General features: G+C 37.0%; 1 protein-coding gene across 5 annotated transcripts; it reads left to right on the forward strand.

Annotated features, from left to right (window-relative positions):
• Positions 1–56,568: 56,568 nt before the first annotated feature.
• LOC150090899 (uncharacterized) lies at positions 56,569–232,519 on the forward strand. 5 transcript variants are annotated; one of them, XM_090380587.1, is made up of 9 exons: positions 56,569–56,641; positions 83,982–84,085; positions 98,352–98,570; positions 112,414–112,482; positions 131,536–131,620; positions 161,721–161,821; positions 190,266–190,336; positions 204,052–204,113; positions 232,120–232,519. In XM_090380587.1, exons 3-9 carry the CDS (start codon positions 98,352–98,354, stop codon positions 232,251–232,253), a joined length of 741 nt encoding a protein of 246 aa, XP_090236713.1. In that variant the 5' UTR covers positions 56,569–56,641; positions 83,982–84,085; the 3' UTR covers positions 232,254–232,519. The 5 variants fall into 5 exon arrangements, with proteins under 5 accessions (XP_090236713.1, XP_090236707.1, XP_090236699.1 ...); XM_090380581.1 differs by lacking the exon at positions 56,569–56,641 and adding an exon at positions 57,045–57,147; XM_090380573.1 differs by lacking the exon at positions 56,569–56,641 and adding an exon at positions 57,389–57,519.
• Positions 232,520–234,965: the final 2,446 nt, after the last annotated feature.

A 234,965-nucleotide genomic window follows, 5' to 3' on the forward strand; every position in this document is an offset into this window, starting at 1 on the left:
GCTATGCTTTAATCCAACAAAGTGTACTGGGAAACAGTAATCCCAAAATAACTTATTCACTTGGTGGAGTTCAACTAAACCCAGTACTGGAGGAAAGGGACTTGGGTGTTACGATATGGTCAGACATGAAATTCTCTGAGCATTGTAAACAGGTTGCAAGGAAGGCCCATGGTGTCCTATCGACGATCTATCGAACTTTTGCAAGTAGAGATAGGGACGTGATAATCCCATTCTATAAGGCTTTTGTTAGACCACACTTGTAATACTGTGTTGAAGTGTAGAGACCGCACCTAAAGAAAGACATTGAGCTTCTTGAAAGGGTCTAGAGGTGGGTAACTCACCTGGTGAGATCGGCAAAGGGGCGTCATTATGAAGAAAGACTTCGAATATGTGGGTTGCAGAGTTTGGAAACTAGACACCTTAGAGGAGATTTGATTGAGGTGTTTAAGGCTCTGAGAAGCATCAGTAAAATGAATGAGGACAAAATTTTCAAGATTATAAATGATGCTAGAACTAGGGGACATAAATTCGAGTTACGGGGGAAATGTTTAGATTGGACTGCAGGAAGTTTTATTTTAGCCAGCGAGTTATAAATTACTGGAATAAGTTGCCTACATGGGTGGTAGAGGCTGACAGTTTGGGGAAATTCAAAGGTCATCTGGATAGTACCTTCGGGTCAGGGAAGCGCATAGGATGATAGGTTTGATTTCCTTTTCTTTTATTAATTATTATTATTTATTTATTTATTTTTTTATCTATGCGCTTCCCCTGTACCTTCGAGTCAGGGAAGCGCACAGGATGATAGGTTTAATTTCCTTTTCTTTTATTAATTATTATTATTTTTGTTATCATTGTTTTATTCGGTTTTTGTTTTTTTTTTTTTTTTGGCTGGTGCAGCATAAACCATAGGCTTTCTTGCACCATGCAGCCATTACTAATACTAATACTATATCAATAGACTCGTAACTGACATTACTCTTGATCATGTGTTTTTAGGGAATGTTAAAAATAAAACTTTTTTTTTAAATGTGACTGATAATAAATAAAATAAAATAAAATAAAATAAAAAGGTTCTTCATCTGCTTCTTGGAATCAGTAACAATTTCTGGCTAAATCAATCCAGATCAAGGAATTGATGACATACTGTGATAATTTTCTCTTAAAAAATTCAGAGTCAACTTCAATCACATTTCCTATAATTTCAGAATACATGAGCAAATGTTCCTTATGGGTACAGTAACTCCTGACCATTTAAAATACAATACAGAAAACCACATATTATTACTGTCATATAATTTATATTCTCTCAACCAAGCATTGTCATTATCAAATTGAATGTGCTCTTCTTCTCTAGAAATAATAATCTATCTGTACTGTCATCTAGATAGAACCTGTCAGATTTTAGGCCACTAGTGATCACAATTAAAATGGCTGACTAATGCACACAAAAAGCATCTGTTGCAATAACATAATGTGACTGAGATTAGTTGGCCTCCCTCTTATTTAACAAAACAATCATGTAGATATGCTCCAAAGTAAGGTAGTATTATTTACCATTTTGTATATCTGTTTAGTCTTATAATGGTCTAATGCATAGCAAAGTTTTTAGCAGTAATTCACATTCAACAATGAATACAACCATTAACCATATTTATAAACTATGCAGGATTGAACCACCATAGTCTACATGAAATTTGTGTGTTGTGCACTTTGTACTTGACCATTTGGCTATTAAAAAAAATGGCCTAAAAAATGTCCTGTTTAATCCCTGGCAAGATCATTAGGTCAGAAGATTTTCACAATTAATCATTTTGACAATGAACACAGTTGTGAACTATATTTTTCAGTCAATATCTCTTCATGACACGTGTCTTAGTAATAGTATTCACCATATAGAGCACGGAAGGCCACAGGCTTTTTCTGCACTGGCAAAAAAAAAAAAAAAAAACCAAGTAGATAAGAAAACACAAATTATATGTTTTCCTCCTCACACAGTTAAGTATCCAGTTTGAATTTATTCAAACTGTCGGCCTCAAGTACCTGTGAGGGCAGCTTGTTGCAGCTATTAATGACTCGCTGGCCAAAGGTAAACTTTCTACAGTCTAACCTAAACCTCAAGCCCTATAATTTGAATTATATGCTTCCCTCCTCATGCAGGCAACTATCAACTTGACCTATGAATTTATTGAAGCTTTCAGTCTCAACTGTCTGCTAGGACAACTTTTTTTTTTATAACAGTGAGAACTCTACCTTCATTCATTTTAGTAATCTTTCTCTGAGCCTTTTAAACCTCAATATCAGGTTGCCTCTCGGGTGCCTGATTGCCAAGCTCTGTAGCCCACATAATCGGAGTCTTTCCTCATATGGCATCCTTCTGCCGATCTCACCATTCGAGTTGCCCATCTTTAGAACCTTTCAAGAAGCTCGATGTCTTTTTTCAGATGAAGCCTCCATATTGAACACAGTATTCCAAATATGGTCTTACAATTGTCCTATACAGTGGGATTATGACCTATCTCTACAGGGTAGTGTTCAATAGATCATTGATAGGACACCATGGGCTTTCCTGGCTGCCTGTTTACATTGTTCAGAAAACTTCATATCTGCTCATATTGTAACTCCCAAATCCCTTTCCTCCTCCACTGTTTTGAGTTCTTCCCAACCAAGTGTATAAATTATGTGTGGGTTGCTATTCTCCAAGTTTAAGACTTTCACTTTGGGGAACAAAAAAAAAAAAAAAAAAAAAAAAAAGGTAAAGGTAAATTTAATCAGCCATTATCAACCCACTGTAGGATGGAAGCTTCCTCATCAATTCATGCTGAGGGAAATGGACCATAATCTGCCATGCTGGTCCAGTGCGGGTTGGCAGGTCGACCATATTTGGTAGTCAGGGGCTTGAACCCCGGTCTACTCAAGGAGCGTGTGCTACTGCACGCTCCTGACCACTCGGCTACGGATTTGACACTTGGGGAATAGCAACCTACAAATAATTTATAAATGTGTCAGTCAACCTGTGCTTAATATAATTAGGTTTAATTTAATCATGAATTTTTACTAATTGTGCAATAATTAGCAGACATTTCAGAATTTTATGTGAACAATTCCAAGAAACCAATTGCAGCAACAGGTATTAGGGGTTTCAGCTGTATAGATAGATGGAGTAGACGTGCAGATTCAATTTGACCCTGTGCAACAAAACAGGGTTAAAAGCATCTAATTTTCTCTGGAAAAATTTTCTTGTCTTGCAAATGTATTCTGCATGTACACTTTCAAAATGTCATTTCAATTTATTAGGTTTCATAATGTCTGCAGCTAAAACATTCATACAAAGCAAACACAGCAGTTTTTCCTCTCCCTCAATAACAGTACTTGTGAATCCAAATGATAATATACAGGTAATTCTTGACTTTACGAGTTAATTCGTTCCTAGCGCACGCTCGTAAAGCGGGAATTTATTTCCCATAGACATAATGCTTAAAAATAGGGGTTATGTTCTCAACAATGAAATTAGTTAGCTAATTAGTTTATGTTTAAACAATGATTGATTTATCAAAAGAAATGAAAACGTAGCCTGTAAAATCAAGCAAATTATAATAATAGAAATATTATTTATGTCTTTCAAATGTTAAAGAATGTTTATTCTTCATCATCGTCGACTAAATGCACACTCGTTGATCACTCATTAATGGCTTGGCACTCATTGGTTTGTTGTACAAGGAGTTGTCTTCTTCAGAAATGTTTCAAGAGGCGTTTGTTTCCAAGATAATCTCTTTTAATTATAAATTCCACAATTGCATGCATAAGCATTTTTTAACGGCATACACAAATTTCAATTAACAGATTCGCATGGAGTAACAAGTTTACGAACAAGTTTAAAAAAAGGAATGAAGAGAAGATTCTGAAAATTTATTTATGTTTTTTATATGATTGAAGATTTCGTTTAAGGGGAAACACATTTCACCATAATAACATAAAAAAACCACGAAATTTCAGCTATCGGTATTTTCGCAAATGCAAGAAGATCGAGTTTACTCCCCATTTATAATTAGATGCACTAACAGAAAAGCCCAATAAACCTGAAAGTGCAAACTGTTTTTACTGTTTTCTGTAATGACCTCCAGAAATGTGTTTCAGAAAAATATCGCAAAGGCATTTAAAATTGATTCTTATAACGGAACATATGATAACAATGAAAGTGTAGTGCATTTTAATGATTTGAATTGGTAACTAATACAATTTACAAACCACACTCACGACCTTTTAAGCGTGACCTTAAAAATGACATTTTAGAGAGATAAATAGCTTAGCTATACAGAAAAAATTTCAACTTCAGAGATCTTTAAATGAATTACCAAAAAACGTGTTATTGGGTTCACATTATGATATTTTAACGATACGATGGTGTCTGTGGAACGGATTAATATCGTAAAGCGGGGTACACTGTATTGGATAGCTACGCACGTGGTTTGTAATGTGGTATTTATGAATGTTTAACATTCATTTTTTGAAATTAATGTTCATATTTTCGATTTTGTTGATACTTGTGAGGAAAAAAAAACTCATAAACCCGGGAATTCGTAAAGCGAGAACTGCTTGTATATATATACATATATATAACTTTATTTTTTATTTTTTAAACTTAATACCAACTGGATAAATTGGAGAAATTGCATACAACTGGAACAATTCAAAAGGACCAAGTATTTAGGTAACCTAAGTTGGACTTCTTTGTTGTACCCTATAAATAAACACATAGATTATAATAAAATAGTAAAATTAAAATGATGATGTAGCTAATTATTGATATCTGGATACACTGAATGGAACGTTAACAAGCGCTAGCTCCACTCAGTATATCCCATCAATAAATTAGCTGAGGCTATCTGTTTCTGTTTATCATTTGCCAGTTTTTCTAGTAAAACTGGCAAATGGCATATAAGTATAATACACCATTGAAGCCTTCCAAATGTGGATTGCACTTACTTACGAAGCTTTAGAAAAGAAAATAGGCCATATGTCCAAAAGTATTAAACCAGCCAGGACATTTGATTTTAAGATTAATCAAGCATCAGATACTAGACTTACAATCTAAATTTATAATTACTACCATTGATAAAGCAGCCAATAATTATAGTATAATATGTAAAAAATTCTACACCTCCACTTTATTAAATGAACTAAACAATAGTACCACCTATAATATTGAGCCATCTAATAGTAGCATTATCATTAAGAAAATAATGACCATGAGCAAAAAATTAAAATTAAATAACTCAAATACTAAATTGCCTTATGTACACTGGATACCAAAATTCCACAAAGCATCCATAGGTTTTAGATTCATTACATCATGCAGGAACAGTTATGCAAAGTTACCACACAAAAAAACTGGAATCTCTGCTCAATATCATCAATAGAAACATAAGAGAATCAAAAATTATTATGAACAATGCACCAGTAATAGATTATTTAAATGATAATACCCAAAACATCAACCATATAAGCACATTTGACTTTAAAAACCTATTTACAAGTATATCTCATAAAAACTTGAAATATGTCTTTAACTGCTATTATAATGAATATAATGAATGAGTATATTACCTTGTGACCTGTATTATTGGGACTGCATCATAAATTTATGTTTATTTAACTGCTACATCTTTAACGGTAGTAATATATATAAACAGCATATAGGAATAGCTATGGGGGCATGCACTTCTTGCATAGTAGCAAATCTTTACCTACACTATTATGAAAGAAATATAAATAAAAGCCTAATATTATATCGCTACATTGATGATCTTATTGTAATAAATGAACCCCAAATTCAGAAAGATATCGCACTGCAGTATCCTCAGGAGTTACAACTGGAAAGTATTAATAAAGATAGCACTACAGCAACAACATATCTAGATATAGATGTATATAAAATTGATAATAAGTGGTATACCAAAGTATATGACAAATGTAAAGACTTTAACTTTGAAGCTATTAGCTTAATGCATTCGCATTCCAATATTGCAAAAAGGATTCATAGTAACATTATTATTTCACAGAGTTTTAGATTAATAAGAATAAATAATAACATCAAAAGTATTATAGAATCACTAAAAGAATTAAAAGCCAAACTGATTAGGAATGAATTCCCAGAAAAGTTCATAGCAAAATATCTTAACAAGGCTATAATTATAGCAATTAATAAATGGCACGAAAATATTAACCCTAAATTAGTTATAGCTGAATTAAATAAAAAATAAAATTAATTCTCGCTGTTCTTGCTAAGGTTATTCTGAGAGCATAGCTATACAGAATAGTTATATAATAGGCACTTCCCTTGGAGCATATTACATATAGCTTACACTATAGAAAGGTTGTACCTATATTTATTCTAGGGGCAGTAGTTGATTTTTGAATTATTTAGCATTATTCACTCATGTTAGGGTACGAACTAATTTCTTTTAAAGTGAGCTAAAATATAACAGCCATTTTCAGTTGTTTTCTGCATTGCACATCTGATATATACTATTGTCTGCTATTAATTTTCCAACATTTTTATTTTATACCAAATCCAGCAATTTTCTATCATTATCTTCCATGGGTATAATTGTTTATTTATTTAAGTTGGTCTTAGGTAACCAATAATAAGAGGGCACTGCTATCTTTCCTTGTCTTATCTTATCTTACTGCATAATCATACTACATCTTCTTATATTTATATAATTTCTAATACTTGTTTAGGTTTCAAATTTTTTATTTCTAATTCAACTGTTTTCTGCCTTTTTCTGACATTGTAGGTAGTTCAATTAATACTTTTATTTTAATTATTTCATTTTTTCACATTTCAGTTATTAAATTAATTAAATATTTAATTGTTCACATAATAACCAAAAGTGAGAGGGCACTGCAGTCTTTCTTCATTATATATAAGGCAGCAAACTGCATTATAAATCCTTTTAGCTATGTTGTCCACAGCAAGAAGGTATAGTTCATTTTCTATTTATTTAATTTCTATTTTTACAGAAAACTAATTTTGATTTACTATTTGATCTGCTATTTCAATAAATGTGGATTTATTCTTATAATTTCCTAAAGAGTTTCTATATTTTGATCTTATTCATAAAACTTCTATCATATCAAGTAATTTTTCTATTCATTATTGGATTTATGAAACATTGGGTATTCTAAAATTTCTTCTAATTTATAACAAATATTACTACACACTGTAATACCAGGATCCTTACTAAAAGGTCGGGCAGTTGTGCTCCCGGTAAATCCCAAGTATCTATATAATATGCTGTTTCTATGTTTTTGCTTTCTGCTTGCTAACTCTAAATTTTTATACCTCAAAATCTATTAGAGTAATTCGAGGAAGATTGAGGCCTGTTACTATCCTTTTTCCTCTTCACCTTAATTTGGCAATAGCCTTTCCTTTTCACTACATAAATAAATTGCACTAATTAATAGTTGGTACTCACTTTTATTATTCTTGATTCACTTCCATTATTTTTTATTAATAATTTTCACTGCTATCTGTCGGGCTAGCGGTTATTTTGCCAATTTTCTGCTAAATTTAATGTATATTAAAGAAATTAAACAAAATTGATAGAATATTTGCAGTAAATTCTCAGTATATTTGAACCTAGAAAAACTGGCAAATGACAAACAGAAACAGATAGCCTCAGCTAATTTATTGATGTGATATATTCAATGTATCTAGATATCAACAATTAGCTACATCATCATTTTAATTTTATTATTTTATTATAATCTGTGTGTTTATTTATAGGGTACAACAAAGAAGTCCAACTTAGGTTACCTAAATACTTGTCCCTTTGGCCTCATGGATATAGTTTTCACCCCTAATACTTATATTCTAAATTCTTATTAAATTGTTCCAGTTGTATGCAATTTCTCCAATTTATCCAGTTGGTATTAAGTTTAAAAAATAAGGTTGTATACAGATTGATGTAATTTTCAATCATTATTTTGATGACATTTATCTGTTCTGATACTCTTTTTCTATTTCTATTCCTCATATTCTATATTCTCTACATAATTTCACATATATATATATCATTAAAAAGGGATACTATTTCACTTTTAAAAAATTATAGACAATTAAATATTTAAATTTAATTGTTAAAAATATTTTGAAAAATCTATAATTGTTCTCAAGTTATTTCACTTTTTAAAAAGTTGTTTTTTCCTGAAAACCAGCTTATTAATTGTACTTACTGTTGACACTGAGAAATATCAATTGTAAATTACAATTATAATAATTGTAAATACAATTATTCTGGTGCTTTTAACTTCCACTCAAAGAATTTTTTACGTTACATTTACACACTCACATTCAAAGGCAACAAACAAAGCAATGACACAGCTTGTCTGTGTTGTTAGCCTTTGCTAACTGACAGTGATGGTGGCAGACCATGCCCACATTTTGATTCAACATATGCCAATTCAAATTTAAACTCATTTGCTTATACCATGTTAAATGGTCACTGCCAGCATTCACTGTGAGTTAGGACAAATTCGCTGTGCTAATCTCACTTCTGTTAATTTTGATTTGAAGTTTATTTAAAAAAAGGGGGATGATTTTATGATGGAGCTGTACTCAATAATATCCAATAATTTAGGTCATTGCTTTGTGCAACCCCCACAAGAGGGGTGCACGCTACAGTTTGGAAAACTCTGTGCTACAGGAAGAAACTTCAACTGTATCAAATTAAAGTATTCAAACAGAGTGAAGTCACTAGTAAATGCTAGTTTTAAACTCAGATGAAGTAGTTTTAACCTAGTTGTTAATAGAATTATCTGTACTGTAAAATTGAGCATGACTAGAAATAATTTTGTATATGAACTAGCTGCTTTACTATTATCACTTTTTGATTAAAAAAAAAAAATGCAAAAAATAAAAAAGGTTGCTTTGCTTAATGTTTTAAGTAGTGTTAACAACAGAAAATATTTCCAAAAGATTATCCATCATGAGACTTAAGTTTATTTGTAGAAAATTTGAAAATCTTCATACACTATAAGCCACAGGTTGGAATGCACCTGTAAGTTAGTATGCATGAAGTGCCACAGCCCACCAATTACGAAGTGCTGCCCTGAAGAGACATTGTAAGATTTGCCATTTGAGAATACTGATCCTAACTACATATCAAATAATAATTTTTCTAGATGCTGATTTGGATGTTAATATGGAATCTGAAACTTTTGCTTCAGATACTTAAGCCCTAAGTTTAATAGTTAATCTTGTTTTAATACTCCAAGTGTATTGAAGAACTTCATCTAACGTTGGACCATTCTTATAAGCACATACAAAAGAAACCAAGCTGTACAGCTATTTATAGATGAACTGTTATTTCACTTCCAGACTTCATGACATCTAGTAATATTCAAATAATTATATACTATTTGACTTACACAAAGAATATTGCTTTTGTGATACAGTAAACCCTCATTAATCCGGACCCTGGTAATCCGTACGTCACTTAATCCGGACAGCTTGAGCGACATTCGGGCTCAAAGGTCATATGTATTGTGTCTGAGGTCATTGGGCCGTGATGACTCACACTTATGGCGCCTCTGTAGCCAGGTGGGAAGGAGCAGCAGTGCGTAGCACATGCTTCTTGATTAGACCGGGGTTCGAGCCCATCACCACCAAATACGGAGGATGCGGAAAGGTCAGGGAATGACCACCGCATATTCCCGGAGCAATATGGCCTTAGTTGCTAATGCTCCTAGAAACCAAATAACAAACAAACACGACTCACGCTGCACAAACAACCTGGTTCCCAGCTGCGGTTCTGACAGTTGTATTTTTAATGTAAATACAATTTGTACATACATACATATTTTTAATGTAAAATAAACATATTTTTACTGTTATCCACATACATTATGTTGTTTAAATAAGCTTTACCCACATCACAAAGTGTGTTTCATATAATCTGGACTTTCATTAAAACGGACACCTCTCAGACCCTATTAGTCCGATTTAACAAGGGTTTACTGTATTGTTAAAATGTGTACATGTTTCAGATACATTAACAATCAGAATTTATAGAACATTATAATTTCAAAAGTTTTAATAACAATTTGCCAAATAATTTAAATATGGATACAAGTGCCTATTAATACAGTAATACCAAAGCATGTCAGTGTTTAATTTTACACAAAAGTGAAGAAATACATTTGTATTGAAGGAGTATTTCATTTGGTTCATCTCCCCACTCCCAAAGTGTAATTTAAGATTATAATTGTTTATAGTATTACTACATGAAATGCTATATAAAGTGTGCTTTAAAATGTGCATATAAACATTGTTTAAAAATGATATATAAATGTGTTTTGTTAAAAAGTGTGATAGACTTTATAATTTGGTGTGGGAGAACTACTGAATAACTCATTACATATACAGTACTACACAATATGGCTGATTTTTTTTTTTTTTTTTTTTTTCTATATTAAATATGTGATATCCTTTTTGAGAATATAGAACTGCATACAATACAAGCGATAGGCTACATAATAACCCAAAAAAAAAAAAAAAAAATCTACACCATTAATTTAACCTTAAAAGAAAATATCCTCTGTACAATTTCTTTATATTTTATATGACTTCTGTACAAGTGCCTTTTCTTACCTATCTTGTCAAGTATGAATGTGTGAAAGTAATATCTAGCCCAAGTATTGAACTTGTAAATGAATGTGTATTTTTACATCAATGTAAACTGCACTTTATTTTCCTTTATTTCTTGTAAATCCTGTAAACTCATGTTAGATGTTTTAGTAAAGTTAATATAATGCAGCCTAATTACTGTTTAAAATACAGTCGATTCCGGTTATTTGGGACACATCGGGACTAGTGAATTTTGGCCCAATTAAGCGGCTGCCCCAGTTATCCGAAGTTTCACATAAATAGTTAAAAATACAATGTAACCCCCCCCTTTACAATTGGTTCAATGTACAATCAAATCACGTTAAGATGGAGTCACCATAGTAAAGTACCGTTCACTATACGATGTGTAGTAAGCACCGGTCATTGTGATCACATTTGTGAATTGAATTTTAATTCTATTAAACAACGATTCTAATTAGCGAAAATAGGAGGAATATTATCCACAGGCTATAAAAGTAAAGATATATTAAGCACAAATTTACCCTTTATTACCTTACCAATTAAAAAATTAAATGATACATGAAAATCAGAAGAATATACGTGATAATCGGAATAATTAATACTTACTGTAATATGTACATACCAACTAGTTGACATTTCTGTTCACTGACATTTGTGGGTTGGGGTTAAAATTAAAAACAGTAAAAAGATAAGCAATCAATAACAAAGAACACGGCACACACAAGTTGCAAGTAACACGATAAACGGAGTAACAAGTTATAAAGTTTTAAAAATAGGAATGAAGAGAAGATTCTGAAAATTAATTTTTTTTTTTATATGATTGAAGATTCCATGGAAGTGTAAACACATTTCACCATAATAATCCATAGAATTCCAGCCGTCGGTATTATCGCAAATTCAATAAGATCGAGTTTACTATCCGTTTGTGATAGATTGCACTAACAGAAAAGCACAATAAACAGGTGACTGCTACTTGTTTCTATTGTTTTATGGTTGTGACCTCCAGAAATCCGACCAAACCACATCGTACAGTCGGAGACAATCGTAGGGTAATCTCCAGTGCTGCGGTCTCCTGCCCCAATTAAGCGAAGTAAACCCTGGCTATTTTCTCGATTGGGTTCTTTTTTTTAAGATTTGCCCCAAATAAATGGCTGCCCCGATTAACAGGTGGCCCAAATAGCTGGAATCCACTGTATTTATATAATATCATCGATTTATTCAAGCACTTGAAATCATATTTAACAGTGTCTTCCTCTCCGTGATTTATATGTAAAGGTGGTGTGTGTTCTGTAATGCTCAAAAGTAGCTGTTTTTTTCTCTTAATATTGAAGATAGGTGCATCAGTTTGCCCATTTTTATTTTCTAGTGGAAAAACCCCTAGCTATATATAAAAACTTTTGGATTCCAAAAAATGCAACTAATATGAAGAAAAATGAAGTGTGTAAAAAAATAGATGATAATATACTGAAGAATGTTTACAATGCTTCCACAGAACTGCTGACTCACATTTTCTGCTTTCTTATGATGAAAGCCTACTATCAACACCTACATAACCTCTCCTTTGCTGCTGGAGTAAGAGAGAGAGAGTATCCCATCCATTATGAATTTCATATCTCCTTGGAATAGTAATATCTTTCTGCAGCTGGCTGGAGGTTTGAACTTATTTTCATGTGATGTCTTTTTTTTTTCTGTCTGATAAACAGTGCAGTGTTGTTTATGTTTTATGCCTGAAAGAAACTAACTGACCAATAACTTGTTGCTGTTTTCTCTGTGGCTTTCCAAATAACCACTAATGGTGCATAGCACAAAATTTTGACTGCTCTCAAAAGCTTGCCTTTTCTTTATATTATCTTGTTGTTTTTTTTATTTTTTTAAGAACATATTTTATTATGCTTTCATAAGTAAAAACATTTTCACCATTTTTATTAGCTTTATCAGTAATATTTCTGTATTATGAGCTTTTTTTTTTTTTGCAATTCATCATGGCTAATTCTCATTAAAATTATTACTCCTATTTTTTGATATGTGACAGAAATTGATTGACCAATACTATTTTCTGCTCTTTCTGTGGATGATTTTTAAATAGCCACTAAAGGTGCATGGCATGGTATGAAATTGTGAATTTAACTTGAAGCTTGCCTTTTCATGATATACAAAAAAGTAATGTTCATGTATCTCTAAACTTGAGATTTATTTTTCTCATAATATGCACTCTTTGGAAAATAAAACTGCTTATTTTATTAAGTATAAAATAAACATTTTTAAGATTTTGAAGTGCATCACATGTAAGAATTTAAGTGGTTATATGTTATTTTTAATAACATGTAATCACAAAAGTTTCCCTTAATAAATTAATTTTGACTCGTCAATGAAATTGTTTTTCAGTAAATAAGAATAAACTTTTAAGCATATTTTAATATAGCATATATAGTATGGGAAAGCATTTTAAGTTCATTGCTAGCTAAGGTTTCTAACAACTGTCTAAAATTACCATAACATTGTAAATGTTTACAATCTTATAACCTTTTATAATGGTTGAACTTAAATGGTTGAACTTGTGGAATAACCAAAGATGAGAGAATTGGAGAACTTGTCAGAACTGTGGATACTTTAGACACTAAACTTTAATTAAATGGGATAACTAAATTTGGAATATTATACTTGTCATACTTTTATTGATTTGAACAAAATGTTAGTACCATCTGTGTAAACATGAGTTGATTTTGAGTTTCAGATAAAAAAAATGTAGGTAGTACAGTATGGTATATTAGCATATTCTGTGTAAATATATGGTGACAAATGGTGGCTGAATTATATCTTGTAACAAAGATGCTGAAGCTATGGATATTAAAACATGTTCTGGGTTAAGATGAGGTCATTAAAATTTAAGGTATTATATGCATTACCAACTGTTATATGCATTACCACCAAACTTACTTCAACCCCTTCCTCAGGAGCTATTAGTTGTCTGATAGCACCAAGGGTTCCCCCATCTCCACGTTATATTCTTTGTATGCGTGAGAGAACTCTGTGAAGGTCAGAGATTTAATGGTGTATGGGGAGTGAAATGTTGTGTAGTGTTATGTTCTGTTGTTTCTCTGACCATTTAGCCATTGGGCCCCTATTGGAACCCACCATTACCCACACTTTGCCACGAGGAGGCAGGTCAGGCACCCAGTAGATTATTTAAGTACTCTGGCAGGCCCTGCCACCTAATTTCCGAGGATTTTAATGGCAAGGCCTATATAAAAAAGGGGGGGGGGGGTGTATACAGTATTGTGAATTTTAATAAATTCGTTTTTAGCTCAGAATCAGAGAAGCAGTTTTACTATCCTTGGTTTAGAGAGTTTAGTTTTGGCACAAACCTAGATAGGTTATAGATGGTGACAAAAGAATACCTACTGAAAGCCTCTTGCTTGTTGCTGAACTAAGTTATGTCAAAGTTGGCCATTTTGAATGAGCTATTTGTACTTCATCTAAGATAAATTCAGAATGACAGTCCATCTCTGTTTTCACTTATTGTACTTTAAATTTAGGACTTAATTACTGCTAGTTGGATAAAAAAAAAAAATGTAACTTTCATTACAGATTTGTTATAATTAGTGATACTGCGATCTAAGCAACATGCCCTTCAAAATAAACACCTCTAGTAACTATATACTTCTGCCAATGGCAATACCACCATTAGAAACAGTTTTGCACTCCATTCTGTGTCGCCTCCTTAAGCAGGCCACACAGAGTTTTGAAATGTGCATATGTCCCTACATACCTAGTCAGACTTTTGTGGATTTATTGGATGATTGTTTTCTGCAGCAGCATGTTCAAGAGGCAACCAAAGAGAGCAATACTATTGATCTGGTTATCAGCAGTGATCATTCGTGTATTAAGAATTTGCAGATAAAGGAACCACTAGGTGGCAGTGATCACAGTGTACTGATGTGGGATTTACTTAAAGATTTAATTACCATCAGGGGTAAAGGAAAGGGTTATTGCTTCCGTAAAGGGGAGTACACTGGTCTCAAAAAGTTTTTAAATTCTGTACAGTGGGATCAACTGACGATGTTACCAACAGTAAATTCTAAGTGGGAAGCATTCAAGGAATTAATCGTGGATGGTACTAGAAGTTTCATACCTATTAAGAAATATTGTTCAAGGTTTAGGCCTAAATGGTTATCAAATGAACTTATGAGACTCGTAACAGAGAAGAAAAATGCATGGGATGCATATAAATTATTAAGCAACTCAGAAGCCTATGGAATATATAAGCTAGTCTGTAATCAGGTCACAAAGGAAGTTAGGCAGGCGAATGCAGATTACGAGAAATCCTTGGCAAAAGATGCTAAGAAAAACAGCAAGGATTTCTTTACTTATATAAACTCTAAAAGGAAGGGGATGAATCTGATTGGTCCACTTGACATCGATGGTTCGACTGTTGATGATCCTGCTCAGATAGCAAACAAACTGAATGAGTATTTTGCATCTACATTCACACATGAGGAATTATTAAGGTTTGAAAATGGCAGAAGGTTAATCAAATTGTAGCAGGATACTTAATGATTTTGTAATAACTGAGAGCAAAGTGGAGGAGAAATTGTTGAAGTTAAAAATAAGAAAGGCACCTGGGTTGGATGGGATCTATCCATTTATATTAAAGGAGGCGGCAAAGCAACTAAGCAAACCCTTAGCCATAATTATGAGAGCAATCCTTGGACTCAGGGGGAGGTTCCCACGGACTGGAGATGTGCAAATGTATCCCCAATTCACAAAGGGGGATCGAAGGGTGACACGAGTAATTACAGACCAGTTAGTTTAACTTCTGTTCCGGGTAAAATAATGGAGTCACTGGTTAAAGATGCATTGCAGGATCATCTAGACAAGACTGCAGCAATAATTCAGACACAGCATGGGTTTGTTAAGGGAAAGTCTTGTTGTCTGTTAAGAGAAAGTCTTGTTGCTGAACTAAGTTATGTCAAAGTTCGCCATTTTGAATGAGCTATTTGAATGAACAAATTTGATAGGATATTATGATGTGGTTACAAAGGAACTGGATGCAAAAAATAATTTTGATATCATATATTTGGATTTCAGGAAAGCTTTTGACACTGTTGCGCATGGAAGACTATTGTACAAATTGGAGCACAATGGTATTAAGGGTAAGTTGCTACAATGGATAAAAGGATGGTTAAGTGGGAGAAGACAGACGGTGGTAATCAATGGGTGCTGCTCTTTGTGGACTAATGTTATTAGTGGAGTCCCACAGGGTTTGGTGTTGGGTCCACTGTTGTTTTGTATATTTATCAATGATATTGATGAAGGTTTATCAGGCTTAATGTCGAAGTTTGCAGATCATACAAAGGTTGGCAGGGTTGTTAATGACAGCAATGGCAGTGTGCTACTGCAACAGGATATAGATAATTTGGGCAGATGGGCTAAGAAGTGGCAACTGAAGTTTAACCTTGACAAATGAAAAGTACTGCATATGGGTAGAAGTAACCCCAGAGAAATGTACCAACTGTGTGGTACTACACTTAAGGTAGTAGAAAATGAAAAAGACCTAGGAGTAATTGTACAGTCAGATATAAAGTTTTCTGAGCAAAGCAGACGGGCTGCCAGGGCAGGCCATGGGGTTTTGTCAATGATATATAGGAATTTTGCTAGCAGGGAAAAGGAGGTGATTGGACCTCTGTATAAGGCAATGGTCAGGCCACGCCTTGAGTACTGCGTACAGGTCTGGAGGCCTCATTTTAGGAAGGATGTAGATTTACTTGAGCGTGTACAGAGAAGGGCAACAAGATTGGTGAGGGGAATGAAGGGATCCTCTTACCAAGGGAGGCTTAAGTTCTGCAAATTTGCAGTGGCTGGAGACTAGGCAACTGCGCGGTGATCTGATTGAGGTGTATAAGGCCTTGAATGGGTTGATCACGCTGAATTCTGAACGCTGAACCTAAGGGGGCATAAATTCAAATTAAGAAAGGACAGATGTAGAATAGATGTGCGGAAATTTGCCTTTAGCCAGTGGGTGGTTAATTGCTGGAACAAACTTCCATCTGTCGTTGTGGAAGTTGATAGGTTGAATAAATTTAAGGAGGAACTGGACAGGCATTTGGAGGGAATGGTGTGATTTTTTTTTGGCTGATGCTGCATAAGTTCATACACTTGTTTTCTTGCATCACATGCCACTACAGTTACTACTACTACCTCCTCCACTGACTCACCTGAAATGCAACTCTTTGTTACTTCTTCCATTTTCAAGGAGTAATAAAATTCTTTAGAGTCTAGATCTAGTGAGTAAAGAAATTTTGGAAGAATGAGTAACCCCATATTTCTCCAGATACTTGTTGACAAGAATTGACTGACTGATTCATTGGGTCATTATTGTGATGGAGAACCCAGTTCTTTGCTCACCACAAATAAGGATATTTTCATCTGACCGCATCATGGAGATGGTGGAGAATGCCACTGTAAATACCTTGTCAAGTTTAGCACAGAACTTGATATTTGTCCACTGCTCAGGCTGTGTCATCTTCACAGTGACCAGTTCAAAAAACTAAGACAACTGCAGGTGCTGAGTATGTTCAACTAATTAAAGTTGTGCACCTATTTGATAAGTAAAACAGGTACGAGGTTGCAGTAAGCAGATCACTGCATGTGTGCACCACTCTCTGTATGCACACGTTTTTGATTGTTTGTGGAGCAGTGTTACTGTGTTTTTTTGACTTAACTAGTATGTAAAGTATTTATAATATTTATATACTAGTTTTATAAAGCATATACAGGGCGGTCCATAAATAAGGGACATGTTTTTCTGAAACAGCAAAATTTTGAAAATTTAAATTATTAATAAATATTTATTTTTTAAATATATAAATTATTAAATTTTGATTAATGCTAGCACAGTAGAAAAGACATACATAAACTTAAAAAAACAAAAAATTTTAGACATCTGACCAATATGGCCAACATTTTGGTCTTTACAAAATTGTAGTCTTTTGAGTCACACACACAGCAAGACAGTTCCTCAGAAATGTTCTCAAATTCTCTAACTCTCTGACTGCTGAAGCTCTCCAGCAGTCATACTATTAAATACTTTATCCTTTAAGAATCCCCACAGAAAGTAATCACATGGTAATCCAGGTAGCACAATGGCTATTTAATGGAACCCCAGTCTGATCTATCAATCCAGAAACTTTTAATCAAAAAATTTCCAAACAATTTTTGCATAATGAGCAATGCTCCATCATGTAAAATAAAAAAAAATATTAATAAAAATACCAAAAATTGAACTGCATTAATAAAATGATTTCACACACTTTCTTCTCTCATGGTTCCCTCTAAGAAAAAAATTCTGAGGACATCTGTCTAAATTTCAGCCCAGACTGTGAAGCCAAGAGCATTTAAATCCTTGTTAAATAATAAATGAGGATTGTGATAAGAGAATAATAAACACAGTTGTGGCAGTTAATAGTTCCATTTAGTTTAAATATATCTTCATCAGCCCCAAAAAACAATGTCTGGGTTTGTGATACTAGTGGCCAAAAACTGTTCGGCAAATTGTAATGTTCTATCTGGGTCAGCCTCATTCAAATTTTGAAGCAACAGGGGATGATAAACCTTATATTTAAATTCCATTATGATTGTATTTAAGCTTCTCTTAGGTAATTAAAGTTCTAAACTTTGCTTTCTTTGAGATTTTTATGGTCTTTATTGTGGGTAGTTTGTCCAAAAATACTTCTTGAACTGGCATTCTTCTACAGCATTTTGATATTTTGCATGCCACTTGACAATTTCAATCCTCTCCTTCATTGTAAGTCTCGTAGTATTTTCCATATTTAAAAATTCTGAAACAATAAAAAAAAAAAAAAAAAAAAGTTATTTTTCAAGTAACATACATATTTACATCAGCTACTATTCAAAATAGTTTCCTTACTTATGGACTACCCTATATAATGTCTTTCTGTTCAAAAAATTAGGACTATTATATACAAATCAGTATAATTTTGATCATTAACTAGCATAGCATTAGTTATACATAACATTTTGTATTAACATATAAGATTTCATACACACTAAGTGATGTTTTCCATCACCCAAGGCTACACTAGTAGAATACTGTAAGGTTTCAAAGAGGAATGATGGGAATCATTGTGTTTCTCAGCAGTGCAGTAGCATGTGTATCGAGCCAGTGCAATTCACCAAGGACTCCAAATGCCATGAAATTTGGAGTCCTTGTGAATTTCAATATAAGAACTGAATTTCATCAGTTCTTATATTGAATTGATGAAATTAATGATAAGGAGCCCCAAAATCAAATTTTGCACTTGGGCTCAGAAGAGTTTGCAATGCCACTGTTTCTCAGACTTTTTGGAGCTAAGGATACTTGTGGAATTATTTTATTGTAATTTCATTTGACTTAACCTACTCAACAGGCAGGCAGTCTCTCTCACTCTCTCTCTCTCTCATATAGAGTAGAAATATGGATATTTTAACACTGAAGTAATAAACAGTAAACAACAAAAGCAATATAATTTTTATTAAAACAGGAAACTGAAATAGTGAACATAAAATAAACTTCCACCATTATTCTGTTTATTATAGGCTTGATTTTATTCTTTGTATATAAGTACTTTGGGAATCTTAAATTGTAAATTAAGGTATTATGATTGTATATGCAGTATAGAAATAATTAGTAATGTAGAAGGAAGAAAGTAATAAAAGGAAAGTAGAAGAGTTAAAAAAATGCATGAAATTGAATGGCACTGAAGCAATCTCTTTCCATATATTATTCAGTATAAAATATAATATGTATAACATCACGTGAGAAACCAAGAACCACATGGTAAAAATAGACTGCTGAGTAAATAATAGGAAAATTGCTGCATACCATCATTAACAAGAGATATTGATAGCATAGCAGTCAATCAGGTGCAATTTGATTGCTGGGCCATGTGGCAAATAATTCTTGGCATGTTCTGGCATACCTAATAGAAATCTAAATAGAAAGAATTAACATGCTCAAAGATGTATAGTGTAGCATGCACAAAAATGAAGTGTGTGCATATTCCATGACTCACACATGTATAAGATGGTTAAATGAGAACTATGATTAGTATTAGTAATTACAAATTATATAAGGAAGCAAGCATTATCAGTCAAAAAAAAAAAAACTATTCACCTCATCTGTACTTCCCCTCTAATAATTTCTGTAAATCCTTCCTTAAATTTATTCAGATTACCCACTTCCACAACACTAGATGGTATTGTTTGTTCCAACAGTCAATTACTCTATGGCTGAAATCAAATTTTCACAAATCTTCCCAGCCACCCTTTTTCAATTTAAATTTATGTCACCTAATGTGTGCCCTCCAAGAAAGAGTAAAGATGCCATCAACATTTAATTTACTTTAACTTTATCGTTTAAATTCTTAAACACTTTAGCAGTAGCATTATTTGAGGCATATGACACAAGAAAGCAAGCTTATACAGTATCAGCCAAAAAAAAATCCCTTCCCATTTCACCCATCCGGTTACTGCAAATAATGTTTGTCTAGTTCAGCCTTAAATTTATTTAAGCTGTCAACTTCAACAACAACAAATGGAAGTTTGTTCCAGCAATTACTACCCACTGACTAAAGGCAAACTTTGCACACCTATTCTGCAACTGTCTTTCCTCAATTTGAATCTGTGCCCCCTCAGGTTCCTAATCTGAGCAAGCTGAAGAATCCCATCGTCATTGAGCCTGCTCAAACCAGCCTGCTTACCTTCTGTCAGGTTTTGTGGTTCTGAAATTTGCAGAAATGAAACCTTGGTGAGAGCCTTTTGTTACTCTCATTAATTTTGTTTCCCCTTCACTGCAAGTGATCAACATACTTCCAGACTTGTATGTGGTACTCAAGTTGTGGCCTTCCCTGATACTAGAGGATAAGCATATTCTTATCCCTGCTGGAAAAATTCCTCTATTTAGTTTGCTACACTGCTTAGAGAATTACATGTCAGACATACAACTACCCCTAGGTCTTTTCGTTCACCACTACCCTGAGTGTGCAAGCACCCAGCTGCACACTCCCAAGCTAGTGGTGAATGAATAGCTGCCCATATTCAGTACCATTCATTTATCAATGTTAAACTTCAGTTACTGCTTCTCAGACCATCTGCCTAATTTTTCTAGGTGTTGTTGAAGTAGTATACCTTGATTGTTTTCAGTATTTATGTTAATAAATATTTAAAACAGTAATGGACTTTCACTGATACTCGAGGCAACTCTACTAATAACAATTCTAAGTGTAATGAATAAGATATGACATGCATTAGTGCAAGAATTTAATATATTTGTATATTAACAGTATTAGCAATATTAAATTATAACAGTAGTTTTCGACCTTTTTTTAATAATGGCACCTCTAAGTAATTTATTTTATTTTGTGGCACCCCTACTCAATTTTCTGCCTGTTAGATCCGATTCTTTCTCTCTGTGTATATATATACAGGTAATCCCTGTATAACATGGTACTTCTACAACACGGTTTCACTCTAACACGATTGATAAATTGCAGCAATCCTTACACAACACAGTACTTATATAATAATATGGTTAGAGAATTTCAGCAAACCTCGCATAACAGGGTAATTTAAGCTTTTGTGTGGGGAAAACCCTGAATTATGTTGGATGTAATTTTTCAAAATTTCCACTTTTTTTGAATCCCTGCTGTTGTTGACTCGCTAGTCAAAAAAAAATTCAGAAATCCCTGTACTTTATTTTCTTGGGAAATCTCTGTGTTATGTTCTGTGCTATTAAACTTGTAGAAAAATCTAGATTTCAAAGTTTTATTACTATTGGATAGCACCAAGCTGTCCAAAAGATTTAAGTCATCCAAACGTTGAAGTTATGTTTCTACCACTGCAGTTGTACTAGGTTAATACAACTTCTTTTATTCAGCCATGAGATCAAAGCATTATATCCACCTTTAAAACTCATTACATCAGAAAATTGTTACAATGGATTTTGGAAAAAATTGATTCCAAATCTATTGAAGTAATGGAGGCATGGAAACATTCTTCAATTGTGGACTGTATCAGAATCATAACTTTATTGTTCAAAGAAGTAAAACCATCAGCGTTAAATGCATGTGGAAAAATGTATGGCCAGAGTCAGTTCATTCAGGAAATATGGTCTAACTGGCAGAAAATGGAATCGGTGTGATAGTAGAACTTGCTACGTCAGTAGGAGGGGAAGGTTTTGATGATATGACTACTGAAGCCATCGTGGGTAGCACAGTTGATAGAATCACCTTCTTCCCCACACCGGGTGGAAAAGACCTGAGTTTGAATCCCATTGATGATGGGAGGAATTTTTATGGGTCCTTTTCACAACATGGCTGAGTTAGTCGGGCTCAGGCGAGGGTAGTTTTTTCTCCCAGAAACTCTGGTTTTTTGCCCATCAAAACAGAAAATCGACCTCAGGACACACGCAATTTATAGATGTTATACACAGAGCAACATGGCCTTAGTTGCCGATGCTCCTAAAAAAATAAAAAAAGATACGATTACTGAAGACATTCAAGAATTACTGATAGAAAAAAGAGGCTGGTGAAGCAAGTTTTTGAAAATGGCATCAGAGATAAAGCCAAATCAATTCAGAGGATGAAAGCATAGATAAAAATTCTAAACTTCCAAATTTTACACTAAAAAGCATACAGGAAGGCATAAGGTTAGCCGAGCAATCAGAATATTACTTTGTGAATGCAGATTCTTGAATGCAAGGAGCCCAAAGTTCAAAAGGGAGCTTCAAACATGCTTAGTTCCATACGATGAAATTCAAAATGATTTATCAAGCAAAAGCAAACAAAACCAGATTACTGATTTTTTAAAGAGAGTAGAAGATACGAAATCTAGAATGGTGTTTTTTGTTAGCTTTTGGAACGTAGCCCCCTTTTTGTACTTTTTCTTTTCCCGTATAACACGGTTTCGCACAACACGACATTTTATAGGAACCTAACTACCGTGTTATACGAGGGTTACCTGTATATATCTAATATTAAAAAAATATGTTATATGATAGTTATTAAAATAATAAACTATAAACAAAACTATAAATAATAACTATAAACAAAATTACAATTCATAATACAAATTATATATATATAATAATTTTATTCTTTATATAGAGGTACTAAATAAACATCAATTACAGATCACCACAAAATTAAAAAGATACCGTACACTTTTTTATAACGAAATAAATATATAACATTTAAAAAAAAATAAGTTTAATTAATTTAAACAGCCCTGGAATGTTGTTGTGGCACCCTAAGGTTCTGCAACACTCCGGTTGAAAACCACTGCAATATAATATGCAAAGTACTAATTATATGCTTATTTTCAAAATGATTAAGATACTGTATACAGTAAAACCTCATAAATCTGAATTCTTAGAAATCTGGCATTGTAAATTTTCATGTTAGTGGTTGTAATTATTTTGTAAAATTTTACAAAAAGTGAAAACAAAAATGAAAATTAAAAAAAATAATAATAAAAAATATCCCAGTACTCTAGAAATTCATTACATGCCAATCCATCAACTGTTGTAATTTATATACATCATAAATTATAAATAGCATTAGGAAATATACTGCTGGTTTGGGAAGCAATATATTTCTGTGTTAATCAGATTCCATGATATATATATATATATATATCTGCTTTTATTCAAACTGTTAATGGCATTGTGCATCATATAAATTTGAAAGGGAGATTTTTTTTTATTTTAAATTAAATTAAAAAATTATATTTTTTAATTAAATATTCATCTTATGCAGTTATTATTTAATTTTATATCATAGTGAAAATTTAATTTCAGGAAACATACCTCTTTGGGAAACTATGTCAGTTTACGCTGACTACATTTAATTACAATTGCAATTGATGGTTTTTTTTAAAGGCCAGTTTACACTGAAACACTAGGCTCTGCAGTGAAGTTTCATGAAACTGATTTCACAAAATTAAAATTAAGCAAAATTACTCAAAATTTTAGGGCTAAACACCTTAGACTATGGAAAAATTATAGACATACAAGTTAGTGCAATGCATCATTTACCGAAGTTAATTACATAGCATTGTTTCATTAAATCTTGTATTGTGAATGCCTTCACGAGTTGCCCATTTGCTTATACTTCAAATAAGTAATGCTTTCCCAATAGAGAATATTATTATTACTTATTTCAATGGATACCACCACCTAGAACAGCCATTTCAGAGCTATTTGTCCCTTCTTTGGTGAGTGGGTTGGTATCCGGTGGTATAACAACTGACAACCCAGCAAAACTGTACATACACAGTGAGACTAGTTTATAAAACAATTTCATAATTAAGTCAGTGATTTTAACTCTGATATTAGGGATTATTTTATATATGGATATTCAGGTGCAGGTTGCAGCCACAAGCACAAAATGAAGCCATGATTCTCATTTTATGCTTGAAAATAAAAAAATCAAAAGAATGTAGCGCTAGTGTGAATTATTGAAAATTCATTATCCTATGTTACAACTTATGAAGTCGGTAGTCTTCATAACTCAAATATTCACTTAGTTGCCACTTTATTAGATATAACTATTCTTTTCATGAAACGGTTTTATGGGATGTGTTACTTGTTCAGTAACACATCCCATACAATATAAGCAGGTGGGCAAATATGTATGAATGCTGTATTTGCACAATTCGTTGTGAAAATAGACAAGATGAAAGATTTAAGTGACTTTGAACATATTATGGTAGTTCTGCCAAAACATCTGCATGAGTATCTCAGAAACTGCAACCTTCTCAGACATAAGACTGTCTTGGGACTATTGCTGAATAACATCCAGTTATTCCATATTCAAATAACATCCAGTCAACAGTGATCCTGTGGTTGGAAGCAGTTTGTTGCTGTGACAGTCCAGTGGAGCCTGACAAAACTCATGCAGGATAACAGAAAGGCTACAGTCAGTCAAATAATATTCCAGTAAACCAGTGTCATTTCAGAACGTGCAACTCATCATACCTTGTCATGGATGGGGTATTGAACTGATGACCAAATCTGATTCCACTCCTCAACAAAAAAGAAGAAAGTACAGTTACAATGGGCTCAAGAACATGAACACTGTACAGTGGATGATTGGAAAAACATTTCCTGGTCTATCAGTTCACAGTTTCATGCTGATGGAAAGACCAAATTATAGTGAAAATAGTATGAATCCATGGCTCACCTTGCCAGGTGTTAGTGATGCAGACTGGACTAGTAAGCTGGTGGAGCATGTTATTGTGGTGCATATTGTGAGCCCCTTGGTACCAGTGGAGCAACATTTGAATGCATAGGTTATTTAGAAATTAGCATTAGTAGAGACATATGATGCAAGAAAGCAAGCTTATACACCATCAGCCAAAAAAAAAAAAAAAAAAAAACCCCTTCCCATTTCACGCATCCATTTGCTCCAAAAGTTTGTCCAGTTCTTCCTTGAATTTATTTAAGCTATCAACTTCCACAACAACAGATGGAAGTTTTTCCAGCAATCAGTTACCCATTGGCTATGCTGTGTGGAAAAGCAAATTTCCACACATCATTCAGACAACTGTCTTTCATCAATTTCAGTTTATGCACCCTTAAGGTTTGTAATCTGAGCAAGAGGAAAAATCCCATCTGCATTGAGCTTGCTCAAACAATTCAGGGCCTTATACATCTCAGTCAGATCACCTCACTTTGCTTTGCCTTATACAAAAGGATAATCACCTCCTTATCCTTGGTAGTAAAATTCCTGTATATTATTGACAAGGCCCCATAAGCTGCTCCAGCAGCCTGTCTGCACCTCAGAAAACTTGATATCTGACTGCACAATTACTCCCAGGTCTTTTTTATTCTCCACTACTCTGGGTGTAGTACCATACAGTTGGTACGTTACTCTGGGGTTACTGCTGCCCATATGTTTTGCAATACTTTGCATTTGTCTCTCCAGGCATATCTCTTCATGGCTGCAGTGTATCCATCTTCAAATGGGTTCTTCCACCAAGTTAATGCACCATATCACAAGTCCAGAATTGGACAGAACTGATCCAGGAACATGAAAGTGAATTCAGCCTACCGTAGTGGACTCAGTTACTAGATCTCATTCCAAGTGAGCACTTGTGAGTTGAGGTGGAATGAGCTGTTTGGAACAAATATCAACCACCATCCAATTTATAATAACTGTAGGAAGCAATTGAGTCAACATGTACCAGCATCCCCATGGCACACTTTAGATACTTTTAAGTCCAATCCATGACGAATCCTGACTCTTCTGCTAAAGGGGACCTACTTGCTATTAGGTATATCTGATAAAATGGCCACTCCATATACATCTAAAATATTATTTTAAATGTGTGTTTGCATATGCATATACAAGATGTGGCATTAAATAAGAAGACTAATATCATAAAAGTGCTTTATTGAAAAATTTATTAATTACTTTGAAGTAGTTTTCCGTAGCAACTACACAGTGTTTCACATGTCCTTGCCATGCCTCATTTTTTGTAATTTCTTTGAAGAAACTCTACTTTTTTTTTTTGTGGTTGTCCTGAATTGACTGGAAATGGTTTCTTCCGAGCAAATGTTTTGGCTTCAGAAATAGACAAAAGTTGAACAGAGGAAATCAGGAGAATAAGAAACAGGATCTTGTTTTTTTTTGACCAGAAACTGCTAAATTGTTATTACATAAGTGCAGGTACATTATCTTTATGCAGAATCCAACTTTTGTCCCACTATCATTTTCTTAAATTCCAGTGTTTTTTTTTTTTTTTTTTTTTTTAATTCTCTCTCTCAACTTGGACAACAGCTAAGTGTTATACCACGGATTTACTGTTTGAGTAGGTGTTTTGTACTATCATGATCTCTCTTTTTACACCGAAGAAAACAATTGATTTTAATATTTGTGCAATCTTTGGTTTTGGAGAGAGAAGTGTTTTCTATTGCATTGATTGGCCTTTGGCTTCTGGGTTGTATTAGAAGAGCCAAGTAGTTTCATCACAGGTGACTACCTTACTTAAAAAGTTAGTATCTTCTTCCAGTTTCTACAAAGTTTTAGTGCACGTATGTTTCATTTTTGATCTTCATTCAAATTTTATAGCACCATTTTGATGCAGACCTTTCTGGCTCCTCCGTAGCCAGGTGGGAAGGAGCAACAGTGCATAGCACACGCTTCTTGATTAGACCGGGGTTCGAGCCCATCATCCTCAAATACAGAGAATGCGGAAAGGTAAGGGAATGACCACCGCATATTCCCGGAGCAATACAGCCTTAGTTACTAATGCTCCTAAAAAAAAAAAAAAAAAAAAAACCAAACCAACAATGCAGACCTTTCTCATGTTTTGATCACTTGTTAAAATTTGCCTCACTGTTTTCTTAGCTGGTAAATATTGCTTTCATTATTATTCTGATGCTCAAGTTACAGTCATTCTTACAATGGTCAGGTCATTCATCATTTTCCACCTCTTTTCTTCATGATGAAAATGTTTAATTTCATTTAAAAATGTGTGCTCTTGGTAAGGTATTCCCATATACCTCACCTAGTAAATAGAACATTTCAGTAGAAGTTTTCTTCAATTTTATTAAAAATTTGATGTTTTGATGTTGCCCAATTTTTCCATCTAGCATTGTCACAGCAGTCATTCAAAACCATGAATTACACAAAGGCATTATAACTTTACAGTTAGTCAACATATTGGCCCAAGCTTTGCCACACAACTACAAGGGGATATCATGACCACAGTTACCAGGAGTGGGAACTGTTTTTTGAACCATGTGCAGTCTCATTATTTAATGACCACACCTATATCTAAAATAATACAGAGAAATGTATTTGAATGTGCAAATGGATAAGGAGATCACAGTTTTGGGCTTCAGCAACTGCACTCAGATAATTATGGAAAACCCATACTTTGATCATTAAGAATGACGTAAAAATATAAATTTTGGTTTCTACTCTGCTAAAAGAGTTTAACTGCATTTAACCATTTTATGCAGCCAGTATACCAGCATAACAATTAATAGTGGGCCACCCCAACAGTTAACTGTTTTTGTTATTGTGCTATATACAGGGCTGATCTCATAAGACCTTGTACCCTAGTGTACAGCCAACTTTGACCTTAGAGAAGTTTAGTTTTGTTTAATATAATTGAAAATGCTTTTCTTTATTTCATTTGTGTATGTTCCTGATTGAATGAATTTTAGTTTGTAAATATGATTCTGTGAAGCTTCAAGATTTGGGTCAATTTTTATCTGTAGTTCATGATTCTATTCAGTCCACTTTGGAATTCATGACTCTATTCAGTTCAGTTTCAATTTGGAATTCATAATTCTGTTCAATTCACTTTCTAGAAGACAATTTGTTTTAGTGTTGCTTTTTGTTCAAAGCACTATTTCACAATTAAGTTTAGGAACCATATTTCGCTTTATTGCACATTATTGAACACAGTGAAACAAATGGTATTTTATTTTGTAGAATCAGCAGGTGGGGGGGGATCCAGGGCCAAAACTATTTGTGTGACACTGATCTAAAACTTGGTTTTCCAATAAATGTACAAAGGCAGTTCAAGATATGAACACAGCATGTCTCATTTGGCTTATATTTCCTTTAGCAGAATTTATGAGATTGATGTGGAATTTGGCAGCCAGGGAACACACAAAATGCTTGGACATGATCTTTGACCATTCCTACACAATGTGAGCCTTGTGACATGGGATGTTGTCTTGTTGAAAGTGTCCAGTACCATCTGGATATACAGTTACCACGTAGGGCAAAATTTGGTCCAAAACAATGCTGTGGTAGGATCTGGCATTTTTTCCTTTTATTTAAACACAATTTTATATACATTCATTTATATACAATTCTATATACATTTACAGTCTCGTTATACATATATGTCGTGTTACATGTGACTTCCTGGTGCATTGTGCGCGTGTGTCCTGGTATCAAGGGTGGCTCCTAGGCAAAAGCCCATCTCCACCTAGTTCTCTTTTATGGCGTAGAACCTCTATGAAAGTAGCCCAAAAAAGTGTTACTATCAGGTCACTTCGCTACTAGGGAGCAGCCAGCACCAGGCAGCTGATTGTGCTGAATTGCACAAGTCCTGTACCCACCTGTATTGCAATACCAGTGGGTGCCAGCAATCTTGCCCCTAGGTTGCCCTGATCTGGGAGCAAGAAAAAATAAATAAAAATTTTGTACCAGTGGAGAAACCCTCCACAATTAAACTTAGTACTACTGAGAAGCAATTTTTTTTTTTTTTTTTTTATATACAAAGCTCAGAGTTTCTGAGAACAAGAAAACAATATATAATTAAATTAAATACAATCAACTAAGTTTTAAAGATATAATGTGGCTAGAAGTCACGGTTGATGATTTATAGTTCAAAAATTGCCTCTTTCTTCTATTTGATCCTTGTGAAGTCAATTTCCAGGATAAGCTGAAGTCCTTAGCTCAGTTCTCAGTGCAAAAGCAGTTCTTGAGTAGGTTTGTGGTGCAGTAAAATTATCACGGTCTTCAACTAGAATATTTACATTGTTTTCCAATAAGTTTGGAACCACAGTCATTAAATTTGCTCTAGGTTGTGAGTACAATGGACAGTTCAGAAGGACGTGAATCCAAGTTTCATTTTCTCCATATGTGTAATATGGGTCAGGCTCCAGACTGTGCTCAAATAATTTAGCCCAGAGGGACCCATGCCCTGTTAGCAGATAAGAAGGCCTAAACCATGAAATAACTCCAGGGGTTGTTGAGAATTCCACTTGCGTGATGTACTTTCTTGTTACTTGCCCAAAGTCACTCTCATCTCATCATTTTTGCCAGACACCAGTAAGTCCCTTCCAAAAAAATAAAAAATAATAAAATAAATCCTTTTCTTCTCACTTTTGAAGTTATTGGCTGGATCAGTTGTAATTCCAAGCAATGTCTTAGACTGTCCTTTTTTCAGGTAGTAAGTCCTGGAAAGCAATGTATAAAATCTACAGGGATCTTACTGCCAAGTATTTGGAGTGCATTGTTTGAAACTGTCCTGGGAATATTATTGATTGTCAGAAGAATGGACCTGTGTGTGGAGATAAGTTTCTGTTTCACTTTTACTTTGATACTTTTTGGTATCAAACACTTGCTATGTATGATATAATAAGCAAGAATATGGTTTTGTACTAAAGGAACAATGTTTTCTTTGATAATCCCCAGTCTTTTTTGGAGATCCTAATGACAGAGGCTGTGAAATTATGGGTTTTGTCCCTGAGTTTTATCACATGAGGCAGAAAACTTAGATATCACCTTAGATGAGTTTATCATCTAAGATGATACCTAAGTATTTATTTTGGGATACATAGGGGATTTGGATATTATTTAGTCGGAGTCTTGGAGGTCTGTTATAGTTAAACTGGTTCTTGAAAGTCATGGAAGTGGTTTTGCTGGGGGATATTCTCAATTTGTTAACTGTAGCCCATGCCATCAAATCATCCAAGACAGGCTGTATTTTTTCTTCAGTTATTCTCCTTGAGCATCCATCAAGAACGATCACTAAGTCATCGGCATAAGCAATCTTGTTGATACCATCATGTACCCTCATTAACCATTGATCTAGTACAGCGTTCCAGAGGAGGGCCCCCAACACCGACCCTTGGGGGCATCCTCTGGAAACCTGAGCCTGGTATGTAAGATGTTTAGCCACAACCTTGATATATCTATCACTAAAGTACAATCGCAAGGCACTATAGATGTATGCCTCTCAGTTTGCGGATCTCAAGGACATGAGGGCACTTTTCCGCCATAAAGTGTCAAACACACCCTCAGAGTCCACAAACACAGCAAGTACATATTTAGCAGGTGAGTAGGAGACATAGTTGGTCAGAAGATTTATAGCATCTTCAGTCGACCGCCCTGTCTTGAAGCCATATTGTGCTTCTGAACATAATTAATTTTCTTCTAACATTTTCTGGATTCTGGGAACTAACATTCACTCAAACAACTTCCCCAGGTTGGCTAAAAGCGAAATAGGTCTGTAGGCCCGAGGGTCTGATGTTGATTTCCAAGCTTATGCAGTATTTTTAGGAGAGTTATTTTCCACTGATGTGGGAATATGCCCTAGAGTAAACAGTTATTCATCAAATTTAAAAGAATTTGTGGATAAACTTCAAATAATTTAATTATGACTGTATTCTCAATTAGGTCAATACCTGGACATTTCTTACCATTGAGCTTGCCCCTACAGAACCCAAGTCCAGGAGTGTAAAGGGTTCGATGACTGCTGGTCCTACAGAAGTTTTATTACTTTGACGTATTTGCGTTTATTCAGGTGAATCTAGATCCGATATATCTTTGGGGAATAGTTTGTTAATTATGGTCTCCACCATAGACATCCAGTCTTGAATCTCTTGTCCATTTACTTTAACTTTGTTATAAACATCCCCGCAAACCATTTTGTTCCTTGAGATACGGTAAACCAAACCCCACGGTTCTGTGTTTCCAACTTCTGTAACGAAATTTTGCCAACATGTTTCTTTGGAGTTGGCTATTGCCTTCTGATAGTTTTTCCCGAGGTTGCTATAAGTTTCCTAATAAGTTCTGACATCATCTGCCAAAAGATGCCTATGTTGCTGGAATTCTTTTCTAGCCTGTTGTACTTGCTTTTGCAGGTTACTTAAGTCTGAAGACCACCAAGGAACAGAAGTTCGTCTGGTCTGCTTTCTTTTGGCTGAGTACTCCATTGCAGAAACATGTGGGTCTGGACGAAATTTGTAAATTCCCGTGCCATCATAGCTGTTTATAACATCTGCAGTGAAAATGGTGAAAAGATAATCTTTGAATTTGTTCCATTTAGTGTTATTCATTGAAAAGCGTCTGAGGTCCTGTGGCTGGGAATCATTATATTGATGTCATGGTTTCAAACCAAAGACAATATGCAGGTCCCCTACCTGCAAAGAATAAAAGGGTTCCTGTATGCAGATAATATCAAAATTATTTTCAAATGCTGTTATTCTAACCTCATCCATTGCCACTCTGGAGCGCTGACTGTTTATCTGAAGAATTTTGATGCCCTCAAAGGTGATGTTACTTAAGATTGGATTCCTGTGCGCTTTTCGACCATATCAATTGCTTTCACATAATCCGGACAGTGGCTGTCTTGAATGGTGTACTGATAATCCCTGTTTTTTATTTTAAAGTTCACACATTTAGGTGGATCTTCCTTATGTGTCCATTCGGTGAATATGTGGCTGCCATTAGCACAGTGGCCACAAGAGACTGTTTTGTGGGTGCAATTTTGTGCTGAGTGACCATACACCAAGCAGCAAAAGCATCTTGTGACCACCATAAAACAGAACTTATGGGATGTAAACCCTAAATAAATATAGTCATTGTGCATTAGAAACTTCATCAGCTTGGGTGTAAAACCAATGACCCAGTTAATCACATGATTTCCTGTCTGAGCTAAAGCGAAATATTGTTCCTTGAGTCACCTCATCTTGGTTGATCCCAAAGCCTTTGAAATTTTTAAGAAACAAATCCTCTAAAATGTCTTCTTTGGTGTATTCTTTGGTTATACCATATATTAGAACCATGGGGTTTTGGATCCAAGGTTTTCCATATTTAGACCTGCTCCAGAGAAGATAGCTGAATTACTAATAACTATGGCATCATCTGGCCTAGTTGTTTCGACTAAGAGGCCTTTGTTTCTAAGCAATCTAATACTATTTATTTTTATGTTATGATGCTCTTTTTTTAATCATTGCAGTTACTGTGTTCTGAATTTCCTGACTGAAAGAAAGACTACAGTCAGATGATGGTCTCATAATTATAATGTTGTTTGGGTTACTAACATTTACAGTTTGGGTATCCAAAGGTAATCTTTAAAGCAGACGAAGCTGAGTCTTCTTAACTTGTGACAAATGTTGGGTTTCAGGTGGGCTATCTCACCATGTCCAGAACTGGCAAAGCCCCTAACCATATTGGCAAAAGAACCTTTTTTAGGTTTTTCTTTAAACAAGTTGTCAAAAAGTTCAGCCCTTATTTGTAGTTCTGATGATCTCACTTTCATCATTTTCAATTATAAGTGCTGTTGTAACTGACTCTAGGTCAGACCATAGTCCTTGAATATAGTTTGCAGCATTTTCTGTTAGTTTGCTGGAATCAGCAGCAAGAAACTCCTCCAAAGCTCTCTTAATTTTTGTCAAGGTGGTGTATACTGTATTAGCATCAAGGGAATCATTTAGGTTCAGGCCCTCTGTAAAGGAAGCATTCTGCACTGTACCAGTTGTGACTTGATTAGTGTCCATACTCTTATCAGGTTGCTTCTCCTGACTGGAACTACTGGTGTCTGGCATAGAGTTAATAACTTTTCCTCACGTGCAGGCTCCTTGTCACATTGAGAAATAACAAATTTAGAGCATTTTTTGCCCATAGCTTTGGTGGAATGCTCACTAGCCAACTAGGCCGATTGTTCAGGAGCAACATCAATGGACTCCTTGATTCCTCTTTTCTCAGAGGGTTTATTTGTACTTTCAGAAGCCATCTTGGCTTTACTTTCAAATTCAGAGTCCAAAGGAACCTTAGGATGCTTTTTCCTTGTTCAGTGACCAACTTGGCATTACGTTCTGATGCAGCATCAGAACTCCTAATTCATAACTGAAAATCCTTGAGGCAAAGATGTATTGTGTATCCATGGTACTATGTAGAATAACCAAAACAGTAGACACAAATAATGTAATTTAAAGAAATTTCCATTGTGGCAGAAGGCCTCTGCAAAATTTTTTTTTAGAAAAATTATTGTAAATTCTATGTAAATTCTCAAGTTCTTTATTTCTAAAGTGTTCCTCTGCCAGGCAATAAAAGCACTTCCTACTGTATGAGAACTTAGTTTGGCATTCAGTTGTAATTCGGATTTAAGCGCCTCAGCGGGTAATCTTTCTCCACAGCACTGAGATAACGTAAACGGATCCCTGCCAATTGACCTGATTAAGGGGAGGTGACACAATGGTGAATGGGTCAGGATGACCTTGTGCTGTATAGCATTCCGCTGGCTATTATGCAATGAAGGGCTTGGCTGTACAAATCAGGATGTGAAATTCAAGTTTTTAAATTTAAAATAAAGTTGTTTACCAGATCATTTAGTAAAAACAACTTGCTTCAGGAACAAGTATGCCAGAAACTGAGTTGCTGGATACCAAAAACTTGACAAGACATTGAGATTAACCCTTTAAACGATTCACTGAACAGAAGCACAAAAAAACATACAACTGCACAGTGAAACGCTTGCTGCGAACGTGATAGGATCTGGCAGTGAGGGTGTATTCAATGGGAATGAAGGGGGGGGCAGTAATGAAACACCCTAACCATGATACCACTGCTGCCAGCCTGTTTTTGTCCAGCCATGCAGTCTGACTGCAGCTGTTCACTGCTCACTGTTGAATATGCACTTGTCCATCAGTATGAAGCTGGAACCCCAATTCAGCAGACCAGGCAATTCTTTTGCAATTGTCCCATGCCCAGGAATGATGCTTCCTGCCCACCGCATGTTGAGGTGTTGATGACAGTTTGTCAACATGGACACATGAACAAGTTGCTTGCTCTGTAGGTCTATCTGCAAGAGTGTCTGCTGAATGGTGTGCTCAGAAATGTTTTTCTGTGCACCCTGCTTGTAGTCTGCTGTTAAATGAAGACAATCAGCTGTCTGTTGTCCCAGACAGCACATGCCAACTGCCATTTACCTCAGCTGTCAACCAGTGGTGGCCTCCCTGTCCTGGCATGCTGGGTGGCTGAGTATTCTTCTTCAGGCCATTCCCACCACACTTTCACTATGGTGGCTCCCAAATGGCTAACAATGCCTGTGGTTGCTGAGGTGCTGGCCCCCACTTTCCTAGTGCAACAAATCATTCCCTGTTCAAACTTCGTCAGGTGCTTCCCATTTCTCATTGCGCAGGCTTCATACTGGTGAACTGATGCACTATCTGTGCTGTCGCTATATGTGCTTCACCAGTCATTGAAGTCAACTTCTAGATGCTGTGAGATGCATCCACCCACCCACTTGTGGAGACAAAAGTGGTCTGTTTTGGAGAGAGAGAGAGAGAGAGAGAGAGAGAGTAAAAGAGGAGATTCTAAAGGAAATTGATTTGCTGATTCCAAAAAACAAAATTATGTCTATCACATCTCCGTTGAAAGAATTACTGAAATTTTAATAATTAATGAATGACAGAATTTAAATATCATACAATAATACATATGCTAAATGAGTCTTGTTCATTTTAAAATACTTGAATGAAATTACAATGTACTACAACACACAGTATGCTCAAAAAAATTTCATCACTTGCAAAATTCGACCAATTTCTGTGAAATATATCATATATGTTTTGTAATAGCATTATTAAATTGCATCACCCATCTCTAACAAGCTCTTTTAGATGATGTCATATGCCACACATGATTGTATCACCCTGGTGGCAGTATAAATAGTGCATGTGCCACAAGCTCAGTATTATGTTCTATTGCACATAATACTTATTACCTCTACTCGGGGCCGCATTAACCCTACAGCCATGGCCCTCATTTTCAGTGTAAATATTTTCCAAAGTAGTGATAAAAATTTCTAATAATAATAATAAACCAAGTAAACGTGTAATATAAAAGCATTCTTAAACTTAACTTTAAGTGTTTAAATTTTATTCTTGTACCTTTTTATTGTACAATACATAAGTTAAAATTGTTTTTATTATTACTTTATTTTTAAAGTCAAAAAACATGAAACACTTTTGACCTCTTAGTTTACATTTTTATCAAGAAATTATTATTCACAATATAAATATAAAAATCTTTTTAGTATTTGTATTTATAGGTATGTGTGTAATATAATTAAATTGGAGGCCTTAATCTGGCCCTGCCTCTACTACTCTACTCTCTTTCGTAAACTTGTATTAATTGCTGCGCAGGTCACTATGTTTGGCTTGGTGCCTGATTTTGCGTTCATCTGGTGTTACTCGCAAACGAAATCGTGCATGAGCCGATGCAAAAATCGCTTTATATTTGCATTGTTTCCTAATATGTCAGTCGTGTTGGAGCAAATGCACATTATAGCAGAACTAACTGTAATTCCCATTCCTGAATAAAAATGTCCCAAGCATATCTTCCTAAAGCAAAGTTGCCCAAAGTTTTTTGCTTTGCAACTCAAATTACTGGTGTGCCACTTTTAAAAACAAACTTTTAAAGCTAGGGTGGTTGGTGGGTGGAACAGACTTCCATCCCTTGTCGTGGAAGTTGATAGCCTAAATAAGTTTAAGGCTCAGCTGGACAGGTATTTCGAACGAACAGAGGGGTGAAGTGGAAGTGGTTATTTTTATTTATTTATGTTACTTTTTTTTTTTTTTTTTTTTGGCTGATGCTGCATAAGCTTGCTTTCTTGCATCAAATGCCTCTGCTAATGCTAATGCTATGAGGAAAGTAAAAATCTTGAACTTTTTGGTCTTAATAACAAGGTTTATTTAACAGGAAATTTGATTTTCATTGTGTTGGTTTAATTTATTGACACTTCTGAGAGTTTACTACTAGCAGCCATTAAGCAGATTTTTCAAATTAACATTTGTCAATGAGCTTTGGTACCTAACCATAACAAATTTCATTTTATAAGAAAAAAAAAAAGAAGTCTCATCAAAAAATATCAGAACACAATTTCTGCAGCAACTCTAAAATTTAGAAATTTTGACGAGCGTATTTCTTTAAAATTCACTTTTATAAAACTGTGCCTTCTCAAAAACTTATTGAGGTCTATGTAACTGTAGTTCTGTAGGCCTCAAAGAATTTTGAAATGGACTGTGCAGTATCCATGGGCCATGAGTTGCCCAAGTCTGCTCAATAGAAATACTAGGAGGACATTGCATACTATATTGTGCCATACAATCATATATATTCTTAATTTGTAGAGTGAGTATAGCATGCATAGTTTTCTTTCATCCTTCCTATTGCAGTCTACCTTAGAAAATCATCTTTCACAATTTCAGTTTTTATAAGACAAAGCTGATAGCCTGTACTTGGATACTTGAAGGAACTTTTATGTAAAATGGTGTCCCTGTATTTAATATGATTTTTATTTGTTTTAATCCATTGTCGAGTTACTGATAAATTTGGTTTGTTGCTTAAATTTTAAACACCATTGTGTTTTGAGGAACTATTAGCTCAAAGAATGCAAGCTGGCTTTATTAGAGAATTTACAGGTACTTTTTTCTATAAGTTTTTAAAGAAAATAATCTTTTTCTTTAGGAATAAAATAAATTAATAATATCAGAGACATTGAATTTATTTTTATTTGTAATCTAATCCCATGATGTATAATCTCAGGAAAGGGATTGTAATATGTTAAAATATTTTTTTTAATATATAATTCTGTTATTTGGAATTTTTGATCATACATATGAATTATTTAAGAATTATTAATATTGATGTTTCATAGTTAAATTAACTGAAGTGCCTTATCCCTATAATATATTTTATAGAAGAATAGAAATAAAAAAATAACATTATTGTTGCTAAAAAATAAATATGTTTGTTTGTTGTGTACAAAGAAAATTTCTTTAATTCTAATACCATGAATTTTAAAAGTGAAAATTGTCAATTTACACATTACTTGTGAAATGTAAATTTCCCACCCTCCACTTGCCATGAAAACATTTATATCTTTCTGATAATTGGATGTCATCACTGATATGAAAGGGTCCAATGCAATAAAACATCACTTTTACACTATGCAAGAGAAAGTAATGTTAAGCAATATCGTATGTTTAAACTGATTCAACTTTTAAAAGACTGTTACATTCCAAAGTAATATGGATGTCTGTATGGTAGTTAAGAATGTTATTCACACAAATACCTATTGCATTTACAATCACATTTTAACTCTTCCTATGTTCTCACAGCATTTTTAGCTGTTGTGAACAATATAACTGGGTGCCAATAATGCTGTGTGTTAGTCCAGCTTGCTTCCATTTCTTATTGCAGAGTATATGTCTTAACTAAAATGCATTATTAGAAAATGAATAAAATTGTAGATAACTTGTATTTTTGAAATAAATATTTATAAAATATAGCATGTTTGAGTGAAATATATATAGCATTAATTTTAATTTATTTAAAGTAAACATTTAAATTCAGATTTTCTATCAAAAAACACAGGTACATGGGAATTTTCAACTGATTTATGGTAAAGGTTGCTACATGCTGGCAGTGGAAACTGAAAATATGAAAATGATGTAAATAAATTAAATTTACTAATGCTTGGCTACTCCTTATTCTGAATTCCATTTGTTGTCTAAAGTTTGAATCATAAACTGAAATTTTGCATTATAGATGGTGCTTCAGAAAACTGCCACATGAAGTAAAAATGCCTAAAGAGCTAATTTTGTAAAAAAAAAAATAGTGCAGGTAAAAAAAAAAAATGTGTCAGGTACTATGCTAAATTATTTTAAAATAACTGTGTTTTTTGAAGTTCATATTGATTGTAGATGATTATAGCGTAAATATACAGAACTGTTATATGTTGGCATCTGTGATGTTTTATTTCATATTTATTCTTTTGTTCTTTTTTTCAATTTTATTGGATACTATAGTTTTAAGTTTTCATTTTATATTATATTTTGTTATTTTTATTATTATTATTAGTAGTAGTAGTATCTGATAATTATTATTTGTGTGTTGTCTGCACAATCTCCTTGCTAAAAGGATGTTATTTGTCATGTACTTTTCCTTTTTCAATTTAAATTTATGCCCCTTCATCATCCAAGAAAAAGTAAAGACACCATCAGCATACAGTTTACTCAATCCATTTAAAGCTTTAAACATTTCAATTTTTTTTTTTTTAACAGGTTCTTAGTTCCAGATGCTGCAGCTTAACAGAACCGAGGTCTTGGGGATTGCACATGGGCTAGCTATTGATTGGAAGCCATTTTCAAAAGCTGCTAAGTAGACTTTCTTATAAATAGGCTGTGCCAGCATATCAGGATGTCTCATAATGGGGGATTTTAACTTTCCAGATTTTGACTGGAATTTGTGGGTTGGTCACTCACACTTTTGTGGATTTCTTGGATGACTGTTTTCTACAGCAGCATGTTAGGCAAAAAGAAGAAGCAGCACTCTTGATCTGGTTATCAGCAGTGATTCTTCATGCATTAAGAATCTGCAGGTAAAAGACCCTCTGAGTGGCAGTGAACACAGTGTACTAATGTGGAATTTAATTAAAGATATAACTACTACCAAGGGTAAAGGAAAAGACTTTTTCTTTCATAACTGTGTTTATAGTGGTCTCAGAAAGTTTTAAATTCTGTGCATTGGGACCAATTGATGCTGTTACCAACAGCAAATTTTAATGGGAAGTATTCAGTGAAGTAATCAAAGAAGCTACTAGGATTTACATACCAACAAAGAAATACCATTCAAGGCTTGACCTAAATATCAGATGTATATCAGATGATCTATTGAGACACGTGGTAGAGAAGAAAAGTGCATGGAATTCATATGAATTATCAGGTGATACAGAAGCTTATGGTAGATATAAATCAGTCTGTAATCAAATAACAAAGGAGGTTAGGCAAGCTAAGGCAAATTATGAGAAGTCCTTGGCAAAGAATACAAAGAAAAACAGCAAAGACTTCTATGCGTATATTAACTAGAAGGAAGGAGTTGAATCACATTGGGCCACTTGATAGCTATGAGTTAGCTATTGCCCAGTTTGCGGACAAATTGAATAGGTATTTTACATCTAAATCTACATTCACACATCAGGAATGTAGATTTCTATGTAGCCAGAAGTTTATCAAACTCTAACAAGAAGCTAAATGACTTTGTCATAACTGAGGAAAAGTGGAGGAGAAATTGTTCTTGTTTATACTCCTGGTAATTTTTGGTTACCAGGTCAGTGGAGTTTACATTAAATCATCAATACAAGCATTAATCGTATTTAGCAGTCACAGGCTTGAACCCCAGTCCACTCAAAAACTGCATGTTACTGTATTCTTGCTTCTGACTGCTCGGCTACATCAGTTGAAAATGAACATAAAAAAAGCAGCTGAGGTGGATGGAATCTATCCAATTATATTACAGAAGGCAGTAAAGGAGATAAGCAAACCCTTAGCCATAATTATGAGAGCATCCTTGCATTCAGGGGAAACGCCTAATGCAATTATGGTCTGGAGATATGTGAATGTATCTCCAATTCATAAAGGGGGATCAAAAGGCAACATGAGTAATTACAGACCTGTTAGCTTAATATCTGTTCCAGGAAAAATAATGGAATCACTGGTCAAAGAAGTAATGCAGGACCATCTGGACAGGCATGCAATTATACTGCAGTCACAGCATTTATCTGTTCAGCACCAGTCTTGTCTAACCAATCGGATAGGTTCCTGTGATACAGTGACCAAGGAACTGGATGAAAATAATAATTTTGACATTCTTGAATTTCAGGAAGGCTTTTGATACTGTTGCACATAAAAGGTTGCTGTACAAACTCATGCAATGTGGCATTAAGGGCAATTTACTGCTATGGATAAGGGGGTTGGTTAAGTGGAAAAAGACAGAATGGTTATCAATGGGCACTGCTCTTCATGAACTAACGTTATAAGTGGAGTTGTTCAGTGCTGGGCCAGTTGTTGTTTTCAATATTTATAAATGATATTGATAAAGGTATATTAGGCTTAATGTCTAAGTTTTCAAATGATACAAAGGTTGTCGGGATGGTTAACGACAGTCATCACAGTGAGCTACTACAACAAAATCTAGGGAAGTTGGGTCGATTGGCTGAAAAATGGCAGTTGAAGTTTAACAGTGACAAATGTATATGGGTAGCAGTAACCCCAGAGTAACTTATCAACTGTGTGGTACTACACTCAGGATAGTAGAGAATGAGAAAGGCAGTGTAGACATGCTGTGCCAGGATAGTTCACAGAGTTTTGCTAATGATATACAGAAACTTTGCTAGCAGGGATAAGGAGGTGATTATCCCTTTTTATAAGGCCATGGTTAGACCATATTGTGAGTACTGTATAAAGGTCTGGAGGCCTCACTTTAGGAAGGATATAGATCTGCTGGAATGGGTGCAGAGAAGGGCAACCAGACTGGTGAAGGGAACAAAAAGGTGCTCTTACCTAGAAAGGCTTGAGTTCTGCAAATTGCAGCACCTCGAGACTAACCATATGCAGGGATATGTGATTGAGTTGTTTAAAGCCTTGAATGGATTGAGTAAGCTGAATATTAATGTCATTCTTCCATTTACTGAGAAGAATAACATTATATGAGAGAGAGCATAAATTCAAGTTAAAGAAGGATGGTTGCAGGATAGACATGCAGAAGTTTGCCTTCAGCCAGCGGGTGGTTAATTGTTGGGACAGGCTTCCGCCTGCTGTGGAAGTTGACGGGCTGAATAAATTCAAGAAAGAACTAGATAAATTCTTGGAGAGTACAGATGGGTGAACTGTGAAGTTTTTTTTTTGGCTGATATATAAGCTTGCTTTCTTGCATAATTTATTGTTATTATTTGGTTTATCCAATAAAGTTGATGTTTCTTACTTGGCATTGGAAAGTAGTCAGAAACAAGAATCAAACTATGAGAGAATTCTGCTGCCATTGTTCAGTGCGTTGATATAAGATTAATATAAACACTTAATATTTTTTAATGTAATTCTATAGAAATATTATTAGTATTTTTTTTCTTAATATTTATGTGAATTTATAATGAAATCTTATAACATATACATATTACTGTCACATAACCCAAAAGTAGTGTCATTATTATTATTTTTTTTTTTTATTGTATGATATGAACAATACGCAAAGGAACCAGTTTTTTCCTGCTTCCTTCATGTATTGTGGCCATGAGGTCCAACCGGAGAGTACAGCACAATTTTAATATCCAAGCCCAAGGCGGGATTCAAACCCACGACCTTTGGGTTGCCAGGCAGGCACTTTACCCACCCGGCTAGCCCTGTTGGCAGTGTCATTATTGTACTTGTATATCTCTCAGTTTAGTGTGGTGTTTTTAATTTAAATTTAACCGAAAAGCTTCAGAGTAGAGCAGAATAGCAAAGAGCTCAAAGTAGTGGAAATGCTTTGGCTGAAGGGTGATTTATAATGTGTGCCATTTAATACATCTTTGCTAGCCATCTGTCATGACAGCCAAAGAGAATGCTTTTGTTTGTCTTAGATGCAAAGTGTGTGAGGAAATTAAGTGCAAATTCAGAATTCTAATAGGGAATGTGAGAGGGCAAAAAACAGGGATGATGCCTGCAAAGGAATTAATATGATGGACCCATAAAGTGCTCAGCTGTCCAACTCAATGCCTGAGTCCATACTCGTTCATAAGACAACACAGTGGAAACTGCAACAGTAGAAATAACTGTTGTACAACACTAACTACCTCCTGTGATCCCACAGGAGGTAGCTAGTGTTGTTATATTTATTGTCAGGGAAATAAAAAGTATATTGTACAAAAAGTATATTGTAAAAAGTATATTGTACTGTAGGTGAAATAAGGCTAGAGTGTCTTCCAGCAATAAAATTAATTTTGGATAATATCACCTCTTCATGGCACAGAAGATGAAATTGTAGAAAACATGGGCGCTAATGATCTTGAGGATTTACTTAACAGATATAGATATAGACTGAGGATTAAATTTCAAGTGTTGATTTTCCCCAATATGATAAGAGTACATTGTATTTGGCCATGGAGAGATTGTGTAAGACTCGTGGGGTGGGTTGTTAACAAGCACAAAACATGCTCAGTAAAAAGTCTAAAGAGATGTAAAAACATGGATGGATATAACTTTTTTAAATATAAGGGTGCAAGAATATTTTCTGATGCTTTTTAAAGAATAATGGATAAAAAAAACTGTTAGTTTGGGGGGGGGGATATAAAGAGTATTAGTTTAAAGGCAGTCACAAGCAGGAGTGAAATTGAATCCTGTGCTGCTTCTGTTAGACATTCAGCATCCTGAAAAGAAAATTGTAGGGATATATAAGGCCTGCTGTATATCCACAAATTCTCATCTGAGAAACAGGCACACATACTTGCTTTTACACTAATGCTAGAAGTATAGTAAATAAATTTGATGAATTTGAAGTATTGATTAAGTTGCATACAGGTATTATGGGATATCATAAACATGTTTCCACCCAAATATAGGGGATGTAGAATTTGAATATGGTGAGTACAATGTGTACAGGAAAGACGGACGGAATTGGGGAAGGGCATTATACCATTCATTAAGAAGCACACAGAATCAAAGTCAATGCATCTGGTTGAGTTGAAGAAATTGAGAAATGTCGATTTAATGTGTAGTAATTCAGGCGAACAGCCTAATAAACTATTATTTATTTTACTTGGTAACTATCATGAACAGTGGCATATCCGGGTATCATCGTGGGGGGGGGGGGGGCACAGCGACCAGGTTCGCGGGTATTATCATAAGGGAACATGGCAACCAGGCTTTTGAGTTTTTTTTAGAACGCTTCCTACGTTCTTTTTCTTTCACTTCAAATTTTCGGTTAAGGGGGCATATTCCTCCTCTTCCCACCCCTTAATACGTGCCCCCCCTGGTTGTGAGAGGTTCAGAGTTTTAATATCTCACCAGGTTATAGTGGAAAATTTGGCCTATAAATAGGAAACTGAAGAATATATTCTCATTCTATGCTAATTTGAAGGAGGACCATCAGAGATTTCTGAGTGAATACCTAGTTTATGTAATTTTTTCTTAAATGTTTTGTGGCATATATATTTGGACCATTATTCTGGAAAGTGAATATTTCAGAACCTGCTTTCTTCATCTGTGGACATTATCATGCAAGTACCAATACAATTTACTGTTTTCAGATAAGTGGCAACCATTACTAATTTAAGTTAATTAATAATATTAACCATTAAATTCTATTATTAAATTTAATAAAGAATATTATTATTAGGTATTATTGATGATAATATCTACCAGTATAATTCAGAAGGCCAGAAGGATGTTATTTATCTTCTTTGCAGTTGATACCATCATCATTGCAGTTTGGGGTGTGCAACAGTTATCAAAGCTGAAAATGGAGAGCCATTTTTAAAGCAAAAAGTGGAGATAATCATGTCATAATCATGAGCTTGATTTTCAGATTGCTATGAGAACAAAAGTGGTGGAACAAATTGAAGGAGAAAATCTTTACACAACCAGAAGCAATGGTTACTACAGTTTATAGAGGAATATTAAACAAAGCACTGAAGATATAGGAGCTGCTTCTGCTATTCCTAGCTATGAGAACTTAAAATCAGTGCTTCATAGAGCTTCTGCTAAATCTCCTTGTCTTCCGGATTCATTATCAAAATTGATCATCCCAGATGATTGTAAGAAGTTGGAGGATGAAGAATTTTTGCTGTTTGAAGATGGTAAGGAAAAAAAGATTCTTGGTTTCAGAATTGTGCAGTTACATCAGGTTCTGCAGAAATCCAGGAAATGCTATTTACATGGATTGCACATTTAAAGTTATTCCTCGATTATTTTCCAACTATATACTCTTTGCCATGGACAGAGCCCAAATGTTTCCATTTCTATATTCTTCCAGATAAGCCAAAATCAACTTACAATCACATGTTCTGATTAATTCAACAGAAAGAAGTGCAAATCGGAACATCTCAGCCAAGAAAATTTCAAGTTAATTATTAAAGTGCTGTCATCGGATCCACAGAAGAAACATTCTGATGCTGATATTAGGGGCTGTTTATTTCATTTCAGTCAAACAATTTGGCAGAATGCACAACATTTAGGATTACAATTGGCAAACATCGAGGAACAAATTGTCAGAAAGTGAAGTTAATGGCAGGATTGGCATTTGTTTCTTCAGATGAACTAGAGGAAGCCTGGGAAGGAATCATTCAAGAATGTCCACCATGAGAACATCATATAAAAAGTGTGAAGAACTTATAAAATACTCGTGGGCAGTTTCAGTGGTGCTAATGCATTGCAAAAACATATAAAGTTGTCCCGACATCATGAAAGATTACTTGGAGGCAGCCGACTTATGTACAGCATAGGCCATGAGTTAGTTTTCCAAGGAACAAAGAAATAGTGCGTAGCTCATGCTTCTTGATTAGACCGGGGTTCGAGCCTGTGACCACCAAATACATAGGATGAGGAAAGGTCAGGGAATAACCACCCCATATCCCCGGAGCAATATGGCCTTAGTTGCTAATGCTCCTAAAAACCAAAACAACAACAACAACAACATCATTGCCCCGTTTACAGGCAAATATCGTACTATCCATTTCACAATAAAGTAAGCGTTGGCGTAGAGTGGCCATAGCCTTGTAGAGTTTTATCCAGCCATATGAAGCAATGAAAGAGCCAATGACTGCATTCCCGTGTCTGTAGGTTTCCTCCGTTCTCTTGATCAACGAGAATCCAACTAGTATTGCATCCTCCATTACTAACATGGTCTTGCAAATGACTTTAGTGTCATCCATGAAAAGCTCTACAACGCTTTCGTGTCACAAACTTTAGTACTAGTCCTGTTCTCGTGGTGAGGTGCCCCCACAGAGATTCAAACATAATTTTGGTGGCTGTCCATAGTAATACCTTCAGTTTTTTTTTTGAAGTCTTCGATGTATCCATCAGGGTCCACCCCTCGGGCCATCCTGATGCTTCCTGCTTAATTTTCAAGGTGTATGTAGCCACCAAATAAAGACTCATGCCAAACTTTGTATATCTCGATAATTTTGTATCCACTCCCGATTGCTAGTACACCAGATCCCAGAAAAGCCGTACTCATGGTTACGTTTGGGTGATAGCCATTCCGTACAAGCACTGCAGAGCAGGAAAACAAGCTTGCTGTTGGAAGAACAGATAAAAAAAAAGCTCTGGTGTGAGCAGCCTGGAATGGATAACTCTAAATTATTTCTCTAGATGGTAGTTTAAATTGCTAAGGATGCCTTTAGGGTGCCCTTGAGGAGAGGCCATAGTTACAAACCCACGGATACAACAAGCAGAAATCAACATAATAGAACACATTAGCCGTTCACCTGGTGGTAACATTTAAAATAATCACGTCTACCACTATTGGTTTGTACATTGTGAAAGCTTCAACAAGCTTCAATGGCAAGATCATATTTCTGTTGGGTATCAAAATGTAATTCTCATATGGAAACCTTGATGAACAACTCACAGTCCATAGTTTCATCATACAGGAATGCCATCATCTTATTTCTCTGTGTCCGTAGAGTGTTAAGCCAAAAACATTTATTGCACCAGTGATAGTAACAGCCATAAAACTTGTAGTCAGTGTTATCTTCCACTCCATCTTTGGCAGGACCACCATTGTGTTTGGCTCTAAAAGGTTGCTGGCAAAGATCCTGCTACAGGCCCCGGTGGTAGTTGATCCTTTCTCACAAACAGGGATCAACTTGCGAGATGGCTATGAAAAGAGATCGAAATTTGTTGCACGAATCTTGCAACAGCCTACCTACCAACCATCTTGAACTGCTACACAGGCCTCCAACCAAATCGCCACAGAAGAAATTACCTCTTCAACTTCCCAGGGATCCAGCAACAAACTGACACCAATGACTTCCCACTAACTGGGCCCCAGCAAAACTCTCACTTCAACAAAGGTAAGTTCATACAATGGAGGACTAAGACAAAAACTCCACTGCATTGGATGGATAGCAACCTTGGATGGGACCTGCTCCTATGTGAGGCCTGAAATCAACCAGACATTTCTTTCCGGAGAGCATCTGACTGTCCTGAGACATCACTAGACCTAACTCAACTATGACTCTCGCAGCTCTGCTGCAAATGCCTTTGAATCCCTGTGCATCGGATGAACAATAATCTTGGATGGGACTTGTTCCCATATGTGACCCACAGCTATTCTGTCTTCCTGGATGGCACCTGTCCTGGCAACTGTGACGCCACTGGACTACACATGAATATGACCTCTTCAGCCACGCTGCCAATGCCAGTGTTCAGTATGTTGACGGTCGAACAGTACCAGGGGTTTCTCCCATCACCGCGAGTTTACATTGTTGTATGATACCGTACATTGTAAATGCCAGAGATTTAAAAGTATCGATATTGTACAGTGTAAGGTTGTGTACCGTTGTTCATCTGGTCATTTAGCCGCTGAACCCCTAATGGGACCCAACGTTGCCCACACTTCGCCCTGTGGAGGCAGACCAGGTACACCAGCACATAATTTGAACTGTGACAGGCCCTGCCACCTAATTTCCCCGGATTTCAATGGCAAGGACCTAAAAAAAAAATTATGATTCTGTAGGGGTTAAAATTGGGCAAACAGAATTTTAGTACATTTAAGTTTCGACTGTGTGGGGGGGCAGGCATACGCTGTGAGAAGTAGACAGGGTGGGTGGGGAGACTGAAGAGAGACGGGAGTAGAAGTTGGAAGTAAGGGGTTGATTATCCCCTGCCTTTAATAGTGGCACAGGCCCATGTCCCTCGAGAAGGAAGAATGAGGGGGAGGGACAGTGACCATCTCCTCCCCAGGAAGTGGTAAAGAAGGCAACGTGCAAGGGAGAACTGGTGTAGGTTGCCAAAAGGCCTTTGGTGTTGTCATTCCAGTTGGTAAAGTCCAAATTAGTGGTGGTCAATTACAGAAGGTTTTTCTGGAGGGAGTCCAGAATTGTCCTTCTTACAGTTCTGTTTTACTAATAGGCATCTTGATTCGGAGTATATATCTTTCGCTATTGTGGATCATCTTTTTCAAGTCTGCCTTTAAGTGTACAACTATATCACCTTTTAAGGGCACAAAAGGTGATATAGTTGTACACGTTGGCACTAATAATATTAAGAGTAGGAGACCGGCAGAATTACTTAACAAGTACAGGTCACTGCTGAACAAAAGCCGAGAATTAGGGTTGAATTTGAAAGTGTCTGCAATTCTGCCCGGACACGATAGGAGGGAGTATATGATGAGAGCCTTGTCGATCAATTCGGCCCTGGAAAGATTGTGCAAGGCTCAAGGGGCAGAATTTTTTTCAGCCTGGACTGTACTTGTTAATAGGAGAGATTGCTTCTACAGGGATGGGACACACATAAATAGAAAGGGTGCAAGAATATTTGCTGATGCTATCGAGGCAGTGTTAGGTGGGTCGGAAAACTGCTAGCTTGGGGGGAAACAAAGACCAATAGATTGACAGTAGCCACTGGCAGAGGTGAAAGAGATTCTTGCACTGCTTCTATTAGAATGAGCAGAAGCCTGAAAAACAAGATGCACGGTATTTCAGAGACTGCTGGGAGCCATTGCGGTACAAGTAAACACATGGGTTGTGTTAGGGTAGGTAAGAATAGAAACAGGTGCAGGTATACTTATGTGTACACCAATGCTAGGAGTTTAGTAAATAAATTTGATGAATTTGAGGTATTGCTCAAAACATCAAAGGCAGACATTGTTGGGATATCAGAGACGTGGTGTCACACAGATATAAGGGATGCAGAACTGCAATTTGGGGAGTACAACGTCTACAGAAAGGATAGACAGGATAGGAAGTGGGGAGGGGCTATGCTATTAGTTAAGAAACACATAAAAACCAAGGAAGTGAAGCCAGTCGACATCGCTGGACAGTGCAGTGTTGAGTCAGTTTGGTGTGACATAAGCATTGGGAGATCAAAATTGAGAGTAGGAGTGTGCTATAGGCCTAATGACTCTGATGAGTATAATAAGGAACTGTACAGGGAAATAGAGTGGGCCAGTAAATCAGAGAGTCTTATAATGGGGGATTTTAATTTCCCAGATATTGACTGGAATTTGGGGGCTGGTTACTCACGCACTAGCAGGGCTTTTGTGGATTTATTGGATGATTGTTTTCTACATCAGCATGTTCGGGAGGCAACTAGAGGGAGTAATACTCTTGATTTGATTATCAGCAGTGATTCTTCATGCATTAAGAATCTGCAGATAAATGAATCACTAGGTGGCAGTGATCACAGTGTGCTGAAGTGGGATTTACTCAAAGAGGTAACTACCATTAGGGGTAAAGGGAAGGGTTATTGCTTCTGTAAAGGCGACTACGATGGACTGAGACAGTATTTAAATTCTATACAGTGGGACCAACTGATGATGTTACCAACAGCAAATTCAAAATGGGAAGCATTCAAAGAACTTATCTTGGAAGCTACTAGGCTTTACATACCAACTAAGAAATATTGTTCAAGGTTTAGGCCAAAATGGATGTCAGATGAACTAATGAGGCATATGGCAGAGAATGCATGGGATACTTACAAATTAACACATGACACAGAAGCCTATGATAGATACAAGTTGATATGCAACCAAGTTACAAAGGAGGTTAGGCAGGCGAAGGCAGATTACGAGAAATCCTTGGCAAGGGATGCAAAGAAAAACAGCAAAGAGTTCTTTACTTATGTAAACTCTAGAAGGAAGGGGATGAATCAGATTGGTCCACTTGATATTGATGGGTCAACTGTTGATGATCCTGCTCAGGTAGCTAACAAACTAAATGAATATTTTGCATCGACATTCACACATGAGGAGTTATTCAGCAAGGGGAATGCCAGAGGTGTATTCAACTCTAGCAGTAAGCTACAGAATCTTGAAATAACTGGGAGTAAAGTGGAGGAGAAACTGTGGAAGATAAACACAAGAAAGGCACCCGAGGTGGATGGGATCTATCCAGTTATATTAAAGGAGGCAGCAAAGGAAGTAAGCAAACCCTTATCCATAATTATGAGAGCTTCCTTGGACTCAGGGGAGGTCCCCATAGACTGGAAATGTGCAAATGTGACCACCCCAATTCACAAAGGAGGATCAAAGGCTGACACAAGTAATTATAGACCTGTGAGCTTAACTTCTGTTCCAGGAAAATTAATGGAGGCACTGGTTAAAGAAGCACTGCAGGATCATTTAGACAAGACTTCAGTTATAGCTCAGACACAGCATGGTTTTGTTAAGGGGAAGTCTTGCCTGACCAACTTGATTGGATACTATGATGCAGTCACAAAAGGACTGGATGCAGGGAATAACTTTGATATTATATACTTGGATCTTAGAAAGGCTTTTGATACTGTTGCACATGGAAGACTGCTACACAAATTGGAGCAGTGTGACATTGGAGCCAATTGCTGCTATGGATAGAGGGGTGGTTGAGGGGGAGAAGACAGAGAGTGGTAATCAATGGACACTGCTCATCGTGGACTAATGTTATTAATGGAGTCCCTCAGGGCTCAGTGTTGGGTCCATTATTGTTTTCTGTATTTATAAATGATATTGATGATGGTATATCAAGCTTAATGTCCAAGTTTGCAGACGATACAAAGGTTGGCAGGGTTGTCAAGGACACTACTGACACTATGCTGCTGCAACAGGATCTGGAAAGGTTGAGCAGATGGGCTGAGAGGTGGCAAATGGAGTTTAACATTGACAAATGTAAAGTACTACACATGGGAAACAGCAACCCCAGAGCAACGTATCAACTCTATGGTACTACACTGACAGTGGTAGAGAATGAAAGGGACTTGGGGGTGGTTGTGCAGGCAGATATGAAGTTCTCTGAGCAGTGCAGACGGGCTGCAAGAGTAGCTCATGGAGTATTGTCAATGATATACAGGAATTTTTCCAGCAGGGATAAGGAGGTGATTATTCCATTGTATAAGGCAATGGTCAGGCCACACCTAGAGTACTGTATACAGGTCTGGAGGCCTCATTTCAAGAAGGATGTAGAGCTGCTGGAACGAGTACAGAGAAGGGCAACAAGATTAGTGAATGGAACAAAGGGGTGCTCTTACGAAGAAAGGCTTAAGTTTTGCAAATTACAGTGTCTGGAGACTAGGCACCAGCGAGGTGATCTGATAGAGGTGTATAAAGCCTTGAATGGTTTAAGCATGCTCAATGCTGATGGGATTCTTCCTCTAACTCAGAAAAATCACCTGAGAGGGCATAAATTCAAATTGAGGAAAGACAGATGTAGGATAGACGTGCGGAAATTTGCCTTTAGCCAGCGGGTGGTTGGTTGGTGGAATAGACTTCCATCCCTTGTGGTGGAGGTTGATAACCTAAGTTTAAGGCTCAGCTGGACAGGTATTTTGAACGAACAGAGGGGTGAAGTAGAAGTGGGTTTTTTTTTGGCTGATGCTGCATAAGCTTGCTTTCTTGCATCAAATGCCTCTACTAATGCTAATGCCTTTGTTGTGCCAGGAGGGTTCATCTTGTAAAGAGATCCTTTGCAAAACAAGAGAAGGCACTGTATTCATCCTGGGTGTCTAAGAGGTGAGATTCTTGATGCTTTGGAATATATCTGATCTTCGTAATGAAGATACAATGAAGGTCCTCATATAGCTGACAGTCGAAGATAAGGTGATTCTAGCTCTCAAGCTCGCCACAGGTACATGTTGGGTCCTCTGTGATGCCAAGAGCGGCGAGTTTAACATTTATAGCACTGTGACCAGTAAGTAAAAACGTGTATAAGCCTGGCGAGAACCGTGGGGGGGGGGGGGGTCTGGAGAAGGTTGAATTGACATCTGGTAGGAATTTTCTGGTGATCTCTCCCTTGGTCGAGTTTGACCACCTGGTTTGCCGTTCCTGCTGCAGATGTGCACTGAGCGGAGGCGATATTTTTCAGCTGTCTTGCAATTTGCTGGAGTAATTGTAAAGTTGAGGAAGGTTTGTGGGTTTCCCTTAGAAAGGTGGTACAGTAGACTAGTTCTTATGACCTCGAGGTCAAGAAGTAAGGCACCAGCCAGGACCTGGAGGGCATGAGTGCTCACTGTGCAGCAGTTTGTTGTTTGTTGTTATTTGGTTTTTAGGAGCATTAGCAACTAAAGCCATACTGCTCCAGAAATATGCCGTGGTCATTCCCTGGCCTTTCCGCATCCTCCGTATTTGGTGGTGACGGGCTGGAACCCCAGTCTAATCAAGAAGCGTTTGCTACGCACTACTGCTCCTTCCCACCTGGCTACGGAGGCGCCACTGTGCAGCAGACACAGGAGGTGGCGAACAGTATGGAGCATTGGATGGCATCCAGTATCCATCTGTTGGTGGCAATGGTAGCTTTAGTATACCAGATTCCAGAAGCATATCGGTGTGAATGCAGTTTTGAAGAATAAAGATAAGGTCTTCCGGTTGAGTCCCCGGTCACGACGTGACACCCAGGCAACAAGGGCTGTATACTTTCGTATCTGTTTCCTGGGATATTTCAGATGAGGTTGGAATGAGCATGTTGTGTTGAGAATAACTCCCACGTACTTTAATTCTGTTGAAAACTTGATAGTTGTTCCATTAATTCTGATATCCAGCTTGCCTTTCAGAAGGAGAGAATTGGTTTGAGTTGGGGATAAATGAAGACCCATTCTTGGAAAATATGTAGGGCTTGGTTTGCCAGGGCCTCGAGGTGGGCTCTGCTATCAGCAGCTACATTGATGATGTGATGATCAGCATAAGCTTGGGCATTTACAGCCCCCAGGTCCTTCTTGAGGAAACCATCCATGGCAATGTTCCAGAGCAAGGGACCCAATACCGAATCCTGTGGATAGCCCCAGAGAACTGTTCTAGGAAACATTCTGGTATGGTGCGTTAACCACTACTTTCCTGTTTGAGAGGTATGTTTTGATAGTTTCATATAGGTTCCTTGGTAAGGTGGCTCTGTGCAACCTGCTGTGGATTTCGGCCACCTGAGGGTGTTGAACGCCCCCGAAAATTTAACAGAAATCAGCAAAAAATACTTTATGTCGCAGTTGGCAGCCGATGTGAGCAGGTTGTGAAGGCATCCACAATAGAAAGTCCAGGTTTAAATCCAAATTGGTTTATAGCTGCATGGTTAACATTCTCGTAGTGCTGGAGGATTCTTTGGTATAGGAGTTTTTAAAGAGCTTACTTATAATAGGAAGTAAAGCGATTTCGCCTGTAGGATGGTGGTAGGTCAGGGGCTTTTTGGGATTCTTTAGAATTAGTTTTAAGTTTGCCTTTCCAGTCATTGTGGAAAATTCAAGATTCATCTCCGGGCAGAATTCAATGGTCTTTTTTTTTATCTCCGACTCCAGAAGATCTGTCCTTCGGCATTTTTTGTTTTTAATGAGAGCTGCTGCAGCGTGTATCCCTTCCAAGTTAAAGGAAGGTTCCAGGTTCTAGATTTCGTAGTTGTCGTTATCAAGGCAGAGTTTCAATTGCTCCTCTGAGGCTGGACTGTGGGCTGCTGGAAGGTGACGTCTAGAACATTGCAGACCGTCTGCTCCCATGAAATAGTCATGGTACCTTGTGAGATCCTGGCGGTGGTGACCACCTCCCCCTTAGAGAGCTTATTGGTGGTGACTGTACACCACCCCACAGTGGTTGCCATTACCAGTAGTAGACACTAGTGTTTCCCAGGAGCGATTTTTGCATTCTCTTATCTTTGCTGTGTATCTCTTGCAGGCCTCTCTGTACAGGTGTGGCGCATTATAGCCTAAGTTGCTAATGCGCCAATAAAACCCAAATCAATCAATCAATCTGTACAGGTTTTATAGCGCTTCAACTTCATGCGCAGGCCAGGAACGCTCCATTAGTTGCAAAGCCTTATATTTTGAAATTGTTTCTCGCTGTAGACGGGCCAAGTCCTGACACCAAAAGATTGTGCCAGGCATTGGATTCTTTTCCTAATTGCTTTGTCAGCCGCATTTGTGATAATTTTTGTGACTTCCTGCTAGAGCTAATCTGGATCCCTTTGACAGCAGTGTTGTTGCATCCACCGTCAGCGGAGCCTTGAAGAGCTCCCAATTCGCTTTCTGGATTGCATATTCTGTGTATTATTTGTTTGGGTGGGCACTGCCAGGCAAGGTTTCTGTTCAGTTGGTATGTGATGACTTGGTGGTCCAGTGTGGTCCACGAATCTTGGGCCATACAATCTGTAATGTTGCCAGAGAATAATCTGGTCGAGAGCGAAATGTCTATTGTGTCCTCCCACAGGGTGTTACAGAATGTTGGGAGGTTATTTGGACGGTTCAGTATTGCAAAGGGAGAGTTGGAAAGGAACTCTTCCAGCCGCTGACCATTTCTTGTTCCTTGTCTCTCTGGTGTGGAGCTGTGCCAAGCTGGGGAGTGACAGCTGACTTCGGCCCCCACGACGATATTCTCATTTGGGAGTATTTCCAGGACAGATTATAGGTATCTGATGGCTGGATCAATGTCTTCCTCCAGTACATGGAGATGGCATAGAAGTTTCCATTGGGACTGATAATGTGGGCACACACTTCCCAGGCTGTACAGAGTTGGGTAATCTTGGTTACCATGAGGTTTGGATTTTGGACTGCAGTGGCAGCCCATGGGGTGTCATCGTCCGACTAAATGATTTTATATCTTAATGGGTATCCCCTGACTCGGCGCACGTGAGTATATGGTTCCTGATGTATAATGAGATCCGAGTTTTCTTCATCTGCTTTTAGCCAAACTTGGTCAGGCACAATTCTTGCCCGCTGTGCATTGACTTGGAAGATTTTTATCATGGTTACATTGAATCCTTTAGGGTGTGGATCCATAATCGGTTCTTCTTTGGTAGTAACACTTGGCGTTTTGATAAACTGGGCACTTGTCCCGGATTGAGTGGTCACTGATCTTCAGGCTTTTGCAGTTCACACAGATAGGTTTCTGAGCTTTGTTTTGGGCAGGTGTTATAATCGTTCCCTTTCTCTGAGCAGTGGCCACATGTGGAGACAGCCTGGCCACAGGTGTGGGCCGGTGCCCAATTCTGCCACATTTAAAGCACTTGGGTACAGCCACGTGCTCGAGAAAGCGGTGGCCGCCCCCAGTTGATGTAAATTCTTGGCTGCATATTAAGAAACTGCCATGCTCTTGTTGCCAATTCAATAACCCAGTTGTAGGAGTTTCCAGTTTTGGACTTAGTTGAGAATTTTGGTGTTATGAGTTTCTGATTATTTTGGTTGGGTAGGTAGTTTAGGAGGTTGCACTGATATATCTCCTGGTGAGTTGTTCTGCAGTGATATCCCTGTCCAGGTCGAAGATTATTATGGAGGGTCCTCTGGTTTTAGGGGACTCAGCTGCTAGGCCGGGCTTGGGGATCATTGGATTTTGTTTGATTCTCTCATCCTCCTCCTTGGACTCCGTCTGAATAACTCGGACTTCGTCTCAAATTTCTCAAGATTTCTCTGAATAGTAACTTCGGGTGAAGGAAACGCATAGGATGGTAGGTTTAATTTCCTTTTCTTTTATTAATAATTAGTTTTTTTTATAATTGTTTTATTCGGTTTTTTTTTTTTTTTTTTTTGTGACTGGTGCAGCATGAGCCATAGGCTTTCTTGCACCATGTGGCCATTACTAATACTAATACTGACCACACCAATATTTCTTGTCTTACGTATTGTCTTTATTCTGGTTGTTTAAAATTATTCTCGCAAATTCGTCATAACTTGGGTTTAACGCCTTCACTAGACTGGTGAACACTTTTGTCAAGCGGTTGAAGTACCACTACGTGTGGTTGCTTAGTTGGTGGTTTCTTCTTTGGGAGTTGTCTGGTTGTCGCTTTGAGATGTGTATCTGTCCTCAGCACGTTTGCATAGGTAGGGGCGTGATGTAACATTTGGTTGCCCCTACCTTCAAGCTCGGCGGCATTCTTTTTGGATTCTAGATGAATATTTAGTAGGAATGTTTCTAATTTGCTCCAAAGGATCACAGTGTCTCCACGGAGGATGGTGGTGATGCTGTTACAGGATTCCTTCGTTAAATCCTCGAGCTATGTTCTTAGTGTAAAACCTGCTCTAGGGCAGTGCCCTCAGGCTGGGTGGGATCTAAGGTATGTGTTGACTGTTTGTTTGGTTGCATCAGTTACGTCAGGGACTGCTACTTGGAATCCCGAGTTGTCTTGTGGCTTTTTTGGTTCGCTACTGATCTTGTTTCCCTTTTTGACATGGAAGAGCTGGAAGGATACCAGACCCTCGTTTATTTCTGTTATAGGTGGGTCGCTCTGCCTATTCAGGCATCCAGTACATCCATGAAATGAATTTTGGGCAATCTTATTCATTTCTTGTATGTGTGGGGTAATGCAGGCAATTGTTGGTGTCAAGTAGTGATCATGGGCCTCCGTGTTATGGGCATGGGGTGTCGGGGGGGGGGGAGTTGTCTGGTTTAACTGATTGAGTCACTTTCCCTTCCTCTTCTGCTTTTGCTTCCTGGTATTTTTCGGTAGTTTCTTCTCTTGAAGGACCGTCTTTAGCTTCTCCTTCTCTATCGCTGTTTCTAGTAGAAGCCTTTCCAGGTGGCTCCATATTTCTGTTAGGTCTGATATCAGTTTCTCTGTGACTTGTGAACCTTGTTTCATAGTGTCTAGGAGATTTCCCCTAAGAGCAATGACGGGGTCTATTGTGGAGATATCAAAAGAAGTCTCATCAACTGTCTAAACTTTTCTGGGACCTCCACATCTTTTATGTGGTGTCTTTCTGTTCTTGCGTCCTTGCCAGTAACTGTTTACATAAAATGTCCACTAGTTGGCTGGAAGGCTTCTGTGATTTCTCAAGTTTAGCTCTTAGTGAGGCCCCCATAATGCCAGTAGGTCCACCGGCATTATGGAGACTTCTTCTGGTGGAATCACACCCAGAGGCTCACACTCCTTTGGTGGGATTGTTGGTAGTTTTCCCTGCATTACCTTCATTATTGGATTCTTCTTCCACTTAGATAAGTACATTTCTTTCCCTAGCAATGAGATTGTTGTCACACTTTTTGGGCGTTTTTGTTGGAGTATGCCACGTCCATTGGGTATAAGTAGTGTGTTTGGAAAACTCAGTTTGACTGCCTGTAATTCAGGGATGCTCCCTCTTTCCAGTAATATCCTACTGCTACTTTTCCAATTTCCTTATCAGGAGAACGGAGAGACAGAAAATTGCACTACACTGTGTACACAATATCTTTGGCGGGCGAAATGGCTTGAAAAGTAAACAAAGATATTGTAATATGATAGAGCATCAGTCTTTAAACATTTATGGACTTCAGTATATGTACTTAAGTCAGTATTTGTTATTATTTAAACGTATATTTCTAAATATAGGTTGTTCAACACATGCAAACATTTGTATGCTAGTACTGTATTCAGACTCCATGATTTATTACAAATTTTGGAAATTGGATAACCGGAACACTTTGGCCAACGCGTCACATCCTTGACTTTGACTTTGACTTCGGGCTGAGTGGGAACAGAGTTCTGATCCTCGCTGATTTCTTCGTGCTCCCTCTCCTCTTCCTTCCCTTCGACGTGAAAAAGCTAGAAAGACACTGGCTAACTTAATGACATCGTCAAATACCCTCCCCGCGCTCATGAAAATTCTGGTGACGTATTTCTGCCGATTCCAGTTTCGATATTTATGTTCTTTTTAGTCAAAAGACTTAAAATACAAAAAAAAGGGGGGGGGGGATGAATTGTGCTCATAGCGATGCCATGCCAGGATTTATACTCCCTAATGAAGGAAGTAGAAACCTTATGTTCTGTTTATACTCAGTAACGAAGATGTGTAGGTAGGCTTGGGGAGTTTACAATTAATTGACCGACCATCGCTTCAACGTAACCGTGGCACTAAATTCGATCTTAAAATTATGTTTTAGAAAAGGGAAAATAAAAAAAAATAATAAAAAAAAGTATAGGAGGGTGGGCGAAGTTTTATATCTTTTAATTAGAACAGTTTATACTCTATTTGTAGGTTTACAAGGTAACACAATTGCTTGGGGTATTCACATTCGGTGAAAATGAATCTCGTTAAGGAAATTTCTGCAGTATTTGAATGTAATGAGTGAGAAGTGTCACTGTTTTAGTAGCCGTTGTCCATAGGTTCCTAAATCTTTTTCAGATAATGTATGGGAAATTCGGCGCTGAGGAACGAAGTGATGCTTGTAATGTTACTTGAATTCACCAGTTTATCGAATTAGGATTTTGTGTCGATTTAAGGCTTTTAGTCAACAATAATATTTACTTTAAGTCGTAATTATCAATTTTTAAAATAAGAGAGGGAAAAGTGTCCCGTCGTCTGTCTTACGAGAAACTGGGACGCTGCACTATTGTAAAAAATTTTTTTTTTAGGTTTTTTTCTGATTTTATTTTTAATTCGTTAACTGCAAGTTTTATAATTATTATTATTGTGTACAAGAAAAATTAAAGATTTAAAGAAGATTAAAGAAAATCACTCCTCAGTTAAGCGCAAACTGAGATGTGATTTTTTTTTTTTTATCATGCATTAACAGTTGATGTAATAGCGTAACCAGTGTTTTGAATACGGCGGGGATTAGATTGAAATGTGTGTGCACCTGGGTAGAAGTAGGATGGCGTAAAAATCAGTTATTAAATAAGAATATGTAAAAAAAATGGTATTGATGAAAATTTTTTTTATATATATTTGACTTATCCATAAAGCCACTCCTCCAAGGCTACACAACTACAAAACCTTAAGCATTGTTTACCCACCTAATATAAATATAGTACATATCCAGATAAAAATGAAAACACAGGGTAAGCTTTGTTCCTCATTCTTTTGAGAATATGCAATGTCCACTGAATCAAAAATAAAAGACTAAATATGATGAAACACATAGATATTAAGACAATTTATTTTAAAAGTAATTGTTTGCAATGAAATTGGCCACTGTTAATTTTGCAGTCAGTTGTAGCGAAATTGGCAAGTCAAGTTAGCATGACAATAGAAAACTTCAATAAAAAGCATTCCAGTTAGTAATGCAACATGCACAGAATATCTCATAAATATGAATTGTAAATGTAATAAGCACTATCATAGTTAAAATACTGGGTCTCCAAAATTAGCAAGTTACAGTATCATATTACTTATCTTCTTAGTCTAGTAAATTGTTTATTAGAAGTTGTACTTCCATCTCACCTGTGAGTTAAACCACTGAATGCACTTATTAAACTAGACATCACTGCATTTATTTGTAAGATCATGTACAGCTGGTGTATCTCGTGTGCCCACTAATGGGTTGGAAATAACCACAAATTTGGTGCACAAAATAATGCACAAAACAAATACAACGGTCAAACATAGTGTGAAAGGCAGACACAGATACACAGCTAAACTGAAGTAAACATTACACACAGCCGAACTGCGTGACGCCTTGAACTGGAATGGTGATCGCATCAGTGTTTGCCAACTATAGTCAGTTGAAAATAGCTAAGCCACAATGCAAAAATAGCTAACATCCTATGTTAACAATGAAAAAAAAAAATTTTTTTGTAGGGAATTTAAACAACTAGTGTATATTCTCCAAGAAACGTTGGGGGCATGTGCCTCTACCCTGAATCTGCATTTGGTGGAGGCAACATTACATTTCAAATGAAAACATTATTCATTAAACATTGTTAGTGACTTAAAATCAAATAAGAGTGACTGCCGAGTGAACGTAATGGGCCTAGTAACTAAAACAGGTTAAGTAGGCACATTTGTATTTCCAACTGTGCCTGCTTATTTTTATGCTATTTTTTTTTTATTAGTAATTGAAAAAATATGCAAAAGGAAGTAAACTCATAACATCTGTTTAAAAAAAACACAATTTTCCTGGTCTTTCAGTAAGTCCAGTTCTTTAAATTCATTTAAACTACCCACTTTCATAATACTAGATGGAAGTTTGTTTCAACAGTCAGTTACTCTCTTGCTGAAAGCAGTCTGTCCTGCAACCACAACCATCCTTTGCCAATTTATGTCCCACTGTGTTTTTCAGCCTAGAAAGAGTAGGGATGCTATTAGCATTTAGTTTTCTTCAATCCATTTAAAGTCCTCAAAATTTCAGGTTTCCTTGCATATGCTTAGTTTCTAGATCTTGCAGTTTTCATGACTTGAGTCTTTTTGACAGAAGGGTAACCCTTTAGTACCCCTGACTAATGTTGTTGTTGTTGCTCTTCTCTATACCCAAATCCACATCCTTCCTAAAATGAGGCTTCCAGATCTGTATGTAATACCCAAGATGAAGATGTAATACCCAAGATGTGGCTTAATGGTTACCTTTTACAACAGGATAATCATTACCTCCTTGTCCCTGCTTATAATCCTGCATAGTAAAATCCTGTTATTGCAAACTTCTTAGGGGTGCATGGATCATTTTGTTGTACTGAAATTTCATTGTAATGAATTTGCTGAAGAATATTTCAAAACAACCGTTATTTATTCAAGCAAATTCTGCTGCATTTTTCTAATAAATAAAAATAGTATTTTCCTTTTTATTTTAATTAAATACTAACTTTAAAATTAATAATAAACATAAAATGATTAAACACATATGCTACAAAAGGAAAAATATTTGTTTGGAGATAACAGCTTTGAAAACATTAAATTTATAAGAAATACTGTGTGGCTTAATGGTTACCTTTTACAACAGGATAATCATTACCTCCTTGTCCCTGCTTATAATCCTGCATAGTAAAATCCTGTTATGGCAAACTTCTTAGGGGTGCATGGATCATTTTGTTGTACTGAAATTTCATTGTAATGAATTTGCTGAAGAATATTTCAAAACAACCGTTATTTATTCAAGCAAATTCTGCTGCATTTTTCTAATAAATAAAAATAGTATTTTCCTTTTTATTTTAATTAAATACTAACTTTAAAATTAATAATAAACATAAAATGATTAAACACATATGCTACAAAAGGAAAAATATTTGTTTGGAGATAACAGCTTTGAAAACATTAAATTTATAAGAAATACTGTGTTATGTAAAATTTTAATAATTCACACTTTTAAAAATGTGCTACAGTAAACGCAATTTATTGTATTGCATTGTTTTATTTTGCAATGCATTATTTGCATCAATTATTGTTTTTAATTATAGTTATGGTTTTAATATTTAACATTTTTTAACAAATTAACATAAATTCAACTTGTGTAATTTAAAATGCATATTCAAGTGTAACACAAAGTTAAATTGGGTTATCACTTCTAGGGCTTTTTTTTTTTTTTTTTTTTTTTCATCTTTTCTTGATGAATGAATGAACCATTTTATATCATTCAAAGATGTTGAGAATTCTATGCAGTGTATGAAATTGAGTTCTTTTGCAGCATGTTTTAAACTTTTTTTATTTTTTTTCCCCTCTTCTTGAGCCAAAAATTACCGCATCTGTATTTGAACTATGAAAGTTATTCATAGTGTTATATGTAATTTTCATATATGGTAAACTAATATAGTTTTTAGCATAAGTGGACTTTGATAATATGAATTGTACTGAATTTTTCACTTGAACAGTTTTGTTCAAATATTTTTTTTTAATATGGTATTTGTTATAATGGGATTTTACTGCATATCAGTGACAGAAATCCAAGAGCTATCATAACAGCCTGTCTACACTGCTCAGAGAACTTTGTGTTGGATTGTACAATCACCTCTAGGTTTTTTAGTATGCATTGATTCCTGTCATTAACTATCCTAGTAACCTTTGTACCATCTGCAAACTTAAATATTGCTTTTGATATGCTTTCTTCAATATCATTAATAAATATATTTATTTCCTATAATGCACAGGAAAATATACAGGCATGCAACCTCCCCTCCTGCAACATACAAATAATTATTATTATGAAAAAAATGTATTTTTTATTCATGAAAACCGTAAGTTTAATTGTGTGCAAAATTATCAAGCAACAAAGTTCATATAGAAACAATGAAGTATTGTTATCTTTTTAATAATGTGAATAGACTATTTACTAGTTTTAATCATTGTTTTATGTTATGTGAAAACTATTATGTATTCTTCTTTTCCTTGCTTATTTTGTGTGTGGGCTGTATAAGATTCGTTATCACTGCCATTTAATTTTAGAATTTGGTGATTTAATCAATACTTCAAATTTGTTTAAAGATTTATCAGATTTATTTAATGTGCTACTGTATTACTGTATAAGCAGGTATATGTGTGCATCTTTGTGCCCTTAGAAATGCGAGCATAGCCCATGTAATTGTTTATCTTCACGGATCTTGTACAACATATCTGTTTGTACATGCTCCAAGAAGAATTAGCATTAGTTGAGGCATATGATGCAAGAAAGCAAGCTTATACAGCATCAGCCAAAAAAAAAAAAAACCCTTCCCATTTCACCCATCCGGTCACTCCAAATGTTTAGTTCAGCCTTAAATGTATTTAAGCTATCAATTTTCACAACAACAGATGGCAGTCTGTTCCAGCAATCAACTACCCATTGGCTAAAGGCAAACTTCCACACATCTATTCTACAACTGATAATGAGCAATTGTGCAGAGAAATAGTGGATCAGTAAACGAGAATGTCTTAAAATGGGAGATTTTAACGTTCCAGATATTGACTGGAATCTGTGAGTTGGTCTCTCGCACACTAGCAAGACTTTTTTGGATTTATTGGATGATTGTTTTCTACAGCAGCATGTTCGAGAAGCAACCAGAGGGAATAACACTCTTCATCTTATTATCAGCAGTGATTATTCATGCATTAAGAATTTGCAGATAAAGGAACCACTGGGTGACATTGATCACAATGTACTGATATGGGAAATACTTAAAGATGTAACTACAATCAGGGCTAAAAGGAAGCGCTTTTGCTTTCCTAAAGTTGACTACAGGGGTCTCAGACAATTTTTAAATTCTGTATAGTGGGATCAACTGATGATGTTACCAACGTCGAATTCTAAATTATAAATGGGAAGCCTTCAGGGAGGCTACTAGGCTTTTCATTCCAATAAAGAAATACTGTTCAAGGTTTAGGCCTAAATGGATGTCAGATGAATTAGTGAGGCTCGTGGCAGAGAAGAAAAATGCATGGGATGCATATAAATTATCAGATGACACAGAAGCCTACAACAGATATAAGCTGTAATCAAGTCACAAAGGGGGTTAGGCAGGCAAAGGCACATTATGAGAAATCTTTGGCAAAGGATACAAAGAAAAATAGCAAAGAGTTCTTTACTTATTTAAACTCTAGAAGGAAAGGGATGAATCAGATTGGACCACTTAACATAGATGGGTTGACTATTGATGACCATGCTCAGGTGGATGATAAACTGAATGAGTATTTTGCATCTACATTCACACATGAGGAGTTATTCAAGAAGGGAGATGCCAGAGGTTTATCAAACTCTAACAGGGAGCTAAATGATTTTGTAATAACTGAGAGCAAAGTGGAGGAGAAATTGTTGAAGTTAAACATTAGGAAGGCACCTGAGGTGGACAGGTGCCTTCCTATCTAGTTATATAAAACGAGGCAGCAAAGGAAGTAAGCAAATCCTTAGTCATAATTATGAGAGCTTCCTTGGACTGAGGAGAGGTCCCCATGGACTGCAGATGTGCAAATGTGTCTAATTCACAAATGGGGTTCAAAAGGTGACACAAGTAGTAGTAGTAGTATTAGTGGCATGTGATGCAAGAAAGCAAGTGTATAAGTTTATGCAGCATCAGCCAAAAAAAAACAAAACATCTCACACCATTCCCCTGAAATGCCTGTCGAGTTCCTTCTTAAATTTATTCAACCTATCAACTTCCACAACGACAGATGGAAGTTTGTTCCAGCAATTAACCACCCACTGGCTAAAGGCAAATTTCCGCACATCTATTCTACATCTGTCCTTTCTTAATTTGAATTTATGCCCCCTTAGGTTCGTAATCTGAACAAGTGGAAGGATCCCATCAGAATTCAACCTACTCAACTCTTTTAAGGCCTTGTACACCTCAATCAGATGACCACGCAGGTGCCTAGTCTCCAGCCACTGCAATTTGCAGAAGTTAAGCCTGTCTTGGTAAGAGGATCCCTTCATTCCCCTCACCAATCTTGTTGCCCTTCTCTGTACACGCTCAAGCAAATCGATATCCTTCCTAAAATGAGGCCTCCAGACCTGTATGCAGTACTCAAGGCGTGGCTTGACCATTGCCTTATACAGAGGTACAATCACCTCCTTTTCCCTGCTAGCAAAATTCCTATATATCATTGACAAAACCCCATGACCTGCCCTGGCAGCCTGTCTGCATTGTTCAGAAAACTTCATATCTGACTGCACAATTACTCCCAGGTCTTTTTCATTTTCTACCACCTTAAGTGTAATACCACACAGTTGGTAATTTTCTCTCGGGTTACTTCTACCCATATGCAGTACTTTGCATTTGTCAAGGTTAAACTTCAGTTGCCACTTCTTAGCCCATCTGCCCAAATTATCTAGATCCTGTTGCAGTAGCACACTGCCATTACTGTCATTAACAACCCTGCAAAGTTATTCCCTGCATCCAGTTCTTTTGTGACTGTATCATAGTATCCAATCAAATTGGTCAGGCAGACTTTCCCTTAACAAAACCATGCTATGTCCAAGCTATAATTGAAGTCTTGTCTAGATGATCCTGCAGTGCTTCTTTAACCAGTGCCTCCATTAATTTTCCTGGAACAGAAGTTAAACTCACAGGTCTATAATTACTTGTGTCAGCCTTTGATCCTCCTTTGTAAATTGGGGTCACATTTGCACATTTCCAGTCTATGGGTACCTCCCCTGAGGCCAAGGAAGCTCTCATAATTATGGCTAAGGGTTTGCTTACTTCCTTTGCTGCCTCCTTTAATATAACTGGATAGATCCCATCCACCCCAGGTGCCTTTCTTGTATTTCTTGTATACTTCAATATGATATGTAGAACACTTTCCTATTATACTCTCTAGAAATTAAAACAAATAAAAGATTAATGCAAAATGATTACAGTAAAAATCAATTGAACACAATTCAAAAATTAACTAAACTTTAAAAAAAAATTAATTAAAAAATCAATTAAAGTTAAACGTAAATTTTGAAAAATTATTTGCCTTCCTGAAGCAGACAATGCTTTTCAACTATGTGTTGTGATCACAGGAATGGAAATTACAGAGTGTGCGAGCTTGAATCTTAAATAGAGAGATTTTTGTCCTCGCGCATATGTGTGAAATGCCCCGATTATTTGTCTTTGCGCATGCATGCAAACGACAACAAATCGGTGATTAGATATGGATGGTAAACGTTAATAGAATTCTCATGTAATTTAATTTCAATGGTTTCTGCAATTAATAGTCTCGTATAATTACATTGGACACTAAGTATTTTGACCTCATTAAATAAAAATGTGTTTTTCATTAACGACATGAAAGGCCAATTCTGATGCTGCTGAACAAGAAGTACAAACTGAGGATGCATATTGTTTTACGCGCACAGTGAGTGGAAATTGTGTAGATCCTTGGTAAGATGAGTCTCAATCACTGCACGAAATGTATACCGAGTCATTTATTTGTGTCATGAAACAGGAAAGGACTGAGTGATTGTACAGTATAGCTAGTAATTTTCATATTGGTCTGGCCACAATCTTAAATTCGGTATATTTAAAGAATCTGTTAAGCTGCTTTTGCCACTGTTCAAAGTATGGGGCAGAAATAAAGTATTTTTTGATGTTACTGTTGTTAGTTGGTGTAGTTTTTTTAACTCCCATATAAAAAAATAAAATAAATCTGATGGTTAATATCTGTATTTCTGAGTCTAAAGCAGATTCTGTCATTGAATATTTATAGGCAATTGAGAAACTGATTAAAGATAATAGCACTTTTTTAGGTTAATGTGTGATAGCTGTAATAATGTAGAAGCACACCGGTGTTTGTTGGTTTGCAATAAATAATAAATTGGATTTTATTCGTGTCCTGAGTAAGTGTGAAATTTAGAAAATTTAATGTCTTAGTATCTGTATTTTCCCTTTCCAATATAATATTGAGTCTGGGATGAATATTATTAAATGAATGTAAAATGTCTTGAATAGTGCTACTATCAGTAATAACCAGAACATCGTCTAAATACCTCCTGTAGTATGTGATGCGAAGTAGAAAAGGTGTCAAATGAATATTCTCAATTGTTGAGAGATAGACCTCCGATGTTAAGCCGCTTAGACTCAATCCCATTGGAAAACCAAAAATTTGTTTATATACTTTTTCTTTAATGAAAGATATGCATTTTTTTAACGAGGCTGAAATACTTAGTGTCTAACATAATTACACGAGACTATTAATTGCAGAAACTGTCGAAATTAAATTATGTGTGAATTCTATTAACGTTCTTCATCCATATGTAATCTCCGATTTGTGGTCTTTTGGAAGCATGCGCAAAGACGAATAATTGTGGCATTTCAAGCGCGTGCGTGAGGACAAAAATCTCTTTCTCTGACGTCTCCGTAGCCAGGTGGGCAGGAGCAGCAGTGTGTAGCACACTGCTGATTAGACTGGGGTTCAAGCCCGTGACCACCAGATGCGGAAAGGTCAGGGAATGACTACTGCATATCCCCGGAGCAATATGGCCTTAGTTGCTAATTGCTCCTAAAAAAAAAAAAAAAAAAACCCAAATAACAACAAAAATCTCTCTATTTAAGATTCAAGCGCGCACACTGTAATTTCCATTCTTGTGATCACGACACATGGTCAAAAAGCATTGCCTGCTTCAGGAAGGCAAATCATTTTTCAAAATTTACATTTAACTTTAATTGATTTTTTAAATTGTTTTTTGAATTTTGTTCAATTGATTTTTGCTGTAATCATTTTGCATTAATCTTTTATTCTCTATGTATCATATTGAGGTAAATTTCTCTTATTCTTCTACAAATATTGATATCAATGTATCAATGTAGAACGTATTGAGCATCATAGCTCTGTTATATACTATCAGATTTATATTTTAAACTCTTGTTGACTATTTCATTCACTTCCTTTCTCTCCAGGTATAACCAATCGATACACACAATTATGGGAGATTGTCTGAACATTTTGGTGCAAAATTACATTAGATTAACATTAAGATACTCGGCCCAAATTGACCACATTTTTTTTCTAAAATATTGCCTTCAAAACAACATTATTCCGAAATTTGCTAGGGTCAATTTCAATCATAAAATTTCGGGCATAAAGCAACTGGCACTTGCCATATCGCGTAATGTAGTTAAACTTGCCTTAAAATCTCTGTATTCCAATAAACAAAAATACCTTTCCCAGGTAAGGAAACTTCGTGACAAATTAAAAAATTATCTACATCCAAATGATTGATCTCTATTGAAGACCTCCATAGATTTGCAACATGAAGCATGGGCCATAGAAATAAAAAAAACAGACACACTAACAAATTGAATACATTATCGTAGGTATCAAGATAGGTTCATACAAGTTCAAATACATGCTCCTGAGCTTTTGGCCAAGTGCTTATGAGTTTGTTGCAACCCCCCCCACAGGTGTACAATGTGTTATCACACAATCAGAATGCTTCAGCTAGTGCTCGGATACACCCTCGCCCAATATCTAACGTACCTGCATATCAACAGGTTACAAATCTTTCCTTGTATACATTATCGCACAACCAAATTGCACTTTTATCCAAAGGATTAAATTATAATTTATCACCTCGCAAGCTACCTAAAAAAAACAGTTCATAATAGCTATTGAATTTGGTCTTTGTAATGTTCCACAAAAAGATTTATTTATTCAACAAGTTAACCAAGTGGTGAATAACATAAAAGATACACGACTGCCTAAATCGAATAGACATGAAAGTTCAGCTTTACGTGAACTTCGGGAAAATAAAGACATTATTATTCAGAGAGCAGATAAAAGAGATACAGTTGTAATACTCAATAAAACTGGTTATATAAATAATTTAGATTCAATTATATCAGATGCCTCTACTTATCTTGAGATAGACCCGGTACTGTTTACCAATTTGGTCAATTGGTACAATAAAACATTAACCACATATCGAAAAAATGACTGCGTTACCATCTCTCAGTTCAAGTAATTGAAGGCCAGAACATACAGCATCCTTGCACTTTTCAGTCAGGTAAAACTGCATAAAAATGGATTTTCTATTCAGTCCGTTGTTTCTTACAGTAACTCAGCATTTTCATCCTTAGCCACGCATGTTTATAGTATTATATCTGTCTAATACCCATTGGACAGGCAATATAATTTGGGATAAAAAACTACGATACATTATATAATAACCGTAAGTACTGTATACTCTGCGATAATATTAATTTATTCTCACTGGATGTTGCTTCTTTATATACAAATGAAATGTTGAATACACATTAGATATTCTTTGGGATATATTAAATAATAACTCTTTACCGATTAATTATACAAAGCTTACTATTAAAGAAAATTTTCACTTAAACCTTTAGTTGAAGCCAACTATATCACCTTACAAGACAAAGTATATAAACAAATTTTTGGTTTGCCAATGGGATTGAGTCTAAGCAGCTTAATATTGGTGGTCTATCTCTCAATGATTAAGCGTTTGGGTAAAAAAGGCGTCAAAGATACATTTGACGCCTTTTCTACCCATATCACTTACTACAGGAAATATTTAGACGATGTTCTGGTTATTACCGATAGTAGTGCTATTCAAGACATTTGCATTCATTTAATAATATCCTAGACTCAATTTTAATTTGGAAAGGGAAAATACGGATACTAAGTCATTAAATTTTCTGAATTTCACTCTTACTCATAATGTGAATAAAATGCAATTTAGCATCTATTGCAAACCAACAAACACCGGTATGCTTCTATGTTATAAAAAAAGCTATCACCCATTCACCTACAAAAGGGCTATTAACGTTAATCAGTTTCTCAATGCATATAAAAATTCAACGTTGGAATCTGCTTTAGACTCAGAAATACAGATATTAACCAGCAGATTCTTAAACAGGGGTTACCCCCTTGCTACAATAAACCGAATTGGGGTATAAGCTAAGGATAAGATACGAAAAATTACACCAACCAACAACAGTAACATCGAAAAATACTTTATTTCTGTCCCATACATTGAACAGTGGCACAAGCAGCTTAACAGATTCTTTAAACATACCGTATTTAAGATTGTGGCCAGATCAATATGGAAATTACACACTATACTAAACAATCACTCAGTGATTGCGACTCGTCTTACCAAGGATCTACACGATTTCCTTTGATTGTGTACTTAAAATACATGTGTTCTCAGTTCGTGCTTCTCATTCAGCAGTGTCAGAATTGGCCTTTTATGCCGTTAATGAAAAACATACATTTTTATTTAACGAGGCCAAAATACTTAGTGCCCAACGTAATTATACGAGACTATTAATTGCAGAAACCGTCAAAATTAAATTACATGAGAATTCTATTAACGTTCTTCGTCCATATCTAATCTCCGATTCGTGGTCTTTTGTGCACATGTGTGAAGACAAATATTTGCAGCATTTCACATACATGCGTGAGGACAAAAATCCCTCTACTTAAGATTCAAGCTCACACACTCCGTAATTTCCATTCCTGTGATCATGACATATGATCGAATAACGTTGTCTGCTTCAGGAAGGCAAATCGTCTTTCAAAATTTACATTTAATTTTAATTCATTTTAAGTTTTAAGTTTTAATTCATTTTGAATTTTAAGTTTTGAATTGTGTTCAATTGATTTTTTACTGTGATCATTTTTCATTAATCTTTTATTCGTTTTAATTTCTGGAGAATATTGTAGGGAAGTGTTCTGCATATCATATCGAATTAAATTTCTCTTATTTGATAACCTAAATGGTTATCAAATGAACTAATGAGACTCGTGACAGAGAAGAAAAATGCATGGGATGCATATAAATTATCAGGTGACGCAGAAGCCTGTGGCAGATATAAGCTAGTCTGTAATCAGGTCACAAAGGAGGTTCGGCAGGCGAAGGCGGATTACGAGAAATCTTTGGCAAAAGATGCTAAGAAAAACAGCAAGGATTTCTTTACTTATATAAACTCTAAAAGGAAGGGGATGAGTATGATTGGTCCACTTGACATCAATGGTTCGACTGTTGATGATCCTGCTCAGATAGCAAACAAACTGAATGAGTATTTTGCATCTACATTCACACGTGAGGAATTATTACAATTTGAAAATGGAAGAAGGTTATCAAATTGTAGCAGTGTGCTTAATGATTTTGTAATAACTGAGAGCAAAGTGGAGGAGAAATTGTTGAAGTTAAACACAAGAAAGGCACCTGGGGTGGATGGGATCTATCCAGTTATTTTAAAGGAGGCGGCAAGGCAACTAAGCAAACCCTTAGCCATAATTATGAGAGCATCCTTGGACTCAGGGGAGGTTCCCACGGACTGGAGATGTGCAAATGTGTCCCCAATTCACAAAGGTGGATCGAAGGGTGACACGAGTAATTACAGACCAGTTAGTTTAACTTCTGTTCCGGGTAAAATAATGGAGTCGCTGGTTAAAGATGCATTGCAGGATCATCTAGACAAGACTGCAGCAATAATTAAAACACAGCATGGGTTTGTTAAGGGAAAGTCTTGTCTGACAAATTTGATTGGTTATTATGATGTGGTCACAAAGGAACTGGATGCAAAAAATAATTTTGATATCATATACTTGGATTTCAGGAAAGCTTTTGACACTGTTGCGCATGGAAGACTACTGTACAAATTTGAGCAGAATGGTATTAAGGGTAAGTTGCTACAATGGATAAAAGGATGGTTAAGTGGGAGAAGACAGAGGGTGGTAATCAATGGGTGCTGCTCTTCGTGGACTAATGTTATTAGTGGAGTCCCACAGGGTTCGGTGTTGGGTCCACTGTTGTTTTGTGTATTTATCAATGATATTGATGAAGGTATATCAGGCTTAATGTCGAAGTTTGCAGATGACACAAAGGTTGGCAGGGTTGTTAATGACAGTAATGGCAGTGTGCTACTGCAACAGGATCTAGAAAATTTGGGCAGATGGGCTAAGAAGTGGCAACTGAAGTTCAACCTTGACAAATGCAAAGTACTGCATATGGGTAGAAGTAACCCCAGAGAAACGTACCAACTGTGTGGTACTACACTTAAGGTGGTAGAAAATGAAAAAGACCTGGGAGTAATTGTGCAGTCAGATATGAAGTTTTCTGAGCAGTGCAGACAGGCTCTTAGGGCGGGTCATGGGGTTTTGTCAATGATATATAGGAATTTTGCTAGCAGGGAAAAGGAGGTGATTGTCCCTCTGTATAAGGCAATGGTCAGGCCACGCCTTGAGTACTGTGTACAGGTCTGGAGGCCTCATTTTATGAAGGATGTAGATTTGCTTGAGCGTGTACAGAGAAGAGCAACACGATTGGTGAGGGGAATGAAGGGATTCTCTTACCAAGAGAGGCTTAAGTTCTGAAAATTGCAGTGGCTGGAGACTAGGCACCTGCGCTGTGATCTGATTGAGGTGTATAAGGCCTTGAATGGGTTGAGCACGCTGAATTCTGATGGGATCCTTCCACTTGTTCAGATTACCAACCTACGGGGACATAAGTTCAAATTAAGAAAGGACAGATGTAGTATAGATGTGCGGAAATTTGCCTTTAGCCAGCGGGTGGTTAATTGCTGGAACAAACTTCCATCCGTCGTTGTGGAAGTTGATAGGTTAAATAAATTTAAGGAGGAACTGGACAGGCATTTGGAGGGAATGGTGTGATTTTTTTTTTTTTTTTTTTTTGGCTGATGCTGCATAAGCTCCTACACTTGCTTTCTTGCATCATGTGCCACTACTACTACTACTACTACTGTCAAATTCCAAAATTTCATAAAGCACCAGTTATTTTCAGATTTATACCCTCTTGCAGGAATAGTTATGCTCAGATACCTGGAATAACATTACAGCAATTAATTATTTGCTTTCACATTTTTGCTTAAACCTGTCTTAGATATTATACCTAACAGTAAAATAATATTTAATTAACCTATTTTGAAGGCTCAATAGAAACTTTTGATTTTTAAAGTGTTTTCGCCTGTATTATGTTCATGATTTTAAATCTTTCTTCAGTGAAATATATTGTAAATATGAACTTTAATTGAATGTAATTAAATGTAATGCCACATATTGGAACAATCTTTGTTAATCTGTGTGTTTTTTAACATTGTCTTTGATGGTGTAATGGTTTACGAGCAAATCAAGGACGCAAACTTGAGCAGTTCTGCCTCTCCATTGCTTGATCTTTTTCTCATAAACAACCCTTCTGACCTGCTAGCGTCCCATTTTTCTTCCAACTCATGTATTAATGATCTTGGTAAAATACCTCATCCATTCCCAACACTTTCCATTCAATGCCTCCTGTGGTCTTCCATCAAAAGGATGTCAGAAGGATTTTGACAAATCTTGATGCTAAGAAAGCTCCAGATCCTGATGGTATTTCTCCACTGGTGCTCAAAACCTGTGCTCTTGAACTTACTCCTGTTCTTTGCCGCCTTTTTTCACTTTCTTATTCCTAAGATGCTTTTCTTTCTGCTTGGAAATTTGCTCATATCCAGCCAGTTCCTAAAAAGGGTGACAAATCCCTCCCATCCAATTATCGTCCCATTGCAATTAATTCTACTCTTTCTAAAGAAATGGAGAAATCAATTAACCGCCAACTCTTAAACTACCTAGAAACCTTCTGTCTAATCAACGATCATCAGTATGAATTCCGTCAGTGCCGATCCACTGGTGATATGCTGGCTTATGTTACCCATTTATGGACAAATTCAACGGAAAAGTTCAGTGAAACACAAGCAGTTGCTCTTAACATCTCAAAGGCTGTCGATCGTGTTTAGCATAAAGGTCTTCTAAACAAGCTTCCATCTTATGGTTTTTTGTAATTGGTTATCCAGTTTTCTCTCTGATCGCTCACTGAGGGTGATGGTAGATGACTCTCTGTCTTCTAACTTCTCTGTAAGATCCCAAATCTTACAAGAATAAATAAAAGGAATTATTTTATATTAATTAGTTAGAAAAAATTTTTATAACAAAATTTTCAAATTCTTCTTTGTAGTTAGTACAAAGAATCTAAGATACGACAAGTTAAGTGCTTTTGCATCTAAATCCACACAGATATTCATTTGAAGTAGATTGCTAATTAGTTATGCTAATGTGAGCAAGTACAGTATAATTGGAAAGTGACAATGGATGGCAAATTTGATTTCTAAAAATAATTCGGAATGCTGCAGGCAGTGGCAGGAAAGATATGTTGGGCAAGCAATAAAGTCACCATCCTAAATTATCCATTAATCATGGTATGTGCTTGAGTAGGGTAATGGACTGTGAACCTTGTAATGGAAGATAACTTAAATTTCAGGTACATACAATGAAACTGACCCTAGAATGCATTTGGGAAACAGAAGACATCTGTTTCTGACTATGAGCAGAACAAACCAGATTAAGGGAAAGTTCCAGAAGGAAGTAGCTCCGCAACCTTTGTACTTCAGGGTAAGGATTCCTAGCCATACAGCACGACTGAAATAATGATTTGAGATGAAGGACGAATTGGACAAGTAGAGATGCTAGAAGAGAAGGTGATTGTATTGGTTAAGAAGGCGGAAGAATGGAAACAAGGAGCATGAGGAGAAAGGTGTTGTAGTAGAAAAATTTTGGTTTGGAATGTCCGAAAAATAGTGTTGAAACGTCATGTCGAAAAAGAATGGTCAAGCAGAAGTGCCTGTGTTTGATGTAAAGGTTGGAGGGTGAAGATAATCACTAAAATGAGAAGTGTGTCTGATGAATGGCCTGCTGAATGCTCAAGGAGTCCGAGCCTCGTCATAATAAGAAAGTAAATGGATGCAGACCATCGCCATCGATTCCTCTAAAGGAGAATCCAGGAAAGGAATGCCTATAGAACTCATAAGCCAAGCACAAGGAAGACGGCCACAGAGGAAAGCCAGAAGTGGAGGATCAATCTACCGGTGGCTGCGAAATAAAGAAAGGGCAAGGAAAAGTAAGTCCCCACCAATTATAAAGATTAAAATTGTTAGAATCCGCTCAGGACTGATAATTGTTAACTTTGTCGACGAATAGCTTAAGATAGGCCTAGAACACTAATAAATAGCAAGAAACTGGGTTAGGTGGGGAGAGAGAGAGAGAGAGAGAGAGAGAGAGAGAGAGAGAGAGAGAGAGAGAGAGAGAGAGAGAGAGAGTGAGTGAGTGAGTGAGTGAGAAAATACTATCTGTCTCTGATATAATGGCATTGTGTAGAATATATATGTTATATGCTTGGGATTATGTATAAGTGCTCTAGGGAGAATATATATCCCTAATTTGTATATGTTTGTGAAAGAAAAAAAAAATGGGTAGATATTTGATTGATAATTGATAATTGGCTATAGGAGTACTATTTTGTAAGGCTAAAAGGATTGTTTTCAGAGAGTTGTGTTGTCTGACACTGTTAGAGGGGAAATGTGTTGTGTGTACAAAAAAAATTTAAAAGAAAATTTTAGATTAATAAAAAAAAAAAATGTATGATGAATATGTATAAAGGATGCAGAAGGAAAGCTTTTATTGATCCTGAAGTTAACATTAATTAAAAGTAGTGTTGTAAAATTTCCAGAAGGAAGGTGATGATAATGTTTTTTAACCTTAAAGGCGATAAAGATGTGTAATTTTGTTGATATTGAAATAAACCTTTGTTAATGTTTATAAATTTAAATAAGTACCTCATTATTCTAAGAGAAATATATACTGTCCTCAAAAAAAAAAAAAAAAAAAAAAAAATACTTGCGCCAAGTCCAAACCTGTACAAGGAGAATAAATATATCCTCAGTGCCCAGAATCTTCTGTGACAGAAAGAATAAATATAGCAGTCAGGTAGCTTGTTAGCTTTGAAAGGGCGAGGAACCAGTTGTGCTTAAATCAAAACTAATACACAACTACCTAAATTGGGTTCCAAAGCACGGGGTATAATGACACTTAACCAGATAAATAGTAAGAAACCCCGGTTCTCACATCTCCACTAATGCTGGTGTCCCCCAAGGTTCAGTTCTTTCCCCCACTCTCTTCCTCTTGTATATTAATGACCTCCTTCCATTGATTGGAAATCCTATCCATAGTTTTGTTGATGAGAGCAGATTGCATTCCACTTTCCATTTTGAGAAACCTTGCTCTGCTCAATCAGCTTCAACTTCTTGAATATCTGCTACCAATTCCTTAAATGTCGATCTCCAGGTAATTCTCCAATGGGGCAAAGACAACTTAGTTGATTTCAATCCTTTTAAAACTCAGTCTTGTCTTATATCTCACAAAAAGAATTCTTCTGCTCCTCCTGTGCTTATCTTTGGTGACACTCCGATTTCTAAGCAAGTTGATATATCTCTTTTTGGGATTACCCTGACTTCTGATCTCTCTTGGCACAAGCACATTACAAATATTGCTTTCTCTGCATCTAAAAAACTTGGTCTTCTCTTTCGTTCTCGGCATTGCTTTTCTTCCAAACAGCTGTTCACTGTGTACAAATCTGTCCTACCATGGAATATTGTTCCCACACCTGGGGCGGTGCTCCCAAAACCTCTCTCAGGCTTCTAGATTCCATTCAGAAGAGGGCAGTTAGGTTAATTAATGACTCATCTCTAACAGAGTCTCCATTCGCTGTCTCATAGACGTTTTCTGCTGCATGCCTTTTCTACAGATACTTCCATGGGCACTGTTCTGATGAATTGGCTTCTATAATTATTGCTCTCTCTTTCAAAACAGTTCAAACGCGTGCCACCACCAGCCAACATCCATTTACTGTCCAACTTCAAACTCACAGAACCAACTTTTCATCTTCTTCATTTTTCATCAACCCGTTTTCTAGAACAACCTTCCTTCATACTTATTTCCTGAAAATTACAGTCTATAGAAGCTCAAGTCTAATGTCAACAAATATCTTCTTTCGTCTTCTCAACCTCCAACCCAAGCATGGTACTAAGTACTATAGGTTCTAATACTTCTCGTGTTTGGGGTTATAAAAAAAAAAGTACACGGTTGAAGTAAGGTTAATTAATGACTCAGATCACAACTTGGTGATTGTCCCTTCTCTAATGGAGCCTTTATCTCATGGCTATTCCCAACCTCGTGTTGTTTGGCATTACAAGAATGCAAAAAGGTGATGTTTTACTGTTTCAAAACTTCTGATGTCAGTGTTTGCTTAGATCGTGTCAGTGAAATTATTCTTGTAGGAATGGAATCCTTTATTCCACACTCCACTTTAAAATCTCATCCTTTATCTAAACCTTGGTTTTCCAATAAATTCGCTAAGGCTGTTCAAGAGAAGAACTTTGCATATCGTAATTGGCTTGTTTCCAATTCTTCAATTTCATTTTCTGCCTACACAATTTCATTTTCTGCTCGCTCCAAACTAGATTTTGAACAGCCTAAGAGTAGAAAACTTGCTTCTTGCCCTAATCATAGCCGAGAATTCTGGTCTCTTGCCAAAGCTATTGACTGCAACTTTTGCCCATCTCTGCTCCCACCTCTGTCAAAACCAGATGGTTCTATTGTTCTATTCTATTGTATGGATATCATCAAGGATAAAGCTGACCTGCTAGCATCCCATTTTCATTCCAACTCATGTATTAATGATCTTGGTAAAACATCTCCCACCATTCCCAACACACTCCATTCAATGTGCGTCCTGTCAAAAGGATGTCAGAAGGATTTTGACAAAACTTGATGCTAAGAAAGCTCAATGCCCTAATGGTATTTCTCCACTTGTTCTCAAAATCTGCACTCCCGAACTTTCTCCTGTTTTTTGCCACCTTTTTTCATTTTTTTATTCCAAAGGTGTTTTTTCTTCTGCTTGGAAATTTGCTCATATCCAGCCAGTTCCTAAAAAGGGTGACAAATCCCTCCCATCCAATTATCATCCCATTGGAATTACTTCTACTCTTTCTAAAGTAATGGAGAAATCAATTAACTGCCAACACCTAAACTACGTAGAAACCTTCCGTCTGATCAACGATCGCCAGTATGGATTCCGTCAGTGTCAGTCCACTGGTGATATTCTTGCTTATGTTACCCATTTATGGACAAATTCAATGGAAAAGTTTGGTGAAACACAAGCAGTTGCTCTTAACATCTCAAAGCTTTCGGTCGTGTTTAGCATAAAGGTCTTCTAAACAAGCTTCCATCTTATGGTTTGCCAACTGTTTTTTGTTATTGGCTATCCAGTTTTCTCTCTGACCACTCACTGAGGGTGATGGTAGATGGCTGTCTGTGTTCTAACTTCTTCACTAATGCTGGTGTCCCTCAAGGTCAGTTCTTTCCCCCACTCTTTTCCTATTGTATATTAATGGCCTTCTTTCATTGACCGGAAATCCTATCCATAGTTTTGCCAATGATAGCACATTGCCTTCCAGTTTGAGAAACCTTGCCCTGCTCAATCAGCTTCAACTTCTCGAACATCCTCACCCCAGGGGCTCACATCTGGTGAGTATGAGCTTGGCACACCCAGGGTCCTGAGCTAGAAACATCATTCTTGGTGATTCCTTTCTGCTTCTCTCTCTCTCTTCCAGGGTAACTCAGAATTTTTACTTTTTTGACTAGTGTAGCATAAGCCTCAGGCTTCTTTGTACCGTATCTTCTTTGCTTCAGGCTTCTTTGCATAATATCTTCTTTTGTCTTCTCAACCTCCAACCCAAGCACGGTACTAATACTATAGGTTCTAATACCTCTCGTGTTTGCAGTTTTCATAAAAAAAAAAAAAAAAAAAAAAAAAAATTGTCCTAATTTTTGCCATGGTTGTGACCATTTATTCAAAACAGTTCCTGAGGATATAAATGACAAAAAGTCAGTTATTTAAGCCAGAAACAAAAACAAAAAGCCAGTTATTTATACTTGGACATTATATATGAAAAATAAGTCTGTGGCCATTGTCAATCCACTGCAGGATGGAAGCCTCCTCAGTAACTTTAATCCCGGTCTACTTAATAATGTGGGCTATTGTACTCCAGCTCCTGGCCACTTGGTTATGCAGCCCCCCCCCTTGATTTGCACCGATTCGCAATAGTGCCGGTCACTAACCACAAGGCCATTTTTATTTTTATTTTTGCAGTTTTTTTTATGAATTGAAAGTTTAAAATCATCAGACAAAATTTATGGGCATCGTATTGTACTATGTGTCATGCACTGTTCGCGTGATTATGAACAGTTGAACTAATCAGCAATTAGCGTATCAGAGATGAGAAAACTTCCCACCCTCAAAGTAGCCACTCATCAAAGTGGGAGGTAAAGCATTCAGTTGGTTGTTTACACCATGTACACAAGTTGGAAATTTATTACTAATTTTGCTATTAATAAGTTAAATACATAATCATTAATAGTAGTGATAGCAGTGCACAGCTTTTGCCAGTTGTGTTATTAAGTTTTTAATTTAGTTATAATAAAGAGACGCCATGTCTGGTAAAAGAAGTTCTATGAATTCTAGTGAAAATGAAAGTGTGAAGAAGGCACGTCAATCTTATCACATTGGAAAATAAGATGGTGGTTATTCGGAGGATGGAAGCTGGTGAAAACTGCCCGAATGTGTGTAGGGTTATGAATATGTCTCCGTCGACTGTGATTACAATTACGAAGAATGCTGATAAAATAAAACAATCGATTCAAAGTGCTACAAGAGTAAGTGCTACACAATTTAGTTACAGCAGAAATAAGCTTTTGGAAAAAATGGAGCAATTGCTGACACTTTGGGTCGATGATTTGAACCAAAAAAATATTCCCTTGATCCAAGCTGTAATAACTGAAAAGGCTAAGTCAATTTTTGAAGACTTAAAGAAGAGAGAAGGTCAGTGCAATAAAATATTTTTGGTTATCAAGGGATGGTTCATGATATTTAAAGCAAGAAACAAATGCAAAAGTGTGAAAATTACTGGCGAGGCAGCAAGTGCAGATGTTGAGGTGGCTGCCGTATTCCCTGCAGAGTTTCAGGCCATAGTACAGGAGGGTGATTACCCTTCAGATCTTATCTTCAATGTTGATGAAACGGGACTTTATTGGAAAAAATTGCCCTCAAGAACCTTCATTGCCCACGAAGAAAAGTCAGCTCCTGGATTTAAAGCATCAAAAGACAGGCTGACACTTCTGTTGGGAGCAAATGTGTCAGGCAATTTAAAATTGAAGCCCATGTTGGTGTACCATTCAGAAACACCATGTGTTATGAAAGGCTTAAACAAAGCCATGTTGCCTGTGTACTGGAAGTCAAACAAGAATGCTTGTGTGACACAGGCTGTCTTCTTGGATTGGTACACCAACTATTTTTGCCCTACTGTTCTCAAATTCTGCAATGACAAAAATTTACCAACCAAGGCTATTCTTCTTTTGGACAATGCCCCTGGACATCCTACAAATCTGGGTGAAGTCAGAACGCCTCTTAATGACCCTCTAATACAACATCAGTTTTGCAACCCATGGACCAGGGGGTAATAGCTGCCTTTAAAACTTATTACCTGCGGCAAACATTTACAGAAATGGTGAAAGCTTTGGATGTGTCCAACATTACCATCAGAGAATATTGGTGGTCGATTGATGTCTTAAAGGGCATCAGTCACATTAACAAAGCTTGCAAGAAGTGACTGTCAATTGTCTAAATGGAGCGTGGCGTAAACTTCTCCAGATCTCATGCATGACTTCGGAGGATTCAAGCCACAACAGAATGTTGCAGAAGACATCAGCAGGCTAGCACAAGAAGCAGGGTTAGAAGAAGTTACAGTTGAAGATGTAACCGAGCTCTTGAAGAGTCATGCAGAGACTCTTTCAAATGAAGACCTTGAAGAGTTAGCTGCAAAACTTAGCCAACAGCAGGAGGAAGAGACAGAAGAAGACTCTCCTCTAAAAATTATGAAGACCAGTGATCTACAACAGATCCTTGCAAGTGTAGAATCCCTCGCTAATGAGCTCTGTGACATTGATCATGACTGCGAGAGGAGTGCCACAGTTAAAAGGCGTATCATATCAACCCTGAGCCCGTATTTTGAAATTCTTAAAGAAAGGAGGAAGAAATCCAGGCAATCAACATTTGATCCTTTCTTCAAAAAAAGGCAATCTTCCCAATCAGGGCCATCAACAGCAGATCCTCAACCGGGACCCAAGAGCCAACTAAAACTTTGGCCTTACACCACTGTCAAAATATTTTATGTATGTACGTGTGTATTAATTTATTTTTTATTTACATGTACTGTACATACTTATATTTATGGAGGTTAAAAATAAAACACTTTTTTAATTAGAAAAGTTTATTTTTTTTGGTTTAAATATATCAGTATTGAAAAGGGTAGGTAAAATTTTTGGTGCCCGGAACCTAACCTTGTGATTTCCCATTGACTCCATGATATAAAGGGTTCCATTTTATATGTTTATATAAATATATATATATATTGTCAGGCTTATTGTCCAGCTTACTGTCCATGCATATGTATATATACGTACGTATATATATATATGTGAGTGTATGTGTTTTTTTTTTTTCCCCCCTTTTTAATGGCGCTATGACAAAAGTATTATTGTGCATACAAATCTGGTAATCAAGTTAGCCCAACTAGGTTTTCTTAATTCAGCATGGCCTGTACCTGTACTACGTGTGTGTATATATATATATATATATATATATATATATATATATATATATATATATATATATATATATATACGTAGGTATATATATATACATATATCAATATATAATTTTTTTCCCCCTCACTTTATACTTTATTGTCCATGCTCTGCATAGGTTAGCATTTGCTGCATTTGGCTACACTTTGACTACTTCTTCTTTTTTCCATTTTTTGCACAGTCATCCCTCAATTTGCATGGTTTTGCTATTGTGCGTTCAGTTATTTACTACAAAAATTTTAGATTTTAGATTGTGTGACGAGTTTCGCTACCTGCGTGATTTTTGTTTACGAAGCTTGAAAAATATGAATGAAGAGCAGATTTTGAAAATTTGTTTTTTACATGATTGAAGATTTTATCAAAGGAGAAATATATTTCGCCATAATAACGTAAAATCCCACAAAATTCCAGCTGTCGGTATTATTGCAAATGTAATAAGATCGAGTTTATTACCTATTTATAATTAATTGCACTAACAAAAAAGCCCAATAAACAGGAAAGTGCGAATTGTTTTATGGTCATGACTTCTAGAAATGTGATTTAGGAAAATATCAGACATTCAAAACTGATTCTTATAACCAAACATAGCAATAAATGGTGGTGTGTTTGTCCAGTTGTTTTTGAAACAACTTCCTCATTCAGGACCTCGCCCTTCATCAGTTATCCTACGTTGTTTTCAGACAAAATCTTTTTCTGGTTTGCGCAACATAGTGTTTTAATCGGTAAGCATTGCTTTTGCTGATTTAATATTTCTTGTCTGTATAAAGTGTGTTTAATTAGTGCCTAAAATGAAGAAAGCTAAAACAAAAAAAATTTTAAATTTAGAGGAAAAATTAAAAATCATTAAGGAGTTAGAAAATGGTGAAAAGGTTGTGACATTGGCCAAGAAATACAGCATAAATGAATCTAGCATTCAACGAATTAGGGAAAATGCTGAGAAAATTAAAAGTTCAGTTATCTGTTCCACATCATTGGCTGCAAAAAGCACTATAAAAGTGAGAAATCTGTTAATAGAGAAAATCTGAAAAATTACTTTCTTTCTGGATAGAAAATGTTAATCAAAAGAGAATGCCCCTTTCCAGGGGCTCACATCTGGTGAGTATGGGCTTAGCACACCCAGGGTCCTGAGATGGATATCATCATTCTTCTCTTTTTTTGGTGATTTCCTTCCCTTCTCTCTCTCTCTCTCTCTCGGGGTAATTCAGAAATTTTTTTTTGGCTGGTGCAGCATAAGCCGCAGGCTTCCTTGCACCATAGGGCTAATAATAATATTATTTGCACCAAAGCTCTGCAAATTTTTAATCACTTAGAAGTAGTAGTATCCAGTCCATCCAACGCAGATGTCTTTCAGGGCAGTAAGGATTGGTTTGAAAATTTTAAAACAGTCGGTGTTCACAATCTAAAATTAACGTGTGAAGCAGCCAGTGCAGATATGAAAGCTGCTTCTTTGTAACCAAAAACTTTCAAGAATGTTATTGCGACTGAGTGCTATTTAGCAAATCATGTATTTAATGCTAATGAGACCGGCTTATTCTGTAAGCATATGCCAAGCTGAACATTAATTTCAAAAGAAGAGAAAACCACCCCAAGTTTCACAGCTGCAAAAGATAGGTTAGCACATTTGTTATGTGGAAATGCAGAGGGTGACTTTAAGTGTGAACTGCTTCTAATTTATACGGCAGAAAATCCTTGTGCTTTTAAAAGAATATCAAAAAGCTCCTTACCAGTTCTTTGGAAATCGAACAAGAAAACCTGGGTGACAGCAAAAATCTGCGAGGTTTGGTTTTTAAATTACTTTTGCAGAAACAAAAAGATATTACTTGAAGAAGAGCATAGCATTCAAAATCTTGCTCATTCTTGACAATGCGCCCAGTCATCCTGCACATTTGTCTGATCTGCACTCAAATGTGAAATTACAAGTTTGTTAATTCAGCTGATGGACCAGGGTGTTATAGCTTCCTTTAAACTTTATTACCTAAGAAGATCTTTTTTACAATTGGTAGATGCTACTGATGGAATAGGCAGTCTTTCAATTCAAGATTATTGGCAGAATTATAACTTTTTTGATGCTGTAAAAAATATTGAATTTGCATGGGGTGAAGTTAAGAACTCAATGCAGTGTGGAAAAAGCTGTGACCACAGAGCTGCACTAAAGAAGCCACAGTCGAAATGCCGGAGGTAGTTGAGATTGTGAGAATTGGCAAAATTATTAGTGTAGAGGGATTTGAAGAACTTGAACCAGCAGATATCACAGAAATCCTTGAAATCCATAGAGAACAATTATCATGGTGATATTTTTTTGCAATGTGAAGGAGAAGGTAGCAAAAGTGATAAAAACTAAGAAGATGCACACAAAATTTTAACTACGAAGAGACTAGCTGAGTTTTTAAGACTTGCAAATCAGCTTAGTGAAGAAGCTCTGGATATGGATCCTAATTTTGAGAGGAGTTTAAATTTTCACAGAACTTTATCATTAGCTTTAGTTTCTTATGAAGAAATTTATAGAGAAAAACAGCATGCTTCTAGCAAACAATTTTGACTGATTTTTTTCAAAAAGTGCTGGATACTGTTGCAAGTTTATCACAGGAAAACAGCAACAAAGAAGCAATGAATTTAGATTAAAAATCTAGAGGTAAATATTAGCAAGATTAATTTTATGGACATGTTTCTAATTTTTTTCTTACTGAATGAAGACAGTTTTTTTTTTGTGTACAGGTATGAAACCCTCATTATGTCATCCAAACTACATTTCACATTGCGCAGATTTGGACTGCACGGTGTTTTCCCTGGAACGTAACCCCCACGCAAATCGGAGCATGACTGTATATATTGCATTTTTATAATATTATGGGAAGATTATAGTAAGATAATCATATTAAGATATATACCTAGATAGATCTATAGAAAACGCATAGGATAATATAATATACAAAACTTATCATTGCTTACGCACAATCTAGGTGACTTCGTCTGGGGTCAGCCACCAAAACTGAAAGTAAAACAGCGATAAGGGGTTCTTTGTTTCTGTGATGATCAATATGCACTAAGGCAAAATTAATTTTGAGGTTGAATAACCAATAACCAATTTGAATAACCAATGAATATTAACCAATAACGAAACCATATAAAAATAAAATTTGGTGTAATATAACATATAATAGAAGTTCAGTTAAATAAATTGAATTATCCAAACTATAATACATTAAGAAAGATTTTTAAAATACTGTATAGTGCTCATTGATCATCGTTGACCCGACAAAGAACGAAGGATATGTGCTTAGAAATTATGGTAGGCATAAGGCATATTTACCTTGTCCAAGCCAACAAACCATATATGTGTGTATTATTTGTATTGAGATATCACAAATACTTGTGAATTAAAATAACACACACACTGCTTGTACTATTTTATAAAATTTTCATCCTGCCCACAGATTAACAAAGGTTTGTATGTGCATACATTAACAAAGGTGTGTGTGTGTGTGTGTGTGTGTGTGTGTGTGTGTGTGTGTGTGTGTGTGTGTGTGTGTGTACATACATTATAATTTCCCTGTAGTTTCTCATATAATAGATGTATTATGATCTTAGTTGAGACCTAAGTATCTTCCATACTCTGATTGGCAGGAGAGAGAGAGCGAGCGAGCACATAGATATACTGTTTATTAAATTTATGAAAGGCTGTTGCAGTGGTATTTCATATTTTGACCGAATAACAGAATAATCTTTTAGTGATGGTGTCATTTACTTAAAATTGATGCTTTTATTGCTTATTTGTGAATACTTGAAAGTTTGTTCTGTTAAAATTTACTTATGGCCATTGAAAGTGCCATCTGCGTCTTAAAGCAAGACAAGACCAAATAGTCCTCAGTTTAATAATGTTATTTATCTCCCATTTTGTTCATAATTTTTATGTTTTTGATATATTATGATATTATTCATAGGACATGTTGATTACTGTGTTCCTTCCGTCTCTTTTAGGCAGGATGCACAGGATGGCAGCAGTAGTGCTCTGATTATCGAATCGGAAACAGAGGAAAGGGTTTGAAAAATTTACCAGATAATTAGTAGAAACAATATTCGTGGTAATAATTCTTTCATATTATAAAGTTTAGAAAGATGGTATTTCACTGAATTAAAACAGGCATGTGTTATTATTACTTTAAACACTAAGTAAATAACAGCCTAAGTTAACTGGAATCATTACCTCAAATTTCCGTAGTTCCTCATTATAAATTGACGTAGTTCATAATTTTATAAATTTTATTAATAAGAATGAATATGAATGTCATTGTATTTTCAGAAGCCATTTTTACTTCCCCCTTTCCCCCGAGGTTTCCTTAATTCTAGAGTGTTTGTCAAGTTGTTATTGTAGAAAACATATATAAAATTGTACCTCGGGGTTATATAAGTATAAAACATATATAAAATTGTACCCCGGCCTCCGTAGCCGAGTGGGCAGGAGCAGGAGTGTAGTAGCACATGCTCTTTGAGTAGACCGGGGTTCAAGCCCCTGACTGCTGAATACGGTCGATTTGCCAACCTGCACTGGACCAGTGTGGCAGATTATAGTCCATTTCCCTCAACATGAATTGTTGAGGAGGCTTCCATCCTGCAGTGGGTTGATAATGGCTGCACTTTACTTTTACCCCAGGGTTTCACATTTGGTGAGTATGGGCTTGGCACACCCAGGGTTCTGAGCTGGATATCATCATTCTTCTCTCTCTCTCTCTCTCTCTCTCTCTCTCTCTCTCTCTCTCTCTCTCTCTCTCTCTCTCTCTCTCTCTCTCTCTCTCTCTCTCTGGGTAACTCAGAAATTTTTTTTGGCTGGTGCAGCATAAACCTCAGTCTTCCTTGCACCATATGGCTAATAATAATAACTTGTGTCTCTCTATATAAATTTAAGTTGCACCAATGCTTTTCTCTGGTTTAACTTTAAAATTTGCTTTCACAATACATATTAAATCTATCTCATTGTTGGGAAGTGAATATTTCTATTCCCACTCAAGACTTTATAGAAATAAAATAGGCATTCATTTTTATTAACAAATAAAATTAATGCTTAGAAAATGAAAGTTGTGTAGCACTTTTGAATTATGAATTTGAATCTAATTCCTTGTATGGAAAGTAAAGACTCAGGCTGTGAGAGATTTAGACAACGTACAAGTTAGTGCAAACACATCATATTAGTACGCAAAACTCTGAATTAGCAAAAATATGCAAAAATGGCATCGTTTAAGTTATATCTCATATTGTGAATAGCTTCACAACAAGTTGCCATGATATTGCACTACTTCGAATAAGTAATGCTTCACCAAAGGAGAAGACTGTTGTTACTTATTCTCAGCGGATACCACCACCACCACCACCCAGACGGCACCATTTCAGGGCTATTTTGTATATGTGTGGGATAATAAATCTACTATCCACTTGTCCCTATTAGACTTAGAAAAGTAAAAGGTAGAGGGAAAGTAATAGTAAGAGTAGAAGAGGAAAGGAAACAGTGTAGAAGAATGAAAGGGACAGTAATTCCTTCAACTCACACCACTCAAAAACTCATAAACTCCTCGAATAGGCAACGCTTCCCCAGTAGGGAAGACTGTTGTTACCTATTCTTGGAAACTCCGGACATCATCAGGCTCTCCCTGATGCCGTTTCAGGGCTATTTGGCCCTTCTTCGGTGGGTGGGTAGGTACCCTAGTGAATTGTGGAGTTATAATTCATAACAAAACAGTTATGAAGTATAACTCCACAATTGTTTTGTCATCATTGCATCACTAGGGTACCTACCCGCCCACCAAAGAAGGGCCAAATATCCCTGAAACGGTATCCGCTGAGAATAAGTAATAACAGTCTTCTCCTTTGGTGAAGCATTACTTATTCAAAGTAGTGCAATAAATTGGCAACTCGTTGTGAAGTTATTCACAATATGAGATATAATTTAAACTATGCTGTTTTTGCATATTTTTGCTAATGAAGAGTTTAGCTGTGTACTAATATGATGCGTTTGCACTAACTTGTACATTGTCTAAATCTCTCGCAGCCTGAGGCTAAAGCCCTTAACATATTTCAGTCTTAATTTATATTATACACCATCAGGCATCTCTCATATTGTGCAGTTATACTTCATTACTGTTTTCTCATCATTGCATCACTTAGGATTTTCACTTAGTCAAATTGATGATGTAGAAGAGTCTCTTTTTTCCTAAAAAAAGATAAAAACAAGAAACAGACAGACTCAGCATCCCTCTTTGAACCCAAATAATGCATCACATCGTGCAATGGAATTGTAGAGATTTACAAAGCAATACCGATGACATCTATTATTTAATCTCCCAATATAGTCCTCTAGCCATTTGCTTACAAGAGATTAATCTAACTCCACAATTAACTCTGTCAATTAAATTTTACAACTTAGAAAAGATAGAACTTTCATTTTCTGCATGTGGAGGCATTGCAATTTTAGTTGACTATAAAATACCTTCTAGAACCATTCCACTTCAGACCCACTTAGAAGCTGTTGCAGTATGTGTAAGCAGTGGGGACAAATAATAACTCTAGTATCACTGTACTTTCACCTAACAATACCTGCATGTTGAAAGAACTATAAGACCTTATTAAACAAATACCACCATCTTTTTGTCTCCTTGGTGACTTCATTGTGTATCATCCACTATGGGGATCTGCCCACATGGATAAGAGGACATTTGGTAGAGATGCTACTAGACCAACTGAACCAACATTACTAAACACTGGTGAAAATACTTATACCCGCTTTCCTACTGGATCTATGTCAGCAATTGATTTTTAACTATCTGTTCCCCCATATTGTATCCCAGTATAGAATGGACATTTTTAAATGATCCACACATTAGCAATCATTTCCCAATTATATGCAGAATCCAAATGCTACAAACCCTGTGCCCTGATTAATCAGTAAAATGGAAATTCTGCAAAGCTGATTGGGTAAAGTATTCAGCCTACATTTCCTTTGATAGCCAATTGATTAGACTACAGCCCATTGATGATGTCACTGAGCACATTACTGAGTAAATACTAACTGCTGCTTTCAAAGCAATACCTCGGGCCTCTGCATGTAAGCACAAAAGTCTTAAACAGTAGTGGAATTAAGCTTGTACCAATGCTATAAAGTCAAAAAGTGAAGCCCGGAATGTGTTCCATAAGTTTTTAACTACCAAAGACCTAATTTGGTATAAAACGTTTAAGGTAAAGTGACCAGACATCCCGGATTATGTGGGATGTCGGGGCAAACAACTGGATTTCAGTTGTTTGCCCCGCATTGTAAACTGTCCTGGAAAATGTCCCGGATTGGACATGTAGCCTCCGTACTTAATGACAAACATAATTGCATTATGTTTGCCATTAAGTATGGAGGTGCAATGGAAAGAGTTTTTTTTCTGTAGTAAATGAGCTGTGAACATCAACAAAAACACAACTGACCGTAGAAACGCTGAAAGCAATACTACAAGTTAAGTGCAATTTTGCTAATTCTTGTGAATTTTACGAAGAATAGCAAATAATGAAGAATTATTAAGAAGAATCACTCAGTGGAAAAATATATTTAATTTCTCTTATTTTTATTGTCAAAAGAAGTATGTATTTTTTATTATTAGTATTATTTCACTGAAAAAACCTAACCTTTTTTCACTAAACAAAAATGAAAATTGATTAAAAACATGACCCCTCTAATAAATGTTTTTTTTCCCCCCCTTCTAATTACAACTGTTTTTCTCAGTTCATGTCCTTCACGCAACCTTCTGTTCATCACGTAGTATAACACGAGGGTACTGTATACTGAATTTCAGCCTTTCTGTAAAAAAAAAAAAAAATATATATATATATATATATATATATATTTTTTTTTTTTAAGAAGTGTGATATTTTTTATAAGTTTTGTTCAAAGAAGTATATGAATTTAATTTATGTTTTATGTGTATATTTTTTCTAGGGGGTTGTAAAATCCCCCCCCAACGTACCGCATCGAAATACTAAGGATCTAGTCACTTTAGTTTAAGGCAAAAGCTTGACAAATTAGAAGAAAAGCCAAAAAAGACTCATGAATACAGTTTGCATCTACTACCACAAAGCATACATCCCAGGCCATGCTGGGATACCAGGAAACGAATGTGCGGACTATGCCGCTAAACATCCATCCAACAGAGAATTATCACAGTATTACGTTCCGTATCTTGACTACAAAAGTAACATTCGAAAAATGTGTAAAAAACAATGGAGGATTCAATGGCAAGCCCAAACGCATAATAATCTCCTCCAAATAAAACCTGAACCGCAGCCATGGACCTCCAGTTTCCGTATAAACAGGAGGGAGGAAGTAATCTTAACCAGAGCGCGAATTGGCCACAGTCTCATCTTACCCACCTTTATCTCCTCACAGGTATATAGTATAATGTATAGTGTGTTCGTGTCTAACGGCACCAGGGATTTCCCCCATCTCCGCGTTGCTTTCATTGTAGGTGTACCAGTTCACTGGGAAGGCCAGAGATTTAAAAGTGTATGGATTTTGTAAGTGTAGTGTTGTGTTTCGTTGTTCTTCTGGCCATTTAGCCGCTAGACCCCTGCTGGGGCCCAACGTTGTCCACACTATGCCTCGGGGAGGCAGACCAGGTACCCAGTAATTTTACGTTTTCACTCTGGCAGGTCCTGCCACCTAATTTCCTGAGATTTCAGTGGCAAGGACCTAAAAAAAAAATAAATAAATAAAATAAAATAAAATAAATAAATAAAATAAAATAAAATAAATAAAAAAAATAAAAATAAATAAATAAAATAGAATATAAAAATAAATAAATAAAATAATTTAATAGTATTGGGAAGTAGTCGCTGAAAGGTAGACTGAAAGGGGTTTTCGTAAGCATTTGGAATTTTGACAATTTTTTTTTTTTTTTTTTTAAATTTTGACATCCGCTAGTGTTTAGGCAGAGTAGGGGGGAGACTGAAGACAGGTGGGGGAAAGCCAGAAATATGGAGCCAATAGGGAAGGTGACCCCAGGTCAGAGATTTAAATTTAGACTATGTGGGGTTACGCTGTGAAAGTGAACAGAGTAGGGAAGAGACTGAAGGCTAGGGGGGAGGAAATAGGAAGTAAGGGGTCGATAGAGGAGGTGACCCCTGCGGTCAGTGGGGCAGGCCCATGTCCCACTAGAAGGAAAAGGAGGGCGAGGAGGGGAAGAGACAGTGAAACCATCTCCTTTCCTCCTCAGGGAAGTGGAAAGAAAGTACCGTGCAAGAAAGCACAGGTATAGCCTGTTGCGCTGGCAGCAGAGCTGCAATGAGGTCAAGTCCATGGTAGGTCTTCTATTTGAGTTCTACTTCTTCTAAAAAGATGTCAACTTCTAGGATTGTAGGTCATTCCTGGAACAAGTCCTGTCTTTGCAGTTCAGGTTGTTGAGGTTGTGTTTGCAGTCTATCATCAAGTTTTTCGGTTTTAATCTTCTTTCATTTAAAGAGGAGAAATGCTGGTTGGTGATTAGTTTTGTCTTTGCGTTGTCATGGTTGAGTGGCATTTCTTCTTTTTCTCAGTGAATGGCAATTTGTACCCTTCTTCTCGCGAAGAGGTCCTGGGCGAATCGTGACAATGCTTTATAATCCTCCTCGGTTTCAAGGAGGAGAAATTCTTGTCCTCTTGGAAGATATCTCACTTTTGCAATTAGAATACATCTTAGGTCTTCATATATGGGACAGTCAAACATAAGATGGTTCCAGTCTTCTATATCTCCACAAGTGCAATGTGGGTTGTCTGTGAGTCTGAAGCCAGCGAGCTTTGCATTGAAGGGGCCATGCCCTGTTATTAAGTACGTTGTATGAAGTCCTGGGAAGAACCATGATGGTGATTTCGGGTATACTCTGTTTGTGGAAAAAACTTGCGGGTGATCTCTCCTTTGGTGGTACCAGCCCATCTGTTTTGCCACTCCTGTAGCAGGTGGTTCTGTAAGCGTACTTTTTCTGCCTTCCTATTATTAGTGGGATCAATCGTAAAATTCAGGAAGGTAACTGGGACTCCTTTGGAAAGGTAATAGAGCATTCCAGTTCTAACGATTTCTAGGTCTAATGGGAGCGTTCCTGCTATTACTTGTAAGGCTGGTGTACTCACTGTGCTGCAGGCGCGGGTTATATTAAAAAGTTTAACACTACTATGATTAAGTTCTTTCAAGTAAATGCGCAGAGGGCCAGAGCAGTGGCCGACCAAATCCGTGTCAAAGCGGACGAAGAAAATGCTGATATTGTCATACTCCAGGAGCCATATGTGAACGCAAAGAGTGTTAGGGGATATCCTCTGAACTACAAGATAATTCAGACGGATGTAGACACCCCCTGGGCGGCTATCCTAATCAGGAACCAACATATTACTGCTACCAGAATTACACAACTTTATACGTCTTGGGCTGCCTGCGCCCACATTATTACAGCCTTGGGCGCCTTTTACATTGTCGCACTATATTGTAGGCCCGGAGAAGAAATCACTTTTGCAATAAATTACTTACAACACCTCCTTGATGTACTACCGAATCAAAAGATAATAATTGGTGCAGACGTAAACTGCCGCTCGCCAGCCTGGTTTAGCACAACACCGGACAGACGGGGTACCAGGAACGGCCAACTTCTTGAGGAGTTCCTCATTGGCTCCCAGATCTCAGTCCTTAATCAGCCACACCAGCTTCCGACCTTTTGCAACACTCTTTGGGAGTCCACGATTGACGTCTCTCTTGCTACAGGAAGTATTGCACCGTTCGTAACCAACTGGAGGGTGCAAGGCTCATGGACAACATCAGATCACCGTGTAATATCAAATTACCAGAACTCTAACAAGAACATCGCCAATCAAGCAACTCCATAACAGATTTGCCATAGGTAAAGCAGACTGGGAGCTCTTCAGGAACATGTTGACTGCAACGGTAGAAAATAACCAAGAGATGCTGGACCAATGGAGTGATCCTGACTCATGCCAACGCTAGGTAACAGAAATTATTACAAGTGCCAGTGCAACAGCTATAAAAAGAAAAAATCCACTGCCTGGTGCAGTTCCCTGGTGGACACCTGAGATTCAGCAACTAAGGAGAGAAGTAATTAAAAGAAGGAAAGACTTCCAAAGAGCACGGAGGACCTGGCCAGCTGCAGAAGTTGAAGTGCTTAGGCAGCACTACAGAGATGTCAGGAATCATTATACAGAAACTATCAAGAAAAGTAAAAAGAGATCATGGGAGGGCTTGGTCTCCACAACAGGAAATGCTAACCCCTGGGGGGTGGTTTACAAAGTCACCATCAACAAACTCCCCAGAGGCGAAGTTTTAACATCCACTCGGACACCGCAGGGTGTACTCACCACAACTTGGGAGCAATCAATGGAAAATATTCTCGGCGTTATTTTCAAGGACCCAGCTATACCAATCCAACAAGAACAGCATCAATTGTGCCAAGAAAACCAGAATTATGACACATTACAGCAGGAGCCCCCTTTCTCACGGGAGGAGCTCCTAGTAACTGTCGCAGGGATCAAACCCAAGAAATGTCCAGGCTTAGATCTGATCGAGCCGGAAATTGTTAAAAAGGTAGCTGAATATGCACCGAAGCTTCTGCTGGATCTGTTTAACTGCTGTATGGAAGCAGGAAAATACCCAACTGAATGGAAGACAGCAAATATTAAGTTAATTTTGAAGAACCCAACCAAACAGCCAGAGAATCCAGACTCTTATAGACCCATTGCACTTCTATCAGTGGTGAGTAAACTATACGAAAGATTACTGCATAAAAGAATTTCCCAGCACTATGAAGCAGCAGGACTACCGGCGGTGAACCAATATGGGTTCAAACCAGGTTCCTCCACAATAGATGCATTGAAAAACCTGCTCACTGCAGCGAGGGAATGCAGCAGGAAATACTTCCTCCTGATCTCCATCGACTTCGCCGGGGCATTTGACTCACTCTGGTGGCCAAGTGTCCTCGGTAGGCTGAGGGAGGCCAGGGTGCCAATAAATCTATTCAACACTATAAAAGATTACCTATCACAGAGAAAGGTCGAGATCAATACCCCATACAAGAATATAGTAAAAGAGATCTACAGAGGCTGTCTGGAGGGGTCTGTGCTGGGCCCATTGCTCTGGAACCTTGTCTTTGATGAGTTCTTGAGAATGGACCTAGGAGAAGTCAAATCCCACGCTTTTGCAGATGACCTGATCCTTACAGTGGAAGCAAACTCAAGAGCTCAGCTTGAGACCCTGGCCAACCATGCCCTTCGATTGCTTCAAACTTGGGCAGCAAAGAACTTTCTCACAATATCACCTGTGAAAACCTCATCCATTCTCCTTAAAGGCTCTCTCGACCTGCGTAGACCACCCCAAATTAAAATTGATGAGAGCACGATAAAATTGGCACCACAGCTCAAATATTTAGGTATTCTCCTAGACAGCAAACTATCCTTTCAGCCACACCTTAAATACATCAGAACGAAGATCAGGAACTACTCGGCCCTGGTGGCCAGGGTCTCACGTAGAGACTGGGGCCTCAACAAGAGAACCCTGGCACTCTATTATAAGACAGTTTTCATACCAGCAATCTCATATGCTTCGGCCATATGGTACGATAAGACCACACTAGTAGTGAATAGAAGAACGCTGGATTCTACCCAGCGATCCATCCTCCTCACAGGTAATGATCCTCCACAATGCACACAGGGCAACTGTCCACTTACAATGAAGCATATTCTTGTTGAGTGTACTTTATACACCACTGCCCGCCAAGTCTCTTTTATCTTTCTACCAAACCTTAAAGAACCCTTGACACTCTGCCACATCATAGGTAACGAGGCTAATCTGCTGGAGTTCTTTCACTTTACAAAAAAGATTGAATTATATGATCGTTTTTGAGTAATGCCATTACAGTCACCATCATATGTAACATTCATAATGGTGATAGGTGCAATATGGCCTAAGAAGCCCTTGCACCAAAAAACAACAACAACAAAGCATACTAGTAGTTGACTTATCTGGGAAAAGATTCGGCAACTAAATGGTAAATATCTACCTCCTTCTGCTCCAATCTTAACCAAGAATGAACAGGAAATATCTTCTCCTCAAGAAATAACGTCCTTGAAGATTTTCTCCCAAATATCTGCTACTTCAGCATGTGAAAACTCTTTACTTCAAATCAAAGGTTTACCAGAAAGGTACAAGATAAACTACTGTTTTGTCCAATATTTTGCCTGTAACCAACCATTTAACCTATTTTAACTCCTAACAGCATTAAATAGATCACACAGCAGTGCACCTGGACCTGATGGAATATATTATGTAATGCTGGAACATCTAAACAGTACAGACTTGAATTTGCTATTAATGTTCTATAACCAGATTTTTCTTGAAGGTACATATCCCTCTTCTTGGCATTACTCTGTTATTTTAGCTTTTCCTAAACTAAAAGATAAATCACAAGCTTTTCTTAAACGAAAAGCTCAGTCATTCCCACAAAATTACCAACCAATTTCCCTCACCGGCTGCCTAAGTAAAACTCTAGAAAGAATGATACACAGATGGCTAATCTGGGTTCTTGAAACTAAAACACTAATAAACAACAATCAATTTGGTTTCCGACAAAATAGATACACTTTGGATCTGATGGTGAAAGGCGAAAGCCGAAACTAACATCCATAATGCTTATGTCAAAAATAAACATCTTGTAATGTTCTGGATATTGAAAATGCATTTGCCACTACTTGGAGGTATGGGATATTGAGAGAACTTTTTTCCCTAGGATTGCAAGGGCACTTACCAGAATTCATTAGAAATTTTCTTCAACACAGAACCTTTCAGATCTGTTATCAATCTGTACTTTCTAATTTTTTTACCCAAGAAGGTGTCGCACATGGATCAGTACTTAGTGCTACCCTTTTTTCACTTAGGCTGAACACCATAACACAGAACATCTATTTATGTGCTGACGATCTTATTACATCTTGCTGTTCACAAAATATTTATACCATCGAAAGACAGCTGCAACTTTCTGTAAATAAGTTAGAGACATGGGCACTGCTGATTGGATACTGTTTATGAGAACAAAAAACAATTGCAATTCACTTCTACAAAAAATGTAAGCTATACCCAGAACTGGAACTCAGGTTAAAGAACCATCTGATTCTTCTCACCTGTAATCTTCATTTCCTAGGTTTAATGTTGGACACCAACCTTAACTTTGTTTCACATATAACATACCTCCAAACTGTTTGTTTAAAGAAACATAACGTACTTAGTTCTATTTCTGCTATGACATGGGGTACTGATAGATACACTTTTACATTTGTATCGTGCTCTTATCAGGTCTCATTACTGTTTCTATGACCCAACTAGAAAAAGTGTGCTAACCAGATTTAATATCATCCAACACAGTGCCCTTTGCACTGCCCTAGGCATGTTTAGAACATCCCTTGTCTAGAGTCTTTATGTAGAGGCACATGAATCATCTCACTGATAGTAGACCAACTAGTTTTAGACTAAAAGATTTGTTACACACCTGTAACATAAATTTTGACAATATACTTAAAGAGACCGATGTATCAGATCCACCCTGGTCTGTAAATCTCCCTCACTTTGATACCTATTTTCTGCAATAGGGAAAGAAATCCCTGGCAGATATAAATAAATACTAAACAACTACATAAAGGACATGCTCTCAACAATATTCATACCATTGAAAGAAAGCTGTCTAATATATACACACAGCTCGAAAACAGGCTTTACCATTGGGCCGTAGCTGTCTTTCCTCTTTTTTACAGAGTTCATATCACTACTACCAATTGAATGTAGCAGTTATCAGAATTATATGCAATTAAATTGGCCTTAGAGATTATTAACACTTTCTGTAATGATATTAGTGTAATATGCAATTCCCTTAGTGTCTGCATTGGACAGTAAATTTTCAGTATCACATCCCATCATAAAACAAATACTCTCCTGTCTTAAACCATCTATGGAATAAAAATCATTCATTGAAGTTTTTATGGATCCCAGGGCATTCTGATATCACAGGTAATGAGAGAGCAGATCAGGCAGCCAAACAACCAAGCAGTACAACACCAGCAATTTACCAAGTACCACACTTGGATTATTTGAAGCATATAAAAAAGTCTGTAGATTTCAGTGGTCAGAAATCTAGAAATCATAAAGGAAAAACAAATTGCTCCAAATCAAAGAGGAACTGGCATTATAGATTTCCAGCTTCAGACAAAACAGACAGAAAGTAGTTGTACTAGCAAGAAAAAAAAAGTACTTTCCTCTTTCAGTCATGATTGCAAGAACCTTTATCATTTATCCATATCATTGGAAATAGTGCTAATCTATATGAACTGTATATCTTTCTTAAACAAATACACATATATGAATTTCTTGAGCCAAACTGGACCAAATTATTATATTCTTGTAGAATGATTATATACAGGGCCGTGCCGTGCTATGATACAGAGAGGCGGCCGCATCAGGCGGCACTGTAAGGGGGTGGCATAAGCAGCAAAATCAAAATAGGGGTGGCATTTCGAAGACTTGCATCATGCTGAGAAAATCCCGTGACCTGGTCTTGGCGCATTATAGTCAAAGCTGCTAATGCACCAATAAAATCTAAATCAATCAACTGAGAAAATCTACCGCACGGCCCTGATTATATAGGATGCATTTTGGCCTCATCTGCCATTATGCCCTTAAAAATCCATGCCAATACTTACAATGGCAGACCCAAAATTTTCTGAAGAGGCCTGAAACAGAGTTTTGGGAACCATTAAGCTTTAATCATCATGTATCAGTAAAAAAAAAAAAAATACACTTTATTTTTATCATGAGTAGGGGGATTTATACCTCCTTTAGCTATTATCTAGACCCACTCCTGCTGAAGAGATAAAAGTTAAAAAGGATGCAGTAATGTTTCCTTATAGGTGCATTATAGCCTAAGCTGCCCTTGCACCATAGCTTTCAAACAACAACGTTTCCTTCACTGAAAAAGTCCCTGTGATGGGAATGTGTAATTTGTAAATTTTTTTTTATGGATTGTATCCAAATTTTACAGAAAACTGTTAAATGTTTTGTCACTGTGTAGAAAAGTTCATTTGCATTCTGCTGTTTGCCCACCTGCATGTAACACTAGCCCTATGATAAAACACATCTATTTTTATTCCACAAAGAAAATGGAGAGATCTTATGAAATTTTCAGTATCCTAACATTATGAAGATTTGGGAAATTAGGAATATAAACTTATACAAATAAACTAAACTTTTTGAGGAAAAAGATAAGGAAAGTTTGGTCAACAGGTTTTGTTTCTCATGATTGCACCTGTGCACAAAGTCTGTTTGCACAGGCATAAAATTTATGGATGTCGATTTGAACAATTAAACCACTTCATACAGTCCAGTTGGGGGCCCCAAGTGACTGTTATTTGTTCAGAAACCATGTCTCATTTTTGTGGAACTCAATTTAAAGGTGATGAACTGTAAAAGCAGCTGTGGAAGCCTGGTGTGATGTCCAACTTGAAATTTTTTTGAAGGATTATCAACTTATTGCAGAGTTTAATCTTTCAAAAATTTATTGTATTTAATTTGCGAAGAGTTTAATTCTTTGCAGATTAAATACAATGTGTAATAAAGGTGAAGTCATCACCATTAACAGGATTTTTTATCCTGTTAATGGTAGCTGGTGATGAAACTTGACTACACTTTTATGATAATAAATCCAAATTAGAAATCTTGCAATGAAAGCACAGGGGATCTCCAACTCCAAAACAAGGAGTTAGAGATCCCCTTTCTAGCTGATCAGCTAGAAGTGTTGGCCTAAATTTTTTAGGAAACAAAAGGATTGTTGTTAATTGATTACCATGCACCTAAAACCACAATAACAGAGAATATTATGCCAACCCTATGCCAAAGTTAAAAGCTGCAATTTGGGGTAGAAAAGACTAGAAAAGTTGGGTCATCAGATTTTTACTTCTCCACAAAAACGCACCTGAGTACAAAGCCTGGTTGCATAGGCTAAAATTCATGAATATGGATTTGAACAATTAACCCCTCCCTGAGCCCAGGTTTGGCCCGAAGTGACTATTTTTGTTTAGAAACACGTCTCATCTTTGTGGAACTCATTTTAAATAAGATGAAGAGCTAAAAGCAGATATGGAAGCCTGGTTTGATGCCCAACCCGAAGGGGTTTTTTTTTTTTTCTCTGAAGGCTTACTCACTTTTCAGATTAAATATGTGTATTGAACTTTGGTATGAATACATTGAAAAATAAAAAAGGATAGAATATAGAATTTTGTAAGTCTGTTTTTTATACTCCATTCACAGAACTTTTGACCACCCCTTGTACATGGACTTCTTAGAAAAGGATTATAAAATAAGAAAAAGCTGTTTTTTATTTATTACCAGACCTTTTCCTTCCAGAGCATGGAAAAGGTCTGGGTTGGAATCCAGTCATTAGGGGAGGAGTTTTTGTGAAATTTGTTTCACGATGTGGCCAAGTTTAGTCAGAATTGGCAAGGATTACACAGTTTTCTCTTTTTAGAAATTCAGACCTTTTCATTCAGCAAAATGAACAAACTGATCAAAGCTAAGCTGATATTTAATATTTTAAAGCTGAGAAATGCTTTTCCTTCAAGGAAAATGAAGTGATCCACCTTGAAGTGAAGTTATGGAGAAAACAAAAAAATTCAAAAATAGGAATCCTATTGTAGAGATGCTAATAATCAAGTTTCACTTATACGGCCAAATCACATAATGATGACCATGTTCTTTGACTTTCTGAAGATATTCTAGTAAGATTAGAAGGTGAAAAAAATCCCATTATTAAAATTAGTCTTCATCATATGGCAATGCCTTTTTAAATTTGTTTTTCTTTCAGAAAAATTGGAGTTGTGGAATATTCCAACTCTTTCAGCAATACATGATATTTAGAGAACCATTATTACTATTTTGAATTTTTAACATATATTGATCAAAACTGAATTGATCATTATGCTGTGCTGTCAGTTCTTTTGCAACTTTAATATCAGACATTATTAACTGACATTTCATAGTATCTTTATACTGTCCTCTGTTATACTTTGAATTTTATTTGGACTACTTTAATTTTTAAGGTTATTTGGCTTTATTAGCTCTACTTTAGCAATAATAAAAATTTCTATTTTTTTAAGTTTTAAATTGTTTTTAGCCAGTCACTTTATCATTATTTCATATGTTAGCATAAATGTTATATGCTCAGTATTTGTTTGTGTGAAGTAGTTATCAGTTTTTCTCCCTCCTGTAGAGTGATGCCCCTATGGATACTAAATTAAATTTTTTTTCTTTTTAGATGCAGCAAGTATCAGAAATAAAAGAAAAAGGGAATCAAAGTTTAAAGCAAGGTCGCTTTGCTGAGGCAGTTTTCTATTACACACATGCTATTAAACTTGATCCAAACCAATATCAACTCTACAGCAATCGCTCTGCAGCTTTTCTTAAAATGGAGCAGTATTATTATGCCATGGAAGATGCGAAAGAAACAATTAAATTAAAACCAGATTGGGCAAAGGTATGTTTTATCTTCTGTGATTAAAGCTGCTTGTGAAAAGTCAGTTCAAATTGAGAACAGTTCAAAATTTTTGAATTGCTTATTTAAATTTTAATTTATCAGTTTCTGTACAGATAGCTTATTTTATCTCTAATAAGAATTAATATTTATTTAGGGCAGTGCCTAAACAATAATGAGAACAATGTAATTCTGCTTTTATTTTCTTTCACATACAAGCTGAAAAATGATTCTTATGAAATACAGTAAGCGCCAGTTATAGCGATCACTGGTTATTGGAATCAGTCCCTTTATAGAATCAAATTTCAAAGAACCAATTCAAATCAATAAAATGCACTACACTTTCATTGTTTATTAGAATCACATCTTTGGTTATAAGAATCAATTTTCAATACCTCTGTGATATTTTTCTAAAGCACATTACTGGAGGTCACATTTCTAGAGGTCACAACCATAAAACAATAAAAATAATTTGCATTTTTCAGTTTATTGGGTTTTTTTTTTGTCTGTACAATCTGTTATAAACCTGTAGGAAACTCAATCCTATTGCATTTTCGATAATACCAATAGCTGGAATTCTCTGTGTTTTTATGTTATTACAGTGAAACATGTTTCCTCTTCACTGAAATCTTCAGTCATATAAAAAACATAAATAAATTTTCAGAATCTGCTCTTCATTCTGAAATTCAAATTGAGGAAAGACAGATGTGCAGAAGTTTGCCTTTAGCCAGCGGGTAGTTGGTTGGTGGAACAAACTTCCATCCTTTGTTGTGGAAGTTGATAGCCTAAATAAATTTAAGGCTGAGCTGGACAGGTATTTGGAACGATTTTTTTTTTTTTTTGGCTGATGCTGCATTTTTTTTTTTTTTTATGTGAACCCCAAACACGAGAGGTATTAGAACCTATAGTACTTAGTACCGTGCTTGGGTTGGAGGTTGAGAAGACGAAAGAAGATATTTGTTGACATTGGACTTGAACTTCTGTAGATTGTACTTTTCAGGCAATATGTATGAAGGAAGGTTGTTCCAGAAAACGGCAGTTGAATGAATAAATGAGGAAGATGAAAAGTTGGTTCTGTGGGTTTGAAGTTGAACAGTAAATGGATGTTGGCTGGTGGCAGCACGTGTTCGGACTGTTTTGAAAGAGAGAGTGGGAATTATAGAAGCCAATTCAGAAGAACAGTGCCCGTGGAAGTATCTGTAGAAGAGGCATGCAGCAGAAACAGTATGTCTATGAGAAAGCGAGTGGAGAGACTCTGTAAGAGATGAATCATTAATTAACATAACTGCTCTCTTCTGAATGGAATCAAGAAGCCTGATAGAGGTTTTGGGGGCACCACCCCAAATGTGGGAACAATATTCCATGCAGGGTGGATTTGCGATTTATACAGAGTGAGCAGCTGTTTGGAAGAAAAGTAACACCGAGAGCAAAAGAGAAAACCAAGTTTTTTAGATGCAGAGGAAGCAATATTTGTAATGTGCTTGTGCCAAGAGAGATTAGAAGTCAGGGTAGTCCCCAAAAGAGATATATCATCTTGCCTAGAAATCGGAGTGTCACCAAAGATAAGCATAGAAGCAGAAGAATCCTTTTTGTGAGATATAAGACAAGACTGAGTTTTAGAAGGATTGAAATCAACTAAGTTGTCTTTGCCCCAATGGAGAATTACCTGAAGATCGGCATTTAAGGAATTGGTAGCAGATTTTCGAGAAGTTGAAGCTGATTGAGCAGGACAAGGTTTCTCAAAATGGAAAGTGGAATGCAATGTGTTATCATCAGCAAAACTATGGATAGGATTTCCAGTCAATGGAAGAAGGTCATTAATATACAAAAGGAAAACAGTGGAGGAAAGAACTGAACCTTGGGGGACACCGGCATTAGTGGAGAAGTTAGAAGACAGAGAGCCATCTACCATCACCCTCAGTGAGCGATTAGAGAGAAAACTGGATAACCAATTACCAAAAGCAGTTGGCAAACCATAAGATGGGAGCTTGTTTAGAAGACCTTTATGCCAAACACGATCAAAAGCCTTTGAGATGTCAAGATCAACTACTTGTGTTTCACCAAACTTTTCCATTGAATTAATCCATAAATGGGTAACATAAGCCAGAATATCACCAGTGGATTGACACTGACGGAATCCATACTGGCGATTGTTGATCAGACGGAAGGTTTCTAGGTAGTTTAAGAGTTGGCGGTTAATTGATTTCTCCATTACTTTAGAAAGAGTAGAAGTAATTGCAATGGGACGATAATTCGATGGGAGGAATTTGTCACCCTTTTTAGGAACTGGCTGGATATGAGCAAATTTCCAAGCAGAAGGAAAAACACCTTTGGAATAAGAAAGCGAAAAAAAGGCAGCAAAGAATAGGAGTAAGTTCAGGAGCACAGGTTTTGAGAACAAGTGGAGAAATACCGTCGAGACCTGGAGCTTTCTTACCATCAAGATTCATCAAAATCCTTCTGATATCCTTTTGACGCAAGACCACAGGAGGCATTAAATGGAGCATGTTGGGAATGGTGGGAGGTGTTTTACCAAGATCATTAATACATGAGCTCGAAGAAAAATGGGATGCTAGCAGGTCAGCTTTATCCTTGGCTGAAGTGACAACAGGACCATCTGGTTTGGACAGAGGGGGCAGCAGAGATGGGCAAAAGTTGCAGCCAATAGCTTTGGCAAGAGATCAGAATGCTCGGCTACCATTAGGGCAAGAAGCAAGTTTTTTACTCTTAGCCTGTTCAAAATCTAGTTTGGACTGATTAATAACTGCTTTACAATTGTTGCAAACTTTGGTGTAGACAGAAAATGACACTGAAGAATTAGAAACAAGCCAATTATGATATGCAACATTCTTCTCTTGAACAGCCTTAGCACATTTATTGGAAAACCAAGGTTTAGATAAAGGACGAGATTTTAAAGTGGAGTGTGGGATAAAGGATTACATTCCTGCAAGAATAATTTCACCGACACGATCTGAGCAAACGTTGACATCAGAAGTTTTGAAACAGTAATCCGACCAAGGAAAAGAAGAAAAGATGTCTCGCAGGTCATCTCCTTTTGCATTCTTGTAATGCCAAACAAGACGAGGTTGGGAATAGCCATGAGATGAAGGTCCCATTGGAGAAGAGACAATCACCAAATTTTGATCTGAAGTGCCTAAGGGAGCTCTCACTTCGACTGTGTACTTAGAAGGGTTGTTTGTGAGAAAAAGATCAAGCATATTGGCTGTATGATTAGGATCGTCCGGTATTCTTGTAGGTAAATGAACAATCTGTGCTAGTCATTAGTAATTGCAAAAGCGTCAGCATCTTGACCTGCTGGGTCGGTGTGACTGGAAAATGGAAGCCAGCTGGAGTTGTGAACATTAAAATCACCAAGGAAAATTACCTCACTGTTAGGAAAGCTGGACTGGAGAAAGTCAAGTTGCAAAGTGAGGAAGTCAAAGAGCTCCAAGTGATTAGTGGAGTTGGGAGAACAGTAGAGATAACAGATGAATTTGACAGAATGAGGTAGAGAGATTTTAAGCTAGATAAGATCAAAGAGAGGAGATTCCAAATTGCCAAGTCTCTGACAGGGAATATCAGAATGGATATATGCACAAGTACCACCTTTGAGGCGAAAGGAATCATACAACAAATAATTTGGGCATCTGAGATGAGCAGTAGTTGAATCAACCGATAACTGAGATTCTCTCAGAAAAAGTACATAGAGTTTGGCAAACTGCAAGTGGAAATGGACATCGTTGAGATTAGAATTGAGACCACGTATATTTGTGAAATGAATTAGGAAGTGCTTGTTAGGTTTAGATCTTTTCGCAGATAAGCTTGCTCTATTAGTTTGACAATTCATGGTGTATTCAATAGTAAGAAAAAGTGGGTGGGACATGCTGTATGAAGTAATGAAATTTTTGGATATGGCGTACACGTGGTAAGAATATACCCAGATCCTTGACATAACGTGCCCTAACAGTGCTCCCCGCATACACACTACTCGGACTCCCTCCAGTCACTATCTGGCACAGTAGAGATAGCAAGATTATACACTAGCTGATCCAGAAGCCTCCTAGAGAGTTACCAATAAGTTCAGTCCGGTATACTAACTAGCGGCCGGCCTGCGAACACCATTTTAGAGCTGTACCCTCGAAATGTAAGGAATATTGGATCTCGCCACGACGTTCATCATAACCTCAAAAGTCATCAATCATACTGCATGATGGAAGAAGTAGGGAAGGGTTGACCAGATCTTAGCTCTAGAGACTAAACATGGGTTCCACCACTTCAAGCCTCCAATAAGCAAAGTGGTGGTATTTCACCGGTTGATGAGAGTCATCTACCACCTAGTCGCTTGCTTTCTTGCATCATATGCCTCTACTAATGTTAATGCTATCTAAACTTCATAAACTTTTTACTCTATAAAAAGTTGCACGTGTCATGTTAGTTCCAATTCGTGTGTGCTGCATGCTTTGTTATTGATTGATGCTTATCTTTTTTTTTTTTTTTTTATGTGTTTTTAATTTTACTACCCGGAAAAAAAAAAAAAAAAAAGTCAGTGAACAGAAAGAGAGTGAATATGAGTGTCTGGAATGAAGTTTCCGATACCTGAATTAGCATCTGTTTCAAAAAATGTGAATTAATTATTCATGATGGTCAACTAAGTCATGATACTGATCATGTTGAAAAGCCTGAAGACACAGGCGAACAGGAATTTAATGATTGAGTGAACATAAATGGTGATCTAAAAGTTACTACAGCTTTAACAGATGAATAAATTGGCCAGTGGTGGTGGTAATTTCACAATGCGATCAGTTATCTAGAGGACTAGTGTTGTCCTCCAATTTAAAAATTAACTTTTGTTCTTACAAATTGCTTTTTGTTCTTTGTAATTTCATAATAGGTGTTCTTGGTAATCTATTCACAGACATGATATCAATATTTTAAGTTTCTGGAATAAAAAGCACTGTCATTAATAAATGAGTCATCTGAAACTCAACACTGATAAAAAAAAAAATAATAATAATAATTAAATAAAATATTTGGTAGTTTCACTCATACTGAACAAGAAATAAAGGTTTTCGTTTCCAATATCTATTTCTAAATAAAGATAGCTGTACATTTTGAACAAATGTTTCTCTTGAAAAATAACAACTAAGGTTTTCTTTTAGTGGCACAGTGTTCAGGTAAACTGAAATGGAAAATAGAGAGAGAGAGAGAGAGAGAGAGAGACTTGACTTTCATGAAGTTATACAGATATTCAGTCCTTATTACATTCCAATTTTTCACACACTAATAAGGACAGCTGTTCAGTCTCTGAAAAAGTCATACTAGAAGTAGTACCATGAAATGTTTGAGAATTATCTGTATTCCTTCTCGAAATTAAAGACAGATTTCACTCTATACAAACAGAAGAGTGCTTAGATTTTTTCACTGTTCTCCAAAATCATAACTGCATTGCATTTTATACAGTAAAAATGCAGAAACAATATTTGTGAGTCAAACAGGAAACTTAGGAAGATGCTAATTTTTGTTCAGTTGCTACATTTTAAAATTATTATTTTATATTTATTGTAGAACATGGTCTGTTATTATTACAGACCATGTTCATGACAGTAAAGATTTACAAAACATTTAACCACTGAAATGATGTATAAGATCTTTAAATTGAATTTTATTCATCATTGAGGATATAATGATTTCAATTCATTTGTGGTTGTTCAAACAATTTACATGTATAGCATTAAGCTGATTGGGGGAAATTCACTAAAAAACTTTTTCCATTATTGTCTTATTGTAGTGGAATCATAGTCATTACATCCAGTGCTGTAAGCTTCAGCAATGTTGTGTCCATCTCAAAATATTTAGTTCCAGGGGTGACAAAAGCTAGCATGGGTCTTAAGGACAAAAAAATTTTATGAAAATTTGGGGAAAGACAGCCTCACTGAGCCTCTCTTTCTTCTCCACTTCCTCTTTTCTGTAATTTTGGTAGTAGTCTGGACTCCACCACTGGTTATTCAGGACCAGAGTAGTTGACTTGCCTGTCTCCATAACCCTTCTACCTCATTGCCATCATTTAGTTTATAATCTACACATTCAGTAGTAAACTCTAACAGTTGTGTTTCACTCCCATCACTAAAATCACCTATGCTATTTCTTTTACAGTATGACATAGGCAACATGTTACCTTGTAAAAGAATTATTGTAGGTGATTGTGCATAAATAAAATAACTGTTGTGATTATACAGTGAACAGAAATATTTGATTCTAGAATCAAAACTGATAAAAAATAATAAGAAGGTTAGAATAAAATAACTGCATGATATCTAGTGAATGTTCCACTCTGAAATTGAAACTGGAGATTGAAATGAAGGTGGTTGGATGCAAATAAAAACAGCAAAGAGTTTTTATTTATGTAAACTCTAGAAGGAAGGGGATGAATCAGATTTGTCCACCTTGATATTGATGGTTCAACTGTTGATGATCCTGCTGAGATAGCTAACAAACTAAATGAATATTTTGCATCTACATTCACACATGAGGAGTTATTCAGGGAGGGGAATGCCAGAGGTGTATTAAACTCTGGCAGTAAGCTAGATAAGATAATCTTCTAATAACTGAGAGTAAAGTGGAGGAGAAATTGTTGAAGATAAACATAAGAAAGGCACCTGAGGGGGATGGAATATATCCAGTTATATTAAAGGAGGTGGCAAAGGAAGTAAGCAAACACTTAGCCATAATTATGAGAGCTTCCTTGGACTCAGGGGAGGTACCCATAGACTGGAGATGTGCAAATGTGACCCCAATTCACAAAGGAGGATCAAAGGGCAACACAAGTAATTATAGACCTGTTAGTTTAACTTTTGTTCCAGGAAAATTAATGGAGGCACTGGTTAAAGAAGCATTGCAGGATCATCTAGACAACAAGACTTCAGTTATAGCTCAGACACAGCATGGGTTTGTTAAGGGGTGGTCCGACGACTTTGTAGTAGTAGTAGTGGCATGTGATGCAAGAAAACAAATGTATGAGCTTATGCAGCATCAGCCAAAAAAAAAAAAAAAATCACACCATTCCCTCCAAATGCCTGTCCAGTTCCTCCTTAAATTTATTCAACCTATCAATATAACCTAAAACGATGCCACCTTAAAAATTTTCTGTTTATTCAGAAATGGCTGTGTATTATGATGCTAAGCACTTTATATACATAGTCTAAATTTGTTCGCAGCTTGAGGCTCTAGCCCTAAATGCGCCTTAGTCTAAATACATCATACACCATCAGGCATCTCTCATATTGTGGAGTTATACTTCATAACTGTTTTTGCCATCATTGCATCACTTGGGTACCTACCCACTCACTGACGAAGGGCCAAATAGCCCTGAAACAGTGCTGTCTGGGTGGTGGTACCTATCTGAGAATAAGTAACACTAGTCTTCTCCTTAGGTGAAGCGTTACTTATTCGAAGTAGTGCAATATCATGGCAACTCGTTGTGAAGGTATTCACAATATGAGATATAACCTAAAACGATGCCACCTTAAAAATTTTCTGTTTATTCAGAAATGGCTGTGTATTATGATGCTAAGCACTTTATATACATAGCCTATCAACTTCCACAACGACAGATGGAAGTTTGTTCCAGCAATTAACCACCCGCTGGCTAAAGGAAAATTTCCGCACATCTATTCTACATCTGTCTTTTCTTAATTTGAATTTATGCCCCCTTAGATTCGTAATCTGAACAAGTGGAAGGATCCCATCAGAATTCAGCGTGCTCAACCCATTCAAGGCCTTATATACCTCAATCAGATCACCGCGCAGGTGCCTAGTCTCCAGCCACTGCAATTTGCAGAACTTAAGCCTCTCTTGGTAAGAGGATCCCTTCATTCCCCTCACCAATCTTGTTGCCCTTCTCTGTACACGCTCAAGTAAATCTACATCCTTCCTAAAATGAGGCCTCCAGACCTGTACGCAGTACTCAAGCCGTGGCCTGATCATTGCCTTATACAGAGGGATAATCACCTCCTTTTCCCTGCTAGCAAAATTCCTATATATCATTGACAAAACGCCATGACCTGCCCTGGCAGCCTGTCTGCATTGCTCAGAAAACTTCATATCTGCCTGCACAATTACTCCCAGGTCTTTTTCATTTTCTACCACCTTAAGTGTAGTACCACACAGTTGGTACGTTTCTCTGGGGTTACTTCTACCCATATGTAGTACTTTGCATTTGTCAAGGTTAAACTTCAGTTGCCACTTCTTAGCCCATCTCCCCAAATTATCTAGATCCTGTTGCAGTAGCACACTGCCATTGCTGTCATTAACAACCCTGCCAACCTTTGTATGATCTGCAAACTTCGACATTAAGCCTGATATACCTTCATCAATATCATTGATAAATATACAAAACAACAGTGGACCCAACACCGAACCCTGTGGGACTCCACTAATAACATTAGTCCAAGAAGAGCAGCACCCATTGATTACCACCCTCTGTCTTCTAGCACTTAACCATCCTTTTATCCATTGTAGCAACTTACCCTTAATATCATTCTGCTGCAATTTGTACAATAGTCTTCCATGCGCAACAGTGTCAAAAGCTTTCCTGAAATCCAAATATATGATATCAAAATTATTTTTTGCATCCAGTTCCTTTGTGACCACATCATAATAACCAATCAAATTTGTCAGACAAGACTTTCCCTTAACAAACCCATGCTGTGTCTGAATTATTGCTGCAGTCTTGTCTAGATGATCCTGCAATGCATCTTTAACCAGCGACTCCATTATTTTACCCGGAACAGAAGTTAAACTAACTGGTCTGTAATTACTCGTGTCACCCTTCGATCCCCCTTTGTGAATTGGGGATACATTTGCACATCTTCAGTCCGTGGGAACCTCCCCTGAGTCCAAGGATGCTCTCAAAATTATGGCTAAGGGTTTGCTTAGTTGCTTTGCCGTCTCCTTTAATATAACTGGATAGATCCCATCCACCCCAGGTGCTTTTCTTACGTTTAACTTCAACAGTTTCTCTTCCACTTTGCTCTCGGTTATTACAAAATCATTAAGTATCTTGCTACAATTTGATAACCTTCTGCCATTTTCAAACCTTAATAATTCCTCACGTGTGAATGTAGATGCAAAATACTCATTCAGTTTGTTTGCTATCTGAGCAGGATCATCAACAGTCAAACCATCGATGTCAAGTGGACCGATCAGATTCATCCCTTTCCTTTTAGAGTTTATATAAATAAAGAAATCCTTGCTGTTTTTCTTAGCATCTTTTGCCAAGGATTTCTCGTAATCTGCCTTTGCCTGCCGAACCTCCTTTGTGACCTGATTACAGATTAACTTATATCTGCCATATGCTTCTGAGTCGCTTGATAATTTATATGCATCCCATGCATTTTTCTTCTCTGTTACAAGTCTCATTAGTTCATTTGACAACCATTTAGGCCTAAACCTTGAACAATATTTCTTAATAGGTATGAACCTTTTAGTAGCTTCCACGATTAATTCCTTGAATGCTTCCCACTTAGAATTTACTGTTGGTAACATCGTCAGTTGATCCCACTGTACAGAATTTAAAAACTGTCGGAGACCACTGTACTCGCCTTTACGGAAGCAAAAACCCTTTCCTTTACCCCCGATAGTAGTTGAATCTTTAAGTAAATCCCACGTCAGTACACTGTGATCACTGCCACCTAGTGGTTCTTTTATCTGCAAATTCCTAATACATGAATGATCACTGCTGATAACCAGATCAAGAGTATTACTTTCTCTGGTTGCCTCTCGAACATGCTGCTGCAGAAAACAATCATCCAATAAATCCACAAAAGTCTGACTAGTGTGTGAGTGCCCGACCCACAAGTTCCAGTCAATATCTGGGAGGTTAAAATCCCCCATTATAAGACACTCCGATTTACTGCCCACTCTATTTCTCTGTACAATTGTTCATTGTACTCATTCAAGTCATTAGGCCTATAACACACTCCTACTCTTATTTTTGCTTTCGTAATGCTTATGTCACACCAAACTGACTCAACAGTGCACTGTTCATCTATATCAACTGGATGCACTTCTTTTGATTTTATGTTTTTCTTTATTAACAGCATAACACCTCCTCCCTTCCTATCCTGTCTATCCTTTCTGTACACATTGTACTCCCCAAATTCCAGTTCGGCATTCCTTATATCTGTGTGACACCATGTCTCTGATATCCCAACAATATCCGCCTTTGATGTCTTGACCAACACTTCAAATTCATCAAATTTATTTACTATACTTCTAGCATTGGTATACATGCAAGTATACATGCACCTATTCTTATTCTTAATTACTCTAACACATCCCATATACCCACCTGTTTCACGATGACTGCCATCCGTCCCTGAAACCCCCAACACCCCTCGCTCCAGGTCGCTACTTATTCTAATAGAAGTTGTGCAAGAATCACCTTCACCTCTACCTACGGCTACTGTTAAACTATTAGTCCTTGTATCCCCCCAAGCTATCAGTTTTCCGACCCACCTAACACTGCCTCGATAGTATCAGCAAATATTCTTGCACCCTTTCTATTTAAGTGTATCCCATCCCTGTAGAAGCAGTCTCTCCTGTTAACAAGTACAGTCCAGGCTGAAAAAAATTCTATCCCTTGAGCCTTGCACAATCTTTCCAGGGCCGAATTGATCGACAAGGCTCTCATCATATACTCCCTCCTATCGTGTCTGGGCAGAATTGCAGACACTTTCAAATTCAACCCTATTTCACGGCTTTTTTTCAACAGTGACCTGTACTTGTTAAGTAATTCTGCCAGTCTCCTACTCTTAATATCATTAGTGCCAACGTGTACAACTATATCACCTTTTGTGCCCCTAAAAGATGATATCTGCTCTACAACGTCATCAACCTTTGCCCCTGGCAGACATACCCTGGTCCTGTTCCACCTATCCTTTTTACAAAGGATGTTCCCCGTTTCCCTGACAATAGAGTCACCAACAACTACTAGTTCCTTTGGGACCAGCGCAATCTGCCTTGGGGGTTGCCGCTGTGTTGCGTGATGACCAAGTGCAAGCTCTGGCGTTGATGTGGGCAGCTGAGAGCCTGATGGGCCCCTCAATTTAGATCTTTCGAGGGCATCCACCCTGTCATATAGGCCCATAACAACGCTGAGTATGTCGCCTGATTTCCTTACACTCCTTACATCGCGCGCACACAAAGACATCCCCCATGGCAATATCATGTTCCGTTCCAGATAGTTCGGCAAACATTTCACAAGTTGCACATTTTTTTAGGCTGTGATGCGTTGGAGAATCGCCCCCCTCAGTTCTCCCACGAGTCACAGCACTCTGCCACTTTGTACCCGTTGCTTTGCTGCTCTAGTTTGGGGCATGATATTTTAAATTAATAAGATCAATAAATTAAATTAAATTAAATGTCAATACTACGCTATCTAATAGAAACAGTGAAGCATATTACTGTTTCTATAATTATACGTTAGAGCTACCTAGCTACCTCAATTAAAAATTTGAATTCCCTATCACTATAAACAAAAAACAATGCCTGCAAGATTCGAACGGACTAACGGTTTTATAAAGTATTACGTATATCTACAAAAACTGTTTATATAAATTAAAATAAAAATAACCAGCATAATTAGAACTATAAGACTACGTATTAAGTACAATATAAAATAACAATTATGTAAATAAAAAGCAAACACTTATTGGTTTTTTTTCAGAGCCTGTAACTCTGATTTGATTGGATACTATGATGTGGCCACAAAGGAACTGGATGCAAAAAATAATTTTGATATTATATATTTGGATCTTAGAAAGGCCTTTGATACTGTTGCACATGGAAGACTGCTGCACAAATTGGAGCAGTGCGGCATTGGAGGCAAATTGCTGCTATGGATAAAGGGATGGTTGAGTGGGAGAAGACAGAGAGGGGTAATCAATGGACACTGCTCTTCGTGGACTAATGTTATTAGTGGAGTCCCTCAGGGTTCAGTGTTGGGTCCATTGTTGTTTCCTGTATTTATAAATGATATTGATGATGGTATATCAAGCTTAATGTCCATGTTTGCAGACGATACGAAGGTTGGCAGGGTTGTTAATGACATTAATGACAGTACTCTGCTGCAGCAGGATCTGGAAAGGTTGGGCAGATGGGCTGAGAGGTGGCAGATGAGGTTTAACATTGACAAATGTAAAGTGCTGCATATGGGAAGCAGTAACCCCAGAGTAATGTATCAACTCTGTGGTACTACACTGACAGTGGTAGAGAATGAAAAGGACCTGGGGGTAATTGTGCAGGCAGACATGAAGTTTTCTGAGCAGTGCAGATGGGCTGCAAGAGTAGCTCATGGTGTCTTGTTAATGATATACAGAAATTTTTCTAGCAAGGATAAGGAGGTGATTATCCCCTTGTATAAGGCAATGGTCAGGCCACACCTTGAGTACTGTATACAAGTCTGCAGGCCTCATTTCAAGAAGGATGTAGAGCTGCTGGAACAAGTACAGAGAAGGCAACAAGATTAATGAATGGAACAAAGGGTTGCTCTTACGAAGAAAGGCTTAAGTTTTGCAAATTACCTTTTCCTGGCGCACTATAACCTTGCTGTTTTTGCTCCACAAAAAATCAAAATCAAATTAAATTTGCAAATTACAGTGTCTGGAGACTAGTCACTTGAGAGGTGATCTGATTGAAGTGTATAAAACCTTGAATGGTTTGAGCATGCTGAATGCTGATGGGATTCTTCCTCTTGCTCAGAATAATCGCCTGAGAAGGCATAAATTCAAATTGAGGAAAGACGGTTGTAGGATAGATGTGCAGAAGTTTGCTAAAGGCAAACTTCTGCACATTTTAAAGAAATCAACCACCCTTTAGCGGGTGGTTGATTTCTTTAAAAAACTTCCATCTGTCGTTGTAGAAATTGATAGCTTAAATAGATTCAAGGCAGAACTTGACAAACATTTGGAGCGAGTGGATGTGTGAAATCAGGGTTTTTTTTTTTTTTTTTGTGGCTGATGCTATATAAGCTTGCTCTCTTGCATCATGGCATCATGTGGCTTTTTCTAATGGTTGCATGGAAGCTGTCCTCCTCCAGATCAGTTTGGGTCCAGATTACTTAGACTACTCACCCACAGGAGATATCAAATCGCATATAAAATATGAATTATGGTAAGTTAGGAAGGTACTCAGAGCTTCAACTTTGCAAGCATAATACATCTCATGGGCAATGGTTTTAAAAGTGCTGGAGGACTGTTGTCCTCCATGTGATCACTTCTGTTAAGAAAAATCTTGAAAGATCCTTAGCCTTATTTTAATATAAATGATACATCCACTGTTTTACCATAAAGTAATCTAATTTTTGTATTTAGAACTGTAAATAATCTTCTAATGTATTTTAGATTATATAGAATCTAGAAAAAAGGAAAAAATTTCTTTCCATATTCAGAACTAATTAATCCCTTCCCTTCCCCTCTCCAAAGTAATTTTAGCTTATCAAAATTTATATTTGCTGCATCAATTTCAGCTTCTTAGAATAGTATGTAATAAATGTTAATTTATTACCATACTTTGAACGCAGCATAATTAATACTTTTTAATCTCTGCAGGGAAGGGATTGCAATTAGACTAATAAGATTTATAAGCAAAGCAGAAATTGTGCAACTATTATTTATAGATAAATGTCACCATTAGTCTGTAAACTAAAAACTAAGAAAAAGTATTTATTGTGATATATGAATTGTTAGGTTTTACTAAAATTATACTAAAAAAAAAATTCTATATAAAAATTGCATTAAAATGCTTTTGTTTTTATTTATGATTGTTCATTTTTTAAATTTTTATTTAGGGATATTATCGCAAAGCAGAGACAGAATTTCACACCGAACATTATGCAAAAGCTTTGGAGTCTTACAGGGTAAAATGAAAAAAAAAAAAAAAAAAAAAAAAAACAGTTTTTAGCTTTCTCTGTTCTCTCTGTGATTTTTTAGCTAATAGGGTTTAAAACTGTCTAGTATGATAATAGTGAACCAGTAGCATGGTATTTTATGGTATGTGCCACGAGACACATACCATAAAATGTACTGGCCCACACACACACCGATAAATAGTTTATACTATAATTTGTTATTTTTTTAATTTGAAGACAGATTTGTTTTTTGGTCTCTCAGCATATCTAATGGCAAAAATAAGTCTGTGCACAGAACTATGCAACAACAAAGCTCTGATTAGAAACCTTCAAGTATTGTCACCATTTTTTATAATATCGTTAAAGACTGTTTAAAATTTTCGTCAATTTTTTTTTTTTTCTATAGCACATGAAAACTCATAATAAATTTTTGTTTTAGTTTATTTTTGTTTGCAGGCCATAAAAGGTTTGCCATTACCTAATAAATACAATAATCTTAATGCTCACAACAGAACAAACCTCATATTTCAACGAGTCGTTCAGCACCGGGTGACACGTGAATCTGATGACTGAGTGATTTTCAGCATGCTGTATATAGTGTTCTTCAACTAGCAGATTGAATTTTGATTGTTTTGAAATTTACTTGAATCCTTTAGTTAAGGATATCTTCCTTAGCCCTGCAGTGGTAGTGCATCCAATTGTAGCAAAACTGATGGCACTACACTTGACAGGTGAAAATTTTATTTTTAATTTCTGGAAAAAGTTTATTGGTTTTTTTGAATTCTCCAACGACTGTACCAATACAGAGTGACCACAAAGTCCCTATGCATGAGATTGTGTCTTCTATTAATTATTTGTTTTATATTTTTTTCTAGGTAGGGCTTCAGTATGATGGACACCAGCGAATATATGATAGAACAGAGACTGATGACTTGCATTTAGGTTCACAAATGTGTGTGAGAAGGAGCATGTTTTGAAGACATAAGGACAAGATTTTCACTGAGGTTTGATAAGCATGCTTGAAACTATGCTGGCATGGGCTTTAAATCAAGGACACTTTTTCCACAGGAAATGTCCTTGATTTAAAGCATTGTGGTCATCCAGCATCAAGTCAACACCATATGGACTGAGATCACTACTGAAATCATCTCAAAAAAGATCTTCTGAGGTAGGCATTCCATGATTTGCAGTCCAAAAAATAATGAAAAAGGATTTGGGATTGAAGCCATTTAAGCCTGAATGTGCTAATGAGCTGTCCAATAGAGACTTGGCTGCTCATGAGGTCACCTTCAGGGATCTTTTGCAGTGATTTCCCACCATTGAATCAAGATGAAGGGTATTTTTTTTTTTTCAGATGAGTGTGCTATTTACCTTAGTAATTGATCCTGGGATGTTTATTTTTGATAAGCATGCTTATCAAAAATAAACATGCTTATCAAAAATTAAAAAAAAATAAAAAATGAGGATTTTCTTGGCACCAGTTTGGTGCCAAGAAAATCCTCATTTTTATGAGGAAATTGAACAGCATGTCATGACATGGGCAGCAATTTCAGAAGATATTTGATAGGACCATATTTTTCAATACAAGTGTCAGTGAAACTGCTTATTTGAACATTTATCAGACATGGTTTGTTCCACAACTGCATGAGAGCCGTCTTGAGGAAATAGCTATCCTGAAATGAGTTGGTGCATCAGCACATTATTCTCCCCCAGTTAGAGAATATCTTGAATGCAAATTCAGTGGATGATGGATTGGATGTGGATCTGATATGGTGTGGCCTCAAAGTCCAGACTTAACATGTGACGGTTTGCTTTGGGGCATTGTGAAAGAGAAAATTTCTAAACTCCACCTAGCAACAGTTGAAGACTGAAAAACAGTTATGAGGGACTGATTTGTTGACTTCCAACCATCAATGTGGAAGAAAATGTCCAGAAGAACATGGGGAAAAAATTTAAATTTGTTCTGAGAATGGATGGGAGCATACAGATAACTTCTAATTAGCATGCATAGGGACTTTGTGGTCACTCTGTATATCATTTTTTCTTAATGTATGAAATTATTTAGTTTTTAATAAAAATTAAATGTTTAAAAATGATGTATTTTTTATGCCTTTTATTTTCAAAAAAAATTATTAATTGTGCTGAAAATTAAAAATAATTATAGGCATAAATTATAAATGTGATTCTGTTAGAATCTTCCATTTTCCAGTTTAAAAACACTGTTAAATGTATAAAATCTAGAATGTGCACATGTGTTTCTGCTTATATATGAATAAACAGTTTAAAAAAAAAAGATATATATATATCAGATACCAATATTCACTTCTGTTTTCAAACTTTGAAATTAGATATATTGGCATGCTACAAAGACTTGAAATTTGAATATTACGCTAACTCTCTATCCTGAATTAATATCGCTTTCCGTGTTTCTGTGTTTATTATTATTCAAAAATAATAGCAGATACAGTCAATGCTCTTTATAGTGACTCCCTTTTTAATGACCCAGTATGTGTAAGGGCAGGACCAAACCAATTTCCTATAAATCTGTTAATATTTTATGTTTGTTGTAACTACCTTGAAAAACTAAGAAACTCCTAATAATGACCCAAAATTTTCACCAATTTTCCTTGTTTTTTTTTTCTTTTTATTATTATTATTACAGTATTCTCATATCAAAATGAAATAATTTGTTGAAGCTTTTTTTTTTTTTTTTTTTTTTTATGAGAACCCCAAACACGAAAGGTATCAAAACCTATAGTACTTAGTACCGTGCATGGGTTGAAGGAGAAGTATGGGGAGAGGGGGATGCCGGAAACTTTGCTCTAGAGACTAAACATGGGTTTCGCCACTTCAAGCCTCCAATAAGCAAAGTGGTGGTATTTCACCGGTTGATGAAAGTCATCTACAAGCTGATGAAGACTGAAGGCTGACTGTGAGAAATCACTTGTTAGCATAATGAAATTCAACTAGAAGTTCTTTTCATTATATGGTATATAGACTGTAAAATTTCATTATACAGTATATGAACTGTAAAAAATGTAAGTTTATTGATATAGTTTTTGTGAAGCTGATAGCTTTGCCAATTGCAGAAAAAAATTAAGGTTTTAAAAGGATTAGGTCTACATGCATTCTAATATCAACATCACTAGAGTGACTTCAGAATAGTGACTATTCACTATTGAAGGATTGAAAAATGATTGAAAGCTTAAAGAAATCTGCTTCACTGGATAGGATCAGAGCATGAAAAGTGAAGTATCTGGATCTTGAAAAGGTGCTCTTCGAATGGTTAATAATGATGCACGAAAAAAATGTTCCTGTATGTGGAAATCTTTTTAAAAAAGGCTGAATCATTTGCACATTAGATGAATATTGAAGATTTCAAATTTTCTGAAAGATGGTTCTAGAAATTTACAATGCTTAATGGGTTGTCTTTCAAAAAAGTGTGCTGAAAGTGCAGCTTAACTAGCAGTTTCCCTGAACCTTTAAGGTATCCTCAATAATACTGGCAAAAACTTTTGCACCACCTTTGTTTAAGTGTATCCCATCACTAAAAAACAAATTCCTTCTACCTACAAATGTGGGCCATGCTGATAGAAATTTCCCCCCTAAAGCCTGGTAGATTCCTTGAAGTCTTGAGTTAATCCACAAGTCTTTTAACATATAATCCTTCCTATCGTGTCTGGGCAGAATTGCAGACACATAGACATTGGTGGCCTAGCTCGCGGCATTTCCTCAGCATGGTCCTGTATTTTTCCAACAAATCGTCAGATCGTGTACATTTAAAGTCATTAGTCCCCACATGAATAATAATATTCTCTTTACCCCCCTTAAAATCTGACAATCTGTTGGTGACATAATTAATAGTTGCTCCCGGCAGACATACCCTGGTTCTACATCACCTATCCTTATTACAAAAAATATTCCCCTTTTCCCTGACAATGGAGTCTCCTAATAAAACAATGTCCTTTTTAACCAGAGTAGTTTGCACTTGGTTTTTCTGTTTTGAAGCCCGAATCGGGTGTGCATCCCTTGGTAGATTGATGGAGTCTTGAGTCCCTGACATGCTTCCAGATGCATTATTCTTGAGGGCAAGCACCCGTTCTTTCAGGGACTCAAATTGTTCCATCAGTGCACCGAATTGTAATTTAAGATCCGTGCACTCCTTACATCGATCACAAAGAAAAGAATCCCCAGGTGAACTATGATTAGTCACCAGGTGGACTTTGGAAAACATTCCACAGGTTCCGCAACGGATTAAATCATGACTCACCCGTAAATTGCCATCGGCTATTTCCGTGTGAGTCACGATACCCTGTGACGTATTTAAGGCAGATCTCGTAACTACCATTATAAAATTACCTAAATATCAATGAAAATTAACTTTAAAAAATTATATCTATAATATTATTAAAATCAAACTGTTACAGGAAAACCTATAACAAAATAATCCAACAATATCTAAATAAATCAAATATTTAAAAGCACTAATCAACAGTAATCCAATCCACTTAACTAAGGAACCCTGATGAAGTGCATCCGCTCACCTCGAATGCCAACACTCATCATGTTCAACTACCTGCAGGTACAACATCTGCCATAGACTTATCGATCATTCAACATCTCTTTTTCGAAGCATGAAATGGTTAGTGCTGATCATTTTCATATTATAAGTTCAATTTAAACACAGGTCGTGTCATGCTCTAAACAGTGTACTTCTTGGAATTTCCACAAAGCAGACTGGAAAAACTATTCTATTTGAATCCTATTCAACAAAGAGTTTGTACAGCAACAACATTGATGACATAACTGATCACATTACTAGCTATATATTATCAACAGCCGAAATTTCCATTCCAAAATCCAAACAGCGCAAACAGGTACACCAAAACCAGTTGTGGAATGAAGATTGCTGCAAAGTGAAAAGAGAAAAAACCGTGCTTGGAACCAATTTTGCAAATTCCCATCTACTGCCAACCTATTTGTTTTCAAAAATCTCAGAGCCAGAGCAAGTCATATTAGAAAAAAAGCAAAACGTGACTCCTTGATTAACTTTGCCTCAACTATTAACAAAAATACTGACACTCGAATTATCTGGAAAAAAATAGAAGTTCTGAATGGGAAATTTCTACCATTGCAGTCTCCGATAATGCAATGGAATGGGCAGAACTTATCCTCTTCTATTAATATTGCAAATGCTTCTGCCTTTATATATTTCTGCCTCTTATGTGACCTCCTTTCAACACATTAAAACTAATGAAGAATGTATTATATTGAATTTTTCAACTAGTCACTCACTTCCGTATTACCAGCCCTTTACTCTCACTGAGCTGAAAGAATCCTCGAGCCAGTCTCCATCTAGTGCAGCAGGACCAGACTGAATTCACTACAGTATGCTGAAGCATGTATGTGAACCTGATCTATGCATATTATTGCTCTTTTACAACCAAATCTTTTCAGAAAATATACCCCCTCTCTCTCTCTCTCATTCCTATATTTGCACTATACCAAAACCCAGCGAAGATCCTTCACAAATTCAGAATTATAGACCAATATCATTGATAAGCTGTTTGGGCAAAATATTTGAAAAGATGGTATATAAGAGGCTCACCTGGATTCTAGACTCCCAAAATTTGCTTTCTGATCACCAATATGGCTTCCGTAAAAATAGATCCATCCTAGATTTACTTGTAAAAATTGAATCCAACATTCATAATGCCTTCGTCAGGAGACAACATCTACTGATGGTTAACCTAGATATTCATAAAGCATTTGACACATCATGGTATCATTAAAGATATGCATCAGTTAGGACTGAGAGGCTACCTCCCTTTAATAATTCAGAACTTTTTAAAATTACACACATTTCGAGTCCGATATCAAAACATGCTGTCAGCATCTCGCATTCAAGAAGAGGGTGTCCTGCAGGGTTCCATATTGAGTCCAACCCTTAGGGTCAATAATATATTGGAAGATCTTCCAAAAACGATTGAAGTATACATGGATGCTGATGACCTCACCATATCCTGCCAATCACCAGGTATGAATACTATTGAAAGACAGCTACAAATTGCTCTAACCAGGATTCAATCCTGGACCTTACACAATGGATACCATCTTGCTGAACAGAAATCCATTACCACTCATTTCTACAAACTTTGTTCACTTCATCCTGATTCAGAGCTAAAGATAAATAATTTGCCAGTTCCTCTTGCTCACACTATCTGTTTGAAGAAGTTGAATATCCTCCAGTGTGTGTCATCCTTGCCATGGGATGCTGATCGACATACCCTTATCCATCTTTATAGAGCTCTCATCAGGTCTTGCTTGGACTATGGTTCTCCAGTGTATGACTCTGCAAGAAAAAGTACTTTAGAGTGATTAAACACCATCCAGCACAGTGCTCTGAGAGTTGCTGTAGCATCTTTCAGGACCTCCCCAGTTCAGAGTCTTACATCGAAGTCCATGAACCTCCCTTACATCTTCACAGAAAAACATTACTTCTGCTGTATGGCACAAAAATCCACAGTCTTCCCTCTCACCTAAGTTGGAGATGTCTATACAAAACCAAATGGGAGTCATTTTACAGTAGTAAACCAAATGAAAACCAACCTGCTCCATTAGATTCAAGGAACTGACTCAATCATGGAATATAGAAATGGGTAATATATTTCAGTACATGACACCACCAGATCCACCCTGGACAAATATCTGTGCAACGTATGATTGACTATTTTCAACAGTGGGGAAAGAACACCTTATCTCCCCCCAGTATTAGCATTAGCATTAGTAGAGGCATTTGATGCAAGAAAGCAAGCTTATTCAGCATCAGCCAAAAAATAAAAATAAATAAAATAAAATAAAAATAAATAAATAAAAAATAACCACTTTCACTTCACCCCTCTGTTCGTTCGAAATACCTGTCCAGCTGAGCCTTAAACTTATTTAGGCTATCAACTTCCACGACAAGGGATGGAAGTCTGTTCCACCAACCAACCACCCGCTGGCTAAAGGCAAATTTCCTCACGTCTATCCTACATCTGTCTTTCCTCAATTTGAATTTATGCCCTCTCAGGTGATTTTTCTGAGCAAGAGGAAGAATTCCATCAGCATTGAGCATGCTCAAACCATTCAAGGCTTTATACACCTCAATCAGATCATCTCGCTGGTGCCTAGTCTCCAGACACTGTAATTTGCAAAACTTAAGCCTTTCTTCGTAAGAGCACCCCTTTGTTCCATTCACCAATCTTGTTGCCCTTCTCTGTACTCGTTCCAGCATCCAAATGAGGCCTCCAGACCTGTATACAGTACTCTAGGTGTGGCCTGACCATTGCCTTATACAAGGGAATAATCACCTCCTTATCCCTGCTAGAAAAATTCCTATATATCATTGACAATACACCATGAGCTACTCTTGCAGCCCGTCTGCACTGCTCAGAAAACTTCATCTCTGCCTGCACAAGGTTCCTTTCATTCTCTACCACTGTCAGTGTAGTACCACAGAGTTGATACGTTGCTCTGGGGTTGCTGTTTCCCATATGTAGTACTTTACATTTGTCAATGTTAAACTTCATTTGCCACCTCTCAGCCCATCTGCTCAACCTTTCCAGATCCTGTTGCAGTAGCATAGTGTCAGTAGTGTCCTTGACAACCCTGCCAACCTTCGAATCGTCTGCGAACTTGGACATTAAGCTTGATATACCATCATCAATATCATTTATAAATACAGAAAACAATAATAGACCCAATACTGAACCCTGAGGGACTCCACTAATAACATTAGTCCACGATGAGCAGTGTACATTGATTACCACTCTCTGTCTTCTCCCCCTCAACCACCCCTTTATCCATAGCAGCAATTTGCCTCCAATGCCACACTGCTCCAATTTGTGCAGCAGTCTTCCATGTGCAACAGTATCAAAAGCCTTTCTGAGATCCAAGTATATAATATCAAAGTTATTCCCTGCATCCAGTTCTTTTGTGACTGCATCATAGTATCCAATCAAATTGGTCAGGCAAGACTTCCCCTTAACAAACCCATGCTGTGTCTGAGTTATAACTGAAGTCTTGTTGTCAAGATGATCCTGCAGTGCTTCTTTAACCAGTGCCTCCATTAATTTTCCGGGAACAGAAGTTAAACTAACAGGTCTATAATTACTTGTGTCGCCTTTTGATCCTCCTTTGTGAATTGGGGTCACATTTGCACATCTCCAGTCCATGGGTTCCCCTGAGTCCAAGGAAGCTCTCATAATTATGGCTAAGGGTTTGCTTACTTCCTTTGCTGCCTCCTTTAATATAACTGGATAGATCTCATCCACCCCAGGTGCCTTTCTTGTATTTATCTTCAACAATTTCTCCTCCACTTTACTCTCAGTTATTACTAGATTCTCTAGCCTACTGCCAAAGTTGAATACACCTCTGGCATTCCCCTCGCTGAATAACTCCTCCCCTTACGAAAGAAATAACCCTTCCCTTTACCCCTAATGGTAGTTACCTCTTTGAGTAAATCCCACTTCATCACACTGTGATCACTGCCACCTAGTGGTTCATTTACCTGCAGATTCTTAATGCATGAAGAATCACTACTGATAATCAAATCAAGAGTATTACTCATTCACAAGCCTGTGAAATCTATACAGATGGATCAAAAACTGAGACCCAAGTAGATGCTGCTGTAATATTCCATCATTCACTGCTGAGCTTTATGCTATAAACTTAGCTCTGGATCACATTATTGAACACCTAATTCCGTCTGCTTTAATATTCACTGACTCACTAAGTGCTGTCCCTGCTATAAATAGTAATACCAACTCCTCCCTATAATAAAACAAATCCATTCTAAATTACTTGCATATAATGAGTCAAACCAAATTGTGACATTCTGCTTGATCCCAGGGCATTCTGGGATAGCAGGAAATGAAAAAGCAGATCTTGCAGCCAAATAACCAGATACTTCTGCTTTACAGACTCGTCAAATTCCATATACTAATTTCAAACCCATCATCTGTAAAGCATGTTACAATAGCTGGTCAATAATCTGGAGGGGTTATCCAGGAAAGAAACTTTATCGAATAAAACCAGATCCAAAGCTGTGGCTCTCCAGCTTCCAGAAAAGCAGACAAGAAGAAGTAATTCTAGGAAGGCTAAGAATTTGGCATACTTGCCTCACACACCTTTGTCTATTAACGAATGACAGTGCTCCTCAATGCACATCATATCATGTGCAACTGACTATTCATCATTTATTAGTGGACTGTCCTCACCTTCCCAATATCCACTCAAACAGCCTTAAATCATGTGCTAATGCGCAGTCATCACTAACATTATTGCAGATTCTTGGAGATGACTCTAATAAGAAAGAACTGCTTACCTTCCTAAATAACATAGGAATATACCATAAAATATAACAGGTATTACAATAACGTTAGTATTTCCTATTAACAATTAGAAAGGCACAATGTGGCCCTAACAGCCTATGTGTCATTAAATGCCAATACAACAACAACTAATCCTTCCTTAAATTTATTCAAACTTGAAGTTAAATTCCTTAAATAGAAGTTTATTCCATTAATTAGTTACTCTCTAGCTGAAAGCAAATTTTCATACAAATTTTCTATTCTGCAGTCATCCTTTTTCAATTTAGATAGATATTCACTTGTGTGTTTTCCAAGAATGATTAAGGTTGCCATCAGCATTTCCAATCCATTAAAGCCTTAAACACTTAAGTCAGATCTTTGTAGTTTCCAGACATTGCAATTTGCAGAAATGAAGTCTTGCTTGGTAAGAGTAACATTTTGTGTCCTTGACTACTCTTGTTGCTCTTCTCTGCGTCCATTCCAATAGATCAATATCTTTCATAAAATGAAGCTTCCAGATCTGTATGCAGTGTTTAAGGTATGACCTAACCATTGCTTATACAGTAGGATAATCATGTTCTTGTCCATGCTGGCACAAATGCTTATATATAATTGCAGAACCTCCATGAGCAGTCCTAGCAGTCTGTGCACTGTCCAGAGAACTCCATGTCAGCCAGCATGGTTATCCCTAGGTCTTTTTCTTTCTCCAGTACATTGAGTGTGGTACTACTTGAACAGTATGTAATTAAGGAATTGTTGCTTCCCATATGCAGTACTTTCCATTTATCAATGTCAAACCTGAATTTCTACTTCTGAGCCCATTTATGTAATTTTCTAGATCTATATTTGCAGTAGCATGCATTGATTCCTTTCATTACTCACCTTGCCAACCTTCTTATTATATACAATCTTAGACTTGATGCCTTCATAAATATCATTAATAAATATTGAAAACAATATGAGCTCAACAATGAGCCCTGGGAGCCAACACTAATAATATTTGTCCAAGAAGAGCATGCCCATTAATAACAATCCTCTGTAATCCACCAATCAACCATTGTTTTATCCGTAGCAGTATCTTGCTGCTAATGCCACTCTACTCCAGTTTGCACAGAAGGGTGACTGTGCAAAGACAGCAGAAGGGGGGCGACTGTGGCGCAACTCACCGGTGATTGGAATGCTGGTGACGGGAGTAATGTGTCACAACACACAGTACATCAAACCTACTGAAAATGGGGCTACATAGCCACAGGCCACTCCAAGGCCCATGATAACCACGGTTCACTGGAGACAGCACCTACAATGGGCACGTGAGCATTGAAACTGGACCTTGAGTAATTGGAAGAAGGTAGTCTGGTCCGATGAATCGCGTTTCCTGTTGCACCATGTGGACAGCCGGCTACGTGTGCATCATTTTACCTGGCGAAGTGATGAAGCCTGAATGCACTGTGGGACGAAAACAAGCCAGTGATGGCAGTATCATGCTTTGGGTGATGTTCTGCTGGGATACCCTGCATAAAGTCATCCATGTGCCAGGCACTCTGACATCTACTACCTACCTAAACATCATTGCTGACCAGGTACACCCTTTCATGGCAATGGTCTTCCCCTCTGGCAGTGCCGTCTTTCAGCAGGATAATGCACCATGCCAGATTGTTCGAGACTGGTTCGCAGAACATGAGGAAGACTTCCAGGTATTGCCCTGGCCTTCAAATTCTCCAGACGTCAAGCATCAACTCAGATCTGCGGCGTCTAAACCACCAACCTTACAGGAGTTAAAGGATCTGCTTGTTACATGTTGGTACCAGATACCACAAGACACATTTAGAAATCTTGTAGTGTCCATGCCTTTCTGTGTAAGAGCTGTTTTGGCTGCATGTGGAGGACCAACATCATATTAGGTAGGTGGTCATAATGTTTTGGCTCATCGATGTATGATCTACAGAAGTGATTCTCCAATATTGTGAGATACTACTAACCTATAGTCTGCATATGCCTCTAGGTATGATGTTTATTATAATATTCAAAATGAGATTTTCCTTAACATTATCCATATTTAACTTAGCCCATTAATGGTAATGTCTCATATCAAAAAAAAAAAAGTGTCCTAACTTGTAACACAACTTGTTTTTTTTTTTTTTTGATTAAAAAAGAAAGAAAAAAAAACAAATTAGTTAATGTATACAATGCGTTACTTTTCAGGTATGTGCTCCCCTTTTTATTTTACAATTAATTGATTTTTTTTCATTTTTTATGATTAATTTTACTGAAAAACTAAATTCTAGTTATCTCCTTATCAAATAATTACTAAGAATACAACTTTATAGACCACTTAATAAAACTATAGTTTTACATTCTCTAAACTTAGCTGTTCAGTTTAATTACAGCTGTATAATATTTATTAATCTCCTATTTATTTATTTTTTCTCTCTGTTTTCTATATATTTGTATCTTTTCACAAACAATACAATGTTCACCAGTCTTGACATAATAATACACCTGAAGTGTGCACAGACTGGCTAACAATACTACATTACGACGTTTATTCTATGGATTTCTTTTTTCCATACAAATTTTATGGAAAAATAGAAATAATAATTGCTGGATTTCTCTTGGTCCGATTTTTAATGAATTGAAAATGTAAACACTGGGAGTCAAGTGTTTACTTGTGGATGGACAAGCATAATGAAGACAATAGGCACATATCATCATCATCTGTCATCGTTCCCCTATTTCACGGGTCAGCGTATGAAGTCTCACCACCATGCCCTGTCTGTGTACTTCTCTCCGTCGATTTCATTTGAGTTTCCTTTTCTCTTAATGACATCGGTCTTTATCATGTCTTGCCATCTCATTCTTGGTCTACCCCTTGGTCTTTTGTCCCTTAATTGTAAATCAAACATTCTTCTTGGCAAACACCTCTCATTCATACTCTTTACATGTCCGAACCATTTCAAACAGGACTTTTGAGCCTGAATTCTTTCCCCAATCACATCGTTCTTGATTTTGTCGCGTCTTGTCTTTCCGGCTATACTCCTCACAAATCTCAATTCTGCTTTCATTTTTTTTCCCTCATAGTCCAAGTTTCAGATGCATATGTCAGAATTGGTACGTAATAGGCCTGATATATAGCCTTCTTACACTTCAGTGCTATGTTCCTGTTCCAGATCAGATCTCTTGTCTGCCTATAGAAATTCCCGCTCGCTTGTATCCTTCTACTTATTTCTTCATCTATCGCTCGAGTCTTTGTAATGGTGCTTCCTAGATACTTGAAGTTAACCATTTTTAGCTCTTTCCCTTCAATTGTAATGTATCTCTGAAGCTCGCCACTCCTCTTTAGAACCTAAAGAACCTTTAGAACCTTTGTGACTGAAAACCAGTCCAAATTCATTGGCCATACTAGCCCATATATCAACTTGCCATTTCACTTGTTCCCTGCTCTCTCCCCATATGAAGAGGTCATCTGCAAAGAGCATGACTTTCATCTGGTCCTATCCAAGTTGTTCCACCACTCTACATTGCACATCATTCATGACAGCTATGAATAGTAGTGGTGACATGCCTCCTTGCCTCAAACCTGATGTTATTTCGAAGCTCTCTGTCAACTCCATCACCCTTCTTACTTTGCTCACTGTATTGGTGCACATATTCTCAGTTCTCTCCACAAGATATTCTTCTATCCCCAAGTTTCTCAAAACCTCCCACACTTTCTCTCTCTTTATGGCAGGCACCTCTGTAGCCAGGTGGGAAGGAGCAGCAGCAGCAGCAGTGTGTAGCACACGCTTCTTGATTAGACTGGGGTTCGAGCCCGTCACCACCAAATACGAAAGATGCAGAAAGGTCAGCGGATGACCACCACATATTCCGGAGCAATATGGCCTTAGTTGCTAATGCTCCTAAAAAAAAAAACCAAACCAAACCATCTTTATGGCATCAAATGCTTTCTCTATATCCAAAAATGCCATCCATAATTCTTTATTGTATTCATAACACTTTTCCATCAGTTGCCTGATGCAGAAAATTAGATCCACCATCAATCCGCCAGGCCTAAAGCCATACTGTTCCTTGGCCACCCTATTTTCAATCGTTCCTCTTATCTTCCACTCTAACACTCTCTCACACAGCTTACTCACATGTGATGTCTCTATAATTGGAACACTTTTTCCTGCTCCCCTTCTTGAACAACGGGATGATCAAACCTTCTTTCCAGTCCTTTGGCACCTGTCTCTCATCCCAGATCTTACAGAACAGTTTGTATGTTAAAGAATGTTTCTTTTAACGAGAATTTAAAAACTCTCGTTAAAAGAAAGGCTTCAGTTCTGTAAATTGCAGCATCTAAAGGCTAGTCACCTGTAAGGTGATCTGATTCAAGTGTTTAAGGCCTTCAATGGATTGAGTAAGCTCAATGTTGCTGGCATTCTTCCTCTTGCTGAGACAGTGAGGGGACATAAATTCAAATTGAGAAAGGATAGTTGTGGGTTAAATATGCAAAAATTTTGAAATGTGAAAACCACACCACTGCCTGTGCCTTTTCTTGCAATGATGCCATTTTTACACAACAGCAGCCTTGCTCACAGTGCATTCCAAAACATCAACAATGAAAATTGGTCATACCGCCTCTACTGGGTTTCACTACCTTGCCATGTGTACAACACATCAATTTTAACCAACTTTTAAAGTCAGTAACATTCAAAAGGGACACCCTGTATTTAATTATTTTCATTGGCACCAGCTAATGTTATTAACTGCAAATTATAAGTGCAAAGCATTTGTGGAAGTAATCATACATATTAAGAGATATTGTTTAAAGTTTTGACCTAATTGGATGTCATTGAATTGATGAGACTAGTGGCAGATTCAGTTCATTGGTCAACTAACTGAGAAAGATACAAATGCATTGGTAAGGCAAGAGAAAGTCTGGCACTTGACCAGAGGGGCTTACGTGGTTATGAATACTTACAATACAGTTTTTATTTAATTATATATATATAAATCATACACCCAATTAATACATTAACACTAGTTACAAAAAGTAATAAAATAATACAATATGTATATAAGCGCATACCTGAAAAATATTAAATGAAGACAATACAGAGACTCTTTACACTGGATACCCGTTGTTGTTTAAAACCTAACCCCTAAGGTTTTAAAACACAAGGGCTTCAAAGGCCAAGATGTGTCTTTCCATTTTTTTTTTTTTTTTTTTTTTAAATGTAAATCAATTTTTTTCAGATTTGTTTGTCAAATTGGATTTGCCGAATAAAATTAAACAGTTCATATAGATTTGCAGAGTTGTCTAATATCTGTTGAAGGATAAGTAGATTCTGATTATTGCATAAACTCTGGAAGCAAAGGAATCTGGAATTTCTTAAGCATGGGTATATCAAAAAGATGTGTTTTATTGTAAGCTGAACTTGGCATTGAAAACAGAGGGGGGGAGGATTTTTATCAGCTAGTAAATGGTAATGTGTAAGGTTTGTGTGGCCAGTTCTTAGTCTAGCAAGCATTACTTCTCTGCAACTTTTCCTGACGCTTGAGTCCCATGTTTGCGGATTTGGTTTTATTTATGCATTCGGTTTTATTTATATTCTGCAGTTTATTGTTGATTTGATTTCTCCATGTCTGGGCCAATTCATCTTCACATGCTCTAATAATAATTGGTGTAAAATCAGAGTATGGAACTATCTTTGTATTGTTTGGCAGTTCTGAAGCTGACTTTGCTGCATTATCTGCTTTTTTTGTTGCCTTTTATTCCAGAGGGTCCTGGGATCCAGCAAAGAGTTATTTTAGAGTGGATTTTTTGCCAGAGCTTGATTAGAGAGTCAATTTCTAGTAGGACAGGATGACGAGAATGATGTTTACCCTGTATGGCTGATATAGCACTGAGCAAGTCAGAATATATTAGAACAGAAAGTGATTACTGTTGACATATTTTACTTAATGCAAGTTGGATGGTATATAATTCTGCAGAAAGTATGCTGTACTAAAGTGGAAGAGATTTTGAAACCACATATGAAGGGAATACAGCTGCTGCACCTATATGAGAGTGCGACTTAGAGCTATCCATATAGATAGTTTCCCAGTGTTCCAAAGTGTGGTTGGCATGTAGCTGTTGGATGTTAAAGGACGATACAGTGTTTTTTGACCATTGAGCGAAGTATAGATCAATCATGTGCATATCATGTCTCTCCCATGGAGGGAGATTTGAATATAAAGGCATATTTGAACTTTTCTCAATTTTATTGAGATCAATTTCCCATTTCTGTATTATTTCTTGAAGGCATACCCCAACAAGCCTGGGTTCATTAGGCTTGGATTCGTAGAGTCTTTGGCAAAGAGGTTGGTTAGGTATACCCAATAAGGATGAGATGGCGAGTTTCTTATTTTAGCATAGTAGGCTTTGTCTTCTAATATACAGAGGGGGGGGGGGGCTCATGTGCTTCCATGTACAAGCTCTGAACTGGCGAAGTTCTGTAGGCACCTAGTGCAGATTGAAGGACACTGTGTTGGATGGTGTTCAGGGCTCATAAGATGCTGTTTTTAGTTGAAGCAAAAACAATAGCTCCATAATCTAATCGTGACTGGATTAGAGCACAATATAAATTCAACAATGCTGTCAGCACCCCAAAATGTTGAAGATTACTGCACGAAGGATGTTTAACTTCTGGAGGTACGTAGTTCATAGATAGGTTACATGTTTATGAAAATTTAATTTGGTATAAGAAATTAAACCCAATAGTCTTATGGAATCCGTCATTGGTAATTCTCTGCCTTTCAGTTTTAATACAGGTTCTGGATGCAGCTATCGCAATTCACAGAAGTGTATTGCTGCTGTTTTCCCCTCAGTTAATTGATAGCCATTGCATTTTGTCCAGGTTTCAATTTTATTTATTGCTAATTGTAGTTGTCTTTATAAAGCAAAAGATGTTCCAAGCTTTATTTTGTTTTCTTTTGGCAAGGAAGCAGTCCCTTGTCCACCATCCATTATACAGCAGTACCTTGCTTAGCACGGCTTCAGACAGCACGGGTTTCACTATAACATGGTTTTCAATTATGTTTAAGTCGAAAATTTACTGTACATATTAAAACTCGTTTAATAGCCTAGACACGTACTCTACATATATGCAGTGTTGCCGTAGCCTAGGTATGCATGCGTATATGCTGCGGTGCCAACTGTATTGTCTCACATGTGCATGTGCCAATAGCAACGTGAAACAGTGTTCAGTATTCTTAATTCCATCCTTGTGAGACGATGTGATAGCTTTTCAAACTTTTCATTTCACAATTTATTTTTTTACTCCTTTAAATATTATTTAAAATATATTTGCATCTTGGCTAGAAATCGCTGCTAACAACATGCATTCTGTTTGGCAGCATGTTTGCCCCATTTGGAAAATTATTTCACTGGTTTTGAATTGCAAATTCAGACAATTACCGAAGACATTGTGAAGATTAGGTAAGACTTTGGGATTTGGAACTTTGGATGTATATAACTGCATTGACTCACATGCAAATGACTTAGATGATGCAACTCTCCTTGAAATTGACAAGAAAATCCACATATGAAGAAGAGGAAAACAATTCTGAAGTGGATAACCCTGACGTGGCACCAAAGAATTTAACAGAAGAATAGGCGCCTCCGTAGCCAGGTGGGAAGGAGCAGCAGCGCTTAGCACACGCTTCTTGATTAGACCGGGGTTCGAGCCCGTCACTACCAAATATGGAGGATGCGGAAAGGTTAGGGAATGACCACCGCATATCCCGGAGCAATATGGCCTTAGTTGCTAATGCTCCTAAAAAAAAAACCAGAAGAATTGGATAAAATTTGGGAGGGGGGGGACTTAAGCATAATTAACCCAAATGAACTAAGGAACTTAAGCATAATTTGGGTTAATTGCCAACTTATTTAAAGAATGATTTCTACCTGGTTTTGAGCCAGCTATGGAAAACTATTTAAAGCGGAAAAAATCTAGATTTCAAAGTTTTATTATTATTGGATAATGCGCTAGGCCATCCAAAAGATTTAAGTCATCCAAAATGTTGACGTAATGTTCCTATCTCCTAATACAACTTCTTTAATTCAGCCATTAGCTTAAGGCATTATATCTACCTTTAAAACTCATTACATCAGAAAATCGTTACAATGGATTTCGGAAAAAATTTATTCCAAATCTATTGAAGTGATGGAGGCATGGAAACATTTTTCAGTTGTGGACTGTATCGGAATCGTAGCTTTATCACTCAAAGAAGTAAAGTCGCCAACACATACATGTTGGAAAAATGTATGGCTAGAGTCAGTTCATTCAGGAAATATGATCGAACCAGCAGAAAATGGAATCGGTGTGATAGTAGAACTTGCTAAGTCGATAGGAATGGAAGTTTTTATGATACGACTACTGAAGAAGTTCAAGAATTACTGGTATAAAAAGAGGCTGGTGAAGGGATTTGTTGGAAATGGCATCGGAGAATACTAAAAAAGCATATGGAAGGCATAAACTTAGCCGAGCAATTAGAATCTTATTTTTTTGAATGCAAATCCTTCAACTGAAAGGAACACAAAGTTCAAAAGGAAGCTTCAAAAATGCTTAGCTCCATACCATGCAATTTACAAAGATCTATCAAGCAAAAGCAAACATTTCCAGACTACTGATTTTTTAAAAAGAGCAGAAGATAGACGAAATCTAGATGCTGCAGAAGAAAGTTCAAAAGATGAAGATATTCTGCGACAGAAAACATTCTCATTTGATTTTGTGCTTAACAGCAATGAAGAAGAAGAAAATTAAATGAACGTATATTATTTGACGTATATGTTTATTATTATTATTAGCCATATAGTGCAAGGAAGCCTGAGGCTTATGCTGCACCAGCAAAAAAAAAATTTCTGTGTTACTCCAAGAGAGAGAGAGAGAGAGAGAGAGAGAGAGAGAGTCAGAAGTAGAAGGGAATCGCCAAGAAAGAGAAGAATGATGATATCCAGCTCGGGACCCTGGGGTTCTATCACAGTTTGTAAAATGCTTACTATTTTTAATAAGAATTAAGTTTCCAATAGTTATAAAAAATGATGTATTTATTTCTAGCTTTTGGTACATAACCCCCGTTTTTGTACTGGTTCATAGTCTCGTATCACATGGTTTTTGCACTACTGAGATTTTATAGGAACCTAACTACCGTGTTATATGAGGGTTACCTGTATAAACAAAATAAATGTTGTTGACTGCTTTTCCATCCAGGTATTACAACAGATATTTATATCTGCATTAACTAATATATTTATTACTGTATGTTCATTATAATTTGCATATTTATGCCACTGAATAATTCATACTTTTTTTTGCATTAAATAAGATATTTTCCAAGTTCATTTGATTTCTAACATCATATGTTCCTGCCTTACCTTGTAGAAAACATGGTTGTTGTGCAAGTAGGGGTTGAGATATGCAATATCTAAACGTATTATTTATCTGAAAAAGGTTGGATGCTGACCATTTTGAATAAACAGTCTTCTGGTGTGATAGCCATAGTTCATTTCTTTTGTAAACTATAAGCTAAATTTTCCATTAATTTTTTATAAAATTTCTTAAAAATTAAGCATAAGGTTTTATAGTGTCATATTTGTACAGAGTGCAGTAGACAGTACTCCTATAAATACTTTGACTTAGGTATGTTACAGTGTTTTAACATTCAAGATATATTCATCTATTTTTAGCAAGCTTTGTACCTTCAACCTGAAGATATAGGCTTAATAGAAGCTTTGAAGAAAGCGAAGCGGGAAATGCATCGTTTACAAAAAGGTAATGAGGACAGAATTACTTAATATATAGAGTATGCTATATATAATTGTGTAGTATCATATATTTTGGAATATTTTTGATACACCACAGTTTTGAGAAAAAAAAATTGAGGATAAACATATTTTAATTACAAATACGTTCTATGCAAATTTCCCAGTACTTAAAGAACAGAAGCAGAAGTGGCATAGTTTTGAGTTTTTTATATATACATTTACCTACATAAAATGCTATACATGGTTCCAAAACATTTATAACTAAACAAGAAATGTTACTAGCATATGGAAATTAGACTACAGCCACTCCCTGACTTACATAAGTCGGAATTTCCCTAAATGCTTATGCAGCACTCACAATTATGTGTACTGAATTTGATTGAAGCAAAAAAGAAATGTTCGATGATCATGTAAATAGAATTATTTATTCAATTTTTTAACTAATGCACAGGAAAAGTTACAAAAGTGTACATAATTATAAAGGTGTGCAGTTACAAAAATTTTACTTTAATGTTGTGGAAACCAGCACGCTTGAACCTATAAAACCACCCTTTGCTTGCAACAAACTTGGCTTGGGCTTTGCCGTACTTATCTTTAATATCTTCATAAATACTTCTTGCTTTTGCTTGAATGGCCATTAGACTCAGGGGCACTCGCTTCTTAATCTGATTTCCCATCCATATTATTAATAGCTTTTCAATCTTCGATATAGCACCTGAATGCTGGTTTGTGATCACTGTTGATCTTAAATGCGTTGATCCTTTAACATGTTCTTTTATACACACTGTCCTTTAAAATAGTATTCACTGTTGAAGCAGCGAGACTTAATTCCGATGCAGTAGATGACAAACTTTGTCCTGCTTTGTATATTTCTTAATCATTTCATCTTCATTTCTAAATCAATTTTGTTTTGTTTCCTAGCATTGATGACTTTTGAGGTTATGATGAACGTCGTGGCGAGATCCAATATTCCTTACATTTCGAGGGTACAGCTCTAAAACGGTGTTCGCAGGCCGGCCGCTAGTTAGTACACCGGACCGAACTTATTGGTAACTCTCTAGGAGGCTTCCGGATCAGGTAGTGTATAATCTTGCTACCTCTACTCTGCCAGATAGTGACTGGAGGGAGTCCGAGTAGTGTGTATGTGGGGAGCATTGGCGAGGCCACGTTATGTCAAGGATCTGGGTATATTCTTACCACGTGTACGCCATATTCAAAAATTTCATTACTTCATACAGCATGTCCCACCCACTTTTTCTTACTATTGAATACACCACGAATTGTCAAACTAATAGAGCAAACTTATCTGCGAAAAGATCTAAACCTCCCAAGCACTTCTTAATTCATTTCACAAATATACGTGGTCTCAATTCTAATCTCAACGATGTCCATTTCCACTTGCAGTCTGCCAAACCCCATGTACTTTTTCTGACAGAATCTCAGTTATCGGTTGATTCAACTACTGCTCATCTCAGATGCCCAAATTATTCACTGTATGATTCCTTTCTCCTCAAAGGTGGTACTTGTGCATATGTCCGTTCTGATACTCCCTGTCAGAGACTTGGCAATTTGAAATCTCCTCTCTTTGATCTTCTCTGGCTTAAAATCTCTCTACCTCATTGTGTCAAATTCATCTGTTGTCTCTACCGTTCTCCGAACTCCACTAATCACTTGGAGCTCTCTGACTTCCTCTCTTTGCAACTTGACTTTCTCCAGTCCAACTTTCCTAACAGTGAGGTAATTTTCCTTGGTGATTTTAATGTTCACAACTCCAGCTGGCTTCCGTTTTCTAGTCACACCGACCCAGCAGGTCGAGATGCTGAGGCTTTTGCAATTACTAATGACCTAGCACAGATTGTTCATTTACCTACAAGAATACTGGACAATCCTAATCATACAGCCAATACACTTGTTCTTTTTCTCACAAACAACCCTTCTAAGTACACGGTTGAAGTGAGGGGTCCTTTAGGCACTTCAGATCACAACTTGGTGATTGTCTCTTCTCCAATGGAACCTTTATCTCATGGCTATTCCCAACCTTGTGTTGTTTGGCATTACAAGAATGCAAAATGGGATGACCTGCGAGACTTCTTTTCTTTGGTCAGATTACTGTTTCTTCTGATGTCAATGGTTGCTCAGATCGTGTCAGTGAAATTATGCTTGCAGGAATGGAATCCTTTATCCCACACTCCACTTTAAAATCTCGTCCTTTATCCAAACCTTGGTTTTCCAATAAATGTGCTAAGGCTGTTCAAGAGAAGAATGTGCATATTGTAATTGGCTTGTTTCTTATTCTTCAGTTTCATTTTCTGCCTACACCAAAGCTCGCAACAATTGTAAAGCAGTTATTAATCAGTCCAAATTAGAGTTTGAACAGGCTAAGAGTAGAAAACTTGCTTCTTGCCCTAATGGTAGCCGAGCATTCTGATCTCTTGCCAAAGCTATTGGCTGCAACTTTTGCTCATCTCTGCTCCCACCTCTGTCCAAACAGAACTTCTGATGGTTCAGTTTTCACTTCAGCCAAGGATAAAGCTGACCTGCTAGCATCTCATTTTTCTTCCAGCTCATGTATTAATGATCTTGGTAAAACACCTCCCACCATTCCCAACACGCTCCATTCAATGCCTCCTGTGGTCTTCCGTCAAAAGGATATCAGAAGGATTTTGATTAATCTTGATGGTAAGAAAGCTCCAGATCTCGATGGTATTTCTCCACTTTTTCTCAAAATCTGTGCTCCTGTAACTTACTCCTATTCTTTGCCGCCTTTTTTCACTTTCTTATTCCAAAAGTGTTTTTCCTTCTGCTTGGAAATTTGCTCATATCCAGCCAGTTCCTAAAAAGGGTGACAAATCCCTCCCATCGAATTATCGTCCCATTGCAATTACTTCTACTCTTTCTAAAGTAATGGAGAAATCAATTAACCGCCAACTCTTAAACTACCTAGAAACCTTCCACCTGATCAACGTTCGCCAGTATGGATTCCGTCAGTGTCGATTCACTGGTGATGTTCTGGCTTATGTTACCCATTTATGGACTAATTCAATGGAATGGTTCGGTGAAACACAAGTAGTTGCTCTTGACATCTCAAAGGCTTTTGATCATGTTTAGCATAAAGGTCTTCTAAACAAGCTTCCATCTTATGGTTTTCCAACTGTTTTTAGTAATTGGTTATCCAGTTTTCTCTCTGATCACTCACTGAGGGTGATGGTAGTTGGCTCTCTGTCTTCTAACTTCTCCACTAATGCCGGTGTCCCCCAAGGTTCAGTTCTTTCCCTCACTGTTTTCCTCTTGTATATTAATGACCTTCTTCCATTGACTGGAAATCCTATCCATAGTTTTGCCGATGATAGCACATTGCATTCCACTTTCCATTTTGAGAAACCTTGTCCTGCTCAATCAGCTTCAACTTCTTGAAAATCTGCTACCAATTCCTTAAATGCCAATCTTCAGGTAATTCTCCAGTGGGGCAAAGACAACTTAGTTGATTTCAACCCTTCAAAAACTCAGTCTTGTCTTATATCTCGCAAAAAGGATTCTTCTGCTCCTATGCTTATCTTTAGTGACACTCCGATTTCTAGGCAAAATGATATATCTCTTTTGGGGATTACCCTGACTTCTAATCTCTCTTGGCACAAGCACATTACAAATATTGCTTCCTCCGCATCTAAAAAACTTGGTTTTCTCTTTCTCTTTCGGCGTTACTTTTCTTCCAAACAGCTGCTCACTCTGTATGAATCGCAAATCCGCCCTGCCATGGAATATTGTTCCCACATCTGGGGTGGTGCCCCCAAAACCTCTCTCAGGCTTCTTGATTCCATTCAGAAGAGGGCAGTTAGGTTAATTAATGGTTCATCTCTAACAGAGTCTCTCCACTCGCTTTCTCATAGACATACTGTTTCTGCTGCATGCCTCTTCTACAGATGCTTCCACAGGCACTGTTCTTCTGAATTGGCTTCTATAATTCCCGCTCTCTCTTTGAAAACAGTCCGAACACGTGCCGCCACCAGCCAACATCCATTTACTGTCCAACTTCAAACCCGCAGAACCAACTTGTCATCTTCCTCATTTATTCATTCAACTTTTTTTTTCTGGAACAACCTTCCTTCATACGTATTTCCTGAGAATTACAATCTACAGAAGTTCAAGTCCAATGTCAACAAATATCTTCTTTCATCTTCTCAACCTCCAACCCAAGCACGGTACTAAGTACTATAGGTTCTAATACCTCTCGTGTTTGGGGTTCACGTAAAAAAAAAAAAAAAAACTTGCACTTTCCATTGGTTGCTTTCCCTTTATCATTGTAATAAGTAAATAGGAATGAAGAGAAAATTCTGAAAACTTATTTAAGTTTTTTATATGATAGTAGATTTCAATGAAGGGGAAACATATTTCACCATAATAACATAAAAACCCACAGAATTCCAGCTATCGATATTATCAATGCAGTAAGATCGAGTTTACTACCAGTTTATAATAGATTGCATTAACAGAAAAGTCCAATAAACTGGAAAGTGCAAATTGTTTTTATTAGAAACGTTATCATATGTTCCATTCTTATAATGAAACATATGATAACAATGAAAGTGTAGTAAATTTGCTGGCCGGACCGTGTAGCCCTTCCTCTTAGCGAATAGCAGCTGTCCACAGGTGCCCAACTTTAAAAAAAATGTGATTGTCTGTGGTTGAAAGTTACCTCTAATCTAGCATGAGCATTTTTGCAACTAAGAAAACATTTGTAAACGTGTTGGTCACGTGTTTTGTTTTTGCATCCTTTAGTTAAAGTGATTTTTGTGTTGAGCTTATTTGACATAAAGTTATATAAAACTGATACAATTTCCATTAGAAAAAATACCCTTTTAAAGAGTTATGTAGCAAAAATTTCAACTTCCGAGGTCTTGGAACGAATTACCAAAAAAAAAAAAAAAAAAAACACCCTGTGTTATTGGGTTTACATTACGATATTTTTACAATACCTCCATTTATTCCTATGGGTTGCAAAACACGTTTCCATATTTTTTTCAGTTTGCACTGGCAGGCAAAAACTTATGTATTGTCGAATTTATGTCAGTTGGGGAGTGCCTGTATTTTCTTGACTAGTCGTAGTAAATATGGAAAGTTTGGCACTGAGTGAAGTTTTGGAATGTGTTTCATCTGCCCACAGGTGCCCAATTTTAAAAAAATGTGATTAAGTCTGTAGGTCAAAGTTATTCCTAATCTAGCATGAGCATTTTTGTGACTAAGAAAATCCTGAACTTGCTGTTAATGATTTGTAGGTCTTTTTAGGCTCGGTCAACTATGCTGATAATTTCAGGTTACTGGATACAAATTCTGTCTGCAAAATGTTTAAATAAGTTATCCTGGAAGCACAAACATGTCCTAGTGATAAAATATTACAAGAAGTATGCCAAATTGGTGAAAAAGAGTTGAGAGTCTTATACAGCTAAAAAGGGAAACATGGGATTAGCTAAAGGTTATCACATGACACTGCTACATATGAGAACTATACGCAGCTACATATGAAAACTACAGATCGGATAAGAAAAACAAAAGCCAAATTTAAAAAATCATACTCAGTTTTTGGCAAAAAAGAACTGAGGAGTTTCTCTCATATATATGCTGATACCTTTAAATCATATCAGTTCCCTCTTGATCTGAAAATGGTGAAATCATGAACAATCTGGAATCCAGGAGGAACTGCAGACAATTTGAATAGGTATTTTGTGTCCATCTTTAGCATCAAAATTTGAACAAAAGAAGAAAATGTATTAATACATAGTGGTATTAATTAATAGATTCAGTTAGATTACTTAATTTTCTGCCTTGTAAAATTATTGCTGAAACTACGGTGCATATTATATTTTGTGCCAGTAATTACTTACTGTTACCATATTGGGGAGGGAGAAATTTGATCAATTAACAAACCAATAAAATAATTCAATTGAAATTAAAGAAAGTCTATCCATACCGTAGGAAGATCCTCCCAGAAATCACCCTGTGTTATGCAAATACTGTGGAGCATGTCGTGCAGACATGTGCAATAAGAAATTAAATAATATAATAAGAAATTAAATAATATAATTTAATGAACAGTGTGAAATATTAAGAACTGCAGGAATGATTTCATCCGTGAAGCATCCACACTTATTAACATTTAGTATTACTAGTGACAAATGGTGCAAGAAAGCAAGCTTATATATCAGCCAAAAAAAAAAAAAAAAAAACCTTCCCATTTCACCTAACCAAGCCCTCCAGTAGTTTGTCTAATTCTTCCTTCAATTTATTTAAGCTGTCAACTTTCACAACAACAGATGGAAGTTTGTTCCAGCAAACAACCACCTGCTGGCTAAAGGCAAAGTTTTGCACATTTATCCTGCAGCCATCCTTCCTCAATTTCAATTTATGCCCCCTCATATGTATATGAGGGGCATAAATTGATTTTATGATTTATTATGGATTTCACGTAAATTGATTTATGCTCCCTCGTATAGTCTAGCATTTCCCAAACATTTTTAGCCACAGAACACTTTTCATCTCACAATATATTTACGGAACACATGTTTAGTGGGAGCCAGAGACCTGCTTGCTAATATTTTATTAAATATGACTCACTGTGCATCAGGAGCATCTTTATTTCCAACACATGTAAAGCCGAAATTCAAATAACTGTCATTATACTTTCGTTTTGGTCTTTTGTTAGTTGGTTTCTGTTTTTCACTTCTGATTTTTGGGGAACAAAAGGCTGCAATTGTTCATCCTCACTTTGAAGTGTGACAATATTGTATTCGTTTTCATCAACCACAATTGCACTACTAGAAGTACTTGCTTCTTGATTCAAAGTTTCTGTTTTCAACCACAAATCCATGGTCATTTATTTCGATAATAATATTTCGAAATACTGATAATTGTCAAAAAAAATATTTACTTTGTTTCATCCAACTGAACTATACATGATATCGGTACTCTTCCCCCCTCAACCCGTCTACTCCAGGCTAAATCGCATACAAATGGCATCTTAGATCACTACATTGCTACTTTTTCATAAATGTTATTACGCATACTTCTTTATGAAAAGCCTGCCAAAATAAAGTCTACTTTGTTTCATTCAACCGAATTATGCATGATATCGGTACGCTTCCCCCCCTCAACCCGTCTACTCCAGGCTAAATCGCATATGAATGGCATATTCGATCAGTATATTGCTACTTTTTCGTAGATGTTATTACATCTATGTATGCTTCTCTATGCAAAGCCTGCCAAAATAAAGTCTTCCGAGGTCTATTTGATTAGTATATTAATAACCGAAAAAATAAATTAAATTAGAATGATACAAAAGTGGTGTACGCTACAAATATGCAAAATTTATTTATTTTTTTAATTATTAATTAGGATTTTTCACGGAACGCTAGTGTTCCACAGAACACAGTTTGAGAAACGCTGGTATAGTCTCAGGAGGAGCAAGAATGCCTTCCCCATTCAGCTTACTCAATCCATTCAAGACCTTAAACACTTTGATCATAATGTCTCACAGGCGCCTAGTCTCCAGATTCTGCAATTTGCAGAGCTGAAGCCTTCTGAGTAAGGATGCTCCTTTGTTCTCCTCATCAGTCTCATTGCCCTTCTCTGTACTTGTATTAGCAGCTCTACATTCTTCCTAAAATGAGGCCTCCAGACCTATATGCAGTACTCAAGGTGTGGCTTGACCATTGCTTTATACAATGGGATAATCACCTCCTTATCCCTTCTAACAAAATTCCTGTATGTCATTGGCAAAAAATCTGAGCTGCCCTCTCAACCTGTCTGCAATGCTCAGATAACTTCATATCTGACTGCACAGTTACTCCCAGGTCTTTTTAATTTTCCACTAAGCTGAATGTAGTACCACACAGTTGGTATGTTACTCTGGGATTTACTGCTACCTATATGCAGTACTTTCCATTTGTCAGTGTTATACTTCAATTCCTTTTCTCAGCTCCCACCTAACTTTTCTAGATCCTTTGGCAGTAGCATCTGTCATTAACCATCCTGCCAACCTTTTTATCATGTGCAAACTTGGACATTAAGCCTGATATGCCTTCATCAATATCATTAATAAATATAGAAAACTACAATGGGTCCAACACTGAACCTTGAGGAACTCCTCTAATAACATTAATTCACAAGAAGCAGTGTCCCTTTAATTACCACCCTGTCTTCTCCCCCTGAACCATCCTTTTATCCATAGCAATAACTTACTCTTAGTGCCACACTGCTCAAATTTGTACACCAGTCTTTTATGTACAATAGCACCAAAAGCTTTCCTGAAATCCAAGTATATGATATCAAAATTATTTTTTTGCATCCAGTTCCTTTGTAACTGCATCATAGTATCCAGTCAGAGTGGTCAGACAAGTTTCCCCTTAACAAACCAATGTTGTGGCTGAAGAGTATAACTATAGTCTTGTCTAGATGGTCCTGCATTTCTTCTTTAATCAGTGGCTCCTTTATTTTCCCTGGAACAGAAGTTAAGCTAACAAGTCTATAATTACTCATGTCACCCTTTTTATTGCCCTTTATGAATTGGGGATGCATTTGCACATCATCAGTCCATGGGGGACCTCCCCTGAATCCATATCCAAAAGGTTGTATTTCTATAGTGAGTTGCTGAAAAGCAGCCAAACTTTCACTGGTGTCACTCTACAACCTGTAAGAGAGCTGACTAAAGGAAAGAAGTTCCTGAAATGTGGAAAGCCCTCTTTAGTCTAACGTAAACAAACCAAACATACAAAATGTAAATTTTTGCTGTCAACAAGGGAAAATTTTCTAAGCTGAATGAAGTGGATGTGCTAAATAAATTACAAAATAAAACTGATAAGGGAATAATCAGACATAACACTGGTCGTCATCAATTTCTTCAAAATAATTTCAAGAGATTCTCATAGGAAATATGTTCAGAAACTCAGATATGTGCTTAAAAAGTTGTACTCAACCTCAGTTTTCAAAATTCAAATATCATAGATTAATGACAGAAAATCAAGACCTGTAGTTGGTTAATCATCTTTTCCATTATTTTATCTATTTATCTTTTTTATTTTATTTCTAGAACATGCAGGGGGTTTTACAACATTCAACAATGTTTCAGCATGTTCTAGAAATATTGTTACTTGTGGAAGAAAGGTTGGGATGTTCTGGAAGGTTCTAGTACTTTTAATGGAGTTATCTAGAAACATTGTGAGCCTTCTAAAAACTTCTCTACTGGTATATGAGTGGGTTCGGCACCAAGCAATTATTTTCATATTTTAAAAAGAGTATGTGTTTCAGAAGGTGGTGGTGAACAAATGTATTAGTGAATTAGCATTTGTAAACAAATGTTGCATCATAAGTGTATATCATGAACTGTATTTAAATTAGAAATAAAAATCTACAATTTCTTAATTGTGTTCTTATGTACACGTACCTCAACCATACATGAAATATGTTGTGTTCTTGCCCAAAATAAGCCTGATAGCTTTTGTTACTTTTGCAGAGATGTGATATTAAAATCACAGCAGAAGCCACTGTCGCAACTTGTTGGAAGAGCCTGTTAACTCTATTTTGGATGCAGGTCAGAGATCAGAGCTTCAAAGATATGAGCTTCAAAGATTTCACGTGGCTTTTGTTTAGTATTTATTATTAGCAATGGCCACATGGTGCAAGAAAGCCTATGGCTTATGCTGCACCAGCCAAAAAAAAATAATAATAAATAAATAAAATAATAGAATAAAATAAAAAAATAAAAATAAAATAATAGAATAAAATAAAAATAAAATAATAATAAAAAGAATAAAATTTAAAAAAATAATAATAAAAAGAAGAAAATAAAAAAAAATAATAATAAAATAAAATAATTAATAAGAGAAGAGGAAATAAACAACCTATAAATTTCCCTTCTCCCATACGTAATTATATAGCTGACCTTTGAATTCCCCAAACTGTCAGCCTCAGCCACCCATGTAGGTAGCTTATTCCAGTAATTTATAACTCGCTGGCTAAAATAAAACTTCCTGCAATCCAGTCTAAATATCTCCCCACACAACTTGAAATTATGGCTCCTAGTTCTCGAATCATCATTTATAACTGTGAAAATTTTGTCTTCATTCATTTTACTTATGCCTCTTAGAGCCTAAAACACCTCAATCAAGTCTCCTTTAAGGTGCCTAGTTTCCAAGCTCTACAACCGACATATTTGAAGTCTTTCCTCATATGGACTCCTTTTGCTGATCTCACCAGGTGAGTTACCTGTCTTTGGACCAGTAAATTTACTGATCCAAAGACAAGTAACTCGTCTGGTAATAATAATGAGATTATTACATCTTATCTCTACTAGCAGGTAATAATAATAGGGGCATGTAATGCAAGAAAGCAAGTGTATGAACTTATGTAGCATCAGCCAAAAAAAAAAATTTCACAACCATTCCCTCTAAAAGTTTGACCAGTTCCTCCTTGAATTTATTTAAGTTATCAACTTCCACAATGACAGATGGAAGTTTGTTCCAGCAATTAACTACCCACTGGCTAAAGGCAAATTTCCTCACATCTTTCCATTTGAATTTATGCCCTCTCAGGTTTGTAATCTGAGCAAGTGGAAGAATCCCATCAGAATTCAGCGTGCTCAACCCATTCAAGGCTTTATACACCTCAATCAGATCACCTCGCAGGTGCCTAGTCTCCAGACACTGCAATTTGCAGAACTTAAGCCTTTCTTGTTAAGAAGATCCCCTTCGTTCCACTCACCAATCTTGTTGCCCTTCTCTGTACATGCTCAAGCAACTCTACATCCTTCCTAAAATGAGTTTTTCAGACCTGTACATAGTACTCAAGGTGTGGCCTGACCATTGCCTTATACAAAGGAATAATCACCTCCTTTTGCTAGCAGGGCTTTCCCTGCTAGCAAAAAAGTCAAATAGCAGGAAGGCTTCGTATGCTCAGAAGGTTTCTGTGAAGTGCACTGTCGGTACACAAACTGAGATGACTATACCACCAAGAGAGTCATTCACTCCGATTTCACGCTAAATATTGAGTTCACAAAAGCCCACCAAAAAAACACAGCTGCCACTCCTATATCCATTCCTCCTAGTGCTCCACCTCTACCAAAACCAAGTGGTAAAGAAGAGCCACCAGTAATCCAAGAAACAATGGATGTAGAGAACAAGGAGGTACCAGACGAATCAGTCTTGGAACTCTTTGCGGAGGAACAGGACAGCGTCCATACTTCCCAAAAAAGATAAATCCAAGACTGACAAAAGTAAGCCCTCAGCACCTCGGAAGACATCTGATGGACCCACCAAGCCAAAATAATGGCTAAATTTCTACAATGGAATTGTCATGGATTCTGGCGAAATACTGATGACATCAAGGCCCTCCTGCAAAAGCACGAGCCAGTTTGCTTTTGGTTGCAGGAGACTTATCTAAAGGCAAATGATGACCCCACCATGCATAACATCACAAGTTTTCGTAAGGATAGAATTACATATGGTCCTGCTCATGGAGGAGTGACTGTCCTTGTGGGCAACCAGACCCCAGTTCAGCCCTTGCTAATTACAACCAACATAGAAGCTACTGCAATTGACCTTACAGTGGGATTTTTATTAACCGTCTGCTCTATTTATTTGCCACCTGGGACTGACATCTCCCAGGAAGACGATGATCTTGTAACGCAGTTGCCCCCCTTTCTTACTTCTGGGGGATTTTAATGGACATAACACCCTGTTGGGTAGTGCTAGCAACAGTGGAAGGGGACAAGTCATAGAGCATATGCTCAGTGACAATGACCTTTCCCTTCTAAATGTGGGAACAAATACCTTCCACATGCCTACCCATACATTTTCTGCCATTGATCTCTCTATCTGCTCCCCTTCCCTACTCCCTTCTCTCACTTGGGAAGTGGAGGAGAACCCATACGGAAGTGATCACTTCCCTGTGATAACCTCGTTACACTGTGGGAGACCGTGTCTTCCTTTCGGATTACCACATTGGAAGACTGATCAGGCTGACTGGGACTGCCTTCCAACATCAGGCAAATTTTGACCTCAGTGCCCTCAGTCAGGAGCCCATCAATGATGGAGTCACGTACATCACATAAATTATCGTCCAAGCAGCTGCAAATGCCGTTCCAAAAACATCTGCCTGGTTTCCACCATTTCCCAAACCATGGCGGAATTCACAATGCACAGCAGCAAAAAAGGCTCGAAACAAAGCCTGGGGGATATTCCGACAATATCCTGCCACGGCCAACCTTAGTCTTTAAATGCACACGAGCCAAAGCACGCTAAATCCGCCGTGAGAGTAAAAATCAATCATGGATCCGTTTTACTTCATCAATTACTCAGTCCACTAGTACAAGTTGGTCTGGGATAAAATCCGGAAAATTAAGGGAAAATATACATCCTACACTTCTTTAATCCTAGATTATAATGGATGCACTATTGCAGATCCAACTGTAATAGCCAATTCTCTTGGGGAAACATTCTCTAACAGAACATAGTAGCAAGATGTTCTGAGGGCAAAAGCGTTTCAAATGAGCAGGTAGCAAATGCCAGGGAAGCGAGCTTAAATAACTTTAAGGGGTGTGTCAGGATAGTTAACTATACAAAGACACTAAGTCTTAATTGTTTATACAGTAATATCAGAAGTGTCGTCACTAAAATGAGTGAATTCGAAATGCTGGTTAGGACAAGTAACGATGACATAATAGGGCTTACAAAAACGTGGTGCCACCCAGAGATAAGGGATGATGAGTTTAAGTTTGATATGTATAATGTATTTAGGAAGGACAGGGAAGATAGAAGGGGCGGTTCTGTCATGCTTCTTATCAAAAGTAGCCTGAGCGTGACAAAAGCTTTCCCAGATTCAGACGTTTCGCTTGCTAGTATAGAATCTGTATGGTGCGAAATAGTTGGAAGCAAAGGTATAATGAGAGTGGGAGTAATCTGCAGGCCAGGTGATTGTGAAGATTATGATGAGAGCCTCTACATGCAAATGGAATGGGCAAATAAGCATGAATATCTTATTATGGGTGATTTCAATATGCCTCTAATTGATTGGAGTAAATGGGAAGAAAACTCCACATGGGAAAAAAAATTTTAAATTGACTAGATGATTGGGCAAAGGTAAAGAAAGCCAAAACGAGAACGACGAGAAACATCGGATAACTTACGCTGAAAATTAGTTTCCCGATATGGTACTCTATCAAACATGTATCCTTCTCGATTTTGGCTCCAGACCAATAACACCTACCATCTGCTTACTGAGCGAGCAGCACTAGAGTCCAGTGTCAGGAAACTAATTTTCCACGTAAGTTATCCGCATTTCTCATTGTTCTCATGTTGGCTTTCTTTGCGTTAGCTTACGATTGTTATTTGTATCAACATGTCAGGGAAAGTACTAGGGAAAAGAATACTCTAGACCTCATCATCACCCACGAACCAGATGACATAATAGGGCTGAGAGTACAGGAACCACTAGCAGGAAGTGATCATGGAGTTCTACAGCGAACAATGAAGAGAGAGGTAGCAGTAGTTAAAGGCAAAGGAATGGGTTATAATTTCAGAAAAGGAAATTACGCTGCCCTAAGGTGCTACATGGCCTCTATTAACTGGTAGATATCTCACAGAGAGCGAATACAATTGAATTATGGTATACCTTTAAAATATTAATCACAGAAGCCTTGAATGTGTACATACCATTAAAAAAATACTCCACGGGGAGGATTCCAAGTTGGATGAATAATGAAGTTGCCAAGTTACTTGAGCAGAAAAAAGATGGCATGGAAAAGTTACAGAGCAATAAAAAGTACTGAAGCCTATAACAGCTAAAAATTGATTTGTGATAATGCCACTGAAAAGGTTAGGCTGGCGAAGGCAGATTGAGAAATCGCTGGCAAAGAGAGCAAAAGGGGGGGGGGGTAAGGAATTCTTTACATATATATAAATGTTTGTTATTGTTGTTTGTTATTTGGTTTTTAGGAGCATTAGCAACTAAGGCCATATTGCTCCAGGATATGCGATGGTCATTCCCTGACCTTTCCACATCCTCCGTATTTTGGTGGTGACGGGCTCGAACCCCGGTCTAATCAAGAAGCGTGTGTTACGCACTGCTGCTCCTTCCCACCTGGCTACGGAGGCGCCCTATATAAATGCAAAGAAGAGAAGGACAAACCAGATCGGACCCTTATGCAATGGATGTCGGATAGTATTAGATACCCCAACTGAAGTTGCAGATTAACTCAACGTTTACTTTGCATCAATATTTACAGAAGAAAAACCCTTCACTTCAATGAGAAATTCTGGGAGTGAAGTTGTAAAAAATGTAATTAATGATATTGAAATTTCACACGTTTATTTAATGAAAATACTTTGGAGCCTACAGGCTAGTAAGGCTCCTGGGGTTGAAAGCATTTATCCTATAAGGGAGGCGGCAAGTGAGTGCATTGAACCATTGAGGCTAATTATGAGAGCATCACTGGACTCAAGAGTGATTCCGTTGGATTGGAAAAGTGCCAATGTATTTTCAATACATAAAGGAAGGTTCTAAGAGTGAAGTTGGCAATTACCAGCCAGTTAGTCTAACTTCAGTGTCACTTTTCCCCACACTTATAGTAGGGAAAATCATGGAGACTATGATCAAGGGTGGAATTCAGGATCACTTAAATGGAAATGGAATTCCGAAGAATACTCGGCATGGTTTTGTAAAGGGAAAATCATGTTTAACTAATCTGGTTAGCTATTTTGACAGGGTCACTCAAGAGCTGGACTTAGGAAATTATTTGAACAGCAAAGCATTTGACTCAGTCCCACATGAGCAGTTACTTTATAAGCTGGAACAGGTTGGAATCACCGGGAAAATCCTTAGATGGATAGCAGGGTGGTTTCAGGCAGGAGGCAGAGGGTTGTGATAAATGGTTATTCCTCAGATTGGGTTGATGTAAGAAGTGGGCTTCCCCAAGGATAGTATTAGGACCATTGTTGTTTTTGATTTTCATACATGACTTTGATGAAGGGATAGAGGGCGTGATGTCTAAATTTGCAAATGATGTAAAGATTGGTAGAGTAGTTAATGATTGCCGCCAAGCAAAGCTTCTTCAGAATAACCTAGATAGACTTCAGAGATGGTCAGAAAAATGGCAGCTATGCTTTAATCCAGAAAAGTGTAAGGTATTGCACCTCGGGAACAGTAACCCCAAAATAACTTATACACTTGGCGGAGTTGGACTAAAGCTGGTAGTGAAGGAAAGGGACTTGGGTATTACGATACGGTCAGTTATGAAGTTCTCCAAGCATTGTAGACTGATTACAAGGAGGGCCTATGGTGTCCTATCAATGATTTATCGAACAATCGCTTGTAGAGATAAGGACGTCATATTCCCATTATATTGTTAGACCACACTTGGGCTACTGTGTTCAAGTATGGAGACTGCACCTAAAGAAAGAAATCGATCTTCTTGAAAGGGTCCAAAGACGGGTAACTCACCTGGTGAGATCGGCAAAGGGGCGTCCATATAAGGAAAGACTTTGAATATGTGGGTTGCAGAGCTTGGAAACTAGGCACCTTAGAGGAGACTTGATTGAGGTGTTTAAGGCTCTGAGAGGCATAAGAAAATTGAATAAGGATGAAATTTTCAGGGTTATAAATGATTCTAGAACTAGGGGCCATAATTTCAAGTTATGGGGGGAGTTGTTTAGACTGGATTGCAGAAAGTTTTATTTTAGCCAGCAAATTATAAATTAGTGGAATAAGTTACCTACATGGGTGGTAAAGGCTGACAGTCTGGGTAAATTCAAAGGTCAGCTGGATAATTACCTAAGGGAGGAGGGAAATGCATAGGTTGTCCATTTCCTTTTCTCTTATTAATTTTTATTATTATTATTTATTATTTTCTTTTTATGTATAAATATAGTGCAAGCGCATCAGAAATACATAGCTATATCTGATATTAGTAAAACGGCATCGTTTTAAGCTATATCTCATATTGTGAATACCTTCACGAGTTGCCATCATATTGCACTACTTTGAATAAGTAACGCTTCACCTAAGAAGACTAATGTCACTTATCTCTTAGTTGGATACCACCACCACCCAGACGGCACCGTTTCAGGGCTATTTGGCCCTTCTTCGGTGGGTGGATAGGTACCCGAGTGATGCAGTGATGGTAAAACAGTTATGAAGTATAACTCCACAATATGAGAGATGCCTGTGGTGTATCATGTATTATAATAATAAATGCAGAAAAACAAGTGGGAAATACATGATACACCATCAGGCATCTCTCATATTGTGGAGTTATACTTCATAACTGTTTTGCCGTCATTGCATCACTCGGATACCTGCCCACCCACCCACCGAAGAAGAGCCAAATAGCCCTGAAACGGTGCCGTCTGGGTGGTGGTGGTGGTATCCATCTGAGAGATAAGTAACATTAGTCTTCTCCTTAGGTGAAGAGTTACTTACTCGAAGTAGTGCAATATCATGGCAACTCGTTGTGAAGGTATTCACAATATGAGATATAACTTAAAACAATGCCGTTTTACTAATATTCTGATTTATTCAGATATAGCTATGTATTTCTGATGCGCTTGCACTATATTTATACATAGTTTAGACTCTCCCATAGCTTGAGGCTTATGCTCTAAAAGCTTTATTTTCTTCTTATTATTGTTCATTTGTTTTTATTCTTATTATTTTATTTTACGTATTTTTTGTTATTTTATTTTATTACAGGTCGACCATCACTAATCTGGCCACCGGTAATCCGGTTCCACCGCTAATTCGGACATAATTTCTGTGAACGTAATTTCAAATTTCCCGGGTCAGCAAGCCAACCTGCCACTACTGTTTTGGTGGCTTTGGTTGCAGCATCAGCTGTTGGCGTGAACTTGTAAACCTGGAAAGCCATTCCCACTTGTTTTTCTATATTTATTATTATAACATGCTCACATTTAGCCCCAGCCATGGTTCCATTGCATAAAGGAAGTGCCTCTTGTGGTGTAAAGCCCAAACACCGTACATTGTCCATAACAGATAAAGTTGAACTTCTGAAAAAACTTGACAACAGTGTGTCTGTGAGAAGTTTAACTCTGATTAATTGTAAATTCCAGCAATTTCTCTCAGTTCCTCTTATCTTAGTAATTTTCTTTTAGCTATTCCTTTTTAGATTTTTTTTTTTTTTTTTTTCACAACACACTTATACAAACTTGCAGAAAAACAACACAACATGATGGATAATACAGCGCACTAACGAACTTGTTTTCACTGGCGCCTCCGTAGCCAGGTGGGCAGGAGCGGCAGTGCATAGCACACGCTTCTTGATTAGACCGGGGTTCAAGCTTGTGACCACCAAATAACGAGGATGTGAAAGGTCAGGGAATGACCACCGCATATCCCCGGAGCAATATGGCCTTAGTTGCTAATGCTCCTAAGAAAAAAAAAAAAAAAAAAAACACCACTTGTTTTCACAAAATCTCTAACAATACTGACAAACTTATTGCGATGTTTGAGAGTTTATTTTATCATAATTAGTTTTATTTCAGCGCTCGCCGCATGTGCAATAAACAATAAATCACAAATGACCTTCATATGCATGTCATAATGGCGTCACACGTGTGGCTGACACGGCTTTTCAAGAAATAAAGTAACCAACATATGTGGCCACATTGGCCACATATATGCGATAAAAAAAAAAAAAAAGATTTTTTTTTTATATATTTTAAGCGAAAAAATGACAACACTGACATTACAATATTTATTTTAGAATTACTAATCAAATTATTTGCTAAATATTTTTTGGCCCCTGGGGAATTTTTTTCTTAAACTAGCTTGGCAGTCAACGTGTTAAGGGTAGAAGGAGGTTGTTAGCTGTTGGATAAAATATATGTGCTAAAATAACCACAGGTGATCCGGCAAACTCAATAATCCGGCACCCCACAGGTCCCAATGCTGCAGAATTAGTGATGATCGACCTGTATTATTATTATTTATTATTTATTTTATTATTATTATTTTTTTAGCTGGTACAGCATAAGCCATAGGCTTCCTTGCACACCATGTGGCCATTACTAATACTAAAAGAATAGAAGTACAGTAAACCCCCGCTATTCGCGGGGGTTATGTTCCTGAGAAATGCCGCGAATACCTAAAATGCGAACACTGAGTTATTGCTCCCATAGTAATAAAGGGGTTCTGTTCCAAAGTATGAAATACTGTATACAGTGAAACTTCCCTTTAACGGACACCCATGGGGAACGAAAATGTGTCCATTAGAGAGAAGTGTCCGCTAACAAGAAGTTTGAGGGAGAAAAAAAAAAAAGAAAGAAAAATCGTTAAACGTTTAATGTAAAATTAAATTAAATTATATACAGATTTTGCACAATATTTTTGAAAATAATATACATACAATTGTGCTATGCATATTATGACTTTATCTTAAGAAGAATGCATACAGTAATCACTTATTTTCTTCTGCACCTTCTTCCGGCTGATAATTTTGTTTTTAACATTTGTTTGGAGTGAAGAATCCATCGTAAGTCCTTCAGTATCTTCTTCAGCGACGAAAAACATTTTTAAACGATTGATTTGTATGAGCGCTTCTTCTATTTTCATCAGTGGTTCGTCGTTAATATGTTCTTCGACAGAATGATCTCCTTCCATTTCTTCATCCTCATGAGGAACTTCTTGAAAAATATCGATGATAATGTCGTTGATATCTAGAGCACCATCTTCTGTAGTGAGGTTTGAGTCTGTATCTTTGTAGCCAGGGTCACTTGTAGCGGAAGTATCGTACATTATCAATAGATGTTGAAGTTCTTGGTGCTCGACATTGCTGTTCACAACTTCAATTTTTACGTTTGAGAAGCCAGACTTTACAAAACAGTTCACGACAGTTTGTTTTCTATTTGCATTTACTGAAGAGGAAATCCATTGAATCGCATCTAGGATGCCGGTTTTCTTTGCAAGGTCACTCGCACATGTTACATCGTTCATGTATGGAATGAGATGTCTTAAAACACATTTTCTGTAGTGAAGTTTAAAATTTTTTATTATCCCTTGATCCAAGGGCTGACACTCTGCAGATGTGTTTGGTGGCAGAAAAACGATTTGAATGTTGGACAATTCAATATGCGGGTGAGATCCAGCATTATCCATGAAAAGAATAATTTTTCTGTTTTGACGAATCAAGTTTTGGTTAAATTGACTTATCCATTCGCTCATGATATCTCGTGTCATCCACGCTTTTTTATTAGACTTCCAGTCAACATCCAAAAGATTCAACTTTATGCCCTTGAAACAACGAGGATTTTGTGGGTTTCCTATAACAAGAGGTTGTTCAAAGTCTCCCAGCATATTTCTACATAATAGTACAGTCAAGCGTTCCTTAGAAATTTTTCCGCCCTGGCACTTTTCATTTTTTAGACTCATTGTTTTTTCAGGAAGAGCTTTAAAAAAACAACCCTGTTTCGTCACAGTTGTAAATATCCTTAGCTTCAAAATCACGACATAAATCTACCAATTTGACGGTCCACTCTGTTACAACCCCAGTATCAACAGATCCACTTTCACCACCTACGGTTTTCCAAGAAATTTTATGCCGAGTTTTGAACTTGTCTAGCCATCCCACAGAAGCTTTGAACTCATTTACTCCCATAGATTTCGCAACCTCCAAAGCCTTTTCCCTAATAATAGGCCCATTAATGGGAATTTTTTTAGCACGTGCGCGACAAATTTGAAGTCCAACAGTTTTCGGGAATGATTTTTGAACCTGATCATTTCCGTGTTGCCAAAATTGTTTGAGCAGTTAATTTTTTTTCTTTAGGATGTCGCTTACCTGCGTATTCCCGATTTTGAATTTTGCAGCGAGATTGCGAACACTATTTTTTTGCCAATCATACGCATTAATGAGTTCGACTTTATCTTTTAAAGTTAAATGTTTACGAGAAGACATTGTGCACTTCACAAGACACTGAACAAAACTGAAAACTGAAACTGAAAAGACGAAAGGCCGACCATATTCCCCCCCCCCCTGCACACACTGAATTCATCAGAAGTTTTACACGTGCCTTAAAATTCTTGAAAAAGGGTTTAGAACCGTGACGTAAACCTTGATAAAATTCAGAGAATCGGAAATAGAAAATAAACACACGATTCAGGGAATACGTGGAAGAAACGTTCCTAGAAAAAGGGCCGTGTCCGTTATGGGGAGATCAAATTAAGTGCTAATCTAAATGAAACAGTGCATATTGCCTGTCCGCGTCCGTTACAGAGAATGTCCGCTAGACAGAAGCTGCAAACACGTTAAAACCAATGGAGGTGAGTTGGGGAATTTGAAAATGTCCGTTGTAGAGAGACGTCCATTAATGAGAGGTGTCCGTTAGGAGAAGTTTCACTGTATAAGAAAAACTAGTCTAAAATTTTGTCTATGTATGTATTATATGTACCTTCATAATATGACTATGTACATGGACAGTACATAGTGAAATGCAAGCATATGGCATCGAAATGAAAATAAGAAACAATTTAATATTAAATGTAATATTTATTAGAAATTTCAAACAAATCTTTCAGACCAGCGCCTTTGCTAGCTAAAAAACTTATCCTGCCAGTGCTATCACCAGTTTCGCTAAAGTGTTGATAAAGTTTTGCTTTTTCATGAATGATGAGTGAACTTAACGGAATTTTATTTTGAGTTTGGTCTTCTATCCACAGATTTAAAGCTTTTTCCATTTTTTCTAATTTAACATCACGAGTTACAGAGCAAATTTTTGAAACAATTAGCACGTTTTCACGGACACTACGGCGGATTTTTTCTTCCAATTTTTTGATTGATCGTACCGTTGACTCATTGATTTTATAATGTTTTGCCACTGAAGAGACACTTTCACCATTAGAAAATTTGTCTAATAACTCAATTTTATTCGCTAATGTCATCACCTTCTTTGATATTTTCTCATTTTCCTTGTTATTCGTAGCCATATTTTTGTACGGGTAAAAAAGAACTTGTCCACAATAAAGGCACTTTCTTCCGTTAACACACTCGAAAAAGTCTGTTTTACACTGCAGAATGGTAGATTTATCACTTTTGTAAGCATATCAATTTATAAATTCATAAATTTATTCAATTTATAAGCATATAAATTAAAAGCCAACGACCAAACCTTCCATGACAAGCGCATAACACATACTGAACAAGGATTAGCGAGAAACATCCACGCTCGCGATTTTGTCACCCCTCTCCCCCCACCCACTGAATGCTGTTTTGACCGGGAAAGATAATTTTAGCCACACCCATGTTTTTTTATGGCGGAAAATATTCACGGCGCTTTAAAATTCACATTTTTTTAGGTTTCATTTTATATTAAATCAGCGACCGCGAATACAGATACTGCAAATAGCGAGGGTTTACTGTAATTGGATGGGAGAGATTGGTCACCCTTTTTATGCCAGGATATGAGAAAATTTCCAAGCAGAAGGAAAGAACACCTTTGGAACAAGAAAGTGAAAAAAAGGCAACACAGAACAGGAGTAAGTTCAGGAGCACAGGTTTTGAGAAAAAGTGGAGAAATAGCATCACGACTTGGAGTTTTTTTTTTTTATCAAGATTCATCAAAATCCTTCTGACATTGTTTTGACAGAACACCACAGGAAGCATTGAGTGGAGTGTACTGGGAATGGTTGGGACGTGGTTTATCAAGATCATCAATACATGAGTTGGAAGAAAAATAGGATGCTAGCAGGTCAGCTTTATATTTGACTGAAGTGGCAACAGAACCATCTGATTTAGAACAGAGATGGGCAAAAGTTGCGGCCAATAGCTTTGGCAAGAGACCCGAATGCTCAGCTACCATTTGGACGAGAAGAAAGTTCTCTACTCTTAGCGGGCGCCTCCGTAGCCAGGTGGGAAGGAGTAGCAGTGCATAGCACATGCTTCTTGATTAGACCGGGGTTCGAGCCCGTCACCACCAAATACGGAGGATGCAGAAAGGTCAGGGAATGACCACCGCATATCCCGGAGCAATATGGCCTTAGTTGCTAATGCTCCTAAAAACCAAATATAACTAACTAAATAACTAACTCTACTCTTAGCCAGTTGAAATCTAGTTTGGACTGATTAATAATTTTACAATTGTTGAAAGCTTTGGTGTAGGGAGAAAATGAACCTGGAGATTTGGAACTGAGCCAATTACGATATGCACCATTCTTGTCTTGAACAGCCTTAGCACATTTATTGGAAATCCAAGGTTTAAATGAAGGACAAGGTGAGGTTTTTAAGGTGGAGTGTGGAATGAAGTATTCCCCACTACGAGAATAATTTCACTGACACGAAATGAGCAAACGTTGGCATCAGATTCAAAACAGTAATCCGAACAAGGAAAAAAAGAAAAGAAATCTCCCAGATCATCCCATTTTTTGTAATGCCAAACAACAAGAGATTGAGAATGGCCACATGAGAAAGACTCCATTGGAGATGAGATCATCACCATGTTGTGATCTGAGGTGCCTAGAGGACCACTCACCTCGACCGTGTACTTAGAAGGGTTATTTTTGAGATCGCATGTTGACTGCTTGATTCGGATTATCTGGTATTCTGGTAGGTAAATGAACAATCTGTGTGAGGTTATTAGAATTGCGAAAGCCTCAGCATCTTGACCAGTTGGGTCTGTGTGACCTGAAAATGGAAGCCAACTGGAGTTGTGAACATTAAAATCACCAAGGAAAATTACCTCACTGTTAGGAAAGTTGGACTGGAGAACATCAAGTTTCAAGTAGAGGAAGTCAAGGAGTGATTAGTGGAGTTGGGAGAACGATAGAGGCAACAGATGAATTTGGCAGAATGTGGTAGAGAGATTTTATGCCATAGAAGATTGAAAGGAGGAGATTCCAAATTACTAAGCACTGATATTCCCTGCCATCTCTGGCAGGGAATAGCAGAGCAGATATATATGCAATTACCACCTTTGAAGCAAAAGGAATCATACATCGAATAATTCAGACAACTGAACTGGGATTCTGTCAAAAAAAGTGTGTGGAGTTTGGCAGACTGTAAGTGGAAATTCACATCATTGAGATTGGAACCAAGACCACGTATATTTTTGAAATGAACGAGGGAGCGTTTGGAAGGTTTAGATCTTATCGCAGATAAGATCTAAACCTTCCAAACGCTCATTATCACGCAAATTATCAGCAGTGATTCTTCATGCATTAAGAATCTGTACATAAAGGAACCACTAGGTGGCAGTGATCACAGTGTGCTGAAGTGGGATTTACTCAAAGAGGTAACTACCATTAGGGGAAAAGGGAAGGGTTATTGCTTCCGTAAAGGCGACTACGATGGACTGAGACAGTATTTAAATTCTATACAGTGGGACCAACTGATGATGTTACCAACAGCAAATTCAAAATGGGAAGCATTCAAAGAACTTATCTTGGAAGCTACTAGGCTTTACATACCAACTAAGAAATATTGTTCAAGGTTTAGGCCAAAATGGATGTCAGATGAACTAATGAGGCATATGGCAGAGAAGAAAAATGCATGGGATACTTACAAATTAACACATGACACAGAAGCCTATGATAGATACAAGTTGATATGCAACCAAGTTACAAAGGAGGTTAGGCAGGCAAAGGCAGATTACGAGAAATCCTTGGCAAGGGATGCAAAGAAAAACAGAAAAGAGTTCTTTACTTATGTAAACTCTAGAAGGAAGGGGATGAATCAGATTGGTCCACTTGATATTGATGGGTCAACTGTTGATGATCCTGCTCAGGTAGCTAACAAACTAAATGAATATTTTGCATCGACATTCACACATGAGGAGTTATTCAGCAAGGGGAATGCCAGAGGTGTATTCAACTCTAGCAGTAAGCTACAGAATCTTGAAATAACTGGGAGTAAAGTGGAGGAGAAACTGTTGAAGATAAACACAAGAAAGGCACCCGAGGTGGATGGGATCTATCCAGTTATATTAAAGGAGGCAGCAAAGGAAGTAAGCAAACCCTTAGCCATAATTATGAGAGCTTCCTTGGACTCAGGGGAGGTACCCTAGACTGGAAATGTGCAAATGTGACCCCAATTCACAAAGGAGGATCAAAGGCTGACACAAGTAATTATAGACCTGTGAGCTTAACTTCTGTTCCAGGAAAATTAATGGAGGCACTGGTTAAAGAAGCACTGCAGGATCATTTAGACAAGACTTCAGTTATAGCTCAGACACAGCATGGTTTTGTTAAGGGGAAGTCTTGCCTGACGACTTGATTGGATACTATGATGCAGTCACAAAAGAACTGGATGCAGGGAATAACTTTGATATTATATACTTGGATCTTAGAAAGGCTTTTGATACTGTCACACATGGAAGCCTGCTACACAAATTGGAGCAGTGTGACATTGGAGGCAAATTGCTGCTATAGATAAAGGGGTGGTTGAGGGGGAGAAGACAGAGAGTGGTAATCAATGGACACTGCTCATCGTGGACTAATGTTATTAGTGGAGTCCCTCAGGGCTCAGTGTTGGGTCCATTATTGTTTTCTGTATTTATAAATGATATTGATGATGGTATATCAAGCTTAATGTCCAAGTTTGCAGATGATACAAAGGTTGGCAGGGTTGTCAAGGACACTACTGACACTATGCTGCTGCAACAGGATCTGGAAAGGTTGAGCAGATGGGCTGAGAGGTGGCAAATGAAGTTTAACATTGACAAATGTAAAGTACTACACATGGGAAACAGCAACCCCAGAGCAACGTATCAACTCTGTGGTACTACACTGACAGTGGTAGAGAATGAAAGGGACTTGGGGGTGGTTGTGCAGGCAGATATGAAGTTCTCTGAGCAGTGCAGACGGGCTGCAAGAGTAGCTCATGGAGTATTGTCAATGATATACAGGAATTTTTCCAGCAGGGATAAGGAGGTGATTATTCCATTGTATAAGGCAATGGTCAGGCCACACCTAGAGTACTGTATACAGGTCTGGAGGCCTCATTTCAAGAAGGATGTAGAGCTGCTGGAACGAGTACAGAGAAGGGCAACAAGATTAGTGAATGGAACAAAGGGGTGCTCTTACGAAGAAAGGCTTAAGTTTTGCAAATTACAGTGTCTGGAGACTAGGCACCAGCGAGGTGATCTGATAGAGGTGTATAAAGCCTTGAATGGTTTAAGCATGCTCAATGCTGATGGGATTCTTCCTCTAGCTCAGAAAAATCACCTGAGAGGGCATAAATTCAAATTGAGGAAAGACAGATGTAGGATAGATGTGCGGAAATTTGCCTTTAGCCAGCGGGTGGTTGGTTGGTGGAACAGACTTCCATCCCTTGTGGTGGAGGTTGATAGCCTAAATAAGTTTAAGGCTCAGCTGGACAGGTATTTTGAACGAACAGAGGGGTGAAGTGGAAGTGGGTTTTTTTTTTTTTTTTTTGGTTGATGCTGCATAAGCTTGCTTTCTTGCATCAAATGCCTCTACTAATGCTAATGCTAAGTGTATTCTATTAGTTTGAAAACTCATTATGTGTTCAGTGGTAAGAAAAGGTGGGGGGATCATGCTGTATGAAGTAATGAAATTTTGGATATGGGATACACATGCCAAGAATATACCCAGCTCCTCAGCATGACTTGGCCCCAACAATGCCCCCCCCCACACACACACATACACACTACTTGAACTCCCTCTAGTCACTGTCTGGTGGAGTAGAAGCAGTGAGATTATACATTATAAATAAGTATATTCCATTAGTTTGAATGACCATTATGAATTGAATGAGGTAACAATTTGTGGTTAACATGTACAAATAGATGAAATTTTTTTTTACTCATATCACATTACTCAAACAGCCTACAGTCAATAGTGAGAGCAGAGGCATTGAAATTACACACTAACTGATATAGACGCCTCCAGGAGCATTACCAAGATGCATCCAAGAGCATTACCAAGATGCATCCAAGAGCATTACCAACAGATTCAGTTTGGAGATTAATTTTGTAGCTGGTCTGTGAAAACTAAGGAATATTGAATCTCACATTGATTGCATATTGCTGCCATAAGAATGTGGCGGATACTGCACGAAAGAAGAGATGACAAGGCTCTGGAACTTTGCTCTGGAGACTACATATGGTTTTTGCTACTTGAATTGGAAGTTTCCATTTAGCAAAATGGTGGTATTGCACCAGGTGATGACTCCACCCGATTATATAGTTTTGTATTAAAATATAATTGGTCAACCTGGGTTATAATGAGATCTAAGGGAAAACCTCATTAAATCCATTACTCATTGTAACCTTTATGGCACTTTTCTAAACTTTCAAAAATAATAGTGCTTTTTAATTAAATAAATTATAATTCCAGATTATGTGAACCTGTGGAAACTTTGCCAGATTTACTGAAGCAGCACATTTTCCCATTATAATTCAAACTCGCATATGATTGGATGATTAGTTGCTAATCACACTTATTCATCCATGTTTCATGAGTTGTTCGTAGTCATGACATTTGCTATCATTACCATAGATTACTAAATCATTATATGAATACAAACTTGAACTATGAGCAATATATATATATATATATTGCTCATCGTTCACTTATATATATTTAAGTTAGAAGTAATAAAGTGAGAGTTATTTTTCAACCTTCTTTTTGATGCTTGCTGTCTCTTTGTATTTATTGATTATTATTATATTTTTCTTCCTTTCTTTCCTGCTAATTAGCTTATTAATTCAGCCCTTAATTTTAGATAATTTAATGTATATTTTAGGTTCTTTACATTATTTTCCTATCTGCTGCTTTAATTTTTTTGTTTCCTACTAGTTATGGCACTTTGTTCTTTACAATTCCATCTGTTTGCACTTTGTCTCTTGCTTTATTACTTCTAACTTAAATATATTAACTCCAGCGGCTCACATCTGGTGAGCCGCTTGAGTTAATTGCTTGGCACAAACAAGGTCCTGAGCTGGATATCATCATTCTTCTTTCTTGGTGATTCCCTTCTACTTCTGACTCTCTCTCTCTCTCTCTCTCTCTCTCTCTCTCTCTCTCTCTCTCTCTCTGTCTCTCACACACACACACACACACACACACACACACACACACACACACACACACACACACACACACACACACACACAGGGTAACTTGGAAATTTTTTTTTTTAGCTGGTGCAGCATAAGCCTCAGGCTTCCTTGTATGGCTAGTAATAAAAAAAAAAAATATATATATATATATATATATATATATGTATCTTTTGATGATGCTTAGTGCACATAGGTGCAATTGCCATATAACCTTTAACTTTTAAAACATAATTTTTATTGTTTTTTTAAATGTGGCATTAGAGGCACGTTACTGCTATTGGCAAAGGGCTGGTTGAGTGGGAGAAGACAATGATTGTTAATGAGCACTGCCCTTCTTGGACTAATGTAAGAATCCACCAAGGTTCATTGCTGGAACCATAGTTGCTGTTTTCATTATTAATTATAATATTGATGAAGGCTTATCATGTCTAAATTCACAGATGATACAAAGGTCAGTAGGATGGTTAATGACAGTAGTAGTAGTAGCAGCAGTGGCATTTGATGCAAGAAAGCAAGTGTATGAGCTTATGCAGCATCAGCCAAAAAAAAAAAAAAAAAAAAAATATCACACCATTGCCTCCAAATTCCTGTCCAGTTCCTCCTTAAATTTATTCAACCTATCAACTTCCACAACGACAGATGGGAGTTTGTACACGCTCAAGTAAATCTACATCCTTCCTAAAATGAGGCCTCCAGACCTGTACGCAGTACTCAAGGCGTGACCTGACCATTGCCTTATACAGAGGGATAATCACCTCCTTTTCCCTACTAGCAAAATTTCTATATATCATTGACAAAACCCCATGACCTGCCCTGGCAGTATTAGGGTATGATACTGCAACAAGATCTAGAAACATTACACATATGGGCTGAGCATGGCAGTTGAAGTTTAACATTGACAAATGCAAGATGCTGCCTATGAGTTCTAGTAATCCCAGAATAACATATCAACTTAGAGAATAGGCAGCTATGTTTTAATGCTGCTAAATGCAAGGGCTTATGCTTAGGGAATAGCAACCCACAAATAAATTATACACTTGATGGGATTGAATTAAAAACAGTGGAGGAGGAAAGGAATCTGAGAGTTACAATACGCACAGATGTGATGATTTATTGAACACTAAGGTTCGAGCCCATGCCCACCAAATACGGAGGATGCGGAAAGGTCAGGGAATGACCACTGCATATCCCCAGAGCAATATGGCCTTAGTTGCTAATGCTCCTAAAAACCACAACAACAACATCGAACACTATCCTGTAGAGTTGAGATCATAATCCCACTGTATAAGACAATTATAAGACCACTAATTTAAATACTGTGTTCAAGTATGGAGACCTCATCTGAAAAAAGACAATGAGCTTCTTGAAAGGGTCCAATGATGGGCAACTCGAATGGTGAGATTGGCAGAAGGATGACCATGTGAGGAAAGACTGATTATGTGGGCTACAGAGCTTGGCAACAACCAGCCACCTCAGAGGTGACCTGATTGAGGTTTTACAAGGCTCTGAGAGGGATTAATAAAACAAATGAAGGTGGAATTCTAACTTATAAAAAATTCCAGAACTAAGGGTCATAAATTCAAACTACAAGGGTTGAGATTTAGATTAGATTGTAGGAAGCTTTCTTTTAGCCAGCGAGTCGCTGATTGCTGGAACAAGTTGCCATCGCAAGTAGTTGAGGCTGACAGTTTGAATAAATTTGAAGGTCAACTGGATTAGAGTGTACTTATTATGAACCTGTGTGAGGAGAGAAGCATATAATTTGTATTTTCTTGCCTACTTGTGTTTTTTTTTTTTTTTTTTTTTGCCAATGCAGCAAAAGCCTGTGGATTCCTTGCACTAAATGACAAATACTAACTTTGTGGTACCGCATGGAGAACAAAAAAAGACTTGGAGGACAATTGTACAGTCTGATATGAAGTTCTCTGATCAGTACACACATGCTGCTAGTACTCATGAAGTTTTGTGAGTAATATGCAGGAATTTTGCCAGCAGGGGTAAGGAAGTAATTTTTTACTGTATAAGGGAATGGTTAGGCCACATCTTGAGTACTTCATACAATTTGGAAACTATTTTAGGAAGGATGTGGATCTGTTGGAATGGGTATAGGATGGTTGCAGAACAAATGTGCAGAAATTTTCTTTCAGCCAGGTGGTTGATTGTTGGAAAATACTCCCACCTGACATCATAGAAGTGGATAGTTTAAATAATTTTAAGGAAAAATTAGATTATTAGAGGGATAGATAGATGAGGTGGGAAGTGTTTCTTTTTTTTTTTTCTTTTTTTTTGGTTGATGCTGAGTAACCTTGCTAATAATAATAAAAATTAATTTCTAAGAAATTTTAAAGTTTTTAATTTTTGTTTTGTTCTTAATTTTAATTTTTGTTTCCTTTGAGCCAATGGTCAAAATTTTCTGTGGCTAGCAAAGAAAATCCAAGTAATTCTCATTCTGCAACACTGTCTGTGTCTTAACACCAATGGCAGAAAATAAAATCTAATGTCATTTAGATTTTATTTTCTGAATAATAAAACTATAAAGACACTATCATTTGATATGCCGATCTCAAAATTATTATGAAGCTGTCTTATTTTAACCAGCTTTGCTATTCCACTGCTACTGAAATGGTTAGTTTTAATATACCATTTTAGAAATGGCAGAATCTTAACAATTTTATGTTTATAAATTTAATTTTAAATTAAAATTATTTTCATGTTTATGGAAACTGAGGATTATTTTAATAATAAATAATTGCTCTATGCTAGCTAGCATGCAAGTAGTATTGTATTGATAAGGTGCTTTCCTTGTTTTTTTTTGGTCGATTTTCTGCTAATAATATTTCCCTAATCTGTTGTTTAAAATTATTGGCTCAACAATTAATAAAACATGATTGAGAAGTTTTATAATAAAATTTGACCGTTTTACTTTTATTTTGAATAATTCTATTTTATTTTGCTAACAGTATAAATTTATATTAAATCTTGTAGCTTTATTGTCAGATATATTGACCTTTATCAATAATGTAAAAATTTTTTTCCCCTCAGCTGACATGCAGTACCCATGGTTAGGAGCAGGATTTGGATTTATTTTAGGTGTTTTAATTGTTGTTTCTGATGCTATAATTTTTGGTTCATCAATAATGAAAGTAAGTTATTATAATGTGTGAGAGGCATTATATGGGTAATTAATAAATTCTAAGTTGTGAAAAATAAACTAACTCCATATATAATTTGCAGTATTAGAATAGCCTATTGACTATTCTAATATGCTTCTCAAGGAAACTCAGTTTGTTAAGACAGTTTGTTTTGTTTTGAGTAAATGTCATTTATTCATGACAGTTGAACACCTGCTGGCTACAAAATATGAAGAACAAGATTTACTAATTTATTTCATAGGCCATATATTATTTATATTAAAATAAAATAATATATTAAAATAACTGGAAAAATAGTTTTTTCTACAAAAGGCAAGTTCTTCCTTGGATAGTGGCTATCCATTTCTTCCTTGAATTCGCAAAACTCTCTGCCTCAGCAGTTGCCCGCTGAGGCAGAGAGTTTTGCAGGCAACTTATTCCATTGTTACACAACATGCTACCCAAAGGCAAACTTCTTAAGGTCTTCCGTTCTTCCTTAAGATTTTATTTTTATTGTTGTGCCTACTGGTTCTTTTCTCACTTACTGGGGTGTATATTCCTTCCTCATTCATTATACTATTCTACTTCAAAGCCTTATAGCTTTTATTCAAGAGCTTCATTCGACATCAAGAGCTATATTTTGTATCAAAAAGACAAATACATCGCCCTCCACACAAAGAAATGAGTGATTCTGGTGCACACAAGAGTTCCATTCAGAATTTCTCTTCGAACATCCTTGGAAACAGTTGCTGTTTGCATTACACTCGGAATTGCATTAACTGTTGTTTCTGCATACCTTTCTCCAAACTACACATGTACCACCAAAGAACTCAAACAATTTGTAAGACAACTACTGACACATTTCTGCTTATTAGGTAACTTTAATGGGGACCACCCATTATGGAGATCTCCTGATATGGATAGAAGAGAGCAGATTATAGAAACCTTATTGGATCAGCAAAACCTTACATTACTTACTGAAAGGTCTACTGGATACCTGTGTGAGGAGGGAAGCATATAATTTGTGTTTTCTTATCTACTGGTTTTTTTTTTTTTTTTTGCCAGTGCAGCACAAGCCTGTGTCTTCCTTGCACTATATGGCAAATACTATTACAGCCAGTTCTGCTGTAGCATTCATTTTCGCAATGTGACTGATATATATTACGGAATAATGCAAGTGTAACACAATTTTCACATTGGCTCATGCGCGATTTCGTGTGTGAGTAACACTAGGTGAATGCAAAACCAGCAGCAAGCTGAACGTAGCAACCTGCACAGCAATACATACAAGTTTAGGAAGCTTAAAAAATGTCAAATGTGTGAGACCTATATTTCCCATTTACTGTAGTTGTATTGGTCGCAGACACACTGTTGTCATTTGCTGTATTCACAAGATAACTCGTGATATTGTAGGCTGACCCATGTTTTCAGGAGCTCACATTTTTCTGTTCGAACAGAAATTTTGTGAGACATTATAGTGTGAGCAGAGGAGCACATTTCCGGAGGTCACTACCAAAAAACAATTTGCAGTTCCCAATTTATTTGGCTTTAAAGTTAGTGAAATCTAATGATAAATGGGAAGTAAACTCTATCTTACTGCATTTGCGATAATAGCGATAGCTAGGATTCTGTGGGTTTTATGTTATTATGCTGAAATATTTCCCCTTCCATGAAACCTTCAGTCATATAAAAAGCATAAATAAATTTTCAGAATCTTCTCTTCATTCCTATTTTTTAAGCTTTGTAAACTTGTCTCACTTTTGCAATTTGTGCATCCCTTGTTATCATTATTGATTTCTTATCTTTTGTACTGTTTTAAATTTTATAATCCAAAAAAAAGACAATGTCAGTGAACTGAAATAATAATCAAACAAACATCATATCTTGTCAAGGTAAAGTGCTATATTTACTGTAATATTTATTTATTTATTTATTAGAAATTTTATTAGGTTTATAACTTTTTTAGTGTTTTACTTACCAGATTGAACATTTTTTTTTTTAGTGCTGTGCCCATATCCCTTTTACCATAAGCCCTGTTGTTTTTAATGTGTGAAATACCATAACACAGATTATTAGGAACACATGTACCACGTTATAGCAGAATTGACTATACTTAGCACAGATCACCTACCCATATACATTTCTCAACAGATTCCATCTTGGCTATCAATCTGTATATATGCTCTCCTACACTATTCTCAAGCATAGAGGGGACAGTACAAAATGACCTTCTTGGCTGCGATTATTTTCCTATCAAATGTAAGTTACAAACAAATATATCACTACACAGAGAAATCAAAACACCTGGAAATTCTCTAAAGCAGATTGGCTAAAATTTTTGGGCAACCATTTCTCTTGACAACCAGATTACACAGAATCAAACCATAGATAATGTGACCAGATACATTAGCATTAGCAGAGGCATATGATGAAAGAAAGCAAGCTTATGCAGCATCAGCCAAAAAAAAAAAAAAAAAACGCTCCCATTTCACCCCTCCATTCATTCCAAATTGCCTGTTCTGCTCAGGCTTAAATTTATTTAGGCTATCAACTTCCACAACAAAAGATGGAAAAGTCTGTTCCACCAATCAACTACCCACTGGCTAAAGGCAAATTTCCGCACATCTATTCTACAAATGTTTTTCCTCAGTCTATGCCCTCTCAGGTTCTTAATCTGAGCAAGAGGAAGAATCCCATCAGCATTCTTCAGCTTGCTCAACCCATTCAAGGTCTTATACACCTCAATCAGATCACCTCGCATGTGCCTACTCTCCAGGTGCTGCAATTTTTAGAACTTAAGCCTTTCTTGGTAAGAGCACCGCGTTGTTCCCTTCACCAATCTTGTTGCCCATCTTTGTACTCATTCTAGTAACTCTACATCCTTCCTAAAATGAAGCCTACAGACCTGTAGAGAGTACTCAAGGTGTGGCCTGACCATTGCCTTGTACAATGGGTTATTTACCTCCCTGTCCCTGCTAGCAAAATTCCTATATATCATTGACAAGACTCCATGCTCCATGACCTGCCCTGACAGCCCGTCTGCACTGCTCAACCCATTCAAGCAGACTTCTCAGGAAACTTCATATTTGACTGCACAATTACCCACAGGTCTTTTTCACTTTCCACTTCCCTGAGTGTAATACCACACAGTTGGTACTTTTCTCTTGGGTATTGCTACCCATATGCAGTACTTTGCATTTGTCAATGGTAAACTTCAGTTGCCACTTCTCAGCCCATTTGCACAACTTATCTAGATCTAGTTGGAGTATCATACTGTCTTTACTGACTTAACAACTCTGCCAATCTTAGTATCATCTGCAAACTTGGACATTAACCTGATATACCTTCATCAATATCATTGATGAATACTCAAAATAAAAATGTGCCCAGCACCGAAACCTGGGGAATTCCACTAATAACGTTCGTCCACAAAGAGCAGTGTCCATTGATTACCACTCTCTGTCGTCTCCCACTCAACCATCCATTTATCCATTGTAGCAACTTACCCTTAATGCCATACCGCTCCAATTTGTACAGCAGTCTTTCATGTGAAACAATATCAAAAGCATTCCTGAAATCCAAGTATATGATACTTGGATTTCAGGTATTTCCCTCCAATGCCACACTGCTCCAATTTGTGCAGGATTCTTCCATATGCAAGAGTATCAAAAGCTTTGCTAAGATCTGAATATATGATATCAAAATTATTCTTTGCATCCAGTTCTTTTGTGACCATATCATAGTATCCAATCAAATTGGTCAGACAAGACTTCCCCTTAACAAAACCATGCTGTGTCTGAGCTATAACTGAAGTCTTGTCTAGATGATCCTGCAGTGCTTCTTTAACCAGTGCCTCCATTAATTTCCCTGGAACAGAAATTAAACTAACAGGTCTATAATTACTTGTGTTACCCTTTGATCCACATTTGTGAATTGGGGTTACATTTGCACATCTCCAGTCCATGGGTACTTCCCCTGAGTTCAAGGAAGCTCTCATAATTATGGCTAAGGGTTTGTTTACTTCCTTTGCTGCCTCCTTTAATATAACTGGATAGATCCACTCCAGGTGCCTTTCTTATGTTCAATAATTTCTCCTTCACTTTGTTCTCAGTTATTACAAAATCATCTAGCTAACTGCCAGAGTTTAATTCACCTCTGGCATTCCCCTCCCTGAATAATTCTTCATGTGTGAATGCAGATGCAAAATGTTCATTTAGTTTGCTAGCAGGACCTGATTCATTCCCTTCCTTCTAGAGTTTATGTAAGTAAAGAACTCTTTGTTGTTTTTCTTTGCATCGTTTGCCAAAGATTCTTGTAATCTGCCTTTGCCTGCCTAATTTCTTTTGTGACTTGGTTACAGACCAGCTTATATCTATTATAGATTTCCGTGTCACCCTTTAATTTATATGTATCCTATGCATTTTTTTCCTCTGCCACATGTCTCATTAGTTTATCCAATATCCATTTAGACCTAAACCTCAAACAATATTTCTTAGTTGGTAAGAAAAGCCTAGTAGCTTCCAAGGTTAATTCTTTGAATGCTTTCCATTTTGAATTTGCTGTTGGTAACATCATCAGTTCATCTCACTGTATAGAATTTAAATACTGTCTCAGACCACTATAGTCACCCTTACGAAAGCAAAAACTCTTCCCTTTACCCCTAATGGTAGTTCTCTTTGAGTAAATCCTACTTCAGCTCACTCTGATCACTAACGCCTAGTGATTCCTTTATCTGCAGATTCTTAATGCATGAAGAATCACTATTTCTTGATCTGATAATCAGATCAAGAGTATTACTCCCTCTAGTTGCCTCCTGGACATGCTGCTGTAGAAAACACATCCAATAAATCCACAAAAGCCTTGCTAGTGTTGTGAGTGATCAACTCACAAATTCGAGTGAATCTCTGGGAAATTAAAATCTCCCATTATAAGACACTCTGATTTACTGGCCCACTCTATTTCCCTGTACAGTTTTTTATTATACTCATCAGAGTCATTAGGCCTATAACACACCCCTATTTTGATTTCCCAGTGCTTATGTCACACCAAACTGACTCGACACTGCACTGTCCAGCGATGTTGACTAGCTGTACCTCCTTGGATTTTATTTGTTTCTTAACTAATAGCATAACACCTCCTCCCTTCCTATCCTGTCTATCCTTCTATCCTTTCTGTACACATTGTTCTTTCCAAATTCCAGTTCTGCATTCCTTATATCTGTGTGACACCACGTCTCTGATATTCCAACAATATCTGCCTTTGATGTTTTTCCAACACCTCAAATTCATCAAATATATTTACCAAATTCCTATCATTGGTGTACAAATAAGTATACATGCACCTGTTCCTATTCTTAGCTACCGTAAAACAGCCCATGGATTTACTTCTTCTACAGTGACTCCCAGCAGTCTCTGAAATCCCCTGCTCCTTGTTTTCCAGGCTGCTGCTCATTCCAATAGAAGCTTTCACTTTCACCTCTGCCAGCCGCTACTGTTAATCTATTAGTCCGTGTATCCCTGCAAGCTAGCAGTTTTCCGACCCACCTAATACTGCCTCGATAGCATCAGCAAATATTCTTGCACCCTTTCTATTTAAGCGTATCCCATCCCTGTTGAAGCAGTCTTTCCTGTTAACAAGCACAGACCAGGCTGATAAAAATTCTACCCCTTGAGCCTTGAACAATCTCTCCAGGGCCGAACTGATCGATAAGGCTTTCATCACATACTCCCTCTTGAGCAGAATTGCAGACACTTTCAAATTCAACCTTAACTCACGGCTTTTTTTCAACATTGACCTATACTTAAAAGATGATATCTGCTCTACAATGCCATCAACCTTTGTCCCCCTGCAGACATACTTTGGTCCTGTTCCACTTATCCTTTTTGCAAAGTATATTTCTCGTTTCCCTGACAATAGAGTCACTGACAAAAACTAATTCCTGTGGAACCAGCCCATTCTGCTTTGGGGGTTGCCGCTGTGTTGCGTGATGTTCAAGTGCAAGCTCTGGCATTGATGTGGGCAGCTGAGAGCTTGATGGGCCTTTCAGTTTAAATCCTTCGAGGGCATCTACTCTGTCCTTCAAGCTCACATATAGGCCCATAACAACACTGAGTTGGTGCCTGATTTCCTCACACTCCTTACGTCGTGCACACACAAAGACATTCCCCTTAGCAATATCATGTCCCATTCCTGATTGCACCATAAACATCAAACAAGCACTACATTTCAAAAGGCTGTGATTCAGAGGACAACCCCCCCCCCTCAGTTCACCCCAGAGCCACAGCACTCCCATTAGTTTGAGCCTTTTGCTCTGCTGCTCTGGTCTGAGTCATGATTTCGATTCAATTTCAATACAAAAATATAACCCTAAACTTATATCGCACTACAGTTATAACACTATATATGCACCAGTGAGCCAAAACATTATGACCACCTACCTAATATGATGTTGGTTCTCTACGTGCAGCCAAAACAGCTTGTACCAGACGAGGCATGGATGCTACAAGATTTCTAAATGTGTCTTGTGGTATCTGTGGTCCTGTGGTTAGATTACAAACGTAACATAATTAATTAATACATAACTTGATACAAAATTTTTATAAACGCAACTAGTAGATAATACTTGATACTGAAAAATATATATAGCGTTATAACTGTGTTGGGATACGAGTTTAGGGTTATAATTTTGTACTGAAATTGAAATTAATTCGAAATCACGACTCAGACCAGAGAACTGAGGGGGGCAGTTGCCTCTGAATCACAGCCTTTTAAAATGCACTGCTTGCTTGATTTTTGTGGAGAATTCGAATACGGGACATGATATTGCCATGGGGGATGTCTTTGTGTGTGTCTGTGTGCGCAAGGTAAGGAGTGTAAGGAAATCAGGCAACAACTCAGCGTTGTTATGGGCCTCTATGAGAGCTTGAAGGACAGGGTGGATGCCCTCGAAGGATCTAAATTGAGAGGCCCATCAAGCTCTCAGCTGCCCACATCAATGCCAGAGCTTGCACTTGGTCAACACACAACACAGTGGCAACCCGCGAGGCAGAATGTGCTGGTCCCACAGGAACTAGTAGTTGTTGGTGATTCTATTGTCAGGGAAATGGGGAACGTGATTTGTAAAAGGGATAGGTGGAACAGGACCAGGGTATGTCTGCCAGGGGCAAAGGTTGGACGTAGAGTGAATATCATCTTTTAAGGGCACAAAAGGTGTTATAGTTGTACACGTTGACACTAATGATATTAGGAGCAGGAGACCAGCAGAATTACTTAACAAGTACAGGTCACTGTTGAAAAAAAGCCGTGAATTAGGGTTGAATTTGAAAGAGTCGGCAATTCTGCCCAGACACGATAAGAGGGAGTATATGACAAGAGCTTGTCGATCATTTCGGCCCTGGAAAGATTGTGCAAAGATGAAGGGGTAGAATTTTTTTCAGCCTGGTCTGTACTTTTTAACAGGAGAGACTGCTTCTACAGGGATGGGATACACTTAAATAGAAAGGGTGCAAGAATATTTGCTGATGATATCGAGGCAATGTTAGGTAGGTCAGAAAACTGCTAGCTTGGGGGGATACAAAGACTAATAGATTAACAGTAGCCACTGGCAGAGGTGAAAGTGAGTCTTACACTGCTATTGGAATGAGCAACAGCCTGGAAAATAAGATGCAGGGTATTTCAGAGACTGCTGGGAGTCATTGCATTAGCATTAGCATTAGCATTAGCATTAGTAGAGGCATTTGATGCAAGAAAGCAAGCTTATGCAGCATCAGCCAAAAAAAAAAAAACCCACTTCCACTTCACCCCTCTGTTCGTTCAAAATACCTGTCCAGCTGAGCCTTAAACTTATTTAGGCTATCAACCTCCACCACAAGGGATGGCAGTCTGTTCCACCAACCAACCACCCGCTGGCTAAAGGCAAATTTCCGCACGTCTATCCTACATCTGTCTTTCCTCAATTTGAATTTATGCCCTCTCAGGTGATTTTTCTGAGCTAGAGGAAGAATCCCATCAGCATTGAGCATGCTTAAACCATTCAAGGCTTTATACACCTCTATCAGATCACCTCGCTGGTGCCTAGTCTCCAGACACTGTAATTTGCAAAACTTAAGCCTTTCTTCGTAAGAGCACCCCTTTGTTCCATTCACTAATCTTGTTGCCCTTCTCTGTACTCGTTCCAGTAGCTCTACATCCTTCTTGAAATGAGACCTCCAGACCTGTACGCAGTACTCTAGGTGTGGCCTGACCATTGCCTTATACAATGGAATAATCACCTCCTTATCCCTGCTGGAAAAATTCCTGTATATCATTGACAATACACCATGAGCTACTCTTGCAGCCCGTCTGCACTGAGAACTTCTTATCTGCCTGCACAACCACCCACAGGTCCCTTTCATTCTCTACCACTGTCAGTGTAGTACCACAGAGTTGATACATTGCTCTGTGGTTGCTGTTTCCCATATGTAGTACTTTACATTTGTCAATGTTAAACTTCATTTGCCACCTCTCAGCCCATCTGCACAACCTTTCCAGATCCTGTTGCAGCAGCATAGTGTCAGTAGTGTCCTTGACAACCCTGCCAACCTTTGTATTGTCTGCAAACTTGGACATTAAGCTTGATATACCATCATCAATATCATTTATAAATACAGAAAACAACAATGTACCCAACACTGAACCCTGAGGAACTCCACTAATAACATTAGTCCACGTTGAGCAGTGTCCATTGATTACCACTCTCTGTCTTCTCCCACTCAACCACCCCTTTATCCATAGCAGCAATTTGCCTCCAATGTCACACTGCTCCAATTTGTGTAGCAGTCTTCCATGTGCAACAGTATCAAAAGCCTTTCTAAGATCCAAGTATATAATATCAAAGTTATTCCCTGCATCCAGTTCTTTTGTGACTGCATCATAGTATCCAATCAAGTTGGTCAGGCAAGACTTCCCCTTAACAAAACCATGCTGTGTCTGAGCTATAACTGAAGTCTTGTCTAAATGATCCTGCAGTGCTTCTTTAACCAGTGCCTCCATTAATTTTCCTGGAACAGAAGTTAAGCTCACAGGTCTATAGTTACTTGTGTCAGCCTTTGATCCTCCTTTGTGAATTGGGGTCACATTTGCACATTTCCAGTCTATGGGTACCTCCCCTGAGTCCAAGGAAGCTCTCATAATTATGGCTAAAGGTTTGCTTACTTCCTTTGCTGCCTCCTTTAATATAACTGGATAGATCCCATCCACCCCGGGTGCCTTTCTTGTGTTTATCTTCAACAGTTTCTCCTCCACTTTACTCCCAGTTATTTCAAGATTCTGTAGCTTACTGCTAGAGTTGAATACACCTCTGGCATTCCCCTTGCTGAATAACTCCTCATGTGTGAATGTCGATGCAAAATATTCATTTAGTTTGTTAGCTACCTGAGCAGGATCATCAACAGTTGACCCATCAATATCAAGTGGACCAATCTGATTCATCCCCTTCCTTCTAGAGTTTACATAAGTAAAGAACTCTTTGCTGTTTTTCTTTGCATCCCTTGCCAAGGATTTCTCGTAATCTGCCTTCGCCTGCCTAACCTCCTTTGTAACTTGGTTGCATATCAACTTGTATCTATCATAGGCTTCTGTGTCATGTGTTAATTTGTAAGTATCCCATGCATTTTTCTTCTCTGCCATATGCCTCATTAGTTCATCTGACATCCATTTTGGCCTAAACCTTGAACAATATTTCTTAGTTGGTATGTAAAGCCTAGTAGCTTCCAAGATACGCTCTTTGAATGCTTCCCATTTTGAATTTGCTGTTGGTAACATCATCAGTTGGTCCCACTGTATAGAATTTAAATACTGCCTCAGTCCATCGTAGTCGCCTTTACGGAAGCAATAACCCTTCCCTTTACCCCTAATGGTAGTTACCTCTTTCAGTAAATCCCACTTCAGCACACTGTGATTACTGCCACCTAGTGGTTCATTTATCTGCAGATTCTTAATGCATGAAGAATCACTGCTGATAATCAAATCAAGAGTATTACTCCCTCTAGTTGCCTCCTGAACATGCTGATGTAGAAAACAATCATCCAATAAATTCACAAAAGTCCTGCTAGTGTGTGAGTAACCAGCCCCCAAATTCCAGTCAATATCTGGGAAATTAAAATCTCCCATTATAAGACTCTCTGATTTACTGGCCCACTCTATTTCCCTGTACAGTTCCTTATTATACTCATCAGAGTCATTAAGCCTATAGCACACTCCTACTCTCAATTTTGATCTCCCAATGTTTATGTCACACCAAACTGACTCAACACTGCACTGTCCAGCGATGTCGACTGGCTTCACTTCCTTGGTTTTTATGTGTTTCTTAACTAATAGCATAACCCCTCCCCCCTTCCTATCCTGTCTATCCTTTCTGTAGACGTTGTACTCCCCAAATTGCAGTTCTGCATCCCTTATATCTGTGTGACACCACGTCTCTGATATCCCAACAATATCTGCCTTTGATGTTTTGAGCAATACCTCAAATTCATCAAATTTATTTACTAAACTCCTAGCATTGGTGTACACGCAAGTATACCTGCACCTGTTTCTATTCTTAGCTACCCTAACACAACCCATGTGTTTATTTGTACCGCAGTGGCTCCCAGCAGTCTCTGAAATACCATGCATCTTGTTTTTCAGGCTTCTGCTCATTCTAATAGAAGCAGTGCAAGAATCTCTTTCACCTCTGCCAGTGGCTACTGTCAATCTATTGGTCTTTGTCTCCCCCCAAGCCAGCAGTTTTCCGACCCACCTAACACTGCCTCGATAGCATCAGCAAATATTCTTGCACCCTTTCTATTTAAGTGTATCCCATCCCTGTAGAAGCAATCTCTCCTGTTAACAAGTACAGTCCAGGCTGAAAAAAATTCTACCCCTTGAGCCTTGCACAATCTTTCCAGAGCCGAATTGATCGACAAGGCTCTCATCATATACTCCCTCCTATCGTGTCTGGGCAGAATTGCAGACACTTTCAAATTCAACCCTAATTCTCCGCTTTTGTTCAACAGTGACCTGTACTTGTTAAGTAATTCTGCCGGTCTCCTACTCTTAATATTATTAGTGCCAACGTGTACAACTATATCACCTTTTGTGCCCTTAAACGATGATATTCGCTCTACAACGTCATCAACCTTTGCCCCTGGCAGACATACCCTGGTCCTGTTCCACCTATCTTTTTTACAAAGCATGTTCCCCGTTTCCCTGACAATAAAGTCACCAACAACTACTAGTTCCTTCGGGACCAGCGCATTCTGCCTTGGGGGTTGTCTCTGTGTCACGCGATGCCCAAGTGCAAGCCCTGGCGTTGATGTGGGCAGCTGAGAGCTTGATGGGCCCCTCAATTTAGTTTCTTCGAGGGCATCCACCCTGTCCTTCAAGCTCTCATATAGGCCCGTAAGAACGCCGAGTTGTTGCCTGATATCGATACACTCCTTGCATCGCGCACACACAAAGACATCCCCCTTGGCAGTATCATGTCCCGTACCCGATTGCTCTGCAAACATCAAGCAAACAGTGCATTTTATAAGGCTGTGAGTCAGAGGACAACTGCCCACCTCAGTTCTGCTCTGAGCCACAGCACTTCCATTAGCTTGAGCCTTTTGCTTTGCTGCTCTGGTCGAGTCATGATTCTATTAATTTATTAATTAATTATGTTATGTTATTAATTATATTACGTTTGTAATCTAAGTCGTTATATGTATTTATTTAAACGTACAATTTAACTGCTAACGAAGTTCAACTAACGCTATCTAGTACGGTATATAACCTACGGTATATCTAGTACGGTATCACAATGGCGGGAAAGTTAATAACGGTAGCGGTAGTTTCTTCATGCATTAAGAAATATAAGGAATGCAGAACTGGAATTTGGGAAGTACAATGTGTACAGAAAGGATAGACAGGATAGGAAGGGAGGAGGGGTTATGCTATTAGTTAAGAAACACATAAAATCCAAGGAAGTGAAGCCAGTAGACAAAGCTGGACAGTGCAGTGTCGAGTCAGTTTGGTGTGACATAAGCATTGGGAGATCAGAATTGAGAGTAAGAGTGTGCTATAGGCCTAATGACTCTGATGAGTATAATAAGAAACTGTACAGGTAAATAGAGTGGGCCAGTAAATCAGAGAGTCTTATAATGGGGGATTTTAATTTCCCAGATATTGACTGGAATTTGTGGGTTGGTCACTCACACACTAGCAAGGCTTTTTTCGATTTATTGGATGATTGTTTTCTACATCAGCATGTTCGGGAGGCAACTAGAGGGAGTAATACTCTTGATCTGATTATGAGTAGTGATACTTCATGCATTAAGAATCAGCAGATAAAGGAACCACTAGGTGTTAGTGATCACATTGTGTTGAAGTGGGATTTACTCAAAGAGGTAACTACCATCAGGGGTAAAGGGAAGCGTTTTTGCTTTCGTAAATGCGACTACGATAGTCTGAGACAGTATTTAAATTCTATACAATGGGACCAACTTATGATGTTACCAACAGCAAATTCAAAATGGAAAGCATTCAAAGAACTTATCTTGGAAGCTACTAGGCTTTACATACCAACTAAGAAATATTGTTCAAGGTTTAGGCCTAAATGGATGTCAGACGAACTAATGAGACATATGGCAGAGAAGAAAAATGCATGGGATACATATAAATTAACATGTGACACAGAGGCCTATGATAGATATAAGCTGGTCTGTAGCCAAGTTACAAAGGAGGTTAGGCAGGCGAAGGCAGATTACGAGAAATCTTTGGCAAAGGATGCAAAGAAAAACAGCAAAGAGTTCTTTACTTATATAAACTCTAGAATGATGGGAATTAATCAGATTGATCCACTTGATATCGATGGTTGAACTGTTGATGATCCTGCTCAGGTAGCCAACAAACTAAATGAATATTGTGCATCGACATTCACACATTAGGAGTTATTCAGCGAGAGGAATGCCAGAGGTGTATTCTGGCAGTAAGATAGATAATCTTGTAATAACGGAGAGTAAAGTGGAGGAGAACTTGTTGAAGATAAACACAAGAAAGGCACCTGCGGTGGAGGGGATCTATCCAGTTATATTAAAGGTGGCAGCAAAGGAAGTAAGCAAACCCTTAGCCATAATTATGAGAGCTTCCTTGGACTCAGGGAAGGTACCCATAGACGGGAGATGTGGAAATGTGACCCCAATTCACAAAGGAGGATTAAAGTCTGACACAAGTAATCATAGACCTGTGAGTTTAACTTCTGTTCCAGGAAAATTAATGGAGGCACTGGTTAATGAAGCACTGCAGGATCATCTAGACAAGACTTCAGTTATATCTCGGACACAGCACAGTTTTGTTAAGGGAAAGTCTTGCCTGACCAATTTGATTGGATACTATGATGTAGTCACAAAAGAACTGGATGCAGGGAATAACTTTGATATTATATATTTGGATCTTAGAAAGGCTTTTGATACTGTTGCACATGGATGACTGCTGCACAAATTGAAGCAGTGTGGCATTGGAGGCAAATTGCTGCTGTGGATAAAGGGATGGTTCAGCAGGAGAAGACAGAGATTGGGAATCAATGGAACCTGCTTATCATGGACTAATGTTATTATTGGAGACCCTCAGAGTTCAGTGTTTGGTCCATTATTGTTTTCTGTATTTATAAATGATATTGATGATGGTATATCAAGCTTAATGTCCAAGTTTGCAGACGATACAAAGTTTGGCAGGGTTGTTAAGGACATTACTGACACTATGCTGCTGCAACAGAATCTGGAAAGGTTGAGCAGATGGACTGAGAGGTGGCAAATGAAGTTTAACATTGACAAATGTAAAGTACTACGTATGGGAAACAGCAACCCCAGAGTAACGTATCAACTCTGTGGTACTACGCTGACAGTGGTAGAGAATGAAAAGGACCTGGGGTAATTGTGCAGGCAGATATGAAGTTCTCTGAGCAGTGCAGATGGGCTCCAAGAATAGTTCATGGTGCTTGTCAATGATATACAGGAATTTTTCTAGCAGGCATAAGGAGGTGATTATTCCCTTGTATAAGGCAATGGTCAGGCCACACCTTCCTGACGAAGGTGGAACGAGTACAGAGAAGGGCAACAAGATTAGTGAATGGAACAAACGGTTGTTCTTATGAAGAAAGACCTAAGTTTTGCAAATTACAGTGTCTGGAGACTAGGCACCGGTGAGGTGATCTGATAGAGGTGTATAAAGACTTGAATGGTTTGAGCATGCTCAATGCCGATTGGATTCTTTCTCTTGCTCAGAATAATCACCTGAGAGGGCATAAATTCAGATTGAGGAAAGACAGATGTAGGATAGATGTGCGGAAATTTGTCTTTAGCCAGCAGGTAGTTGGTTGGTGGAACAGACTTCCATCCCTTATTGTGGAAGTGGATAGTCTAAATAAATTTAAGGCTCAGTTGGAGAGGTATTGCGAACGAGCAAAATGGGGAAATGGAAGTGTTTTTTTTTTTTTTTTTTTCTGATGCTGCATAAGCTTGCTTTCTTTCATCATATGCCTCTATTAATGCTAATGCTAACATGCTTGATCTTTTTCTCACAAACAATGCTTCTAAGTACACCATCGAAGTGAGTGGTCCTTTAGGTACCTCAGACCACAACTTGGTGATTGTCTCTTCTCCAGTGGAGACTTTATCTCATGGCTATTCCCAACCTCGTATTGTTTGGCATTGCAAAAATGCAAAATGGGATAACCTGCGAGATTTCTTTTCTTTCTTTCCTTGGTCGGATTACTGTTTCATTGCTCAGATCGTGTCAGTGAAATTATTCTTGTAGGAATGGAATCCTTTATTCCACAATCCACTTTAAAATCTCGTCCTTTATCTTAACCTTGTTTTTCCAATAAATGTGCTAAGGCTGTTCAAGAGAAGAACGTTGCATATCGTAATTTGCTTGTTTCCAATTCTTCAGTTTCATTTTCTGCCTATACCAAAGCTTGCAAGAATTGTAAAGCAGTTATTAATCAGTCCAAACTAGATTTTGAGCAGGCTAAAAGTAGAAAACATGGTACTTGCCCTAATGGTAGCCAAGCATTCTGGTCCTTTGCCAAAGCTATTGGCTGCAACCTTTTGCCTATCTCTGCTCCCACCTTTGTCCAAACCAGATGGTTCGGTTGTCACTTTGGCCAAAGATAAAGTTGACCTGTTAACATCCCATTTTTCTTCAAACTCATGTATTAATGATCTTGGTAAAACACCTCCCACCATTCCCAACACGCTCCATTCAATGCCTCCTGTGGTCTTCCGTCAAAAGGATATCAGAAGGATTTTGATGAATCTTGATGGTAAGAAAGCTCCAGGTCTCGATGGTATTTCTCCACTTGTTCTCAAAACCTGTGCTCCTGAACTTACTCCTGTTCTTTGCCGCCTTTTTCCACTTTCTTATTCCAAAGGTGTTTTTCCTTCTGCTTGGAAATTTTCTCATATCCAACCAAATCCTAAAAAGGGTGACAAATCCCTCCCATCCAATTATCGTCCCATTGCTATTACTTCTACTCTTTCTAAAGTAATGGAGAAATCAATTAACCGCCAACTCTTAAACTACCTAGAAACATTCTGTCTGATCAACAATTGCCAGTTTGGATTCCGTCAGTGTCGATCCACTGGTGATATTCTGGCTTATGTTATCCATTTATGGACAAATTCAATGGAAATGTTTGGTGAAACACAAGCTGTTACTCTTGACATCTCCAAGGCTTTCGATCGTGTTTGGGATAAAGGTCTTCTAAACAAGCTTCCATCTTTTGATTTGCCAACTATTTTTTGTAATTGGTTATCCAGTTTTCTCTCTGATCCTCACTGAGGGTGATGGTAGATGGCTCTCTGTCTTCTAACGTCGCCACTAATGCTGGTGTCCCCCAAGGTTCAGTTCTTTCCCCCACTGTTTTCCTCTAGTATTATAATGACCTTCCATTGACTGGAAATGCTATCTATAGTTTTGCTAATAATAGCACATTGCATTCCATTTTGAGAAACCTTGCCCTGCTCAATCAGCTTCAATTTCTCGAATATCCGCTACGAATTCCTTAAATGCCAAACTGCAGTTAATTCTCCATCTGGACATAGACAACTTAGTTGATTTCAATACTTCTAAGACTCAGTCTTGCTTATATCTCGCAGTAAGGATTCTTCTGCTGCTATGCTTATCTTTGGTGACACTCCGATTTCTAGGCAAAATGATATATCTCTTTTGGGGATTACCCTGACTTCTAATCTCTCTTGACACAAACACATTACAAATATTGCTTCCTCTGTATCTAAAAAACTTGGTTTTCTCATTCACTCTCTGCTTTTCTTTTTTTCAAACAGCTGTTCACTCTGTACAAATTGCAAATATGACCTACCATGGAATATTGTTCCCGCCTTTGGTGCAGTGCCCCCAAAACCTCTCTCAGGCTTCTAGATTCCATTCCAAAGAGGGCAGTTAGGTTAATTAATGACTCATCTAAAACAACAGGTTTCTCCACTCGCTGTCTCATAGACGTACTGTTTCTGCTGCATGCCTTTTCTACAGATACTTCCATCGGCACCGTTCTTCTGAACTGGCTTCTATAATTCCTGCTCTTTCTTTCAAAACAGCCAATATCCATTTACTGTCCAACTTCAAACTCGCAGAACCAAATTTTCATCTTCCTCATTTATTCATTCAACTGCCATTTTTTGGAACAACCTTCCTTCATACGTATTTCCTGAAAATTACAGTCCACAGAAGTTCAAGTCTGATGTCAACAAATATCTTCTTTCGTCTTCTCAGCCTCCAACCAAAGCACGGTATTAATTTCTATACGTTCTCATACCTCTCGTTTTGGGTTTTCAAAAAAAAATTAAGAGATTTACAATAAGACTTGTATTAACTAAGACTACACTCGTATAACACAGATAGTTGATTTTATTTAGTGTAAAATACCTAGACCCACACAAGTTTAATCACAACACAAAAAAATTCTGCCTTGATTAACAGGATGCAAAAGGTTAAGCTTTTCATTCATGTTGCAACTCTATTAACACAGTACTGTTGATTTTTGTGAACCTTATACGAAAAAGAATTCTTCAACAACATATAGCTATGGAGACAACTCTACATCAAATATGAATGCATCAGTAGTTTTTTAATCCAGGATCCTTTGCTGAATAACTTTACAGGTGAAAGCAGAGAATTTACAATTCATGAATTTCTGAATGATTCTGGGTAGTTAAGAATCTTAAAAAGAAATATATATATATATTTTTTTTAATGTGTACCCCAAACACGAGAGGTGTTAGAACCTATAGTACTTAGTACCATGCTTGGGTTGGAGGTTGAGAAGATGAAAGAAGATATTTGTTGACATTGGACTTGAACTTCTGTAGATCGTGTAATTTTCAGGAAATACGTATGAAGGAAGGTTGTTCCAGAAAACGGCAGTTGAATGAATAAATGAGGAAGATGAAAAGTTGGTTCTGTGGGTTTGAAGTTGGACAGTAAATGAACGTTGGCTGGTGGCGGCACGTGTTCGGACTGTTTTGAAAGAGAGAGTGGGAATTATAGAAGCCAATTCAGAAGAACGGTGCTCGTGGAAGTATCTGTAGAAGAGGCATGCAGCAGAAACAGTATATCTATGAGAAAGCGAGTGGAGAAACTCTGTTAGAGATGAATCATTAATTAACCTAACTGCCCTCTTCTGAATGGAATCAAGAAGCCTGAGAGAGGTTTTGGGGGCACCACCCCAGATGTGAGAACAATATTCCATGGCAGAGCAGATTTATGATTTATACAGAGTGAGCAGCTGCTCGGAAGAAAAGTAATGCCGAGAGCGAAAGAGAAAACCAAGTTTTTTAGATGCGGAGGAAGCAATATTTGTAATGTGCTTGTACCAAGAGAGATTAGAAGTCAGGGTAATCCCCAAAAGAGATATATCGTTTTGCCTAGAAATCGGTGTGTCACTAAAGATAAGCATAGGAGCAGAAGAATCCTTTTTTGCGAGATATAAGACAAGACTGAGTTTTTGAAGGGTTGATATCAACTAAGTTGTCTTTGCCCCACTGGAGAATTGCCTGAAGATCGGCATTTAAGGAATTGGTAGCAGATTTTCGAGAAGTTGAAGCTGATTGAGCAGGACAAGGTTTCTCAAAATGGAAAGTGGAATGCAATGTGCTATCATCAGCAAAACTATGGATAGGATTTCCAGTCAATGGAAGAAGGTCATTAATATACAAGAGGAAAAGAGTGGGGGAAAGAACTGAACCTTGGGGGACACCAGCATTAATGGAGAAGTTAGAAGACAGAGAGCCATCTACCATCACCCTCAGTGAGCAATCAGAGAGAAAACTGGATAACCAATTACTAAAAACAGTTAGCAAACCATAAGATGGAAGCTTGTTTAGAAGACCTTTATGCCAAACACGATCAAAAGCCTTTGAGATGTCAAGAGCAACTACTTGTGTTTCACCGAACCTTTCCATTGAATTAGTCCATAAATGGGTAACATAACCCAGAATATCACTAGTGGATCGACACTGACGGAATCCATACTGGCAATCGTTGATCAGACGGAAGGTTTCTAGGTGGTTTAAGAGTTGGCGGTTAATTGATTTCTCCATTACTTTAGAAAGAGTAGAAGTAATTGCAATGGGACAATAATTGGATGGGAGGGATTTGTCACCCTTTTTAGGAACTGGCTGGATATGAGCAAATTTCCAAGCAGAAGGAAAAACACCTTTGGAATAAGAAAGTGAAAAAAGGCGGCAAAGAATAGGAGTAAGTTCAGGAGCACTGGTTTTGAGAACAAATGGAGAAATACCATCGTGACCTGGAGCTTTCTTAGCATCAAGATTCATCAAAATCCTTCTAATATCCTTTTGACGGAAGACCACAGGAGGCATTGAATGGTGCGAATGGTGGGAGATGTTTTACGAAGATAATTAATACATGAGTTGGAAGGAAAATGGGATGCTAGCAGGTCAGCTTTATCCTTGGCTGAAGTGACAACAGAACCATCTGGTTTGGAAAGAGGTGGGAGCAGAGATGAGCAAAAGTTGCGGCCAATAGCTTCGGCAAGAGACCAGAATGCTCAGCTACAATTAGGGCAAGAAGCAAGTTTTTTACTCTTAGCCTGTTTAAACTCCAGTTTGGATTGATTAATAACTGCTTTACAATTGTTTTGAGTGTTGGTGTAGGCAGAAAATGAAATTGAAGAATTAGAAACAAGCCAATTACAATATACAACATTCTTCTCTTGAACAGCCTTAGCACATTTATTGGAAAACCAAGGTTTAGATAAAGGATGAGATTTTAAAGTGGAGTGTGGGATAAAGGATTCCATTCCTGCAAGAAAAATTGCACTGACACGATCTAAGCAAACGTTGACATCAGAAGTTTTGAAACAGTAATCCGACCAAGTAAAAAAAAAGTATTCGCAGGTCATCCCATTTTGCATTCTTGTTATGCCAAACAACACGAGGTTGGGAATAGCCATGAGATAAAGGTTCCATTGGAGAAGAGACAATCACCAAGATGTGATCTGAAGTGCGTAAAGGACCTCTCACTTCAACTGTGTACTTAGAAGGGTTGTTTGTGAGAAAAAGATCAAGCGTATTGGCTGTATGATTAGGATTGTCCGGTATTCTTGTAGGTAAATGAACAATCTGTGCTAGGTCATTTATAATTGCAAAAGCCTCAGCATCCCGACCTGCTGGGTCGGTGTGACTAGAAAACGGAAGCCAGCTGGAGTTGTGAACATTAAAATCACCAAGGAAAATTGCCTCACTGTTAGGAAAGTTTGACTGGAGAAAGTCAAGTTGCAAAGAGAGGAAGTCAAAGAGCTCCAAGTGATTAGTGGAGTTCGGAGAACGGTAGAGACAACAGATTTATTTGACACAATGAGGTAGAGAGATTTTAAGCCAGAGAAGATCAAAGATAGGAGATTCCAAATTGCCAAGTCTCTGACAGGGAATATCAGAACGGACATATGCACAAGAACCACCTTTGAGGTGAAAGGAATCATACAGCGAATAATTTGGGCATCTGAGATGAGCAGTAGTTGAATCAACCGATAAATGACATTCTGTCAGAAAAAGTACATGGGGTTAATCTCAACATCGTTGAGATTAGAATTGAGGCCACGTATATTTGTGAAATGGATTAGGAGTGCTTGGGAGGTTTAGATCTTTTCGCAGATAAGCTTGCTCTTATTAGTTTGACAATTCATGGTGTATTTAATAGTAAGAAAAAGTGGGTGGGACAAGCTGTATGAAGTAATTAAATTTTTGGATATGGTGTACACGTGGTAAAAATATACCCAGATGCTTGACATAACGGGGCCTCGACAATGCTCCCCGCATACACACTACTCAGACTCCCTCCAGTCACTATCTTGCAGGAGTAGAGGTAGCAAGATTATACACTAGCTGATCAGGAAGCCTCCTAGAGACTTACCAATAGGTTCGGTCTGGTGTACTAACTAGTGGCCGGCCTGCGAACACCGTTTTAGAGCTGTATCCTCGAAATGTAAGGAATATTGGATCTTGCCATGATGTTCATCATAATCTCAAAAGTCATCAATCATACTGCATGATGGAAGAGATAGGGAAGGGTTGACCGGAACTTAGCTCTAGAGACTAAACATGGGTTCCACCACCTCAAGCCTCCAATAAGCAAAGTGGTGGTATTTCACCGGTTGATGAGAGTCATCTACCACCTAGTACTGCCTGGTAACATAGAGGGTGGCGTTTCTCCATGTGGTGTGGGCGCCACACCTCAACCCCTGCTTACGTTGGTTCACGCCTCGGTGGTCACCCACCATGTACTTGTGCATGGAGGTTATACCCAGGATTACTAACAGTCCCACCATTGTGAAGGTGCAAGCAGAGGATTTGGCTGCCACAGACCGTCCGGACTTCGCTGAAATTGGGTCCACTTGACTTGAGTGTCACCCGAATATCAGTTCCATCAGCGTTTTAGACTCCCAGTTAGCAAGTACAGTTGTCTGGCATATCTGAGAGAATGTCTGTGACAACCTCAAGGACCATAATATAATACCCTCAACCTCAATATAAAGAAATATTGACTTGTATTAAGCAAACCTTTACAACTCAGAATCATCCATCTGATTTTTAATCACTTCAGGCTAATCCCCAAATAAATTTCAGACTAAAAAAAAAAAATTTGTGTTTCCTATTTAGAAATCATGTTTATTTTGCAAAATGTTACAGAATGCAAAATCATGATACATGAGCTTAGTGCTCACAATGTTTTAGAGAAGGCGCTAATGAAAAAAACAGTAACTGCTCCTAAAAGATGAGTGGTACTGTCAACTGAAAAAAGTGATCATGTTGCTGCTTAGAATCCTAATAAAGTGACAGATGAAAGCAGGATCATTTCTTTCTTAGATGTAATTATAGTATTTTTCTTGAAAACAGTTTTTAGCTTTAATGGATTCCAGAACTCTTTTTATATTGTTTTGTTTTGAAATATTTTGTTATTCTCAATTTTCTCAAGAAACTTAATCTTAGTGAAACTTAATCTTTCAGTCTCATTTCACAATTCTCTTGTTAGTCAGAAGTGAAGTTTGTGACAAATGTTACAAATGAAATTCTTACATGTAGGTATCATCTCATACTAGGTTAAGATTTGATGGAAACTTTTAAGATAGGAATTTACTTTAATAAAAGATAAACCAAATTCTTACTCAATAAAATTCTCTTGTGGAAAGTTAATATTCTTGATATTGAGACTTCTCTTTACTCATGATTACTCAGAATGTGAGACCATTAACACGAGGAAAATTTATTCAAACAGAGCAAACCAGTTTTGAATTGAGAAAAAGCATACAGAAGTAAAAAAATTGTCTAAGGGAATCCAGTTAGCTGCAATTGAAGTGGAAAAAAAAGTGAGATAATTTTATATGGAATAGAGAATATGATTATTCAAGAACAACATTCCATTTATGTTGTACTATAGATTGTACTCATTGTACACATTGAAGTGTAGCATACAACTCTTTAGTAAGTGCTCTGATGGAACTAGTTTTTTTAGAATTTATTATAATACAGTTTTAATTTAACTGATTATATTGTTTTATTATATTATACATTGTATGACAACGATCACGGCACGCACAAATTGCACAAGTGAGATAAAGAGTAATAAGCAAAAAAAATAGGAAAGAAGAGAAGTGCAGGACCAATGAGGTTCCTGTCAGAAATAATGATCCTGTGTTAACTGTTGGTTGAAGATTAAAATCCAAAATTTTTTTCTTCCTTTTTAAATATAGGCACACTTTTATTATGCCTCTCTTAAATATAGACACATTTTTACTTAAATTGGTTTTTTAAGTGTTTTTTATGGTTTTTGCAGAGTAATTGCAAGTGAGAACTTATAAGGTGCCATGTGACTATTTTTGCAACTGTTTTTTTACGAGTGGAGCCTGACAGGTGTAATGCTATGAAGATTGAATTTTGTGTTTGTTTCTAGTTGGTGGTTACCTGCTTTTACTCCTCCACTAGTTCTATAAATAGTAACAGTCTTACATGAGTTATATTTTAAGGATTTGTTATTGTTTTCATATAATAAACACAAAGCATTCTCTCAATTGATAGTTAGAAATACAGCAGATTCACGATTTACGAGGATCTGATTAACCGGGAAGCGGATTAACTGGGACACCTTAAGACTCCAAATTTAAAAAAAAAAAGAAATCAACCAAAAATCATAAAATTCAAATAATAACTAGAATAGGTATAAACAGATGTTTTGCAAGTCGTAAATAAGCAAAGAAGCAGCATTATAAGTCGTCATTGGGAGATTAATGTGCCTATTATTTTGCAACCCACCGCTCAAAAAAAAAAAAAAAAAGAGAACAAATGTTTAGTTTGCTTTAGTGCGTCACGTCAATTGTTGTGTTCCGCTGCACCGCAGAAAGACAAATTTTTTTTTGTTATTTATATCATGGATGTTGATATTTTTTTTATAGTAAATATATATTTTTTTGTTTAGAAATCACAAAAATGATGGGTTAACACAAAAGAGTTGCACTTTCAGTTAAATAAAAACTTGAAATTATTCAAAAGTTCGAAACTGTGCATCCGTTAAATCTTTGATGGTTTATATGATGATTAAAGAACCATTATAATGGTTCATTAAATATTTAATGACCAAACCATATGCAACGTAGTAAAAAATAAAAGGAAGCTATTAGATTTAAAATCGACATTGCAAAAAATAAAGGGAAGCATTGTATTGGACCTGCGAGTAGTAAGTGGTAAGTTTTTTTTTTTTATTTTTCATCTATCGTCATATTTTTTACATAGGTTGCTGAACATTTTTCGATACAGTAAGTCCCTGTCTTACCCAACTATGGATTTACATAAATTTTTTTTCACTCAGATTTTTTTTTTTTTTTTTTTTTTTTTTTTAGGATTGTAACATTTAAAACAAAAAAAAAAAAAAATAATAATAATAATAAGCAATCAGTGACAATCACAGCACAGACAAATTGCACAAGTGAGATAAAGAGTAATAAGCAAAAAAATAGGAAAGAAGAGAAGATTCTTACAATTTATTTATGGTTTTTTTTTTTATATGACTGAAGATTTCATTGAAGGGGACACACATTTCATCATAATAATATAAAAAAACCACAGAATTCCAGCTATCGGTATTATCGCAATTGCAAGAGAGATTTTATTACCCGTTTATAATTAGATGCACGAACAGAAAAGCCCAATAACACGGAAAGTGCAAATTGTTGTTATTGTTTTATGGCAGTGACTTCCAGAAATATGCTTTAGTAAAATGTGAGCTCACGTGGGGTGATAATAGTGAGTTTTTGCCTTAACCCTGTGAAGTTCTTTGCAGAAAATTTCATTTTGTCCATTATCATGGTGCCGACTAAGAGAATAAGTGTCATTAGTAAATCTACCAACAAAAGGTAAGCAATCGATTTGGATCAGAAAATTAAACTAATAAGAATGTATGGAAATGGTCAAACATTAACAAGTATCGTGCTGAATTCAGATTTGTCAATAATAATATAGTAGCAATATGTTATTAGTCATTCCTGAGTTACGTAAAACTCAACGAAGTAAGAAGGCCTGGTACGTATCTTGGGGACTTCTATATTTTTGGATTAATCAGGAAATCGATTATCCGGGATTTGTTTTTTACCACCTATCTCAGAAAATCGAGAGTCTACTGTATATGCAATTTTTAAATTTCATGGACTAAATAGACTTGTAAACTGAAAAATGGAAGTAACTAATAATTTTGTGTTTATATTAAAAAAAATTATATATATTTAAAAAAAACATTGTCTATAATGTTTTTTTTTATATTCAGCAGAATTAATCTATATATTTTTTTTGAAAATAACAGATGTAAAAAATACAACAGCTTAAAAAAATTACATATAAAAAAGTATTACAATTCATATAATGTAATACTGGTATTCTTCAAGCAGATTTACCAAAAACTTTTTGCAGAAATTAAAAAAAAATGTTGATGCCTGTCGGATCCAGCTGTTGGTTTGTTATTTGGTTTTTAGGAGCATTAGCAACTAAGGCCATATTGCTCCGGCGATATGCGGTGGTCATTCCCTGACCTTTCCGCATCCTCCATATTTGGTGGTCATGAGCTCAAACCTCAGTCTAATCAAGAAGCGTGTGCTACGCACTGCTGCTCCTGCCCACCTGGCTACGGAGGTGCCATCAGCTCCAGCACTATCATTTTTGTTACAATTTAGCATGCCACCACAGCCAGGTTAAGTTGGGCATCTGTGTTCTGTTGAATTTATTTATTTTGATATTTTTGTGACTTCAGTTTGTAGTATATTGAGGATATTGTTGTATATTTTATAAAGTTTTACTTAATGGTTAATACAAGTTTGATCCAGAATGTTATAACAGAAGCCCGCTCAATGTGGTGAGAAAACTGGTCAGTGATGCTGGTGGTCCTCCAAACTGATATCAAGGAGATCTAATGCTCACGGCTTAGGTTCCAGAGTAACATCATAGGAATCCAGCATGTTTGACATGTGTTTCAAACCTGTAGAAACTCTGAGGTGGTCCACCTCAATAAATCACTTTGGCCTCTGCTTTGACAAGACATGGTCCTAGGATGGCTTGCACAGGATCAGTCAGCTAGTGAGTTTGCTTATGACAGTCAACTGTATCGATGCCATGCCCAGAAAGCAATAAATGCGCTTGGGAGTAAATTCCAGGGCTACTCCCAGGCATTAAACTTGTATCTCTGCCAGCCTGAATCCTGTCTTTCAGCTCATAGGAGTAGGAGCATGACGTTGACATAGTTCACCCTCATAGGCAAACTCACTAGCTGACTGATCCTGGGCAAAAACATGATGGATTACAGAGACTGCTAGTCTCTCTGAACTGTTATGTATAAAGAGCACCTCAAGTCAGTTAAGAGGCCTGATTCCAGGGACTTCCTAATTAAAACTGAAAATGACATACACTAAAAAGTAATCAAGTATTCTGAAGCTTGCTGTCCACAGCTTCCCCATTAAATCCCAAATCTGTGACAATCTGATAATTCTATTGCATCTTCATCTAAAGATAAATCTCACTCCCAATACAATCCATTGATTGACTCCTTTGGTCTTCCTACAGAAAGATATTAAAAGATTTCTGAACAATCTTGATGTTAAAAAAGCTCCAGATGCTGATGGCATTTCTGTGCATGTTCTCTCAGCCTGTTCTCCTGAGCTTGCTTCTGCTCTGTCTTTTTACATTTTCTTATTTCACTGGAATTTTTTACTTCTGCTTGGAAATTTGTCCATATTCAGTCAGTTCTTAAGGGGTGACAAATCCTTCTTGTCCTTGTTATTTCATTGCACTGACCTCTATTCTTTCCAAAGTAATGGAGAAATCTCCATCAATTACAATTCTTAAACTATCTCAAAACCTTCCATCTAATCAGTGATTGCCAGTATGGATTATGATTGTCATTTTGCTGGTGATATTTTAGGATTTTATACTTGGCATATAAGTTTACATTAAATTTTTTTTAGACAATTTTTTAATGCTTCAGAGACATCTGCCAAAATATACAGTATTTTTTTCAAAATGAACAATGTTAAACTATTTCATGCCTATTTCAGGGTTATTAAATGATGCATTTTAATAGGCCTACCCACTCGGCGGTCCTAAGAATCAGCACCAATGATAGTAGCTTGATTGAAGAAGTAGCCAGTCATGGTTTGTAATAACACAATGAAGATTACACAAGAATAGACATGAAATGAGCTATGGAAAAGTTGCTTATGAACTGCTGCAAAGTTTTTTGAAACTGTTTATGGAGACTTAAATTATGTGGTTACCATTGTTTTTTTATTATATAAAATAGTAACCACTAGACTAGGATATAAAAAAGAAAACATGCTGTATACGTTTTGTTGAACAAAATCAATTTGAATTTGTGTATATTGATGCTGAACTATATTTGGTTTCTTACAATGTAACCATATTCAATTATTTTATGAAAATCTCAGTTGCATAAATCAATTAATTTACAAAAGTAAAAACAGTAGCATTAAGAGGAAATTGGACATTTGATTTTCTTCTGAAGGTTAAATGAACTGCAGCATTTATTCAACTGCATAACTAGTTTCTTGGGACTGTTAATCTAAAACAGATCTTTTTATGAAGCTCTCTCACAGTGGACCAGGCACATCACCAAGACCTCAGCTAATGTTCTCTTTCTTGGTGATTCCCTTCTACTTCTGACTCTTGTTTTCTCACTCTCTCAGGGTAACTCAGAATTTTTTTTTTTTTTTTTTTTTTCTTTTTGGCGAGTGCAGCAAAAGCCTCAGGCTTCCTTGCGCCATATGGCTAATTATAATAATAATAATGACTCTCAGCAGGATAGCATGTCATTGGACCAGTGTTACAATAGTGACCTCTTCCTAACTTTGCTGTCACAGCTACCAGATTTTAACCCAGTAGAGAATTTGGGGTTGGTGGGATAATTGAGATTGAAAGAGTACAACAGTAAACCCCCGCTATTCGCGGGGGTTACATTCCTGAGAAATGTCGCGAATACCGAAAACACAAATACTGAGTTATGGCTCCCATAGTAATAAAGGGGTTCTATTCCAAAGTATGTAATATATAAGAAAAACTAGTCTAAAATTTTGTCTATGTATGTATTATATGTACCTTCATAATATGACTATGTACATAGACAGTACATAGTGAAATGCAAGCACATGGCATCGAAATGAAAATAAGAAACAATTTAATATTAAATGTAATATTTATTAGAAATTTCAAACAAATCTTTCAAACCAGCGCCTTTGCTAGCTAAAAAACTTATCCCGCCAGTGCTATCACCAGTTTCGCTAAAGTGTTGATAAAGGAGTTTTGCTTTTTCATGAATGATGAGTGAACTTAACGGAATTTTATTTTGAGTTCGGTCTTCTATCCACAGATTTAAAGCCTTTTCCATTTTTTCTAATTTAACATCACGAGTTACAGAGCAAATTTTTGAAGCAATTAGCGCGTTTTCACGGACACTACGGCAGATTTTTTCTTCCAATTTATTGATTGATCGTATCATTGACTCATTGATTTTATAATGTTTTGCCACTGAGGAGACACTTTCACCATTAGAAAATTTGTCTAAGACTCAATTTTATTCGCTAATGTCATCACCTTTGATCTTTTCACATTTCCTTTGTTATTCGTAGCCATATTTTTGTACGGGTTAGAAAGAACTTGTCCACAATCAAGTCACTTTCTTCCGTTAACACACTCGGAAAAAGTCTGTTTTACACTGCAAAACGGTAGATTTATCACTTTTGTAAACATATCAATTTATAAATTAATTCAGTTTATAATCATATAAATTTAAAGTAAACGACGAAACCTTCCATGACAAGCGTATAACACATACTGAACAAGGATTAGCGAGAAACATCCACGCTCGCGATTTTGTCACCCCTCTCCCCCCACCCACTGGGTGCTGTTTTGACCGAGAAAGATAATTTTAGCCACGCCCATGTTTTTTTATGGCAGAAAATATTCACGGCGCTTTAAAATTCACATTTTTTTAGGTTTCATTTTATATTTAATCAGCGATCGCGAATACAGATACCACGAATAGCGGGGGTTTACTGTAACTTGAGGTATAGACAGAATTGCTCCACTTATGAAATGATGAAGAGTCTGCATGGAATATTTTACCAGGAAATGTAATTTCATAGAATTCATGCCAGAGCAAATCACTGCTGTTCCTGAAACAAATGGAGGGCCTATAGGGTAGTATTCTTAATAAATTTTTCTACAGTGTATACCAGTCTAGTTCTGATTTTAAATGTTTGTATATCATAAATGGATAAGTTTTTATAGCTATTTACAGTTATAGAATATTAATATATTAATTGTTTGTCCTAATTGTGGCATCATTTTGATGTATTGTTTTTATACAATCATAGCATCCACTTTTAAAATTGTTGGTTGTCCTTATTGCTGCTGGAATCTGCTTTACTCTTGCTAGAATACACAGGTAATTATTAGTAATTATTAAGTAATTTGATATATTCCTCTCCTGAACAATATAATTATTTTATGCCAAAGTTGCAATTTTAGTCATCTTACTCAGTTGTATGCAGTGACCTTTGTTATATGTTAGCAGGATCCAAAAGTTTTGGGGCCAGTTAGATAGTGAATAAGTGTGAGAGATCTGCATTCAAATCCTCTTGGTGATTAGAGGAATTCTTAAGGCTTTTTCAGTTACAGCTGTAGATAATCAATCTCTCTTAAGGAGAGCATTTCCTCCCTCAAGTTATTACAAGTTTTACAACTTGCACAACATGCAAATTGGCCTATGAGCACACACTTGTGTGAGGTGTGATTGAAAAGTTCATGAACTAATTCATGCGCCAGGCTAGAGATAGACATTAAGTCTAGACAGCATGAAAACCTATTTAATCCTGTATGCCTAACAGAAGGGTTTTTGCTTTCTTAAAGGTTACTGTGGTCTCAGAGATTTTTTAAATTCTATACAGTGCTACCAACTGATGATGTTACCAACAGCAGATTCTAAATGGGAAGCATCAAGGAAGTAATCTTGGAAGCTACTTGGCTTTTAGTTCCAACTAAGAAATGCTGTTCTTGGTTTCGTCCCAAATGGATATCAGATGAACTAATGAGACTCGTGGCAGAGAAAAAAAATGCATGGGATGCATATAAATTATCAGGCGACACAGAAGCCTATGATAGATATAAGCTAGTATGTATTCAAGTCACAAAGGAGGTTAGGCAAGCAAAGGCAGATTATGAGAAATCTTTGGCAAAGGATGCAAAGAAAAACAGCAAAGACTTCTTTACTTATATAAACTCCAAAAGGAAGGGGATGAATCAGATTGGTCCACTTGATATCAATGGTTTGACTGTAGATAGCTGCCAAACTAAATAAGTATTTTGCATCTACATTCACACATGAGGAGTTATTCAAGGAGGAGAAGCCAGATGTTTATCAAACTCTAACAGGGAGTTAATTACTGGAGGCAGCAAAGGAAGTAAGCAAACCCTTAACCATAATTATGAGGGCATCCTCTGGACTCAGAGGGAATTCCCCACAGACTGGAGATGTGCAAATGTATCTCCAATTCACAAAGGGGGATCAAAAGGTGACATGAGTAATTATAGAGCTGTTAGTTTGACATCTATTCCAGGGAGAATAATGGAGGTACTGGCTAAAGAAGCACTGCCGGATCATCTAAACAAAACTACAGTAAAAATTCAGACACAGCATGTTTTTGTTAAGGGGAAGTCTTGTCTGTTGTTGTTATTTGGTTTTTAGGAGCATTACCAACTAAGGCCATATTGCTGCAGGGATATGCGGTGGTCATTCTCTGACTTTTCCGCATCCTCTGTATTTGGTGGCTCACGGGCTCGAACCCCGGTCTAATCAAGAAGCATATGCTATGCACTGCTGCTCCTGCCCACCTGGCTACGGAGGGGCCAAGTCTTGTCTTACCAATTTGATTAGATATTATGATGTGGTCACAAAGGTTCTAGATGCAAAAAATAATTTGATATCATATACAGTTGGACCTCTCTTTAACGAACTTCCATATAGTGAAATTTTTTTTTTAGTGAACTACTTTGATTTTCTCTTGATCGTTACATTGAAAATAGTTTCCGTATAACAAACTGATTTTGAGAGACCCGGGAACCCATTGTTCGCACCTCTGGCTTTTAGGCAATAAATAAACATCTAAAGTTGATGCTGTAGAAAGCTTGAATTAAGAGCTAAAAGGATTAAATATTAATCCCTTTAGCCATTAATAACTAAAGGCTTTAATTCCACGAATTAAGAGCTAAAACATTTTACTGTTTAATGGTGCCTGTAAAACTCTGCAGGAGGAACAGGCCAACCACGGCACGGGATAGAAAAAGATGGAAGTTTGGGAGAGGCCTTTGCCCAGCAGTGGCTGTTTGTTTGTTATTTGGTTTTTAGGAGCATTAGCAACTAAGGCCATATTGCTCCGGGGAGATGCAGTGGTCATTCCCTGACCTTTCCGCATCCTCCGTATTTGGTCTAATCAAGAAGCGTGTGCTACGCACTGTTGCTCCTGCCCACCTGGCTACGGCGGCGTGTCAGCAGTGACTAAAAAGAAGTAAAACCTATACACTATGCTGAGAAGTCCCTCTGGTAAGCTGATAGCCATTGGCAAAGATTAAGGCATATTCTCGATGCGGGCATTGGCTCTGGTCAACCTGTTTTCTATTGTAAGCACCCTATTAGAGAATTAGGAGAGAGTCATTTTCCTTTATCTCGGAAATTCATCTGTTGTTTCAAAGAAACGAGTCATCCACACTCACTAAATTTCGCCTGTCTCTGTTTACATGGTAGCTACAAGTGGTCCCTAATTTCAGCTTTGTTTTAACTGCTGTGCAAGTAACCTGACAGTGTCTAAGAGGAAATCCTTGAGTGTAGTGTGAAAAAGTGGAAGTGCTTAATAGTGTAGATTGCCACATTAAAAACAAAGAAATTGCTTTAAAATTTGATGTCCCTGCCAGTAGTGTGTCAACTATTCTGAAAAATTGTGTTTTGATTCGCAAACTGTTTGAGGAAATGGGACCCAGTCGGAAGTGTATGAAATTATGCCTTTAGGAAGATGTAGATGAAGCAGTTTTCAAGTGTAAGTTGATTCGAGACCAAAATATTCGATATCAGAGTTATTAATAAAAGAAAAGGCTATGGAGTATGCATCTTTTCTAGGGCACAAAACATTCCAAGCAAGTTCTGGTTGGCTGGACAAATTTAGAAAGCACAATGGCATACTCAAAAAGGTTATTTCTGAAAGTAGAGTTGGAATCTAAGAAGATTATACCCATTGGAAAGAAACAGTTTTGAAAAAAATTATAGAGGATCGAATTCAAAGACATATTCAATGTTGATGAAACGTCTATTTTTTAAATGTTTGCCGAACAAGACACTGACTTTTAAAGGTGATAAATGTGTAGGTTGTGAAAATAGTAAGAAGAGAATTACATTCTTTGTTGCAAATATGGCTGATAATGAAAAATTGAAGTGTTTAGTAATAGGCAAAAGTAAATAACCCAGATGTTTAAAAGGAATAAAGTCTTTAGAGTTGGACTACAACTACAACAAAAAACCTTGAATGACAAACGAAATTTTTGAGCAGGGATTTTAAATTTCGATAGAAAGATGACGATAGAAAACAGAAAAATCACATTGATTGTTGACAACTGCCCTGCCCACCATCACTCAATAATTTCGAAACTTACAAGCATGAAGCCTGTTTTCTTCCTTCTGAATGATTCATCTTAACTGCAGCCAATGGACCAAGACATTATCAAAAATTTGAAAATGTACTACCAAAGGCACATAGTGAAAAAAAATTATACTGAGAATAGAAACCAACCAATCCATAGATTCTATTATAGATTTGTGGTTGTGTATATCAGAATTTGTGAAAGTGCAGAGTAAAGATGTGACGGACACAACAATTAAGAATTGTTTTGCTAAAATGCTAATTAACAGAGATGAGAGGGATGAATTACTAGAAGACATTCAGCAATCTTGGGAAGGGTTCCAAGCAAGGTTTGATCTGTGAAGAACTTGTTCTTGATGAATTTTTAGGAGTTGATAATGATGTCATAGTAGCTGAATATCTGAGTGACTCCAACATTTTGGAGCGTATTTAAAGAGCTAGTGACAATATCAATGATGAGTTGGATGAAAATGAGGGCAGTATTCAGCCTTCCAAACAAATGATGGCAGCAATTGAAACTTTGCATCGAGGCTTTCAGTGGGAAGAAAATGTAAAAGAAAATATATCTGAGTGCTTAAAGTTTAACAATGCGAACATTTTTATGAACGGTGTACAGTAGAATCCAGTGTACAACAAAAATAACCAAATATTTTTCGACATGATTCTTAAACGTGTACTAATAAATTGTGGGCATCATGTAAGTGATCATTTCTTAATATGTATGTATTAATAAATTGTTTTAAAATATTAGAAAATTTATTCATTCCCACTTACTTCTTTCCCATCTTTTACTATTTTTCTGAATTTACAGTATTTTTCATTGTTGATAAGATCATATTTCTTTATAACGAAATTTCTGTATAACGAATTTTTTTAAGGGAACTATCGAGTTCTTTATATAGAGATCCAACTGTACTTGGATTTCAGGAAAGCTTTTGATACTGTTGCACATGGAAGACTACCATACAAATTGGAGCATTATGGCATTAAGGGCAAGTTGCTACAATGGATAAAAGATAAAAGTTGATTGGGAGAAGACAGAGAGTGGTAATCAATGGACACTGCTCTTCGTGAATTAATGTTATTAGTAGTGTCCCCCAGGGTTCGGTGTCAGGCCCGTTGTTGTTTTGTATATTTATCGGTGATATTGATGAAGGTATATCAAACTTAATATCAAAGTTTGCAGATCATACAAAGGTTGGCAGAGTTATTAATAACAGTAATGACAGTATGCTGCTGCAACAGGATCTGGAAAAGATGGGCTGAGAAGTAGCAACTGAAGTTTAACACTGACAAATGCAAAATACTTGCTATTACACTCGGGTAGTGGAGAATGAAGAAATTTGGGGGTAATTGCGCAGTCAGATATGAAGTCTTCTGAACAGTGCAGACAAGCTGCCAGAGTAGGTCATGGGGTCTTGTCATGATATACAGGAATTTTACTAGCAAGGATAGATAAGGAGGTGATTATCCACTTGTATAAGGCAATGGTCAGGCCACACCTTGAGTACTGCACACAGGTCTCGAAGCCTCATTTTAGGAAGGATGTAGAGTTGCTAGAATGAGTACTGAGAAGGGCAACAAGATTGGTGAGGAGAACAAAGGGATGCTCTTACGAAGAAAGGCTTAAGTTCTGAAAATTGCTGCATCTGGAGACTAGGCACCTGCGAGGTGATTTGATTGAGGTGTATAAGGCCTTGAATGGATTTAACAGGCTCAATGCTGATGGGATTCTTCCTCTTGTGCTCAGATTACAAACACGAGGGGGAATAAACTGAAATTGAGGAAAGACAGTTCTCAAATAAATGTGCAGAAATTTGCCTTTAGCCAGCGGGTGGCTGATTGCTGGAACAAACTTTCATCTGTTGTTGTCGAAGTTAATAGCTTAAATAAATTCAGGGGAGAGGTGGACAAACATTTGGAGCAAATGGAGGGGTGAAATGGGAAGTGTGTGTTTTTTTTTTTTTTTGCTGATTCCATATAAGCTTGCTTTCTTGCATCATATGTCTTTACTAATGCTAATTGATAAAGATTGCACATACTTCATTATAGTTATTACTTAAGAAGAATAGTTAATGATTTCTCTTATTCTCCAATGCAAATAGCTCAATAAAATAAATTGTTTCATTTGAACACATTCATTGATATTTCTCTCTGATACTATACCAGGCATTACAGTATGTGACGTTTGCTATGTTGACAATATTGGCCAGTATGTGACAATATTGGCTATGTTTCTGTCATTTGTTCACATTTAACAAACAACTATTATTTACATTGAACACTGAACTATTATTAACCATTGGTGCTATTTTTTGGTCATTATAAATGTTTACAGAAATAAGTCCAATTGTTAGTGCTTAATATTCATTGAAATGTGCTTGTCGAACACTGTTCAACCACTCTGTATACCACTCTAAAATCTGTAAAATTTTAAAATCCTGCACCTCTCAATATGTCAGTATTTAAATGCTGGATTTTAAAGAGTTTTCTGTATTTCAAAGCAAAAATTCAAGTCTAATATCAAAAATTATCTTCTCTCTGCTTAACCTTCAGCCCATACACAGTACTAAACTACTCTAGGTTTTTATACCTTTTGTTTGGAATTATCATTAAAAAAAACTATTACAACTAAACAGGGATGTTTTGCTAATTTGTTTACAAGGGACTTGCATGAGAAGAATTTCAGCTAAATACCCAGTTAAAATAGTGTGTTAAATTTTATCAAACAAATTTTTTAACAAAGGGCTCATTTGAGTTCTCCCCACTCTCTCACCCCTGTAGCTAAAGATTTAATTACTTCTTTTTATGTCGCTTCTGACTATAGATTCTATCAGCCCCAGGTGCCTTACTTTATTTTAACTGTAATTTCTCTTCTGACTTCCTTTCAGTTACCATAAAATGATTCAAGTCCTAGTCCACATTATATGTACTTCTGGTTTCCCAGTCTCTAAAAACTTATTCACATGTGAATATAAATGCAAAATAGTTCAGTTTGTCACTAACATCTGCGGCTCTTTCCTTTCCTTTGCTTCTAGTGTTAACATGAGATAAAAAGCCTGCTACTTCAACAAAGTGTAACCAGAATACAATCTGTATGTATGTTGTGAGTGCCATTGCAGCTGGTAGATAAGAAAGAAAACATGTTTGATCATGCAGTGTTCTGCTAACTTACTATGAAACAGAAAACTATAACTGTATTTTATATGTGGTGTGACACATGTAGAATACAGTTATACATGTGTGACAAGTCATAGGTACATGATTTCTAGCTTTAAACCAAATTAGCTTCAAAGGGATGTCATTATCCTTTATTACCAAGCCCAGTGAAGTTTGAACAACTCTATCAGCCAGAAAGGTTATGTTGAAACTTGAGTGGTATCATAGTAACAGATTTCCTGCCAAGCGATCTATAATGACTAACGAGATGCACTGCAAGTTTCTGAAAAGTCTGAATCTTGCCATCGGAAATAAACAACCATGGATTGCTGACCAATCTTTTTTTTTTTTTTTTTTTTGTTGCAACACAAAGGTTCCAGCCCAAAAACCAAGGGCCTGTTCATGGTAGTCATTCCTCATCCCGCCTCACAACACACACCTGACCCTGTATCAAGCATTTTAAAAAAAAAATTTTTTTTTTTTATGAAAACCCCAAACACGAGAGGTATTAGAACCTGTAGTACTTAGTACCGCTTTGGTTGGCGGTTGAGAAGACAAAAGAAGATATGATATTTGTTCACATTAGACTTGAACTTCTGTAGACTGTAATTTTCAGGAAATACATACGAGGGAAGGTTGTTCCAGAAAACGGCAGTTGAATGAATAAACGAGGAAGATGAAAAGTTAGTTCTGTGAGTTTGAAGTTAGACATTAAATGGATGTTGGTTGGTGGTGGCACGTGTTTGAACTGTTTTGAAAGAGAGGGCAGGAATTATAGAAGCCAATTCAGAAGAACAGTGCCCATGGAAGTATCTGTAGAAAAAGTATGCAGCAGAATCAGTACACCATTGAGACAGCGAGTGGAGAGAGAGACTGTTAGAGATGAGTCATTAATTAACCAATTGCGATCTTCTGAATTGGGGGCATTGCTCCAGATGTGGGAACAATATTCTATGGTAGGGCAGATTTGCGATTTGTACAGAGTGAACAGTTGTTTGGAAGAAAAGAAACGCTGAAAACGAAAGAGAAAACCAAGTTTTTTAGATGCAGAGGAAGCAATATTTGTAATATGCTTGTGCCAAGAGAGATTAGAAGTCAGGGTAATCCCCAAAAGAGATATATCATCTTGCCTAGAAATCGGAGTGTCACCAAAGATAAGCATAGAAGCAGAAAAATCCTTTTTGTGAGATATAAGACAAGACTGAGTTTTAGAAGGATTGAAATCAACTAAGTTGTCTTTGCCCCACTGGAGAATTACCTGTAGATCAACAATTAAAGAATTGGTAGTGGATATTCGAGAAGTTGAAGCTGATCGAGCAGAGCAAGGTTTCTCAAAATGGAAAGCGGAATGCAATGTTCTATCATCGGAAAACTATGGATAGGATTTCCAGTCAGTGGAAGAAGTTCATTAATATACAAGAGGAAAAGAGTGGGGGAAAGAACTGAATTTTGGGGGAGGGACACCAACATTAGTGGAGAAGTTAGAAGACAGAGAGTCATCTACCATCACCCTCAGTGAGTGATCAGAGAGAAAACTGGATAACCAATTACAAAAAACAGTTGGCAAACCATAAGATGGAAGCTTGTTTAGAAGACCTTTATGGCAAACACGATCGAAAGCATTTGAGATGTCAAGAGCAACTGCTTGTGTTTCACTGAACTTTTCCATTGAATTTGTCCATAATGGGTAGCATAAGCCAAAATATCACCAGTAGATCGACATTGACGGAATCCATACTGGCGATTGTGAGTAGTGGCGATTGCAATGGGACGATAATTTGATGGGAGGGATTTGTTACTCTTTTTAGGATTTGGTTGGATACGAGCAAATTTTCAAGCAGAAGGATAAACACCTTTGGAATAAGAAAGTGAAAAAAGGTGGCAAAGAACAGGAGCACAGGTTTTGAGAACAAGTGGAGAAATACCATCAGGACCTGGAGCTTTCTTAGCATCAAGTTTCGTCAAAATTCCTTTTGATGGAAGAACACAGGAGGCATTGAATGGAGCGTGTTGGGAATGGTGGGAGGTGTTTTACCAAGATCATTAATGTGTGAGTTAGAAGTAAAATGGGATGCTAGCAGGTCAGCTTTATCCTTTGCTGAAGTGACAACAGAACCATCTGATTTTGAAAGAGAATGGCAAAGTTGCGACCAATAGCTTTGGCAAGAGACCAGAATGCGCGGCTACCATTAGGGCGAGAAGTAAGTTTTCAAGATTAATTCCTTGAATGCTTCCCATTTAGAATTTGCTGATGGTAACGTCATAAGTTGGTCCCACTGTATGAAATTTAAAAACTCTCTGAGACCACTTTAGTCGGCTTTACGAAAGCAAAAATTCTTCCCTTTACCCCTGATGGTAGTTACATCTTTAAGTAAATCCGACATCAATACACTGTGGTCACTGCCACCTAGTGGCTCCTTTATCTGTAAATTCCTAATGCATGAATAATCACTGCTGATAATCTGATCAAGAGTATTACTACCTCTGGTTGCCTCTCAGACATGCTGCTGTAGAAAACAATCATCCAGTAAATCCACGCAAGTCTTACTAGTGTGCGATCTGGGGAGTTCAAATCCCCCATTATAATACATTCTGATTTACTGGCCCACTCTATTTCTCTGTACAGTTGTTCATTGTACTCATCAGAGTCATTAGGCCAGTGGTTCCCAATCTTTTGTCACTCGAATCACACTTTAAGTTAAAAGACAAATTAACGGCACACCGAAATAGTGATTGCCATTGAACTCAATGGAATTTTTCCTAATCTCGCGGCACTTTGGTTGGGAACCACTGCATTAGGCCTATAACCCACTCCTATTCCCATTTTTGCTTTTCCTGTGCTTATGTCACACCAAACTGACTCAACATTGCGCTGTCCGCCCATGTCAATTGTATGCACTGCCTTAATACGCTGGCTGTAAATCCCATACTCTCAGTATTTGAAAGTTATAGAAAAGTTTATATAAACACATCTAACTCTGAACAGTTACAAAACCATGGCTCTTTCAAATGAAAAAAAAAAAAAGATTATGAAGTTTTCAGTAGTAAAACAGTAATGAAAATAAGAAATAAGAATGAGCAGATATGTGCCTTGTAAAATGTGTTTTTATACTAGGTTCATGTTTACCTATTTATTTTTTTATTATTATTTTAATTGTTTTTTACCATTGAAAAATTCCATAGCATTTATGAGAATTCGCTTATTGAAACAACTCATATTTAATTTGTTTTAGTTAAAATCTCTGGAATCATATTCTGAGTTAGTAAATTTTTTATTGTAGTAGCACCTAAATTTTTGGAAACTTGATATCGTAAGATTCTTCAGGTAGTAAAGTGAAGATTCAACTACCATAGAAAGATCGTGCATTATTCTGGAGTAGTGGAGCAGCATTGTCACTGTAGCATTTGTATTATATATCTTTTACTTGGGAAGACTTCCCGAGCACTTTATGATCCATGGTTTATGACCTTTTATGGAAACAAACCACAGTCATTTCAGCCTGCTGGTATTTAGTTAAAGGAACTAGCAAAGGATTGGAATACACACTTCAGTAAAGTCCTCCAAGATCCTATAGGTCCTAACACTCCATGGTCTATCTTGTGACAGTTATTTCTCTTGCCATCTTGTGACAGTTATTTCCATTGTGTAAGCACAATGTGTAGCTGTTGGATGGTAATGTCTGATAGTGTTTTTCCCCACCACATGAGGAATACACTCTATCAGACATTAACATCCACCAGCTACACATTGCACATACACAATGTTATCCTGACTTCACTAAAATATATACTGATGGATCGAAGTCTGAGAGTGGAACAAATACAGAAGTGGTACTCCCTGATACTACAATTTCTGTATCACTTCCCACAGAATGTAGTAGCTATACCACTGAATTATATGCCATAAAGCTTGCTCTAGAAAATATTTTCCCTCTGTCAAATGCATCCGTTAATAAAGCTCATCAGAACAGAGTTGATTTGTCTCAGAGAGAATCAGCAAAAAGTTATCTTCTGCTGGATTCCAGGCCATACTGGAATACCAGGAAATGAAATCCTGGATGTTGCTGCCAAACATCCATCCAGCACAGCCTCAACGAATTTCCTAATACCATTCACAGATTACAAAATGAATATTTGAAGTAGTAGTAGTAGTAAAGGCAAATGATGCAAGGAAGAAAGATTATATAGCATAAGAAAAAAAAAAAGGCCTACACAGTTCACCCATCCATACCCTCCAAGAATTTTTCTAGTTCTTCATTAAATTTAGTCAACCCATCTACTTCTCAACTTGAGTTTATGCTCTCTCATGTTTGTAGTCTCAGCAAGTGGACGAATGCCATTAACATTTAGCTTACTCAATCCATTCAAGGCTTTAAATGATTCAATCAGATCTCCCCACAGAAGCCTAGTCTCAAGATGCTGCAATTTACAGAACTGAAGCCTTTCTAGGTAAGAGCACCCTTTTGGTTCCGTTCTCTCTACTTGTTCAAGCAAGTCTTACATCCTTCCTAAAGTGAGGCCTAACCCTGGCCTTATACAAAGGGATGATCACCTCCTTATCCCTGCTAGCAAAGTTTCTGTATATCATTGACAAAATCCTTGGAGCATGTCTGCACTCTAAGAGAATTTCATGTCTGACTGCATAATTACCCTCAAGTCTTTTTCATTCTCTACTACCCTGAGCATTGTACCACACGGTTGATAATTTACTCTGAGGTTACTGCTAAACATATGAAGTACCTTGTATTTATTTATGTTAAACTTCAACTGCCATTTCCCATGTCATTAACCATCTTGCCGACCTTTGTATCATCAATGGCACCTCCATAGCCAGGTGGGCAGGAGCAGAAGTGCAATGCACATGCTTCTTGATTAGACCGGGGTTCAAGTCCGTGACCACCAAATACGGAGTTTGCGGAAAGGTCAGGGAATGACCACTGCATATCCACAGAGCAATATGGCCTTAGTTGCTAATGCTCCTAAAAACCAAATAACAACAAAATAACATTGTATCATCGATACTTTGTATCGCCGAAGTATAAGAAAAGGATGAGGGACACTTCAATGGCATGCAAATTCATAATTAACTCCTTCAAATTAAACCTATACCAAAATTATAGGCTTCCAACTTTATTACAAACTCACAACAAGAAGTAATTCTAGCCAGAACCCAAATAGGCCGTACTCGTTTAACCCATCTGTTCCTTTTGTCAGGAAATGATTTTCCTCAGTATAATTACTGCCACACAGTACTCACAGTCAAATATATACTTCTAGAATGTGCTTTGTTTAATTAATGCCTGTCTAGTGTCATTCGGTTCTCTCGCAAACTTAAAGGAACTTTTGTCACTTAGCCATATCGTAGGCATTAGCATTAGTAGAGGCATATGATGCAAGAAAGCAAGCTTATTCGGCATCAGCCAAAAAAAAAAAAAAAAAACACAACCACTACTCCCATTTCACCCCTCCGTTCGTTCGAAATACCTGTCCAGCTGAGCCTTAAATTTGTTTAGGCTATCAACTTCAACAACGAGTGATGGAAGTCTATTCCACAAACCAACTGCCCGCTGGCTAAAGGCAAATTTCCGCACATCTATCCGACATCCGTCCTTCCTCAATTTGAATTTATTCCCTCTCAGGTGATTATTCTGAACAAGAGGAAGAATCCCATCGGCATTGAGCATGCTCAAGCCATTCAAAGCCTTATACACCTCTATCAGATCACCTCGCCGATGCCTAGTCTCCAGACTCTGTAATTTGCAAAACTTAAGCCTTTCTTCGTAAGAGCAACCCTTTGTTCCATTCACTAATCTTGTTGCCCTTCTCTGTACTCGTTCCAGCAGCTCTACATCCTTCTTGAAATGAGGCCTCCAGACCTGTATACAGTACTCAAGGTGTGGCCTGACCAATGCCTTATACAAAGGAATAATCACATCCCTCACAAAGACTCAAATCTCACAGAATTTTTCTCCTTCCTAAAATAAATAGGATTATATAACCACTTCTAACTGCTTCCACAGCAACAAACACAATCAGTACAAACCACTTTCATAGGTGCAATATGGCCTAAATAGCCATTGCACTGAAAACCCCATCACCAGCAACTTCCTGAGCATCAAATTCTAAGCCTTAAATTTAAAATTAAATATGAAATAAACTGTCCTGATGGCAGTGTATTAATGTTAATAATCATATTAATGATAGTTAATAAAATTGGATAATTAGTAAATTAATAGTAAAGCTTTTATAAAAATAACCTCATCTCTCTTTATGGAAACTTTGCCTTTAATTTACTAATGACCAGCAAAGTAACCGGAAGCGCTTGAACTATAATTTAATAATGAAATTAGGTAACTTTGCCATTGTTTACCATAGCAGCATGTTTTCCCAACATTAATCATACTCATGCTACAAAATGATTGGATGGTTCATCAAAAATCCATCTTTTCCATGATGTGTTTCTCATTACTCTCCTAATTATGAATAACAGTTACTGTTATTCAAGCTGTACATTGAGTGAGCAGGGTCCCCCCCCCCAAAAAAAAACTTAAGACTTAATATGATGTGCAGAAATCTTTCCTGAGGTGAGGCGGTATATTAAATTGTTGAGCTCACACTTGAGAAAAGAATGCACAACATTAATAAAGTTAATAAATTGTTGAGTAAAGTCAATAAATACTGTTTACTGAGGTCTGGAGTATGATTCAGTGCATTTAATTAATTAATTCAAATATGATTCAGTGCATTTTTTATTAATTAATTCAAAGCCATAGCTTTGTAATTCTTCAGAATTAGAAACTTGTCTTATAAACTTTTTGCATTATTTTCAGGTCCTGAATAGATTCTTTTATTATTTTTACATTTTTTAAATTTTATTATTGTTCCAACACCTTTTTTCCAAAAGGTGTTAAATTTTCAAGAGTCCAGATTCTGAATGATGAGATTTTACTGTGTTTCAATATTTAATAAATATTTTTGTAAAATTTCCATGATGGCCATAAGATTGAGTGAAATCAATAAATACTGTTTACTGAGGTCTGGAGTATGATTCAGTGCATTTAATTAATTAACATATATTTTTTTATATATTAATTAATTAACATTTATTTTCTATATGTTAATTAATTAAAATATATTATCATATATATATATATATATTAACATATATATCCACTTTCTTTTTATTTAAAATTATTAACATATATTTTGCATTTGATTAATCCATGAGTTGCATGCTTATTGTTTAATTTTTCATTTTTATAAAATAAATTTGATTCTTTCCATTGATGTTTTACGTTCATTTCTCATCTTAAAGGACATACTTATGGAAATATAGACACAGTCTACTTGAACCACCTCTAGATCTTCTGGGAGAGGGTAAGTTTGTTTTTTTTTATATCAAAGAGGAACATAAATATTTGATAATTAAATTTTATTCTGTTTAAAGATTTAATTAAAATATTAAAAATTAGGGAAAATTTAAAAGCAAAAAATTATTTAAAACAAAATATTTATAAATTATGGTTTCAAATAGAAATACAGGTAGGCCAAAAGTAAGGAAATGTGTTTGAACGCTGCTATAAAATAGTCTACAGAGAATATCTGTTGTAATAAGTAAAAGTAGGTTACCTATCAACTTAAAATTTGATATAATTTATGTTAGTATAGATGTGTTCAAAATTTCTACAATTTTGGCATTCATAAAATCAGTTTCATTCTAATGTCTTGACAGGTTGATATGCATTATCTCACTGATAATGGTTCACATTCTGTGATTGTGGCATGCTGAAATTCACAGGAGTTCTATTTTTAACATGGTAGATTCTATCTTTAATATGCTTACTCCCAAAAAAAAAAGTGGCATTAAATCAGGTAAACTTGGCGGTTGTTCAATAACCATCTTCCAAGAAATATGCCATTAAAAAAACTTTTGTATAATATTACCATAATGAAAGGGACATCTCATCTGCACAAAAAATGCATCTTTTAAATTAACTTTGGATGCAATAGCTTGGACAGCATTATTTTTTAATATGTCCAGGAAGATTTTATCTGTGACTGTGTCAGCAAAAAAGAAAGTTTCAACAACACTTCTGATCAAATTTTAGCCCATACAATTTTTCCTGGTATTTAATTCCTTTGATATTATTATATGTGGATTTTTTAAGGAATAACAATTGTGTTTCCTGTCCATTTAATCTGAATGTGGTCCTCATCAGACCCTAGAATTTGATCAACTGTTCCAGGCTGTTCTTTGCACATTTCTTTGAATATTTCTACCAGCTCCAGTCTTCAATCAGGATAATTTTTTTAAGGGTTTTACTAATTATGGATGGTAAATTTTAAAATTTATAATTTTTACCCCTGGAAATTCTTAGTTTCAGAGAGAATTATGTTTGTGACTTACTGAGACTTTTCTCCAAGCTTTCCTTTCTTCTGTTTGTCTCTTGGGGTTGTAAATCTGCTCTACATAATATTTTTTTAGATATATCTGCTGCATTTGATTCAGTAGTAATTTAGAATTTGTTATGGCAAGAAATATGCATTTAGTCAAAGCTTAATAAAGAGACGGCACTCACCTCAATAATCCATTGTGGTTATATGAATCATAAAACGGTAGTGTGAGAAATCATTGGTTAAACTAAAAATGGTGTTTAAAAATCGTGGTAAGGAAAGCGTGGTTTAAAAAGAGTAATTGAAAAACTTAGCCTAGAGGAGGAAGGGTTCACCATATCATCCTCTAGTTGTCTGAAATTAAAATTAATAAGGATTAAGGCCAATAGTCGAGAATGATGGACTTTCGATAGGTTCATCTTCAGTTGGTGATAAAAAGAAGAGCAAAAGGGTTGCTTTAGATCTTATGTATCCGAAATGTTATGCTGGACACGTGGTAATTTAATTCGCATGAGATTCCAAATGGTAGACAAGGTAACTGGAAGCTTTGTGTTTAAGATGTCAAGATCAGTGTTGAGACAATACCATTCTATTACAAGAGTTTCGTATAGAAGGAGTTCATAATTTGAATTTAATTTGACGATAGTTGTTGCGGTATCAACTGAGGGGTTGTGGTTATGAGTGTGTACATGTTGAGACAGTTCAGTATTTCTTTGCTGTGTCCGAAAACTATGAACGTGGTAGTAGGCGCATGTGTTTGCGATGGTGGATGAACCAAATAAAACTGGTAAAACCAGTTTTAATTGAATTTCGTTCAATTCAGTTTTAATTAAAGCTGGTTTTACTAGTTTTAATTCAGTACACCCAAGATCAGGGGTGGGCAACAGCCGGCCCGCGACGATGTTGAATCCGGCCCCCTCGGTAAATGCATAAATATAGAAAATCCATACCTGACTACACTCACCGTAAACGTTCGGCTTAATTCGGTTCAATCGGGAATTGCGGCCAGTACAACAGTAACCAAGTGATTCTACGCAGCGTCAAAGAGTTATTTCCTAATTATTATTGTAGCATCGATCGAACAAAGTTCCTTTGGGTTTGACTTTTTATTGAAAAAAATAATATTGGTGCGAGATATTTTATGTTTTATGCCTTTTCTAATTATTACAATTTTTAATTTAATATAATTTATAGCCCATAAAATGAGCCAATTAAAAAAAAAAAGAAAAATTGATGCCGAATGCTGCATTTTCAATGATAATTGGACATTCAGATATTTTTTTTAAAAATACATTAATAATTTGGTAATTCAAGTAATATAACATTTTTTTAGGTTCTGATTTTTTTTATTAAATCGTTCAATCTATTCCAGCCCGCATCATGATGCAAAAATTTCATTCGGCCCGCATCATGATACGAAAATTTCATTTGGCCCGCTGACGAAAAAAGTTGCCCACCCCTGCCCAAGATTAAAATACACCTTAGAACTAGAAACTAATAATGCAATCAGTTTTCTTAAAAAACTGATTGCATTTTTCTGATTGCATTCTGATTGCAACGGGGGCTTAGAGGGGGAACAGGTATCCTGTGTGTTATCAGACACTCAGCCTAAAACACTGATGGATCCAATATCTCTCTATTACAGAAGATTTAGGAGAAGTCCGGTTGGCCTGCCTCCCTAAAATCCACTCATGCACACCTTCTCGATGGTAAGCCCTGTTACGTCACTTAGGTGGCAACGAACGTGTAGAGTGGTTCTCTTCAAGACGCCTGGTCAGCGTGAAGAGGAAAAGACCAAACCCTCCAGCAATGAGAGCACAACAATACAAATGGCCCTCAGTCCCCAGCAGCTTTCACTCTCCCTCTTACGGCAGCGAGAGGATCAGAGTGGAAGCAGAGGGTGCTAAGAATCTCTGGGTACGACCAGGCTGCCATGCACAGAAATTGAACTTGGCCTGTTATAACGTACGATCACTCATCGGTGAAGACAGGATATTAGAGCTGGAAAAGGAATTAGAAAATGTGAATTGGAATATCATCGGTTTGGCTGAAACAAGAAGAAGAAATGAATCACTTATAAGTTTATCAAGTGGAAATCTGCTGTACACCAATGGAAACAGTGAAAGGAGTGAAGGTGGAGTTGGGTTTCTGGTCCATAAAGATTTTAAAAACAACATTTTGGAATTCAAAAGTACGTCACCAAGGGTGTCAAGACTAATACTCAAGATTTCTAAGAGGTACAAGCTAAAGATTATAATGATTTATGCACCAACATCGAGCCATGATGATGAAGAGGTTGAAGAAATGTACACTGAAATTGAGAGTCTTCTAGATGAGCAGAAAACCCACTACACTATTATTATGGGGGACTTCAATGCTAAGGTTGGAAAAAGGCAAAACAGCGCAGAAAGAGGAACTATAGGAAATTTTGGAATTGGTGAAAGAAATAAAAGAGGTGAAAGACTTGTGGAATTTGCAGAATCTCAAGGAATGTCAGTAATGAACACTTTTTTCAAGAAAAGGGTGAACAGAAAGTGGACATGGAAGAGTCCAAATGGATTAACAACTAATGAAATCGACTTCATCCTCACTAACAGAAGATATATTGTGAATGATGTTACCGTCCTGAATAAGGTAAATGTTGGAAGTGATCACAGAATGGTAAGATGTACACTTGATATAGATGTAGGAAAGGAAAGGAAAAAACTGACTCGAGTAAATAATACAAAGGTCTTTGAAATAACAGAGGAGGAGAAAAAGCAGTATGTACTGGAACTGAAGAACAAGTTTGAGCTTCTGCAGACTGCTCAGGACCAAGATATCGACGAGGAATATTACAACTTTCTGAAAGTGATAAAGCCCAAGAAACCTATAGGGAAACAGAAATCCAAAGAAGAAAAAATTAGTCAAGAAACACTTGTCATGATGAACCAAAGACGACAAATGAAGAGCAAGAAAAACACTGACAGGGAGAAAATTGAGTATACTGAGTTATGCAAAGCCATTAGAAAGAGACTCAGAGAGGACATAAGAAGATTTAACACAAGAAAAGTAGAACAAGCATTAAGGGAAAACAAAGGATTTAAATCAGTAGCCATGAGCAGTAATACAGAAAGACAAATGATACTGAAACTGAAGAATAGCGATGATGTACTTATAAACAGCAGAGAAGGCATAATTCAAATAGCAGAAGACTACTATAGAGAATTATACAAGGAGCGAGGGAATGATACTAGTAGTGGGGAAGATGGATTGCAAAGTAGCAACACATACGACATACCCGGTATTCTTCCTGATGAGGTAGAACATGCATTGAAGAAAATGAAGAATCGGAAAGCCCCAGGGGAAGATGAAGTTACTGTAGAGTTGTTAAAATTGGGAGGAAGAGACATAACACAAAAACTGGCAAGGCTCTTCACAAAGTGCATTAGAAAAGGTGTGATGCCTAAGCAGTGGAATAATGCAATCATAGTTTTGCTGCATAAGAAAGGAGATAAATCAGAAATTGGAAATTATAGACCAATTAGCTTGTTATCCCATATCTACAAGTTGTTCACAAGGGTCATTACTAACAGATTAGAAAGAATACTTGATGAGAATCAACCGAAAGAGCAAGCTGGCTTTAGGACAGGATTCTCAACTATGGATCACCTTCACGTAATATCACAGCTAATGGAGAAAGCAAATGAATATAAAACACCATTATGCCTGGCATTTGTGGATTATGAAAAGGCATTTGACTCCATACAGCATAAGGCAATGTTTGGGGCACTGGAAAGACAAGGCATAGATACTCCATATATTATGATTTTGAAGAAAATATATGAGAGTGCTACATCCTTTATTAGACTAGACAAAGACAGTAGGAAATTTAAAATCGAGAAAGGAGTCCGACAAGGAGACACAATATCTCCGAAGCTGTTTACTGCTGCCCTTGAGGAAGCTTTCAGAAGATTAGACTGGTCGCAGAAAGGAGTCAATGTGAACGGAGAGTACCTAAACCATTTACGATTTGCAGATGACATTGTGGTCATAAGCCACGATCCCAAAGAATTAGAGGAAAATCTTAATCAGTTATGCACAGTTAGTAAGGATTTTGGACTAAAGATGAATATGGCTAAAACAAAAGTAGTGATGAACAAGTATGCCACAGAAAGGGAAATAATGATTGAAGGAGCAGTAATTGAAAAGGTGGAGTCATATACTTATCTGGGACAAGTTATTAGCTGTAATAATGATAAATGGCTGGAAGTCAAGAGAAGAATAAATTTTGGATGGATAGCATTCAGGAAATATAGTCACATACTTGAAGAGCAATATCCCAGTTTGTCTGAAACGTAAAATAATGAACCAATGTATACTCCCCACCATGACTTATGGAAGTGAAACTTGGGCACTCACCAAAAGAATGGAAGAGAAGCTAAGAACTACACAGCGAAGAATGGAACGAATTATATTGGGAATCAGACTTTTAGATAAGAAGAGAAACACATGGATTAGGCAGCAAACTCAAGTAAAGGACATTCTTATCAAAACTAAAGAACTAAAATGGTCTTGGGCAGGACACATAGCTAGAAGACATGATGACAGATGGACTAAGAAAATAACAGAATGGTACCCAAGAGGAGCTAGAAGAAAACCTGGAAGACAAAGGCGGAGATGGATAGATGAAATTCATGAGTTTTTGAGTAGTAAATGGATGGCCAGTGCTCAAAACAGAAGGAACTGGAAAGTTGCTGGAGAGGCCTTCATCCTGCAGTGGATTGAAAATGGCTGATGATGATGATGAAACAAAATAATAGGCTTAAGGCAAAAATCTACAGGAAAAAAACCAACACTGGCCGATATCTACATTTTCTCTCACATCACTCCCTTAGTGTAAAGAAATCAGTTCTTTAAAACCAAGTTTTTAATGCCTTCAAGTACTGCCAATCACAGGATGATCTATCTTTCGAGCTAAAATATCTCACTGAAAAATTTACAGCCAGAAAATATCCCATCAAACTAATTCAACAAATTATTTCAACTGTTGAAAGTAAGATTAGTAGTTTAAGTGGTTCTAAACCCAGTTATAAAAAATCCAACCTGTCCAACGTTCGTGTTGTTCTCCCTTACCACTGCCAAATCGTTAGACGATTACGTCTTATCTTCACTAACACCGATATCTCTATAATTTTTCTACTTATAATAAGTTAGGAGCCCCTTTTAATAAATATAAAGAAACCCGCATTTACAACACTAAAGACATCAACAATATAGTTTATTTAATCAAATGTCAACCCCACTGTAATGCATGCTACGTCGGGAGCACTACTAATAAATTTGGATCATTCACCATCGCAAACACACACGCCTACTACCACATCCATAGTTTTCAGACGCAGCAAGAAAATACTGAACTGTCTCAACATGTACACACTCATAATCACAACCCCTCAGTTGATACCGCAACAACCATCGTCAAATTCAATTCAAATTATAAACTCCTTCTATAGGAAACCCTCGTAATAGAATCTCAACACCGATCTTGACGTCTTAAACACAAAACTTCCGGTTACCTTGTCTACCATTTGTAATCTCACGCGAATTAAATTACCATGTGCCCAGCATAACATTTCGGGTACTTAAGAGCTACAGCAACCTTTCGCTCTGCTTTTTATCGCCAACTGAAGATGAACCTATCGAAAATCTGTCATTCTCGACTATTGGCCTTAATCCTTTTTTAATTTTAATTTAAGATAATTTCAGACAACTAGAGGATGATATGGTGCACCCTTCCTCCTCTAGGCTATATTTTTGAATTACTCGTTTTAAACCATGTTTTCCTTACCGTGATTTTTAAACACCCTTTTTAGTTTAACTAATGATTTCTCACACTACTGTTTTATGAACATTTTTGGAACATTGTTCTGGATGAATTTCTGGCCTTGGATCTGGGCCCCGTGGAAAGCCTGGCCTTTGCAGATGACATGATTTTCCTTGTAAAAGGCAACTCACGAGTGGTTGTAGAGCAAAGATCAAATGCCGCTCTCTTGCAGCTGCAGGAGTGGGCACAAATGCACATGCTCAAAATATCGCCTGAAAAAACCAAACAAATACTTCTAAAAGGTAATTTGGACATGAGAAGACGTCCACAAATCAAAATTAACACAATCACTATAAAAATGGTAACAGAACTAAAATATCTTGGAGTGGTCTTTGATTCAAAATTAACTTTTTACCCCCATTTGATCTACTTGGCGAAGAAAGTGCGAAATTATGCAGGTATGATTGCCAGGATCAGTCGAGCAGACTGGGGACTCAAAAGAAAGACCTTGGCAATCATATACCGTGCAATGTTCCTGCCTGTTATCACCTATGGAGCCGGTGCGTGGTTCATCCGCTCGGCCATAGTAAGAAATAGGAATAAATTAGAATCGATACAAAGGACAATACTACTCACTATTACCAGAGCATGTCGCACAGTAAGCACACCTGCACTACAGTTGCTGGCCGGAACTCTCCCACTTTACCTGGAAGTAGCCAAAAGAGGCTTATATTATAGATTTAAAAAGGGCATACCCACAGAATTTCTGGGGATAGCCCTTGATACAACCAATACCTTCAATGATGAAAGAAAAAGAATAGCCACAAAGCTCCACGAGCTATGGCAAACAAAGTGGGAGCAGGAAACCAGAGGTCTGGTCACCAAACGGTTTCTGCCACTGGTGTCAATGGTTAGCCCAAAGCCACCTAAGTGGTATGCCCCTGGACTTTTTACAACATTTATATTGACAGGGCATGGCTCCCTAAAGGCGAAACTAACCTCCTTAGGCCTGACCGATGACCCAAACTGCACCTGTGGCGAAAGTGAAGACTGGGCACACATTCTCTATGAATGTATAATATATGACATCCCCAGAACAGAGCTAATAGCACAGATTGGTCCCCTTCCTAGGGGAGAAGAACATCTCTTCATCATAGAAGAGCAAAATTATAAAGCTTTTGCATCTTTCACACAGAAAGTTTTCGAAATGCGCAGAGCAATTTCAGCCCCCCAGCAATTAAACAATAATCAATAGTAAAATTGCCCAAGTTTCCCACCACGCCCAGATGATGACTTAAAAACTGTTAGGATAGCAGTATTCTGCACCCTGACAGAAACCTGACATAACAAAACTCCCCATGACTACCATGCCATGTGTAGGAACCTGGGGCCCCAAACCAATGTAGGGGAGGGGGATGGGAATGCATGCAGAGAAAGTGAATGGGAGTGAGCAGAAGAGCAAATGTAATTGGCCGAAAGAATACAAAGTTAAAAATAACTTACATTACTTTATATATACTGTACCAACAAACATTTACAAACCACATAAACACTATCACTGCATTCTCCCCTGGCCTGCAAAAAAAAAAAAAAAAAAACCATGCAGCTAGGCCTGCACCACAACTGAAGAATAACAGTAAGTTGCGGTGCCCAGAGAGTGCAGTGCAGAAAGAAAGAGTCGAATAAATGAGATGAGAACTAGAAGAATGAATAAAAGTGCAAGCGTGAGAAAAAAGAACACAAATGCTAAGTTAAGTGCACACTAACCCTGGTTTTAATTAGTATTTAAATTTACGCTACCCATCATTGCATCCCTTCCTGGTGTGTGAGAAAAAGATGAATGAGTTGAGTGAAAAAGAAAAAAGAAAAAAAAAAAATTATAAAATAAGAAAAAAGTATAAAAAAAAATTATAAAATAAGAAAAAAGTATAAAAAAAAAATTATAAAATAAGAAAAAAGTATAAAAAAAAAATAAATAAATAAAAAAAAATTATAAAATAAGAAAAAAGTATAAAAAAAAAAATAATAAATAAAAAAAAAAAGAATGCAAGTAGAGTGAGAATGCACATTCCAAATGAAGTAAATGTGTGCATCTCCCCCCCTTCACCTGGTAGGTTCCCCACTGCCAGCTAACATATCCCACCCAAAGAGCGGGATGGGCAGCTGGACCTTCATACCGGATTCGACACTCCTTGGACAAGACACCGACGAAGACATTCTGCGGCTTTGCTGCCAACACGCCATTGGCGATCCGAACTGGGTACTCTAACCTGGTTCCCTTTAAAACCCCATCCCCAGGCAGGGAATGGAGGAGACGGACCTCTGTCTCCTCTCCTCCCTGCCTACCCCCCATATTTCGCCTGGTGGGGCTCGTCTCCACTGACCTCTTTGGGGATGCCTACTCTATCCGTCCCTATTCTTCTATCTGTTTCCTCCCCAGTCTTCAATCTCCCCCCCTCTCTCTCACTAAATCGACCGAATACACCCCTTAACAATGCCGCCAAATTATAACCAACATCTAAATTCTACCGGTTTTATGCAAATCTCTAAGATATCTAACACTATCAGCTTTTATCTAGCGTTACATGTCTAAATTTAATAACATCAAAATTTTGCCCGACCTATTTGGCCTTTAACACATCTCTTTAGTGTTCAACCCTAACCAGCGATTTCCTAACAGCAATCCCATTAAGCATTAATGTCAAATGCATAAACTTTTATTTTATTTTATTTTATTTATTTATTTTTTTTTAAATAGGCCCTAGCCACTGAAATCCCAGGAAACTAGGTGGCAGGACCTGCCAGAGCAAATTGTTGTGATACTGGATACACCCGGCTAGCCTCCACGTGGCAGGGTATGGGCAACGTCGGGCCCCACTAGGGGCCTGGCGGCCAATAAGCCGGATAAACAATGGGCACAACATATCACACTGCACAGACACGACCCACACACTTTCAAGTCTCTGGCTTGACAGTGTACTGTCCTCGATACAGCGAAACACACGCGGAGATGGGAGAAATCCCAGGTGCCGTCTGACACGAACATACTACTGTTTTATGATTCATATAACCACAACAGATTATTGAGGTGAGTGCCGTCTCTTTATTAAGCTTTGACTAAATGCATATTTGTTGTCATGAACTTCGGCATCTTAAGCTTTTGCTAACTCTTTTATGGGAATTTGTTATGGTTATTGAAGTCTTATTTCTGTTTATGGTAAGGAGTTTAATTTATTGGAGTTTTTGTTGACTTTTTGTTGACATGAGCTTTTTTCGCATCTTGGGTTTGGAAATTGGTTACTCTTATGTAATGATTAATGGTATACTCCAAGGTATTCAGTGTTAATTTTAGCAATACTACTTCCTTTCTTCAGTATCTATGACGATTTTTACGCACACTTTCATAAAGTGCCTATTATCTTCATTTTGTCCTTCCACATATAATACTTAACTCCCAATGGAGAGATTTTCGTGAAATTTTATGTTTGAGGTCTTGTGTTATATTTTGACACATAAGTTGACTCATCAGCATATGTCAACTTCTGATTTTTGCCTTGAAAATTCGTGTTTAATCATATATTCACCTTATGTTCACACCCTTGTTTGTTTTTCGTCATCTTTCATGTCTTGTGTTACAATATATTTCATAAAATTTGCATGAAGAACCACTTCCTACTTGTCAATTTAATTATTTCTGCTGTTTCTTTTAAGGGTTAAAATTCTGACACATATTGCAATGCTTCCTTGTGTGGAAGATCATGAAACCAAAACTTACAGGCATAGGTGATGATGTGTCAGAATTTTAACCATTAGTTCAGGTTAAGAAGAACTGAAGAGATAACATGGAATAGTTTTGATTTTGTAACAGAACTATTCCATGTTATCTCTTCAGTACTCTACTGCAAATTGGTTTCTCTCCAATTACAATATAGAAGTGCATTTGCTATAAAAAATAATGACAGCTTAAGGGCAGTTAAAGCTCTTTGAATTGATAGCATATACCCAATAATTTTGAGGGAGGTGGAAAGAGTAGTACATGGAACCTTAAGGTTAAATTATGAGGAAATTGTTGGATACAGGAGAGATTCCCTTTGAATTAGAGAAGAGCAAAGTGGATAACTACAGCTTGATCAATCTGACCTCTGTGATTTTGCATTCCACTTATTCAAATTTTCCTTTGGTTTTAGCTTAGTGTGGAACTCTTTATTATCAGGTAACTTAAAACAAATGAATAAATTAGTAGTACTATAAATTTATAAATATTTCCATTTTGAACCTAAAATATGTTTCCTGACTTAGCCAATTTTGTATGCAAAAAAATTGTAGGAAGGATTATTTGATTATATGTGACACATGAGCTGTGTAGCCACCCAACCAGCTTCTTTTTTTGCCAAATGCTAGTATCACAAACCCTTACAGCTGCTATCATTACACCGGTCTGCAGAGACTTTGGTGTTTCTGGGTGTGCTTTTAGTGTTAATTCTAAAAAATCCCATCCATTTTTACCTAACCAATATAGCTTTTTTCGCAAACAAAAGTTGTTTGTTATCTTAGATCACATTACATGTATACACGATATACCCACTACTTCCTTTGCAACTTGATGAGTATCAAGTCTTTGTGTGTTATACCTTTGTGTGTTAAGACATGCTAGTCAGTTAGCTATATAAATGTGAAGTGCAATCATTTTTTTCTGCAGTCTTTTTTTTTTTTTTTTTTTTTTTTTTTCTGGTGCAGTCATGCTAATTAATATTTGCTTCTATCGTGTTTTTCATATTCTGTCTTTGACAATAGCAACTTGTGGCTGTGTGAATAATCCAAATATATTTTGTTACATTGCAATAACTATGTTATAACAAAAAGGCCGGATATAACATCATTTGTGAAAAATTTATGTCACATGTTTTAGATTTAAATTAGGTGACCAAGATAAAAACATATGTCTCCCCATACATACGTTTAGGACTTACAATTGTGTAAATGTGGTCAAAAGAAAACCATTACATTTGCCATTTCCATGGTGTGAAGGAATCCTCAGGATCTAATAATGACTACTACTTTTGTTCCATAAATGTAGCATGTTATAATGCAAAGGACAAACAGGGAATTGTGTAACCCAACAATGTTACTTCAGTTATAAGACTAATTCTCCGTGAACCTGAACTAATGGTATCACCTGCACCAGTTGTTCTTAAACATATGCTGTCATATCCTGAATGTGATGTGATCCAGAAATTCACAATTCTGGACCACAGCTGTCTACACAAATTGAACTTGACAATCTTGTGAATGATTTAAATCTACACAGGGTCTGCAGACCATTCAGAGTCAAGACTAAAATCCAAACATCTGCTGATCCCAGAATACCCTTCTCATGGTACAGACATCATGAAAAAGAATTGATTCCTGCAGTTAACTTCTTTGGAATTTTCTACCAGCCAGCAGAGTTGAGGCTGTTTATTGGCTCATTGAAGCAAAGCCTCAAAGGAGTTATTCATATTTGAACTATGCATCCATTCCTTTAGCCCATTCATTATTTTAAGTTTTTTCACTTTGTACTTTTGTTGCTAACAAATTAATAAATTCATTCTGAATTTCTGGAGATAAATAATTAGTGTGGTGTTTAATATGCGATTCCAGAGCATTTTTCTTACCAAAGTCAAATTGGCTGACAAATTTTATCAAGTTTAAAAATACGCCACAATTTTTTTTCTTCAGTATTGGTATTACTAGCATGTCCATGAAATGCCAAATTATTTTCAGCACAGAACAATATACATGTCAGTGTATGACACCATTTCGAAATTTCGCTTCTTAGTGTGCTGCTTGTGCAGCATCAACAATTAGTCCACCTTTCTGAAGACCCTTTTCTAATAATTTCCATTTTGTGAAATTGTTTGTGTTGTTGTAATGAATTCTCATGAAAAAGAACATTTAGATTTAGATGTTTCCAATCCTTAAATCCATCTGAGCTGCAAAATGAAACATTATTTGTGCCAGATACAAATAAGAGGCACGGAAAACAATATATTGCATCTTTCTTTTTGCAATAAAATAACCATTTCCTCTTTTTTTTCAATACCTTCATTTTTGTATTTCCACGAATTATTGAAACATCAGCCATTAGTGACAGGATACGTATTTAAGACTATATGTGTGGGACCATGTTGCACCATAAAAGATCTGTTTTTGTTGGGTATTAAAGTTCCATGTGGTCGGATCATTAAAATTCAGACTTACATGTTCCATGTTAATATTATTGCTGCCATCAATTTCTTCTGCCAACTGAATATTGTCCACACTTTCTAATTCTTTTAAAATAGCTTCAACTGTTTGAGCTTTTTCTTTGACTTCCATTTCTGTGGCATCGTCATTTGTTTCATCTTCATTCGAATCATGTTCATTTTCTTTGTCACTTTCAAATTTGGAGTGGCTAATTGTAAGCCAGTTTTGTAAACTAGCGGAATTTTTTTTTTTTCTTTCTAATTTCCTCTTTATGCAGTCTTTCTACGTGGTACTGATGTCCACTTTTTTCTTTGGTGGCATGTCTAAAATTAATTTGGCTTTTATTATTTTATTTAAATTATAAATCACAATATTCATGATTACCTGTTTATATAGCAATCACAAAAAAACACTAACTTATAACTTATTCAGTTTGTACACAATGCGTGAATTGCGAACTACTGTGCATTCGAGCATGCGCTGATGAAATGATCGCCTGATTGATCCCTTCAAAGTTACATTATGGACAGCAAATAGATCTATGGTACTATGCAGTATGTACTCAGATGTAAAAAAGTTTATTATTTTTAGGCCACGCGAATAATGAAATTAATCTGCCGTGCTTGCGTATCTTATGTCTGTTAATTGCATGTGTTCTATGGTCGATTTGTCTGTTTTGCTGGACGAAAAACCCCAATTTCTGAGGGAAAAACCTTGCTATCTATGCCTGAGACTGACTAACTCAGCCACGGAGTGAAAAAAGCTCATTAAAGTTCCTCTCGTCATCGACGGGATTCAAACCCGGGCCTTTTCCACCTGTGTGGGGAGGACGGTGACGAAACCACTGTGCTACCCACACAGAAGTTACTCAGATGTAAGGATGCATGCAGGCTTGAATTGCCATGTGAAAATTAATTTTCACCCTCCCTGTGCTGTCATCTTGATTCTGCATCATTGAGGGGCGGCATCTCATCAGTTAGCCTCAGGTGTCTAAATAGCTGCAGTATACTGATGTGGCCTGTCAGTGGCACCCTTGGAACCTGTCCCAATGCCAAGGTGTTCCTACGCCACTGCCATCAGGATATAAAAGAAATAGTAAAAGGTACCAAGAGGCATGGAATATGAATATGATGGCTAACTACTGCTGGATGCTAAAAAGAGAAACAATTACTGAAACTAGCTGCCTGAAGAAGTCAAAAAGGCACAAATTTTTAGATGATCAACAGGTGGATGTGACAATGAAAATCCCTGTTTTAGACGAATAGGAGTAGTAATGCTAGCTACCTTGCTGACCCATTTAGCAGTATCCCTTACTCGGATTTTACTCTTTATATCAACTGCAAACTTAGATGGTAAGCTTGATATGCATTCATAAGTATCATTAATAAGAATTACAAACAGTAAGGGGGCCCATTTACAATTTTTAATTAATCACCTTCTCTTCTGCACCCAACCATCCCCTCATCCACAACATCATCTCCCCCCCCACCAAAAGCCACTCTGCTCTAATTTGTACAGCAGTCTCCCGTGCAAAAAGGTTTACTTAAATCTAAGCATATGATGTCACAATTATTTTTTTCGTTCAGTTCCTTTATTCAGATAAGTCAAACCAAATTTCACCTTAATGAATTTATGCTGTGATTTCCTTATAATTGCATTCCTGTCAAGATGATCCTGCAATACTTCTTTTACTACCAACTGATTATTTTCTCTGAAAAATATGTCAAGCTTACAGGTCTAATCACAAGTTTTAGGAACTTCCCATTTGTGAATAGGAGAGATTTGCACATCTCCAATCTACAGGGACCTCCCTTGAATCCAGGGGCACTATCATAATTATGGCAAAAGGTTTGCTTACCTCTCTTGCTACTTTGTTTTAATATAATTTGAGATTTGAGAACAAGAGTAGCCTTGGAAGGCAAAGTTTTTTACTGGAATAGAGAACTTTTTTACTGGAATAGAGAAGTTTTTTCTGTTTTTTTAGCTTAAATTGGCATATTAACTTATTTTCTAGAGTAGCTTTATATTCCTAGTTACAATACTTTGTTTAAAGTTTAACTTAGATAGGGATTTTGTAGGTATTACTTAGTATTGGTAAGGGTATCAAATCCACGTGTTACAAGTTGCAGCTCTGCTGAACAAGAAGTTTTTTTAGCTATATTTAGCTGCTTTATTGACCAATTGTTATATCAAATTATTTTCTATAAGTAGCTTATAGACCTAGTCAGGATCCTTAGTTTATTCTGAATTTAGACAGCGAGATTTAGAAGTTAATTAATACTTAAGTGTCTGTAGATTTACCGTTCGTAACTTCCCGCCATTGTTATGCGATGCAATGTTATATCCCGCAAGCTTAGTATAGTATAGTATATGATATAATATTGTCAATCAATTAATCAGTAAAATCTATTAATCTTGTTAACTTCACTGTCAATTAAATTATACTTTTTAACTAAATACATATAACGACTTGGATTACAAACATAACATAATTAATTAATACATAACTTGATAGGGAAGTTATATAAATGGAACTCGTAGATAATACTCGATACTGAAAAATATATATAGTGTTATAACTGTGTTGGGATACAAGTTTAGGGTTATAATTTTGAACTGAAATCATGACTCAGACCAGAGCAGCAAAGCGAAAGGCTCAAGCTAAATGGAGTGCTGTGGCTTAGGGGGAGAACTGAGTGGGGCAGTTCTCCTCTGAATCACAGCCTTTTAAAATGCACTGCTTGCATGATATCTGTGGAGCAGTCGGGTATGGGACATGATATTGCCATGGGGGATGTCTTTGTGTATGCGCGATGTAAGGAGTGTAAGGAAATCAGACGACAACTCAGCATTGTTATGGGCCTATATGAGAGCTTGAAGGAAAGGGTGGATGCCCTTGAAGGATCTAAATTGAGGGGCCCATCAAGCTCTCATCTGCCCACATCAACACGAGAGCTTGAACTTGGTCATCACGCACCACAGTGGCAACCCGCAGGGCAGAATGCGCTGGTCCCACAGGAACTAGTAGTTGTTGGTGACTCTATCAGGGAAACGGGGAACATGCTTTGTAAAAAGGACATTGTAGAGCAGATATCATCTTTTAAGGGCACAAAAGGTACACGTTGGCACTAATGATATTAAGAGTAGGAGACCGGCAGAATTACTTAACAAGTACAGGTCACTGTTGAAAAAAAGCCGTGAATTAGGGTTGAATTTGAAAGTGTCTGCAATTCTGCCCAGACACAATAGGAGGGATTATATGATGAGAGCCATGTCGATCAATTCGGCCCTGGAAAGATTGTGCAAGGCTCAAGGGGTAGAATTTTTTTCAGCCTGGTCTGTACTTGTTAACAGGAGAGACCACTTCTACACGGATGGGATACACTTAAATAGAAAGGGTGCAAGAATATTTGCTGATGCTATCGAGGCAATGTTAAGTGGGTCGGAAAACTGCTAGCTTAGGGGGATACAAGGACTAATAGATTAACAGTAGCCACTGGCAGAGGTAAAATTGATTCTTGCACTGCTTCTATTGGAATGAGCAGCAGCCTGAAAAACAAGATGCAGGATATTTCCGAGACTGCTGGGAGTCATTGCAGTACAAGTAAACATATGGGTTGTGTTAGGGTAGCTAAGAATAGGAACAGGTGCATGTATACTTGCGTGTACACCAATGCTAGGAGTTTAGTAAATAAATTTGATTAAGTTGAGGTATTGCTGAAAACATCAAAGGCAGATATTGTTGGGATATCAGAGACGTGGTGTCATACAGATATAAGGAATGCAGAACTGGAATTTGGAGAGTACAATGTGTACAGAAAGGATAGATGGGATAGGAAGGGAGGAGGGGTTATGCTATTAGTTAAGAAACACATAAAATCCAAGGAAGTGAAGCCAGTCGACATTGCTGAACAGTGCAGTGTCGAGTCAGTTTGGTGTGACATAAGCATTGGGAGATCAAAATTGAGAGTAGGAGTGTGCTATAGGCCTAATGACTCTGATGAGTATAATAAAAAACTGTACAGGAAATAGAGTGGGCCAGTAAATCAGAGAGTCTTATAATGGGGGATTTTAATTTCCCAGATATTGACTAGAATTTGTGGGTTGGTCACTCACACACAAGCAAAGCTTTTGTGGATTTATTGGATAATTGTTTTCTACATCAGCATGTTCGGGAGGCAACTAGAGGGAGTAATACTCTTGATCTGATTATCATTAGTGATTCTTCATGCATTAAGTATCAGCAGATAAAGGAACCACTAGGTGGCAGTGATCACAGTGTGCTGAAGTGGGATTTACTCAAAGAGGTAAGTACCATCAGGGGTAAAGGGAAGGGTTTTTGCTTTCGTAAAGGCGACTACGATGGTCTGAGACAGTATTTAAATTCTATACAGTGGGACCAACTGATGATGTTACCAACAGCAAATTCAAAATGGGAAACATTCAAAGAACCTATCTTGGAGGCTACTAGGCTTTACATACCAACTAAGAAATATTGTTCAAGGTTTAGGCCTAAATGGATGTCAGACGAACTAATGAGACATATGGTAGAGAAGAAAAATGCATGGGATACATATAAATTAATGTGTGACATGGAAGCCTATGATAGATATAAGCTGGTCTGTAACCAAGTCACAAAGGAGATTAGGCAGGCAAAAGCAGATTATGAGAAATCCTTGGCAAAGGATGCAAAGAAAAACAGAAAAGTGTTCTTTACCTATGTAAACTAGAAGGAAAGGGATGAATCAGATTGGTCCACTGGATATTGATGGTTCAACAGTTGAGGATCCTGTTCAGGTGGCTAACAAACTAAACGGGTATTTTGCATCTACGTTCACATATGAGGAGTTATTCAGGAAGGGTAAAGCCAGAGATGAAGTAAACTCAGGTAGTGAGCTAGATGATTTTGTAATAACTGAGAGGAAAGTGGAGGAGAAATTGTTGAGGATAAACATAAAAAAGGCACCTGGGGTGGATGGGATCTATCCAGTTATATTAAAGGTGGCAGCAAAGGAAGTAAGCAAACCCTTAGCCATAATTATGAGACCTTCTTTGGACTCAGGGGAGGTACCCATAGACTGGAGTGTGCAATTGTGACCCCAATTCACAAAGGAGGAACAAAGGCTGACACAAGTAATTATAGACTTGTGAGTTTAACTTCTTCTGTTCCATGAAAATTAATGGAGGCACTGGTTAAAGAAGCACTACAGGATCATCTAGACAAGACTTCAGTTATAGCTTGGACACAGCATGGTTTTGTTAAGGGAAAGTCTTGCGTGACCAGTTTGATTCGATACTATGATGCAGTCACAAAAGAACTGGATGCAGGGAATAACTTTGATATTATATACTTGGATCTTAGAAAGGCTTTTGATACTGTTGCACATGGAAGACTGCTGCACAAATTGGAGTGTGGCATTGGAGGCAAATCGCTGCTATAGATAAAGGGATGATTGAGGGGAAGAAGACAGAGAGTGGTAATCAATGGACACTGCTCATCATGGACTAATGTTATTAGTGGAGTCTCTCAGGGTTCAATGTTCGGTCCATTATTGTTTTCTGTATTTATAAATGATATTGATGATGGCATATCAAGCTTAATGTCCAAGTTTGCAGATGATACAAAGGTTGGCAGGGTTGTTAAGGACACTACCGATGCTATGCTGCTGCAACAGGATCTGGAAAGGTTGAGCAGATGGGCTGAGAGGTGGCAAATGAAGTTTAACATTGACAAATGTAAAGTACTACATATGAGAAACAGCAACCCCAGAGCAACGTATCAACTCTGTGGTTCTGCACTGACAGTGGTAGAGAATGAAAAGCACCTAGGGGTAATTGTGCAGGCAAATATGAAATTCTCTGAGCAGTGCAGACGGACTGCAAGTGTAGCTTGTGATGTCTTTTCAATGATATACAGGAATTTTTCTAGCAGAGATAAGGAGGTGATTATTCCCTTGTATAAGGCAATGGTCAGGCCACGCCTTGAGTACTATGTACAGGACTGAAAACCTCCTTTTACGAAGGATGTAGAGTTGCTTCAGCATGTACAGAGAAGGGCAACAAGATTGGTGAGGGGAACGAAGGGGATCTTCTTACCAAGAAAGGCTTAAGTTCTGCAAATTACAGTGTCTGGAGACTAGGCACCGGCGAGGTGATCTGATAGAGGTGTATAAAGCGTTGGGTGGTTTGAGCATGCTCAATGCCGATGGGATTCTTCCTCTTGCTCAGAATAATCACCTGAGGGGACATAAATTCAGATTGAGGAAAGACAGATGTAGGATAAATGTGCGGAAATTTGCCTTTAGCCAGCGGGTAGTTGGTTGGTGGAACAGACTTCCATCCCCTGTTGTGGAAGTTGATAGCCTAAATCAATTTAAGGTTCAGCTGGACAGGTATTTTGAACGAATGGAGGGGTGAAATGGAAGTGGTTTTTTTTTGTTTTTTTTTTTGCTGATGCTGCATAAGCTTGCTTTCTTGCATCATATGCCTCTACTAATGCTAATGCTAATTATTAGATAGATTCCATCAGCCCCAGGTGCTTTATTTACTTCTAGCTTTGACAGTTTCTCCTACAGTTTCTTTTCATTTAACACAAAATTATTTATCTCCCTGTTTTAACTTGGTATATTTCTGCTATTCCCATTCTTAAATGTAGATTCAAATATACTTCAATCTACATACAGACTAAAAGATTAAATCTATTGATGAACCTATTCATTTTGTCAGCAATTAGCATTAGTAGAGGCATATGATGCAAGAAAACAAGCTTATGCAGCATTAGCCAAAAAAAAAAAAAAAACCATTCCCATTTCACCCCTCCATTCATTCGAAATACCTGCCCAGCTGAGCCTTAAATTTATTTAGGCTATCAACTTCCACAACAAGGGATGGAAGTCTGTTCCTCCAACCAACTACCTGCTGGCTAAAGGCAAATTTCTGCACATCTATCCTACATCTGTCTTTCCTCAATCTGAATTTAAGCCCTCTCAGGTGATTATTCTGAGCAAGAGGAAGAATCCCATCGCCATTGAGCATGCTCAAACCATTCAAGGCTTTATACACCTCTATCAGATCACCTCGCTGGTGCCTAGTCTCCAGACACTGTAATTTGCAAAACTTAAGCCTTTCTTTGTAAGAGCAACCCTTTGTTCCATTAATGTTGTTGCCCTTCTCTGTACTTGTTCCAGCAGCTCTACATCCTTCTTGAAATGATTATACAAGGGAATAATCACCTCCTTATCCCTGCTAGAAAAATTCTTGTATATCATTGACAAGACACCATGAGCTACTCTTGCAGTCCGTCTGCACTGCTCAGAAAACTTCATATCTGCCTGCACAGTTACCCCCCAGGTCCTTTTCATTCTCTACCACTGTCAGTGTAGTACCATAGAGTTGATATGTTACTCTGGGATTACTGTTTCCCATATGTAGTACTTTACATTTGTCAATGTTAAACTTCATTTGCCAACTCTCAGCCCATCTGCTCAACCTTTTCAGATCCTGTTGCAGCAGCATACTGTCAGTAGTGCCCTTAACAACCCTGCCAACCTTTGTATCATCTGCAAACTTGGACATTAAGCTTGATATACCATCATCAATATCATTTATAAATACAGACAACAACAATGGACCCAACACTGAACCCTGAGGGACTCCACTAATAACATTAGTCCACGATGAGCAGTGTCCATTGATTACCACTCTTTGTCTTCTCCCCCTCAACCATCCCTTTATCCATAGCAGCAATTTGCTTCCAATGTCACACTGCTCCAATTTGTGCAGCAGTCTTCCATGTGCAACAGTATCAAAAGCCTTTCTAAGATCCAAATATATAATATCAAAGTTATTCCCTGCATCCAGTTCTTTTGTGAATTTAACCCAGTTTAGCATAAAAGAAATCCAGTTTGTGGGATAAATGGCCACAGATATGTGCAAACAGAATATCAGCCTATGATATTCTGTTTGCACATACTTTTATCAGTATTTTTATATAAAAGTAGCCTATTTGTAAAATGTGTAAAAATACAAAATGAACCAGAAAGCACCTCCAACAATATATATATACATACGAGGTGCTACCCAAATATTCCCGAAATTTGAATGTTGCGTGGGAACTACATCAAGTACGAATTTGTGGTACTAGGTAACACTGCATGCATCCTTTGTGAGTCAGTGTGCCACGTGACATCGGGCTGGATAGTCATTGAATATTTATGCACAGTTCTTTGGCAGTGTATTTCGCATAGTTTGCGATTGTTGCAATGGCTGATGTGAGAGTGCAATGTTCTTGCATCAAGTTTTGTTTCCTTAGCGATACAGCAGCAGAAACCCATAAGAAGTTGAAACAAGCTTTTGGTGACAGACACAGACCTACTACTGGTAAAAAACGGTAAAATGTCGGTTGATGACAACGATCGCTCTGGGCATCCATCATCGAGCACCACCCCAAAAAATGTTGCAAAAGTTTTGGCATCGATCCATGAAGACTGCGGGCGGACCATCCACAACATTTGTGGCATTGTAGGACTATTGTACTGCACATGTCAGCGGATTTTGTCAGACGAGTTGAACGTGAGAAAGATTGTGGCCAAGTTTGTGCCATGGTTACTGAGTGAAGACCAAAAGCAGCATCACATGGAAGTTAGCAGAGATCTTCAAGAACAGGCCAGGAGTGATCAAAACTGCCTTTCTACATTCATCACTGGTGACGAGAGTTAGGTATATGAGTATGACCCAGAAACCAAGCAACATTCATCCCAGTGGAAGAGCCCATCTTCGCCCTGACCGAAGAAAGCCCAACAAGTGAGGAGCAACGTGAAGTCCATGCTGATCTTATGACAGGATTATCCATAAGGAATTTGTCTGAATTTGTCAGAATCCATAAGGAATCTGGCTAGACCGTCAACACAAAGTTCTACTGCAACGTTCTGAGGCAGTTAAGGGAGGAAACATCCAGAGAAGTGGTGCACAAAGAACTCAATTAAAAGTGTAGTTCATCAGTAAAATGTCATGGGTCCTTCATCATGACAACGTGCCAGCCCACACATCCATTGCTGTGGTGCAGTTTTAGACCTCCAACAACATGACAGTCGTCATGACAGGGGCTAAGTCTGGGAATAAGGGGGGACACATTCTCAGTGTCCACCGAGATATTACACAGAGCGGACAGTGTCTCACTGTCCACTCAGTTGTAATACAGCTTCAGTTACCATCTTTAATTCTGCTAAGTTATTTCTGCTTAGTTTCTGAATTAGCAAAAATCAATCATAAAAACATAAATTGCAACTTTAATAAGTAAAATCCACAAATTTTTCAGAGGTGTGAACTCTAGAATGCCAGTGAGATGATGTTTCCTCAACTTGCTATAGTTGTCACTAACTGAAATGAAAATTTCAGAATTGTTTATCCACAAACAGTGTTACAGAATATTATGCTGAGATTAATTTTCAATTTCAGAAACCTCTTCATACTTTATTAAAAATGTTCTCATGTCAAGCATTATACTATATAACAGATTTTTAAAAGGGTTTTTGGGTGTTTCTTTATGAATTTGGGTATGCTGATCCAAATATGACCTTAATTTTTAGTGTAGCTTAATGATATGCACAGAACTGAAAGAAAAGTAAATATGTAATAATACTATATCAGATTTTTTAACAGTGTTCTGTACAGAACGGAACATTAATCTTTGTACAAGTAAAGAATAAATTAAAAAGTTGAAACAATCCTCAATCCTTAATTAGAACAAAATTTCCTTAAAAATGTACATTTGAACATCTTTTGTCTTTAATGGTCAGTGTGATATCCTGAACAAAGAACCAGATAGTCACCCATTATAGCTTTATCTCACCTTCTTTGATACCTCTTCTCTATTGACTGTATGTCCTATTGGAATCGCTCCCCATGCTCTTTGTAAACATCAACCAGATTTTGTATGAAAGAATTTGGGTAAGAGTGCAAATAATGGAACTGATTGGCATTTTGTTTTAATTTCAAAAAACTCCTTTCGACACCAGCCACAGTAACCAGCAAGGTCAAGAATATAAAACATGCCATTATAACATCTGTAACAAATGCAGATAACAATGTGTTTTTAATTAAATTAAGGTTGCATAAGTCCCAAATTGAATTAATGAAATTTCTTGTCCTAAAGATGATCTTAAATTTAATAGCTGCTGTGGAAAGTCATTAGAAATATCTTTATTGTATCAGTTTTGAAATTCTACAGCCGATTGTTGCAGAGCTTCGTCGCTAAAAGATAAGTGTTTCTGGTTGCAAAATTTTAAAACTATCTACAACATTTTTTGTATTAAGAAATCTACATTTTAATTGATGTATCACAATGTCTATTGTTGCATAGTATATAACAACTTTAAACCGTTTTTCAGAATCTTGAAAGCGCCTCCGTAGCCAGGTGGGAAGGAGCAGCAGTGTGTAGCACACGCTTCTTGATTAGACCGGGGTTCAAGCCCGTCACCACCAAATACGGAGGATGTGGAAAGGTCAGGGAATGACCACCGCATATCCCGGAGCAATATGGCTTTAGTTGCTAATGCTCCTAAAAACCAAACAACACTCAGAATCCTGAAGTTGTTCGTCTTGAACTGAATCTTCAAACATTTTTTTAACTTTCCTATTGTGTTTTTTACAAAAATTTAAATTTATTCCCCAAGATCTTGCTAAAGAAAACACACAACTTTTACTTTCTTCATAATTATCTCTTAGCAAAACCATAGGATTTAAAGATGCCTCTAAATGACATATTGCCTGGCCGAGATCTAGATTTTTTTGTTGCAGTAATTTTGAAGTTTAATTGATTCCAATATTTTGTAATTTAATACCAAAAGGAAAACAAATTCTAACGTTTCCATTTTTTTTTTTTTTTTTTTTTTTGCAAGCCAATTGCCTGGCATGTTTCGTATTTTTTTTTAGACACTAATATTATTTTTGCTAATGTTTTTATGACATCTGTACATCTATAGCGCAATGCTAGTAAACAGTCAAACCTTGATGACCAATGCATTGGACACAATTTCTTTAGAGTAATTGTTGATATAGTGCTATCATTTGCATCTACATTCTATTTCTGATTCAATAGATCCCATCGTACAATACTATCTGCAAAAAATGAGTAAATATTTTCAATTATGTCATAAAATAAAGAAACATCAGCTACTTTTTCTCACAGCATCATTAATTACTAAGTTTAAAGTTATGCACCGGCCAATGAACATAGTAGGCATTTGGAACTTTTTGTAATATTCTTGATTGCACACCACTATATGCCCCATTCGTTGTTGCGGCACCATCATATCGTTGACCTTGGCAGTTCTGTAAATCTAGCCCTTTGGATTCTATACAGTAAATAATATCACTTTCAATTTTACTAGCTGATTGATCTTTTATACTATAAAATCCCAAAAATCGTTCATTTATAATGATTTCTGATGGTATATCATTTTCTGTTTTTATAGTAACATAACGAAATATTTGGCTCATCTGATCAGTTTTTGTGACATTCTGGGTAGTGTTCATGATTACAGATAAAAATGGGGCAGACTTTATTTCATCAATAATAACATTTTTGACTTTCTTAGATGAAAGACAAATTCATTTTGAATAGTTGAACTGAAATATGTTGAACGGTAATCACGTTTTGAAATTAATTCCTTTAATATGGGATCATAGTTTGATAGAAGCTCAATATAGACAAAAAAATTTCACTTTTTATATTTTTATCATTCAGATTTTCTCGGTGACCTCTGAATGCCATGTTGCAACTGCTTAATACTAATGTAACATGAAAAATGCATTTCAAAACTTGTCTCCAGAAATTTTTTTCTTCAGTTATACTGGTTACTAAATCAACATCAATTGTTTTATTTGTGCGCCAAAGATCATATGTTATACAAGCAGAAATGTGACCAGAGGAAGCTTCGTGTCTTTTAATTTTATTAGATAAATTTTTCCAGTCAGACATAACGTTTATCCAAGATTTTTTAAAATCTGCATTAGAGCAATCTCCAAATAACCAACATGGTTCACAATATACAAAATCTGATTTTTGAGAATAACATAGCCATGTAACTTGTACAAAGGATACTAGGAAAGTTTTGCAATATGACGCAACAATGAATCACAGGAAGCTGCTTGTTGCTGCATGTTGAGACATGTTCATACGTGCATAGTAGCCGCCGCGCCAAGTCGATGGGCTCAGTTATTCATTAGTAGTGAGAGTGTAAAGTGCTTGCGATGGCATCGTGGTCACGAAATGAGATAAGGACAGTTTTGCGGTATAATTTCGTGCGTGGTTTAACCATAGACCAGTGCTTAGAAGAAATGACTCTTGCACTAGATGATGATTGTCCACATCGTACAACGATATTCAGGTGGTATAGAGAATTCCAAATTGGAAATTTCACTCTGGAGGATTCTGAGAGGCCGGGAAGGCCACGAACGTCAGTTACAGAGGAAAACGTTACTGCTGTGAGGAAAATGCTTGACGAAAACAGGCGAGTGACCTACCAACAGATAGAGGATACTTTGGGCCTAAATGCACCAGCAATTCGTTCGATTCTGCAAGATCATTTGCACGTGAAGAAACTTTGTTCTCTCTGGGTGCCGCATCAACTGACTGAAGAGCAGATGACACGACGTGTGACTTGGTGCCGGGAGATGTTAAAAAAGTTTGATAAGGGACAATCTCGGTATGTGAACAACATCGTGACAGGTGACGAGACTTGGCTGTACTATTACGATCTGCCGACCAAGGCTCAAAACAAAGTTTGGGTCTTTGATGATGACGACACACCCGTAATTGTCAGAAAATCCCGATCTGTAAAGAAGAAAATGATAGCTGTATTTTTCAAATCGAGTGGAATTGTGGAACGTGTCGTTTTGGACACGCAGAAGACAGTCACAGCTAAGTGGTATACTGAACAATGCCTGCCTAAAGTCATTGGATCTATGAAGAACCTGCGGCCAAAGTCAAGAATGGACACCTGGTACCTCCATCACGAAAATGCTCCAGCTCACCGCGCCAAAGCCTGCACCGAATATTTGACCACGACAGGACTGAAACTTCTCGAGCACCCTCCCTACAGTCCAGACCTTGCTCCCTGCGACTTTGCACTGTTCCCGCATGTGAAAATGAAGCTAAAAGGGAGGTGGTTTTCCAGTGATAAGGACCTTCTACGGGCTTGGGACAACGAGTGTGCTTTACTCCCTAGTGAAACTTGGCAGAACTGGTTTAAAGATTGGTTTCGGAGGATGAAGAGGTGTATTGAATGTAGAGGAAATTACTTTGAAAAAATTAAATAAACAAAGCTGTATTGCAAAACTTTCCTAGTACCCTTTGTACTTTAAGACCAGCTTTTTGTTGTTTACTATAATAAAATTCAGAAAATGACCTCAACCTATTATTTTGTACAGCAATCAGAAAGGGACCTTTAGGTTGACATGGACCTGAAGCTATTATCATACATTTGTCTGCATCAGAAATATTTTCTGAAAAATTTGCATGGTTTGTTGGATACTGTTGTGAAATAACTGAGGGATCTAGTCTTGAACATTCGTAAACAAATGAGTTTGTTTCTGGACTTACTGCTTCATTTTCCATAATTTGATGGTCTTGATCGTCATTTGTTCTTGCCAGATCCAATGAAGCAGGGCGATCTTCACTCAATTCAGCTGGTACATTATGTGGATTGGCTTGTGCTTGTCGTTGGAAAAATTATTAATCTTCTGCATTTTGTTTAATTTTTTGGTGGTTTCCCTTACTTTTTTTGTTTTTGTGCCCTGCTAAGGTGTTTATATACATGGCCAGACATTTGCAATTTATGGGGTAAAGTAAAAAAAAAAATGAAAAGTATGTGAAACTTCTTGCGTAAATTGATTAAAATGGCCAGTTGCACCAATGTAACTTAAATTGACAATATCATCAAAACGAAATAGCAAATGAGTTATTGAGTGTTGCATCAAAATTTTGATGTTCAGTTTTTTGTTTAAGTCTAGCTTAAGATTTAAGTCTCATTGGTGCAACTGGACATAAAAATAATAACTTACCCTGTTAAGCATGAGGTGTTTTGAAAACAGCTTCAAAAAGGTGAATAATAATAATCGAAATCATATAAGATAAGATTCAATAGCTCCACTAAAGTCTATTTAGTTTAAAGTGCTGCGTCACTTGGTATAGGGTGCAAATTTGATGGCTTGTGATTGGTGCAGGCATGAGACAGATGCAGACTGTCCCTACGTTAACCATTGTTGACACCGATCAATCTGACTTATGTCATTCGCTTATTGCACCCGATTCATGGTTATAGTGTATTGATCTTCTTTCCTAAATATGAGTATAATGTATCGCCATTTTTAACCTTAAAATGTTCCTGCATAAGTCGGTCTTGCCAAGCACCCCCCACCATTGCACTCTTAAACCAAATGGAGTTTAGCTGTCTTTTGTTCACCCAAGGAATACACCAAAGCCCAAAGGTGATCTCGTGTCACAGACCAAGGTGATACATAAAGTTTCAGTAGGCGATAACATACTTACCCTTTAAATACCTTTCCTATTTGTTTTCCACACACAAACACCTAACTAAGGAGGTGACAAATTAATATGAAAACAATTAAATAAAATTAGCCAAAGATGGTGGGCCCCTAAAGGGCCTGGGCCTGGCGGCAATTGCCTTGCCTGCCTACATGGTAGCCATGCCACTGACTACAGGCTTGACTTTTACATATCACAGTATTAGTGTGCACTTATGTAATACATAAAAAAAAAAAATAGTTAAATATAAACATAAACATTTTTTGTTACGTAACATGATTTTTGTATCATTAAAATTTAAGATAATACTTAGAATTTTAAATAAATATGGTATATTTTTAATAATATATTACAAAATAGTTTCCTAAAGCAAATTTTATAATTACATTTTTATGAATTTGGTTTTATAGAGTATTCCTCTGAAGATAGTGCCACCAGTGATAGCACTGCTAATTTTGAAAATGGTAACCAGAATTCAGATAAGGTAACAGCAGCAGCCCATGGAGTGAGACAAAAACGCTTTGGAAAGAAAAAGAGGAAATAAATACATATTTCATCCTAATTTGATTAAAGATTAAAAAAAATAATAATAGTAATTTTAATATACGTGTGTGTGTATGCACATGTATACACACCCACACATACACACTTTAAATGAATTTTGTATTGATTCATTCTGTTACATATAAAAATTTATGCTTTATTTGTTTGTGATTTTTTGGTACTAGAGTACTGTTTAACAAATAGAACCTTTGAGGAACAAAAGTTCCATTCCTTCAGTATAACAACATAATAAAAGTACCAAGGAAATTTGCATGTTTGGTTATTTCTTAATGTTTTCTACTTTGTGCACAGCTACATTAATGTGACTCATTATCATAGAAACAGTATTTTAGGTTATAAGAAAGAAATTTAAATCAGTGAAAACTAATATACAAGGTGAGCATAATTAAAATCACCACCTCTGAAATTTAAATAAAAAGAGAATGAATAATTAGAAAACACTGAAATGTTGAATGAATGATATCAAGATCATGCAGAAACACAATAGCACAAGGATAAAAGAAAAATTAGTCCAAATGACACTAAGTTGAAAATGATGTTCCTCACTGGTAGCATATAATTGTATTAAGCACAGTATAGCAACAAATTATAACTTGGTGATTCACTGAGATGGGGCATCACATTAAATTATAAATGCCTTTTATTTGGGTCTGGAGTAGTAAAGTAAATGTGATATTCCCACCAGCAGTGACAAACGGAAAATAAAGCCTGAAAAAAATCAACTAAGATGGTATGTCCCTAATGTTGATTTAATGTTTAATACCAGTCATACAGTATTTTCATTCTTTCTCTTAAATTGTAATATCATTTGGTTATTTTGTACTGTAGTGGTTACGAGGCAGTGTTGTTATCTGAAATTTGGATTAAAACTAATTGGTTATCTATACTAACTATATATTTGTGGATCTTTATATTTGTGTGAGTATGTTTTTAGCTAATTTTTTTACAGCTTCAAGTGTCATCAGTTAGGATTGCATCTCCTTGCTGATTTCCATACTGTATAGGGCTACAGCATCTCAACTCAGACCATAATGGGTTGAGGGGTTATTGAAACATTGTTTTCTTTTGCCCACTGGAGAGCATCTCACTTGTAGCTTTCCCCTGAAGAGATGGCATATTGGCAGCTCGAATTTTTCTATATTTATCATCTCAGATATTTTCCATTTGTTCTTTATTCTTTATATCAGATGCACAACCACTATCCACATTTTATAAGGATGACTTTTATTCCCTAAATTCATTTCAGCTTTCGGTAGCTTTATACCAGTAAAAGATACATATCATTTCACTGGCCTTCTGGAATTTTTCACTTTTGAAATTTCTTCCATTCACATTGTGTACTTCACTTCTGATGACGTTAGCCTGAAAAGAGATCTGCCATCTCACTGGAAGTTTGGAGTTTCCCCTCTTTCCTTTAATTATTCTACCTATATATATTGACAGACTTCATTTATTTCCTTAAATTTGGTACAATTGATGTTAAACTTTAAATCAAACATTAATTCCTAATTCATTTCTTGGTTGGCTTTTCAAAGCTTTATTTTTCTTTTGGTTGGCATGGCAAAAATATCAAATTCATTTAGGGAATCACAGTGATTCTGAACACCATATACATCGTCATTTTTATCAATAAGCTGTTCAATATGTTGGAAGATGGAAACATATTTGAAGGTGGAAACAGATTTGGTGGAATATTGACAAACTTGTAATTCTATCCCTAAAATCATTCAACTCTAATGTTTTCCTAATAGACTGCATCCTCTTCTGCATATCCCTACAGTTCAGACGATACACTGACTGCAGTTGGGGGCCAACACTTGTATAATTTGGTGTTTGGAATTTTCCAGTAAAATTTATAAAAACATATGTCTTCATTGATTTTACTGAAAGATTACTTTTATATACATTTTATTGTGGTTGTGTTATGTTTTTCAAATACACATTTCTTTTGTTTTTCAATTACATTTCTAACTGTGTTTGTGAACAAGTCTAATTTTACATGTCAGAATTTCCCCAAGTAAGCATTTAGGGAAATTCTGCACTCGCAACTATGCACGTTGAATTTGATAGAAGCAAAAAAGAAATGTTCAACAAACATGTAAATAGAATTATCCAATTTTTTTTATCTCATGCACAGAAAAAATTACAAAAATTAAAAAAGAGATGAGACAGGTATAATGTCAGCAAGTTTCACCTTTTGAGCATCATTGGTCCTTGAGATTGTCACAGACATTCTCTCAGATATGCCAGACAACCTGTACTTGCTACCTGGGAGTCTAAAACACTGATGGAACTGATATTCAGGTGACACTCAAGTCAAGTGGACCCAATTTCGGCGAAGTCCGGACAGTCTGTGCCAGCCAAATTCTCTGCTTGCACCTTCACGATGGTGGGAGTTAGTAATCCTGGGTATAACCTCCATGCCAAGTACATTGGGCAGTCACCCACCTGGTAAGCAGGGGCCGAGGTGTGGTGCCCACACCACATGGAGGAATGCCGCCCCTCTATGTTACTAGGCAGTACTAGGTGGTAGATGACTCTCATCAACCGGTGAAATACCACCACTTTGCTTATTGGAGGCTTGAAGTGGTGGAACCCATGTTTAGTCTCTAGAGCTAAGTTCCGGTCAACCCTTCCCTATCTCTTCCATCATGCAGTATGATTGATGACTTTTGAGATTATGATGAACATC

This window comes from Mastigoproctus giganteus, chromosome 1, assembly GCF_048544385.1.
Source record: "Mastigoproctus giganteus isolate SK-2022 chromosome 1, ASM4854438v1, whole genome shotgun sequence".
NCBI classification, from domain to species: domain Eukaryota; kingdom Metazoa; phylum Arthropoda; class Arachnida; order Uropygi; family Thelyphonidae; genus Mastigoproctus; species Mastigoproctus giganteus.

Excerpts from the sequence above, each read along its gene's own strand:
- LOC150090899 (XM_090380587.1), top strand. The coding sequence starts at position 98,352 with ATGCAGCAAGTATCAGAAATAAAAGAAAAAGGGAATCAAAGTTTAAAG. Across the intron at positions 98,571-112,413 it reads TAAAACCAGATTGGGCAAAG|GGATATTATCGCAAAGCAGA; the intron begins GTATGTTTTATC and ends ATTTTTATTTAG. Across the intron at positions 190,337-204,051 it reads ACTCTTGCTAGAATACACAG|GACATACTTATGGAAATATA; the intron begins GTAATTATTAGT and ends CTCATCTTAAAG.